Raw genomic sequence first — 288,358 nt, 5'->3', positions numbered from 1 at the left:
TCACAGCAGTAAATAGCTCATAGGAACCATATTCTATTGTGAAAGGAGAGAAATTTGATTATACTGGCAAAGGCACTTCCTTTGGATTAGCATTTTCTTCCCCTGTTATGTTTTTGCCTTTGTTGTGAATTTTCATTGTGGAAGCTTATTCATTCTAACATTAGCATTTGACTGAGGTCAATATTGTAGGTTTTGCTTTTTAGTTCTCTGGGGTACTTTTCTTCTTGTCTTTTTCAAAGTGGGTTGTAGTGACTTGCAATTCTAGGAAGTTAGAAAAGGCATAATTTCCAATCCCTCCTATTAAGTACAGTTTAAAAACCCTTGACATGAAATGTAAAAAAACATAAAAATGCCATGGAAGGTGGGGTTAAGAAAGTCGACCACATATGGACCTTAGCATCTGAGTAATAACAGGCTGATGTCTTCACTGGATTTCCATTTTGCCCTGTATGTCCTTGATTGGGTATTGAAAAAAATGAGAACTCAGAAATGTCCGTGGGTATAAACACAAGAGTCATAACAAAAGCCTGTTATCTCTACCGAAAGGATCAAGAAAGAAGCAGCCTGTAAGAAAAAAAAAATCTTTTAGAAATAATCCTTTGTATGGCAGCCAAACACCATACAAAAAAAGCCTGTTGACCTAACCCTCTGCTCATCAGCAAAGGACAGGAGGGCAACCTATGCTGTAATGAGGCATCTTAATCCCCAGGTATGTTGTCCGGAAAAACAGACAAACAAAAAAGGTCAAGACCAGGACAATTATCACCGCTGGGCAGTAATGAATCTCTCCATCCAACTTGATGATCAGAGACCATATGAGAGTCTGGATTTTGACAAGCCAAGTGCCACTTATCTTTATGTATCAGTGGTGTTAGAGGGGACCCAATTAGAAAATCACCACCCAATAGTGATGAGAACCTCCTCAACATGATCCCTGTGAGGAGCAGTAGGAAGGCCAATACCTCCTCCTCACCCAGCTAGTGTCATCAGAGGTCTAAGTACTGATACCGAATGACCATCTGGAAATACTAAGCCATGCCCCTTCAACCTGAGTATCAATGGAGACCCAGTAGGGAATGTGAATTTCTACCCCCAGCTGGCAGTAAGAAAAAGATATTGCTTTTCTGATGAAATAATGTCAAAGGAGACCTGCCACACTAGAAATTTTAAATAAAATCCAGAGCTGTTGGTTGATAAAATACCCAAGACACCCAAGCTTCCATCATGAGTTACTTGTCATACGAGGACTAGTAACACCTCAACTTGAATAAAGGCAATTAAAAGACACCAACAAGGAAATGACCAATATATTAGAATTATCTGACAAAGTCTTCCAAACAGTCATCACATGAAGAATGCTTCAATAGCAATTAAAAACATACTTAAGACAAATGGCAGATACAAATTGTCAGTAAAGAAACAGAAGAGAAACAACACCCTGAAATGTTTAGAACTTAAAAATAGTTCTGAACATAGGCTCATTGGCAGACTAGAGAGGAAAGAGAAAAAAAACCTAAGTGAAATTGAAGATAAAATAATAGAAATTAGTTATCTAAAAGTAAATAACACAAAAATAGATTAAAAATAAACAAAGAGGTTTAGGCATAATAAAAAATAAAACAAAACTTATTGTGTATACCATTAGAAAGGGGAGAGAAGGGAGAGAGGAAATAATGGTTAAAAACCCTCCACATCTGTCAAAAATATAAAACTATGGAGTCAAGAACCTGAACCAATCCCAACCAGGTTATAAAGGTCTATACCAAGATGCATTATAATCAATCTTTTAAGGATTAAAGGCAGTAAGAAGTGACACTTTCCTTCTGTTAAAAAAAAAGTAGAAAAAAAATGGATTTATCATGAGAAACCAAGGAAACTAGGAAGAAGCAGAGTACGTTTGTTCAAGTGCTGAATAAAAGGAAATGATACATATTCTTCAGGAATAAAATGGAAATCAGGACATTATAAAATGAAAGGAAACTAACAGAATTTATCAGCAGCCTACCTACACCAAAACTTTAAACCAAAGAGAAAGGATAAAAGAAAAGGTCCTGGAAAATCAGGAAGGAAGATGGAGCAATGAAAGTTTAACTTGGGATATGTCACCAAAGAACAGGCAAATACCATAGACTTTCCATCTACTCTTGAGTTTTTCAAATAAGGTTTGAATTTACAACAAAAGTTTTAACACTTTCTTATATGATCCTCAAAATATGTAAAAGATGTATGTAAAACAGATATAAATGGGGCAAGATTAAACTATGTGAAATCAGGTAAGAAGATTTCTACACTTCATTTGAACTTAGCCATTAAAAATACTCTACAGAGAGATATGCTCAAAAACACTACATAAAATTTTTTTAAAAAAAGTTAAAGGTCTTCATAATCTACAGAAAGACAGGAAAACAAAGAAAGAAATAAGGCACAGATTGAGAGAAAGAAAATAATAAATATCAGACATAAGCCCTAATGTCAATAATTACATTAAATGGAAGTGTTGTAAATAAACTAATTTAAAAAGAAAAATTAAATAAATTGATTTTTTAAAATGCACACCCTAACTATATTCTCTATATAATAAACTTACTCCAAATATAACCATAGAGGCTCACATAAAAAGTAATGGGGAAAATACCATGAACAAAATTAATAAAATTAGAAGCAGCTATATAAAATCACATAGCAAGATAATGATCAAGGATAGAGGGACATTACATGATAAAAAGGTCAATCCATCAAGAAATGACTAATGCTAAATATGTATACCCTAAAGGCTTGTAAACTTTGTGAAGAAAAAACTAACAGATTTGAAATGAGAAATATATAAAAATATACCAACTCACAATTATAGGTGTAAACTTCAATATACTTTTCACAGTAATGCATAAAACAACTGGACAAACAATCAGCAAGTATGTAGAAGCACTCAACAACATCTGACATGATCTAATTGACACTGAACTCCACAGCATAGACTGACAGGATCTAATTTAAACTTCATCTAACAACACTAGAAAACATATGCTTTCGAGCACTCAAAGAATATTTCCTAGAGAGATTGTATCTTGGGCCATAAACAAACCTCAAGAAATTTAAAATAGCTGAAATCATACCTATTATGTTCCATGAACACAATAAATCAAACTAGAAGTCAGTAACTAAAAGAATAAAGGAAAAATTCCAAACACTTGGGAATAAAAAAAAAATACGTTTTAAAGAATTTATGAGTCAAGGAAGAATTCTCTAGAACTTAAAAATATACATTGATTTATTTAAAGTGAAAATACAACATATCAATGTGTGTAATCCGTTAAAACAATGTGTGTAATCCGTTAAAACAATTAGTGGGCAATTTATAGCACTAAACTCATATATTAGAAAAAAAGGAAAAGTCTTGACTCAGCTATCAAAACTTCTACCTGTATGAACTAAAAATAATGACCATATTTACCTACAACACACAGAAGGAAGGAAATAATAAAGAGCAGAAATCAAAGAAGTTGAAAGTAGAAAACAATAGACAAAGCAAATAGAATAAAAAGCTGATTCTATTTTTTAAAAAAATCAAGAAAATTAAAAACAATATCTAGCTAACTAAAGGGGAAAAAGGAAACATATATTTCTAATCATTGGGATAAAACAGGCTACCACTATAGGCCTCCAGATATTAAGAGGATAATATAAGAATACTACAAAAAGTCCACACACACACATTCATTTTACAACAACTTCTATGAAATTCATTAATTTTTGGAAAAGCATAACTACCATAACTCATCCAATATGAAAAAGAAAGCCGGGCACAATGGAGCACAACTCTAATCCCAGCAACAGGGGTGGCTGAGGCAGAAGGATCCTTAAGTTCAAGGCCAGCCTCAGAAACTTAGTGAGGCCCTAAACAACTTATAAGACCTGGTGTCAAAAGAAAAAAAATAAAAGGGTCAAGGGATGTGGCTCCGTGGTTAAGCACCTCTGAGTTCAATTCCTAGTACCAAAAAGAGAACAAAACAAAAACAAAAAACAATATTGATAAACATCATTGAACAGTGAAACTATTAAGGAAATCAAATTGCCAGCTCAATCAAACCAAAACCAAATTTCTCAAACAGAAATCTCCAGACACAGATGGTTTTACCAGAATATTCTACCAAATATTTAAAGAAATAACCCAAACTCTATGTAGTCTGTCTTTGAAAATAGAAAAAAAAGGACAATAGCCAGTTATTTATATTATAAGGTCAGCATTGACACCCAAACCATAGACAGTTTCAAAATTCAAAAACAAACCGGGCTGGGGATGTGGCTCAAGCGGTAGCGCGCTCGCCTGGCATGCGTGCGGCCCGGGCTCGATCCTCAGCACCACATACCAACAAAGATGTTGTGTCGCCGAGAACTAAAAAATAAATATTAAAAATTCTCTCTCTCTCTCTCTCCCTCCCTCCTCTCTCACTCTCTCTTTAAAAAAAAAAAAAATTCAAAAACAAACCTCCCAAATTATAGACCAATATCTTTTATGAGTATAGATGCAAAAATCCTTAACAAAATATTAGCAAAGGGAATTTAGTGATATACAGAAGAAAAATTATATGCTTTGGTCAAGCAGAGATATAAGGCTTGTTCAGTTTTTGAAAATCAATCAATATAATTCACTCTCTTATGGGCTGGGGATGTGGCTCAAGCGGTAGGGCGCTCGCCTGGCGTGCGTGCGGCCAGGGTTCGATCCTCAGCACCACATACCAACAAAGATGTTGTGTCCGCCGAGAACTAAAAAATAAATATTAAAAATTCTCTCTCTCTCTCTCTCTCTCTCTCTCTCTCTCTCTCTCTCTCTCTGTCTCCTCTCTCACTCTCTCTTTAAAAAAAAATAATTCAGTCTCTTAATGCGTGAAAAAAAAGAAAAATTACATGATTATATAAATTCCTACGCAGATTTGAGAAAATTCACTTACTCATGATTAAAACTCTCTGGAAATTAGGACTAGTGGAGGTCTTGATGAAGAATATCTACAAAACCTTATCACAAACATTATAATTAATGATGAAAGGTCATAATGACTAATTGTATGTTAACTTGAATGGCCACAGGGTGCCCAGCTTTAACATAGTTTCTGGGTGTGTCTGTGAGGGCATTTCTGGGTGAGATTAGTGTTTGAATTGGTGGACTCTGTAAATTAGATTGCTATGCCCAGTGTGGGTGGGCATCATCCAATCCACTGAGGTCTTGAATAGAATAAAAGTTGAGAAAAGGGTAAATTTGCACCCTTTACTCCCTATTTTCCTTCTTGAGCTGGGACATCTCATCTCATCTTCTCTGGGCCTCAGGAGATTTAGTCTCAGACCTTCATATTCTGATTGAATTAAACCATTCAGGTCTCCAGCTTGCAGATGGCAGATCATGAAACTTCTCAGCCTCCATAATTACATAAATCCATTCTTCATAATAAATCTGTTTATGAATTCTGTTCCTAGGAAAAACCCAGCCCAATACAGAGACTGATTGCTTTCCCTCTAACAAGAACAAAACAAGTATGTCCACTACTATTCAACACCTACTTAAGTTCTACCCAGAATAATGAAGCACAAAAAGAAAATAAAAGGTGTTTCTCATTCTTTCTTGTCAAGTTATATGCCTTTTATTTCCTGAGAACAATCCCAATTCCTAGACGTCATTGTCTGCATAGAAACACCAAGTAATCTACAAAAAACTGCTAGAACCAATAAAAGATTTCAGCATGTTCAAGATATAGGATCAACTTACAAAGATCAATTCCTTTTAACATACTGGCAATGAACTCATAGAAGTAAGTTAAAAATAAAATATCACTTGTAATTCTTCAATAGTATTAAATACTTAGATGTGCATCTAACAATGTATACATAAGGTTGTACACTAAAAACTTCAAGACAGTAATGAAAGAAATCAAACAAAATATACCTAAATAGAAAGAGATAAAGACCTAACTTGGTAAAGATGTCATTTCTCCCCAAACTGATACATAGGTTTATCACAATTCCTACCAAACTCTCAGCAAGATATTTTTTGTATACACAAAGTTATTCTAAAATTTTATAGAGAGCAAATGGAACTACTACAGCTTATTGTTTTTATTATTGTTGATGCTGTTATTATTGTTATTATTTTTAGGAAAAGGAGTATGAAGTGGGAGGATTCACTCTGCCTCATTTTCAGAGTTATTCCCTAGCTGAGACATTTGAGATTGTGTGGTATTTGAGGAGAGAGAGGCACATAGATGAATGGAACAGAATAGAGAAACTAGGAGCAACTCCACCTCAGTATGACTAACTGTTTTTTGCCAAATATATAAAAATAATTCAATGAAGGAGAGATGGTTTTTTGATAAATGGCATTACAATCCTTACTTATTGTTTAAAAAGGAGAAAAGAAAGAAGGAGGGAGGGAGGAAGGGAGGGAGAGATCAGAAAAATAATAATTGAGTAGTTTCTTAAAGAAAAAGAAAGAGAGCTTTGACCTAAACTGTCTCTTGTAAAAAAAAAAAAAAACTAACTCAAAATAGATCATAAATTTAAATGTAAAATGCAGAAATTGTAATCGATTTGAGGAAAACATAAAAGAAAAAAATTGAAACTAGAGCTTGGTATAGAGTTCTTATACAAGACACCAAAACATAGTTCACAAAAGGAAATTATTCAATAAATTGAACTTTATCAAAATTTAAAAATTTTGCACTATGAAAGATCATGGGGATGTTTTGAAGGGAGAAGTGACAAAAGGGAAGAAAATATTTTCGAATCACATATTGACAAAGTACTCATATGTAAATTATTTAAAGAACCCTCAGCTGTTTCTCACTCTCCCTTCAGCACTTATTCTCCCTTAAATGAGTATCAACCTTCTTAAATAAACCTCTATCTTGCCTTAAAAAAGAAAAAGAACTCTTAAGACACAGCCATAAAAAAATTTAACAAATCAGAAAATGGAAAAGACGTAAAGAGACATTTTATCCAAGAGTATTATGGATAGCAAATAAGCGCATGAAAAGATGTTCAGCATCACTAGCCACTAGGGAAATTAAGCCACAGTGTGATATCAGTGCACACCTGTCAGGATAGCTAAAATGAAAAATGGTTGCAATATTAAATGCAAAGATGCAAAGAAACCTTCTGTCTCATACATTGACCATGGGTATATAACATGCTATAGTCAGGAAAATAGTTGGACAGCTTCTTATAAAACTACTCACACATTTGCCTTACAGAACAATCGCATCCCTGGGCATTTATCTCAGAGAATTTAAAATGATCCATACAAAAATCTACTACAAATTTTCCTAGAAGTTCTACTTGTAATAGCCCCAAACTGGGAACAATTAACAAGCCTCACAATAGGTGGATGATTAAACAGACTGTGCTACATGAATACCATGAAATACTACCTAGCAATCAAAAGGAATGAACCTCTTATAAGTCAACAGCATTGATAGATCTTAAGGGCAACAGGCTGAGTGAAAAAGACCAATCTCAAAAGGTCACACTCTACGATTTAATTTGGTTGGTTGCCAGGGACATGGAACCACTTGACTAAGTCATACACCAGGAGCAGAGCTTTACTCTTTAATGTTAGAGTGCTTAAAAAAAAAAAAAAAAGGTTTCCATGGATATTCAAAAGTCAGGGTCTTCAAACTGTTCTTTTAATCAAAAGGTGGTTATTCATAGACTTTCTTAGTAGTCCTATAGTGTTCCTCTTTCAGTATGAAGCAAATATTTAAAATGCAGGTGCTTTAGTGTGTATGTATATACATATTTTTCCTACTTTTACCTACTTGACCTTGTATCCCAAGAGGACTGGGTTATGCAGTACAAGGTATGGCCCATTGGGTAGCCAGGACAATAGATAGGGCAAATTTCCTTAGAAAAGAATTTGAGCACAACAGAAAATGATCAATACCATAACCATGGCATTGCTTTAAGAGTACTAGGGAGATTTCAAATCCCCCTAATCTGTCACACTGCATGAAATTTCATCTGCATTCTTTTTGAGTTAACACATCTTCAGTTTCAAAGTGCAGAGGCAGAATTGCAGTACTAATAAAGGTACACTCCGTCAGGGAAAGTGTGCTCTTTTCATGAGCAACCTGATACGCTGCATGGATATTTAATCTCCCTCCGTGTATCTAGGTACAGTTGCCAGGAGCTTTCAGGCCAAGTGGAAATAGCACAGAAAAACATCAATGGGCTGGGATAGAATGGAGATGGGGGTGGGGGTGGGGTGGGGTGGGGACTTGAAGAGAATGGAATAGCTGGAGGATCAGGAGAGAGACTCCTGAAATTATTTATCAAGCAAAAAGAGTCAGGGGTGTGATTAGCATGACAACCTATTTTGCCTCAGGGGGATTATAAAATCCAGGAAACTATAAGCATGAAAGACTTAATAGCTTTGAGGTCACATCTGACAGAGTAAAACAAGGAAGAATATAATTTATTGGCTTAAATAACTAGTAAATCCAAGGGCAGAGCAGGCTTAAATCAGCAATTTGAAAAACATCATCTAAGCTCCCTTCTCTCTACCCCACCTCTCCCCGCTTGCCCTCAGTCATCCTCTTGACTCAGCTTCTCCGTTTCTCAGCTCTGTTCTCAGACACATACTTTCTACAATCAACTTCAAACCCCCATTTGCTATTCAGATGTGCAAAATCAGAGAAGTATATGAATGACCCTGTGTGGGTCCCCTGCCTGCTCCTGTAATGCTCATGGTGGCTCCAGCATGACCAAGTCACGTGCTCATGTTCATTGGCAGAAGTAGATTGGCCCCACTGGTAATACATACAATGGGAAAAAAAAATAAGTTTCCCATTGATCCTGAAGGATGAGGGTACCCTTGCAACTAAGACCCAACCAGGCATGTGGAGAACTAGGAGTTGGGTATAAAAGCATTAGAATGTTCAAGAAGGGGCTGCATATATAGAAACATGGAAGGAGGGGTCACTATGGGAAAAGTCGCTATTTCAGCCTCTTGTCAGAATAGGTGTGTGGGAGGAGACCACACAAGGAACCACTTTGACATACAGATACCAAATTAAGATAGTTACACAGAAGGTCAAATGAGGGAAAAACAGGAGGTCTGAATTGCGGTGTGACCACACTGGGATGTCTCTGGGCTTAACAGCTTCCCTTAGGGTTTACTTACATGGAGTAAGAAGTCCCATTTCTCAGGAACAGAAGAGAAACAGATTGGGAGAGGCCCACCTTCCCTTCTGCTCAAGATTAAGAAACTGAAGAACTTGGACCCTGGAATAACTTGTAGCTCTTCTTAAAACCACGAGTAGAATAGCAAATGAATAAATCATAAAAGTAGCTCATATAACAATACTTTATGCTTGTGGAGTGAATGATGTTTTGAGGTGGGTTTGTTTTGTTTTTACTTGATGGGGGAAAAAAAGTGTTAATGTCATTATCATTTTATGCCTGAGGCTTGTGGTCTACTATAGACAGCAGATAAGGCATAGCATAGCTCTTGTGTTTGGAAAAGTGTCCTCTCACAGTTAAGGCATCAGTCTTACTGTTTATCTGATTTCATGGATGGATGACATGTCTTGAGACCATGTGTTATATAGGAACAAAATACCTATATATGTAAATACAGATGTGTGTTATTTATCTGGTGCCTGGAATATTGAGAGCACTTCAAAAATTATCATTTAATGCTCTAGAGATGAATGCTGTTGTATCAGGCATTTGTAGTCAGTATGGAAATCATAAAATCTAGCCTTGATTGTTTTGAAAGCTACCACAATATCTCACTGCAGTAGCTCTAAAGGCTTGTATGTGCTGGCATGGCCTCAGCCACACAGGTGTAAGCAGCACCCACACCAGGCATCTCTTTCAGTGCTGCTGAGAATTTCAGACTAGGATCTATTCCTCTATGCCTTGAACATTAACTTGAACCCTCTCTTCCTCTTAGTACAGAAGCACAATTCAGGTATGGAGCCAGTGATATCATTAGGGTCTCTGAAATGGGCCCAGAAGAAGCAACAGACCAAATCTCATCCTGCTTTCTCCACCTAGGGAAGTCCTATGAAGAGCTAGAAAGGATCATTCGCTTTCCACACCTGTGGAGTTGCTCTATCTTTGTTCCATAAAGGTTTAGGGTAATCCCTATTTTTGGATTAATAGAACAGAGAAGAGGATCCATTGCAAATGCCCTTTGTGAAATTCCCTCTCTGGGAAGTGTCAGTGGGGGTGACAGGGAGAGTGGGATGGAAAAGATGATGTGACATTAATAGGGATTTTTACTGAGAACGAAAAAGGACATCTGCTTTCATTTTGCACTCTTCTTTCTCTTCTGTGGGGAAACTTCTTACAATTGCTATTACCATGGCCTCTGGCTTTCAAATTAAAGACTTCTGAAGCAAATGGAACTGTTTATGAAATATGAATTAAAGAGTAGAGCTAAATGGCGTGACTCACTGGTCCTTGGAGGGTGATTCACTATAGGGGAAATCTCTGTCCTAAGTCATTAGTGCGGATTTACCAATTAGAACTGTCATTTTGGTTTCCTGTGTCTCTAGGTTTCTGCTCCCAGAGTGGCACAGAAGCTAAGATGAAACACAGGGACAGGAGTAGAAGCTCCCACAAGTTGGGGGTGCAGACTGAGACACCCATGAAACCACTTTGGAGGAATCCCAACAGACTGGCCTGCAATATACTTCCTCTCTCTCCCCACCAGACAAAAACATCCAGTGTTCAAAATTCCTTCTCCTATGACAATTGTGTCCAGAACAACAGAGAGACCACTGCATGTGAGGCCAAGCAATCTGTCCTGGTTTCTGGTCCTGTCACATCCTGTGCTCTTAGAGGTTAGGCAGACCATCTACCTCCTCTGGGCTGCATTTCTTCACCAGCTAAACTGAAATAAGAATAGTACTTGTCTTACCAGGTTTGGGTAAAAAAATCAGGTGAAATAACCTGTATGAAAGTATTTCCTCAATCACATGCATCTGCTTTGATCATGATAGATCCTGAACTCTTTTATCTCAGCCATTCCTGATGCTTGTGTTTCAAGTCTCCATGTTCAAAGTTTTGCTTGCTGTGAATTTAAATATGATGTTATTGGTATAAAACTGTGTTGAGGGAAAGAATCACAAAGTCATTTGCCCCCAGCTGGAGATTCTCTAGAGATTCTTTTTCCCCTAAGAGAAGTTTGAACAGTGTTTACACTGCAGACAGGACCTCAGACGAGCTCTCTCCACCCTCTGAGCTTACTCATGCTTTCCTTCGTTCTCCAAATATTAAGTACTACTCATGCAAAGCATCAGAAATCCTGAGGTGACTTGGTGGAATTTATCACTAAGTGGAGGAAGTAGCTATATAAACAGGTAGTTTTGAGATAAATGCAGCAATAGGGGCAAACACAAGGTGCTAGGCAACAATAGGTGGGGGCAGTGGAGTTAGTGGTGGGAGGAAGAATTTCCCAGAGCTGGTGCCTCAGTTGAATCTCCAGGGATTTGTATAAGCTCATCAGGGAAAGACAGAGGGGCAAGTCCTGAGGGCATTCCAGGGGGTCTCTACATGGACTAGAATGACTTAGTCAATTTTCTTAAGTTAGGAGGAATTATTAGAACCCACCTGCACATGGCGAGAGCCCCTTCAAGGGTTCAGTGATATTGCTTGGCAAGGGCAGGAAACCATGTTTGAGTGAGGGTTTGTTCAGGGGAGCTGGTGGTCAGAGGCTGGGGATTCCATTTAAGGGGATGTGATTCTTGGGTGAATTTCTTTGTTGGTCATGATGAATTTTTTCTATGCTTTGTCATTCTGTTTGTCATAAACACTGCCTGTGTTTAATGCAAACAGGCAGGGCCCAGCCTCAATGGCAAACTGACAAAGCGCTCAGATAGCTAGCTGATATTACAAATGGAACCCAACTCTTGCGGACTCTACCCATGACTACCCTTGGTGCACTCATTAGTGAACCAGAGAACATTAGGAAATGAGAGAGAGATTGCCCAGTGCAGTATGATCATTTTACAGATGAAGGGACGGGGGCTTACTGAGATGAGGCAGAGAGAGAGATGGGGAAGAGGAAAGCAGTAATAAAAAACCTAGTCAGACAACTGATATCTTTTTTGCAGAAGATCCCCATTTGTACTAACATTTTCTGCTCAGCCTCTTCTCACTAACTTTTGAAGGAATATTTTATCCATTAATTTTGGCATCGCTTAATAAACACACCAATGTAGCTTTAATATAAGTCCCAATACCTGTCTTCCTTCAATAAAATCACAGTTAGCAGTTGATTGGGGATGTTTCCATTTTAAGAGAAACCATCTATTTCCTGAGTCTTTGGGCCCAAGATGTCTTGAATTTTTACTATGCCCTTCATTTAACAATAATATTGCTTTTTTTTTCCCTTAAATGTACATTTGTTCTGTATGTTTGAGTCCTAGTGTTGAAACTTAGTGCAAGAGAAACTACTGCAAGAGAATGATCAAAATAAAGTGTTTCTCTTTATAATATATGCAAACATTATTCTGGATGTTTTGGTGTAGAGAGAAATGTGGGGGTCATCAAGACACACAGAACCTAAGCTTTCTCCCTTCAGAAAGCAGAACACTTTCATGAAGTGTGAGATGGATTGTAGGTAAGGGCTCATAGTGCTCTTGCTAACAAGGAAGAGAGAGAAACACCATAAACCAGTGGTTCTCAAACTTTAGCTTGTAATGACATCACCTGGGAACTTGTTAGAAAAGTCAGTCTTCCCACAACATCATAATGCTGGGTAACTGTAACATGTCTCTGTCACCACAAGATAGATCCTCCAAACAAAAACTAAATAAAGAAGCTATAGAAGTAAAAAACACAATTGATAATTTACACTTAACAGACATATATGGAATATGTTATGCATCAGTGACAGAATACACTTTCTTTTCAGCAGCATACAGATCCTTCTGTAACATAGACCATGTTATGTAAGCTATCACAATCGTGGGCATGCATGTAATAGTACCTTAATATATTTTTAGCATCTCTAGGGTTATTTTGATAGCTCCCTTTCCATTAATATTAATTTTTGTGCTCTTGTTTTTTTCTTGATTAGACTGTTTTAGCTGTATTATTTCTTCTCTATTTCATATATTTCTGTTCCTACTCTTTTTTTTTCCTTCTTACACATAATTTGGAAATAATTTGTTATTCTAACTTCTTTCTGATACAAGTACTCTAAGTTATAAATGAATACTGTTTCATTCCAGAGGTCCTGATACTTTTAGCTTTTACTATGGTTTAGTTCAAAGCACTTTTATTTACATTTCTTCCGCTTTCTTCCTTGACCTCTGAAGTATTTGTAAGTGTGCCACTGAATTCTGAAATAGTTGACACATGTGGGTGGGGTTCTATATATCTCAAGGTGAGTGATTTATGATATAATAAATCATGCGGGAAACGGTATTTGTGATTTCAAATTTAAAATAATGGAAATGCTTTTTAAATTGATTGTATCGGATACATACATGTCAAAACTGATCAAGTTGCATACTTCAAATATGTGCACTTAGTTTTACCTCAATAAAGCTATGGGGGAAAAGAAAAAGAAAAGCCAGTCTTCAGGTTGAACTCAAAACCCACTGAATCAGAACCTCTATGAGTGGTCACAGCAATCTCAGCTCTACCAAGCTTCCCACAAAGTTCTGACACAGTTTGAAACTGAGAAACACTACTGGAAACTGGGGACAGGGATCCTCCAAAGAATTTACTCCTGACTCTGTGAGAGGAGGCAGAATCTCCTCCATGCTAAGAGCAGTAATTTTACACAGGATGATGTGTTCCACATCAGTGCGTCTGAAAGTTGGAGATAATATTACAACTTTTAGTGCAAACTGACTGGCTGAAGGGAAAGGTGTCTATTGTACATGGGCTATGATTGCAGCTCTCACCCTATTCAAACTGCCACCCCGCTTCTTTCCTTTTCCTTTCTCTTGAAACTTTAATGGTGAAGTTTTAAAAAAAACAATACTAGTTTTTAGTCCTCTTAAAATGCAAACCCACAACTTAGGGAGACCCTGTCTCAAAATAAAAAACAAATAAGGCTGGGAATGTGGTTCAATGGTTAAGTGCCCCTGGGTTCAATCACCTGTTCAAAAAAAAAAAAGTGCAAATCAATTAGGTAGTGTTAATATTTTTATCCATTATCAATCTATTATACAGTGGGGTGAGTTTTTAGATTCTTTTCTGAAACAAAACAAAGTGTTGAGAAACATGAGGAACACTGAAAAAATCAGAGTATATGAGAAAGATGTAATATAAATAGGTTTTGTTGCCTACCTCAATATCTGTTCACACCCTCCCCCTTTTTGCTTGAAGTCTCTTCAAAATAGACAACATTGGTTTTTTCCTGTTTTTCTCCTGACCTGGAAAGCAGATGTAAATGCTGTAGCTTCAGTAGCCTTCCTAAACCATGAGGTAGAAGAAACATCCCGAAGATACCAGGAAAGGCAGAGAGTAACCTGAATCATTAATGTCAGTATGGAGGCATCATTCTATCCCTGGATGTTTTAAAACATGAAAAAGAAACAGACATCTATCCTTGAAATATTTTTTGATAATGTCAAATGTTGGGAGAAGGGGTACAGAAAGAGGAGGATGGAAGTTAGAGGGTTATATTTCCCCTTGAACCTCTCCCTCCTGACTTCCTTTCCCCCCCCCCTTCTTTTTTTCTCCTTCTTTATTTATGATGCTGGAGATGATGCCGGGGTCTCACGCATGCTAGGCAAGCCCTCCACCACAGAGCTACATCCTCAAACCTCGAAGCTCAGTTAATTCAGTGAACATTACAATGTCCCACAACAAAACTGACATCATTTCATTTTGACTTTAAACACAGAGGAGAAGTCTTCTGCAGTGAACATTACAATCATCAAATAGTGTTAGAAAAAGATTTTTTTTTCTAAAAAAATCAGACTGCAATACTGTAGACATCTTCTAATTTTCCCAAGGCCTTCCTCTGAAGTTCTTAGATTATAACTTTTCTTCAAGGGGAACCGGAGAGGCCAGAAGTTCATAGAACTCTTCGATGACTTTATGTCTTGGATTCAGGTAAATTAGCTTCCCTTCCCTACTGTTCAACAGTGTATCTAACAGCCCCTCACCATTCATAATAACAATGACAGCCGCTGCAACCAGTCACACCAAGTTTGTTCTGCATAGACACTGATCTAAATGGTTGACACGTATTAACCCACATGATCATCGTGCCCTATAAAGGTCAGTATTTTTGCCACCCTACAATTAGCACTCAGATGTTGAAAATATGTCATAAGGAGCAACTGGGTTTCATACATACCCAGGCAGGTCACACAGAATGGAAGGTCTCTGTGAGGAGAAGACTTCTGTGGGCTTCATACTCTGGATTGCAATCCTTAATCTCAAATTTATTTTATGGGTATAGAGGATTGAGCAGTGTGTAGATTTGTTGTTTTTCATTCATTTCATATGAGAATTTTTAAATATATGGTCAACATCCTACTTAATCATTGAATATGAATGGAAAAATGGTAAAGAACTAGGCTTGTTTTGTATTTTAAATGAAGGTAGGACTTGGCAACAATGAGCCAATAAGAAAATTGTCACCTTGCTTCTGTCTGCACAAGATCTCTGTCCCATCCGGCACTTGAATATGACAGGGATTGCCATAATAGGACTTTTCCAAATGGACAGTCTATTTGCATGTGCTGACCCCATCAATGACCTCTGAGGATAGTCCGTGTTCCATGGAATCACACGTGGCCAAGGACAGCACAGTTGGGGTGTGGCGGGGGCAAGCAGGAGAAAGAGATTTCATTTCAAAGATAATATTTGTCTTTTCTTGTAGACAAAAATCCAACTAATCTCCTTCAAAGTCCAAGACAGTGATTTGGCTCTTCCTGTTTGACTATTTACTGATCTTCCTCTTCAGTGCTTAGTCCTGTTACTAATCTTTTTGCACTTAAGCTTCTCTGACAGTAAAGATCTCGAGATAACACTGGCCCAGGGAGGTAGGATAAAGAAATTCTCTCCGATTTTAAAACAAAACAATATATTGACTACTAATTTTACTTTTTAATGAAGAAAAACATAAAAGAAGAATACAAATTACCTGTGGTTCTATTAACTTCACAAATAAAATATCACTTTTGAACCCAGAGAGACCCATTGGGGTTGATTTAAGTGGTTCTGTCTAGAGGAAGCATCCTGAGTGTAATAACTTCTCCAGGCCTTCCCAGTCCTTCTATGGAGAAAAAGATATTTCAGAAAAATAAGAAAAATCCTTGGCCTGTGAGTTAAGTCCACAATCTCTTAACTTTCTTGGAACGCAATGCCATGCTGAGTATTGCAGGTTGCTATCTCCCTCTGGTGGTCACCCTTCAGAACTACAAGCAAAGACAATGCAATGAAAAGAACCAGCTGCCACTCCCTTAAGATCTGCTGGGCAAATGGACACCAAGATGCCATTCGTATGTATATTTAAAGGCTATAAATAAATCTAACAGATACTCTATTACCTTAATTTCATCTTTACCTGGAAATCTATATCAAATTAAAATTCTCAGGCGGGGCTGTTGCTCAGTGGTCGAGTGCCTGCTTAGCATGCTCAAGTTCACATTTCATCCCAAGCATCACCAAAGGAACACACAAGTGGGAACCAAAAAGTTCCACGCTGGCTAAGCTTCATCGGCTCTCTAGAAAATTTTTAGGTTTAAATAAAAACATCTATGTGACAGAGAAGCACTACCAATCATGTACTGAAGAAGCAATCAATAACAGTGAAGAACGGACCCCAGAGAGAGGACTGTGTGAATTCTAAAATTATTCTTTAGGCCAATTTTGGTAAGAATTCTGATTCCCATGTCTCCAGAGCATAATCCAGAAGGCAGTGGAGGAGACACGGATTCTTCCAAGGCAACTAGGGCATCCAAACCTGTGTGGATAGATCCGTCCTGTTTTAGTACTGCAAGTCCCATGCCCTGGGAAGTCCATCAGCATGCTACAGCCAAGTTCTCAGTCTATGTTTTTCTATTTTTTACTTGTTCTTTTCAGATGTACATGACAGTAGTGTGTATTTTGACATAAAGAATGGGAGTATGACTTCCCATTCTTGTGGTTACACGTGATGTGGAGTTAGACTGGTTATGTATTCATATATAAATATAGGAAAGTCCATTCATTCTACTGTCTTTCCTATTCCATACCCCTCACTTTACTCATTTCCCTTTGTCTAATCCAATGAACTTCTATTCTTCCCTTCTTTGGCTTGTTATGTGTTAGCATCTGAATATCAGAGAGAACAATCAGCCTTTGGTTTGGGGGCTTATGGGGATTAGTTTATTTCACTTACCATCATAGTCTCCAGTTCTGTCCATTTACTGGCAAGAGTCATAAGGGTCATTCTTCTTTATGACTAAGTAATATTCTATTTTTTATGTATACCACATTTTCTTTATCCATTCATCTGTTGCAGGTTGATTCCATAGCTTAGCTATTGTGAATTGAGCTAGTATAAACATTGATGTAATGATGTTACTGTAGTGTGATGATTTTAAGTCCTTTGGGTATATGCCAAGGAGCAGGATAACTGGATCAAATAGTAGTTCCAGTCCAAGTTTTCTGAGGAACCTCCATACTGCTTTCCAGAGTGATTGCACCAATTCATTGTCCAGCCAGCGATGTACAAGTAGCAATAAATGTTGGTGAGGATGTGGGGGAAAAGGAGCTTTTCCCCCACATCCTCAACTTGTATTCTTGATAATTGTCATTCTGAGTGAGATGAAATCTCAGTGCAGTTTTAATTCACGTTTCTCTAATTGCTAGAGAACTTGAACATTTTTTTTTCATATATCCATTGACTATTGTAATTGTATTTCTTATTCCGTGAAGTGTCTGTTCAGTTCCGTAGCCCATTTGTTAATTGGGTTATTTGTGGGGTTTTTTTGGTGCTCAGTTTTTGGAGTTCTTTCTATATCCTGGAAATTAATGCTCTATTTGAGGTGCACGTGGCTAAAGTTTTCTCCCCTTCTGTAAGCTCTCTCTTCACATTCTTGAATGTTTCCTTTGATGTGAAAAAAGCTTTTTGTTCGATACCACCCCATTTATTGATTCTTGATTTTCAAGTTCTCAGTATTGCATCAAAAGTTAAAAGAAGTACATAACCCATAAAGCAGCCCACAATAAAGGACTAAAGTGAAACAGTTTTTACTGTCAAATGGACACAGCATAGACCGTCCATCATCCATAGCCATTGCCACTGTTTTGTTTTGGTTTTTTTTTCTCCTCTGATTGCTGATGTTAACAGCTGTGATTTGTGATTGCCAGTAAAGGACCATCCATTGATTACTGTGAGTGAGGTGACTAAAGCATGCTATTTTCCTACCTTGTAATCATGAGCATGGCCAGTCTGACTGTGGATTAACTGGGGTGCTGTATTGGATTTAATTTTCTGCCTTCTCAATATCATGATTAGGTTTTTGAGCTCTTTCTATAAGTTTCGGTAACTGAAAATGAGAACAATTACCTGTTATTTGCTTAATTAGTCCCACTATTAATTGCTGCTAATTGTCACTGTTAACTGGAAAATTTTTAGGTTTAAATAAAAACACTTATGTGACAGAAAAGTACTACCAATTACAATATGATTTCAAATGGATGCTTATCTTGCCTGTCTTAGTGATAAAATGGTAGTATGTGCATAATTATTATTTTTTAAAGATTGCATGCTAGTATAGTCATGTCTCCAGTTTGTTCTATAAAATGTTTTTATCCTAGGAGTGATTCTCTTAGGCCCCAGGTCTCCTTGCCTGGTGCCCTTGCCTGAAAGGAACAGTGTGGAGTCTCTGGCCCTACAGAAATGGATTCCAACAGAGTGCAGGTGAAATATCTGAAGGGTACCTCTGAAAAGTGACAAAACTGTTTATGGACAATTAACAGGTAAATCCACAATAGAGTTTCATTTGACATCTCTGCAGCTGCCACAGAAGCATGTGGCCAATAGATTTTTGAGTTTACAAAGGAACTGACTTTGCAAAAATACTCATTTATGTTTTGATGGTGCTTACGCTCAGGAATTCAGTTTTTTAATGTTACTGGGAAGCAGATGCTAAACTGCAAAAATTAACGATTGCATTTCAGAAAGCAATAATATCCGACTTCTTTACTAAGTTTACTGTTAAGTGAGCAAAGAAGAAGAAGAGTGTTCCTTCCATTAGCAAAGCAAATAGAACATCTGTGCCCAAGAAAACGCAAGACAAAATGGGGTGGGTGAAATTCGTGTTCTGGAAGGAATAATTGGCTTGTAGGTACAGACAGTTTTCTAGTACCGATCTTAAATTGAACAGGAGCCCATAGGGTGTTTTTGTTGTTGTTTGTTTTTGTTTTTTCTTTTTTTCAGTACTGAGGATTGAACCTAGGGGCAGTCTACCCAAGGCAGCTCACAGTTTTTAAGGAATTCTTTCCTTCCTTCCTTTTCTACCTCTTTCTCTCTGTGTCTCTTTTTCCTTTTACTCTTTTTTTCTGTGGAAGAAGAGGTCAGTTTTCGTTAGACTTTTTAACCTTGGTTTGGAGACATCAAACCATGAATTTCAAACTAACCTTGAAGGAACTGGAACTCATCCCATGAGCCTCCCAGTCTTACCCTCACACTCTTCAGGTGGAGAGACCTCTGTGTCTCAGTTTGAGGGACCCATCCACCCACAGTTAACCCAAGAACCAGCAGCACAAGTCCATGTTATATAGCTATTATTCCTTTAGTGGTTTTTGCTTTCATGGCTTTTAAAATCATCCCAAGACAGCCTCTTTAAATGACCAAACTAGTCCTTGTTGAACTTGTCACAACCTTGAGAGGAACCAGTTTCTTCTTGTCACCGGCACTGTTAAGTGGTAGGGGCAGCCCAGGTAAAAGGGAATCTGTGTGCATGGTTTGGGTCTCCACGTCCTTGTCATCCCCTCCCAGGTGAAGGCTCTTCTGTGTTGCCAACCTCAGGTCATTGAGTTTGTATTTTTAATAAGGAAATATTTTCAGGGGCTGGGTGCAGCTCAGTGGTACAGTGTTTGCCTAGCAGGCTTGAGGCCCTGGGCTCCAGCCCCAGCACTGCAAAAAAAAAAATAATAAATAATAAAGAAATAACCATAAGGGAAGAGGGGATAGGGAGGACAGCAGAATACAACAGACACTAGTATTGCTGTATGTATAAATGTGGCTGTAAAACCAATGTGATCCTGCAATCTGTACACGTGGAAAAATGAGAATTCATACCCCATTTGAATCAAATGTATGATATGTCAAGATCATTGTATAGTCTCGAGCAACTAATAAAAATAAAATTAAAAAAAGAAAGAACCATAGATAGATGATTGATTGATTGATTGATAGATAGATAGATAGAATTTTCATTCCTCATGGGTCACTCAGCATGGAGTCTTTAATAATCTAAATCAGTTATTTTGTGTTCCCCACTTTTCTATCACAATGTTCTATCCAATTCACTGCCACTTCCCTTCCAGGTATCTCTTAAGGGCCAGCTACACTGTTCACTGCTTGTGACCTTCTTGCCACTATATATAAGGAGAACTGTTTTTCTCTAATGGAAAATTATGCAACTTATCCTAATTCAGGTACTTCTTAAGGAGATTTGTGATGGTTAATTTAATGTCAACTTGGCTGATCCATGGCACCTAGGTATTTGGTCAAATATTATTCTGAAGTGTCTGTGCTTGTGATTGTTGTTGTTGTTGTTGTGTGAAATCAATGTTTAAATTGATGGACTTAAGTAAAGCAGATTTCCCTCCAAAATATGGGAGAGTCTCTTCAAAGTTCTATTCAAGCCTTAATAGAACTAAGACTGACCCCTCTGAGCAAAAAAAAAAAAAAAAAAAAAAAAAAAAAAAAAAAAAAAAAAAGATTAAGAATTCTGCCAGCAGATGTCCTGTGGACTCCAACTGCAGTTCTGGCTCTTCCCTGGTCTCCAGCTTGCCAGCCTACCCTGCAAGATTTGGACTTCCAGCCTCCGCTATCTTCTCTCTCTCTCTCTCTCTCTCTCTCTCTCTCTCTCCCTCTCTCTCTCTATCTATCTATCTATCTATATATATATACACATACACACACATGTACACACACATATATATGTATATATATATAGACAACTATATTCATAGACACACCTGAACATAATCTCTCTTCTCTTTTCCATATTTTATTGATGCATCGTAATTATTCATAAATTGGGGATTTATTGTCACATATTTGTACATGATGTGACAATATAATTTAACAATTACATAGAGAGAAAGAGACAGATGTGTGTACATATATAGTTAGATCTAAATATACATTTTTATACATATGATACAATGGTATAGATACATATATAATGGATCTATCTATCTCTATATAGTGTTGTTTCCAATTTCTGGAACACCCTAATTCAAAGCTCTAATTAAGGAATATCACAAATTCATAAGATCATCAAAGGAGGTATCTACATTCGAGCATAATCTGGTGAATATTGCTCACATCAAAAACATGAAGGATAGTGTTTGATCCTGTTGTTGACTAACCTTTTATTGTAATCATAGATGCAAACTCCCTGTGATACAAAGAAAACACATATTTTGTTCACCTCCGTTGAGGTCCTGGCAAAAAGATTTAGTATCTTGGATAAAACCATTTTCTGAAAGAAACAACTTATACTCTACCCCTCTATTTCTTTCAATCTGGGTGTTGATTGATTCTACACTTATTGAGAAGCCATGACACTACAATTAGACACTACAATTGGTGGTTTTGATTACACCTGGATGACTTCATAAGATAAGCCTATGACAGCATCCTTCTTGTTTATCACAGAGATAAAACTTTCTAATCCTAGATCAGAGTGTATCTGTCTAGAATTTGACCATGGACTAGTCCAGCAGTCTGTTAGTTCTCAGTTACAATTCCACTTCTTGACAACTATATGCACAGACACACATGAATTACACATGTGAACCCCAGAGTTTTTTTCCAAATTTTTATTGGTGCATTATAATCATGCATATTTGTGGAATTAATTGTTACATATTTTTACATGCACATGATGTAACAATATAATTTGACCAATGTTCCCCAGTATTTCCCCTTGTTTCCCTTCCTCTTTCCCCCAGTCCCTTTCCTATATTGTACTGATACTCCTCTAATTTTCATGACATCCTCCACCACACACACACACACACACACACACACACACCATTTCTTTCCTTTTTCCTCTTTAACTTCCACATATGAAAGAAAATATATGACCCTTGACTTTGTATTGACTTACTTCATTTACCCTAATATTCTCAAGATCCACCCATTTTCCTACAAATTACATAATTTTTTTATGGCTGAATAAAACTCCATTGTGTATATATACTGCATTTACTTTATTCACTCATCCATTGATGGACACCTAGCCAGGTTCCATAGTTTTTATATTGTGAATTGTGCTGCTATAAACATAAGTATGCGCCTACCACTATAACATGATGACTTTGATTCTTTAGGATAAATATCAAGAAGTATGGTTTAGCTGAGCCATTTGGTGGTTCCATTCCTAGTCTTTTGAGGAATCATAATTTACAATCCCAACCAACAGTGTAAAAATGTTCATTTATCTCCACCTCCTCTCCAGCATTATTGTATTCTTGATGGCTGCTATTCTGACTGAAGTGAGATAAAATATCAATGTAGTTTTGATTGGCATTTCCCTAATTGCTAACAATGGTGAACATTATTTCATATATTTGTTGATATTTGTCATTTTGTCTTTTGAGAAGTGCTTGTTAATTTGCCCATTTGTTAATTGGGTTTTTTTGGTGCTAAGTTTTTTTTTTTTTTAATTCTTTGTATATTCTGGATATTAATTCTCTGGCAAAAGACTAAGTACAAATTTTTTCTCCCATTCTGTGGGTTTTCTCTTCACATTCTTAGTTGTTTCCTTTGCTTTGAAGAAGTTTTTTAATTTGATGCTGTTCCACTTATTAATTCTTGATATTTCCTGAGCTTTAGGGGTTCTACTGAAACAGTCATTGCCTAAGCCTATATATTGGAGAGCTGACCCTATATTTTCTTTAAGGAGTTTTATAATTTCTGGTCCAATTTCTTGGTCTTTGATCAATTTTGAATCGACTATTTTGCAGAATAAGAGATAACAATCTAGTCTTATTTTACTGCATATGAATAACAAGTTTTTTTCCAGCAAGATTTGTTTAAAAGGCTGTCTTTTCTCCAGTGTATGCTTCTAACACCTTTGCCAAATATCAGATGACTGTATCTGTGTGGATTTGTTTCTGTGTCTTCTCTTCCGTTCCATTGGTTTATGTGTCTCATTTTATGCCAGTACCATGCAGTTTTTGTTACCATAGCTCTTCAGTGTAATTTGTACTCTGATATTGTGATGCCTTCAGGATTGATTTTTTTGGCTTAGAATTGCTTTAGCTATTTTGGGTCCTTTATACTTCCAGAAGAACTTTAGGACCATTTGGGTTTTTTTTCCCCTAATTCTCTGTAGAATGTCATTGATATTTTAATGGAATTTGCATTGAATTGTATATTGCTTTTGATGATATAGTCATTTTGGCAATATTAATTCTATCTGTCTATGAATATGAGAGTTGTTTCCATTTTTGTGTCTTCTTCAATTTCTTCTTTCAGTATTCTATGGTTTTCATTGTATATATTTTTACCTCCTTAATTAGATTTATTCCTAGGTATTTTACTTTCTTTAAGGCTAGTGTGAATAAGACTGTTTTCCTAATTTCCATCTCAGCATATTCATTACTTGTGTTTGTTCTGGTTCTTCAAGAGCCTTGAGTTACATCAGTAAGTTGTTTACTTAGTATATTTCTGATTTTATCATGTAAATACTTGTAGCTATAAACTATCTTTTTACAACTAGCTTCACAGTGTCCCAGGGGTTCTGGAATGTTATATCACTATTTGCATTTGGTTCCAAGAATTTTTAAATTTCTCCCCTGATTTCTTCTATAATCCATTCATCATTCAACAGCATAAGTTTTCGGCCTCCAAGTGTTTATGTATTATAGTTTCTTGTGGTGTTGATTTCTAATTTCATTTCATTATGATCACTAAAATGCAAGAAATTATATCAATGTTTTTGTCTTTACTAAGAGTTGCTTTGTGGCCTAAAATATGATCTACTTTGGAGAAGGTTGCATGAGCCCAAGAAGAAAGTAAATTTGGTTGTTGTTAGATGAAATATTCTACATATTTCTGTTAGAGCTATTTCATTTATAACATTTTTAGATCTGGAAAGTCTTTATTGAATTTAAAGTCTTTATCTGAATCACTGATCTATTGGTAGAAGAGTTGAGTTAAATTGCTCAGTATTATTATACTGGAATCTATCTGAGTTTTAAGTATTTTCTGTTTTTTGGAGTTAGGTGCAACAATATTTGGGACATAAACATTTCTTATCATGGTATGTTCTTGTTGGACTGTTCCTTTACCAATATGAAGTAATCTTTGTCTCTTCTGATTAATTTTTACTCAAAGTCTTCCTTTTGGAAATTGAACATTTTATTTCATTTATTGTATCTTTCACTTCCAAGATTTCCATTTGGTTATTTTTCAATTCCTCTATCTCTTTATGAATTTCTAATTATGTTCTCTCCTGACTTCCTTAATTCATCCAGTTGTTTTTCTATGTCTCTTGAAATTCATTGATCATTTTTATAACTTTGCTTCTGAATGCTTTATCTGGTATTTCATGCATTTTAGTGTCTTTGGAGCCAGGTGTTGATGAATCATGAACTTAAGGAAGTATCATGTCACCTTACTTTTTTTCCTATTTCTTATATCCCTGTACTGTGTTTCATGCATCTGTTGTGGTAATAGTTCTCTTCCACTCTTACAGGTGGGCCTTTTTAGGGAACAGACTTCTCTTGCCAGAAAATTCTGACATATCAAGTTGTAAATGTTTTAATACATTTCTAAATTGGTTTTCTAGTATTTTCCCTGCCCTTTATTTGGTGGTGATTAGCATATTTTGAATCAGTGTATACTGTGTCAGAGTTTCAGGATTCCACTTTCTCTGTAGGTTTCAAAAGATCTGGAAATTATGCTGTGTATAGCAAGGCATGTGAGATAATATCTGGGATGTTCTTCTTAACAACTCTGTGTATTTTAAAGGGATATGAGAGTGGTCTAGACTGAGACACTTCATGGGTGTGATATCCATTGACTTTATGTTAATTGGGATTTTTTTTTTATGGGAGTGAATGTCCATGAGTTGGACCTGACTCCCCTCCTCTGCCCCAGCCATTCCTATTTAGGGCCTCCTATTATTTTGTCTCTCCTATTATTTGCATTTAAGTATCACTGATATTTGAACATAGCTAAATTATGTGTAAAGCAGGGTGCTCACTACACTGTCCCTTGGTTGGGTTTAGCTCAGCAGCAGTATATCTACCCTATGAACTTGTAGTTTACCAGCAGATTCCCAGTGCCTCACAAAGGCAGAAATAAATAATAGCAACCACAAAAGCAAACAATATATAATATTAAAGTACATATCGAGTGTGCACTATAACATCTGTAATATTCACTACTACAAAAACAAGAATGTTGGGGTCAGAAACTGACAATAGCAAAAATAACTGGTAGCCATGAATGAGGTCTGGCATTAAATTTAGTATTAAGTGTCAACTATGCCATCTGTAGTACTTACATAAGGAACAACCTAAATGGTGGGGTAAGGAGACATATAAGCCAAATAGTTCTGAAAGATGGTAAAAATCAATTCATCTAAGAGAAAACAAAATTGATAGGGAGGAAAATAAAATTTTAGAATATTCAAACTATAAATAGAGAAAAAGCAAAAGAGATGTAGCAAGGGATGGCTATATAGAAGGAGGAGAAAAAAATAAACAAAGTAGGTAAAGAAAAAGAGAAAGAGAACAAGAGAATTTGACTATAAAGGCAGAATATAGGAGAGAAAAGGAAATAAACGAAAACAAAACCCCAAATAAACAACTAAAACAACAACAAAAAATTCCTAACCCTCAAAAGGCAAGACAAAGAAAAATAACAATAGTAAAAAATGTTAAAAATGAAAAAAAGAAAGAAAAGTGTATATGTGTACATCCATGAATCAATAAGCACAGCAAGAACACCAAATAAAAGAGGAAAAAAAATATTTTTAATGAATTCTTAATGAAAAATGAAATAATTTCCTCCACTGCGGGTGAAAACCATTAACGAAGATGGATGTTTGCACTCTAAGCTCGACTGTCCTTCTCTCTTTCTTCTTGGGCTATGTACCTCTTAGAGAAAGCAAGAGTTAGGATTTTTAAAAAAATTTTCCTGCTTTTTGAGTTCCTCACCAAGCTGTAAGCCAATTTGTGTGTAAAGCAGGGATTTAGGCCAGCTGGAATGGCCTAAAACTGAAACTGGATGAAGTAGCTTTCAGCTTCCCTTCTCACCAGTTTAAGGTCGAACAGGATGGGAAGGAAGGACTGACCATTGGAAGTTTGGTCTGCACAGACCATATCCATGTGCTCCCAGCGTGGGGCTGCTGCAGAGTTCTGGGAGAGGGGGTGGGCTGTGGCTGGGGTTTCACTTTAATCAGATCTCAAGAATGTTGTTGGGTGGTATCTGCTCTGGAGAGATATCAACACACCCCTACAGCTGGGTAGATGCCAACCTGCTGTGATTCTGGATCTCAGGAGTGCCCTGAGAATTCTACTCAGGTAGACCCTCCACAGGTGTCTCACACTCCACCACCCACAAATATTCCAAGGCTTAGACCCCCCGAGTATAATTATGCCTATTTGGTTTCTCCACCCTCTTCAGATGGTCCTATAAACTGCCAGACTCCAAAGGAAGCTAGCTGGACTCCTCTTCATTTTTCAGATTTGAAACTCCCTGGGTACAATCTTCTCTGTGCCTATTTCACTGGCATTTTGCTTGGTACACCCTAGGCTACAGGATAGGGACTTACCAGAACACTGTGACAATATTTGCTATGTGCTCCTGGACTCACTCTGGGGCAGCGTGGCCTTCTCAAGATGGCTGCTGTCTAAGCTCTCCAGTCACCAGTTGGGAAACACAGAACATTTTTTTAAACACCAGTTTGCTGTATACTTCCAGATCCCCTAAGTTCAGACTGCTTTTCTGTTCTATAGGGTTTCCACACCAAATGTGTCTGTTGTGTTTCTTTCTTCATCCTATACCTCTCTTCTGATAAGCTAGAGCTTCTGCTGCTGCTGCAATTGGCTGCATTCCATTACACAGCTTCTTATTCTTTGTTCAATGAACCTGGATTTCTGAGTGTCTAAGAGACTCTGATTGTCCAATATTAAATTTCATTGAATTCCATCTTTCACCCGTCCCACTGAAAAGCAGTGTTCCTGCTGCTTGAATCCTGAGCCACAGAGCAACTGGAAAGCAACCTACTTTTATCTGAGAAAATGGTTTCTGCAGCACTTCTTGATTGCTCTGCATTCTCCTTGGAACTGGCAGGGAGGAGAGCATGGGCCTCCTACCCCATTCACTGTTTATTTCCTAGACTTGTTTTTCTGTTGTTGTTGTTTGGATCAACAAGGGAGTCAGGGAGCATACACCATCATCACAGCACTACCATTTACTCAGGGTGCTACCTTACAAATGCGTATTAGCTTTACTTTTCACAAAAACAGTGCAAGGTAGCTATTACACTAATTTACATATTTGATTGCTCTGATTTAGAAATGCTAAGCAAGGTAAACAGATTTTATGGTACATAAAAATCTACACTAGACATACTGGAGCTTGACTCTCCAGACTACCATTTCCTCATGCCTGCATCCCTCTCCCTCCTCCTTCCCCTCTCCTCCTCCTCCTCCTCCTCCTCCTCCTCCTCCTCCTCCTCCTCCTCCTCCTCCTCCTCCTCCTCTTCTTCTTCTTCTTCTTCTTCTTCTTCTTCTTCTTCTTCTTCTTCTCCATCATCATCATATTAATAATAATGATAAAAATAAATTATTTCTACTCTTAGTTCATGTTTTTTGTTGTTGTTGTTGTTGTTGTTGTTCTCTAATGGTCACATATTTTGTTCCTGGAAATCTTGAGAAAAGTGTGATCACTTCTGTGCTGGAAGTTTTATGCCCTTCATTGTACCATAAAATTGAAAATTGAGTTCTGCCTCAAAAAATCATCTCTTGAAACATGAACAAAGTTTTTGGATTCATTATTGTTCATCAGCAAATAAAATAAAGACTTGTTTACATTTGTTGCATCCTTCTTCATAAGGCTTAATCCCAAACAAATAAAACCTATTCTGAAGAGTTTGAAAGACAAAGCTTTGAATATTCCTTTTCCCTCCCCATTCAATTTATCCACTTTTCCACATATTTAACATTATTGAAAATTATTTGTCAAGCTTTGGGGTCTCTTTGAGTGAACTTGGATGCATTTAAAGTGAACCAGTTAAGATCATTCTTTTCACGAAGTGGCTCATGCCTGTAATTCCAGCAGCTCAGGAGGCTGACGTAGGAGGATCACAAGTTCAAAGCCAGTCTCAGCAAAAAAGCACTAAGCAACTCATTAAGACCCTGTCTCTAAATAAAATACAAAATAGGGCTGGGGATGTGACTCAGTGCTTGAGTGCCCCTGAGTTCAATCCCTGGTACCCAAAAGGAAAAAAGATCATTTTTTGTTAATCCTGTCACTCTGAAGGACGAGATGGAGCCCTGTTTAGAAAAGACCTATATAAAAAACCTGAAGAGGCTGTGGCATTGCTTCTTAAGTTCTCAGTCAGAGATCTGTGTACTCACCAAATGTAACTGAGTGAGACCAAGGAAAGTCCTGGATCTGTTTCACCCTGTTGCTTGTTTTAGGGGTCATATTATCCTTTTCTTCATCACTTACAACCAAGCTCCATGGTGCCCTGGTGGAAGACATGGTTCATGTCTACTTATCAAAGGCCCACAAGAGTCCCTAACTTGTTATCCTCTAAGGCACTGGAGAGTGGAGAACTTTGCTGTGAGTGCTGGGCAGCAATCCTGAGCAGTTATAGTCTCTAAATATTTCTAGGAAATGTGGGAAGGACACAAATGCTTTCCTAGTGCCATGATAGGACTTTGAGGGCTAATCCCCAAGGCCTTTTAGAGGAGATGAGATATGCTGCTAGTTACACTTGGCGTGTGTCCACATGGGGAGAGGACTTCTTGCCAGGCACTAACTCAGACAGAGGATACTCAATGATCAGGAGCTACTCCCTGACTCCAGAACAGCAGAGACCCCCCTGAGTATTTAGATAACATCCCAGGTGTGTTTGTGAGTACAAATTGGGGGCAGGAACAAAGTTAATGGAATTTACTTTCAATTGGCAAGATTAAAATTTTCTGACTACCTTCTGTCAGGCAGAAAGGGATTTTGAGATAGAAACTAATATAGAAAAAAGTTACACTTATTTGCACACTGAATATGTTGTTTTACTATTTATTTCTATTTGCCTCATTTGCTTTCCAAAGGTCAATTATTTCATTTTATAAGTACAGATTTTTAGTCTAAGGAGAAAAAAAAAAAGAAACATTCTTCTAAAAACAGAGGAGAAAACTAAAATAGAATTTGCAAGTCTATGTACCATGCATCAGGGAATCTCATATCATTAGCTGCTGTTTTTCACATGCATGACAACCACGTCTTTATTATCAACATCCTCTTCCTATACATCTCCACTTGAGCATTCCTAAACTCCTGCTACCAAATTCAATCCATGCAGGGAGACCCCAAGTTCAATACATGCAAGGAGATTTCCCTGAGGTCACAGAAATCCCTGTTCTAATCCCTGAATCAGAGCTTGGTAGTAACTTAATAAATTAGGTGAATTTTCTTCTTTAAAGAAATCAACAAGGAGATGTATCCATGAGCAATTTCATTTAGTTTTTAAATTTTATATTATTTTTCTATTACTTGGCAAACAGAATAGGGCATATCTTCTTCTCTATGGAGTTCTGAGGGAAAGCATCCACAGCTGTTTGCTATTAGGCAGTGATCAGGTAGGGCAGGAATATTTCTGGCTGATAGATAAACTCTCCTCTGTGAGGACAACAGCTCTCAGCACAGGAGAATATGGCATACTGTAGAGGAGGGATATAAATGGCACTGTATGATTCCAGGCAGAACCCTGACCTTCATTGTCCACTTACCCTCCAATGGGGTCTCCCCAATGAGGAGAAGGTGGTCTCTTAACCACTTGGGTGGAGGGTTGCCTCTAAGGTCTTATCCCTGACATTCTTCAGGAAGCTCAGAACTGCAGTTCCTCCAGTGCCCCTGTCTTCTAAAGCCTGAGGTGGCCCTGGGAGATGGTCTAGCCTCCTGCTCCTTGCTCTGGCTGCAGCTGTGACGAGATATCTGGTCACCACAGTGATATGATAACTGCGCAGTTCTGCCAGGGCCTCCAGACACTGGTTATAGGCTGTCAGACAGTGTCCGTGGCCAGAGGATAGGATGAAGTCCCTCAGTGAAGGAGCTGAGTGGATTTCTTCTATGAAGGCCTTATGGGAAGGAGGCATGTAGTCCCTCATTCTGTACAGAAAGTCAGCTGAAAGAAACAACCCAGATGATCTTAGCACCATGTGGAATTTTAGGAAAGCTTGGCTGCTTTTCCAGATAAGAAGGCACCAAAGACTGTGGATGGTGTCCTAACACAATCTACTTGCTGGCTTTTTTTGCTTGTAGATGTCATATATTCAAATGTGAATTTCTGACTGTTGACAGGAGATAGAGGAAAGGAAGCAAGTGCATTGCAGATAGCTGAATTGGAACTAGATCTGTCAACGAACATATAAATATTTATCATATACCAAATAGAAACCAAGTGTGTAGTTGCCAGTTTCTATGAGGGATATCCATAAATGTAGGATACAAACCTTAAACTAACTTGCTAAATACTCTCATAAATTTTGTTTCCTAAGTGCTTTTTTTTTTTGGAAGGAGTCCTAAGAACGATAAAAGTTAGAATGTTTATAAGGGCCCAAACTCAAAGAATGAGCAACTGTGTTACTAATAGACTCTTGAAGCCAAGTTGGTTAAAAATCAACAGATTAGTATGGCAAGTTCATTATGTGCTTAATATTATGTGTAGTATAGCAGGTATTAATATCATCGATGAAAAAATTCATGAAAATTTTTCATGGTTCCACAGAATTGACTTTTGTCATAGAGATGATTCTATGACACTGAATTTTGCTCATTTTTTTCTAATCCAACTTGAAAACTTTATAGTACGAAGTGCCTTTTTGCAGCTGCTAAGCACATAGCTCGGTGCTGGCAAGAAAGGAAATGAGCAATTTCAAGCTTCCAAAATGACAGACCCCCCTCTTCTGGGCTAAATGGATTTGGCTGGAACTTGTACCATTTCATGGGGAAGGACTGCAGTGGAGAACTTCAGACCCATTTCCATCTGGCTCCAGACTCAGCCACATGTCGTACCTTCAAACTCCAGATTTCCCCATTTTAGAAAAAGGAAGATACATGCCTAAGGATCCAAATAAAAATTACAGGGAACAGCTGGAATTATGGCAATGTTTTAAGATTTGCAAAAGGAAAGCCAAGATCCTGCTAAGATCTGGAGTCAATTGACTTGACACCATAACATGTGGCAGGCACACAGTGTCCTAACTGATTTAGGGCAGTACAGTCTGCCTGACATTCTCACTTAGATTTGGTTTTATCAGTTGGTAAAAACACCTCTTTGTTCACCCTCCCCTTGGAAAAAGAAAAGAAAATGCCTGACTTACCACTTTCCTCGCTGTGATGAATGCCCAGGAACTCATCAAAGGCATGAAGTACTGAGCTCTGAGCTGCACTCCCTCCAGAGTATTTCAAGGGTTCTTTGGAGATTCCTTCATATATTAGCCCCATGGGCATTGCTGGGTTATCTTTCCATCTAAGCAGAAGTAAAAATCAGGGAGAAGTGGGTAATAGGAGTGAGGAATATATTTTTCCATATGGAGAGTGAGTGAGAAAGTGAATATAGAAGTGGTGGTTTGGGGACAAGGGATAGGGAGTCTTTGCAGGATATGTTCTGATGCATCATCAACCTCAGCTTCATAACTCGCCAAGGAATTGCAGCCCTTCTCTTCACTATTTAAAGGATTCTTTCCAAAAAGCAAAGGCTTCTTAGGAATCTTTGGCATTGGTTGAATGACACTGATTCAAAAAGTTCAGTCGTCATGATGGCTTCCATACTAATCAACAGAAAAATCTGGGAGCTCTGGAGAACACTTCCTCTCCTAATCTGAACCTTGATGACCTGATGCTTGTAATTATAAAAGTTCAACTTCACAAATGCACGCAAATACACACACATATGCATACAACACACACACACACACACACATACATACACACTCACACATCAACATTATTGATTTCTCTCCCTGGAAACAATAACTGTAACAGTTGTCTCATTAAACTATCAGTCCTAAATATGACCTGCTTTTATGAGAATTGCGTTTACCAAATGCTCTGTTGACAGCAGGCTCTGGGAATATGGGCAGCCACAAAGAGAACATTACACAACCCTGGGGCTTACCAGAGGGCCAATGGCACAGCATGGAGAAGGACTGGTGCTTGGGCTCATAGTCTCACTCAGATCAAGTGGGCTCTCCTCCCCACCCCTCCAGACCTCCCCTCTCCTGCTTCTTTGGTTGCCGTCTTTGTTGTCTTCCCTGAGCCTCCTCTTTCTGCTGCCACCTCCTTTACTCACTTTTCTGTGTCTGACTGTTTACAGTTTTGACCAGTGACCAGTACCCCTGCTCACTCCACAGTGAGACAGGACAGTAGCCACGGGAGCTCACTACATGCGCACCTATGGTGCTCTATGATTTACAAAGCACCTTCATATCCATGTTCTCACTTTGCCTCTTGCCAGTAGATCAGGGCAGATTTTTTTTAACCTCCATTTAGAGATAAAGAAACAAAGACTCATGGAAGTTAAGTCCCCAGGGTCATATTGTTAAAAACAATGAAACCAGATCTTGAGCTCCAAACTTGTAATTACCTATTTTATTATTCCCTCAGAACACCATTTTTTAGATTCTACTTCTATTCAGGAAAAGAATCTTTATCTCTTTTGGCTGGGATCAAGCTACCTTCCCTGTTACGACAGATTCCGTAACAGATACACATGGATGTTCCCTGTTCTTCCTGTACTTATAAGTCAACAGAGAAGGGATGCAAAACATATACAAAAGCCACAGACTCTTCTGCTAGCTGTGTGTGAACTTCCTCAAATACTGCCCTGAGGTTACAAAGGCTAGAAGGGGCAGGGTTGTTTTCTTTGGGCCTGGCTGTCCTGTGGTATTCACTGGGTGAACAGCACAGTAGCCCTTGCAGTTTAGGATGCTATCTATCACTCTGGAAAGAGATCAAGTACAGAAAGCAGAGCAGGACACATGGGAAGAGGGTAGGAAAGATTCCCACTGTGGGATGATGACAAGCTGTAGCTGTTAGGAGCAAGGCCTCTGATCTAGGCAGATAGAGATTTTAATTTCAACTTTTCTACTTATTAACTGTGAGTTTGGACTCAGTTAAACTTTCTTAGATGCTGTTTCCTCATGAGAGTAATATCAGTTATTTACCTCATTGGATCATTGTGAAAACTAATCAAAATAACATTTGCCCAGTCCTGGAATACATTGAAGCATTAGATAAACATTAGTATTTTTATCATATTATTCAGAAAGAGGTGGAATTCCTAATTCCCTTTTACTTTTTATTTTTTTTAAAGATGGACACAATAACTTTATTTATTTTATTTATTTTTATGTGGTGCTGAGGACCAAACCCAGTGCCTCACGTGTCTGAGGCAAGCAAGCACTCTACTGCTGAGCTATAACCCCCTAATTCCCTTTTCATTATTTGGTAACTGTACAAATATTTCTTAAGCTCAGGTACCCCAATTTGTATCTACTTCCTATAACAGAAGAATTTAATGAGATCCAGAGAGGTTTTGTGACTTGTCCAATGTCAGGACCCTGATCTATTAAAATTGCTGAATGATAGGTATTCTGTGGTGAAGAAATGTAGAACACATGACTACCTCTGGGTGATAATCAGAACCATTACACACCTGCAGACTTGATCAGATTTTTCTGTAATTTGGATGATGACCTATGATCATCTCAATCTCTTTTATTATTTCCTCCCTATCTTGGAACACTTCTAAATGTTGGAGAGGTCATTCCTTGGACTTCTCAGTACTCTTTATTTTACGAGTGATCTTAACTAGTCTCTTAACAAAACCAACTTTAACTATTTAAAAATTTAAACTTATACCTGGACGCCACCCCAGACTTCAGAATCCTATGTCTCCCCACTTGAGATCTCCACAGGATGAACATGCCCTTGAAGTAATCTCCCAGGACCCCTCCCTGTTTCCCAAGCCTGTTTCTCCTACAGTCTTCCCAGCAGAAGAGATAGCAGAATGAATTTTTTTCAGTGGGTTAGGCCAAGAAACCTTACCATCACTGTACCCTGGTGTACTTCTCTTCAATTCCTTGTGTAATCCAAACAGCAAAATCTGTTAACCTTAGCATCAATATACACACAGATTCTGGCCATTTCTCAACACCTTCACTATTGCCACCCTAGTCTAGGCTCCTAGTAATGGTTTCTCAAACACTTTCCTTGTTTTCAAATAGTCTATTTTTCACTCAGCAGCTAGAATGATGATCCGAAACCAAAGACAGGTCATGCCATGACTCTCAAAACCGCTCACCTCACTGAGAGAGGAAGAGCCAACATGCCCTCACATCGCATCTGAATCTTTCTCATTCTCCCTGTGCGGTCCAGCCCTGCAGTTCTCCCATCATGACAAAAAAGGCAATGATAATGACCCTACATCCGGATCATTGCAATTGTTTTTCCTTTTACTTAGAACAGGAATCTGGATGGATCACTCTCTTACTTCCTTCAAGTGTTTGCTCAAATGCTCAAATGCCACTTGTGATGTGGTATTCCTGGATGACAATTAGCAAATAAGACATTTCAGCCACCACACCTAACACTCTTTCCTGAATACCTTATATTCTGGTTATCATTTCCCTACATTGCCTATTATTGCAACACACATTGTAGGATCCTTGCCTTTACAAGGCCCACTTGTTTTCCATGTTCATTTATTTATTATCTGTTCTCCCTCCTTCAAACAAGAATCAAGATGTTGTTTTGCTTCACTGCTCTCTTCTCAGCATATACAACTGTACCTGGTATGTGGTAAGCACTCATCATTAAATATCCGGTGAATGAATGAATGAAAAAATAGCATTATATATATATCTGTATCTAATATCCAGAATATGCTAACCCAAATGCGTTTCTTGAAAGGATCCAGCCAGCTTAAAAGAATTACCAGATATTTCAAATTATCAAGACACATTAGCCACTTCAGGGATCAGCAGGCCCTAGAAACGGAGAGAAACTCCTGCCCAGCTGTCTGCAGGGAAACAGTTCTCAGTTCTAGGACTCCTTTTAGTGTCCCAAGGTGGAGACAATATATTGAAGCCATATTGAAGAACTAAAGAAACCCCAGTATGGAGGATCAAAAAAAGAAAAGATAAAATTGATATTCTCTAGCTAGAGTAAGTTCAGTTCGAGGAAGAGAAATTGGATTTCTCTGAGCAGCCTGAGTATCAATCCCATGTACTCTTGGGCCCAAGAGTATTGTAGCGTATTTCTAACAACACCAAGAAAATGGGAAGTTTAAACAACAGATTTGATATGACATCTTTTCCATACAGGCATCTAACTTCCCTGAGAAATTTAATGCGAGTGGGAACTGAAGGGAATATGCTCATTTACAGATGAAATCCCTCAACTTTCCTAAATAAAATTTTTTAAAGGAATAAACAAAAAATAATAAACCAAACATAGGACAAATCAAGTACAAAAGAATAAATTTGCATTTTACAAAACAACCCTCTTGGGAATTCTCAACAGTTCAGATGTTTTGGCCATCTATACATACTATACCTTTACAATTTAGTACTGGCCACATAGTTACATGGGAAATATTTTGAGGATTAGAAATTGATGGGGAGGCATTTATGTAGATTAGAGTTAAAATGTGCCGCTGACCCAGAACTTATTTTAATGAAAACATAGTCACTCTCTGGTGCTCATCTAATCATGAAGATTTCAGAGGATGTGGTTCATTTTTATCTGATGTCTCTGACATAAAGATGTAGAACTTATTTATTCACTTGAAAGATGCTGTGGTGCATGGAATTCTAAAAAGAGTTCTTCAAAATTTCCACTCTCATTTCTAGAACTGTTAATATTAAGAGATATCTTGTCATTGTGGTGTATTATATGTCAAGGCAGAAGAGACTTTGCAGATGTAATTAAGGTTACTGATTAATCAGCTTCAATACAGCGAGTTATCCTGCATTATCTGGGTGAACTGAATCTAATCACATACCTTTAAGTGCACAGTTTCCTCTGTGTACTGGCAGGGGGAAAAAGGAGTCAGGGAAACTTGCAAAAGAGAAGGATTAGAGGTGGTGTTCCTGAGGTGGAAGGAGCCACTTCAGGGATCAGCAGGCCCTAGAAACGGAGAGAAACTCCTGCCCAGCTGTCTGCAGGGAAACAGTTCTCAGTTCTAGGACTCCAAAAATACTGCATTCTTGCAGCAACCTCTGAGTTTGGAAGCCAATCTTCACTCAGAACCTCAGCTAAAGGGCAGCCCAGCAGATACTCTGACTTCAGTCTCTTGAGATTCTAGACAGAAAACCCAACTGAGCTTGTCTGGACTTCAGATCTACAGAACTGTAAAATGATAAAAGCACATTGTTTAAAGCTGCTAAATCTGTGGTAATTTGTTATGTGACAAATGAAAAATGAATACAGATTTAGAAAGCAAAGTGAAGCACTAAGAGATTTTCCTGGAATAAATGTTTCCTAAATCCCGGTCTATTTCTGTATGTAGTGTAAGCTTTCTCTAGGGTTCCATAAAGTTTTGTTAAAAAATAAATGGATCTTTTTTTTCATGTCTAATCCTACCAAAGGTATACAAAGAAAGCCTAATTTCTCAGCTATGCGCTCAACTCTTTTTGCATACACTTCCCTCCTGTGTTAGTTCCTTTTCTATGAGAGAAAAAAAATACCAGAGATGATCATTATACAAGAAAGAAAATTTTATTTTAGCTCAGAGTTTCAGAAGTTTCAATCCATGGTCACATGATCCTATCACTTAAGGACTATAGAGAGACAGGGACAGTGTGGTGGAGCAAGGCTGCTCACCTCATGGTCCCAATATCTCTTCCAAAGGCATGCGCACACTGACCTACTTCCTTCCTCTAAGCCCCACCTGGAAGAGATTCCACTGACTCCCAATAGCGTACACAGCCTCTAGGCAGCATTTAATATCCAAACCATAATAATCTACCTATTTGTTTCATTTCCTCCCTTAAGTCACATACTCATTACTCTAAAGTTACTCTAGAAACCTTGCTTTTCACCATTTAAACATTAAACACACACACACACACACACACACACACGTCAATGTGAATAGGAAGGCAATCTGATTAAAACAAGCAATGTCTTAGTCTATACCTGCTGCTATAACAAAATATTTTTCACTGGATAACTTGTAAATAATAGAAATTTATTTATTTCTTATAGTTGTAGAGCCTGTGAAGTCATAGATCAAGGCACTCACAGGATCAGGCTGCTGAAGACCTAGTCTCTTGCTTCCAGATGACTCCTTGAATGTTGTGTTCTCACGGAGTGGAAAAGGTGGAAGGGTAAAAAGGGCCTAGTGGGGTTTTTTTGTTTGTTTGTTTGTTGTTTTTATTTTATCAGTGCCAAGGAATAAACCCAGGGCCTCATGGGTACTAAGTAAGTTCTCTACCAACAGGCTACATCCCTAGCCCTCCCCAAACCTTTTCAAAGTGCTTTAGTGCCTTTCACAAGAGCATAGCTCTGATGTCCTACTCTCCTTCCAGAGACTCTACCTTCTAATACCCTCATCTTGTTGGTTAGGTTGCAATATAAAGAAATTTCAAAGGGATACAAAGTATCTCTTCTAGAGACTTTGGAAGAACATTTCTATATTGTTATCTATTTCCACTTGCTTCAATAACAAGGGAAGAGAATGGGTATAAGTGATAGAGTTATGTGGGTGAAATATTGAACCCTGTCATCAAAGTGGGAGTCTAGGAAAAGCGAATATAAAGGGATATAATATGAAGACCTAAAGACTCTAACTTAGTCAGCCTTTTATATCATTTGCAGATGGTGCCCCACTTCCTTGATCCAAGAGTGGATCCAGATGATTACTTTGCTAGCAAGGGTCACTTGGTATGTTTCTTACTTTAGGGAGGTTCTGTTTGTTTCTCTTCTCATAAGTTTGGAAAATGCTACAGAGGCCTCATGCAGAGAAACAATTGAACTATGCTTACCCAGAGAGAAAGATCCGGATGACTGCATAAAATATGTCTGGATCTACATAATCTGGAAAAGCAATCAGAATATGAACTTTACTACAGGCAAAAGAAAACAATTGGTTACATGTGCATGGGCCCTGCTGCTCTCCTGGGGCTGCATCCTCTATCTGATCTGCACTGAGACCAGAATGGAAGTAGCAACAAGAGGCAGATGGAATGTTCTCTTCTGTGGTCCCCCTCATTGGCCCTTACAGAACTTTTAAATGATTCCATATGCTGGCCTTTTCTATTTATGGAACTTCCTTTTCTTACTTAATCACAACAAGGCCACCTTCAAAATTAATATTTTAAAGAGACATGATATGTGAGAGACTGTGGGAAGGGGAGGGAAGAAAAGCAGAGAGTCACCCCACTCAAGATTTCCACAAGAGAGGGAAGCCAAATCCATCCCTGCTCAGGTGAGGATCTGCGTACCCAACAAAGGACACAAGCAGGGAGTACCCATTGTCCAGGATTGTCACAACAAGTCAGATACAAATTCATTTAGATCTAAACTGCATTTGTTAATGTGTTCATTCATTGCTGAATCTACATCGAAGCTTGAGGATAACTGATCCTACTAGTTTGTTAATTTGTATGTAAAGAAGTATGTTCTCTTCTTTTTACTAAATTTCTTTCATCAGCTTTGGAGAGCCATTCTGTCCCCTTTTCACAATATGTCAGGTCACACGATATATATGGGGCCCCTCTGAATTCTGTGACCTCCTACATGTTCATCTTATCCAAATTCCTATCTAGTTTTTTTTTGTTTCTTAAGAGAAAAAGAAAAATCTATTAAATGAGGCCAAATAACATTTCCCAACCATGGGTTTCCCTTTTCTGCCATCATGCATAGTCTGTGATCCTCCATCTCTTTCCTGTCTCTATTTTCTATGAACCATCATGGACTCAGGTAGCTCGTACTTTTAGTCTCTTACTTTAGTCTCAGAGTGTTCAAATGTTCCTGGACAATGTCACATTCTCACCTCTCATGTCTGACAATGACCAATTGTTGGGTTTTTTTCCTTAGTAATACTTCTTGGTTTTACCCCCTTCGGCACTCTGTCCCCACCCACATGACTAAGTACTTTGTGCTGAAGCAGAAATGATTGGAAGTAATTTAATATTTTACCTAAATTAACATATGAAAGCAGTCAAATGATTATTTCAATGTATGTAAAATATTTTTAAAGTAAAGTAATGGTAATAGATTTTTTAAAAAATTCATTCATGATTAAAGCAACCAAATAATTCAGCTAATTTGGAATTTCTATGTCTCTTATTTACATTCTTAAACTGATAAAAAGACATCTACAAAAAGTGCTATGCTTAATAGCAAAATATTAAAAATAACTCTCTTAAAGAGTAGAACTAAAAAAGGTCAGTATTTCCATTCAGGACTGTCCCTTACTTTGAAAGAAATTAAAGAAAAACTAGGACATGAAAGGATAATCTTTATATACTGGACCCATGGACAAGAAAATTCAATATCTAAGACAAGAAATGCATTAAAGAGAATACAGTTCTTTGTGGAATATGTCAGGTCACACGATATATAACTTTGTAAGACATTCTGCTTATAACATCACAACATCTGTAGCACATGTAACTAAAAAAATCAGCAGAGTGTACAAAAAAAGAAAAAACAATAAGTAAAAGGTGAAGTTCAATATGAAAGTGAGGAAAGACACACATCTTACAGAAAATGGATATGAATGGTGAGCCTATGCCTGTATGAATGTGTATGTACACACACACACACAGATATAAGACAGAAACAGAAACAGAGTTATGAACTTACCAGATATGAGAGAAATTGCAAATACAAACATGAAGAAACACCATTTCATATCTATCTAATTGGCAATAACCAAATAGATAACTGAATAAATGAGTGAAATGAATTAGTAAATGAATAGAACAACAATATGTCAGTGAGGTAGGATTTCAATTATTACATAAGCAGTGACATCCTTAGATTGCTCCATCCTTTACTAACTTTCAGTTTTACTAGCTAGCACCGAACTGCTTTGAGGGCAATTCGGTGCTAGTTAGTAAAACTGAAGATGTACATACCTTCTTATTGTGCAATTCAACTCCTTGGCATCTACCTTAGAGATGGTAGTCTCTTAAGTACAGACACCAGGAGTCATGGACATGAATACTTGTAGTGGCATTGCTTTTAACAGCAAAACAAACACAGCGGCTAGGGTTGTGGCTCAGAGGTAGAACCCTTGCCTAGCATGTGTGAGGCACTGGGTTCCATTCTCAGCACCACATAAAAATAAATGAATAAAATAAAGGTCCATCAAAGTCTAAAAAAATTATAAAAAACACAAAATAAACAAACAAAAAAGAAATAACCCATAAAAATAAGTAAATTATAGTCTAGTTGTACAAAAACCTGCTATGTAACAGTGACAAGGCACTAAATTTATATGCCCTACAAAGTCGGCGCTTGGTGAAATAGGCAGGATTCAGGAAGAAAACATACATCTTGATTCTTCTTCTTCTTTTTTAAGGTTCAAAAGCATGTAAAATAATGTACTGTTATGAAATACTTTCATAACGAAAATTTACAGAAGTGAAAGAGAACGAGTAATATAGTAATCCACATGTTGACAACAGGAAAAATGTTTTGGGGAAATGAAGTTGAAAGGAAGCATTTAGAAGGTTTCAAAGTTTTAGGTAACAGTCCACTTTTTAAGTTGAAAGCTGGGCATGAGGGTTTTATTTTAATATTTTTCTATATATTCAATTTTATGTTGTTTCATCCTTGAAAAAAGGCGGCCAGCAAAACACCATGTCCCCAAAATGCCACTTTCCATTCCCAAGAACCTGGCCAAGTCAAGGGAAAATGAATGCAGGCCCACACTGGAATGTCCAGATAAGCACTATCTTGAAGAACACTGACTCATTCTCTCATGCACTGGGAACTGGGGCAAACTAGCATTATCTGCAGGAACCACTTTCTTGCACGTACGCTAAGCTCCTTGGGATGCTGGTCATACAAATGCGATGGAGCAATCTAAGGATGTCACTGCTTATGTAACCTAACCCCTGTCCCTGTAAGAACTGGTGCAGAACAGACCACTGTGGAAAGATGTACGCTAGTCCAGCCAGCTACCCTTAGAAAAGTGCCTTGATAGAGACACTACTTTCTGGCAAAGCCTCATGAGGGACAGAGGTGGTATCTATCCAGTCTGAGGCCACTGTAAGCAGTTTTTAGTAAACCTTATGTATCACGTGCCATTTCTGGGTATCTTGTTTTGTTCCATCCATTTGCTTTACCACAACTGGGTTATGGACAATACATATATTCTATATTGTTTATACATTAAATATTTTGTTCTTTTTTTCCCCAGAAAACAACTTAGTGTTTATAGTATATAAGGCTATTAGTAGTTTCAGAGTTGATTCAAAATCTGGTATTTGTTGTTGTTACCACCCAGTTGGTTTTCTGGGATAAATTTTAAGCAATTTTTTTTGGGGGGGACTATTACAAATACTGTCTAAGGGATCCCAAGTAGATAATTTCTTCCTCTTCCAACATAGTGCCTTGGGTCAGTATGTATCTTTTGGCTGAGAAGGATGTTTCCTAAAACCCCTTCCAAATGACTTCCTAGCAGAGTGGGAAAATGGCATCGTGGTCTAAGGCTTCTGCCCAGATGGCACTCCCAGGTGCATTCAGTGCCTGGATAAATATCTTCCCATGTTTCTCTTGTTGTTCAGCAATGCGCAAAATAGGAGGCTGAGGATGTAGCTCAGTAGTAGAGTGCCTGCCTCACACCCACTAAGCTATTGGTCTCCAGGTTATGTCCCCAGCATTGAAAATAAATAAACAAATAAATAAAATATTGGTTAAATATCTCCTTTGAAACTCATGTGAATCTCAAGGAAACCTATGTGGTTGTGATCAATTTGCATGAAGCTCATCAAAATTTTTACGTTATAAACATTATGATGATATTGGTGATGGTGACAATGATGATGAAACCAAAGAAACCTGCTTTTGAAGCTATTTAGGAGTAGAGATAATGGGTTTTATGCTGGGAAGAAGCTTTTAAACAAAGAGAACTCAAAAAGATCAAGGTCACAAAAATCACAGACCCAGAATGACTGCAGTATTGTCATGTTGTATGCATGTTCACCACAATCCCACTGAGAGACGTGATGTGGCCAGTGCTCTATTGGCCAACTCAGAAGGCAAGGCTTGGAGGGTGGCCACTCTAGGAGATTGAACTCCACTTTCCAGGGTCTTGACCACTAAGCTGCATATTGGAAAGCGATATATCTCCACTGAATGTCCCACCATCACCTTAAGTTTAATGAGTATTTTTTAAATTCTCCCCTTTTTAATTTTTAAGAAAGTAATTTATTGAGACTAGGTCATACATGCATTTGGTACACAATTTAAGAAGTACAACAAGGTTGAGAAGAAACAGTATGCTTTTCTGACACTCAGGTTCCCGATGCCACTTTCCCTGGTCAAATTTATTGGCTTCTATAGAACATTTTATGTAGAATATTCTCTTTAATTATTGAGCAAACGTTTCAGACCTTACTGCTATTCTCAATCTCTTGAAGATATATATATATATATATATATATATATATGTGTGTATATTTTTTTATTTTTAAGCTATCAATATATTTTGAGTCATAATCTTCTCACAAATTAACTCTAATATCTAGCAGCATTTTGGTTTAATTTTTCCTTTTGCTTCACTGTTTCACCAAATCCCAACCACTTGAATCGCTAATAACCATTATCCATTGCCCAAATCTGAGAAAATTATTGCAAAATGTAAGAAATCACCAATTAAACTTAGCATCCTTCCCGTGAATCCCCATCTACTCTGAAAAACAAGCAACCAAGCAGAACTTGATTCCATCCACCAAATGATAGATCTTTACCAAAGGCATCATGATTTTTGTTTTAGTATCCAGATTTGAAATTATACATACATATTTGATACCTACTTCTGCTACTAAATGTACCTAAACTTTCCCCTTCCTCAATCGTTTTTTGTTTAATGTTTCATTCATTTCTCCTGTTTCCATCATTGTTTCAGCCTCTTCTTCTCTTCCCAGGTTTGATAGCAAAGTTGTCAGGGTTTAAGCAGCTCTCAGGCCCTGGATGAGACCAGGATTCTTCCAGAGAAAGTAACTTTGGGATTGATATATAAGCAGAAGGGTGAGTAGGAAAAAGTGTTTGGCCAGAGGCAAAAGCAAGAACACAGATCTTGAAATAGAAGAAATAAGGTTATTTTCAGTAACTAAAAGCTAGTATCAGAAAAAGGTACTGAAGAGAAACTTGATAGCAAACAAAGTTAGATTAAAATTGAAACAGCATGGAGTCATATCAGAAAAGGGTCTTAGAGAAAAGGTTAAGGATTTGGGCTTTATCCCTAGGGTAAACTAGTGCTATTTAATAGAAATGTGGTACGATCCACATGTAGAATTTTAAATTTTAGTGTAACATTTCAAAAAATTAAGCAAGATTAAAATAAATAGTGTATTTTACTTAACCCCAAATATCCATAATATTATCATTTCAATATTTACTCAGTATAAAAATTACTCATGAGTTTTTTTTTATAATAATTCTATGCATGCACTCACACTTCTATCTTACAGCAAATTTAGTTTGGATGCTAAATTTTATTTTATTTTATTTTTTAGTAACTAGTTGATTTTTGATTAACATGAATTAATTGTACATATTAATGGGGTCTGATATGGTATTTTTATACGAATACCCAGCATGCACCAATCAATTTAAGTCTCCCTTCTTCAATTCTCACCACCCACAGCATTTCCTACTTCTAGTAATCACTCTTCTATATTGAAGTCAACTTGGTTTTGGATGCCACATTTTCAATAATTAGGTGAAATATAGTCTTTGTCATAATAAAAGGGCTTTTAACTGAAAATTATTTTATTCTGATTCAATTTTTAAATTTTATTGAATTCAAATTAAAACCCAAAATTTAGTTTCCCAATCATACTGACCACATTCAAGTGTTCAAATGCCACATGTGGCTAGAGGCCACTGTATGGGACAGGGCCCACATGGACACTCAGAATCTTAAGATCAAAAGTGATGCAGCCTGATTTACACTTTAAAAGTTCACTCAAGGTGTTGTGTAGACAATGAATTAGACCAGGTAAAAATAGATGATGGAAAGGATTTGGAAAGGTACTGCAGAAGTCCATGCAAGAGTTGGTGATAAAAACAAATGAAGAAAGAGATATGAATGAAATTTAAGAAAGAGATTTCCAGTTGTATAGTGGAGTGCTATTATGAATTGGACCTATTTTTTTTTTACTGTAAACAACCAAAAACTCTGAATAAAACATAAAAACATCTAAAAGACATCTAAGATCTGTGATAACAGCAAGGAACTACCAGACAGAACTACCAGACAGAAACAGACTCAGTGAACAACCACTTTGTCCAATCCTGACACAATGTGGCTTGGTTTTAGTGGCTTCTCTGTATAATGGGGCCAGAAACAAGGACTTGGGCCCAGCCATGGTGACAAATTTCACATGAGAGACTTTTCATACTAAGCTGAGAGCTCCAGATGCCAGGATCCTCAAGTTCAGTAAGAAACACAACCTCCTACCTCACTCCTGCTTGCCCCAGGAGACAAAATGAGAATTACCTTGGTACCGAGTCAAACAAGATTAAAAAAAAAAAAAAAAAAAAAAAAAAGTCCCTGCAAAGTTGTAACCACAGTTTACTTGGTTTAGCCCCAATGCAACTTCCTGATTGGTATATGGGCCCTTGTTTGCCAGATTTGAATCAAGGTGGTTCAGGATTTTAGTGTTCCCAAGAATCAGGAAGAACTAAATGCAAATTCTTCCTTATTCCAGTCTCAAAACACTGCTTGCAAATATTGTTTCATGGATAATCAGCATTGCATAGTGAAAAAGAAAAAAATCAACACGCAAGAAAAGATGACGACCAACTGACAGAACCCACTGGGGGAAAAAAAAAAGAAAAGAAAAGAAACAAGACGCAAACAGCAACCACCAAAGAAGTTAGATGCACACAGAGAAGCTCTGAGAAGCAATCATGGGGAAAGATGGAATGAAAGCTATGTCTCAACAGTGACGAAGGAAACCTGAAGATGCTGTAATGATATATTTCACATCTGAAAGAATATAACTGCTAACAAAACTATTTTTCAGATAAAAAAAATCAGGTGAATTTTAGATGGAAGAATTTACCTAGCTAGGCGCAGGGGTGCACACCTGTAATCTCAGCAGCTGAGGCAGGATTATCACAAGTTCAAAGCCAACCTCAGCAATTTAGTGAGGCCTTAAGCACTTAGTGAGACCCTGTGTCTAAATAAAAATGTAAAAAAGGGTTGGGGATGTGGCTCAGTGGTTGAATGCCCTTGGGTTCAATCCCCAGGAACAAACAAATAATAAATACATAAGAGTTTAGCCATAGCAGCTGCTCACTAGAGGAAATCCTAAGAGATGTGCTTCAGATGAAATAAATATGTGTAAAGAGTGACAAGCAAGCTGGGGAGGTGACACATACCCCTGTGCCCAGCTACTTAGGAGACTGAGTCCCAGCCTGGGCAATTTAGCAACACCTGATCTCAAAATAAAATTAAAAAGGTCTGGAGATGTAGGTTAGTGGTTGAGCGCTTGCCCCTGGACTCAATCCCCAGCAACAAAACGAGTGAAGATTTTAAAAGTTTGTAAATAAATAAGCAAATCAAAGTAAATTATAACCATATAAAATCATAATAATCATTGTAGATTTTTATGTAGTTTTGATGTATGATATGTAATTTAAGTTTTCATGTCTCTAAGAAGTCTTCTCTAAAGATTGATAAAAATCTTCAATATTTTGTGAGCTCTTTGTGTATACAGATGTCTATTTTCAGACTTAACCCATAAACATGATAAAATTGGACTTAAGGTAAATAAAAATTGAAATTAAGTTGGGGTTCAATGGCTTTGATATATTCTAATTACTGTGCGTAACTGACTCATGAGTGAAGACAAACATTAGAAATGTTAATATGATTTTATCATTATATAGAATTTAACATAGAAGAATTCCAGTGTTAATTATTTTCCAATTAGATTCAGACAAAATGAGTTCACAAATTAAATCAGAAAATTCCTTTGAAAAAACTAAATGAACATTCAGAAGACAATGAATAGAAGTTCACACTACAGTTTAGCTCCAATTTACTTAGAAAATATAATTTGATAGCACATACTAAGTTGTTAGAAGGAAACATCCTGCCTCCACATCAGTGTTTAGAGAAAATTTCTTAAAGCTGCCAATGGATTAAGGAGGAGTCCGAAATTTGGTTGACTCAGAAGAAAATAAAGGCAATTTTTTTCATGGCTCTTTGGAGAGATATTTATCATTTAGCTTTTCCAAGAAAAAAATTAATTCTTAGAGAATGAGACCTATCAGTAAACATGGTAAATATTATGTCTGTAAACAATTCAAGTGCTTGAAAATCTGAAGATATTTTATCTTTCTGATGGATTGCAGAGCTCACACCTGGTTGAACACTGTGTAATCCACCAATTCAAATGAAGAGCTAGACATAGACCCTGCAAGAGTCACAATATTGACATGAGTAAGTGAAGGCAAGTTAAGATGAATATGATAATTTTAGCACTATGATGGCCTCTTATGGGGAGGCAGAGAATGAAAACAGAGAAGTCTCGTTTTATAGTCAGTAGTAAGCACTGTGTCAATCTCTGTAAAGATGGACAGAGACCCAGTGAACTGGGATGCACAGCATGGTAGTTCTCTGAAGTACCAACTGCAGTCTAGAAAGAGCATTTTCTACTCTGCCTTAAGTATGAACAGGACTGCATGCCTGGAAAGGGTGTATTTATGAAGGAAAGAAGAAGCATATCTGACACTTCCTACATTTGGGCTCTGAAAGAAGTAGTTGTTTAGGTAAGTTCCACTTTGGGGATTGAAAGCCAGGAGATGTTCAGCCCAGCTCTATTATGCAGATTGCAATTCTGATTTCAGAATAACAAGCTGCTACTCTCTACCTACTGGCATTATATTCTGTTGGTCTGGTTTCTGCCCAGGACAAGGTGGAGATGGCTTGTCTCTGCTTCACAGTGTCTGGGAACTCTGTTGGGAAGACCTGAGGACTGAGGATAACTTGATATTGGAGCCTAGAATTGTTAAAAGGATCATTCACTCCTGTGCCGGGTGCCTTCTGAAACACCTCTCTGTGTGGTTTTTCTCCTCACGCAGCATGGTGCCCTCAAGGGCACTGGACTTTTTACATGGTGTCTCCATATACAAGACAGAAGATGCCTCACCTTCTCTAGCCTGGCCTCAGAAGTCATCAGGAGCTGTTCCCTCAACTGCATTCTATTGGTCAAGACCAGGCACACACACTCCTCTCTGGAGGAGAGGAGTTTCAGGTCACGTTGATGAGGAGCTCATGGAAGGACATGGGAGAATGTTGTGGCCATCTTTGGAAAATACAGATGTGTTCACTATTTCTCCATAGAGGTAAACATGAGTGGTAGTAAAATCTTTAAAACAAACATGACTGCGTGGGAAAATTTGTCTTTGGGGAACACAAGAAGGTTATCCCTGGTACCATCCCAGACCATCAGACCTACTGCAGAAGATAATTATGACAGCAAAAGAGGTTGCTCTAGACTTAGGAAGTGACTAGAAAACCTCCACCAGACATTAGGTGAGTCCACTTACTGCTCCATTCACTGTGACCTGTGCAGAGACTCTCATAGCCCCTCAAAACTACTCATGGTACTCATCGATAAGATCCAAAGTCACCTGCACTGTGTCTGGTTATAGTCCCATCCTGAATAACGATCTCAAGTTGTCTTGGTGACACAAAACTCTATCTCACTACCTAGGGGAACTTGTCTGGCAATATACCTACTGACCATGAGGATGTTAAGGGTAAGACAAGGAAATGGGAAAAAAATGAAAATAGAAAGTGTGTAACAGAGAAGTTGATTGGAAATAATACATAATCCGGTGATTTGGGGTAGACTTCTACTAGTGCAGAGCATCCAGATGATTAACAAATTTATTTAACTAATGTAAGGTGCAAATCTCAGCACCACCTTCTCCCTTCTCCTATCAGGTTTCCTCTGAACACTCTTTTTTCCAGAATCTCTCAGGGAAACAGGATCCAGGGAAGTAGATACTTAGCCTCTACTTTTCTCGTGCTAATGGATCACACCCTTCTCCCAAACCTTCCTTAAACACTCACCAGTTATGATTTTTAGATTTCTCTGTTAGAGGAAGTTAAAGAGCCTGCCAGACATTGGACATTGAATGTAGTAAACAGAATAAGATGTAACTCAGGAGGGACAGGCCACTTAACTGGCCACAATTCATTACAATTCATGCTTGTACTAGACACAGAGGCCTTAAGCCAGAGTCAGTCATCTCAGATACCAACAGAGAGAAAAGAATCCAAAGAAAGAATATAAAGAAAAACTCCATCATCACAATCCTGCCTTGCAGCCGCCAAACATGGCTGGAGGCAGCACACAAGACCAATATTACAGGGTTGGCCCATTCCCTCTTCCCAAGCTTCCTACAAGACCAAAAATATATCTGGCCTCTGAAGAGAGGAAATTATGCTAATCCCAGGAAAATATAAAGAAGGGCAAAACTGTGAAAATGTCTCTACAGACTCATTCTCTGTTAGAACAGCAAAATTAGGTCTACTTTAAAAGAAAGATAGTGCACCAGCGCCATCTTGTGGAAAGATCAGTCCCCACCTATTTTGGATGTGCCCAAACTCTAGGCCCTCTTTCCCACCTGCAGAGCCCTCAACCTCTTGGATCCTTCAGAAGCAAGGGGGCATTATACCATGCATTCGTCCTAAGGTTCTGGTCATGTCCTGGATGCAGAGCTTCAGTTGCTGCAGGGCCTCGAGCAGGGCATCCTGGCTGGGCTGCAGGACAGCATGCATTGCTTGAGCAAGTGCCTGGGGATGAGATTGCTTTGTTTGCCAGCATTCTCTTAAAGCCCACTGAGGTTCCATGGCTGGGGAACCCAGCGGCAGGCACCCCACAAACTGCTAGACTGTCACATCTTCCTGGGAGTATTCTTAAAATGAGATTTGCCATGAAGTCTATTGAAAGCCAGAATCTTTCCGGCACCTTCCAGACAGAACCCTGGTTAGGTTTTTCTGATTCTTTCTAGTGGCTGCTACTCCTTATACATCTTGAAGAGACTAAGCTCTATCATTTTCATCCCTTTTTCTTTTGGATTTATTACACATTATGTCCATTTCTACTATATTGTCAACTAGGGCATCCTAACTCCAAAGCTCTGTCTTTGATAAAAATCGGACAGATTCTAAAGCTCCCCCAGCCTTTTCTGATACATGTGGGATACCTGAAAAAAAATTCAAACCTGAAATCCCCAGGGCAAGGTCATCTTAATGCTGCCTTCTGGCACTAAATACCTAAAATAAATTTCATTTCATTGTTCTCTGAGGCTATATAGCAATGTTTTCTGCCAGGAATATATTTGTGTGGCTCTTGATTTCTCTCTCTCTCTCTCTCTCTCTCTCTCTCTCTCTCTCTCTCTTTCGCCATTCAGGTGTTAACTTAGCTGTCATTTCTCTGGGGAGGCTTTGCCTGATCCTTTAACTCTAGCCTTGTCTTTTCATGAAACATGACATTTTTTCTCCTTCTCACTCTATATTAATCCATCTCCCTCCACTAGATCCTGTGCTTCCATCAAGGCTGGAACAATTTCCATCTTGTTTGCCTTGATTTCCCATTCCTAGAGTGATGCATACAGAAATCATCTACTCCAAGTTTTACAGCAGTTAAGCAAATGAAGCTAACTAGAGTTGAGGCCTTTTCTCTCAGATTTGAACTAAGTAGGACAAGGTTAATATTCATCTACATTGAGAAATCTACTTCAGGGAAAGGAACTGGGGTTGGAGAGAGTCATCTTGGACTAATTTCTCAAATTTAAAAGAAAAAAAGGTTATAAAGTGAGAAGATACCTTAATTCCAGGCACAGCTGCTTTCTCCACTAAAACAGTCACCAGTATGAAGCCACGCAGACTCTCTCCCCCAGGAAATAGGATGATGGTGTCCAGGTTACTTGGGAAGGAGATTGTCACATGGTTAAAAGGGTGGACACTTTGCTACAAATACTCAGTGCCATAGGTCTCCACCAAGTAGCCTACTACAGATAAGTCAGGAAAACATGCTTTCCACTCCTTAAGACAAACCTGAGGATGAGTATCTGTCTTCAGCAGCATCATGGAGGAATGAGAATAATACGTTCAAATCCAAATTCACCTTACCTGAGGACTCTCACTCAAAGTTTAGCATGGCCCTGATGGTCCTGGACTATCAGTTCAGTGGGATGGCCAGGTGAAATATGGATAGGCAGTTCTTAGCTAAAGGTATAGCTGTTTCTTGAGGATCACATCATTGTTGTCCAAAGATGAGGAGTCTTCGAGCTGGGGTAACCATGCTCCTTTCTTACATATATAAAATTATGGCCCAGAGACACAAAATGGCTTGTTCAGGGTCAACATATAACTCCTATAGCACATAACCAGACCAGTGTTCTTTTTAATCTGGAACTAAATGCCATCCAATATACCAGGAGCTGTAAGACCATTACAGAGGAATACACCTTTTTTAAAATGACCAGTTGTCCTTTAGATTGATTCAAATATCTCAGATGTCAATCCAGTCTAAAAAACCTACGAAGTTAACTCCAAAGATTACTGTAACATAGATGTCTCTCACACCTTAAGTATAAGAACAGAGCAAAACAAACCAAATGAGAACAAAATAAAACTTAAGACAGGAATTGCATTATTCAACAGAGTTACATTAGCTTGGGGAGTGATATTTTCGCCTTTCACCTCCCCCCCACCTCCTGAACTACAGCTTTTATTCTTTTATTCTTTAGTAGAGGCTGAGGTCCGAGGATGGGAGAAACAACAGTGGCTTCAGGGGTAGCTTTGCTTTTTAGGGAAAGAGGGGCCTAAGAATGTCTTGGCCATACCTGCCTCATGAGCTCTAGTCAATATAATAATGAGATGTTTCAAAGAGATTCTTCTATAGGTGTAATCTGCCTACAATTTGATTTTCATAGAAGTTATTGTAAGACAGAAATATTTTTCAAAGCATTAGATTTCAAAGAGTCAAATACTTGGCGAGGTTATTTTTTAAATCTGTTTCCTTCTATTGTACTTGCTTTATTGTGCATAAATTGGAAAATCAAGAAATAAAGAAAAGTAAGTTCCTCATTCTTACAAGGCAAAATCAACCATCTCCAACTTTTGGACTGTTAATTTTTGGCATTTTCCTTTTTATCTTTTTTATGCATACAAATAAATTAGTGCAATACAAATAAATTAGGATGTTCATGTTCTATTATAAGCTTTAAAATTTAGCTTAGATTCTAGAGTAAAAGATTTCTGACAACTTACCTAATTTCCAGGGGTCTAGCCAAAGTTCAGTTATTGGAAACCACCAAGAGAAAGAAAAGAAGAAGAAATAATTGAGTTTGCAAACCAGATATAGCTTCCAGGGTCACATGTACCCAGGCACACACACTTGTGAGTGATACACATGACTAATGCATATATTGACATACATCTTGCACATCATCGGCTATGCCTGGACTAGGAACCACTGTGTGGTTCCAGTGAACATATTGTTTGTGTCACCCTTTGACATTTGTCATGCTCTGCTTTGTCTCATTATTTAGCCACTTTGGAAGTCCTTCACTACTCTGCTTTTATTTATTATTCAAAGAACTTAGCTCTGTGCTAGGCATATTAAAAGACTTCAAGATGTACCAACAAGCATTTGTGAGGAAGCCCAGGACTGTGTCTGCTTATCTGGGATTAAATAAGCCCAACACTCTCACTTTGTAGGACGCCAGCCTTCTCTTTTGTGTTTTGACTTTCCCAATCCAGTACTGCCATTTTTCCCTTTAATCTTCCTGTCTCCGCACTTTTTTTCTGAATTGTAAATCCAGCTTATTCAATATCCAATGCATTGACAAGAATAATTAATGTGTGTTCATTCATTATTTCTTCCCACCCAAATTCTAAGCTAGATTTTGCTATTTTCAATGATCACCACTTCTGTTATTAAAGCATAATTGGTCAAAATTAAAATGTAATTATTCAACAAAACAAATTTCCAGGTCTTAGAGGTCCTTAGAGACCTGAGATGACCCATTGATTCTTCTTCCAATGGGGATATAAATTAACCCTAAAAGCTAAGTTGCATATTAAGTGTTTACTCCTTTACAGTTGAGTCCCATCATCTCCTTTAGGAATCCTTGGCTACCTACAACCATTGTGTGCTGAAGAAGTTCTTCCTCACATCCAACCTGAATGTTTCTTCAGGTATTTTAATCTGTCACAAAAGTAAGTGCTATATCTTGCATCTATAGCCAGAAATAAATTTGTCTGTGAAAATAAAAGTTCAATGGGAAATTTAATACTTCTCTCCCACTCATTTCTGACTACTGGATTTCTTACTTGTTACAAAATCATGCTATTTGTTCCACAGACAAAAGCTTTTATTCCCAGCAGAATTATCAAAAAAAAGTGATATGTTAGGTAGAATTGATGGCATTATTAATCAAATTATCAGTCTAACATACCTAGATCACCAACTCTCGAATCATATACAATCATCATTTTATGATCACTGTATAATGATCATTTATTGAAGGTTCTGACTTGACTTCAATGGAGGGCATATCAGGGAAGAAACAATGTGATCAGAAGGAATAAATGAAGTAGGATTAGGGGAAAAAAGAGTGAAGTAGGATTATACTGGACCTCGAAGGTTGGGTTAAAAATTTTAGATATGATGTGACAACAGGAAGAAAAAGTGGGCCATGTATTCAGAGTGGATTTGGGGGACACTTATGATCAAGTTTAATCTTTCTTTGGAACCACAAAAACAGACAATCAATGTGAACATCCCTAATGATAAAGGAACTAAAAAGTCTGGACTTTCCTTGTGGAGAGAGGTGAAGTTTTAAGACCACCTTTTACTGAGTTTCAAAATCCGAAATGTTCTCTCCCTTTCTTACCCTTCTGGGTTCCTTTTAGTCCAGTTTGCCAGCACCAAGTCCGAGTGTACCAGGATAGGAGGGAGCCCCAAGTTCCTGGAGACTTCCACAAAGGGAATGGCAAGATTTCTTGGCAGCACCTTTCAAATATAAATCCAGACAAATATCATATTCTAGGAAGAATGTGGCAGAGGAAATACCTACCTACAGTTGTCTTTTATTCCAGCAATCTTCTGGTCAAGAAATGATTTGAGGATCACATTTGAATTAGCAGAGTGATCCTTATTCACATGCTTCATGCAGATATCCGTGAACAGTAACTTAGTGGCAGCACTGTTTATGAGTACACACTGCAACATGTATGAAAATTACTAACCTCAGAAACTGGCTATGCAAAAAAACAGTACTAAAGCAGGAGCTAAAGAAATTAGGAGTGGGAAAAACTCTTTCTCTAGACAGATAGTTAGACCTCTAGATACAGGGATACACATAGATGGAAATACATGTGTGTGCTTGTGTGTTTGTGTGTCAATCAGAGAGATCAGAGCACACTGGAGAAGAGTGAGAAAGAAAGACATTTCAGTCTGTGTGGAAACCAAGTCTGTTGGTCACTTCCTAAGTCAAACCCGATAATGACTTTCAAATAAACCATTTCTGGACAGACACTATTTACCTTCTTCTATCTCCTCTGACTCTTTGCATAATTTTTTGTAGTTTCAACCTACACTTTGAGATATGAAGTCCCTGGTTCCATTACTCATGGTATGACATCTTTAAAATACACCTAATCTCCTTACACCCAATGGATCCTTCAAGTCACAGAACCCCTAACCCCTTCTCTACCTTTTCAGCTGTTAATCTTTGGAGTTCTCTTGAACAGATGCCACAGAGCCTTATCTCCTTACATCCCAGAAAAGCTACTCAGATCCATGGGATTCTCTATTTAAATTAAAGTTAGATTAGTCCAAATTAAAAAAAAACATATGTATGCTCCTCATCTCTTCACCTCATATTCTTTTAAGATAGAAATATCTTTAAAGAAGCTCTACTTCACTTTGTTGTTGTTGTTTTTTTTTAACTTGGAATTTTAGGTAGATTTGGGAAAGCATTTTTAGATAAAAAAATTATAAAGACTTTTGAATTTTGAAACTCTAAGGAACACTTTCTTTAGAAGGCAAGGGCAGGAGTGACAACAGGAGTCAGATACATGGTCAACACAAGTATGAAAAATGCTCAATGTCATTAGCCATGAGGGAAAAGCAGTCAAAACCACAATGAGATGCCATCTCAACTCAACCAGAATGGTGATTATCAAAATAGATAGATAAACAAATAAAACTAATAACAAATTATGGTAAGTATGTGGAGAAAATAGAATCTTAGTACACTCTTGTTGGAAATGCAAATTGGCACAGCCACTTTGGAAACCAGTATGGAGATTCCTCAAAAAACTAAAAGTACTCCTAGCTATATATATTCCAAGGTGATGAAACCAGCATACAAAAAAGAGTCATCTGCACAAGAGTCATCTGCACATGGCAGCTGTACTCACAACAGCTAAGATATGGAATCAGCCTAGGTGCCTCTGAAATGGATAAAGAAAATGTGGTATGTATACAAAATAGTGGATTAGCCATAAAAAAGAATGAAGTCGCTGAGTGTGGTGGTGCACACCTGTAATCTCAGCAACTGGGGAGGCTGAGACAGGAGGATCATGAGTTCAAAGCCAGCCTCAGCAAAACTGAGGCGCTAAGCAACTCAGTGAGACCCTGTCTCTAAATAAAATACAAAATAGGACTGGGGCTCAGTAGTTGAGTGCCCCTGAGTTCAATTCCTAGTACCACACCCCCTCCCAAAAAAATAATGAAGTCCTCTAATAAGAGCAAACTATATGTAATCAGAGGACATTATATTAAGTGAAATTAGCCAGAAAAGCAAGTGCCACATATTCTTATATGTGGAAACTTTACCAAAAACAAAACAAAACAAAACAAAACAAAACTGGAACTCAAAACAGAATAGTGATTAATATGGATTGAAAGGGGTATTTTGAAGAGGGTGGGAAAAAGGGAGGTTGAATTTGACAATGCACAGAAATATAAATGAACCCCAATAATTCATGCAATCAATACGTATTAATAAGAACATTTTAAAACAGTAAGAGATGACCGAAGGCCAGGTCTGGGGTCTGGAAATGAGGAGCCCTGTGGGGTGGCTTGAAACCACATGGATACAGCAGTAGGCTGGAGACTGCCTCCCCCTGCCCTTGGACTACTTCTCCCCATACTTTAAGACAGTGATTTAGGGAGAAAATAGCATAGGGAGGCTCATTGGCATGTCCATGTGCCTAGATTTCAAATTTTTCAGACATACAACTTTTTCAAAATGAGATGTACACCATAAAAGCCCCGAAGCAGCTCTACACTTTGTCCCTAGGGCTCCTTCCTATGCTTTGGGGAGGAATAAGAGGTAGAATCAATCAGGCAGACAAATTGGGCACAGGCTGTTCACTTAACTGTGTTTTCTAGAACACGGAACACTTTTTGATTTCTGGAATAAGGATCTTTACAAGAAATGAAAAGTAATATTAGTTTAGAGGATGGATAGTAGGGCCAAGAAATTTATGTCCCAAAGTACATGTTGTAATTATAAAAGTTTATGCAAAATGTCAGAAAAGAACAGATAAATTATCAAGAGATAGGCTTATAATTAGCCTAAAGAGCAGTACTACATAAAGATCAGTGTTATAAATGTCAACGTGCCCCTCTGGGAAAAGAAGTCTCCATGAGGGAAATCAGAAGTGCCAGGTTCTGGCCCTGGCTTTTCTACTAATTTGCTCTCTGACTTTGGACAAGGGACTTAACTTCTGTGCTCCTCAGTTTGTAAAATTGACATAGTATAACCCTATTTATTTATGAGATTGTAAAAAAGCATCCAAAACAACAGATACATTTAGGAGTATAAGACAGCTGTAAGTCTTCAATGCGTTTTCAGGATGTCTTCAAATGTAGCTCTTTACACATTCATGGAGGAAAGTGCCAGAAAAATAGTCTCAAAGGCTAATTAATAAAAGGGAATATGACTATCAGTCTAAAAGAATATTAGCTTCCTACCAGGAAAAAAAGAATTCTTTATTTAAATTGTCTCTTTTCCTCTCCTTCAACGGATATCCCACAAAATAAATAAGAAAGTACACTTTAAAAAGTATTGTACCAAGCAGAGAGCTTATCCCAGGTGCAGAAGAACAGGCAGATGATAGGACAGGCATCTCTCTGCCTCTTACCTCTTTAGGCTGTGCCTCTCCTTCCTGCCAGACATATCCCATGGTAATAGAGCTCAGGACTAAGTGGGCCAAGCGTTGTTCCCGGTAACCCTTTAGGAACTGGCAGCTCAGGAGGGGCATCTGTTCAAGAGACATTCCAAAGATTAACAGCTGTGAGGGTGGGAGATAGGTACAGGGTCCTGTGATTTGAAAGGTGTAAGGAAGCCTGTTAGATTTCAATAAGAAGCTGATAGCCTTCATGCCCATTTATTTATCCCCAGATCCTAGGACACTCAGTATGGGAGGTAACCCACATGGTATTGTTAAGGAAGTACCCAATTACCCTACCTGAATCCCTAAATTATCCTCTCAATCGTGCCAAAGACTCTGGTCTCCATTGCTGAAGCTACTGCTTGGTTCGAGTATTGTAGAATAAATTTCTCCTAGGATTGAGGTGTCACTTTTGACAACTTTTACAGTCTTGTTTTATCAAAGCCGTCTGTTTACTTGACATCATTTAACCCTGTAATAGTCCCACATGGTGGTCACCATACAGGGCACTCTCCATTGACTCCTGGAGTAAAAGGAGGTCCAATGGGGTTAGGAATTTGACTATATCCCCATAGAAAGGTAAATGAGCTGGGGAAAATGGAGGTTCAGCTTTTGTTTGAAAACCACAAGCAATAAAGGTGGCAAGGTCTTTTCATACCTGCTCCCTTCCCATGCCCATTTCTTCCTTCTCAAAATGGGGATAACAATGGCCTCAATGAGACATTTAAAGATAGTGTCATTATTAAAAGCATTATCCCTGGGCTGGGGACATAGTTCAGTTGGCAGAGTGCCTGTCTCTCTTGCATAATGATCCCTGGGTTCAAGCCAGAAATTAGGTATCTGTGACAGCCCTGCACCTAACAAACATTACCGATTTCTCAATTTTGCCTGGGGCTCCCCTGGCTATCGTGGCTGATCTCAGCAATCTCTGAGCACTGTCTTTCTGAGCACATCCCCCCTGCTCTCCTCCCCACTTTGTGCACCCCCTACTCTAGACACAGCCCAAGCTAGATCTTGCTGGTGACTCTCTTCCGGCGGGAAGGTCAAGAATGGGATGGCGGGGAAAGTTTCCAGCATCTTTCAGCTCTCCAGGCACTGCCAGGCGAGCAGAGCATAGAGGTTGGTACCCGCGGCTCTGGAGCATAGGCTTCCTCCTCTGCATCCCTACTCAGTCCACCAGGGGGCAGTCTCTCATCGCCGGATTAGAATTCTCCAACGCCTCCTCTGCATCCCTACTCAGTCCACCAGGGGGCAGTCTCTCATCGCCGGATTAGAATTCTCCAACGCTATCGCAAACACCAAGTGCTCTGGGCTGTGTCTGGGGAGCTGATCCTGCAGGCCCTGCTGAGATGCTGCATTTTAGCCGGCACCAGCTAAAAATTGTAACAGTCCTTAGGCTACTTTTAAGGTATTTCTTATAATACGCATACTAAAGTGTCCAAACTGCCCATGCAGGATGGTATGCTGTCTCCCCCCAAATCCAGAGGATAAAACTGAGATTCAAAGACGTTAAAATATTTGCCCAAAGTCACAAGGCCAGGAAAGACCGGGTCAGGTCTGCTGACCACTACAGTCCTACTGTCCATGTCAGCACTGTCTAATGGAAATATGTGAGTCATACGTTTCGTTTGAAAAATGTCAAAACACATTAAAAAAAAAAAAGTAAAAAAGAGACAAGTAAAATGAGTTTTCAATTTTATCAAGTGGTTATATTAAAGATTTATCAACATGTAATCAATATGAAAATAACAAGATATTTTACAGTTTCTCTTTCAAAGCCTTCAAAATCCATTAGTAGCTCCTTAATTTTTACTAGCCACATTTTAGCTGTGGAAATAGTCACAGCTAACCTACGGGACAGCCTTTAGGTAAAGGAATAAGGTCCAGATGAGAAATACTCATCATGATTGGAGACACTTTTTAGGAAACTTCATGTACATACATTCCAGAGTCCCTGGCCTTACCCTCCAAGTAAGTATTCAGTTATAAACCAACTAAAAGCCAGACATGGTGGTGCAAGTCTGTAGTCTCCACTTCTGGGGAGACTGAGGCAGGAAGATTGCAAGTTTGAGGCCTACATGGACGACTTAATAAAACCCTGTCTCAAAAACAACAACAACAAAAATGCTGGGGGCTTTAGCTCAGTGATAAATCACTTGCCTAAAAACAACTAAAGGGATTAAAACAGAAAAAAAAAGAAAGAAGAAAAACTTATAGGAGAATATTTTATATATTTGTGTATGGAAGTGTGTGTATATGTGATACACAAAGATGAATTAGAGAAACAGTGACTCATACACCTGTTTCCCTCAATTTAAGGCAATCAGCTTGATTTCCTACTTTTGGTTCATTGTAAGATAGAAAGTATATACTTGGATGAAATAGTTTAGCTTAATTTAATATTAAAACATTTCCCCCTTTGTACCTCACCACAGTGAACTGGCTTATTTCCTGATTTTCTTAGTATTTGTTGTAATCTCCTTTGATAGGAAGGAGGTGGGATTGAAGCCACTTTAAGTACAACATAAGAATCAGCATTTCCATTAGTTGGTTTCAATATCTTTTATTTCACCAGAATTTTGCTCAGCTCAATGACTGCTTCTTTAGTCACATGTTGTTTTGCTGGTGACATTGTAGTATTAAAAGAGCTAGCATTAATCTTTTTTCTTGGCAGGTCTCACTCATCAGCTTGACTAAGCTTCTGGAGAAAAACATTGTCTTTTAAAAATAGTATTCATATTTTTAAGTTACAAAAGTAATAAAACATTGCTGTAAATAGTATCAAATACTATTTACAGGTCAATATATCTCAAAAACATACATAATTTATAAGCAGAAATTTCTGCTAGTATCTATATTACTTCTTGGATGTAATCATTAAAAGTTTAATATGTTTTATATATATGCATCTATCTTTTCAATAATAATTCAATCTTCTTTAATGTATACATCATATAGTCCACATTATATGCTGTTATACACTTTTGTTTTCAGTGACCTATATGGCAAAAAATATGTATATATAGGCATATACATGTATACATATACACGTTGTATACACACATACATTGAAATTTAATAGCTGCAGTTTTCCTCTGTTTAACAGATCCATTTATTAATAGAACTTTAGCATATTTTATCTTTTTATTTTGCTACTACAATTGTTGCAATAAACAGATTTGTGCACTCATCTTTGCCCTTTTGAGTATATATCTTTGCAAGATGAATTCATAAAAAGAGTTTCTGGATTGAAGCAATTTAAGATTTTAATGGGTACTTTAAAATTGTTTGCCAGAAAGAGTGGTCTTGAACATGTGTTTGTTCCTCTAGATCATGACTAATACTATGCTAATGTGTTTGCTTGTTTATTTTAATTCATTGCAACCTGCTAGATAAAGACACTTAATTCATTGTTTTCACTTGCATATTTGGTTTGTTGATGAGGTCATTTTTCATATTTATTATCAACTTGAATATTTCTTTCTATCTCCTTTGCCCATATTTTCCAGTGATTATTCATCTTATTGATGTGGTGGAACACATTTTCCATATGGATCTTAATATTTGATATAAATGCTATAAATTCCTCCAAGTTTATTGTTTTCTTTTAATAGTACTTTGAATATTACCTTAACATTATTTATATTATAGTTGGGCACATTGAAAAGATATTATGAGAGGGTCATTATTAATACCTCTTTCACAGATGAATGAAATATATTGATTGCATTTTATTCCTCAGCCAATTTGTTCTGAATTTTTAATGACTTTGGAAATATGAACACATAATTATTTTTCCCTTATAAGAAGATATTAAAAGTTCATTAATTAGTATAAATTATGGTTTCCATCACAATAGAAAAAAAAGGTGCTCTACCAATTGAACCTTTATCTTCCTTGATGAAATTCAAATAACATTTTGACAGTTTCTGGACTCAGGTTGGCAGAGAGAAGTATGAGTTTTTCCCTTTGGTTTTGTCCTGGTTTTGCCATTCAGGGGCTCAAAGTCGGGGCATCCTGTGGCTCTACCACCTAGCTATATCCCCAGGCCTCAAATTATATGTTATGCTCTACAACCTGGGCTGATAGTGTAACTCAGTGGCAAAGTGCTAACCTAGAATGCATGAGGCCCTGGGTTGGATTCCCAACATCACAGAAAACAAACAAAAACAGTTGAGGAGCTTCTCAGAAATAATGAACATTCCTTCAGAATCTACAACTTGACTCAGGCCAATTTGTTTGAACAGTGTCTCTCCACTGAACATTCTGAAGTTCATCTCATAGCTGTTTACTTATTAGAAGTATTTTGTGAATTCATATGAATTGAATGCATGTGATATCTGTTTACAGCTTAATGAATACATATAGGCACTTACTTACCTTTCACTCAACTTAAGAAACAGAGCTTGATCAAACCTTCAGAGCCCTAATTGTATTACCTAATACCCTGCCTGTCCCTCAAAAGCATCTATTTGGTGAATTTTTTATTCCCTTGCTATTTATAGGTCATGTAAAAATGCATTTGACCACTCTACCTTGTGTTGTTTAGTTGGAATGATTATGAACTTAACAGAATAGCATCATACTTAATGTATGCTGTGATTTACTTTTCTTATTCAACACTGTGATTTTGATATTCATCAGCCTTTACAGCCTGCAGCTGCACCTCATTCACTTTCAGAACTATTGCATATATTTTGCTATGATTAATTATACTTTTTCACCTCTCAGGGCACACTCCTGCCTAAGCACTAAGAAATGATTGTTTATGGTTTGTTTGGTTTTTTTTTCATTTTCTTTTAGCCTTGTTTAATGATAATGGGTTTATAAAAAAAATCCCAATTATACATCTTGCTAGGGAATTCTTTAAAAAAAATCCCCTATATTTACTTCTTAAAATTTGACTACCTTTGTGTTTTACATTTAAGTTCTTCAAAAATCTTGAAAGAATTTTATTTTTATTTGTGGTGAAAGTTTGCTCTATGCATGCAGCGTGTATGGACTATAGGCCATGCTGCTATAAGAAATTACCCTATTCTATATTGCTCTATAATTTCACCTCTGCCACATATCATGTTTCAATATATACATGGATCTATATGTAAGTTTTCTATTAAATTTTTAGTTCTTTCTGTTTACTGCTGCCCCATACCGTCTGATGTCAATTTCTTGAGTAGTAAAGTATGTCATAACAACTGGCAAGGCAAATTGTTTTATTTTCCTGTTAAATATACATTATTTATGGTTGATTTGCTTCATAATACAGAATAGCAAATGGACATAAATGTAGTATAAACTTACACAACTCTCACATGACTATGTCTTGAATTTTGTTAAAAAGAATTTTGAAATTTTAGCTTTTTCATATTAACATAGCCTGGTTACAAGGATGCATATATACACACACATGCCTGCACACATTGTTACAGAAATTCCTTTATAGTTATGTTATCAATGATTGTTTAGAATCAGTCATAAAATTTTAAGATATATCAGTATATATATATGTGTGTGTGTGTATATATACATATATATACATATATGTGTGTATATACACTAATTTTGAGTTACAATGAAAGTGAATACTAGTTTATTTACATGCTCAAATTGTTCCAGCCTGGCCATTGGCAGCTCTTTCAGTTTGGCTCCTGAGTTTCACTTGATTTTTCCATAACAATTATTTTTGAGCAGTGCCTTACTCTCTGGAAAGATGTTCTAGGGTGCTCTTGTATTTTCTCTGACCCAGGTGCATAATCAGGGAGCCCTGGTTCTTGTTGTCAAAAAGAGTAAAAGAGTATTTCTCTGAGTAATGGGTTTGTTCATTGCTCCTGGTACCATGTAGAACAAAGAATTTCGTCATCCCTACTTTCACATCCTCTCAGTGGACAGAGCTAGGAAAAGTGTGTGTGTGTGTGTGTGTGTGTGTGTGTGTGTGTGTGTGTACATACTTATAATATTATATACTTATTATCTATTTACTGATTTATTTTGGGGGTACTGAAGATTGAATTCAGGGGCACCCGACCACTGCCCACATCCCCAGCCCTATTTTGCATTTTATTTAGAGATAGGGTCTCAGTGAGTTGATTAATACTTGGCTTTTGCCAAGGCTGGCTTTGTACTCACCTCCTGCCTCAGCCTCCTGAGCCACTAGCATTACAGGCATGAGCCAATACACCCGGCTTAGTATCAATTTATTGATGTATATGTATCCACCTACCCATATATGTTCATAAAGATACACACACACGTCTGTACATATATATTAAGCTGAACATAACTTTATACTGATGTCTCCAACTCTATTCCAGTACCACAAATTATTTCTAGCTTCCCTCTCTTCTTGTTAATCTGTAACTTTCCTCTCTCACAGGGAAATATCATCCACAATCCAAATACTTATTTGCTCAACCCAAGTACAAGTAAAGCAAGTTTAGACTGTATCTAATGAAAAACAGATTATCCCCTAGAGTATGGATTGTGTATAGTTCATTTTTTCTTTAGCCTTGCTAATAATATTAGTCGAATATTATTTTCCAAGGTAATTTAGGACAGTTCCCATTTCTCCCTCCCTCTTTATTGAGATTCTGCCATAAATCTGTATTCCAGTTAGATTCATTCATCATTTCATTTAGCAATGTTTCTGAAATACTCATATTTTCCTCTCTAATTCCTTTATATTGTTTTGTAATATTTTTGATTGGAACAAATGCTTGAATGGCTGGTACACTTTCTTACTTCTTGATTTGAGTGATTACTTGTTATCTTTTGTCCTCACAGATGATCAATACACTAAAGACACTTTTTTCTTCAAACTTTATAAATATTCCTAAATTATATTTTGTAAAATTGTAGTCGTCATCATTGTTGTTGTTGTAGAAGGACACAATACCTTTGTTTTATTTAGTTATTTTTATGCGGTGCTGAGGATGGAACCCAGTGCCTCATGCGTGCCAGATAAGTGCTCCACCACTGAGTATGGATTGTGTATAGTTCATTTTTTCTTTAGCTTTGCTAATAATATTAGTCGAATATTATTTTCCAAGGTAATTTAGGACAGCTCCCATTTCTCCCTCCCTCTTTATTGAGATTCTGCCCTAAATCTGTAGTCCAGTTAGATTCGTTCATCACAGTGTGCATTGCATCCTGGGACCTCCCAATATTCTGGTTTACTTTTTAAAATTTTACACATGTGAATGTCCATTCTTTATGTTGTACAATTCCATGAGTTGCTCACTGTGGAGTGTCATGTGCCCACTACTGGGTACCATGAAGAACAAAGAATTTCATCATCCTAAAAGTCCCTGTGTGCATCCCTGTTGGAGTCAAGTACTCTGTCCTCACCAAACCCTAGTAACCCTTGATTTTGTGCGTATAGTTTTGGCTTTTCTAGAATGTAAAGAAGGGAATCATACAATATGTACTTTCAGGGTCTGAAAACTTTCATTTAGTTGAGTATATTTAATGTTCATTCATGCTGCTGCACAAATCAATAGTTCATTTATTTTTATCACTAAATAGTATTTGGCCATATATTTCACTACATAGAAAGGCTTTAACTCAGTTTATCCACTCTTCTGTTAGGGATATGTTGGTTGCTTCAAAGTCTTTTTAGGTAATTATGAATGAAGTTTCACATAGAGCTTTCCTGTGAATATAAAATTTCAATTTCAAGGGATACATACTTAGGAATACTATTGCTGATTTGTATGCTAAGTCTATTGAACTTTACAAGAATTTGTGAAGCTATCTTTCAAAGTGGCTTTGAAATTTGCATTCTCATTGACAATGAATGAAAGTTCATATTGTTACATACGGACATTTAAAAAATTATTTTTATGTACAGAAAACTCAACAGTATATAGTTAGTCCAGTTTAGTGATGAGTTCTTTAGACTTTGCCTTTTCCAGCTTGGAATACAAGACACACAGTTTTGACCCAATGTGTTGCCTCCCCAGTAACCATGAAGGTCATCATGTGTCATTGTAATTGGTCCTGATAGCTTCCACTAGTTTAGGCAGAGCACCCTTATGGTGACAGTGTTGTACATATTCCTGATCTTCTGTGGGCTAGATGCCCCAGTCTGCCTCTCCCATTGGTTGATTCAGTAGGGAACTCCCATTTTATAATATCAGGCAGAAAAGAAGAAAACCATTCTGACAGGACCTACTTCATGTGCAATCACCAGAAGCTGAGACTTCTTAATCTCCACAAGGTGATGACATCATATATAAAGGACAGGTGGTCTCTTAGTAGAGATAACTTCTTTGCCAACAGTTTTCTTTATAGCTAGGGTCCACAGTTCTGGCTTCTTTTCTTGCCTTGTCTCTTACCTGGTCTATACTTAAAAGTCCAGTTTGATAGTGGGTAGCTTTTGGCAATTCAAACCTGGGTAGATAAAGTGTGTAATTGCAGAAGGCACTATTAACCTGCAGGCAAGGTCCCTTTGGGGCTGAGTGTATCATTCCATGCCCCAAATCTGAAGACTTTTCTCAAAGAGGATTTACCACCTTCTTGGTCTCTTGCTCCTTCACAATGTTAGGGCCCTGGACCACTTTCTTCCCTGGATCTTCTTTCCTTTGGCATACCGAGTCACTGTAGCCCTCTCCAGCATTTGGTATGGCTGAATATGTGTGTGTGTGTGTGTGTGTGTGTGTGTGTGTATACATATATATATATATATATATATATATATATATATATATATATATATTTAAATTTTAGCAAAATAAGTATTCAATTACATTTTAATATGTGATGTTATAGATAAATATTTCTATATGGTTGCTCTAAAACTAAATTACTTTCATTTTTATTTTTCCTTAAGAAGTTGAAGAATTTTCTTATTAGGCAAGAAAATTTGAAAGTTCACCAGGGTATTTATAAGTATCTCTCACTCAACTGCTCATATTTTTTTCTTATATAAAAACTCAAATATTTCATAAGATCTGAAATGTTGGAAGTTGTGCTTTTCCCATACCCATAATAATCTGTAATGTAATCCCATGTAATATTCTATTACATAACAGTTTAGATCATTTACATTTTTTTTGTCCACATATGTATATATGCTCATGTTTCTGATAGTTTCTGTTTCTTTGATTCTTGCTATATGCTTTATGAAAAATTTCAGGGGAATTCCTAAACCTCATTTTTTAAAGTCAATATTTCACTGAATTTATTGGATTTGAGCATTTTGTATATTTGTTTCTTTGCTTTCTGATAGTTCCTTTTACATATCAACCTTCAATTAATAGTGAAGACAATATACTACACACTAATTAGAATTTTTAAAATATCAATCTCATCTTTGGTTATTTTTTGGAAGCCATTGGCTCTGCATGTCCTATAGACCACTGTCACTTTCTATTACTCATGATTTCTACATTGTTTGATAACTTTTGGTTTATCTATTTATGTTCACAAGACAAGGTCAGTTTTATCAAGATTAAAAACTAACAAAGCTTCCCTTATTGTATTTGCAGAATACTACTGAGTTTCTTGTATAACTCCATGTGAACATATCGTCTTAGGAAATGTGGGAGGATGAGACTCAGTCAATAAACAAGCTTTGTTTTAGAATACAAGTAAGTCTATTGGGCCTTTCTAAGCTGAGTTGGTGTACTGTAAGATCAGAATCTTATACTCACTTATTTTTTTTGCCCCTTATGAAAACTTCTTTATTCATCATGTTTTTTTTTCTATTATTGGGATATAACTTTATTACAGAAAAGGTATAGTTTGGCTAGACATGGAATTCTTGATTCTTCTATTTTGTCTTAACATTTAGAGAAGTATTGCTTCTCACATCAAGATGATCTGATGAAGGCTCATCTCAATTTGACTTTCTTCCCTATGTAGGCAATCTGTTTTCTTCTCCAAAAAAGGGTATAGGATCTGCTCTTCGGTATCTAGAATTTTGCTATCATATGTCTAGACAGAGACGGGCTGCAAGAGGGAGGGCAATTAGGTGGGGGGTGGAGGGGGTTCAAGTCCTCAGCTGCTCTCACCGTCCACCTCCTCTTGGTACCACCTCTTCTTTTGAGAACAGTGACCTTTATAATCCTGTATTCTTTCTGCCTTTCAAGAACCTCACACTTATACTCACTTATTATATCGTAATCTGTACCAAGTAAGAGATTTCAGAGGACAGGTATTTTCATCCACATCTCCATATGAGGTTTTAGAAATGATCATATTATCTCCTTGGAAATGATTTCCAACTGATTAAGTCTCAGCCTTCAGCCTTTGGTAGTGAAGTCTTTTCTGAGTGGTTTTGTGTTGTTGGACGTTTTATAAGTAAAAAGAAGTAGAGAGAGAAGTTAAGAAGGTTGTCTTAGTTTCCTACAGCTACCCTGACAAATTATAGCAAAATGAGTGGCTTAAAACAATAGTTACTCTCTCACAGTTAAGGAAGATAAAAGTTTAAAATTAAGATATCAACAGGGTTGATTTGTTCTGGAGTCTTAGAAGGAGACTTCCCGTGTGTTTCTCCTAACTTCTCGTGGCTGCCCATAATCCTCAGTATATTTTAGATTGCTGCATCTCTCCCGTATCTGTGTTAATCTTCTCTCTCTCTCTCTCTCTCTCTCTCTCTCTCTCTCTCTCTCTCTCTTAATTTATCTCTGTCTCTGTCTCTTTCTGAGACAGGGTCTTGCTATGTTGCTTAGAGACTCGCTAAATTACTGAGGTTGGCTTAGAACTTTTGATCCTCCTGTCCCAGCCTCCCAAACTGCTGGGATGACAGGCATGCAGCACTGCACCGTCTTCTCTTGATGGATTCCCCTGCATCCTTTTGTCTCTGGGTCCAATTTTTCCTCTTCTTATATGGACACCAATAATATCAGGTATAGAGAGTATGGAATTCCAGTATAAACTCTTAAATTCATTCCATCTGCAAAGATGCTCTTTCTACAAGACCATTTACAAAGTTTTACGGGAACATTTCGGTGGGCACAACATCTTTATTTTATTTTTATGTGATGCCGAGGATCAAACTCGCGCCCCGCGCATGCCGGGCAAGCGCACTACCGCTTGAGCCACATCCCCAGCCCCTTTCCCTTTATTAATGTTGGGTTAATCAAATAAAACTTTAGGGAAGTCTGGTACAAAAGACTACATACTTCACAAAATGAATTCCATTCTTCCCTCCTTCCAACTGTCCAGGGTTACCCCATGCTTGTTTCTCTACTTTTCTGACCCATGATTTACTTAATGTGATTTAAAACTCCTTAAAGTTTTTGTTCCATCACCTATAATCTCCTCTCTTTTCCTGCCCTTAGAGATATTTTTTTCTTCTTTCTTCTTTCTGTATTTCTTTGGTCATGCCCATGAAACTTTTTACACAAATGGCAAAGAATTTTCAAGGTTAACTTTTAATATCTTCACAGACATTGAAGACAATCTCTTATTATATGTTTCTAATCTTGTGCTTTTCACAGAACAGACATTTAAGGAATATTTTTATTTCTTTATTTTTCTACATTTTATTGGTGCATTACAGTTGAACTTCAAGGAGTATTTTTAAATGAGTGTGTAATTACAGATACTAAATATGATTCCATCAGGAAATAGAGTTCTGAAGAGTAGAAAAATCTTTCTTGTGCCTCTGAAATCATGTAGCATGATTATGATGGATGGAGAAGAAGAGAAGGAAATATCAAAGATATAACAAGCCCTGGAAGTCCCCTTCAAAACCATTTAGTTATCACAGCAATACTATGAGACTAAAATTTCTCCCATTTTCTTTAAGAAGGAAGTACATTTTGGAAGTCAATAAATTTTCACCAGGTCCATGTGCTACCTGAGTGATAGAACCAAGATTAAATCCAGGTATTTCTGGAAGTCTATGGCTTTCCTATTATACCGTCTTATTATTCTTTGTGAGGTCATTTTGGTTTTCCTTGGAATTTTCTTGGTTCCTTACATACTCTTGAGAAAAAAAAAATGTTCATTTTGTCACATATTACTCATCATATACATAACTCTATGTAAATACTTATGTGATATTTGCAGATAATTATTTCTGCATCATCCAAGGCTAATCCTGATTTTAGAATTCAGAAATTTTTGTATTCAAGTATTCTGTGAGACCCAAGATAAAATCAGCACAGATTCACTCAGAGGCAGCAGAGCACTTATCGTGTGACTTGGAATGAGGCCTCTGAGGATGTCCACACCTATCCTCTCTGAGTCACACATTTTTCATTAACTTGCATTCAACTCCCAGCCAGATTCTTCTTTAACAAACATTTGGCTGGTGTTTACTACATTCCAGGTATTGTCTGTATGGGTTCTGGAAGCTTTAGGGAAAGTCATGATCAGGAAGGAGTCACCCTATTTTTTAGGAAGGATGAGGTATTTATATTGTCATGGTAATATACCATGACAATGGCAATGGCCATTCTCTGGGTCAGCTGCCTCACTTCAACTGTCTCACTTCCACGAGACTGAAATCTAAAAGTGGTATGAAGATGGAAGCAAGATGGTAAGAAGGGGATAAAGAGACGAAAAAGAAAAGTAAATACCTTGTTGACATGAGCTCGAAGCTGGTGACTTTCAATCAAGTGAGGAAGCTTTCTGGCAATTTCCATCCAAGGCCTGTAATGATCTGGAAGTTCTCTCTGCATTTAAAATAAAAAACATCTCAATATTTTAGAGCTCCCTGGAGTAATTACTTTCATATTTCAATCTTTAGGAGAATTCAAGTCAATTCAGTTCAACAAAGTGAGAATTTTCTTTTAAGCCTTGTGCTAGACACTGAAGAAACCTAGATGACTAAACTATAATTCTTGTCCTTATATAGTCTAGTAATGGAGAAAAAAATGTAATCAGATGGATCCAATGAAGTATAATATGTTTAATTACTAATGTGTGTGTAAGCTTACAGATTTGCAAAGAAGTGGAACTGGTTAATTTTGTCAGCTGTTGTGGAGAATTAAAAGAAAATGTTCATAGAAATGTGAAAGTTGAACCCAGTGTTGGAGTCTGAAGGTGGGTTTTCCAGGTGGAAATTTGTAGGAAGTAAAGTAGTAAAGGTAGACGGAATAGCAGATAAACAAACATAAGCTTCTTGGGACTCCAAATTAATCAATGTTGCTAGATTGCAAAGCTCAAGAGAAAAGATTACTAGAAGATGAGTCTAGAAATTTAGATAAAATGTGCTTTACACAGATTGAGAGTTTTCCCTTTATTTAAGAGTTGGATACGGTCTTGTCATGAGAGATGAGATGTCTCCAGAGAAAGGTCCAAGGAGTTCCTAGAGAGAAGGGGCAACTCAACCTTGGCTTATGTGATGGAAAATAATTTCAGCATGTGGAAGTCAGAGGTACAGGCAAAGGTTTATTTAGGAAATTAGGTACACATTCAAGGGAGAATGGGGACAATCTTCAGAGAGAGACATCTTTTGGGGTAAAGCAAGGAATACAGACTCAAGGGAGAATTCTGGTAATCTCAAGAGTGAAAGGTGCATTTTTGAGGTCCCCAGCTTTTCTTTTAAAGTAAACTTGATGCAGGGTGGGTATGGAAATGTATGTGGAAATGATCTGATGAGTTTCAGGATCCTGAGGATAATGTTCTTCATTATCTGACAAAACAATAGTGCTACAAAGTCCCTGAATTACAGAACAGCCAAGATAATCCTTGGTGAGAAAAGTAAAGCAGAAGGCATCACAATCCCAAACCTTAAATTACACTACAGAACTATAGTAACAAAAACAGAATGGCATTGGCACCAAAACAGACATGAAGATCAATGGAACTGAAAAGAAATACAAAGACAAACCCATATAAATACTATTATCTAATACTAGACAAAGGTGCTATAAACATGCATTGTAGAAAACATAGCCTGTTCAATAAATGGTGTTGAGAAAATGAGAAATCTATATGTAGCAAAATTAATTTAAACACCTGTCTCTCACCCTGTGCAAAATTCAAAGTGGACCAAAGGCCTGGGAATTAGACCAGAGACAGGACACCAACTAGAAGAATACATAGGCCCAATTCTCCATCACGTGTGCTCAGAAACCATATTCTTCAACAAGACTCCTAAAGCTCAAGAAGTAAAATCAAAGATCAATAAATGGAATGATATCAAAGTAAAAACATTCCTCACAGCAAAGAAAACAATTAAGAGAAAATATGCGAGAAATATGGGAGAAAATCTTTGCCATCCACACCTCAGATAGAGCATTAATCTCCAGAATTATGCAAAGAACTTAAAACACACACACACACACACACACACACACACACACACACACACACACACAAATAACCTAATCAAGAAATGGACAATAGAAATGGACAGACACTTCACAGAAGAAGAAATACGAATGGTAAACAAATAGACAAAAAAAATGTTCACCATCTCTAGCAATTAGAAAAATGCAATGTAAAAAGTACCCTGAGATTCCATCAGAATGGCAATCATCAAGAATACAAGTAACAATAAATGTTGGTGAGAATGTGGGAGGAAAAGTTTCACTTATACATTGCTGGTGGGACTATAAATTGGTGCAACCATTCTTGAAAGCTGTATGGAAATTCCTTAGAAAATTTGGAATGGAACCACTATTTGACCCAGTTTTCCCACTCCTTAGAATATACGCAAAGAACATACAATTAGCATACTACAGTGACATAGTCACATCGATATTTATAGAAGCTCAATTCTAATAGCCTCATCAATATTTATAGCAGCTCAATTCTAATATTCTAATAATAGCTAAGCTAATGGATAAAGAAAATATGAGAGATGTATACACAGTGCAATATTACTAAGCCATAGAAAAGAATGACTTTATGACTTTTGCTGGTAAATGGATGGACCTGGAGACTATCATAGTAAGTGAAATAAGCCAATCCCCCCAGATTAAAAGTCAAATGTTCTCTCTAATATGCAGATGCTAGCACACAACCAGAGGTAGAGAGGGGAAGAATAGAAGTTCAGTGGATTACACAAAGAGGAATGATGGGGTGAGAGAGGGATAAGACTAGGAAAGACAGTAGAATGAATTGGACATAACTTTCCTATGTTCATATATGAATATACCATCAGTGAAACTCCACATTATGTACAACCAAAAGAATGGGATCTTGATTAGAATAAGTTATACTCCATGTATGTATAGTATGTCAAAATATATTCTACTGTCATGTGTATCTAAAAAGAAAAAAAAGTCCTCTAAACTATGAGTTTCTCAAAATATCATCTCTCTCTGCTTTATCTCTTGGGTGGTTAATGAACAGTGCACAGGCTGCAGATTTCCCAGGAATTCGGAAGTCACAGCTTGCCAGAGAGACTGGTTTAGGGAGTGACAGGCCTAAAACAGTATGTAAAACTTATGAATTACAATTTTCTTTTTTTTTTCTTTATATATCCTTTCCATTAATTTTTCTATTTCTTCTATCCTACCTCAGTGTGATTTGAATTTTAGAAAGGTGATTTTATTTGTAGGATTTTACCATAAGAGGTCAGATTAGGAAGACCTTGAAATATTCTTCCATGATTACACTTAGATAAGGGCAGCGAATTTGAAAAGGAAAGAGCATGTATCCAAGATATATTTGGAAAATAATATTAAAATGATGTCATGAATACATTTTGGGGTAGAGACTTCAGTCAAGAAGATCCCTAGTCCAAATAGTACCATTCCCATTGTCCTTGGTTTACCTAGTGGCCTCATGTAGAATTTACTGTACCCAACTCTAATCCAAAGGGATGACAAACTCATCTCTTTTTATGAATCGATTTTTATGGGAGGTTCTACTTTCAGACACATTTTCTTGTGTACATTTCATCTCTGTCTGCTTTTGCATTACAGCAGCAGAGTAGGATAACTGCATATGGTATTCACAGCTTCAAGATTAGTTGGATCTTCGAAAAAAGCTTGCCAATCTGTGATCCAGCCAAATTATCTGGCATCCTTTTTCAGCATATAGCCTGTACAAATGAGTGTAGTTATCTGTGGGTTCAAACAACAACAAAAATAAAAATGACTTCCATTTTTATGAATTTGGAGGTTACATGAATGGGTGGAAACACAAATTGAAATAGAAATGCAAGTGGAAATAAAAGAGTGGGCATAATAATAGTGAATTTACTTAGCTTAAAATATCTGTGGAACCTAAAAGTATAACTGTACCGAGAAGTTCAGAGTTCTGTAGAAAGGTCATAGCAGAATATAACTGCAGGAAAACCCCCATGTTGTGGTTAAAAACCACAAAAGTGTAAAGTCTTCCTGAAGATTTTGCAAATTAAAAGGAGAAGTAAGCCTAGATTACCACACTAGGTAATATTCACATGGCAGGTAGAGAAGTTGAATCCATTGATTCATATTTAAAAAAAAAAGTTCTAGAGATTCAGTGAGCCAGAAGAGAATGACCATACAGAGGTCAAGACATTAGAGGATTTCACACAAGTGGACAATCAGCAGAAGGTCAAAAGCATTGATGGAAAATTAAAGTAAGATTAGACTCTTTAGAGAACAAAACAAGGAAGTCACTAAAATATACTAGTTTCTGTATATATGTGGTGTAGAAATAAAGGTGAGGGTCTTGGAAGCAGGATTCAAATGCTGATACATTAAGGAAGTAAGAAAATAGAGAAAAAGTAAATGACCTTTTTCAGGGGAGATGGTAGCAAAGACGGGATTTGTGCTTGAGAGTGCTATTCCTCTAAAAATAACAGAACTGGTTCAGATTCTACTACTGACAAGAGAGGGGAGTAATTAAAGACAGAAGGTCAAGGAGGAAGGGAAGGAGAGAAGAGCCAGGAACATCCAGCCTTGAGGTGGTAAGAGGAGAAGATCTGGAGCCTGAAGGAGCCCACTTTTTATGCATTTAATTTCTTAGCACATTGGAGTGAAAACCAGGGTGCGTAACTGGTTCATATTACATATTAACTTTGTAAATAAGACTGAACTTACTCTGAGAATCCAGAGCACTTTAAAAAACTATAGACTTGAAGAGGCAGAGATCTACAAGTTACCCATTTATCTCTTGTTAGAAATCCACTGTCCCTCAGAACCTATAATAATCCTAGGTCAAGCTTCTAGTCAATTTGTAGCCTGGACATGTCTAATATCTTATACTTACTACTCTGAAAATTATGGATTTTATTTAATCTTTTCCTTTCGATCTTTATTCCTGAATTGATTCAGGACAAGCTGGGTACATTTCATTTTCACAACAAATCTAATTCCACTACAGACAATTGTTGAATTTTTCACTATAAATGTGCCTGTGCCCACTGAGGAGATTATATCATGTTCTTAATTTCTCACAGCATCTCAGCTTCTGGAAGATAGAGGCACTTATGTTCCCTCTGCTCTTACCATAGGGAGAAAAAAGTGGATGGTGTCATTTTCTCCAGCAAAATTCAACTGTAGGTTCAGAATTGAAGGAAGCTAATTATTAAACTGACAAAAGTTCGGGGTTTACAGACTAGTGGCAGAGTAACAATGCTGCAAGAATAAAGGCAGAGATTGGGGATGCAGCTCAGTTGCAGAGTACTTACCTAGCATGTGTGAGGCCCTGAGTGTGATTCCCAGGACTTCAGACTGAAGGTAGAGAAATTAATGGTAAACCAAATGTGAACTGGCAACCTATTTTTCATCCCATTAATGTCTATCCGATGCCCATGTTGTATGAATAAAAGTTGAATACAGTGACAGAAATGATGGAATTGCAGAGCTGACATAAACTCTGTGACAGAAAATCAAGAATGCATAGTTATGGTATTCAGAATGCCCCTTTAAAGTGAGTCTTAGAGAAGAAGCTGTAGTTGGGTGAAATGGTGCACACCTGTAGTCCCAGCCAAATTAAAATAAATAAATAAATAAATACATGAAAGGCTAAGAATGTAGCCCAGTGGTAAAACACCCCAGGGTTCAAGTGCCAGTACCATACATACACATCCATAGAGAAGTTGTAACTAGGCCTGGGGTTGTGGCTCAGTGGTAGAGCACTCACCTAGCGTGTGTGAGGCCCTGGGTTCAATCCTTAGCACCACATAAAGATAAATAAATAAACGCATTGTGTCCATCTACAACTGAAAAATATTTTTAAAGTAAGCTTTTAAAAAAGAAGCTGTAATTAAATCATCATCTTTGTCTTTCCTTCTTTGATATACAGGTAATAAGTCACATTCTGTTTTAATTGGTTGTTTTTCATTATAGATGACAATAGAATGTATTTTGACATATCATACACACATGGAGTATAACTTCCCATTTTGGGGGCTGTACATGATGTGGGGTAACATTGGTCATGTATTCATTTATGAACACAGGAAAGTTATGTCCAATTCATTCTACTGGATAATGAGTTACATTCTAAAAGTTAAATCCTCCTGGATTTTTGGCTTCCTGACTTGCAAAGATATTTTTAAATGCTTCATTTGGTAGACTGAGAATCTTGGCTATATTTTAACTCTCTAATATCTAGTTTTTCTCTTCCATTAGATTCCTAGAGGAAGGTTCCCTTCTTCCTTTATTTCATTCTCTCTCTTTCCAAAGTCTGGTGTTTGGACTTCTATATGGAACAATAAAGACTCTCCAAGTGTGGTCCCCAGTCTAGCAGTATCAGCATCATTTGGGAACTCTTTAGACATACAAATACTTGGTCCCTGACCTGGACCTTCTGAATCAAACATTCTGGGATAGAACCCAGTAGCACATGTTTAAAAATCTTTCCAGTAGTTTCCAACACACCTTAAAGTGGAAAATCAGTGAGCTGGAGAACAAACCTTGCACATAATCCAAAAGTGAGAAAGTATTTGAAGGCTATTTGACAATTCATTTAAAATGTATTTTGCCTTTTAGTTTTTTATCAAGAAACTGAAGAGTATTAAATTGTGTTAATTTCTGTTGCCAGGCTATTTTTTAAAGTTAAGTTTGACATTTTCATTTGCTCCCACAGGATACGAAACAGGACCAGCAGATGGATTTTTCACTAAACAATATCCCTTTTGGAGTTAGTTCATACATCTCTATGACATGTTTCAAAAGCATAGCAGGGCTCTGGATGTGACTCAGGGGTACAATACTTGACTAGTGTGTGAAGGATGCTAGTACTGCAAAAAGCTAAACTTGCGTAGTATTCCAATAATCTACTGATACATACTACTAATTTTTTATAATTTTTCACTGTAATTAATATATCTGGAATAGTCCTCCTTCTACATGTATTTCAGATTTTTAAAATTATTTCTAAAAGCAGATTTTCTGGGTTAAAAGTTTTAAAGGTTGAAAACCATTCCTTGAGTTTCTTAGAGAAAAATTATATCAATTGATAATTGCATTCATGGTGTGTGATATATAAGGGGAGTGACAATTCATCTAAGCTTTGGGCAACACTAAAGACATTACTAGACTTTTTGTTTTGTTATGTTTTGGAATTCTTTTATACTTGCTTTCTGCATTACTGTAGAGGGAACCCAGTGCTACTATACCACTGAGCTATATCCCCTGCCTTTTTTATTTACTATTTTGAGAAAGGGTTTCAGTAAATTGCCGAAACTTACCATCCTGAGTAGCTGGGTGTTTTGTTTTGTTTTTATTTTTTGTTTTGTTTTGTTTTTGTTTTTGTTGTTGTTGTTGTTGTTGTTGTTGTTTGGTTGTTTGGTTGGGTTTTGTTTTTGTTTTTTTTGGTACCAAGGATTGAGCCCAGGGGCACTTAACCACTGAGCTACATCCCCAGCCTTTTTTAAACATTTTTATTTAGAGACAGGGTCTTACTAAGTTGCTTAGTGCCTCAAAGTTGCTGACTAAATAGCTGAGGTTGGCTTTGAACACATGATCTTCCCATCTCTGCTCCAGAGCAACTGGGTTTACAGGCATGCACCACTGCCCCCAGCTTTTATGTTTTGCCTGGGATTATTTGCATTAAATTTCTATATTTATTTTAATATTTACTAAACTAGTTAAAGTAATCATTCAAGAAATACACTTCTCTTAGGCAAGATGATTAAAAAATGTAAATCAATACCTATGACAGGACATTCAAAAAGCATGAAGCCTATGAAGTAAAACATAAAAGTTTCCTAATTCCCATTTTTCCATCTAGCAGTGATGACTTGAAAGTTTCTCCCGTGATTTTCCAGACATGACATGTTGTGAATATCACATGGACCATTGTCAATTTGCTAACATTCTATTTTAAGTTCAGCTATAAGTTTTCAGTTGCTCCTACAGCTTAAGACACAAGACCAACAGATGAATGTTTCACTAAGCAACATCCCTTTTGGTGTCAGTTCATGCATCTTTGTCAGTTCATGTCAGTAAACCATCTTTTGTGGTTTACAAATTTCACAGCAGGGCTGGGGATATAGCTCAGTGGTAGAATGCTTTGGTCATTGTACTTTTATGATTTTATGTGTGTGCTTGAAATAATTATGCCTATCAGACTAGTCAAATAAACCAATATTTTATTCATCCTTGAAAATTTTAAATCATATTTAGAAAGTCTATCTCATCCCAACCTCATTTCTTTAAAAAATATTTCTAGTTTTATTGTTGATAGTTAAGTCTTTAATCCATATACATTCATGTTGTATATCTTTATCACATAGTTTTTCATTATTTCATTTTGAAATCGAGGGGGTTAAAACCCAGAGAGATTAGATGACTGTCTCCAGGTTTCACATCTGGTTAGTGGCCAGACCAAACCTCTTTCGACTCAAAATTCAGTGTCCTCTCCAATACCTCTTCAGAGCAAACAGGGAGAAGGGCATAGTGGGGGGATGGAGTACTAGTGCAAGAGGAAAGAAAATTTGAAAAAGGTGGACTGGGGTTGTGGCTCAGCAATAAAGCGCTCACCTAGCACATGCAAGGCCCTGGGTTCGATCCTCAGCACCAAGTATAAATAAATAAAATAAAGGTATTGTGTCCAACTACAACTAAAAAAAATGTTAAAAAAAGATAAAAGAAACCGATTTGACTTAAAATTTTTTTTGAAAAAGGTTTAAAGGCTTTTCTTCCCTCATTCCCCAAGTCACAAACCCCAGAAATGGGATGAGCAGGAATAATAAAATCTTCAACTTTTCTTTCTTTATAAAAAATTTCCTGCTTTATATTTGTTTGTCTAGGGTTTTTCCAAAGTGTACTTTTAAAAAAGTTTAAAAAGTGACTCACACAAATACAGAACATGTTTCAAAAATATAGTTAGCTCATTAGTGCTAATATCTGCAGGATGATAAAGTGGATTCAAGCAGTACTTGAAAAACTGAGGTTAATGGAGTTGTGAGAAAATAGTGTTGAAATAAATTTGCGGATTAAACACATAATCTGTTAATAACCTACAGGGTATTGTGATCATAATTATCAGAGTTGTAATTTCTACTCAACAGAAATTGCAACTCAGAAATATACAATTAGCAGATAACTTCAGATATTGGGCCCTGGTCAGTGGGACAACCCACAGATGATTAGTAATCCTAGAGTGATCTGTTAGATCATGCTTCAGGATGAGAGTGAAAGAATGTTCAACAATCCTTTTGCTTTATTTTGGAAAATTTTTCTTAACACATTTATATTCAAAAGGAGAACAATTTGTTTTCCTCCCAGGCTTAAACTCAGGGGCACTTAACCACTGAGCCACATCTCCAGCCCTATTTTGTATTTTATTTAGAGACAGGGTCTTGCTGAGTTGCTTAAAGCCTCACTTTTGCTGAGGCTGGCCTTGAACTCAAGATCCTCCTGCATCATCCTCCCAAGCCACTGGGATTACAGCTGTGCATCACTGCGCCCACAAGGAAAACAGATTTTTAAGAATGTGTTTTACATAAGCAATACACTGTTAGATTATCACTTGGTTGGGTTAACTAAAACTTTTGTTAAGAAAATAGCATGAGGAGGATTAAAAATAAAATAAAAACTTGATTAAAAATAAACCAGGCATATCTCAACAGGAATGTTTGGTAATGAAAAGAGGCTGATATGGCATTGTAGTAAAGTGGAGGGAAAGAAGGTAAGATATCCTCAGGAAGAAATAGGCAAGCAACATGGGGGGGGGGGGGTCCTTGTAGGATTCTGTTTTAAAAACAATTGGAGACTTTCAAATAGCAAAGTGCCATGGTTCATCTTCATTTTCAAAACTCACTTTGATTGTTATACACAGAATACTGGGCAAGAGTAGAAATAAACAAGATGGGAGGAGATTGTTTAGGGGACTTGTGGATGGCAGATTGGACTCGGGTGGAAATGGGAAAAGTTGGTCAGCTACGAGACACATCTCAGAGGTAGAGTTGAATCCATTACCAAATGGAATATTTCTAAATGGTGAAGATTACTGTGAAGAATAGATGAAAGCAAGAGGTAGGCAAAGTTTACTTCCCTACACAGAGCCAAGTACAAAGTAAGAACTTTCTTCAATTTTTTTTATCTATTACAAAAAGTATATGGCAGCAAATAAGAAAAAGAATAGCATGAATAAGTTTTGCAATACCTTCAAAAATTTCAGTTGGGTTCCCCATTTTGGAAATTATGAAAGTTGAAAATTTTGTCTAGAAGTAGGAATCCTCAATGAACAATAAGCATGGAGGAAATTAAAAAAATGTAATTTAAAATGGCTCACCAAGATGGTCTGTAGTCCAGAGATCTTGGAATCTGTACTGATATATAAAAATATATCAGAGTACAGATAAAGATATGAAGGTATTTGATGTATTTTATGAAGAAAGTATGAACTCAAACTTATTCCTTGAATTAACAACACTAACCAAGTCACCTATACACTGTTTATCCCTGTGTTTCCTCACAATTTTATTTATTTTTCTTTAATTTATTATTATTATTATTATTATTATTATTATTATTATTCTAAGGATCAAGGCCTCATGGGTGCTAGAAAACATTCTAATACTCAGAGATACACCCTCAGCCTTTCATAGACCATTTTATATTTTTCTTTCTCAATTTTCATTCTCTTTCCCCTTTTAATACCTATAAATTCAGGTTTGGAAATCTATGAACAAGATAATATTTAAATTCATTAAATATTATAATATTTAAATTAATTGCTCAGGTTGCTCTATCCCTCTCACCTTTCATCTTTTCTTCCCACTTCCTGTAGTGGGTTGAATGGTACCTGTCTCTACACCTCACTTAAAAAAATACAGGTTCATTGGAAATGAGTTATAGAATAATTTGGAAAAGAGTATTTGGAGATGAGATCGTCCTGGATTAGGATGGGTTTTAAATCCAGAGACTAAGTGTCTTTATAAGAGAAGACACCAGAGAGGAAAGATTCAGACACAGAGAAGGACCTATAAGATGGGGGCAAAGATTGGGAGTTCTGAAACCTGAAGCCAGGAAATATCTGAAGCCCTCAGAACCTGAAAGAGGCAAGGAAAATTAAGAATTGTGATGCAAAAAAAAATCAATAAGGGAGCTCATGCATAGTGGAATAATTTGCCATGAACATACTTTATATACAGTTATGAAAATTGTGCTGTGAATGGATAATTATGAATGCAATGCATTCCACTATTGTCATGTATGAAAGAATTAAATTAAAAAAAAATTAAAAAAGGAAATATTCTCCCCTGGAGTCTCTGGAGGAAGTATGTGCCTATCTACACCTTCACTTCAGACTTCTGTTCTCCAGCATTCTGAGAGAAGAAATTTCTGCTGCTTTAGGTCACCAGGCTGTGGTCATTTGTTTGGGTTGACCTAGGAACCCAAAACACTCCCTGAGCCTCATGTTGGCTGAAAGTTCTGGGCACATATTTTCCCATCCTTAGGCTCCATCAGCCTATCCACCCTTCCTCATGTGGTCTCAGGTTTCTTTATCCACCTAGGTGAAAACATTTTAAGTTGCTTCAGTATTTAACATTTCAGTTTGTAGAGGATTGTCTGTCCCTGCTCCCACTTCCTCATGCCTATCTGTTTCCCTTTGTCTCTATCCACTTTCCTCTTGATATTGGCACAAAATCTATATTTCATCCATTACTTTCTCTCCCAGCCCCAAACATAGTTTTAAACTTGCATATTATCTATTGCATATTAAATATGATCTTCTTGTCTCTGTGTCTACTATGGTACCATTATTGTCTCCAATCCCCATTCAGCCTAATCAGAGATGCCCCAGAAACTACCAATGGTGCTATCATTTTTTTAGGGAAATGTCTGAGCTCTTGCCAGGTATTCCTTATCTGGAAGCTAGAGCATATTGAGGCAAATAATTTTCTACATTTTGTTCTAACTAGCTGGAGTCCACAGTTTCTATCATGCGTTTTGTGTTTCTACAAGAGAACATGCATGTATTCATTTTTCCTGAAAGATTGATCAATCATAATTAAAAACAAAGTACCCAGCATCCTTATGGCTACTTATACCAGTCCTTTTCTTCTGCCCAACTTGTTCATGTAAAATGTCCCTTTTCCCTGATTTTTAAACTGCTTTCAAGCTCTTTGCAGTGTTTCTCGTAGCCAAGACACTTTTATTTCCAAGTTGACCTCATATCTTTCACCTGGACCACTGTGGTGGTCTCCCATTGTCCTCCACTTAAGCTGGTATTTGAGTATTAAGGTCAAATAGGTGATAGATTCTTAATTATATCAATCTCTGGCACTGAGATTTTTTTAAACACCCTAAGTAATTTTGCAGTACAGCCCTGGAACCATTGTTTTTTAACTACCCCACCCTTAACATTGCTTGAGGAAACTGTTGAAATGCCATCTGTACATGTTATTCACCAGATATATTAAATACAAATTCCAGAACGCAGTATTCAAGTTCTGCTCCAATCTATTCTCCAATCATCTTTCTTGATCCCTCCATTCCTGGGAAGCTAAATTTCCAATGTTCTTTGTCTAAAGGAAATAGTCCCCCCCCAACACACACACACACACACACACACACACACACACACACACACAGGAAACATGATCTGGCAAAGGATTTCTGTGGTTGATTTATATCTATCAGTTGTCCAACCTGAAATTTTGGAACTTGGAAATGTTTGAGAATTTATAGAAAATAGCAGGTTAGAATATTTAAAACCAAGTCAGCCTTCTCCCCCAAAGCCAAATATTTTCCTATACATTAAGTTCTTTAGAGAGACTTTCAAATAAGCATCTAGAGTACCAAACCCAAAGTCCACCTGGAAAAGATGCCAGATGAACCCCTTTGAGGCCAGCTGACATGGAGAAACACCCCTCCTAACACTTGCTCTTAAGTGGAAGGAAAGCAAGGCACCATTGTGCTCTTGACTGGAGGTGTTGACTGCTGATTCCTGGTTTGTGATTGGTTGCAACACTGCTGCCCCTGGTGATGCTGGGGACTGAGTCTCCTGATCGGTGGGGCAACTTGGGGTAGATTCTCAAGAAAATTTCCTTCCTCTATCTCTTCCCAGAAAAGGAGATGCTTGAAATCTCAGCACAAATGAAAGAAAATTAAAAGTGAAACAAAGAATTACACTTTAAGAGATCTGGGAAGTATGACTCTGACAGTTAAGACCAGGGAATTTTTTACGTGAGCTCAGGAATGGAAATTTCTAAGGGTTATCCATCAACCAAACCACACAACAATTCTATCTGACTCAGAATTTCATGAGAACTTGATGTTGTTATTGTTTCTCATCTGGCTCCAATATTTATTTTATTTTTTTTAAAAAAAGGAAACAACAAAGAGAGGAACTCTACAATTGTGGCCGCACCCAGTGTTTACCAACTTCGTAATATTTTTCCTGAGCTCATTTTTTTATATTTAACCTCAACAAGATCATGTTGGCTAATTATCTTTCCTTCCTTTTAGTCTAGGTAGGATGGGAGCATCCTTGACTATAGTTATTCACACGGAATGGAGTTGTTACAAGATCTAAGAATCAGGAGAACTGGCTTCTAGTCCTTACACTAAATCTTCACAGTGTATTTATATCCATGCAGCAGATCTCCATTCATGTGAAAATTGAGGGTCAGGTGATATTTGTAAGTCACCCAAGTCATAAGAATTAGTAAGAACAAGATATAATGACTGACTCCTTCAGATTTTTCCAGGACTTTCGTAGCTTACGACAGAGTCCTGCATCACAGGAATTCATTTAGCACAAAGAAAGTTGGTAATCCTAGTGGAAGCATCAGAGAACACAATCCAGTAATCCAGACTGCAAACCTATCCATCTAAAACACCCTGTACTGCCAGTGCCAAGTACTTGTAGGTCTGTGACTTGATGCTGTACAGAGCATTTAATTCTTATCTTCATTTAAATGCTTCCAGTAACACTCAGAAGCAAACAAACATCAGCAAACATCAGAATAGGTATTTGATAAAAGCTCTTTGAATTCCAGACAATTCCTTAATCTTAAAAAGTGGCAAATTAGGCTGGGGCAAGTTGTTTGTTCAATAAATTGTTTCAGTGATTACAACATATCATCCCTGTATTTTTTAACTGAGTGACCCTACCCTTTTTCTATAGTGTAATAGAACAAAGATATCAAGTGCCCTGAGTATCAGTTTTGCTTTTTCCAGAAATGTGACTTTGGCTATGTCACCCCCTCTGGACTTCAACTAGCCAGAGGGGTAAAAAGAGGGGTTTTGTACCAGATAGTTTCCTGGGACCAATACTGTTTTAGTAGTCTATGTCTCTGGTCATATATAAGGAGAAAACCAGTATTGATAAGCTGGTTGATAAGACAGAATTACACTATGGTTTGGATTGCTAAGCACACTGAAAGAAAAAATACTGTTTGTTTTCAAATTTCCTTCTCAGAAATCCCTGATACCATCTAATCGCTTTAATCAGCTCTGAAAGCACCTAATGTTCCTCTTGATCTCTTTTCCTTCCACTAGCAAGTAAGATAAACTAATTCACATAATAGGCTATCAGTGGTGTCCCAGAGCTGCTTAGGAATGGATGCACCTCAGAAGCACCATGATACTCTTCCCAGGGCTCTATATTTGTCCATGTAATTCATCCTCTACCAATATTCAGAGTTCTTCTTGCTAACTACAGATTTTCTTAAGATTTTCCTGGCATCGATGACAATCTATTAAGAGAAACCAGCACCAAAGCATTTGATTTAAACTATCCTCAGCTATAGCTGTCACTTCTCTAGTCAGTAAATACACTCTATGATATTTGTAGTATCTTTCTCAGGTTTAGTGACTTAGAAATTATATTGTTTCTCTCTTAATGATGACATAAATTTAAAACACAAATAAGCCAGAATCTCAGGACACCTCCTCTAACCTCATCCAAGACTCCATGCTTACCAGAGGATTTGGAAGTAGAAAGCCATACTCCTCAGAAATGTAATAGCTTCCCAAAGACAACTGCCATGCTGTCTTCAAATTTTCTGTTTGGGGCTTCATATTTTTACTAAGTATCTTCAGTGAAGCTGCCAATTGGTGAAGAAACAATTGGTCCATATATAGCACAGACTGAGGTTAAGGGAGCTTCAAAACTATATTTGGTTGTGTGATGTCTCAGCAACAGAAGAGAACCTTGCCCTCAGGTTGAATTCCAGAGTGCCCTGAACTTGCTTTCAGACAAGGATAAGTAAACAATTAAAAACTGCTGATTAAAACCAACAGGCAAACAACCCACTGCAAGAAGAAAATCCCTTCTTCCCATTCTCACACACGCAATATGAGAAGATTGGTTTAAAACAGAACCATATATGTTCATCCTTGGAAAAGGGGAAATAAAATAGACTTTTGGTTACACCTGATGAAACATGTACACAGACGGGAATCTGGTTTGTGGTGATGACTGGGTCATAATTATTCTCCAAAAGCAGTAACTATTAAAAGTAGAAGTTAGATTCAGTGTTATTTCGATGGTCAGCAGTGGATGGTGAGCAGAATGGGGAGGATTCCAACAGCAGAGTAGAAGCTCAGATGAGTTTTAAAACAGCGAATTCTAATATCATGCTTGTTTCAACTTATTTTAAGAAATTATACTTGGATAACGAATGAGTATAACAAATAAAGCAATGGATACCAATGAACTTGAATTTAACCTGAACAGATCTATTGATTCAACCACCTAATATTTTAAAAAATATTTTCATTTTTAATTGACATGTAGTGATTGTACTCAATCCTCTCCTTTTGTCAAATAACTTTTGAGAACCTATCATTAAGATAAGTGGGTTTTTTAATAGCATTATTTTGTTTATTTATATGTGGTGCTGAGGATTGAACCCAGGCCCTTGCACGTGTGAGGTGAGTGCTCTACCACTGAGCCATAACCCCAGCCTCAAGATAAGTGGTTTTAATGTAAAAATAGGTACTGAGTTTTATTTTATAGATTCGTAAGCTGAAGCATGCACATGTGAATTGCGCTGTCCAGTATTGCGCTGGTAATTATTATCAGGATGAGGTAATACCAGAACATTGCTCCTTTCACTAATCAGACTGCCAGGCTAACTGTCATCTGTGCCATCACAGTGACAATTGTCTTTAATGTGGAACCCACCATAATGACTATCAGTACCTAAACCTGCACTGGGGAGATTCTGAAGTCTTGCCTTTCACTCATGGATCCTGAATTTTATTAAATGTAATTTATTTGAAAGTTAATTCATCTATACATATCTCTCCTTCATTCCTTTCCCTAAAATAAATATAGGGATATATAAAGAATTGTTGTGATAGCTTGTCTAACAGATCCAAGGCAGGTTTAAATTCTGAAGTTTGTGTACCAAAAGCAGCCTAACATATTAATGATTCATTAGGAGACAACTAAGATCCATTTTCAATTATTCACTAGCCTTTAGTTCAATATCCAACCAAACTTATTGATTTCTTATGGTTCCTAAATAAAAATTTTCCATCTTTGTATGTCATCCTCATGATCTTCCCTTCAATCTCAGATGAAAAGATGACTCAATTCTATTTTTATACCAGTCATGTTATTTTCTATCCATTTCCTCTACACCCTCCCATGAATTTATTGCATAATTATAAAATCATAAAATATTAGAATTCAAAGAGCCATTGCAGAATAAATGATATGGTACAACAACCTCATTCATTATATGAACAACTCAAGATTTAAGGGAATGAAAAGACTTATCAAATGTCATCCTGGGAGTTGGCAACATTCCTGAGTTACTGTCTCTCAGTATAGGATCTTCCCACTGTTAACTACTACCTACTTCATCTCTTCATTTATACTATCTCTGGTTTCCATTATAGTTTGTGTCCATAGCTGAACTAATCTTTTAAGACATATCTCAAATGCTAATACTTCCAAGAACTCTTTTCTAGAATTATTCTCACACTGCAAAATTCTATAATCAGCTAATTTCCCATTTCAAATTCTATCTAGTTTGATTATTACAAATGTATTCACCTCATCTTTCCTATTCAATTGTAAAAAACAGAACCCATATCTAACCCAATGTTGTGTTTTCCTGTAGCAGCAAGCCTAGTGTCTGCCACTCAATAAACATTTGTAGAAGGAATGCTTTCCAAGATTATGGACTTTATATTTTAGAATTAGGGTCTTGATGTTAGATAGAGCTTTACTCTGGTCCAAGTTGTACCATTTTAGACCCAGCCCCGGAAATTTACTCTTCAGTAAAGAACACAAAGACACATCCTACTTAAAGCATGGTGTCTTTCTTATTTACCAAGAGGAAATGTGGCTGTGCCCAGAAACTTCCCCTCTTATCAGTAGGGCCAGGAGTTTCAGAGTCCTGGATTCCATAACCAGCTTTCCCATAAAAGTAAAGTAAAAGTCTCTTTGAGACTAGGTATTTGAGACTTTTGGAAATTGACCAAGGAATATTTAGAAAATGAAAGAAACATGTTCCCAATTAAAAATTTTTAGTTCACTTGTTTACTGATAACACCATCAGATATACTTAGTTTTGGTTTCTAAATTGATAAGTAAAGTCCCAAATAGTACTGGTACACTGAGTATTCTTCTCCAGCTCATTAATTATTTCTTTGTTCCTAAATTCAATTGGGGACTTCCTAGTCCTTTCCTTAATGAACTGTTCAGGTATCTGACATTGCTGCCTACTTTTTTTTTAACTCTCTTCTCTCCTTGACATTTTTCACTACATGTATTCCTCCTCATTTTATTGGCTGTAAAATAATAATAGTGGTAAATAGCAGCCAATGATCCTTGATTTTTCTCTTGGCTGAGTTCTAAGGTACGTGTTTTCCATAGTGCATTTCATTTTATTCTCACAACAGACTGTGAGTTAGATACTATCATCATTTCTATTATTTAGTCGAGGACACTGCAGCTAAGAAAAGTTATGATAAAGCTGAGTGTCATGGTTCTATGAGTGGTAAACCAGGACTGAAACGCTGATGATCTGATTTAAAGTCATGATCCCATCCACCATGGCTTGCCTTCTTTGGGTCTTTTCTCCTTTTTTCCTGGTTATACTTGATTATTGGTCACCTTTATAGTGAAGATTTGAATTGCCCCTCTGCTTATTCTGTGCCCTCTCCGTGGGTGTGCTTATTCATTCATTCAATGACTTGGACCATTTTCTCTAGCCTGGTCACTACAGTGTGGTTCTTCCAGCTGGATTTTTTTCAGATTTCTAAACTCACGTGTCTTTCTGTCCTTTGGACATATGGACTTGGATGCTCTATAGAGGTTTCTTGTGCAATATCTCAACTCCTTCAACTTTTACTAGATGTCTTCCATTAAGATAGGGGCAAAGCCAAAATCTGCAGCTACTGGCTAAAGGCCTTCAGCAGACATCCCACTGTCTAGTGTCAGTTCTAACCTAAAGTTGTCACTTATGCTCTTGTAACAAGAATAAAACTTAGCTTATTCTTATATTCCATATTCAGTTAATGGTATCTCTAAGAACCAGTAATATAATTTGAGATGCTTAATAATGGATAAAAATGTAAGTTCTCTTGTTCAAAAATATTGAGAATTGTAAGACCCTGATAGAAGAGAATGAAGTGTAAGACCCTGTGTGACTGCCCAAAGTTGACCAGATAGAGACCTGAGTCATCTCTCCAGCAGTCCCACATCCAATAGAACACTGGTCTTTCCAAAATAGCTGTCCTAATGCTTCTAATATTTCTCTCTTTTTCCAATCCAAGGTCATGCTTTGAGTCTTTTGCCATTTACTATTGAGATATTATAATAACCACCTAGCAACCACATAACTGTTCTCACTGCTTCAAATCTATTCTGATATTTTCTCATCACTTCATACTTACTTGATACCCTCTCAGCTCATGAACGTGCCTCTAGTATTATTCATCATGGGATTTACATATCTTTTTTTAGTGCTTATGTTTAATAACCAATGTTTTAAATATGTTGCTAAATTCTACAATATAAAATGAAAATTCTGTCAATCTGCCCATAGACCAATTAGCAAGTGGAATTCCATGCACATATGTACACACATATAGCAATAATCACTCTGTGAAGGCAAAGGTAACATGTATTGAAAGAGATTCAAAAATCCATAGCAATAGAAGTGAGAGAGAATCCCCTAAATGTTTTCCAGGTGAGACTGAATAATGGCCAAAGCAGTGGTACCCGAATGGGAATGGATAGATAAAAGTGGGTTGTATCAGAGTAATCAAGCTCCTCACACCCTTGGAGAATTAAAAGTTCTAAGACAGATACTCTTCCAAAGCTGCTTTCACCAGAAGACAGGTGATTCTGCTCTTTACCTTTCCTCATTTTCCCTGCTTACAACACTTTTGAAAGTCAAGACAAAATAAAAACAGTTTCCCTTCTGACTTAACTGACAGTGTGGTTACTGGGTGGCACAGCAAGACACTGCTAACCTGTCTTCCCAGGTGACAGTCCCATGTTGTATTCCCTACCAGACATCAACTGTGTTCCGGTTGCTCCACATTCTCACCAGCATCTGGTGCTGTCAGTATTGTGGATTTTCAAGGCTGCTCTAGAAATGTAGAAATCTAGAAAAGTAATTTGAGATTTCAAAAGACATAGGATGTTAATCATCTTTGCATTTGCCTATTTACCATCTGTATGTCTTTTCTCAGTGAAGTGTCTTGCACAAACCTTTTGTCCATTTTTTAAATTAAGTTGCTCATTTTCTTAGTTTTGAATTTTGAGAGTTCCTTTTGTGTTTTTTATAGTAGTCATTTACCAGAGATATTTTTATGCATACTTTCTCCCAGTATGTGGTTTGTCTTTTCATTCCATTAACAATAATATCATTTGCTGAGAAGAACTTTTGTATTGTAATAAAATCCAACATTGATTTTGTGTTTAAAAGTTGTTGCCAAACCCAAAATCACCTAGATTTTTCCCTAAATTATCTCCAGTAGTTTTATGTTCACAGCAGTATTTAAAAAGATGACTTTGTTAGAATTTTTTAAAAATAATTATTTAATAAAGAAATCAAGGATAAAGTGCTTCATTAATAAATTTTTATAAAAAATTTGCAGAAATATTCTCTCAGAAACTTCTGCTGAAGCAAAATTATATAACAAATACACATTTTATATGTAACTTGTAGTAATTAAAATTATTTATGTGTTCACAAACTCTAATAACTTTTGTTTATAATGTTATGTCTGCAAAGTAGGAAAAACAATAAAAACCCAATCATAACTAACATTTTGTATTTTGGCTTTTATAAAACTGTTCATTACAAACATATGAATACAATAATTTTGTAGGCATGTTTCAAAAGCAAAATTATATTGCTTACTTATTTTACTTTTCAACCATTACATTGTAAGGATTGAAGATTTCTTTGCATTTTTGCCCTCATTTAAAATACAGATATTTGGAAATGGATTAAAATTCCCTTTTAGAAATGCTTCCTAAAACAGAAAGTTATATTAAATGAAGTAATAATTTCCCTTTAAGGGAATGATAAATTATTTATTTAACACACATACCTAAATGAAGTTATAACCAATGAAAACTAGGATCTGTATTAGAAAACATGAAAGAGGTAGAAGAAAGTCACTGTAATTTCTCTTCTATATAAATTGCAATTGTTTTAATTATTGGTATCTAGTTGTTTTGGTATATTTCATAATTAATAGAAAATAATCCCACCTCCAGGATAAACTGTAAGCCATCATGAAACTATATCCACATGGATCCACTAGTTTACTGTGTATTTCCACCAACACTTTTCATAAAAATAGAAGTCAAAGTTATATTGATTTTTTTTATTGGTTGTTCAAAACATTACATAGTTCTTGATATATCATATTTCACACTTTGATTCAAGTGGGTTATGAACTCCCATTTTTACCCCGTATACAGATTGCAGAGTCATATCAGTTACACTTACATTGATTTACATATTGACATACTCATGTCTGTTGTATTCTGCTGCCTTTCCTATCCTCTACTATCCCCCCTCCCCTCCCCTCCCCTCCCCTCTTCTCTCGCTACCCCCTCTACTGTAATTCATTTCTCCCCCTTGTATTATTTTTCCCTTTCCCCTCACTTCCTCTTGTATGTAATTTTGTATAACCCTAAGGGTCTCCTTCCATTTCCAAGCAATTTCCCTTCTCTCTCCCTGTCCCTCCCACCTCTCATCCCTGTTTAATGTTATTCATCTTCTCATGCTCTTCTTCCCTCCTCTGTTCTTAGTTACTCTCCTTATATCAAAGAAGACATTTGGCATTTGTTTTTCAGGGATTGGCTAGCTTCACTTAGCATAATCTGCTCTAATGCCATCCATTTCCCTCCAAATTCTATAATTTTGTCATTTCTTAATGCAGAGTAATACTCCATTGTGTATAAATGCCACATTTTTTTTATCCATTCGTCTATTGAAGGGCATCTAGGTTGCTTCCACAGTCTTGCTATTGTGAATTGTACTGCTATGAACATCGATGTAGCAGTGTCCCTGTAGCATGCTGTTTTTAGGTCTTTAGGGAATAGACCCAGAAGGGGAATAGCTGGATCAAATGGTGGTTCCATTCCCAGCTTTCCAAGAAATCTCCATACTGCTTTCCAAATTGGTTGCACCAATTTACAGTCCCACCAACAATGTACAAGTGTACCCTTTTCCCCACATCCTCGCCAGCACTTGTTGTTGTTTGACTTCATAATGGCTGCCAATCTTACTGGAGTGAGATGATATCTTAGGGTGGTTTTGATTTGCATTTCTCTGACTGCTAGCGATGGTGAGCATTTTTTCATGTACTTGTTGATTGATTGTATGTCCTCCTCTGAGAAGTATCTGTTTAGGTCCTTGGCCCATTTGTTGATTGGGTTATTTGTTATCTTATTGTCTAATTTTTTGAGTTCTTTATATACTCTGGATATTAGGGCTCTATCTAAAGTGTGAGGAGTAAAGATTTGTTCCCATGATGTAGGCTCCCTATTTACCTCTCTGATTGTTTCTTTTGCTGAGAAAAAACTTTTTAGTTTGAGCAAGTCCCATTTGTTGATTCTAGATATTAATTCTTGTGCTATGGGTGTCCTATTGAGGAATTTGGAGCCCGACCCCACAGTGTGTAGGTCGTAGCCAACTTTTTCTTCTATCAGATGCCTTGTCTCTGGTTTGATATCAAGCTCCTTGATCCATTTTGAGTTAACTTTTGTGCATGGTGAGAGAAAGGGATTCAGTTTCATTTTGTTGCATATGGATTTCCAGCTTTCCCAGCACCATTTGTTGAAGATGCTATCCTTCCTCCATTGCATGCTTTTAGCCCCTTTATCAAATATAAGAAAGTTGTAGTTTTGTGGGTTGGTTTCTGTGTCCTCTATTCTGTACCATTGGTCCACCCGCCTGTTTTGGTACCAATACCATGCTGTTTTTGTTACTATTGCTCTGTAGTATAGTTTGAAGTCTGGTATCGCTATACCACCTGATTCACACTTCCTGCTTAGCATTGTTTTTTGCTATTCTGGGTCTTTTATTTTTCCATATGAATTTCATGATTGCTTTCTTTATTTCTACAAGAAATGCCATTGGGATTTTGATTGGCATTGCATTAAACCTATAGAGAACTTTTGGTAATATCGCCATTTTGATGATGTTAGTTCTGCCTATCCATGAACAGGGTATATTTTTCCATCTTCTAAGATCTTCTTCAATTTCTCTCTTTAGGGTTCTGTAATTTTCATTGTATAAGTCTTTTACCTCTTTTGTTAGGTTGAATCCCAAGTATTTTATTGTTTTTGAGGATATTGTGAATGGAGTGGTTGTCCTCATTTCCATTTCAGAGGGTTTGTCGCTGATATACAGGAATGCCTTTGATTTATGCGTGTTGATTTTATATCCTGCCACTTTGCTGAATTCATTTATTAGCTCTAATAGTTTCTTTGTAGACCCTTTTGGGTCTGCTAGGTATAGAATCATGTCATCTGCAAATAGTGATAATTTAAGTTCTTTTCCTATTTTTATGCCTTTAATTTCTTTTGTCTGTCTAATTGCTCTGGCCAGTGTTTCGAGAACTATGTTGAACAGAAGTGGTGAGAGAGGGCATCCCTGTCTTGTTCCAGATTTTAGAGGGAATGCCTTCAACTTTTCTCCATTCAGAATGATGCTAGCCTGGGGCTTAGCGTAGATTGCTTTTACAATGTTGAGGTATGTTCCTGTTATCCCTATTTTTTCGAGAGTTTTGAACAAAAAGGGATGCTGTACTTTGTCGAATGCTTTTTCTGCATCTATCGAGATGATCATATGGTTCTTATTTTTAAGTCTATAGATGTGGTGGATAACATTTATTGATTTCCGTATATTGAACCAGCCTTGCATCCCAGGGATGAATTCTACTTGATCATGGTGTACAATTTTTTTGATATGATTTTGTATCCGATTCGCCAGAATTTTATTGAGGATTTTTGCATCTAGGTTCATTAGAGATATAGGTCTGTAGTTTTCTTTCTTTGAAGTATCTTTGTCTGGTTTAGGAATCAGTGTGATGTTGGCCTCGTAGAATGAATTTGGAAGTTCTCCCTCTTTTTCTATTTCCTGAAATAGCTTGAAAAGTATTGGTATTAGTTCCTCTTTAAAGGTTTTGTAAAACTCTGCTGTATACCCATCTGGTCCTGGGCTTTTCTTAGTTGGTAGTCTTTTGATGGTTTCTTCTATTTCCTCAATTGATATTGGTCTGTTTAGGTTGTCTATATCCTCCTGTCTCAATCTGGGCAGATCATATGACTTAAGAAATTTATCGATGCCTTCACTATCTTCTATTTTATTGGAGTATAAGGATTCAAAATAATTTCTGATTATCTTCTGTATTTCTGAAGTGTCTGTTGTGATATTGCCTTTTTCATCCTGTATGCTAGTAATTTGAGTTCTCTCTCTTCTTCTCTTTGTTAGCATGGCTAAAGGTCTGTCGATCTTATTTATTTTTTCAAAGAACCAACTTTTAGTTTTATCAATTTTTTCAATTGTTTCTTTTGTTTCGATTTCATTAATTTCAGCTCTGATTTTAATTATTTCTTGCCTTCTACTTCTTTTGCTGTTATTTTGCTCTTCTTTTTCTAGGATTTTGAGATGAAGTATGAGATCATTTATTTGTTGGTTTTTTCTTTTTTTAAGGAATGAACTCCATGCAATGAATTTTCCTCTTAGAACTGCTTTCAATGTGTCCCATAGATTCTGATATGTTGTGTCTGTGTTTTCATTTAATTCTAAGAATTTTTTAATTTCCTCCTTGATGTCGTCTGTAACCCATTGATCATTCAGTAACCTGTTGTTCTTTCTCCAAGTGATGCATGATTTTTCCTTCCTTCTTTTATCGTTGATTTTCAGTTTCATTCCATTATGGTCAGATAAGATGCATGGTATTATCTCTACTCCTTTATATTGTCTAAGAGTTGCCCTGTGACATAATATATGATCTATTTTTGAGAAGGATCCATGTGCTGCTGAGAAAAAAGTGTAACTGCTTGATGTTGGGTGGTATATTCTATATATGTCAATTAAGTCTAGGTTGTTAATTGTGTTATTGAGTTCTATAGTTTCCTTATTCAACTTTTGTTTGGAAGATCTGTCCAGTGGTGAGAGAGGTGTGTTGAAGTCTCCCATGATTATTGTATGGTGGTCTATTAGACTCTTGAACTTGAGAAGAGTTTGTTTGATGAACATAGCTGCACCATTGTTTGGGGCATATATATTTATGATTGTTATGTCTTGTTGGTGTATGGTTCCCTTGAGCAGTATGTAGTGTCCCTCTTTATCCCTTTTGATTAACTTTGGCTTGAAATCTATTTTATTTGATATGAGTATGGACACTCCTGCTTGTTTCCGAAGTCCATATGAGTGATATGATTTTTCCCAACCTTTCACCTTCAGTCTATGTATGTCTTTTCCTATCAAATGTGTCTCCTGTAGGCAGCATATTGTTGGGTCATGTTTTGTGATCCATTCTACTAGCCTGTGTCTCTTAATTGGTGAGTTTAAGCCATTAAGATTTAAGGTTATTATTGAGATATGGGTTATCCTTCCAGCCATATTTGTTTATTTATGTTACTGAATATGGTTTGTTTTCCTCTTTGATTATTTTCCCCCCTTTACTGTCATACCTACCACTGTTGGTTTTCATTGTTATTTTTCCATTTCCTTTTCCTGTAATGTTTTGCTGAGGATTTTTTGGAGAGATGGTTTTCTAGCTGCAAATTCTTTTAACTTTTGTTTATCGTGGAAGGTTTTAATTTCATCTTCCATCTTGAAGCTCAATTTTGCTGGATACACAATTCTTGGTTGGAACCCATTTTCTTTCAGTGTTTGAAATATGTTATTCCAGGATCTTCTAGCTTTCAAAGTCTGTGTTGAGAGATCAGCTGTTATCCTGATTGGTTTACCCCTAAATGTAATCTGTTTCCTTTCTCTTGTAGCTTTTAAAATTCTCTCCTTATTCTGTATGTTGGGCATCTTCATTATAATGTGTCTAGGTGTGGATCTCTTATGATTATGCACATTTGGCATCCTGTAGGCTTCTAGGATTTGGGATTCTGTCTCATTCTTCAAGTCTGGGAAGTTTTCTCGTATTATTTCATTGAATAGATTGTTTATTCCTTTGGTATGGACCTCCATGCCTTCCTGTATCCCAATGACTCTTAAGTTTGGTCTCTTTATGTTATCCCATATCTCTTGGATGTTCTGCTCATGGTTTCTTAACTGTCTTGCTGAGCTGTCTATGTTCTTTTCAAGTTGAAATACTTTGTCTTCATTGTCTGACGTTCTATCTTCTAAGTGTTCTACTCTGCTGGTAGTATTCTCAATTGAGTTTTTAAGTTGGTTTATTGCTTCCTGCCTTTCTAGGATTTCTGTTTGTTTGTTTTTTATAGCTTCTATCTCCCTGTATAGTTGATCTTTTGCTTCCTGGATTTGTTTATGTATTTCATTGTTGAAGAGATCTTTCATTGTCTGATTTTGCTGTCTAATGTCTTCCTTGAGACTCCAGATCATCTGAAGCATGTATCTCCTGAATTCTTTATCTGACATTCCATCTGCTGCAGATATTACCTCTTCTAACGTTGAGTTGACCTGCGTAGCTTGTGGTCCTTTCTTTCCTTGTCTCTTCATAGTGTTCGCGTTTCTTTCTGCTTACTGAGACTGTTGTGTTGTTGAATTTTCCCCCTATATATTTGTATTACTCTTGTATAGTTGCAAAGTCTCCTGCGCAGGCGCAGGCAAGGGCTCTGCTCCTCCTCCAATTGGGGCACTGTGTCTACCACATCGGCAGGCCGCTGGGCCTGTTCTGCTGGTTGGTAGCAGGTGCGCCTACGTTGCAGGCGCGTGGTGGCGGCTCTGCCACTCCCAGGTTGCTGGGCCTGACCTGCAGGTGGGTTGCAGGCCTGGCTACCTTGCAAGCGCGGGGGGAGGGCGCACACCTATTTGTATTTAGACAGTTATGCGAAATGGAGGACGTAATGCTTGGGGATGAAAGTTGGGGGGGAAGGGGAAGGTAGGTTCTCTTGAAAAGAAAGAAGGAGAGGGAGATAGATAGCATAGAGGAGAATGGAAAGAGCAGTAAAACAATTCCCGGCAGGTCCCCTCTTCACGGAATTTTGCTAGAAGTTCCTCAGTAGGTAGACTGCCGCTGTTCCAATGGGTCTTTCTGATCCCGTTAATGTGGAGACATTGGAATCGCTGCTTCCTCGCCGGCGGCCATGTTGGAAGAGTTATATTGATTTTTAAAGATAATATATTGTGCACTGGAACAAAAGTTTGTACCCAAATTGCTGCTGTTCGGCCAGATCCTACATAATATAACAATAGCTAGATTAGGAATGCAGAAGTAAAATTACTCATGGCAGTCTATTACAAGATCCAATATTTCTCACTGGGAACTTTGATCCACAGGAGGAGGTGGTAAGGTCATAGGTATACTAGTACTGCCAGACTGTTTTTCTAGAATAACCAGATAGAAGGAAGTAATCCCAGAATTATTTCCCTCTTCTGAAATCTTGGTTTCCAGTGCTCAACAAATACAATGAGCCTCATTAGTGAAAACCATATATATTTTCATTTCCTCTTTCAAGCTATCAACTTCAGTTTCTCCTTTCTAAGTTTTTTCCACCACTGACATTAAATGTACTCTTTTGACTTCATCATAATACCCAACCTCAAAATCAACTCCAGGATTGCATTTATAGTACTAGTTTTAGGAAACACATCTTACAAGTTGTACAAAGTAATAGTATTCATATTTACTCCAGGATTCTGTTTTAGTAAATTATCAACCCTGTAACCACTAACACTATCAGTAGGTGGGTGCATCATAATCAAAAACAGAAAACTTCTTCCATCATTTGGTTCGTACATAGTAATTATATGTTCATCACTGGAAATCTTTCATGTACACATTCTGTGAAAGACATAAGTCTTCTTCTGCCACTTCAGTTTTCAGTGTAATTGATTTTAATTTCTGAAGCCTTAAAGTATGTACAGCATTTCATAATGTACATTTCCATCTTGAGGTAAAGAGAGGATGGAAACAATCTGACTCTGGTAGGTAGTTTTGAGGCTTTGGGAGGGGGTTAGGATTAGTTATGATGAACTTATGTTTATCAGGGTGGAATCTCCATGGTTGAACCCTGGTAACCTTATGAAAAGAGATTGAGACCAGAACTTGCACATTCCTTCTGCTCTCTCAAGATTCAGCCAGCCAGAGGGCCATCACTGGATGCTGGTTCTCAATCTTGGACCAGTACTGTGATCCAAAATGACCTTATTTTCTTTATAACTTTCCCAGTGTTATTTTACATTTCCATCAACATTTTTTAAATGCTCATGGACTAAAGTCTTGGTTGCCAGCCAGTTGGTGCTATTGAAAGGTGGTGGAAACACCTTTAGGCAATGGGGTCTGATGGAAAGAAATGGGGTTACTGGAGATGTGCACTTGAAGGGCATATTGGGTCCCTGGTTCTTCTGTCTCTTTTTGCTTCCTGGCTGCTATGAGCTGGGTAGTTTTCTTCTACCATGTGCTCCTTTCTATGATGTTCTGCCTCACCACAAGCCCCAAAGCAATGGAGCCCGCTCATCACAGCTCATCTGAAACTTTAGCTAAAGTAAACATTTTCTTCTTGAAGTTGAATTTTATCAGGTAATTTTTCATAGGAACAGAAAGTCGACTAACATACTCAGTCTGTGGTATTGTGTTATTAGCAAGAGAAAATGGACTAAGAAAAATAGGAACCATGTTACTAAGAATTTATGACATCTAGCTAAAACCTTTTCCTGTAATAAGATATTGCTTTTGCCCTCCATCGACACATCCTCTACAGTGCCCAAAAGAACACTCACTGTGATGATCAGAGACTATGGGCAGTGGATGTGAAGTAGCCACATCTTTAGAAGTATATCAAGTATTTCATTATGCCTCTCTCAGTGAAGATATAAATTCATTAGAGGAAAATTCAAAATCTGGTTTTGTGTTATTTGGACCTATAGACTATCATATATATAGACATATACTTTGTCCACTATAAAATTATGTGTAGTCAATTGCAGAAACATTTACAGGGGAAAAAGGGGAAAAATGTATCTTACCAAATAAGTATGATTACCATTGAAATTTAGCTTATTTTGTAGGCAATCAAGTAAAATTTTGCTATAAGCTACAAGATTTCACTGGGATGGGTGTATTTGAGCAATGATGTTAAAATGGTATTTAGACATTTTGATTTTAGAAGTATGTGACTGCATTTCCTTCTTCAAACATAGTTGTGCATACTCGTTGAAATTTCTGAATTATATTCCTTATCCTTAGAGCTGAACTTTTCATGAATTCAAGGTGCTTGCTAATCCCACACTCTGGGCATTGAATAGTTTTTCCTTCTATCTTTCATTATGCAACCAATTTCTGGCTGACCATTTGCTTCCTGATAAGATCCTGCTATGTCATCTCATTTCCTATCCTCACTCATACTTCCTTTCCCTCTAACCTCATCTATTCCAAATAGAAAGAAAAAAAAGATAAGACTTATCAAAAACTCAAAATTTCTTCCTATTTATATCAACTATTACCCTAAGCAAGTTACTTCACTTTTCTGAGCCTCAATTTTGTCATCTTTAAAATGCAGAGATTGGCTTAGATGATTTTTAAGTTCCTTTCCATCTCTATCTTTCCAGAATTCCATTATTAAACAAATTCATGCTAGAGTGTTAGTGCTCAATAACCTAGGAAGAAACTGCATTTCAAAGGTGACCTCTTCTTGTATGTCCTGATAGATGTGTTCATACATTCATTCATTCAGTAGTTATTTGCTAAGTATCTACTAAGAGCTGAGGGAACACAGGTCCAATAAATAGTACAGAATGTTTCTGGCACCCTGAAGCTTATTGTGCAAAGAGAATACAAATAAATGAGTAATTATGAACAAGCACTAGCATTTTGAAAGTACCAGAATCCACTGGCCTGCTGAAGGGATAATAGTGTGGAGTATACCTCATCTGGAGCAATATTTAATGGTAGACAAAAATGAAGCAAGATTTGTTAGATCTTACATGATTCTTTATTGAATTTAATCATTATATTCCACTGATAAACGTTACAATATTTCTAATGTTATTTGTAGCATCCTTATACTATCATTTTTTGTTATTTTCCTACATAGATCCATAGATAAAAGAAAAAAAAATATTTAGAAATCTTTTTATGGTGTATCATTAGTAAATTACTACCTATCATTAATTCATGGGTCTGATTCAATGAACAGTGACAGGAAAATATGTCAATTTCTGTGCTTCAATGAAATGTACCCTTGCTGGGGTTACATTAACGATCCTTCAAAAAGGACTTCTTGGTTGTGTTTCTTACAGTCTTTAGGAAATTCATGATATCAGTGCCTCCAGTTCCTCTGTTTTCTTGTCCGGTTGGCTCTTCTGCCATTTCATTTTCCCTGGGTTTCTGGCTTGCAGGAATCACAATGTATTTTGTTACTATTTGCAAATGGTAGCTCCTCAGGGAGACCAGAGCTTCCACACACTGATCAAAAGTTTCCTGCAAGCCAGCATCATCTTTTGAAACAACAAATTCACGGACTGATGGACCTGTCTCTAAGAAGCAAAGAAAGTCCTGATGTGCTGGTGGCATGTATGTTCTCATGTCCTGGAGGAACTCAGCAGCAGGTCCTAAAGGAACAAGATAAAGACAAGGTAACAGGGAGGCCAAAGTCTTCACCAGTCAGGGGAGAAGGCTGAGGGAGGTCAGAGCAAATGGGAGATCACTGCTGGGAACTATAACAAAAAGTTCTGAGGTTAAGATCACCCTGTTTGGAGGATAAACAGTTATTGGGCTGCTACCAGCCAGCCATGGTAACTACACAAAACTACAGTTAATCCTGAAAATAAAATGAGCAAAAATTATTTTTCATACTAAGAATGTTCATATGTGTTTTCTTTATCATTTTTCTACTATATTTGGTTCTTCCAAGAGGCTGATGTTATAGGCAGGGTATAAATAATCTACACTTGTTAGGTCATGACATTGAGTTTAAAAGAGTTTAAAGGATCATTTTAAATTAAGAAAAAAAAAAACACTTTCACCTAGCCCAGTGCTTTCCTCTTAGTATATAAAATAGAAGCTTAAGTGGGAAGAAGTTTTTCTAAGAAGAAATACATATAAAATACATATAAAAGTGGCTCATCTTTTTTTCTTTCTTTTTTTTTTCTGTGTGTGGTGCCTCATACATGCCAGAAAAATGCTCTACCATTGAACCATGTTTTCATTTTATTTTATTATATTTTGATGGAGGGTCTTGCTAAAGTGCTAAAGATTTGAACTTGCAATCCTCCTGCCTCAGCCTTCCCAGCAGCTGGGATGACAGGTGTGTGGTAATGCTCCTGAAGAATGTAGCTCCTCATTAAACTCCTGTGCAAGCCTGTTTGGGCTGCTGGGTCCATAGGATGGCTGCACACAAGATATGCCAGGCCTCTCCTGTCACTGCGGCCTTCATCTCCCCAAATTCTGCTCACAATTGGGTTTCATTTGCAGGTGACTTTCTTTCTGAATCTCATCCTACATTTTCAGAACATGTGATCCTGGCTCCCCAGAGTCTATCAGCCTGTAATTACATATTCAAATCCAGATTGAGAGAAGGATGAATTGGATCTGGGTTTTGGCTCTGCCACTTTCTATCTGTTTAACAAGAAGCCTGTCACATTATCCTCTTAAGTTTTTGCTTCTTCGTCTGTGAAATGGGATGATGGCCATGTAATCCTTACTTTTCTGATTCTCCTGAAAGCATCCAATAAGCTCAGATGAGATGCCAAAAGGAAGAAGCTTTATAAATATTAAGACACAAGTTGTATTATTGCAAGCGATGATTACTATTTGCCATTTTCCACTTACCTCCACCAGCAATCTGCTCTATGCCCAGAAGGATATCAAGACTCTGAAATATGCTGCTTTGGGCAGCACTTCCCCCTGCATATTTTCTCGGGGCGTCCCAGACCCCCTCATACAGCAAACCCTCTGACAGCTGGGGGTTTCCTTTCCAGCTAGACCAGGAAGGAAAGAAAAAAATCATTCTTTATATTAATTGTCAATTTTCTGATTTAAAATCTTGCTCTAGAGGTATTAGAAGGTGACAAGACAGATTTTGTGATTCTTTATCCAAATCTCTCCCTAATTTTCATGTATGCGAATAATAATGCTATTCTGAGAAAATTTGGTATAAATACTCCCAGAAAAGACACTTACCTTTGCACTAGCCAGATCATTCACTCTATTTAAAGTGACAAGTTTCCCTATTCCCCTTCTAGGGCAATCCTGGACCAGTAATAACAGAGAATACTATCTATTCTTTTTCTACAAAATACATTTTTAGCATAATTGTTATCCAAACCTCATGAATGGTGAGGCACCATCAATAAGTATTTGGTGTGTTTTTATATTAGTTGAAATAAACCAAATTCAAGCATAAGACTACATACCCAGACAAATATATGCGAAGAACATTGAAAAATAGTTTGGGGTCCACATACTCTGTAAAAAGATGGAATATGTTTAATTAAAACTCATTAGAGGTATATGGGGAGTTCAAGGTGTTGTAAATAACTCACAGGATTTTATCACAGGTTTCAGGAAAGGGATCAGGTCAGTCTATGCAGAACAAAGCCCATGTGGACAAGCCCTTCTCACTTTTCTACCAATTGTGGAGATGCCAGGCTCATCACCCATGTCCATGGATTGGGGTCCACTGTCAGACTGCTACATTGCTTGTTTAAGAAGCCACCCACCTCCTTACTCTACATCCTCAGGCCAGTTAAACTGTCAACATTTCTTTAGTACTGCTTTATATTCTTACTGACACATAGATAAACTGCTTGCAAGAAATAAACCCGGGCTGGAGATATGACTTAGTGGTACAGCACTTGCTTAACATGTACTAGGCCCCCAGAAGAGTGAGGGGAATAAAAATTTAAAAACAAACAAAACAAACAAACACAGCAGCCCCATGGACTATATATATCCCTAGGTCTCCCTCCCCAAAACTTACTAACATTTGATCTGAAAATGTGTCTCCTTTGCCAAGGAGCAATCAGCAGTAGCTCCAAGCCCAGTGATAAATACTCACATATTTGTTAAATCTGTTACCTGGTAGGGCATATGCCCTTTTGCAAACCTTTTTGTTGTCGTTGTTGTTGTTTTGTTGTTGTTGTTGTTTGTTTGGTTTTTGTAGCTTTCTAGCTGTTAATTTTGCAACAACTTTTGAGCTCAATGGCTTTTCTCTGTTGCTTCTCAGTGAACTTGTGAAGAAGCAGAATTAGCAAAGAGCTCTTATCAAGCAGAAGCTAAGATTTTTTTTTCAGAATTTAAAATTTCCTTCCCATTTAGCAAATGTCTTCATAATTACTAGAAGCAAGCAAAAATCTCTTCAGAATTAAAGAGATCTGGCATGAAATTCTGGCTTTATAGTTACTACCTGTGTATCCGTAAGTGTTTTATGTCTTTGAATTTATATTTCCTTATCTGTAAAATGGAGATAATAAAACCTACCATATGGAAAGTGGAATTATTTAATGAGATAAATATAACAAGTGAAACCACGCTCACTGACGGCTTTTTTTTACTTTCATTTCCTAACCGATTGTACCCTTCCGACAATCAGAAACATCTGACTGTTCTTAGAATGTTGTAATGTGTACAATACTTGCCATGAATTTCCTGAAACACTCTTAGGGCTTCTTTCAGAGAAAAAACCACATCAAGAAGTGCCTTTTGCAAAGTATCCTGGTCCTGCTGTTTCACAGCACTGAGTATAATGGGAATTGCCTTAAAAAATAAAAATAAAAGACAAACATGTAAGATCTCCTACCACTAAACATTGATATAAAATTCCCCCAGCTTAACCCACAAATTAAATTTATTTCTTCATTTATATTTTTAAAAGTCAAAAATTGGATTATGTCATTATGTATTATTAATGACAAATTGCATTGAAAATTTTTATTGCTTACAGGATTTTCAAATTTGATTCTAAATATATGACCCCTAGTTTTATGTTTTAGATGATACACAAAAGCAAATAAAATATTTTATAAGATAATCTATTACCCCCAATTAAGTGATCTTATGTTGTATTTAACCAACACAAAGTCAATTCATGCTACTATAATTCAGTTACTAAGGAATTACTCTGTTATGAATTGACATAAAAATTTCAAAAGTAAGTGGACATACTTTGATTGCAGGAGAAGCTGCTATTTCCACCAACAGAGAAACCAGGAAGAATCCTTTACTGCAGTCCTCACCAGGAAACGAGAACAAAATATCCATGTTGCTAAGAAAATCAGGTAAAATCGGCAAGAATTTAGCAAAATCACAGCATATTTTAGTATAACTTATAGTTTGCAAACATGTTAAATCAACAACTACACACACAACACACACATACATACACACACAGCTATATTAGGCACACTATCTAAGATCATACAATTAGTAATAAATAATATGTAAAATTACACTGGGACTTGGAATTTTGTTCTAGAATTAGAACTAGAAAGTCCACAAATATTACTGTTTCTACTATTCCATTAAATAGATATAGATATTCAAGGTTTTAAGAGAAATCTGAGGTAGAGTTTGAAGGAGTAATTTTTTGTTTAAATAAATATATTAATTTTTTTTCTGTGAACCTCACTCAATTTATCAGTGGCTTATTTGATATAAAGGAATTGACCAAGAAATTCAAATAACTTGGTTAGACCCTATTTTTCTTTTCTGTTGAAGTCTTGGCATTGGTACAAAAATGGTTTCAATGTCTGTGTATCTGTGAGTTTTGTGGTAGTTAGAATTCTGGTTTCTGAGGTCAGACCACCCCTGTAGCTTATTTGCTTGCTGTATGTCCCTGGGCAAGATAAGTGATAATCTTTTTATAAATTTATTTCTTCATCCTTTTCTCCTACTGTTATCTTCATCACGCTCTACAGTGACACCAGCTAGCCTTCAGCATTGATAATGCACCAAGACTTCTGTCAGTTCCAAGTCTTCACACTTGCTATGTCCTCTGCTATATAGACTGCCATCCTTCCTGTCTTCTGGACTCACTTCAAATAAATTGCCTCATGGATTCTTCCCTTTAAATATGTTATATGATTAGATAATTGATTAGACTTCCTAGCAGTTTATCTTCTTGTCCCTTCTATTAATCATGCAACATTATACAATTTTCATAAGTTGTCTTTCCTTTCCATTAGTCTAGCTTCACTAGGAAAAGCTTACACCTTAGTTTCTCCAGCCCTTGGCTATGTCGAGTACATAGGTCAAAAGTAATAAGGACTGGTAAAAAGCAAAATCAAGCAAACAAAAACAGGTTTCTTTATGACTACTTATTGACATTGTTAACTAGTTCTGCCCAGAGAGCTTATTGGATCACAGATACATAGATGTATGTTCATCTTGTATTTAGGCATATAAATTCCATAATTCATATCAAGTTGTATTTTTGTAAGTGTCTCTACCTATAATATTAGATAGACATGGTCATATTAAAATCATAGATATAGTTTAAGGAATGGGATTATTTGCTCTTTTAATAATAACCTAAATTATTTTTGCCTGAATTCAATCAACTATTTAAAAAAAGTATTTGTAATACTTTGATAATCGACATTCACTTTGAATAAAAAATAGTTCTTCGAATACTTACTCATAGGTCATAGGCCTGGTAGAATCAATCCGGAAGCCATGAGCCAATTGGAATAGAGAAAGAAAGGTAATTGAAATCAAATGGTTTTGAGTTACTATTATCAGATTAAATACTATTGATCAAACTGAGGTAAGACATAGGTTAAAAAAGAAAAACTGGTGTTTTCTTTTGTATCTTTAAAGATTGCATTGGAAATATTTAATTTATAAAACAAATTTAAAAATTAAATATGCAAGGAACACATAGTAAAAACTCATTATTACTGTTAAGATAATTTCTAGATCAAATCTTTTCATTTTGTGGTAAAGCCACCTGTAGAACACTCCTTCCTGTATACACCCATGGCCACAGGTCTTTGTTGGAACAAATCCCAACACTGAGGGATAGGAGTGGCCTCAATTCTGTGCAGTCTTTTCTGAGAAGCAGACACTGCTGCTTTCCTGCTGAAAACTCTTACATGCAACTTGTTACTTAAAAATTAATTCAAATTATGATGATAATAATAAAAATATCAATTAATAATAGAAGGGAGATTATCAGAGTAGAGCAAAGGAATCAAGGGGAGGGAAGAATGGAGGAAAAGGGATGTTCTGTGGAAGGAGATTGATCAAAGTGTGGTATGTGCATGTAGAATATGGTATAATGAGTTTCAGTGTTTTGTATTAATCATAATATATTAACAAAAAAGGTAAGTAAATTAATTAATTAAAAATAGATTGGTAAAATCTCAAAAATGTGTTAATCCAAGGAACTAAGGCACCAAAGCATATATACTCTAGGGTTTCATTGATACAAAATGCAATAAAAAACAAACTAATTTCTGATAAGACAAATTAGAACGTATTTGCCTGGAAAAGAGAAGGGAATTGAATAAAAAGAGACACAAAGAACTTTTCAGAGGTCACAGAAGTACTCTGTGGCTTGTAAGCTTGTTTGGGGACATGGTTACATGCATACCTATATACAAAAGACAAATTCAAATTGAACATTTAGAATCTCTATGTATTTTACTATATGTTAAATACACAGCACTCTCTCACTTTTGTACATTTGTAGTTTCAGACACAATAGTCCAAGAAACAATAGACAATACCAGAGAAACTATACTGTCAAAAATTAAACCAATAAATAACTACATCTTGATTTAAATAACATACATTCCAATTCATCTGGTATAATCACAGTTTACATACCCACTGGGATCCTTTTTCTTCCAATTTGCCAAGACACAATCTGCATAACACAGAATAGGAGGCAGTCCCAGCTTCTCAGAGAGTTTGCAGTAAGGAATAGCAATGTTGCTTGGCAAGACCTAATTAAAACACAATACTTAGTTTGAATAATTGAAGTGTGTTACTTTTTTTGCTGCTTTCTGGGTACCAAAACCTTGACTGCTTTTGTATAATGGCATTTGAAACCAAATAAGTGGATTTTTTTTCTTTTCCACATTTCATTACTTAACTCTGGTAATTGTTAAACATTCATGTTTTGAATTTGGGTGGGCATAATTTGGTTCTAAGGAAGACAAAGAACAGAGTACAAAGCCTGTGTCTTTTACTTCCCAATAGCCTTGGGAGCTATTTTCCCTCCTTCACTCATCCATTTATCCCACGAATAATTATTAAGTAATTTTTCTATGCAAGACACCACATTATTCACCAGCAATAAAAATATAAAATTGATTATGTCAAAGATACTCAAAGTCTTTGTAATTAAGACTTTTGGATATGAGACAGTAGAAGTGCAGTTTGCTACTCTTGAAGCTCAATGCAGAAGGAAATTCTCCTGGACACTTTTTTTTTTCCCCGTGAAAGATTCACCATAGGACCTTGGTGCTTAGTAAGTCTTTCAGATTTAATTGTCGTGGAAGAAGGGAGCTCCTTTACCCTGGCTTTGTATTTCACTGTAGAAATAACTACATCAACTGAGACAGCACTTTTGGCTAAACTCTTTCATTCTCTCTTCTTCAGAGGAGGTATAGAGGCTCATGGAATTGCCGAGTTTGGAAGTGAAAACACAGCTCAGCCCCTTTTTCCTCCTCAACTCTTCATTTTCTGAACCTGCTACTTGTACAATCTGCTCTGCAATCAGCCACAGAATAAAAGGCTTCTGCCCACACAGGGTGATTCTGCAGTTGTCTAATGCTGCCTAACTAGATGGCTAAGTAGGCAAGCTGATTCTGAGAGCTCTTACAGCCATTCACTGCTTCCTCCTTTCCAGGCCAAGTTCTCCAATAACTCCCTTAGCCATGAAACTAACATTTTATCCTTTATCTGCCTGACTTCATCATCTACTATCACCTAGCTTATAATTGTACCTTCCCATGTAGTAATTGGGATAATCATTGTCATCAGCAGCCTGTGGCTGATATATGTGTGTATCTAAGGAGGGGAAGAACAGGGATTATGGCCTGCCTGGGGTAGTGGATAGAGATGGTATGATGATAAGTCATAGGCCACAGTTTTGTGAAAACCACAGGAGTTATAACCCAAGTCACTCTCCATTAGCTTAATGACTTTTGAGGGCTTTAACCAGGAGAACAGAATGTTAGGACAAAATCACTGGTCATCAAATCACACTGGGATGTATACTTTATGTTGCAGAGCTTGTGCTTCTAAAGACTGAAACATTGTAGCTGGCAAAATAGTTACATTTTTCAAAAGGAAATTTTCGTCCCTCTCTGATTTAGATAATGATCACAGGGGTAAAAGGGGTGACATTTGGTTGAATAATTAACTCAAACTGATCTGGAAAAGGAAATAAAGTGCTCAAACATGTCTTTATTACAGATACAGCTGCTATGAAACTCAGATGATAACTTCTTGCCAATTCTCAAGCAAAATGTGATTTATATTGATTTACATTTTGTTCATTAACTTTTTCTTTCTTAATAACTGCCCCACTGAAATGTGTTTTTACTGGTTTTACAGAACTACTATCTCCTGAGATCATTTTCAGAATGATAAGACTATGAAATCAGGATAAATTAAAAATACACTTTCATCTTTTCTTTCTTAATTCTGACCTAAAGTCTGATACATTTATTATTTTTCAATTACACTATATGCCTTCTGGTCTTCACGTTCTTGGTCAGTGTTTTTCCTCTTTCCTTGTTTTTCTGTCTTCTAAGCATTAGTGGTGACACCAACTACTATTTAAGTCCTCTGGATTTCTGCTCAGGGCAACTAGCATAGACTGATTTTCAGTACAGACACACATATTTCTAGCAAATCTAATGAGATCATTCACTTAAAGAATTTTTAAGTTAGATTATAAGACTAGAATCAGTTTTAGACTGTTTGGCATCATCCCAATCTGGATGTAGTAGTTTAATGATTAGCATGAGTTGTTCCCAGGATCATGCAGAACAACAACTTCTATCCCTATGTGTCAGAAATGACTCATCACATAGGTGGACCATATGTGGTCACCTGCCTTTAAGTACAGTGTGATAAGAAAAATAACTAAATAAAACACTAATTAGCTTTGCTAAAAAAGGAAAGTGTTCACTAAGTGGTAGAAGACGCCCTTTGAATCTTGTTTATTCTTAAATTCAGAGCCAGGTGGGGTTGGGCACACCTGTAATCCCAACGGCTCCAGAGGCTAAGGCAGGAGGATATAGAGTTCAAAACAAGCTTCAGCAATGGCCAAGGTGCTAAGCAACTCAGTAAGACCTTGTCTCTAAATAAAGTACAAAAAATAGGGCTGGGGATGTGGATCAGTGGTTGAGTGCTTCTGGGCTCAATACTGGGTAACCTCTCCCCAAATAAATAAATAAAGTTCAAGTATTGGTTTGATAAGATTGTGGCTGCCAAATAAAATACAGGATGTCCAACAAATTTGCATTTTTCAGGACACACACGCACACTAAACAATTGCATATCTGAAATTCAAATTTAACTGGAACCCCTGTGTTTGCACTGGCTCAATCTGGGACCACTACAAGAGATGGGAAGGCAAGGATTTTAGCAGCATTACAGGACAGATACCGAATATGAGCCTAATTTACAATGTGATCATCACTGCTATTTTTATTTTAATAGTAAGACTATGACTGACACATGAATACATACCTATAAATATATATACAAGATGATTTAAAATTAAGGTTGTTTTATGTTGATAAGAGTTGAAGGAAACCAAGATACTCTTCTATGTTGATAGATGGAAGCACTTACACATTAACCATGAAGAGCCATTCAAAGATATTTATTGTAGTGTCATATATAATACTGATTTTTTTTCTATTTTGGTACCAGAAATTAAACTTAGGGGCACTTAACTGCTGAGCTACATCCCCAGCCCTTTTTTTGTATTTTATTAGAGACAGGGTCTCACTGAGTTGCAGAGGGCCTCTCAAAGTTGCTGAGGCTGACTTTGAACACTGCATCCTCCTGCCTCAACTTCCAGAACTGCTGGGATTACAGGCACGTGTGACCATGCCCGGTTTACAATGGAATGTTTTTGAAAAGTTAAATATTTATCAATAGAAGATTTAGTAGGTAAGCAAAAGTTCAGTAACTCAATGAACAGTTGTACAATTATTGCAAACAATTAGGATGATTGTGTAGTAACTAAAAAGTGTTCACAATATAATTAAAGAAGTCAAATGCATATGTGTATGGATAGGATGGAGCAACTGTGTTATACAAGAAAAAGGCAAGTATAATCATAACAGTTGATATGCTAAATCAGTAAACTGTTCTTTTCTTTTTGTTCTCTCATCTTAACTTTAAAAGTACAGTTATAGTACTTTTTGAAATTTTTTTCTTATTTTTTTCTTTTTCTTTTTCTTTTTCTTTTCTTTCTTTTTTTTTTTTTTTTTTTTTTTTTTGGTGGTACAGGTGATCAAACTCAGGATCTCACCCATGATAGGCAAATGCTCTGGAACCTATAACCAGACACTGGGATTGTTTACATTAAATATCAATTGGATTTCATTTTCACTCATGTTGCATAAGAAATATCAGAAAATCTCCATACCTTTCGGACATCTCCATCACCTCGATCCCACACGTATGCCATGGTAATGTATCCCAGAACCAAATGTGCGAGTCGCTGTGACTTATGTCCTTGGAGCTCATCAAGGCTGAGCAGTGGTATCTGAGAACAAATGGAGAGACTTGACCCAATTCACTCTTGACCCAATTTCTAATTTAGGCTTAGAAATCAACTTAAAAATGTTAAACAACCATACAAGAAGACAAATGTAATATATATTTCAAACCTTCTCAACTTCTGCTCGAAGTTGGCCATTCTCAATCAGTTCAGGAAGATTTTTAGCAATGAAACTCCAGGCATCATAATCATGAGGTAGTTCCTCCTTGAAAGAAAAAAAATAGGACTTTGATTTGCTAGTGGAAGTTACTGTAAAATAGTGTTGGTTTCCTGAGGATGACTCCCCTTGCTTCTAAGTACATTTTGTGCATCATTGCCCCAACAAACCCGTACTTGTCTGAAAACACCAGCCTGTGCTTTCCACCTGACAAACAGGGCTCAAGATCTTCTCTGTTTTCCACCTCTTCTCTCTTTAAGCACTTTCATTTTGCATCCTTTTCAAAATTCAACCCAACAGATGCTCTAAAACCTTCCTTATATACCATTCAACATCAATCTTCTCCATTATAAATCCTATGGAGTATACCTTACATGTTATTATTAAGTAATTTTGTGTTTTATATTTTTTCCATTTCAACTAGATTTTAAGTTCTTTGAACAGAAGAAAATCTCATTAGTGGATTGGGCTTTCTGCTCACTAATTTCATATGCATTTCTCATTTAATTCTTTTTTTTATCTTTTTTTATTGGTTGTTCAAAACATTACATAGTTCTTGATATATCATATTTCACACTTTGATTCAAGTGGGTTATGAACTCCCATTTTTACCCCGTATACAGATTGCAGAGTCACATCAGTTACACTTCCACTGATTTACATATTGACATACTCATGTCTGTTGTATTCTGCTGCCTTTCCTTCATTTAATTCTTGTAATTGCCCCAAAAGTTGTCTCTATGTCATAAATAAAAAGAACCTGGCCTCAGTTTACATAACTTGTGACCACACACACACACACACACACACACACACACACACAATTGTAATTCAGACATATATATTTCCAATTTCAGAATCCATAGTCTTTTTATGTCTTAATATTTGTTGACAAGGATTATAATGTGCAAGTTATTTTAAATTTATATCTTTTTCAAGAACTGGAATACACCTGGAAATATAGAAGAAACTGTATAGGATAAAGTATCTTATGCTTCTAGCAAATGTTTCAAGACTCCCAGTTGATGCCTAAAACTGCAAATAGCACTTAACCACTATGTGTTTTCCCTATATCTACATCCTATGATAAACTTAATATCTTTTTCATTTGAAGTAAGCACTTAATATGCTCTTTGGTCATAACTTTTGCAGTTTTAGGTGTGACAGAAAAAACAACTTGAATAGTTTCTTCACAATTTCACTGATACATTTGTTCTTACCATAGAGCTTAACAACACAGCAATTTTTTTTATTTATTAAATCAAGAACTTTCACCTTTTCACTTTATGGAAGCACATTAAACTCCTCTTTGGAATATCTAAATGGTCAAGAGACGTCACTACTCTTGTGCTATGGGGTTATTAGTAAGAAAAATAAGGGTTGCTTGAATACAAGCACTGCAAAACTTTGACAGTCCATCTGATAACCTGGGCACTACTGAGTTACTAACAGGTAGGTGAGTTTATAGCATGAATACACTGGAAAAAGAGATGACTCATGTCCTGGGAGGGATAGAATGGAGTGGTGTGAAGTTTCATTATAAGACTCAAAACAGTGAGCAATTTAATGCTCATAAATTGTTTACTTATGGCGTTTTCCATTTTACTTTGAGACTATTGTTGACTGCAGGTCACTGAAGCAAACGAAAGCAAAAACATAGAGGGCGGACTACTGTATGCATGTAAATTGCCTACTTTGGTTCCACTATAGGTTTGATTTTTGCCCAACAAATACAAATGAAAAAAAAGTGTCTTCTTGATCTGATCATATTTTTTTATCACATATCAAAGGAAAATATACAGCCAGGTGCGGAACGGCATCTAGAGATGTGGCTCAGTGGCTAAGCACCTCTGAGTTCAATTCCTAATACTCCCCTAAACAGCAAACAAAACCCAAAGGGAAACACACAAACACAAGACCTAGGCAAAATCCTGAAGTGAGGCACAGGCAGAAGTCTGAACAACTCCCTGTATACCCTGCCCTAATGCCTCATTCAGGTTGCTTCAAAGTGTGCCTTTTGGGTCATCAGTAATGGACTGTGGTGACTGAAGACAAATGGCTTAACTTTATTCCACACGGGTAAGGCTTCGAACTTTAAAACCAAGTTAAGACTGTAAGTGAACTGTAAAGCAAAATAACCGATATAAATAAATTCACAGAGATTCTTCAGCTACATCCATGTGTTTGGGCGCAGCGTGTGTGAAAGCCCTGAGGTCTCCAGGAGCCACGGGGGGGACGGGGGGGGGGAGGTGTCAGGGTTCATAAGTTGCACACAATTGTAGATGTGATCACTCTGGCAGTGAAAGTGGTGGCGCTGGAAACGGAGCACAATGGAGTTTCCACAGTAGCAGCGGCGCACCCTGGGACCCAACAGCGGCTTGGGCGACTGGGAGAGTCCACCGCCGCCGGGGCATGAAGCCTGGACCCAGGCCAGATCAAGGAGGCGAAACTGCAGCTGATTCCAATGCCCGACCTGCGGAGCGATGCAGCTGCTTCCCCGCCTGGCTCCTCAGCCGGAGGGACCGCTCTGTGGCTCCGCCCCCAACACGCCCACTTCTAGCGGTGGCTCAGCTGCTGCGCTCCTGGGTGGGGTAGGGCGGCTGCTTGGGCGGGTTATTCTAGAAACTTGCGGCTGTATCTGCCGCAGAGCGTGATTGTGGGCAACTGGAGTGACGGTGAAACTTGGGAGGATTAGGTGGAGGTTGAAACCTTTAGGGAAGCTGTTTGGGCGTATTACACTGCTTAGCTAATTAACCTGATCCCGTAAGCAGCAGAAAAGGCAGCATAGCTCCACCCTCAATGTGGGACCCGCCTGCAGCATCCTGGGATCTGGGGTTTGTGCGGGGAGACAGTGCACACTCCTTCTCTGGAGCCAAGCTATCATGCACGCTCCAGAAAGTCCCTCTAACTGGGCTCCAAGCTTATCCCCCGTGTCGCTAAGGTTGCCAATGTCGATGGCAAGGTTGCCTTTGCTGATGGCCACAGAGGTCTGCTGGGACTTTACCCCTTTCCTTGACCTGGGTCGCACTTTTCGGTGAGCTTTATACCATACTCTCCACTCTCCCAAGACTGTATCTTACAGGGTTCTTGTCTCTACCTTGCTGGGTTCCAAAATCACTCACCTCAAAATTCAGCTTTTATTTGTTATGCTGGTGCTTCTTTGTGAAAGAGGTGAGTGCTGGGCACCTCTGTATGACTATCTTGCCCTCTGACTCTAAATGTGTGATAATTAAAATATTAATGATAAATTGATATACGTGGCATTCTTTAGAATACAACTTAGGGACATGTAATTTTGAAGCAAGCATTTTTCTCCATATGCATTGTGCTTTATAGCTAAAACTTGCAAAATATAATTGTTTAGGTATTTCATACTCATTTGCATCTTACTCTTAGTAAACAGTAACCATTATTCATATAAGACGAAAGTTACTTGATGTATCATTTCATAAATCAAATCAAATCAAGAGCACAAACTTTGACCAGTTTGACAGATATCACTAGATAAAGGGGCTTCTGCATGACTCATGGACATTTATAACTTTGGCCTTTTCAGAATACCCTCAGAAAAAAACGATTGTAATCAGTCAACTTTTGGTATCTATAGTATAGTCCTTTTGTAAAGGTAAAATACCTTCCATGGTTTCTTTATTTAATCATTCTTAATTTCTATTAGGTAAATAAGAACTACATATATTACTAAGTTTCTAGGAGGAAAATTTGAAGAACAGAGAGACACAGTTATTCAAACTCTGCCTCCAATTGTGATATTTCCCCTTATTTCACCACCCTCTCTTACCAGTGGATTTGGCAGAGCGAAGCCCAGATCTTCATCTATATGGTACTCTTCAAGGATTTTCCAAGAATCTTCCATAAGTGATATGTTATCATGTGCCATTCTTGAGGTCTACTCCACTGATCCTCCTCAGCCTCTAAGAAGTTTCAGAACATCTATTTTTTATAGTCATTGTTAGAGCCAGTGACTACAGCTTATCACGTAAGCAGAAAGAAATGACTTCCACTTTTGGGTTAGTTTCATTTTCTACTTTCTTTATTTGTAATTTGATAAACAATAAAACCACAAAGCATCTTTGTTCATCATATGAAGAAACTGAAAGTTTGCATTCATTATCAGGGATTTTTCAAAAAGAACATCATTTGCTTATTGCTATATGGTAAACCATAAAAATTTTGATTGAAATAACAAGAACAATGGGAACAGGTGACAAGGAAAAAATTTTCTTTATGGAAAAATTCAAATCTTCAATTCAAACAATTTTTACCATGGCTATATCTCTAAGTTATCATTTAGTCAATCCAGCCATTGGCTTTCATTTATACTTACAGGGGTCTTTGAAAACTATCCATGTCTTATTTTAGAAGCCCTGGAATACAATGCATGAGACACTGAAGTGCTTATTGCCAGTGGCTTTGAAGTAGAAAAAGTAGAAGAACATGACAGATTTGAAAGATATTACCTCTCCACCTTCCTATTTTTCTTATAAACATTTGCTTATGTTCTCTCTTCTTTACATTCATAATAACTCACTTATAGGGAAGTTTTCTTGCATATGTGCTATATTTGATTGCCAGGGAATAATTAAACAATATGCTTGCACATTTGTAGACTTTTTAATATGTCAAAGCAAAGGATAAAATATATTGAAACTGTTTTCTTTTTCAAAATACAAAATTTATGATACATTTGGTAAAGGTTTTCAGGATGCATGAAAGTCTCTCTTCACTGTGAGATTTTGAAAAGAGAAGAAGTCATATCTCCTTTTGATTATCAAAAGGAGAAAATAGGGAAAGTTATTATGCAGTACATTAATAGAGAATATAGGCTTATGATCCAGGTTATCAGGACTTGAAGTAAATTTTACTAGCACATAGTTTTGGTTACATTCTAAATAGCTCTCACACTATTCTTTATTACATTATGGCTTTTCTGTAAGCATTGGGCTTTACAAGAATATGTCCACTTTATAAAAAAAAGGTAAGGGAAATTGAAACCAAAATTACAAAGCAAAGAGAATACAATGACTAAGCTTCTATAAAATAAATTATTCAGTAGACTCAAATTTAGAACCTGGTCCAAGTTGGGGGTGGGGTGGAGGAAGCACAGGGAAGGACAAATCACTAAGACCTGTCACATCCACATGGAAGACAATAATGCTAAAAAATTCTTGAGAATTAGAAAATGTGTGAGTATTCATATGATTTTTTTCCTTCTTGAATATGTCTATGAGTGAGTCTGAACATGGAATGAAGTTTTGGATTGTTTTGACTTGGAACTATGTCTCAGAATTGATTTTTAAAGAAGCTTGTCTTGGTAAAATGATTTTTTGACTTGGCTTATCCAGTTACCTCACTGAATCTATCCTGTCTTTGCAGGAACAATAAGGTTTTACTGCTCCAATTTTACCCCTACCTTTTTAAAATACCCCATAGTCTACTTCTTTCATATTTCTGAAACGCTATTCTCAGTTGGTATTATCTTCATTTATTTCAATTTTTGTCCACTCTAACCATATCATTATACTATTGTTGAATAACTCCTTTCACATGGCTTCTGAATAGCATATTAATTTTATGGTCACATTTGGATTCTTTATCTTCCTCTTTAGCATTTTACTTGTGCCCAGGTCACTATGTTAGAGAACACTTTACCCAGAACTCAGCATTTTGCTTCATGACTTCTTAAGTCTGAGCCTTTTCTTGGATCTGTTTACCTTGTTATATTGCATGATTTGATTATTTGGTTACTCTTTTCTCTATAATGAGTATATTTCCTGACTTATCCCTTTTGCTATAGACACATTTCTAATGCCTGGTGCACATCTCTACCTGAAAACCCTGTTATTCTATTTCATTGTGGACTTCTTTGACATCATCAGTATTATAAGTAGATCTACAGAGGAACTTTATTCAGAGCTGTGCCAAACACACATTGATTCCCTCTTAATATGGCATTCTCTATAATGCATCCAACTTTCTCCTTATGTTATGTTATGGTAATTTGTAAAATATAGTTTTATTTTCAAATGAAGAGAATTCTCAGGTCTAAAAAACTCAAGTGATCTGGAGCATGCAAGAGTAATAAAATAACTCATTGAAATACCAACATCTACTGACATTCACCATTAGTATTTCTATGGTTATGTTTTACACCATTTTGGTGCAAATTAATAATAGCCAAAGTTTCCAGAGCACTTACTAGTAACAAGAATTTTCTAAAAAATTTGTACATAGTGACAAATTTGACTTTTATAATTATATTCTTAGGAGAATTTTATGATGTTACTGAAGGGGAATCACAGTGATTCAGTATTTTCTGTTAATTCAGTGGCCTGACCAAAACATCATCTTAGACATGAAAGTATTGGTGCTATTATAATAGAAACCTAATAGTCCCTGAAAAAATGAACACACAGATTATACAATACTTTGGACAAGAATATACTCTAAGAAGACCTACAGAGGATTTTTAAATTCACTTACTTAATATAATATTCAAAAAGTAAAAAATAAAAAATAAAAAATTGGGAACTGCAGAAACTATAGCAAATGCAAAATAATAATCAGATTGAACAAAATAAATAACCAAAAAAATTAATATTCTGGAATTAGCATAATTTAAAAAATAATCCATGGAATTACAGATATGACAGAAGAAGGTACAGATTACAGATGGGAGAAAAATATGATGGAAAATACACTTACAAATAGAGACAAGGAAATAGGAGGAAATGTAATCTTAGTGGAAGGGGAAGGGGAGAATAGGGTAAGCAGTAGTTACAGCAATAGGGGTTGACAGTTTTTAAACAGAAGACACAAAGTCCCAAACAGACAATATACTATGTTTCTCAAACGGACTTAAATGTGATACTGCAATCTGTATACGGGGTAAAAATGGCAGTTCATAACTCACTTGAATCAAATGTATGAAATATGATATGTTAAGAGCTTTGTAATGTTTTGAACAACCAATAATAAAAAAATGAAATGAAAATCACAGCTTTTCATTAATTAATTTTTCATTAATCACATCAGAGTAACATGACTCAAAACCAAAGAAAAAAGCACTAAAATGTTAAAATTTCTAGTAAATATAAAGCAAAGGCCTTTAAAAGAGCAACAATAAGACTGACAGCTAAATTCTCAAAACAACTATTTAATCCTGCAGACACTGTGATGAGACGTTAAAAATGCTGAGGAGGAAAAACAAGGTCATCAAGAAATATGTATTCATGGAAATATTATTTGAGTGTAAATAAAATAAAACTCTTTTAAGATAAGTAAAAATTTTAAATGTATCATCAGCAAGTTCACAATCAAGAAAATGCTAAAATTCTTTTGTTTGTTTTTGCACAGGGAAAATGATCTCATAGAATAGCAATAAATGAAGAACAAAGAAAAAGGCAACCATCTTGCTGAATCTAAATGAATGATGATAAAATATTAACAATTATTCCAACAAAGAAAGTAGTGTGGTGTTTGTGATAGATTAATGATAGATAGATAGATAGATAGATAGATAGATAGATAGATAGATAGATAGATAAATAAAATACATCATGCAACTCATGAATGTGAGGAGGGGTGCAAATGATATTAAAATTCTTCTATGTTCTGGAAAGAGGAATGAGAACAAATGTATAAGAATTTTGGAAATTTCTGCTTTAATCTCCTGGATTACCAAATTATAAAATGATAATCAACAAGCCAATAGTTGGGAAAAGCTTGTTAGTAAATAAATCTTAATTAGTACATGAGAGGACATTAAAAAAGAAAAAAATGATACTAAACAATTAGATATAAAAGAAAGCCCATGGTACATAAATTGTGTGAAAATATACAAAATATTTCAATTAAAAATTCAAAGATTATCAGATTGAACTCTCAAAAATACCCATATGCACTATTTAAAATATGAAGATCTAAAATATAATAAAGCTTAAAAATAAGAGAATAAAAATATACACCATACAAACACTAGCAGTAACAACTGGTATAATTATGTAAGTTAAACTTTGAAGCAATTAGTATCATTAGAAATTCTATCACTCAGGATTCTACTGAGAAGCAGAACTCAATTTTTGATTGATAGACAGACAGACTGACACACAGACTTCAAGGAATCAGTTTACATGAGTGTGGGGGCTAGAAAGTCCAAAACCTGGAAGACAACTCAAAAACTAGGGATCTCTGGTAGGCACTTATGTTGCATTTCACAGGCAGAATTTCTTTAGGAAATCTAAATTTTTGTTTGTAAGGCCTTTTAACTGCTTTAATATGTCAAACCCAAATTATTGAACTTAATCTTTACTTAAAGCCTGCTAGTTGCAGATGTTAACCACATCTACAAAATACCTTCACAGAAATTTAGATTAGTGTTTAATTTAATATCTGAGTATTACAGTCTAACCAGGGTGGCCTAAAACTAATCATCACAGAGATAAACGGGGATATTTTATAACATAAAAATTTTGATTCGCCAGGAAGATACGGTTCTAAATTTCTGTACATTTGAGCCACGTCTGGTGGCATGTACCTAAAGTCCTTAATGCTCAGGAAGTTAAGGTAAGAAGATCCCTTAAGCTCAGAGCTCAAAGTCAACCTGGGAAATATAGCAAGAATGCGTCTTAAAAAAATGTGTTTTTGTTTTGTTTTGTTTTGCTTTGTTTTGTTTTGTTTTTATTATGTTTAGATAGTACGTTTCCCCGGAAAGCTCCTGTGTGAGACAATGCAACAAATTTAGAGGTGAAATGGGGTTATGCCTTTGGGGTTCACATTTTGTTCTTGTTGAGCAGAGCACTCTGTTGGCTTCTTATCACATCCTGAGCTAAACTGTTTTCCTCTACCATACCCTTCCTCTGTGATATCCTACCTCAAGTAGATATCTCTAACTACTTGGGAGACTGAGGCAAGAGGATTCCCTAAATTCAACAGAGTTCAGCCTGAGCAATATAGCAGGAGTTGGTCTCAAGGAAAGAAGAAGAAGAAGAAAAAGAAGAAAAAACTACTTGGAAAATTCTTGTATGTTTAAAAAAGAATAAAAATTTAAATGTGATTCACTGGTTTAAGAAGACCTCAAAACATAAATTAGAGGGCTAGGGATATAGACTGGTCGTAGAGTGCTTGTCTAATCCTAGCAGGTATGATAACCTGAGTTCAATTCATAATATTCTGTGCTTTGCTTTCTTTCCTGTCTATAAATGCTCATTCCATGTTACAGAACAACACTCTTCTGAACTTCTTCTAGTTCTGAGTATTTTCTGAACCATGAATCAGTTTTTGCTTAAATAAACTGTTAAATTTGTTAATTTTTTTTCTTTAAACAATATTATACTAATTAATATGGAGCTTGAAACATTTCATTGCCTGATTCAAGTCAACTGAATAAATCTTAAAAGGTCAAGTGCCAGCATCTAAAAATAAATTGCACTTATATACTACCAAATAAGTAGAAATGAATTTTAGAGAAATTATCTTTTACAAAAACATCAGATAAATTTAATGAGCTATTTTAGTGAGCTTTTTTTTTAAGACTTTAATAGTAGATACTAACAAAAATTTTAGGGAGTGGGATTCAGTTAATGACACATTTAATGGGAAGTATATTGCTGACATTATATATTTTTTTGGAAAAATAACCAAAGTAATCTCAAAAAATGTAAAAGAAAGAAAATGAATAAAGACATTAATAAATGTAAACCCTGAAAAAACAAAAAATTACACAAATACCAAATATCAATAATGAACATCACTATAATACCATAACCATTACAAATATAATATTCAAGTAAGAATCAGCCACTTAACTAACGTCACATTTTTAAAAATTTTGTTATATATGACAGTAGAATGCATTACAATTCATATTACACATATAGAGCACAATTTTTCATATCTTTGTACACAAAGTAGAGTCACACCATTCGTGTCTTCATCCATGTACTTCATCTCCTTCCACCATCTTTCCTACCCCCATGTTCTGATGTCACAAACTTTAACTAAAAAGAACTGAAAGGGGATATGGAGTATATAGATTTTCCTTAAGAACTGTATAAATATAAATCTATGATTCACCTTGAATTGATTTTAGTTTGTGTAGCTGAAGTCAAATTTGAAGGTTTTTTTTGACTTTTTGCTTTATTGCTATATGAATATTCAGTTGTTCCAGCACCACTATTTGTAAAGGCTTTTTTTATGTAGATACTTTAGCTAGTCTAAGTCCTCTTCTGGAAACTTCAAGAACCTAAAATCAAACACCTATTTTTTGGGGGGAATTAATTGACATTACATTAAATCTATGAATCAATTTGAAGATAATTCATATCTTTCCAGTATTGAATCATATAATCTATGAATATAATAATACTCCATTAATTCAATTATTAAAGTTCTAAAATTTTTGTATTTACTATTGAAGTCTTAAAAATAGTTCACTAAAATTGTTCACTAAATTTATTTGATGCTATCGTAAATGGTAATTTCTTTAAAATTCATTTCTATTTATTTGGGAGTATATAAGTGCAATTTATTTTTAGATGCTGGCCCTTGACCTTTTAAGATTTATTCAGTTGTCCTGGTAAGCTTGCACATGCTAAGTAAGGATTTTGCTTCTAAGCTATATCCCTAGCCATGGTTTGCATATTCTTTAGGATTTTTTGCATATAGAATGATTCCACATATTAAAAGTACAGTTTTACTTCTTTCTTTTATCTATATATCTATCACTTACCTATTATCCATTCATCTAGTATCCTCCAGTTACAGTGGTGTTTAGAAGTAATAAGAGTACACATTCTTGACTTATTTTTAACCTTAGGGCCAAAGTGTTCAATAATTTATGACTGGTCCCCAATGCAACAACGTTCTGAGGTGGAGCTTTTAGGTAGTGATTGGATCGTGAGGGCTCTGACTCATCAGTGGATTATCAAACTAATGGTGTTATTGAGAGGTGGTGGAAAATGGATGAGGTAGGGATTCATTGGAGGAAGTAGGTCATATGTCATGCCCTCAAAGTACTATTATATCTTGTCTATGACCTCTTTCTCTCTTCCTCTCTGTTCTACCTACCATGAGGAAATCATATCTGTTCCACTTCATCCTCTCTGCCATGGTGTCTGGTCTTACCACAGGCCCACAGCAATGGAGCCAGTTGAGCATGGACTAAACTCATTGAAACTGTGAGTCAAGAATAAATCATTCCTCCTTTTCTGTTGTTTATACAAGGTATTTTGGTTATAGAGACAACATAACCAAAATACCATTTTGGTTATGTTGTCTCTATAACCAAAATACCTGATATAAACAACAACATAGGAAATTGGCACCAAGAGGTATATACCTATCCATGAGGTTTGTTTCAGAAACTGTTTTGTGGGAAGAGTTTGAAAAGGTTTAGAAACACAGGTTATAGAGGCCATAGAATGTTGTAAAGAGGAGCTTAATGGAACATTCTGATATGAACTTAGAAGACCAGAATTATGATAGAGCTATGGTAAATAAAGACTGTGATCATGAGGTTTCAGATGGGAGTGAGGATCTATTAAGAATTTAATCATACATGTTATATTCTGGCATACAATTGGTCTATATTTTTTTTCATGTGTTGAGACATTGTGTAAGACTGAATTTAAAGTTGTTATCTGGCAGAGGAAATTTCAGGCATTTAGGCTTTTTAAAAATATATTTTTAGTTGTAGATGGACACAATATCTTTATTTTATTTATTTATTTTTATGTGGTGCTGAGGATCAAACCCAGCGCCTCATACTTGCAAGGCAAGTGCTTTGCCACTGAGCACAGTCCCAGCTCAAGCATGGAGGCTTTTATCCGGGTTTATTGTGATAATCAGAAACAACAATCAGGGCAAAAAGATGTTAAAAATTTGAATTTTGGCCAGAAAAGTGCATGTAAAATTGGTGCCAAGGAAGATGCAGTTGCTGAAGAGATTAGTGCCACTGAAGAAAAGCTAAATATTTTTCACAGGGACAGTAGGAAAGATTACTAAAGGGCATCTCAAGAATTGACCAGACCCTACCCATCACACGCTCAATAGTGTAAAAGTGTAAATTCATTTCAAAGATTTTGCTTTGAGAAGAGAGTGCTAGGGATTCCTTCTTGCACAGGGCCATGGAGGAAGTTGTTGCCCCAAGATTTGTTTAATGGTACGCAGCCATCCAGGTACTTCAAGGCCACTACAACCATGGTCCAAGTGGGCTCCACTACTGTTCCAACTGGTGGAAGACCTTGACCTCATCCATGTGGTGCAGGTTTTGCAGACTTGAAGAAGGTAAGCATTTCAGGGTCATGAAGGGTTCCACTGGAAGTTTAAAAGTAACTGTGGAAGTTCAGGCAGTATGTGACAGCATTGGAATCCCTGTGGGAAACCCCTGAGAGGATGGCACATGAAGTTGTGAGAATAAAGCCAAAGCTGCAATGGAGACACCAGGAAGATGCCAGTGGCATGGAATATCTGTCAAGGAAACCTTTAGGCAGCAAGTACAACCAGCTCAAGAAAGAGGCCAGGTGGATTATAACTAGTAAAAAATGGAGCAGCTTCCCACTCTCTTGAATCTAGGTTTTTCTCAATACTTTTTGCTCAATGGAGTATGGCAGAAATAATAGTTTGTACTTGCAAAGATAGACTGTAAGAAGTTTCACAGCTCACATTTTAGATTTTCAAACCTGTTCTTAGATTCTCACTGTGATAAATTCTCACTGAGTGAAAAGATTGAGAGAGAAATAAATTCTGGATCCTAGTTCTCTGAGAACCCAAAGCCATGTGTAGAATCTCAAGAGGATGAGACTCCATGAAAATTGCTTTGATTAATGAAATGTTAACAGTTGTTGTCTTATTTTGTTTGTTCTTAAATTTATTTTATTTATTGAGATAAAATTCACATGGCCTCAAATTCACCATTTTAGCCATCTAACTCAATTGCATTTAGTCCATTGTTACGCAATCAACACCATCTAATTTCAGAACATTTTCATTACACCAAGAAAACAAACAAGATGTACCCTATTCAATAAAGCAGTCATTACTCATTTCCTTCTTCTCCCACCCCTGAAAATACTTTCAGTATCTATTTGTTTCATGGACATTTCATATAAACGGGGTTATACCACATGCAACCTTTTGCGTCTGGTTTCTTTCATTTAGTATGTGTTATGGTTTGGAGGTGAGATGTCCCCCAAAAGTTCACATGTGAAATGATGCAAGAAAGTTCCAGGGAGAAATGATTGGGTCCTAAGAATCTTAACCCTGATAGGGAGTGGCTGGAGGAAGTGGGAATTGGGGTGTGGCTTTGGGTTTATATTTGTATCCATCTCTCTGCTTCTTGATCACCATGATGTCAGCTGCTTCCCTCTACCACACACTCTGCCATGACACTCAGCCTCAGCTCAAGCCCCAAGAAATGGAGCCAGCCTTCTATGGACTAAGACCTCTGAAACTCTGAGCCCTCAAATAAACCTTCACTCTTCTACAATTGTGCTGGTTGAATCTTTAAGTCACAACAGTGAAAAAAGCTGACTAAAACAGCATGTTTCTGAAAATCATCCATGTTTTAACATGCATCAGCACTTTCTCTCATTGTAGATGAAAAACATTCTATTGTATGGATATACCGAATTTGCTCTTTTATCAGCTCATGGGCATTTGGATTGTTTCTACTTGGCTACTGTGAACAGTACAGCTATGAACATTCAAATACACTTTTGTTTGTTTGTTTGTTTTTAACTGAGCATTTTCTACAATTTCTTTGGTATAAAGTTAGAGGTATAATTTCTGGGTCACGGGGCAATTCAGTGTTTCCCTTTTAGAATAATTGCCAGACACTTTCCATGGCATCCACGCCATTTTACATTCCCACCAACAATGATTACTTCACATACATGGAACACTTTGTTAGTTTCTGGTTTTGTATTTTCTTTAAAATGCTGTTATAAGCATTGTACCGATATTTCATTGTGTTTTTAAAATTAAATTTACTGTAGCTGTTACATGAAATGTAACTACATAAAACTTACATATTAATGGGATACCATTGTAGTATATTTGAGTGAGGTGAAAAATATCTAGATTTTCAAACACTCAAAATTCCTTCATGGTGAAAACATTCAAAAATTTTCTAGCTTTTTGACAGTAAATAACTGTTTTTACAGACAACCTACTGTTCAGAAATTCATACCCCTATCTAACTATACTTTGTACCCATTAATCATTTCCGGAGGAAGAGATGGGGAAAGGTTGATAGGAAAAGATTATCAGAATTTATTTTATTTAGTTGTACTGTCTTTTTCTTTCAGTTGACACATGAATGTACATATTTGGGGTGGAGGCACAATGATATTTCTGTATATGTATAAATTGTATAATGATAAAATCAGGTGATTACCTTAAGCATCTATCTTTTCTTTGACATGAGAACATTCAAATTCTATCTTGTATCTTCTCTGAAATACACATTACATTATTGTTAGCTGTAATTATCCTACTGTGCAACTAGAACATGGAAACTTAATTCTACCATCTGCTACTTTGCACCCATTGACCATCCTCTCCCTATCTCTCTTCCCCGATGCTCTCCTAGTCTACACTAACCTCTGTTTTCAAATATGCTTTTGCAATTGAGTGTGCCCTCCTGTATTTTTATCATTATCTAAGGTGAGCAGCTGCCATATCTCTAACCCTGAACTCTTCCTGACATAAGACCTTAGGCAGAAGCTGCTCTGACTGACTCAGGTCTAAAGTTGGCATTAGAGTCACCCCACCCAACCACTGTCAACCTCTAGAAATAAATCATTGTTGAATGGTTTGAGTTGTATAGTTTTGTTCTGTAGCATTATCTTTTAGCAATTGCCCCAATAATTTCATGGCTTTCTGTATTTTCAATAAAAATACATGGAATTGTTTATTAATATGTATTAATTAGAATACTTATGGTATCAGTATCTCTGTAAGCTCTGCACTGGAAGCTATGCAAATTTCCATGATAGGTAATTGGTTAAATAAATCCATGAGAAAAAGGTGCTGAATAGAGCTGGGCATGGTAACACAGCCCTTTAATCCCAGCTACTTAGGAGGCTGAGCTAGGAAGATGACAAGTTTAAGGTCTGACTGGACAACTTGGTGAGACCTGGTCTCAAAATAAAATGTTATATTAAGTAAGTAAGTAAACAAATAAATAAATGTGGCTAAGTGTATAGCTCAGCGGCAGAGCATTTGTCTAACATGTACAAGGCGCGCGCACACACACACACACACACACACACACACAGCCAAATAAAAAGGGCTAGGCACCATTTGTAAAAGTCCAAACAAGTGAGCCTACAGTGGAACCATGGTGGGTGATAATGTTCTATTTCTATTCCTAGGTTATATTTTCACAGATAAATTTATAAAAACTGACATGCACTATGATAGGTATACCTAGGATAGGGGTGCTTTTCTGTATGTATTTTATATTCTAAGAAAAATATTTTGAAATATTTGAAAATGACCAAATGGTAATGTGCAGATGCAGGAATGTTAAAAGATGCTTACTGGAGAATGATTATACAATCATTATGCAAATAATCTTGGAAGTGATTTATAAATGTCTGAAAAAAACTGAAGATATTCCTGTTCAAAAACCTGAGTGTCCCTTTAATGGTAACAAACTATAGGTATTTCTTTTCATACATTTTGACCACAGTGATAAGTGGATACATTTTACAATGGGCACACATCCTAACATCAATAAAAAAAATCATTACCAAAATTATATTCACTTTTGAATGCATGGTGCACCTTGGAATTTCCTGTTCTATTCTTCTATCCTATTGTATCCTTTCTATGCTATTCTATTCCATCCCATTCTTTCTATTCATTTATAGTCTAAAAATGTGTGTCCCAATGAACTCTATCAATTACAATTTATTAATGTGTTTCAAGCTTAGAATTGATCATAATTCTTATATTGGGCAATATTGCCAAAGAGGACTTCTCACAGATGTGTATAATAAACACACACACACACACATGTGCACACACACATATACCTACATGTACATACACTGGAGCATTATTATTCACAAGAACAAAAATTAGAAACTACATAAATGTTCATCTATTATATACACTAAATATTTTCATATAATGAAATATTTTTAAATAATAAAAAAACACTTTAGAGTTTTATCTATTAACCCATATTATTCTTTCAAACTTATATGGCTGACATAAAGAAGGAAATCCTGGCATTTTCTGATAAATGGATGGAACTGGACAAGACCATACTAAGTGAAATAAGACAGATTCATAAAATCAAGGGTCACATATTCTCTCTCAGATGTAGAAGGAAGAGCATAGTAATGGATAAAAAGGGGGTTCAGATATTGTAAAGACAGAGGAAAGATCAGCAGAGCAGAAGGAGATTGAGGGGGAGGAAGGAGGGAGGGGAAAGAGGAGAAAATGCAGAATGAATTTGGCAAGATTACTCTATGTGCATGAGTAAAGTAGTGAATTCCAACTTTGTATGTATCTGTGAAGCACCAGTTAAAAAATGTATGAATTAGTGGAAGGTAGACCAATAGAGTAGAAAGGGATTAGGAGGAGGGAAGAAGGGGAGGAAAGAAGGAGGAGCAATGAGGACTGAAATGGAGTAAATTAAATTCTATGCATGTATGTCAAAATGAACCTAAGCACTATGCATATATATTACATATTATTATATTATAAATATGTTATATTTTATATATACTCTATGTAGTAAATAAAATATATTATATATTTATAAATATATGAAATATATATTTCATTATATTTAAAATATTATATATATTTACAAATATAAATATATAAAATATATATTATTCACTATATATAAAATAATATCTATATTCACAATATATGTATATATGCATATATATGCATATATATGCATATGCATATATATATGTGTGTGTGTGTGTGTGTGTGTGTGTGTGTGTATCTGAACAAGCCAGGCACACTGGTGCATACCTGTAATCTCAGCTATTTAGAAAGCTAAGGAAAGGGCATTATGAGTTCAAGGCCAATATCAGCAACTAATGAGACCCTGTTTCAAAATTTAAATTAAAAGTAAAGGGCTAGGGATGTAGCTAAGTGGTAGAGTGCTCCCGTGTTTGTTCTCCAGTGCTACAAAATGGACAAAGAAAAATATGTTAAATAAAAAATTCACCCAGAGAAAAATGTGATATTTAAAATAATACTAGTTTTTTAAAATCCATATCTACAGTGGCAGAAATATAAGCTCATACAATGGGAATGGAACATCAAAATCACAGTAGTGCTTTTTTTCTATTTAAGTGAGAAGGAAAGGGTCAGAAAGTAGCTATATGAGTGCTTTAATTACAACTGTAATGATTTATTTTGGATAGGTTCAAAATTTTCTGCAAAGCTGTAACATTTCTTTATTTTTAAAAACATTTTTATTTTAGAAATTTTATTTCAATTATTTTGGGGGAATGGGGATTTAACCCAGCTGTGTTTTACTACTGAGTCTTATACCCAGCCCTTTTTATTATTTTTTTAAGGCAGGGTCCCACTAAGTTGCTTAGAGCCTTGCTAAATTGCTGAGGCTGGTCTTACTTCTGATCCTCCTGCTCAGCCTCCTGAGTTTCTCTGATTACAGGTGTGCAATATCATGTCAGTTCATTTCTTTAAAATGTATTTGAAACAATATGACATTCTATTTATGTTCTTCTATGTCCTTGTTATTGCTAACTTGAAATAATTCATAATTTAGAAAAGAATACAAGAACATCTTAATTGAATGTTCCCATGGACTATTTTTCAAGAATTCATTTAATTTTACAAGATTATCTGAATTTCTAAAGAAACAAATCAAGAATTTGCAAGGATAATTTCATTATGACATTAAAAAAATTAAAATTAATTTAAAATCACTCAATAATTGTCACACGTGTACAAGATTGGTGGCATGATTCAGGAGATCCAGTGCAAAATGCAAATACAAGCTCTTCGAGGCAACAAATCCATGTAATTGTGGAGCCTTCTCCTACACATATATTCAACTAAAAGATAGAAAAGTATTTAACTACTTTATCCTCATTGCAATTGTATAAATTTTAGAATAGATTTTTAAGGGGCCTCTTTTTCCCTGTGCCCCACTCACCTGCTCCATTACAATTTTGTATTGTTATAGTGATAATTCAGTAAACACAAGTGAAGATTATCATCACATTCCAAAAGTTAAACTCATGCAATATTCATTTTATTAATAATACTTTTCTTTTTAACTTTAAATAGCTGCATAAGAGATAAATACAGTTGGGCATCATGGTACATGCTTATAATCCCAGTGTCTCTGGAGGCTAAGGCAGGATGATCACAAATTCAAGGCCATCCTCAGCAATTTAAAACAAGAAACAAAAAGGACTGTGGATGCAGCTCAGTGGTAAAGTGCCCTTGGATCAATCCTCAGTATAATAATAATAATAATAACACAAATCCAAACCATTAGAAATAATTCCATGTTTTGATATTAATCATGTTACATTTTAATTTAAATTATAAATAGTTACCATGAAATCCCCAAATTTACAGTTAAATATATAGAAATTCATATTTAGAAACTGAGTAAACCTATTCCCTGCAAAGGAATAGATCAAGAGTAGTCAACACACCAAGACAGAATTTTTGAAGTAGTTCATCATTATTTCTTCTCCTCTTCTAGAAAGCGTTTTTCTCCTCCTAGTTCTCTTTTTTTCCCTCTCTCATTCCCTTTCTCTAGACACATAAAATGTGGAGACTATGTTATTTAACTTTACCCTACTTTATATTTCATTACTGTTTCCTTCAGCATAAGAGAACATAACTTTTCTGGGAAAAATTATCCCTAATGTTAAAAGCACAAATTTTAAACCACATTGTAATTTTTATTGTGCATAGGTTAATATTTTGGAGGTAATTTTTACTTCAAAAATCTCGATGATCCAAATGCTGAGGAAATATAATCTACCTCTTTTTTTTTGAAAGAGAGAATTTTTAAATATTTATTCTTTAGTTTGTGGCGGAGACAAGATCTTTGTTTGTATGTGGTGCTGAGGATCTAACCCGGGCCGCACGCATGCCAGGTGAGAGCGCTACCGCTTGAGCCACATCCCCAGCCCTATAATCTACCTTTTGAGGGGAAAAACTACAGTTAATTCAAAACAGATGTGGACACGAGGAAGGCAATAATTGTGGCCATTTTGCAAATTGGATTTCTGAGTGGCTTATTTCACTTAACATGATGTTCTTGTCCAGCCATTTTTCTGCAAGTGACATAATTTTATTCTTCTTCGTGGTTGGATAAAACTCCATTGTGTGGGCACATATATATATATATATATATATATATACACACACACACACACACACACACACACACACATACATGCATATATATATATATATATATATGTATATGTATCTCACATTTTCATCATCTAGTCATCTGTTGACAGACATTTAGACTGGTTCCTTGATTTTGCTACTGTGACCCTTGCTGCTATATACATAGATAGGCATGTATCTCTTTGGCATGCTAACCTTATTTATTTTGGATAAATACAAAAGGAATGGTATAACTGGATCACATGGTCATTCCATTCCTACTCTTTTAAGGAACCTCCATATTGATTTTCATAGTAACTGCTCTAATTTATATTCTCATCAACCAGGTATAAGAGTTGCTTTTTCCCATATTCTTGTCAACATGTCCTGGTTTTTGTTGTTGTTGTTTGTTTTTGATGACTGCCATTCTAACTGGAGTGAGATGAAATCTCAGTGTAGTTTTGAATTGCACTTCCCCAATGGCTGGAGATGTTGAAAATATTTTTAATAAAGTTGTTGGTGTTTTGTAAAAAAAAAAAAATCTTGATGACAAAATCTTTCTGAAGTAAAGAGATTTTGATGTTTTAACTTTACAGAGATCCTTCACACATTTTGCGTGTCCAGGAAAGTTTCTTATACTTGCTGGAAATTTTTATATCTTTGATTAGTATTTTAATCATGTTATTGCTGGGTATCAACTCCTGATGCTTATAAGAGTGTGATAAATTCATAGTACATTAAATCCCTTAGCTTCCTAAATCTTGTGCATTCTGAAATTAGGTTGGACCAAACAGATTTTTTTAAAAAAATTTTTCTTCTTTCTTTTTTTTTAAGGCTAGTAAGGAATCCTTTATTTAATTTTTTTCTGTATAAAGAATACTTCCTGAAGAGGAGCCTTAGGCTGTTCTGACTTTTTTTTCCCACTCTGTTAAAGGCAGTTTAGAGCATTTGGGAAAGTTCATGTTTTTGTTCAGCTTTCCTGTCTGTGATCAACCTCTCTTTATTCTAAACTATTTGAGACTCAGTTTGATGGACTTAAAGTTATTATAAACCTTATTTAAAGTTAAAATAAACATCATTTAAACAAACTGTTGAAAAATAAGTACAAAATAAGTAATTTCCTATAGTGTAGATTAAAATACACTATTGCCTCCTCTAAATAAAATAGCAAAAATTGTATGTTTATTATCTATTTCAGAGTTCTGAAAATTAAAATATCAAATGATCCTTAAGTCACTGTTTTTTTTAATTAATATTCTTTTTTGGGTTTTTTTTGTGATTAAACTTGGGGCACTTTACTACTGATCTATATGACAAATTCTGTCTGATTTTTCTTTTTTAATTTATTTTTATTTTTTAATTTATTTAATTGTTCTAATTAGTTATATATGACAGCGGGATACTTTTTGATTCATTGTAAACAAATGGAGCACAATTTTTGACTTCTCAAAGAGATTTTCTTGAAAAATCACCGTGAGGGAAATTGTGAATTGAGTTCGACAAAAGGATTTACTCTTTTTTTATTTTCTAATAAATGCAGTACCAGGTACCATGTACCAGGTACAGTACCATGTACCAGGTACAAGTTACACTTTCCTTCTTTATTTCTTTTTCTTTTTTTTTTTTTGCTTTTTATACCACTTTATTCCAACCTGAGCACCTCAATATAAAACTAAACACTGGTGAACTGTTTTCCTTACTAATTCTTAATTACTACAAAATGTACAAGTTCGGCTAGCAGTTCAACACTTAAATAGATTAAATCATCTCTGACACATGGTAGATTTCATATAATGAAAAGACTTAAAATAATTAGTGCAGTATATTGAACTGATCAAAATAAAATGGACTTTGGAAAACAAGGATGCAAGATTGTTATTAACATTGCGATATTTATGTTCCATATTACAGGTACATTGTTTATTATGGTTCTAGTCATGAGGAACAACTGAAGCCCCTTCCTTTCAAAGGAGGATTCCTTCTCTATTTCTAATGGCAGGATTCTGTTGGTGTTTGTATGAAGAATCATACATTCAGGCATTAGTTCTTGTTTTGGGGCACTGGATGATGCAACTCCACACATTTTCTTCAAGTATTTATGAGTATTGTTCTATCATACTACTGGGGTATAGCTCAGTGGTATAGTGCTTGCCCAGCATGTGCAAGACCTCAGGCTCAATCTGCAGCACTACAAAAAATAAAATAAAATATATTTCAAGTCATTTCCATAGTATGTTGAAGATATGATATACTCATCTTTGAAGCTGTCAAGAAAGAGGGCTTTTACCTTGTTAAAGGACAATTAATGATAGCACAATCTGTTGCACGCTATGTATTTCCAAGTGAGGCAATAGATCGTTACTGGTACTCACTGATGCATTTGTCCTGTTAGTTATCATGTCTATTAATAAAATATTTTGTATCTATTAATAACAGAAAAATATAAGTATGACGTGTGTTGGCAAGTAGGGCATAATCATCTTTAGTTTTTACCAGGAGTCACCCAATATAGTCTCTGAACCACCAGAAAGTAAGAAAGCACAAAATAATGTCCCAATTTTATTATTCCTATTAATTTGGGGGAGTGAGTTTTAAAACAAATCCCTACTTATTTTTGACAGGATTTGCTTCAGTGACCTTTAACACCAAGGGTTGGAACACTCAGTAATTTCACCAGCATTTCATAATCTTTTACTAGTCATCAGTTCAGAATGGAGTAAAATTATTTTATCCAGAACTTGTTAGGAAATTAGTTCAGTCCTCAGTCTATTGCATTTCAACACCCCAAAAGATTTTGTATAAACTTGAACTATCTGTGTCCTGGTAGAAACCACAGACAAAATAAAATGGGACCCTCCAATCTTTCCTCTCCAGAAAATGAATTAATTAAAATCAGAGAGCCCAATAATCCTCTCAAATATTCTGCCTGGATTTGAGAGATCGCATTACTTGCAGTGGTTTACGTACACAAACCCTGACCTGATCAAATGGGTCATGGGAACACTGCTGCTGACTGCAAAGTCTTGTTCAGGAAAGAAATTGCATGACTTCAATTTGAGGTGTATTGTGTGATCATTTAATTGATTTATTTTTTAATGAAGAAAGGGTAAGGTGACAATTCCTGAGGGAGAATGGCTTTGCCTTGCATTCATTGACATTTCATTTTGTTTTCTTGCTGTGCTAAAAGAAAAGACCAGCAGGATCAAGCTAAGGTAAATCAACTTCACTAGAAAACCAGCATGGCAAAATTGAAGTCAGGGTCATAAGCATATGGATGGACTCTTCAGGAGATTGTTCACTAGGGGTGGAAGCAGTGATGATTGTTGGTAGGCTTTAGTTTGCTATGTGAGAATGAGGTTCTAGTTCCTCCTCCTAATATATGTCATTTAGTACATTCTATTATCCCAGAATCAGACTGGGAATAATCTCTAAAAAAATTAGAATCTGCTAAATATTTTAATGAATTTCTTTATGTCGCTGTGTAAATATAATTATGGGGTATATGTTTAGTTTGTAGAGACACTGAAAAGTTTTTAAACTATATTCATGCCCTTGAGAAGGAGCTATTTCCAAATTTTCCTTAGAAATATGATAAAGAAAAGTTTGTTATTTGACAAACCACACCCTTGGTGCACAGGAGTAAAAGAAAGATGGTATCCAACAGAAGAAAGAGGTCTTTGAGAATTTCTAAGATGGAACTGAAGTCCTGGGAAAACAACTGTCTAATAATCCAGACTAGAATGAGAAGATAGATACACCAAGAGGCATGTCTCCAGGAAGAAAAAAAAATGGAAATGGTAGAAATTACCAGTCAGATTTAATCATATTGAGGGCATTTTAAAATGGCAAACTTTTCTGTACACAAGAAAGGTACAGAAAAGGTCTGGTTCTTTGAGAAACCCCAAATGCCAATTATCTTTAGGTCTTAGCTCTTGAGCTGTCCTAGTCAGAATCAGTTTTCTGATGATAGAGGTGTGTATATCAATCCAGCATTTAGAGTTTCAGCTGCCATGTCTAGGTCATGAAAAGGCTTTGGAGAAAGGATCAGGTTTACTCTTCAGTATGCATGAATTTATTTAATCATTCTATTTTCAATAAGGAGACTTATTTTCATCTTCAAATGTCTGGGGTCTTAAAAAGTAACCCTCTTCAGTCTCCACGGATGAAGATTGAAAGCAATTTTATCAGATCATAAAGTTATCAATATGGTGAAAAGAGTAAGTCAATTAAATTGTATAATCAACAAATATTTATTGATTTCCTAATTCAAACAAAGCATTGAGTTGGAAACTGAGCAAATGGATGGTAACAGTTCTTTCTGTGTTCTGGATTCAAGTTCTCTGTCAGATAAATCATTTTTAAATATTTTTTTTCCAGTTTGTGTTTGCATTTTGAAGCACAAAAGTAGTTAGTTTTGATGAGGTCCAGACAATTTTGTAACTTACCAAATCCCTTTGGTATCAAAAAATAAGAAAACCCCCACCATTTGTGTCCTGGAAAATGGCTTCATGCAAAGACACAACTTCACTTATATTGCCTTGAAAAGGCTCACAGATACCAATCCCCAGTCCCATTTGCCTCATAAATGATAAATTGAACTGTGGGTCTCCACTGGTCAACACTTATAACAACATTCTTGTTAACCAAGCTTTAATTAAGCTTCTTTCCTTCTGCTAGATCCTTGATCTTTGGCCCATCTTCTAAGACAATATACAACTCTTCCCTAATAGTCCCTCCTGTGAAAACTCTGGTTCCAGGGTTAAACAGTATCTGATACATGTCTCATCTCTGATGATACCTGATCATGACATTTCTTACTCCCCATAAAAGAAAAAAAAAGCATTTTTTCCCTAAGGCTTCTGATACTTGCAAATCTTATATCAGAGAATTGACTCTATTAGTTCTCCACCCCCTCTTGTTATAATCCTCTCAGATACAATCTCTCTTTACTGAATTGCTGTTTATTTGACAAGTCCAATTTATGAACGTCACCTATATGAATTTTGCTTTTGGTGTCATATTTAGGATCTCTTTGTCTAAAATAAAGACATCAAGTTTTTCTCTGAAGTGGCCTTTTAAATATTCTGTAGTTTTATTCTAGAAATTTAGATCTCTGGCCCACTTTGAGTTATTTTTGATGTAAGATAAAGGTAACAATTCATCCTTTGCTATGTAGAGACATTGTTTCAGCATACTTCTTTGAATATGCTTTCTTCTCTGTAATGACTTTACTTGACACCATTATAGAAAGTCAATTTATCACAAATGCAAGGGTTCACTTCTATACTCTCAATTCTGTTTTATTGGTATGTAGGTCCATCTTTTCATCAGTACCACACTCTATTACTTTAGCCTTATGTTTACATTCTGAAAATTGAAAGTGAATTGAAAGTGATTCTGATTTTTTCAAATTGTTTCCCATGTCCTAATTCATTTGAATTTCCATAGTAATCTTTTCATTTCAATTTCTGCTAAAACCCTTCAAGAACCCTGATAAGAATTGTGTTAGAATTATAGGTCATTTTGAGAATTGCCATCTTAACAATATTTACTCTTCAAACCTCTGAACATGGATTGTCTCTTTATTTAGATTTTCTTTAATTTCTCTCAGAAATCCTTTGTATTTTTAAATCTTGTACTTCGTTTGTTAAATTTATTCTTAAGTATTTTATTATTTTTGATGCTACCATTTCCTACTTTAATTTTCCTATTATTTATACTATGATATGGAAATACGTTTGATTTTTTATCTAGATCTTTTTCCTGTGACATATCTGAACTCATATATTTATTCTAATGTTTGGTATGTGTGTTCCTTAAATTTTCCATATATAAGCTCATGATTGGATATATAGAATATTTTAATTCATCCTTTGCTATCTGGATATCTTTTATTTCTTCTTTCCTAATTTAGTTTGAGGATATTTCCCTCTATTTCTGTCCGTTCTGATTTTATTTATTTATTTGTCTTTAATTGACATTTTTATTGGGTACAAATATTTTTATAGTAGAAAGATTCAATCAATCTAATTAACATACACATCAACTTATTTTCATTGTAAGAATGTTAAAAATGTATTCTTTTAGCAATTTTGAAGTACACAATACACTGCCAGGCATCTGTAATCCCAGTGATTTGGGAGGTTGAGGAAGGATTGCAAGTTCGAGGCCAGCCTCAGCAATTTAGGCCCTAAGGAATTTATAGAGACTCCAAAATAATAAAAAACATATTTTAAAAAATGGGATTGGGGATGTAGCTTAGTGGTAAGCATACCTGGGTTCAATCTCCATATAATGTGTGTATACACACACACACACACACACACACACACACACACACACACTACCTGGATGTCTTTTATTTATATATAGTGTGTGTATATATATATATATATATATATATATATATATATATATATATACACTATATTATATATATATAGTATTATTAACATTGTCCCCCATGCAGTGCAAAAGATCACCAAAACTTAATCATTCCAATGGGAAAAGAGGAGATGTTGTGAACTTTATTATGAATAGATTTGGATTTTTTTCTTGCATTCTTGGAATAAATCATAACAGATTTAATGTCTAATGATTTTTTTATAAATTTCTAAAATAGTTTCTAATATTCTGTTGAAAATCATTATACTCAGGGGAGATATTGGTATATGGTTTATTTTTCCTGTGATAACTTATCTAGCTTTGATGTTTAGAAGAAGTTTTCACATGTAAAAGTATACTTGCTCCAATTTTGTAAAACTTCATTAATATTCTAATTTTAGCATATGTGCTGCCAAAATGAGCACAACGTTCCTTTGAGCGTATTTAATTCACTGAATATTTGTCAGTTTCCTAAAATAATCTGCTTGGATTTTGGCCAGAACCTATTGAGAATACAGATTTAATTGAGAAATATTGATTGTTGCTCACAAATACAAGGTGGCTTCTTCAACACACAAACAAGCTAGATCCTTCTAGTTTTTAAGTCTTCTTTAATATTTCTTGGATATTGCAGTTTTCTATGAAGAGGTTCTAACATAACTCTTGTTAAAATATAATCCTAGGTATTTTTGATGTTGTTGTATATAGTCTAGCCTTTTGCATTTCACTTTATCTCTTTGATGGTGAATAGGAATGCAATTGGCATTTGCATATAAGGTGAATATTAATATCTCTAATCTAATTCTAATAATTTGGAGATTATTTTGGATTTTCTATAAACACAATTATTTTGTGTAAAAATAAATTTTTTCCACTTGTCAACATTTTTATCATTTTACTTGGCTAATTACATTATTTCCTGTAGTGTAATTATAAGGAATGAGAACAGGTATTCTTGTCTTGTTCTCATTATTAGAGGCAACATTACAATATTAATAACTAAATGTGAAATTTTTCTAGGTTTTTAGTGGATACCCTTTATTAGATTAAAAGCTTTTACTTCTGGCGAGGCACCGTGGTGCATGCCTATAATCCCAGTGGCTCAGTAGGCTGAGATAGGAGGAGGTTCATGAGTTCAAAGCCAGCCTCAGCAAAGGAGAGATACTAAGCAACTCAGTGAGACCCTGTCTCTAAATAAAAATAAAAATAGAGCTGGGGATGTGGCATGAGTGCCCCTGATGCCCCTGAGTTCCATCTCCAGTACCCACTCCCCTGCCAAAAAAGATCCTTTACTTGTATTCCAAGTTTGCTAATATTTATATCATGAATAGATGTTACATTTTATCAAAAGATTTTGTGATTCTATTCAGATAATTATATTCTACTCATTTAATAAATTATATTAATTGCTTTTTAAAATTGAAATTTTTGAATAAATACTGATCACAATATAGTGTGATTTATATATTGCAATACTTAATATTTTGTTTTCAAACCACTAGGAGTGAGATGTTTGGGTTATGTGTTAAATATGTGTGTAACTTTCTAAGATATTGTTGGCACATGGCTTTTCAAAGTGGTGGTGATCTTATCACACCAGCAATGAATGAGAACACTTGTTGCAATTCATTCTTACCAGAGTTTTGCATTGTCAGGTGTTTCAAAATTTAACTATTCTAATAGATGCATGACCAACTGTGTCTTGCTAAGGTTTTAATTTGCATTTCCCTAACAATCTTTCCTTTATATTTGCCTCTAGAATTTTTACCCTTGTGTACTTTACACTGAGATTTCCTTCCCATTCTCAATTTTTGTGAATGTATGAGGTGTGTGTTGAGGTGCATATTTATTGACATGTGGATGTCCAATTCTTTCAGCACCATTTGTTAAGAGACTATCTTTTCTCCATTCGTTTCTCACTATCATCACATGCAAGCTTAGTATGTATGTGAGAGCCTGTACTGCCTTTGTTTTCCTTTCTACAAATCTGTGTGTCTGTTCTTGACTAATATGGTGTTTACAGTATATCTTGTCGTTGTATGAATCTTCCAATTTTGTTCTGCAGTTTTAGGGTATTTGATGTTTTTTAAATTTTTATTTTTTTCTAGTAAATCATTAGATTGAACTGAGAAATGGACATATTTATTATGTTGATTCTTCTTATTCATGTGCGTCTGTTTAGATATTCTTAGCTGTCTTTCATAGAGTTTTAAAATTTTTAGTATGAAGATAACTGCAAATGTTATAAAGTATACCTAATAACACTATTTTTGTACAGTTATTATATGTAGCCTCTCTGTCTCTAGTTGGAAAATGGCCCCTGCCTTCATGCTGTGTCCCCATATCTTTGCTCTATTCTTATACCTGTAGGTTGATTCTCAGTCTATTCTATGTTCTTCACCTTGACTCTGCTTTAATTTAATTACATTTCTAATGGTCTCACCTCAAAATATAATCACATTCTGAGTCACTGGGTCACTGGGCTTCAACATATAAATGTTGCAGGTTGCAATCCAGCCCTTAACATTGTCTGAGAATTTTAAAGTTAAAAAAAAATGAAGGCAGAGCCTTAAAATTCTGCTGGACTTTATTATGCCTTTACATATAATAGGGGAAATCTCTGAATGATAAAAGAGAAAAGGGGCATAAAGAATGTTTGAAGAAATAATGGCTATAACTTCCCATATATGATAAAAATGTATAAATCTACACATCTAAGAAGTGGAATGAACTCCAAATAAAGCCTATTATACACATATAATCAAACAACTGAAAGAAAGACAAATTGTGAAAGTAATATAAGAAAATGACTTGTGACACCAGGTAAGAACAGCTGATTTGCCATCAGGAACCATGGAGGCCAGAAGGTGGTGGCATGAAATAGAGTGCTAAAAGAAATAATTAACCAAGAAATTCATAAGCAGCAAAATTATATTTCGAAACATGAAGATGAAATTAAGATATTCCCAGATAGAGGAAAAACAGATTTTATCACTAACACATAGATCTGTCCTATAAGAAATACTAAAGGGAAGTTCCTCAGGATTGCCTTAACAGTCATTAGACAGTAACTTGAATGCATATGAAGAACTGTTGAGCCAGTAAAGAAACTATGAAGTAAAGGTAAATATAAAAGATAGTACAAGCACATTTTTTGTTGTAACTTTTTCTCCTGTATTATTTAAAAGATAATCACATAAAGCAATAATTATAAATCTGTGTTGCTGTGCATATACTAGTGTTTGTGAAAATAAGGCCAAACATAATGAAGAGAACAAAGGTACACAGAACTAACTCTGCATACTACTGAAATTAAGTTGGTATTAATCCATTGTAAGTTATATTAATTATAATCCATAGGCCAATCACTAAGGAGATTATATATATATATATATATATATAATTATTATTGAGAATAATGGTGCTTGGAATGTGGGTCTACAAATATCTCCTGAAACCTTTTCAATTCTTTTAGTATGTACTCAGAAAAGGAAGAGCTCTCCTCTTTGGTAATTATACTTTTTACTTTGGGAGGACTCATCATACTGCCTCTTATGGTGGCTGTACCATTTTACACTGCCATCAACAGGGTGCAAGGGTTTTGATTTATCCACATTGTGTTTTGAAAAAAAATATATGTATGTATGTGTGTGTGTGTGTATGTGTATATAAACATGTATATAACTGTGTATATAAATATGTGTATATAAATACACATACACACACACAAACTTGGCTATCTGTATTGAAACATCTCCTTCATTGTTGTTTTCCCCTATCTTTTATGGCACTGTAATTTGCAGTCCTGGTGTTCTGGAATCTTTGGGGAGCAAAGTTTACATGGGCATTTCTCAGTGTAGAGCTGCATCCTCATACTTCATTTAATTATTTTTTTAATCTCTCATTGTTCTTTATAATTCCAAACCCAAACACCCACATATACACCATAAGCACCATAAAAATATACTTTGTTTTCTGGAATAGGTTCCTGTAGGAGATAGAGAATTGCCCTACTATAGTCTAGGGACACTTTGTGGCCGACTAACCTCAGCCCTGAGTGGAAGAAGTGTAGGCTGTAGGTCTCAGACTCCATCAAGCTTTCTTCCTCGCTCCCCAGGAGAAATGCACCTTCTTCTGCAGGTCAGGTAAGTGAGGGACAAGTGTCTCTGTTATGCACTGAACCCTTCAACCACTAGGTCTAGCAGGGCCCCCACAGTTCTTGGGCACTGAAACTGGGCAGTGTTGGACCCTTCAGCCTGGTCTGAAATTCTAAACCAAGAGAAAATCTTTCCTTACCATGTGGCACTATGTTAGGAAGCCCTAGTCCAGCAAGACTCTACTGGGGAATGCCAGTTTGCCCAGGCTTGAAAAAACCGGAAGGAGGACACCTTGGTGGACTTGCAGAGCTGAATTGTGGCAGGCTGACACCTGTTGTTTCCTAGGCTCTTGCTGGGGCAGTAGAAGTGGAGCTGAGTCAAAGGGCAGTGGGTGTATGAAGGACTCAGCCGCCCAGGCCCCAGCTTTGTGAACACAGAGGCCAGTGTCACTTGCAGCCTCAGGAGCACCCACCCCCAGCAAGCTGCCTTTGACTCATAGGAGCCTGCTGTCTATGTATGTGGGCTTTATTTTCCAAAAGTCTGACATTTACAATGCATTTGGGCATAACATAGGGTTATAAAGCACATTTTCTCTGTTAGGCCATTTGGTGGTGAACTTCTTGGCAATATTAATACTTCACATCATAGCTTTCTGGTACAATAGCTGAATTACTGGAATAAAGGAAAAGAAAGAAATTCTCAGTATGATCATTTGTAGTTGCCTATTTGTAACCATATCTACTGCTGGAGTTCTACTTTATGCTTTAATTCAAAACACAGAAAACATCAACAAATAAAAAATAAATTTTATTATAGTCAAATTTGAGTCTAAGAATACTGTCTGAGTAGTCCAAGCAAGAAGCTAACTACAAAGTGTATGGTTTTGTGACTTTAGTTTTGATTTATAATTTAAGTGTCAGACAAAAAATACAACTATGAAATAACCATAATACAAAAATACCACTTATTTATTCAGTTTTGAACAACTTTGTTTCTTGGAAAGCCCCATGGCTTTAGCATTTGAAAGATCGGTCATACCTTCCCCCCACCAATATGGTCACACATGGAAGTTCACACATGGAAAGACAATGGAATTAACATGGAAAAGTTTTCATTTTATGGCTAATGAGTTTGTAACATGCTAATTTCATTTTTTTTCACAATTTACTTATTTTTAAATAATACATTTTATTGTGGTAAATACACATAGCATAAATTTGCCATCTTAACCAATTTTAAATTACACGGTATTAAGCATATTCATATTGATGTGCAGCCACCATGACAGTACCATTCTTTTCATCTTGCAAAAATGAAATTTCATACACATTAAACAATAGCTTCCTATCCCCTGTGGCCCAGATGTACAAGGAAATATGCTCAGTATCACCAATCATCAGGGAAATGAAAATTCAAACCATTGAGATACCACCTCACATTTATTAGGATAACTATTGTTTAAAAAATAAAAACAAAAACAAAACAGCAGGAAAGAACATTGTTACCTAGGAGTATATTACCTAACTGTAATTTTGCAATGACTCTTTCTTTCTCCCTCCCTCCCTTTCTTTATTTCTTTCTCTTTCTTTTCTTTTTCTTTACATTCTTGTTTCCATAAACTATCTGGGTTTCTATACCTTACATATAATGATGCATAGAGACAACAATCAAATATTGGTTGTATTTCTAAGTTTGTAAAAGGAAACAAAAAATGTGTAAAGGGATCTTCAACAAATGTCTCTGTATAGTATTCGGCAAAATTTTTAATATGGATCTGTCACAGAAGCTGCTCCAAGATGGGGTGCACTCCTGCTTGGCTCTGCTTGTTACATTGAGTTCACAGTGACATCTTTAGGTCATTTCCAAAATTGCAATTGGAAAATTGAAGTTGCTTAACTTGGTCAACAAAAGATATTTGAGGTGAGGGTATTTTCACCTCAAAGAGAAGAGGGCATCTACTCCTCCCTGCCCCTTCGGTGTATTTCTAGGTGACTAGGAACTTCATGGAGGTTTCAGGACTCCAAGATGTGGTGCTTTTTCATACAATTCCCCTAATAGATAGATCCCATTGCTGGTCAGAAGGAAAAATCCTGTCTCACCCATGAGGTGGATCCCATAAAGGACATTCATCCCAGCACCTCAAATACCCTGACAATTATTAGGGCTCGAGTCTCGTTAAGATTTCTAAAAGAGTGTAATGATTTTTGGATTCATGTTTCTCATTTTAAAGGAATGTCAAAATCCTCCTGGGAAGTTACTCCTATTGATGATTTAACACTCAAAATCAAGAAGTTGTAGATATCTACCATGGTCAGCTTACAAACCCAAGGTTCTGGACCAGGCCAGGATATTTTGACTGATTTAGAGACTAATCTAATCCCTAGTAACACTACAAGTTACTTGATGACTTTTTCTGATAATCCTTGTTTCAGATTCTCTGTAAGCATAATCAATCATATATGCTCAACGGCTGTAACTTCTTCAGTTAATATCCTTATTTTATGTGTCCTTATGCTAATTTTTAGCTACCAAAAGTAATTTTTGTTCTTATGAATATTAATAATTTTGAACTTATTGCACCCAGAAGGCTACTTTCCCTATGTTTTAGATTGCTTACTCAACATCATTATTATCCTAACTGCTAGAACCCACAAAAGCCCATATACAACTGGAAAGATCATGCTTTAATTAAGTTGTCCCAAAGTGTCATAATATTAGCAATGGTTTTAACCAACTGTTGGATATATCACCTGATTTCACAATAGATCCATGACCAACGCATGCCCTTAATTATTCCTATAACCAATTTCAGTGCCATCCCTACTGTCATGATCCATGAAGATCTTCCCCTTTCAGATCTTACCTTCTAAGTAAAAGTCATTCACCAGATAAATGTTGCTATTCTAATTTAAAACTATGCACCAGGACCTCCATGATCTATTCCCAACTTTATAGATAGGTGTCTCACCCAGATTAACAAAATGAGACTATGACAGACACTCCTTCAAATTAAATATCATTCAGTTGACTTCTGTGGCCACACCCATCCTTGCCTTGATACAGTTTTCATCCTCCCGGTCAATAAAGAAATAAATGAAAGTACTTTTGGTGGCATTATCTGCAATCCAAAATCTACATTTTTGTCTGTGATATAAGTATTTATCCACCAACTCAAGGATGGGACCAATCCCTTGTTTAGAGAGCTGATGGAAGGAAAACTTCCCTTTCAGGGCATTCCATTACTCCCCTCTTGCTACACAAAACATGATTTCAAGTGGGAAAATCCCCATAACTCTATTTCCAGAAGAAAAAGAAGCATGTTTATATGTTATGATGATAAGGTAGGGTCAACACATACCTGCTATTCTTATTTGCAGTGCTGGGGAATACATAAGCCAAGACATGGTGAGAATTTTTTCTACCACCACAGGTCAAATAGCACAAGGTATTACAAGAATATTGCTGCTAAACAAAAATAATTGTAGTTTTTCCTGGTAATCCTACATAACAGAATTGCTCCTGAAAATTTACTAGAACCACATGGAGGAGTATGTATGATAGCAAACACAACATGTTGCACTGTGTCAACACTTCTGGGGAAACAGGGACTGGGGGAGAAAGAATCAGCCTGAAGCCCACTGGTTGCAACATGTAATAAAGGAAGGCAAGTCTATATGATTTGTTCAGCTGGTTACCTATGGGGATGGGTTTCTTCACTTTGAGGAATAATACAAGGATGCCTGATAATGTTACTACATATCTTTCTAACATTTTGTCTTCTAGTGTTCTGCTTTCTATCTTTCTAACTTCTGTAAATCCATGAACAAAACCTTTGCCAATGCTATCTTTGCCCAGCTATTTGCATTAACTACCTATGCTTTTGCAGAATAAGAAAAACTTAAACCAAATAGCAACAATATATGTTGGCATAAATGTGGGGGAAAAGATACACTCAGAATGAACTCATGATGGGACCATTATTGATACATTTATATGGCACCGAATTGGTCTAGTTTGTCAGAAGTTTCAGGTACATTTAAATGTGATTCCCGATGGATGTATCTCAGAGTGTTCTGAAGGTTCCTGCTGCTGGTTACTGTTTTACAAATTTTTAGGTCCTTATTATATCTTCAGCTTACTAATTCTATCAATTGTTGGGAGAAGATTGTTGCCACTTCAAATATTTGTAGCTCATTCTTTCATGCACCAAATAACAGAGGTTCAAGTACACAAAGCCAAGGTAAAAATAAAGAAATTAATAAAAAATAATTTTTTATTAGAACAAAACAATTATGTGTCTCCATAATGACTTGATTTTTATATTATTCTAATTGGCATACTGAATTATCCTCTTCATGTAAAATAATTATTCAGAAAGCCTTTGGTCTGATATTAACATAGCTCTCCATGTCAAGTATAACTAGTTTCCTTATGGTTGGTGTTAGCATGGTGTGTATATACACACACACGTACATAACTATAAATATTTTTAGTTATAAATGTATAAAGTTAAAATATGTATTTTTAACTTTAGACATTTTGTTAAATTTAATTTGGTTTTTAACTGACATATAAATATAAACGTTGCACATATTAATGGAGTACCATGTGATGTTTATGTGCAGATACATACTGTACACCAATTTAATTGGGGTTAAATATGTTTCATTTCTTCATGATGAAAATATTCTACATCCTTCCACTTTTTTTGAAGTATATAGCATATTATTATTATATATAGTCACAATAGCACACCAGAACTTAAAAGTTTAAAGTGAGTTTCTAGTCACCTTATAGTTCTCTTTATTTTTATCCAATCTGGTATTATCTGCTTTGTAAATAAGGGATTTAGACTGCTTAACTTTATTATGACTCTTGAAATAATTAGGCTTCAATTTAACATCTTGATATGTCCTATTATTATTTTGCCTTGATCTTTCATAGATTTTATATTTCACAGGAGGTTTTGAAGAAAGAATCTTGATGATTTCTAATGTTTTGATGGTTATAGATTTGTAGAACAGTACAATATTTTTTTTTACTGGGAGTTTCAATCTACTTTGTTTTTCCTGATGGTGAAATCATTGAATAAATAAGAGCTCAAATGGGAGGAAAAATAGTTGAAATGATAAGGAACAGGTAGACATGAGCACTGAAAATACAGAGATTAAGGCATTAATTGCAAAGACCCTGCTTATGTGCTAGCCCTCAACATGTTTTTAAGGAAACCACTTACACAAAGTCACACTGACTGCTCTGACTTAATTATGAAAATAATCTGCAACATTATCCCTAGGGCTAAAAGGTGTCTATTCAAAATGACTCCTTTGATAAGAGGAAGACAGAGTGCCCTGGCTTAAGACTACTATAAAATATATATTTTTAAAAAATTCCAATTGTCTTTAGGTCTGTGGCACGTGATATGATCTTAGTGTAATTATAAATTTTCACCCACATGGATTTCATTAGACACTCATTTATGCAACAGGGATTTAGAAATTTGATATAAGCCAGCTGTCAATCAAAAGCTAGGAGATGATTCTCATGTGGGACCCTTTAGAACTTCCCCCCGAAATCCCCATAAAAGTTGGGACACAAGAAGTAGGTTCTTTATCTCCTCTAAAATATGACCTCTCTCTCCCTTGAGAGTGTCTTTTCCCCCTTCCTTCTCTTCTAACACACTTTGCTATACTTTTACAATGCCTTATGTCTTACTTGACATCTTTTACAAAGACACAAGGTTCAAGAAATCTGCATAACTTTTCAGTCAATAAGAACTATATGTGAAGAGAGGAAAGTATAATTTACAAAAGTTAGATACAATTACCACCTCCTCTCCTCACACACACCCTAATGCACAATAAAATCATACCCCTAACTTATTGGGAAGACTTATTCTTTTCTCTCGGGTTTGAACTTACCTCCCTCCAAATTTTAAATGGCCATGTTTTTTTTTTTCCTGGGAGTGCATGAAGCCAAAAAGATCACAAATTTTGCCAACATCCTTGCTTAATTTTACCAGCCTAGCTAGAGCTCTCCTCATTTTTATTTTTCCTACTCTACCTGGGAATGTGCCTAGGATTTCACATAATTAAAGAAATTCTCAATACAGTATTTTCTTTGTTAATTTCAGTGATTAGTTCTATGAAGATCTGAATGAAAATGATCATTACCATATTTTATACGAAAGTCCAATATTTTGTCTACTGACTTTACATGAGTTTACTTAAGTGAAAGATCGAGTATGTCAAGGATAAGAATAACTAAAAGCATGCTTGCAGAAGCCATCCTTACCCCTAAATATCAGAAATAAATAAAAAGTTACTCTGGAAAACTCATTTATAAATGAACAAAGAAAAAAGAAACCAAAAGAAATCCAACTCTATCTTACATTAAACATTCACTCAAGGTATGGATGAAAAAATATTCCATAGTCAATTGTTTTTTTACTTATAACCTAAGACATCAAAAAATTGAACTAACTCAAGGGTAGGAACAAGACTTTCTAGGACTAAGCCTTAGGTTGTTACTCTCAAGGGAACTCTAGAGAAGCTGGGCAGCAAGACAGATGGTTCTATACCAAGTACATCCAAAGATTACTGAGACTCAAAGCCCTTTATAGAGCCCTTTATAAAATTCAATAAAGAGGTAATGCATGGTGGAAATGAGTATATTCCTATATTTCCACAACTGGTTAAAATAACTTTTCAATCTATCCAAGTAAATATTACTTGTAGAAATACAAAAAATAAAAAATATTGGGTTATGGAGATGTATTGAGCACATACATCACCCAGATCCCCTCCATTGTATCACATGCAAGACCACAAGGCCTTTTTTTTTCTTCAGAAAAATGCTGGTAGCCTAATTAAGTTACTTATTCTTTCACTGGAACAACATGCATTGTGTGGATAAAACTGAAAGTATCTTCCTGAAACAGATCGATAACAACAGCTTTAAAAGAAAACAACACTTTGAAGATGAAACAATTTGTGAATGTTATGGTTTGAAGGTCCTCATCAAAACTCATGTTGACATTAACCCTCATTGTGAGGTGTAAAGACGTGAAATCAGGTGGGACTTTCAAGAGGTTATTAGGTCATGAGAACTCTGACCTCGAGAACTGAATAATCCACTCATAGATTCATGAATTAATGGGTTCCCTTGAGAGTGGTTGTGTCATAAAAAATCCACTCTGTCTCTGTCTCTTGGATCCCCTTTCTACCATTTGATGCCCTGTGCCATCTCAGGACTGTCCCCCTCACTAGCAAGAAGAACCTCAGCATAGAAGCAATCTCTCAATCTTGGACCTTCCAACCTTCAGAACAGTGAGCTGAATAATATTTACTCTTTATAGATGTGAGGGAAGGGGAGGGGGGATAGTAGGGATAGGAAAGGTAGCAGAATACAACAATTTCTAATAGGGCATTATGTAAAATTGTGGATGTGTAACCGACGTGATTCTGCAATCTGCATTTGGGGTAAAATTGGGGGTTCATAACCCACTTCAATCTAATGTATGAAATATGATATGTCAAGAGCTTTGTAATGTTGTGAACAACCAATAAAAATAAATAAATAAATAAATTATACAGTCTGAGATATTCAATTGTAATAACAGAAAACAGACTGAGACAACCAGGGTGCAATTAGAGTCTTCATATGAGTTTCTTGCCTTCAGTTAATTGAATGTTTTGTCATCAGAAGAAAAAAATCACAAATCTAAGAATAGCATATACAAACCTACAGAAAACAGTATATAATTTCAGAGGAAATCTTAAGTGAGATTTTTTATGGTATTTGAGACAGAAAGATTATGAAATTAAAATAATTTGCTAATAAAAGTTTTAATGCAACTCCTAAATTTTAAAAAAAGGCTTTCCTTGAAGAAAGCCAAATCTAATACATAAGTTAGATTCAAATAGAAGGAGGCTTAGAATAATGCACCAAATATATTCTTCTCTGATTTATAAACTCCCCAGTACAGTGTGGAACACTCACCAGGAAATGTTTTAGGACAGTCCAATTTTTTACTTGGCTCAATAAACTAACAAACTATTGGAAAGCAAAATTGTAAAAATGGCATTTATATTATATTAAAATAGCACATCTTTAGGAGTGAAAATAACAGATGCTATATAACATTATTATGATTTTATGACAATGGTCAATATTAAGTACAATTTAACCTAATAAATTAACTACAAGAGTCATACTTACCCCTCACATTCTGTGTTCTCTCTGTTGTCTGATTTTCTCCTTTCATTTCTCTTAATGATAACAAGGATGAAAGAAATTAAAAATGGCAGAATAATGTAGAAACTCAGAATAAGCCAGTTGTACTGATGTGCATTATAGCCTTTTTTAAGAAAAAATAAATCTAGAAATGAAACATCAGAAAGTACAGATTTGTTGGACACTTTAATAAACTTATAGTTTTCTTATTTTAATCATATAAATGTACACACACACACACACGAAATTTTAACACATTGCAATTATTAAGGGGAAAAAACATTTAAGCTCATAATCCCCAAATCATAATGGTATCCTTTCATACATTTCTAATTTGTCTTTTATACATGTCTGTTTAAATACTATGGTGCTGTATACATTTTGAGTGCTATTTACTGCATTGGATTAATTTGTAACACCAATAATTTAAAAGGACTCACCTTTCCCTTTCTCAGGTAGGTAGGAGTGTGAAATTTCACTGTGCTGTTGCACAATAGAGTGACCATGGATGATGATAGTGTATTTCTAAGAGTCAGAAGAAAGTTTTGAATGTTTTCATAATAGTTATAAATTTTGAGGAGGTATGTTTCACTTGATTTAAGTATTGCACAATGTATATATGTATTGAAGCATTACATGTTACCCCACTAGTATGTATAACTTTTATGTTTTATGTAAAAGTTAAAAATAATATTAATTTAAATAAAAATAATTTATTATTTTAAAAACACTTAAGCTAAACTTTAAAAAAAATTGTAAAAAACTTTACCCACTCCCTGCTTGTTGTAGGGCAGGTTGCTCAGAAAACACACCAAGTCCTAGTTTTGTCCAAACTGAAGAGTCTTTATTTAGCCAGCCAGCTGGCTCGATCCCTACAGAATCCATAACTGTCTCTGGAAGAACAGCCCTGAGCCTGAGCATTTTTGGATATTTAAAGGCAAAAGCTGAAAAAAACCACATCCAGGTTGATGTAGCTGCAAGCAAACAGGTACAGAAGCTGAATTGGGCAGTTAGGGGCAATGGGTATATTGGTACTTCCCATGGGACTTTCCAGGTTGTCATAGCAGCAAGGAAGCAGAAGGAAAGCGGTCAAAATGACTTAAGTTTAGTTCAAGTTAGAGAATGGTTACTAACGTCTAGACAATCAATCTCTGACAAGGTACATTGCCCAAGAAAAAAGGAAACCAAAGAGAACAATTTTATTTGTATAAGAATTGTTATTTTGTGTTGCCAAGTATCTTATGCTTGGTCACTATTAATGGGTAGAGAGGTGGAGCTTTCCAATGGGAGAAGCATTTCTTACATGATATGGAGTCTTAGGGTAAAATGGAGTCTGTTTGGTCATTGCCCATACAGCCTGGTCCATAACACTGCTAAATTAATTCCTCTCCTTGCAAAAAGCAATTTCCATGTCTTTGCATCTGGTGTCAATATCTATATCCGTGTATCTAGATATAATATGTGTATATACTTCCCCTTTCATTTATACTCTACAAGGTTTTGCCCTTTGGTTATTTTTTACACTTCTGAAAAGCTAAAGCATTACACAATTTAGAAAAATATACAATATATCAATATACTTATAGAATTAATAATGCATTAATAAAATTAATATGCATATGCCTACTGTCCTGTATATATTATATGTGGGTTCTGTCAACAGAATTATATATTATATTATATTCCCATCAATAGCCAAGAAAAGTCTTGGCTACCACATAGCTTTGGTATTTTCCTTTTTTATATTTTTTATATACAATGAAATGCAAATATTCAATTACATGAGATTTGACAAATATATACACCATGAGACAAACTGTCACAAGACACAAAGGAAAGAATGTGTAAAATGATAAAAGGGTCTATTTATCAGGAAGTTACAATGACTACAAATATACAGTAATATGCACTTAGAGTGGGATATGTTTTTAGAAATGCATCAACTGGTGATTTTGTCATTGTTCAATCATCACAAATGTACCTGAACAAACCTATATGATATATCCTACTACATATCTAGGCTATGTATTATATCCTTTTTCTTCTCACCTACAAATGTGTACTAAATATTAGTGCACTGAATATTGGAGAAAAATAACACAATAAGCATTTGGTTATCTAAACATATCTACATATAGAAAAGGTTCAGTAAATACAGTATTAAAAGATGAAAATTAAAAAAAAAAGATACAACTGGGCTAGGGATACAACTCAGTTGTTAGAGTGCTTGCCTTGCATACACAAGGCCCTGGGTTCAATCCTCAGCACCACGAAAAAAAAATAAGGAAAAAAAAAAGATACAACTGAATAGGGCACTTACCATGAACGAAACTGCATGCAGGACAGATAGTTGCTCTGGGTGAGTCAGTGAGTAAATGTGAAGGATTGGACTACAGAAGAATTAATACACACTGGACAGTAGGGCCTCAGTAAATTTTGTTTTTAAGTTCTATAATAAATTAACCTTAGCTTACTGTAATATTTTATTCTATAAAATTTCTAATTTTTTAATCTTTTGATTCTTTTGTCATAACATTTGTTTAAAACACAAATACTTTGCATAGCTGTGTAAAATATTTTTTCTTTGTACCCTTATTGTATGTTTTTACATACTTTTTTTAAAAAAATAAACTTTTTACTGTTTTCTGTTATTAAAAACACATAAATACAAACATTACTGTAGGTTTAGCCCAAGACAGATAATAAATATCACTGTTCCACTTGCACATCTTGTCCCACTAGAAGATCTTCAGGGGCAAAAACATACAGGAGCTGTCATCTCCTGTGACAATAATGTCTTCTTCCAAATGCTTCCTGAAGGACTTGTCTGAGCTCTTCTGGAGAAGGTTGTGTTATTCTCTTTGGAAATATGTGCACAGTGGAATGCACCATGAACGTTCTTCTCTATTAATAAAAAGCTTTTAATGTTTGAGTCTATATTTTCAAATTTTTGAGAAGTATACTGAGGTCTACTACAAAAGCATCTACTAAACCTTTCACTGTAAACTGCCATGGGGGTGATTATTATTTTTTTCTTTTAAGTATGTCCTCCTTTTCCAATTTCAATAAATCCACTTTGGTGCATTTCTCAGGAACCACCTCTAGGTGTCATCCTTATCCACACCTAGATTAATGTGGTTTGCCATACCAACCCCAGCCTGTTGAAATATGTAATTCCTCATCCTTGACAAATCTTTTAAAGTCATGGATAAACCTCTTTAGTGTTTCCTTCTAGATGCCATTTCATAAATTACTTGGTGATATCATCTCAAGTCCCAATAAAGTTCTTGTTTCTGTCATAGATGTTCTAATTCTTCCAGAATTGGAAAATCTCCTGAATAACCTGCTTGGTGGTCTTCTTGAGGAGGTCTTGCTCTTTCTCAAAATGTGTTTATGCTGGTTTGATTGATGTCTTCTTTTTTTCTTTCCATCATGGTAGATAATGAACCATGACATCATAGAAGAGGGTTTTGATTATCCTTTACTTTCTCTTGCTCCTGCAGCACACTCGCAGTGTGTGTGCTTGAAACTTGGCCTCCTCATGATGATGCCTTTGAGGTATCCATTTCCAGAACACAAGCTTCACCCATTTTGGATATTTGCTCTCACAAGTAATTTTCCTCGGTAATCAGTTTATCTAGAGTTTGCAAAGGTCCTTCAGTTTCCTTCACATTAGTACCTACAGACTTACCACTAACATTCATGTAACAACCAACAATCCTTAAATCATTCAAACCAGCTAGAACTACCAGTAAATTTGCTGTTGCTTTCCCTATATGTTCAAATATGCTTTATAATTTTTCATTTTAGTTGGTGTACTTTTTTAATTCCAAAATTTGTTTGGTTCTAGCTCTAATGATATTCTCATTTTGTTCACACACGTTTCTGTGATTAGCTTTAGTTCTTTGTCCATGTTTCTCTGTAGGTGTTGAGCAGGTTTAATAAGAGAGTATTTAAAGTTTAAAGCCTTTGTCTAACACATCATATTTGGGGATTCCTGGAGGATGGCTTTTGTTAATTTTGTTCCTGTGAACTGTGAATGGGTAAAGTCCTGTGAAACTTTTCTTAAAAAAAAAAAAAAAAAAGAAAACTAGAGATCTCATTCTGCCTTCTTTACTTGGGGTTTACCATTTTGTTTTGGTTTGGTTATTGTTTCTCTTTTGGTTGTTGAAGAAAACAAAGCTAATGCTTTTTTACAGTAGTTTCTTCCTGGTTGAACTACTACATTGAGAGAATTGAGTCAGAAGCAGCCTATGGAAGTAAGTCACAGACCTCACACTCTGTTATCAGAAATAGTCTTCATGAATAAAAACCTAAAAGGACTTTCATTGGTAAGGAGGCCAAGTCAATACCAGGTTTCAGTGTGCTGCAGGAGAAAGTTGTGGATGACCCAAACAACCTTCTGTTATGTTAAGATTCATTATAATCAGCTGTTGGTTGATGTCTAGAAAAGAATAATGGTTGGGGGAAGTTTGGGGCCATTACTTAAAAAAAAAATATATCTGTTCTGTACATTCACTTTCTTCTCTTCATCTGAATCTTCCAAAACACACAAGAATGGTTGACAATGTCTCACCATTGTGCTGCTCATTCCATGTTTCCCTTTTCTGAATGATCATACTCCATGTTGTCACTTGTTGACAAACATTCGGGTAACTTTCTGTTATTACTTTGCCATGGCCAGAAGTACATATCTGTTTTGCTACTCCTTTTCATTCTGTTTCCAGGATTATTAATCATCTCAGAGATTTTGTTTCTAAACTCTTGTTGCTTCCTGAAGTTATATCTCATCTCATTGTGCATACTTTTATCATTCCATCAATTACTTTGATTACTTAACCATAAACTATGGGTTACTAATCTCTGAGAAAATTGGATTATATTTATGCTCTGTCCATCCTCTGATTTATTTTATTTTTATTTGTTATTATTACTATTTTTACTTTGGGGTGCTGGGGATTGAACCCAGGGATATTTTGCCACTGAGTTCCATCCCCAGGCCTTTAAAAAAATTTTTTTGAGATAGGGTCTCAAAAACTTGCTTAGAGCCTTGTTAAATTGCTATGGCTAGCCTGGAACTTGTGATCCCCCTGCCTCAGAGTGGCTGAGATTACAGGTATATACCACTGCACCCAGCTTTCTTCTGATTTCTAAGGAAAATTTGGTTTTAATTCTCAAACACCTTTTCTTCATGTATCAATTTTAACTGATAATTTTTCTTTACTCATTGTTACTTACATATACCTGATATTATATAGCAATTTACCTGTCTTCTCTTCTTTCATTGTTTGCTTCAGGCCCTTATAATTAAAGTCATTGCTTTTCAAGTAATATATTTTCATTCAGTCTGACGTTACCAAACGCCTTGTTTTAGTCAGCTCTTGTCACTGCTGTGACTTCAAGACCCAACCAGCACAGTTATAAAGGAGGAAAAGTTTATGTGGAGGCTTACAGTTTCAGAGGCCTTAATCCAGAGACACAAGACTCCATTCCTCAGGGCTCAAGGTCAGGCAGAACATCATGGCAGAATAGTGTGGCAAAGGGAAACAGCTCACATGGTGATCAGGAAGCAGAGAAAGAGACTCCATGTTCCAGATACAAAATATATACCCCATAGCCAGGCTCCCAGTGAACTACTCTCTCTGGCCACACCCCACCTATCTCCAGTTTACTCTCAGTTAATCACACCAGGGATTAATTCACTGATTAGGTTAAGGCTATAACCCAATCATTTCTCTTCTAAACCTTCTTGGTTGTCTTACATGTGAACTTTGGGGGACACCTCACATCCAAACACCTAGATAACTAGTTTATGAAATATGAATCTTAATTTGCCTCTCCAAATATCCAACAACACGTCTGTAGAGGGAAAGTATGAATGAATGGTTGAATCAATGTACCTTAGGATATTGTATTCATACATAGGAACAGGGGAAAATATAAATATGCGCTCCCACTCCAAATGTAATTGATTTAGTATTATTCCATATAAAATATACTTTTATATTTTGCCATATGTTTTTCCAAATTTCATTCAAATTGCACACTGTATCCTACAGTTGCTTTTAAATGATTTACAAAGTTTTAATAATATGAAATGCAAATCACATGTGTATTCTTCGTTAATCTATATGATTTTTAAAATATTAACTGAAATTTAGGAGTACTATTTTATGTTATCTCATTTAACTAACTAAATAAATCTTGGATGTCTCAGAAAATCTGATTAAAAATTTGTATAACATTAATTTAAATAGAAACACCATACATGTAACTCTTTGAATTTCTCAGGAGAGCATGAAAGACTTGATGCAGAAGTAGATTTCTTTAATTAGTACCCTGTAAAACAAATAAAATTCTGTTTTGCTTTATAAATTGAACTTTTGCTCACCAGATTTTAGAATATTTCCATCATCAATACTGCCCCCTGGTGAACCAATCTGAAATGTACAATCTGGAGGCCTATGGCCAGGAAAGCACTGACAATTGCCAAAATTGTTACATATCTGAAACAGAAAAATGTGTAATTACTTTGGATTATCTTGGTCTTTATATCTGGTATAAGTGTTTGAATTACAAAGGATAATGAATTTTCATAAGATTTTTATGACTACATAAGAAATAATTAGAATAAGTAGTGAAATCTTGACGACATTAATTATTCAAATGGCAAAAATCATGACTTACATAAAAGTTTATTTTGTATTCCTCCATCATCTCTTAAAAAAATGAAACTCAATAAACTTATGACCTTCAGGTGAATTTACTTTTTCATAAGTATTATTTTATTTGATTTGGAAATATTTGCTTTCACCATTTGGACAATTTCTATTTATGTATTTATAATTGTTATATACATTTTGATAAAATAACTATCAATTGACATGGATACTATAATGTCTTATTCTAAACCCTTCAACATTTTATACTACTGATCAAAAATTTCCATTTTATTTTACATGAATATCTTTTCTTAAATAAAACATCTGAAAATAAAATATAAAAATTAACAATAAATATAAATTTCTGATAAATTTGCATTTCTAGAAGCTTATATTTGGCAGTTTTCCATATTACCGGTGCTTTAATATTTTATTAGTGTTAATTTTTTTTTTAAAATTAAGCACATATTTTGTAGCTTAAAGTATGAGATTTTGTAACTAAAAGTGAGATTACAGGTATACAGTGGTATATACCTGTAATCTCACTAAGTCCCACTTCCCACTAAAAGAAGTTTACATTTCATTCATACACATATGTATTATATGCATTTATAAACACACATATTTACAGCCACAAACACACATTCGTGTATTTTTGCCAAAATAATACCATAAATATATTTCCATCCCTGTGTAAATGCACAGAATTTGCCCATTTAAAATTTAGATTAAAAATATTCAGTAGTTTAGATATTTCTACAGAATTACATTGTGCATTTACCATTATTCTGTTAAACTGTTTAAAGTTCATTAAAATTTTAATCTCCCTTTCCTATACACCAAAAGAAATTTCAATTAAAAAAAAATTGAATCAGAGTCTTACATTTCCACAAAGTCATCTCCTATTTTATATAGCCACACCAGAGCATTTGCCTAGCTTGTGAGAAGCACTAGGTTTGATCCTCCACATTGCATAAAAATAAATAAAATAAAGGTTTTGCATCCATCTATAACTTTAAAAAAATACTTATTGCCAGTGCACAGGCTAGGCAAATGCTCTACCAACTGAGCTACCACCTGAGCCTGGCAATCAGCATTTTAATATACAGTTTTGAAATTAGGATTAGAATATCACTTATGCATTATTTTAAATTTATTCCACAAAATCCCTTTGTAAATTAATTTATATTTATTTAAACAACATAAAACAACAAAGGATATCATCATCTTATTTTTACTGGTATGAAAAGATGATCAGCCAGAACAACAACAACAAAAAAAGGTAAATGGTATTGGACACCTTTTCTGCAGTGAAGAAAATTTGACATAGACCATGTGAGCAGACTGATTTTCCAATAGGAAAAATGAACAAACCCATCAAATCTCAAACATTTGTTGGCTATATTTCTAATCTCAAAAAATATTCATAACAACAAAAAGAAAGAAAGAAAAAGGAGGAAGAAAGAAAAGAAAGAAAAACGATAGAAAGAAAAGAAATCACATTCTGTACAGTGTAAAGAGAATAAAACTAGCATTCAGTTCCTTCCTAACAGGACTAAAAGCATCAAGACAATATAATAGGGGCTCTGAGTTTGGGAATAAAACTGAAATTTTAAAACTTTAGTCAAAAAAAGGGACCAATTATTTGGAAGGGCACATTTTTTTTTGTAATTTTAATATATAAGAACTCTAAAATGTGTATCTCCTATGTATATTTTCCCTCTACACTATAATTAAAAAGGTACTCCCAAGCCACACTAACATAAGTGAAAGAACACCTGACATAAAGTAGCAAACTTAAATATAGATTTAAATGTTAACAATTTTTAAGAGACAAAATTAATATAATGCATAGAATCCCTTATAATGTCAGAGACTTTGACTTTCAAAATTGCCAAACAAAAACAAAATTTAGAGGTAAAAGGTGGAGGGCTTTCTAAAGTATAAAAAAAATGGTTGCTTTAATTGTGCATACAGGGAGAAATAGTTTTATTTTATTAGCTGGGTGTGGTGGCAGATGCCTGTAATCCCGGTGGCTCAGGAGGCTGAGGCAGGAGGATCTTGAGTTCAAAGCCAGCCTCAGCAAAACCGAGGCTTTAAGCAACTCATTGAGACCCTGTCTCTAAAAAAAATACAAAATAGGGCTGGGGATGTAGCTCAGTGGTTGAGTGCCCCTGAGTTCAGTCCTCAGTACCTAAAAAAAGAAAAAAAAAAAGAAAGGAAAAAAGGGGAAATTTAAGGAATAAATATTCTGTGATGTATGAAACTATAAGCATATTAATTAATAAAGACTGAGATGTTAAAAATGGATTAAAAAGTAAAACTTAGGAAATAGACCAATACATATATTGACAAATTCAAAAGAAGTATCAAGAATGGACCAATTCAAAAAGCAAAATAATAAAAATAAGATATAAAGATATATCTGGCACATATTAGGTTTTGGAACATTTTAAAATATACACAAAATACACTAGTTTTTAATTAAAATGCAAATAAGCAACTCATGTTAGAAGAATTTTAATCTAAATAGATCAACAACTAGTAGAAAAAAAATGAAAACTATAGTTAATTATCTAAGTCCTATAGAAATAGAGGTCATAATTCACTAATTTTGACCAATAGTTTTAGAATGAAATGTCTATATCCTTTAAGCCTGACAAGATTTGAGAAAGGTATGAGAAAAAATGTTTCTCAAGTCACTTTATAGTAGTAACTCCAAATTTTTCACATCATGTTATAACTTGATGTTTGTTAATACCCAATTAGTTAAATGGAAAAGGATTAGGAAACGTTATTTTTATTAAATTTTCTCTAAATAATTATATTTAAAAAGATAAATTATAAAATATTTGGGAATATATTAAATATTGCTTTTATATGTGCATTTTTTAAATTTAATAAGTCTAATCTTAGATTTATAATAAAACACATAAACCAAAACTATGAGCTTACGTTGATAAAACTAAATCCACACTGGATTTTAGTAATCAGGCCCACAATATTTCTGCAAAAGGAAACTATGAAGCTTCTGTTGTGAAAAATACCATCACCATCATTTAACCAAAAATTCAAAGTTTTAATTAAAAATTACTAACCATGTAAAGAGACAGAATTTTTTTTTAAATAAAAAGGCAATTTAAGATGATCTAAAGAGGAAACAGCAAAAAATAACTTTCCAGTCACTGTGTTAATATGCTCAAGAAAATGATGAAAAATCTACAAAATAAACAAAACCTTGGAGAAATTCAAAAGAAATCCAAATCCACCTGGAGCAATCAAATGGACGTTCCTGGGTATCTATGTTCAAGAACTATGAAAAGTGTGCAAATAATTATTTATCAAAGAAGTGAAAATGCAACCTCAAATTTGTAATACCATTCTACAACCACCAGGATAGCCAAAATGAGCAAGATAGATATTTAAAGGAGTATAAATATGTCAAACCACTTTTAAAATGTTTTGATATCATTTATTAAACCTATAGATAGCCTCTGAAAATATAGGGAAAGACAAATTTGGTTTTACCTGCTGAACTCTCATAATACAGTCAACACAGAAAGCCTCCATGACTACTGGTGTGTGGGTGTATTTCCCCCTCACACCAAGAAAATTCTCCAGGGGACAACACTGCAAGTCTTCTAATTCATTTTAATTCTTACACTATATCTCATACTATTGGAGACAGTGTCACATTCCACAGGTTGAGGACTCATTCCCAAAAGACAGTTCCCTCATTTCAGATGCCAGGTACAAAACTAGCTTCTAGAACTTCTGGCCAACTGGTTATAAATTAAGATTTGCCACAGTCACTTCCTAGGATCAATTAATTTACTAGAATGGCTCACAGAACTCATGGAAGCATTTCACTTATAGTTGCCCATTTACTACAAAGGGCATTTTAAAGGATATAAATGAACAGCCACATGAGCAAGATGTATAGGACAATCTCTGGATTCATCCTGAACACAGGAGCTTCTGCCCACATGGAGTTGATATATGCCATTCTCCCTGCAGATGCATGATCTAAGTCCAATGCTTTGGGATTTTTGGTTTTCTCAGACAGGCATGATTGATTACATCCCTGGCCTTTGGGTTCCAACCTCTCCCCTTTCCAGAAGTTGAGAAGTGGCTTGAAAGTTCCAATCCTCTAATCATGTCTTCATCTTTCCATTGAGTGGTCTCTATCCTGAAGCTAGATCCCTGAGCTACCAGTTTTCTCATTAGACCCATCACTCCAGAGATGACAAGAATTTTAGGAGCCATAAGCAAGGAAACAGGGAAATTTAAATCCACATGTTAGGAATCAGAGAAAAAGACCAAATATATATTTCAGAGCAGCACATGTGTCTGTGCTATGACAATGATTTGATTCTTAGTTCTGTTATGGACAAGATTGTGTTCAACCCATCAAATTTGTACCCTGAAATCCTAAACTTCACTACCTCATAATGTGAATACCTCTGGAGATAAAAATGGTGGTTAAGTTAACTTGGGTCTTTCAGAGTGAGCCTTAAGGTAGCCTTTCATGCATCTTTATAAAAGGGAGACATCTGCACATACAAAGAGCCACTGAGAGGTGTGCATACAGAAGAAAGATCACGTGAAGGCATCAAAGAAGCAGCCATCTTCAAGCCAAGGACAGAGAAAACAGAATTAAACCAACTTTGTTGACACCTTGATCTTGGACTTCTAGACCCCAAAATGATGACAAAAAACGTATACCTAGTTTTTAATCTAGTTAGATATGGTATCTTGTTATGACAGCCTGAGCAAACTAACATTTATGCCAAATAGAAATAGTATATGTTCACTGAAAGATGTGAATAACAATCTTATTGCATCGTGTCTGGTAATAATAACAAAGCATAGCATAATGTAAAACTGGTAACTGCCAAAATGCCCACCAATAGTAGTGCAGTGGATGGTGATATACTTGCACAATACAAATATACTAAGAAATAAGATTGAGCCAAAAATTTACATGCAATAATATGGATAAAATTTAAAATAAGACAAATTTTTTCATGCCAGAAGGCAACAATTTTATAAATTAAATTTACACAAAATTCAAAATCAAGATAGTAGCTACGTTTCCAGGAAAGTCTTGACTAGAAGAAAGATAAAGAGTACTTGACAGATGCTAATAATATGAGACAATTATGTGCTCCAAAAAATAATTTATATATACTTAATATTTTTGAAAAGATTTAAATGAAGTTGCTATGTTCTAAGAAACTTGCATTATCAATGGAGAATGGAAAAAACACAATACAATGAAACATTTTTATGAGAAAATACAAAAACCCATGGTAATCAATGAGAGTAAAGAATTTTCTTACCTTTAAACAGAGGAAAAAGTATGACTTAATTGGAAATCTCACCACACAAGAAAGAAGGCAACAATACATAAAAAAAATTAAAGATCTGAGTACAAAATAAGTGATGTAACAGACATTTTAATTAGTTTGATTCAATTATTCCACATTATGTACATATATTGAACATAACATTATACCCAGTGAATATATAATTAAGATTTGACACTTTAAAATAATATTAATAATAAAAGGGAAGCACATACATATGAGATTTCAATATATGTTAATAATTACAGTACATATATGTTTAAATACAAAGCCTGACAGTTAAGTTAGAAAATCTATGATTCTTAACAAATCTCAAACATGAGGTAGGGAAAAAGGACTGAAAACCTATATTATGCAGATACTTGTTAAAAGAAAGCTAATATATGTAAATGGACAATGCGAAGTAAAGCAAAATAATTGAGGAAATATTTTTAAAAATTAAGAGGATTATTTGTAAAATGTAAAATTTGTAAATTGATTTGACTATGTCACCTCAAAACAAGGAAAAACGGATAGATTTATGGAGAAAAATAGTCACCTCCAAAATAGTAATGGGAACTTTCAATTCTGATAGGGAACTTACCCTATCAGAAACAAGAAAAAATAAATCATAAGAGACAATATAGAATAATCTTGAATTATACACATGTATATATGTCTGTTTTAGTGCTGGGGATCATACATATTAAGTAAGCATTCTTTCACCAAGCTGCATCTCCAACATCCCCAACCCAGCTCTTTCTCCCTTAATGCACATTGAATTAATGATCTCACAATATATACCAATGTTAATCATACACTCATGTCAGGAGCTGCCACACAGGAGTGAGCACGGACCCTTAGCCTTGAACAACGGAGGTGTGTGGGACTGGCTTCCCATCCATACAGCAGGTGGACCCCACCTCTGCTCCAGGGGAATGATGCTCTTGGACTGGGTATCACCCAATGAGACTGGGCTACACACACCCCCCCCCAAACCCCATCCCTTGCCTCATTTGGGTGGAACTTCCTCAAGTGTCTTTCTCTCAATAAACAGGGCTTAAGATGTGCGCGCGCTCGCGCTCTCTCTCTCTCTCTCTCTCTCTCTCTCTCTCTGTCTCTCTCTCTCTCTTTTTGCCAGCCTCCCTTGTAGGAGCTGGGACAGAGGCACCATCTCTGAACCCCAAGAAAAAGGTATTTTCTCTGACTCTGTGTGATTATTTTGTGCCAGCCCAATTCACCTGGAGTGACCCTGACTGAGTTAGTCGAGTGTCGTGGCACTCATACACTGGGACATAAATTAAGTCACAACAAATTTTAAAACACTGAAATAATTTAGTTATGAACTAAAGGTAGGTCAATAAGAAATAAGTAACAAAAGATAAATGGTTTTACTTCTCATATGGAAGAGTGCATTTCTCTTTTTTATAATTATAAAGTGTAAATTTTGTACAAAATAACAATAACAATAAAACAGTGGTGCCTATAAAAGGCACAAACACTTGCAAAGTGGTGGAATGTTGGAGGTGGAAATTATCCATATGGGAAGGGCTTTACACTGCCCAGTTTTTCTCTTTTCTTTTTTTCTGACTGAATCAATCTATATTACTTAGGCTGACCTCAAACACCTGGGGTCATACAATCCTTCTTGGTACAACACTGCCCCTGGCCTGGCAACCACTTTAATCTGAGGACAGCAACACTCACAGAAGCAGTGGGACAGCTAAAATCTGATAAAAATCATAATAATTGAGGACAGAGGAATCCAAACTCTCTCTATAAATCCAGCCCAAGTTTCTAGATAATCCCTGAATAATTATTATGAAAACTGCATGTGGGATAGAAGAGAAATATTCAATTCCAAATCATGGAAGATTCTGAAACCTCTCTCTCAATTATTGACAACTAGACAATTTTTAAGACAGTAGAGACACAGAGAATCTCAAAATAATTACCAGTTATGTAGACATAGTTGTTATTTATAGATCTTTAATCTTATGACTAATGGGTACAACCTGTTTTCACAGGTACATGGTATAATCATCTTTTCAAATGTACACAATATATTCATAGGACATACGGTATGCCATAAAGAAAGTGATAAAAGATTTAATAAACATTTTGGCAATAAATGCATTTCTAAATAATCCACTGTTCAAAGAAACAAATCAAAAGGAAATAAAAATTGATAGGTGATGACAATAAAACAGTAACAATTTAGAAATACAACTAAAGAAAGGAAAATTTATAGTTTTAAATGCTTATTTTATAAACGAAAATCTAAAAGTCAATGACCTAAGTTTAATCCTAATGTCATAAAACAAAGATCATAATAAACCATCAGCTTAGTTTTTATCAGAGCTCTCAGCTTCTTGCTAACCTACATTCCTCAGCCTCCTTTGGGAATTTCTTCAAATAAAGAAAACTAACAAATTTCAAGGTTATAACCTTTTCAGGAAAGTTTACAATTGATGGATGACTGATGTGGGATTTTAAAACCTTGAATCTCTCACTCCAACTTGGGTCATTTTTAACAGGTCATTTCATCTTTAGGACTTCCTAAACAGCTGAATGAAGCTTTTATTGGAAACTACTTTGCAGCTCAAATTCTCTCTCACCATGCCCAAATCTATTTTGCCTTTCTTTTCATAGATATTTATCTTTAAGAGCACTCTCTTTATTCTGCAGAATTATCTCCATCTCTTCAATTGCTGTCCAGTAAACACAACTTATAATAGTTGTGAGCATTAGTAATCTGAGAAAATGATATCTAGTTGGTCTTTTGGGGCTGAGTCACTTACTGTTCAGGTTTCATTGAAGACATTGAGAGAGCATAGACAGCTTTTGGGATGCAGTGACATTTCTATTGCTAAAATATTTATAGTTGTTAAACTGAAATGGTATACCAATGGAAGAAAATGAATTAACCCAGATGCCATGTTATGCATTTGAGATATGTGAAGGAAATAATGTCTAAAGAAAAAATAATTTGATAGCTGTTCCCAAGCTTGGTAGCAATTTGGAAAGTGTGATTTTAAAGCTGAGCAAAAATAATAGTGACAACAGTATGCCAAATAGGGATAACAATTTGCCTCTAACTTTGAATAATCAACTGCACATGGAATACCATGTTTCCTCTTCTGGTTAAAGAATACCTCTGTACTCCAAATTTGTGGAGTTGTTTCACCTCAACCCCTTAGCAGAAATCAATGGGATGACCAAAAAGTTCAATTCAATTCTGCTACTAATAAGAGATAACAGACTAAGTGTAAAATAGTGACATCCTGAAATATGTGACATCCTTACATGCCAGACTGAGTAAGAAGATCCATCCTCACCATTGTAGGTCTGCATTATCTAATGGGTTAAGTATATAAACAGAGCAAAAGATGGGGAAAATGTGAAATTTCTTTCTGAAACCCATTTGCTTAGATATTATAGAATCAAAACTCCTTGTTTGAGGGCTTTTGAACTAAGGTTGCTTTACACTACCTGTGGGTTTTTCTTGTTCCCTAGTTGGAAAATGACAGACTGTGAACTTATAGTCAGATAGCTAATTCCAACTTGTTCTGATTTTAAATTATGTTTTTGTTTTATTTGGGTTTTGGGGAGAAAGGGGGGAAGCCTGATATATCCATTATATGTGTGCTATACTTTCATATCTGTTTTGATCAGCTTTTTTTTGCTGCTATGACCAAAAGACCTGACATAAACAATTTTAGAGGAGGAAATGTTCATTTGGGGGCTCATAGTTTCAGAGGTCTCAGTTCAGAGATGGCCAACTCCATTGCTCTGGGCTAGAGGTGAGGCAGAACATTATGGCAGAAGAGTGTGGAGGAGGAAAGCAGCTGAGGACCTCACATCAGAGAGAGACAGAGAGGGGGGGAGGGAGGGAGGGAAGGGGAGGGGGGGAGAGAGAGAGAGAGAGAGAGAGAGAGGAAGGAAGGAAGGAAGGAAGGAAGGAAGGAAGGAAGGAAGGAAGGAAGGAAGGAAGGAAGGAAGGAAGGAAGGAAGGGCTCTGAAGACCAGGAACAAAATATGCCCCAAGGGCATGCCCCAATTGACCTATCTCCTCCAACTACACCCTATTTGCCTACAGTTACCATCCAGTTAATCCCCATCAAAGGATTATGCACTGATTAGGTCAATATTATCATAACCCAATCATTTCACCTCTAAACTTTCTTGTACTGTGTCTCACATGAAGTTGTGAGGGACACATCATATGTAAACCATAACATCACCCTGGCCCCCAAATGTTCATGCGAATTTCACTATGCAAAATACATTTAGTCCATTTCTAAGAGACCACATAGCCCATAACTGCCAAAAGTCCAACTCCAAAGTGCCCTCTGAGACTCAGAACAAACACTCAGTGTGAGCCCTTGTAAAAATCAAAAGCAAGTTACATATATCCAATATATAAAGGCAAAGAGTAAACATTTACATTCTTCAAGGGAGAAATAGGAGCACAGAAAGAAGGGATGGGACCAAAGCAAGACAGAAATCCAGCTAGGCAAACAAGTCCTGTAACTGCAAATCCAGCATCTGGGGCACATGACATCATGATGTTCTCACCAAAGGACTTGTGTCGCTTTCTCTTTATGGCTTTGCTAATTGTAGCCCAAATGGCTTCTCTCTTGTCTTATTTCTGCTTGATTCCTTCCTGAAGCTGACCTCAGCAGACTTTCCACTAGCTCTCTTAAGCTTGGAATCTCCACTGTAGCTGAAGCTTCAGCTTCCTTTTCATTTCTTCATGCATTGCCTTCTCAAGGGCTGCCCAAACTTGCTGCACTTTGCCTAAGTCCTGGGCCTTCCTTTGAAATCTGTGTAAGCCTCCATGACCTCTAAATTCAGCATCTTGTAATTCTGAAGAACCAGCACCACATGGTTGATGGTCTGCCACCATCTTGAACAGTAAGCAAGTCTCTAGGGAATGCTGCAGTAGGCTCTGAGTGCCTAGGTGACTAAACATAGTGAAATAACTTCCTAGGACCCCTGTGCAAGCAGGGTGTACCATTGTCTTCTTTCTCTTTCTCTCTCTCTCAGGAGGAGGAGGAGGAAGAAGAAAAGTTGATTTGGAGGCTCATGGTTTAAGAAGTCTCAGTTTCCATTGATCACTTCTCAAAAAGAATTTTTACATTTATACCTTTGAGCTTAAGATAGGTGTGGTCTGTCAATTCCTGAGTTTCCCTCAAGACATCTTTCTTATTGTTCTTAAGTAAAGTATCCAGTGTTTCTTTAGTGACTATAATCCATTTAACAACCACAACTTCCTTAACCCCAGTTTTACTTGCAATTTTCTGGGAAAACTCCAAGTTTTTCAAATCTCCCTGCTCTACTTTCTGCTCCTGATTGTCATAGTATACTTGACTAAAAGCCACCAGTAATATCCATGCCATTGCCTAAATGCTATGCTGTCTAGAAATTTCTTCTGCTAAATTAAGAAGTTCATCACCTTTAATTCAGCCTCAGGAAAAGTCTCAGGATATGGGAAAAGTGCAGACAACTTCTTAGCCGGAACCCTATATGAATGGTCTCTAGTCCAATTTTCAGTGGAGTCTTTTTTCCCCTCAACACTCTTGAACCCAGTCTTTACTGTTCATAGTCCTATCAGCATTCTGGTCTTTTTAGCTCCCACCATAATTGCTCATTAAGCTCTGTTTATGCAATCTGAAGCTTTTCCAGTTTTTACCTCTCAAAATTCCTTCCTTCACAAACCAGATCCAAAGGCTTTTAAACCACATGGTCAGGTTAGTCATAGCAATGGCCCCATTTCTCAGTACTTCTCACTGCTGTGACGAGAAACTGCGTCAATAACATTTTAGAGGAGGAAAAGTTCATTTGGGGACTTACAGTTTCAGAACTCTTAGTTCTATTGCTCTGGGCTAGAGGTAAGGCAGAACATCATGATGAAAGAGTGTGGAAGAGGAAAGCAGCTTAGGATGTGGGAATCAAGAAGCAGAGAGAGAGTCTTCTCTTACCATGGACAAAATATATATCCCAAAGGCATGCCCCTAATGACCCACTCACTCCTCTTCCAGTCACATACCTGCCTACAGCTTCTATCCAGTTAATCCCTGTCAGGGGATCAATGCACTGATTAGGTTAAGACTTTCATAACCCGATAATTTCATCACTAAACTTTCTTTCATTGTCTTACACATGAAGTTTTTGGGAACACAATCATGTCTAAATCATAAAAACATGTTTTAAATTGTCCCACAATCCTTAGAATTTTTTTCCTGACTTTTTAGTTTTTTTTTCCTTTTTACATTTTAGTTTTTGAAATTTCTATGGACATTTCCTCAAGCTCACCAATCACTTCTTCAACCACGTTCAATCTATTGATGAACCCACCCAGGGCATTCTTCATTTAAGTTAGATTTTTTTTTCTTTTTTCTAGTATTTGATTTTAATTATTTCTTAGATTTCAATCTCTTTGCTTACATTATCCATCTGTTTTTGCATGCTTTCTCCACTTTCCCCCAACATATTGAGACATATTTGTTTTAAAAACCCAGTCTGATAATTCTGATCTTTCATCCAGTTGAGTTCTGGCCCTTGTTATTCCTTGTTATTTCTCTTAAAGTTGTGTTTTTCATCTTTTAACATTCCTTGTAATTTATTATTGAAAGTTGGATATATATATTATAAGTAAAACAACAAACTGGATCAAATATTTTTTTGTGTTAGAATTTAAGAATTGTTTACTGTCTTGTATTGACATAGGTGTCAGTAGCTATAATTTCCTCTCTTGTTCTTCTTTTTTGTTTCCTCTATTATCTTTGAGTTACCTTAGAAATTTTTCAAACAAGGTCTAAGGCATGCAGTTTTATTTTTTAGTTGTATTCTACTTTACAGAGTTCTTTGTTGTGGTTAAAAAAAATATGGAGAAACAAGCATTCTGTAGTTTAACCTTAGGTGTCTGGTTGTTAATGAGCTTATGACCCTATGATCTGACATGTGGACATATTTTGCAGCCAAACTGCAATTCATGCCACAGGAAATCTAGTGGGATCAGGAATTAGAAATTCCTCTTACCCTATGCAGGAGTTTTAAAAAAGTTCTTTTTTAAAAAAAAAATATTTTTGTTGTTCTTGGTAGACCTTTATTTTATTTATTTATATGTTGTGCTGAGAATCAAATCCAGTGCCTCATACATGCCAGGCAAGTGCACTGCCACTGAGCCACAACCCTAGTCCTTAAAAACGTTCAATGTGAGCATTTCTGTTACCCCAGGTACAATGTTTGAGTGTATTTTAGTTGAGTGAATATTTCCTTTCTGTTTTAAGTTGGAGAATTCTGAAATTAGGTATTTCCTTTCATTCAAGTTAGGATCTGTTAAACTCAAGTCATTTAGGTGCTGATGAAATATTTTACTTTCAGTGTCAGTTCATTCATAAAACACAATTCTTGGAGTATATTTCACCATAACTACTTTTTCCTCCCCATGCTGGAATCATGGTGGGGGAAGACAGGTCATGCTTTCTAATCTTCACTATCAGAATCTGATTGGTCCCCAGGTGGTAAAACTCATGAAAGTGTAGGAATCCCTCCTAAGACTGGGTCCCTGTGTGATTTTTCACTCTTAAACTTGTCTACACTAGTCCCAAGCAATCCATTAACTATATTTTAGATTTTGCTACTCCAGCATGGATTCTTGTGGAGTTTTCTGTCTGTGGATTTGTTCTAAACTTCTGTATCCATATTTATGAATTTACAATTTTGAGGGCAGTGTTGGCATTGTGACCATTCTCTGATGGATCTAAAAAGTGTTGCTGGTTGTTAGTTTATTTGGCTTTTTTTCTTATTATGAGGATGGCAGTGTTTGACTTCCAAGTTGCTCACATGCCAGACTAGAAACTGGAAATCTATAATAGAAAATTTTCATAAGTTGGCATCATTTCTTCTCATATGTTTGGCATAATTTGTTGTGGGAGCCACTTGGATCTACTTTATTATAATAAGGCAAATGATTACAGTTTTTTTCAATAATCACAAATTATTTGTGATTATTTTCTTAAGTTAGTTTTCTCTCTTAAGATTATTTTCTTAAGTTTTCCAACAATTCTGCCATTTCATATACATTTTCAATATTTTAAATTATTTGTTTTATAGTTTTTTTCTAGTGTCAGATGCAATAATAATCTACTCCTCTTGTTTTTCTGATATTATAAATGAAAACTTTTATGAAAATATGCTATTAAATAATAAGACCATAATTTGAACATATAATAAGTATGCAGTTCAGCTAATTTTCAAACAGAAAAGCATAACTAACTGAGATATACTGAAGTAATATTATGCCACCAACATCCTAGAAGCCCATGTATGCCCCATTCAATGAATTAGAAATTTCTGAAGGGGAATTAATTGCTATTCTAATTTCAAACACTTTAGATGGGGGTTTTGTTTCCAAAACTTGATTTTTTCATATATGGCATGATTAAATATACTTTCTGCCTTCTCTCAACAAATAAATGAGGAATAGAGAGAAAGTTCCTCAAACTGAGAAAGAACATCTACAAAAAATTCCTCCACTTAACATCACAATGGTAAAAAAAAAAAATCAGAGGCTTTCTTGGTAATATTGGAAGCCATGCAAACATATCTCTCTTTACTGCTCCTTTACAGCACTGCACTATAAGTTCTACAAAATGCAATAAGAAAGGGAAATGAAATATTTAAAAATTGGGAAGAAATAAATAAAATGTATTTGTTCTTAAATATCATGATTATCTGTGTGAACAACCTAAAAAAGTCAGTGAAAGTATACCAGTACTATCAAGTGATTATGACAAGTTTACATAATGTGATATTAATGTACAAAAGTCAAATGCTTATCTATATAGAGCAAAAAGCAATTGACATTTAAAATTAAAAATATAATACAATTTGTCCTGGAACAAAATGGCATTCTTATTTATAAATTGGGTAACTTATCTTCATGATCTATGTTAGAAAGCCATAAAATTCTAATTAAATAATCTGAAAGATCTACATAAATGTAGGGATGTTCCAAAGGAAAAAAGACTCTATATTACGAAGATATCAATTCTTTCTTATTTGATCTCTACATTAAACAAAATCCCAGTTGATTTAATTTGGATATTGACAAACTGATTTTTCAAACTAAAGTTTTCATGTAAAGACAAAAGACAGATTAGCCAACACAATGTTGAAGAACAAAGATGGACCACTTTGCTGACCCAACAACAAGATTTACTATAAAGCTACATTAATCACAAAAAGTGTAGCATTAGCAGTAGAATAAAAATAAATAAATACATATAACAGGAGAGAATCTAATATTAGATCCAAATAAATATGTTCAAATAGAAATCAAATATATTCTTTGATAAAGAAGTAAATGTAATTTTCTTTTCCATGATTTTCTGACAAATAGTGCTAGATATCCTCAGCACGATATAAATCATTATGTTTTTCATAATACAACTTTAAAATGGATCATAGACTTAAAAGTAAAATGAAATGTCATTAAATTCCTAGAAGACAATGTAGAAGAAAATCACTCTAAAATGGATCATAGACTTAAAAGTAAAATTAAAAGTCATTAAACTCCTAGAAGACAATGTAGAAGAAAATCTAGTGACATTGACTTTGATGATGGGGGCTTTCAGACATAATGCCAAACTTATTATTCTATAAAATACAAATAGATGGGCTTCATTAAAACTGACTCTCTGTTCTGTGAATGGTATTCAAGGAAACAAAAGTCACAGACTGAAAGAAAATATGTATAAGATGACATATCTAATAAAGGACTGAGCCAAAATATACAAAGAACTAATACTCAACAATGTCAAAATTCCTTTTTTTAAAGAGGCAAAGAATATAACAGATACTTCATCAAGAAGATAGGTAGATGGTGAAAATGCTTATGAAATAATGATCAAAATTATATCATTAAGGAATGATAAATTAAAATGAAAACCAGTTAGTCCTACGCAGCAATTAGAACAGTTAAAATCCAACACATCAATTGTTGGTGAAGATATCTATCAATGGGAACTCCCATTCATATTTTATAGAAATGAGGTAGAGCCACTTTAAAAGATAGTTTGGCAATTCTTTACAAAACCAAACAAGTTGCCATACAAACAAGTAATTGTGCTTCTTTTTGTTTACCAAACAGATTTGAAAATTTACATCCACACAAAAACCTGCACCTAAGTAATTATAGTAGCTTTATTAATAGTTATCTAAAATTAGAAGAAACAAATTAGTCTTTTCATGGAGAAATGAACAAACTGTGCTACCTTTGTATAATGGAATACTATTCAGTGACAAAAGGAAATCCACTATAAAGCCACTAAAAAAATATGGAGAATCTTAGATTAAATATTGCTAAGTGATAGTAAAAAGATCATTGGAGTTTGAAAGGCTATAGGAAATGTGTAGTATGTCATATAGTATATATTTAGGACAGGGAACCTATTCTGTATGACATCATCATGATGAATACATGTCATATATATTTGAATACCCATAATATGTACTAAAAAGCATTGATCTTAATACAAACTATGGGGAACCTAGATAATAATCCCGTATAAAGATGACATATGAGTTATATCAACTATACCATACTAAGGCAAGACACAAAGATATAAATAATAGCAAAAATGGGGTCAGGGAGAGAAAAGGGGACATATAGCAACTGTCCTTACATGGCACTTTTTCTCCGAACTATAAACTGTCCTGAAAATGTCTACAAGTTTTGAAAGGTACTATAGAAAATATATAAGAAGCACCAGCAACATAGCATAACCTTGATATTGGTATTAAGTAAAACATGTTAAACAAAGACATTAAGTACAACATATTAAACTTATGATAAATAGCATTCATAGAATTTTAACAGTTGTACCAAACAAAATATTCAAAAATTGAAAAGATCATGAATGGTTTAATTCTGGGAATTGAAAGATGATATCTAACTAAAAACTCAGTTAATTTATCCATGCATTGTTATGGTTTGGATGGGAGATGTCACCCCAAAACTCATGTGTGAGACAATTCAAGAAAGTTTAGAGAACAAATGATTGGATTATGAGATCCTTAACCCATTCAATTAATTAATCCCCTGAGGTGATTAACTGAGTGATAACCAAAGGCAGGTGATTCAGCTGTTTATGGACTGAAACTTCTGAAACTCTGAGGCCCAAGCTTTTTCTCCTTTAAAATTGTTCTTGGCAGGTTCTTTTGTAACAGCAATGAAAAAGCTGATTAAAACAGAAATTGGTACTGAGAGTGGGATCCTTGCTGTGACTAACCTGACCATGTGGTTTACAAGCTTTTGGAATTCTTTGGAATTTGTTGGAGGAATTTTGGCAAGTTTATTGATGCAAGCTGGAAAAGTCTTAGATTGTTGTAAGTGGCGCTTAATGAGCAATTTTGGTGGAAGCTCAGAAGACCAGAATGCCAATCAGACTATGGACAATAAAGACAGGGCTTAAGAAGTTTCAGAGAAGGAGGAGTCTATTGGAAATTGGGTTAGAGCCCATTTGTGTTATGCTCTGGCTGATGCATTTTGCCTGTGTCCTGAGATTTTCTGTGAAGCTAATTTTAAAAGTGATGGACTTCTTAATCTGGCAGAAGAAATTTCTAGGCAACTTAGTATTCAGGCAGTGGAATGATTATTGCTGGCAGCTTTTAGCCAAATTTATTGTAATAATCAGGAACAGAAAGCACAGCAGAAAGATTTTTAAAAATTAGACTTGAAAAGTGGGAGCAAAACTGAGGCCAAGGAAGTTGCAGTTGTTAAAGACATTACTGCCACTAAAGAAATGCTAAATATTTTGCTGAAGATATGAAAGATAGCTTAAGGGCATCTCAGGAATTGGCAAGACCACACTCATCTCAGGTTCAAGGGAATAAAAGTAAAAATTCCTTTGAGAAGAGACCAATGGGGAGACTTGCTTGCACTGGGTAGCCTAGGATTTTTTTTTTTTGTACTCATGCTCAGCTGCCCAGGATGCAGCAGCTGTGATCCCTAGAGGCTTGCCTACTGCTCAAAATGATGGCAGACCTCAGCAACAATCCTGGTTCTGCAGGATTACAGGATGCTGGAGTTAGCGGGACTTAGAGGCTTCCACTAAGATTTCAAAGGAAGGCCTTGGAGGCCAGACAATGTGCACGAAGTTTGGAGTCCTTGTGTGTAGCCCCAGAGAGGGCAATGCATGGAGAAATGAGGAGGAAACCAAAGCGGGAGTGGGGAGCCCCAAGATTAAGAAACTCTAGTACAGTGAAACAATCTGTTGGGAATTGAGCATAGACAAGCCAAAAGAGAAGCCATGTGGGCTGCAATCAACAAAAACAGAGGGTCAGAGCTACAAAAGCCTTTGATGAAAATATCATGATACCACGTACTCCAGATGCTGGACACAGATCTGAAGAACTTCTTTGCCCAGTTGAATTTCTGTCTCGCTTTGGTCCCCTCCCTTTTTCCTATCTCCCTATTTCTCTGAATGACAATATTTACTCTGTACTTTTATATACTGGATACTTGTAAATTGCTTTTGATTTTTACAGGAGATCACAATGTGAGCTTTGAGTCTCACAGGTGTCTTTTGGGGAATTTTGGAACTATTTAGTCTATGGGGACTCTTGAAAATGGACTAAATATATTTTACATTGTGAGATAATCAGCTGTGGGGGGCCAGGAGATATGGTCATGTCTGAGGCAATGCAAGAAAGTTTGGAAGAGAAATGATTGGGTTATGAAAGCTTAACCCAATAAGTGAAATAATCCCCTCATGGGATTAACTGAATGTAGGTAGGGTGTGACTGGAAGAGGTGCATCCTAGGGTCCATGCCTTTAGGGTATATATTTTGTATCTGGTAAGTGGAGTCTCTCTCTCTGCTTTCTGATCATCATTGTGAGCTGCTTCCCTCTGCTATGTCTTTCCACCATACTGTTCTGCCTCACCTTAAGCCCCCAGGGATGGAGCTAGCTGTCTATGGACTGAGACCTCTGAAACTGAGAGCCTCCAAATAAACTTTTCCTACTCTAAAATTGTTATTGTCAGGTCTTTCAGTTACATCAGCTAAAAGCTGACTAAAACATGCTTTGATAGATTAAAAAAGAGAATTTATATGTTAAGAGCAACAGATATTTTAAAAACTCAGACAAAATTTAGCATTGATTTATATAAAAATAGTGAATTGAAATATAAGGATTATTTTCTTTAATATGAAAAGCATTTAACCAATCTTCTGTAAACATTAAAGTAAAATGTGAAGTTGTAAAATCATTTCTTTCACTATGAGGACAATATAAGTATATTCACCACTTATATTCATTTGCATAATAAAACTTTGAATTTAGTACTCTGTTCTTTTCCTTTCTAATATTGATGCCTGAATTACTAATTTTCAGAGTAATGAAATGATAAATTTCTAGGGAATTTAGTCAAGAAAAAAGTATACCATTAATGAAACAAGAATAAGACTATAATTGTCAATATTTTATAATTGAAATATAAAATATATTCAGCAATAAAGAAAGTCAGCTACAAAGTCATGGAAAGATATGAAAGAATTTTAGATAAATGTTGCTAAGAGATAGTAAAAATATAATTGAAGTTTGGAGGGATAGTGGAAAAACATAAGCTGTGGCACAGGACATTTGTAGGGCAGTGAAACTGTGCTGTATGATATTCCATCATGGATACAAGTCATTATACACACTTGAAGACCAATAATGTGCACTATTTCTGAGTACTTATGTACTAATAAAACTGATCTGAAAATGAAAACAATAGAGCAGTCCATTGAAATCTGGCATTGGGGTATAAACATAGCTTTTCCTAAATTCAGTAACTTTTTAGTTAATTAATTATTTTTGAAGAGTTTTATTTTTAAATATTTCTACTGTGGAATATAGCATTCACAAAAAAGTATAAACAAAAATTAATAGAAAAGTTTTAACTTACAGACTTTCTTAATGAATGTCCTTTTCATATTACATATTTCATCAAAATGAAAACATCTAGAATGCCTAAGTAAAATAACAGTTGTAGTACTCTTTTAAGAAAACATTTTATATCTGATTAAAGCAAAGTATCAAACTTCACAATGATAACATTGATTTGAGATTTTATAAAAATATTAAGATTGAATGATTAAAACAGAAAATTGGACAAAATGATGCAACCAATCATGGAAAACATTGTTACTGAAAGTGAAAACCAGAACATGGTTATTTCCTTGTTAACAGTTCATAACAGATTAATAACAATGTGGCAGCATTTTATTTCTTCAGCATCAAAACAATTTAAAAATTACAAAGTTGAATGCTAATATATTTTATTAATTTTAGTCCATCCATATATAATTGACTGGATCATATACTCATCTTCTTTTAGAAAATTAACAAAAATCCCAAAATTATAAATTGTAAAATATATGTGATGTAAAAGTACAACAAATTTATCTTAATAGATTAAAATAGGTGAACAATTGATAAAAAACATTTATTTTTTTCAAATGAGGCTAAGTTTTTTTATTGGAAACCTCTTCATAGGTATAATATAAAAAATACTTAGCATGTTAATGTTTTTATTATTTTTGTAAAATATTTTAGAGCCATACATTTTCATTATTAAGCATGTGAGGGAGAAAAATGTTCATAACATAAGTTAAATATTAATTTATTGTGTATACAAAAGAATAAATGTTTTTCACAAGTTGTGAATGCTTATAACAAATTAAATAAACATCAAGTACAATCCAATTAAAAATGTTAAATTAGCTCAATTTTTTTCATAATAATCTTGGTCAGTTTTAAAGGCAAAGTTAGTTTTAAAGTAACATAGACCCTCAATCTCCTCAAACAGGATAATTATTTACTTTGAATTACTCATGATAATAAATGAAATTTAGAATTACTGAAGAAAAAGTTACTTACCCCATTCCCTTTGCATTTTTTAGTGGCATTACAGTTATATCTCATTAAATGGGTTTCTCTGCAGGTTTTATTTATACAATACTAAAATAAAACATAAAATAATCATTCTCAGTTTCATGTAAAATAAAAAAAAATAGTTTGTCACATGCTTAAGATTCTGGTACAAAAATTCTCATATTGCAATATAATAATCTCAGCAGTCATAATTTCAAGAAAAAAAATCTGAGCGGCTTGCCTTCACATGGTTTCTGTAAATATTATATATAGTCATTGATTTTGATATCTATAGCTAGGATTATTCTGAATTTTATATCAGTGGTATTTTTATTGTTAACATTTTAAAAAAAAATTTATTTGTTCTTTTTAGTTATACATGACAGTAGAATGTATTTTGATATTTCACACCTGCATGGAGTATAACTTCCTATTTTTGTGGTTGTACATGATATGGATTTATACTTGCATATTCATATATGATATGTTAACATTACATTATGCATAATTAGTTAGATAATGATTTGTCATGTCATTTGAGTAAGCCATTAATAATTAGTCATCTGGGTATGTGATTATTTTTGCCTCACTTACCTTTTTCTAATTTAACTAGCTTTGTAGGGATATTTTTGGAAAATATCAGCATAAAGTGTGATTGAGTAATTCACAATATGAGGTTAGCAAACAAGAGTAAAAATTAGCTTTTTTCCCCTCAAAATTAATGAATGAATTACAAGATGTATATGCTACCCCAGTTTTGCTCCCATACCCAACATGTTATTGGCTTTTTGAGCTATAGCAATTAGGTAAGAACAAGAAAGAAAAGACATCCATATTTTAAAGGAAGAAGTAAAATAATTTCTGTTCATAGATAACATGATTTTATGTGCAGAATATCTAAAAAATAGAAAAACTTAACTATTATACATAAACAGAAGCACATGGAAACACACACACACAGACACACACACACACACACACACACACACACACACACACACACACCCCTGATACAACTATCAATGAATTAGCAAAGTTTTAGGATAAAATATTAGCATACAAAAGTCAATTGCATTTCTATACACTAGCAAGAGCCAAACCAAGGAGGAAAATTTAAAATCCATTTATAATCATGTAAAACCAAGAAGAGAGTCGTGTATAATAAAAACTCTAAAACACCATTGATAAAAAATAAAGAAGACATATGTAAGTAGATGTCATGTGTTGAAAGCATTGTTAAGATGAAAATGCCACCCACAGAAATTTAGAGATTGAATGCAAATCTTATAAAATCCTAATAACATTTTTTAAATAGAAAAACCCATCCTAAATTTCAAATGAATGTTCAAGAGATGCCAAATAACCAAAATGGTCTTGAAATAAAAGAAAAAAGTTAAGGGACTCACACTTTCTGATTAAAAACAAAACTCCAACTTACAGCAAAGTCACAATAGTAACATAAATAAACTCAATGAGATAAATTAGCCCAGAAATAACTGATATTATACCTGATCAAATGATTTTCAATGAGGCTACTAAAGTTATTCAATGGGGAAAATCAATGCCTTTTTCATAATGTTGTGAAAACTGGATATTAATATAAAAACAAAGGAGACTGAATTTGTATATTTATGTGATATGCAAAATTAACATGAAATGAATAAAAAATATAAACATAGAAGCTGAGACTACAAAGATCTTAGAAGAAAATATGAGAAAAACTTTCCAAGACTTGGATCTGGCAATGACTTATTAGATATACTTCCTAAATCACAAGCAACTGAAAGCAAAAATAGATAAATTGATTTTTTTTTTTTGGTACTGGGGATTAAACTCAGGGGCACTCAACCACTGAGCCACATCCCCAGCCCTATTTTGTATTTTATTTAGAGACAGGGTCTCACTGAGTTGTGTAGGGCCTTGTTTTTGCTGTGGCTGGCTTTGAACTGGCGATCTTCCTGCCTTAGCCTTTTAAGCCACTAGGATGACAGGCAGACACCACTGCACCCAGCAATAAATTGAATTTAATGAAAAATTAAACATAAAAAAATTGTGAATCTATAAACATTACCAAAAGACTGAAAAGACAACTTATAGAATGCTAAAAAATTGTTAGCAAATTATATGTCTGATAAAGTATTAATATTTAGTGTATAGAGGGAACTTCTAAAACTAAAAATCAAGTCAATTAGAAATAGTCCAAGGTCTTGAATATACATATCTTCAGAGAAGATAAATGAGAGAAAATATGCAAATGAAAAGCACCATTATTAATCATTCATGAAATGCAGGTTAACATATAAGTAGTATATTAGTTAGCTTTCTGTTGCTGGGAACCAATACCTGAGAAACACACTTGAAGGAGTAAGTATTTATCTTGGCTCACAATTTCTAATGTTTTCAAACAAGGTCAAGCCCATTCCATTTATTCTGGGCCTGTGGTGAGACAGAATATCAAGGCAAGGGCAGGGCAGGGAAAAGATGCTCACCTCATGGCAGCCAGGATGGCAGTGGAGGAAGAGAGTACAGAAGCAAAAGAAGTAGGAAGGGTCAGGAGACAAGACATACCCTTCCAGATCATACCTGTAGTGATCTACTTCTTCAAACCAGGCCCAATGCCTAGTTTCTACCACCACCCAATACTGCCATTAAATTAGTAATCCATCAACGGATTAATTCACTGAGGTCTTATTCCAATTATTTCCCAAGAGCCCCACTTTTGAACACCACCACATCAAGGAAAAAAAATGTCAACACACAAGGCTTTGGAGAAAATTCTGGATAAAACCCATAACAATTTTGTTAGATTTTTAGTAGCACAAAAATATGAAATATATGGGCATGAAAGACCACATAGGCACATGAAAGTTAAATTAACTTTATCTTAAAATGTGTGTACATATTGCAATAGAACATATTTGGTTAATATCAATTAATCCATTAATATCCTAGATTCCTACAATCCACTCAGAAATTCTGATTAGTTAGATAACACATGAAAAATGGAAATCCAAAATTTTAAAAACTATCAACATTTTCTGAGTCCTATGATGTCAGAATTTTTTTCCTGTCCTTTAATACTATCCTTCTATCTGTGTGCTCAATATGCTGTGTGCTAAGAAAAGTCATGGTGCAATATTTTTAATCTTGTAATATATGAAAAGTATTGGGTAATAGTTTTAAAAAGAATCCCCTAATTGCATTAAGTTCTGTATCCTATGCATTTAATAGGAACAAAGAATATATTTTAAAAATCTCAGGGTCTAAAAACATTTTTTATAAATAATCAGTGTTTGCTTCACAACAAAGGAGAAAATAACCTACAGATATTTTAGAAATATAAATAGGTTAAACAAGATAGCAATGTGCTGTGGTTTGAGTGTTTGCAGACCCTCAAATTTCCATGTTGAAAACTAATCCCCAATGAGATCGTGTTGAAAGGTGGCCTTTACAAGCTGATTAGGTCATGAGAGCAGAATGAGTGCCTTTTGAATGGAATGAGTGCCCTCATAAGAGGCTAGAGGGAGCTTGTTCACTATATCCAACATGTGAGGATACAGGAAGGTGCCATCACTAAGGCAGAGAGCAAGTCCTCACCCAACACTGAATCTGCTCCTGCCTTGATCTTGAACTTCTCAGTCTCTAGATCATGAGCAATGTGTGTCTGTTGTTTAAAAATAACAGTTTAAGATGATTTTTATATCATTCCTAATGAACTAAGACAAAATTTGATATTGCTCAATGAGATGTTACTATGTCAAATACCTAAAGAAGTAGAATTAATTTGAAACTGAGTAATGGGAGAAGGATAGAAGGGTTTGGAAGTTCATGCCTGAAAAAAGCGTATACTCCTATCAATTCATTAAGTGTAATTCAGGCGAAGGTTCAAAAGAAGAAGAAAACCCTAAAGAATGGTTTCAATTTTCTCAGATTATCTAAATGGTTATGATCAGAATATTGGTGGAGATATGATAATAATATTCATCCTGATAACGTGTCAAATGGAAGAAGGTATTGTGAACTAAGAGAAAGATGATCCTTATAAAGTGTCAAACTACATTACTAAATTGTATTTGTGCCCCAATGCTCTGCAGATGGTGAAATTTCTGTGTAAGGAAATGGGATACTTGGCAAAAGAAATATCTAAGCAGAGTTGAGAGTATAACGTAGCTCTCCTGACTTCGTAAGTATGTACATTCTATGCCTGTCTCACCAATATATATTGAGAAGCACATAAATGGTTGGATTTTTTAGGTTCACAGCTGGAGAGAAATAGGCCTCGGGATAAACTGGTCCTTGAGTTTCATCCATATCTGAATTAGATAATATTTAGATAAGATGAAACTTTTTGGACTTTAGGCTTTTGAGTTAATATTGAAACAAGTCAAGGTTTTGGGGAATATTTGGATGCAATAAATGTATTTAGCATGTGAGAAGAACATAAATATATGATCAAGAGATATAAAGTTATTGTCTGAGTGTTTGCATCCTCACAAAATTTATATTTGGGGACTTAATCCTCAATAGAGTAGTATCAAGAGGTGGGGGCCTATTAACACTGATTTGTCTGCATCACTGTAGTATATATGGGGTATATACCAAGGAATGAAATAACTGGGTCAAATGGTGATTGCAATCCAAGTTGGAATGGAACTCTCCAAACTCTACAAACTCCTTTCCAGAGGGGTTGCCCCAATTTTCAGTCCCACCAGCAATGTACTAGTGAACCTTTATCCCTACAACCTTGCCAACATTTATTGTTACTTGTATTCTTGAAAATTACCATTCTGACTGGAGTGAGATGGAATGTCAGTGTAGTTTTAATCTTCATTTCTCTAATTGCTAGAGATGTTGAACATTTTTTCATATATTTTTTGACTATTCATATTTCTTCTTCTGTGAAATGCCTGTTCAGTCTCTTTGCCCATTTATTGATTAGGTTATTTGTACTTTTGGTATTTTTTGAGTTCTTTATATATCCTGGAGATTTATGCTCTATCTGAGGTGCATGTGGTAAAGATTTTGGTAAAGGTTTTCTCCCATTATGTAGGCTCTCTCTTCACATTCTTGATTGTTTCCTTCACTATGGAAGAAGCTTTTTAGTTTGATACTATCCCATGTATTGACTCTTGATTTTACTTCTTGAGCTTTAGGAGTATTGTTGAAAAAGTCAGTTCCTAAACCAACATGATGGAAAGTTGGGCCTAGATTTTATTCTAGTAGGTGCAGGGTCTTTGGTTCAATGCATATGTTCTTGATCTACTTGGAGTTGAGTTTTGTGCAGGATGAAAGGGGTTAAATTTCATTATATTATATATGGATTTCTAGTTTTCCCAGCATCATTAGTTATGGAGGACACTTTTCTCCAATGTGTGTTTATAGTGTCTTTGTCTCATATGAGATAACTTTATATATGTGGGTTTGTCTTTGTGTCTTCTATTCTGTCCCATTGGTCTTCATGTCTCAGCCATAAAGAATAAAATTATGGCATTTGCTGGTAAATAGATGGAACTGGAGACTAACATGCTAAATTAAATAAGCCAGTTTCCCAAAACCGAAGGCCAAATGTTCTCTCTGATATGTGGATGTTAACACATAATAAGAGGGAGAGGAAAGGAAGAATAAAAGTTCATTGGATTAAACAAAGGGGAATGAAGAGAAGTGAGGTGGGATGGGAATAAGAAAGACAATAAGAATAATTGGAAATAACTTTCCTATGTTCTTATGTGAATATACTACCAGTGAAACTCTACATCATGTATTATAACCACAAGACTGGGATCCTAATTAGAATAAGTTATATTCCATGTCTGTATGTATGATGTATCAAAATACACTCTATTGGCATGTATATCTAAAAATAACAAATTAAAAAATAAATTATTCCATTTAAGTATTTCCACAGAAACCTAAATGAACTAAGAAAAATATATTATATACATACCAAATATCATACCCCTATAATAATGTATTCATACTTTGACAAATGTAATACTTTTCATTCTGCTAAGAATGAAACCCAATCATTAAGGAATCTTGAAATAACCAGGGTGCTGAGCAATCTTATATACATATCCCAGGTAGTTATCATCAAAATCATTGTTTAAAACAGTTTTCCTAATTTCTGCATGTATATTTTATCACTTGTGCATCCTAATATCTACCAACATAAGTTATTTGTAGAATGAGGGGACAATTTACTATCTCCATAAACTATTGTTTTCCTTGTGGTCTAGTACATCAAAGTCCCAAGCAGCATCAAAAACCTTCCATACTTTTTTTTTTAATTTGGCAACTTGGATTAAACAGAATTGTAGTTCAAAACAAGGATAATTACATGATCATATCAATTGATAAGAAAGAAATCCCCAGTGGCACAGCCACTGCAGCTGAAACACTAGCCAGAGTGGTCTCTTCATGAGCATAGTGGAGGGATAAGGGAATTAAAGGAATCCACTTTTGGGGGGAGGCCAGAGGCCTGTCTGGGTATGGAGCATCCCAGCAAACCTGAAATACACACTGCACAATAAATGATGTGGAGCGCCATGGGTCCTGGTGGTGTGTGGAGGGCAAAGGAAGGAACCATTCTGCAGGCACTGTGCAGGGTCAGCAATTGATGAAGTCAATTCCTGGCAAACCTGAGTTTGACACCCAAAACCAGGAAACATGGGGTCCACAGGTAATGTAGGGAACTCAGAATCGCTCCACCACAGGAATGGAACCCCGGGGAGATCCCTGGAGTACAATCTTCCAGTGTGGAGTGGCAAGTACTGAGCCCTGGAGGTGTGCTGATTTAAAATCTCTAGACCAACTGGCCTCCAGGGAAAAGCCTGGAGGCCACCTAAGCCTAAACTCTACCTCCAGGAATTCTGCTTAGTGGATTACCTCTCTCACCACAACAATCCAGAGTGTGGAGCATCATGCTCCAGATGACCCCCCTTAAACCTTCTGAGAAGAGAAGCTGTGAATCTTTTGAATTTCAATGGAAATAGTTTTTTAACTTTTCATTGAGATTTTTTTTCTCCTCTTCTTTTCTTTACTCTGACCTTAATGGTACTTGGGCATTTATACATATTCATATTTGTTTTTTTCTCATTTCTAATATTTTTGAACCCAGTTATTTTTCATGGGTTAGTTTTTTGTGAACTAGGATGTTCCATTGGTATATTTTAGTTTTGTTTTATATTCTTTTATTTTTAATTTTTTGAAAAAAATTAATTTTTATATTTTTTCTCTGACTTGTTTTCCTTGATTCTCTTTTCATTTTTTACTTCTTTCTCTCCCCATTTGAAATTATAAATGCCTTTGCAAAATTGCTATTTTTATTGGAGGCAATAATTGATCATGCCATTTACATTCATTGTGATAATTAACACTGTAGATGTCATAGTAGAAACTATTTTAATTTTGTAATGTTGTTTACATTGGTTGTTATTACTTGTCTCCCCTGAACAGTGAGGTATTGGAAAACTTCAGACACTATAGGTCCACATGGTAGAAACTGTACTGCCTCAGATCCATACTGTAAGATGGGTGGACACACAAACAACATCAAAAAGCAAGGAAACAAAGTAACCAAAACAAATGAAGATACTCCAATAACAGAATCCATCAACACCACAGTGGAAAAATGACAGAGAAGGAGTTTAGGATGTACATGTTAAACTGATCAGCCAAGGATAGCACAAAGAGTGAAATCAGAGAAAAATAGAGAAAGTGAAAGATCACTTCAATAAAGAGGTAGAGATTCAGAAAAAGAAAACCAAGCAGAAATCCTCACAATGAAGGAAACAATAAATCAAATTAAAAATTCGATAGAAAGCACCACCAACAGACTAGGTATCTTGGCAGACAAAACCTCAGGCAATGAAGACAAAATACATAATCTTGAAGATAAAGTTGATAATGGAGAGAAGATGGATGTTAAGAAACCATGAGCAGAGCTTCCAGGAACTACAGGATTGCATGAAAAGCCCCAATTTAGGATTTACTGGGAAAAATGAAGGCTTGGAGATACAAGTCAAAGGAATGCACAATCTTGTCAATGAAATAATATCAGATAATTTCCCAAACCTAAAGATTGAAATTGAATATATATTACAAGAGGTTTACAGGACCCCGAAGGTACACAATTACAACAGACACACACCAAAGATCATTGTAATGAAAATGCCTAACATACAGAATAATGATAGAATTTTAAAGGCTAGAAATAAACCCAATGACTGGGAATATAAATTATATCTCAGTAATAACCTTGAACATTATTCACCTAAACTCATCAATCAAAAGACAGACTGGCAAATTGGATTAAAAAACAAGATCCAACAATATGCTATCTCCTAAAGACTATCTCATAGCAAAGACATCCACAGACTAAAGGTGGAAGGATGTGAAAAAAACATATCACTTACATGGATCACATAAACAAGCAGGGGTTTTTATCCTCATTATCAGATAAAGTGGACTTTAATCCAAAGTTAATCAGAAGGACAAAAAAGGCAATTTCATACTTCTTAAGGGAATTGTAAATATTTATGCCCCAAATAATGGAGCATCTATGTGTATCAAACAAACCCTTCTCAATTTCAAGAATCAGATATATCATAACACAATAATACTGGGCAAATTTAACATTCCTCTGTCATTACTGGGTAGATCCTCCAAACAAAATCTAAATAAAGAAGATATAGAAGTAAAAAATACAATTGCTAATTTAGACTTAACAGACATATATAGACTATTTCATCAATCAATACTCTTTATTCTCAGCAACACGCAAATCCTTCTCTAATATAGACCATGTTATGAAAGCTATCATGTATGTTGGCATACAATTGTAATATTGCCTTAATATATTAGTTATGGTTTGGATGTGAGGTATCTCCTGAAGGCTCACATGTGAGACAATGCAAGATGGTTCAGAGGAAAAATGATTGGGTTGCAAGAGTCTTAACTTAATCAGTGAATTAATCCTCTGATAGGGATTAACTGGGTGGTAACTGAGGTGGTAGGGTGTGGCTGGAAGAGTGGGAATTTGGGCATGGCTTTGGTGTATATATTTGTATCTGGAGAGTGGAGTCTTTCTCTCTGCTTCTTGATCACTATGATGCGAATTGCTTCCTTCTGCCATGCACTCCACCATTGATGTTCAGCCTCACCTCCAGCCCCAAGAAATGGAACCAGCCTTCTGTGGACTTAGACCTCTTAAACTGTGAGCTCTCCAATAAACATTTCCTCCTTACAATTGTTCTGGTTAGATCCTTTAGTCACAGCAGCAAAAACGCTGCTCGATGATAAGCATCCCCTAGCAGTGTGGGTATTCATTCTGCTCTGATCTTGCAGGGTTGTGGTAGCCTCAATGTATGGCACAGCTTGGTGAAGATGGTGGTCTCATATATGGGTGTCCTATGATAGTTGTGAATTGTTCATTCACAGTATTCTGTCCAAAGCCAAGAGGAATTCTGTAGTGCCTGACCACAGGTTGGTACTACCTTTTCTAGGTACTCCCCTGGTTTATTCTGAGCAACACACCAAATACAGATTGGGGTCAAAGCTGCCCTCTAATGCTGAAATAGTGACAATATAACAGCAGACTTGTGGTAAGCTTGGAATGGGCACCATACAGTGGTAAAATATTGGAAATGACCATACGTTCAGAAAAATTAAGCAGGCTGCTTATTTTTTGTTTTGTTTTGTTTTTGTTGTTGTGGTGGTGGTGATGGTGGCAGTTTTTAGACATAAATGAACATGGAGTATAACTTCCCATTCTTGAGGTTGTGTATGATGTGGAGTTGCACTAGTTGTGTCTTCATATATAAATATAGGAAGGTTACATCTGATTCATCCTACTGTCTTTCCTATTCCTATCCCCCCTCCCTTCACTTCATCCCCCAGTGAACTTCTATTCTTCCCTCCTCCCACTCCTTATTGTGTGTTAGCATCAGCATGTCAGAGACAACATTTGGCCTTTGGTTTTAGGGGATTGGCTTATTTCACTTAGCATAATAGTCTCCAGTTCCATCCATTTACCAGCAAATCCATAATTTCATTCTTCTTTAAGACTGATTAATATTATATATATATATATATATATATATATATATATATATATATATATATATCTCCTACATTTTCTTTATCCATCTGCTGAAGCACACAAAAGTTGGTTCTAAAGCTTTGTTATTGTGAATTGAGCTGCTATAAACATTGATGTGGCTGTATCACTGTAGTATGCTGATTTTAAGTCCTTTGGGTATATAACAAGGAGTGGGATAATTAACTGGGTCAAATGATAGTTCCATTGCAAGTTTTCTGAGGAATTTCCATACTGCTTTCCAGAGTAGTTGCACCAATTTGAGCCCCACTAGCACTACATGAGTGAACCTTTTCGCTTACATTCTCCCCAACATTTATTGCTACTTGTATTCTTGAGAATTGCCATTCTGACTGGAGTAAGATGGAATCTCAGTGTAGTTTTACTTTGCATTTTTCTCATTGCTAGAGATGTTGAAAACTTTTTCATATTTTTGTTAGCCAGTCATATTTTTTCTTCTGTGAAGAGCCAGTTCAGTTCCTTTGCCCATTTACTAATTAGTTTGCTTCCCTTTTTTTTTGGTGCTATGATTTTTTAGTTCTTTATATATCCTGGAGATTAATGGTCTGTCTGAGGTTGAGGTGAGAAAGATTATCTCCCATTCTGTAGGCTGTCTCTTTGCATTCTTGATTGTTTCTTTTGCTGTAAAGCAGCTTTTTAGTTTGACACCACCCCTCTAAGCAGCCTGCTTAGAATTTCTGAAAAGACAGGCCCAAAGTCAGATTAGAATGACTGGAATACCTAATCTTCTAATGTCTGATGAAGTCCAACATGTAAAAGGAGAAAGAGGAACAGGAGGGGGAGAGGGAAGAGAAAATAAGGAAAAAGAATGAGAAGGAAGAGATGGAGAAGGAGATGGAGAAGGTGAAATTTTTGAATTTTTATGGAACCCAAAAGGATTCCAATTAATCAAAGTGATCTTTAAGCAAAATGTACCAAACTGGACTATTTGACTTCAAAATATATTACAAAAATTAGTGTTCAGACATATGGAATAATGGAAGAGAATAGGGAGCCCAGAAATAAATTCACACATTTATGGTAAATTGATTTTTGGCAAAGTTTCCAAGAACACAATGAGAAAAGGGCAGTTGCTTCAATTAATAATTATGAAAATGAGATATTCATATGTAGATAAATAAAAGTAGACAATTGTCTCACAATCCTGATTTTTGTTTATAAAAATTCAACTCTAAATGAATCAAACACTTAAGTGTAAGACCAAATATTATAAACTAATGAAAGAAAATATGGGAAAAGACTCCAAAACATTGGCTTGGCAATTATTTTTTTGCTGTAAATTCAAAAGCAGAGGCCAAAAAGCAAAAAAAAAAAAATTATGAAATTATATGAAACTATAAAGCATTTGCAAAATCAAGATATAATCAAGAGTGAACAAACATTCTATCATTCTATGAAATGTGGGAAAGTTTTTACAAATGATACATCTCATAAAGGGTTAATATTTAAAATACATAAGCAATCCAAATACTAGTAAGAAAACAAATAGTCCAATTAAAAATAGGCAAGGTATCTGAATAGGCATTTCTCAAAAGAAGACATCCTAATGACCAACAGATAAATAAAAGAATCTTCAAAATCATTAATTATCAGAAAAATACAAATTAAAACCATAATGACATATCACCTGGCACCTGTTAAAATAGTTATAAAGAAGGAAGTAAAAATAACATGCATTTGATAAGATGTGGATAAAAGGGAACCTTCATGTCTTGTTGGTAGGAATGTAAATTCATACAGCCACTATGGAACACTGTATGGAGGTTCTTCAAACACTAAAAACAGATCTACCATATAATTCCAGCTAGCCCAGTACTAGGTTTATATGCAAAAGAATATAAATTGGGTTTCCAAAGATATATTTGCACACTCCCATGTTCACTGTTGATATTTTTTCTCAATACTCTACTGATTTCTACTGATGGATGAATAGATGAAGAAAATGTGATACATACATACAGTGGCATATTTTTCAGCCTTAAAAAAAGGGATTCTTGCTACTTACTACAACACAAATGAATTTGGAGGACATATGTTAAATGAGAAGCCAGAAAAAAATTGGCAATTACTACATGATATCACTTACATAATAAATATTAAATAGTCAAACACAGAAGCACAGAGGTAGTTGCCAGACATTTGAGGGATGGGTAAAATAAGGAGACATTAGTCAAATGGTACATTGTTTTGGTTATAAAAGTTAAATAATTCCTAGAGATCTCCTGTACATCAATAGTTCAGTATAATTGTTATGGAATGTATGTTTAAATAATATATAAGAGGGAAAATAACATTTTAAATGCTTCAATGAGATAAATAATTAAGTAACATATATTGGAAGTTATAAACTTTTAGAAGTTATAGGAAGATTTATAGCACAAATTGTGGTGATAGTTTCATTGATGCATAGTTATCTCTAAACTCATCAAGTTAGATATATAATTATGTATAAATTTTTATATGTGAAAGTGATTCAAGAAAAAACATTCTACCAAAACAAATAAAAAATATAAACAACTGGAGAATAAGAGAAAATATTTGCAATCTTGCATGTGGAATAATTAAAAAACAAACATACTGAACATTAGAAAAAAAAGGGATCCTATCAGAAAATTGGCAAAGGACATGAGTGGACATTTCTCTGAGCATGCTTTGATGGTAAATAATTACATAATCAAATGTTGAATACAATTAACCATTAGATTATGCAAATTTTTTGGAGTGGGGCACTGGGGATCGAACCCAAGGGTGCTTAACCACTAAGCCACATCCTCAGCCCTATTTTGTATTTTATTTAGAAGCAGGGTCTCACTGTGTTGCTTAGCACTTCGCTTTTACTGAGACTCACTTTGAACTTGCGATCCACCTGTCTCAGCCTGCTAAACTGCTAGGATTACAGGTAATTAAAACCACAAATATCAATCAATATACTCACATCAGGATGGTTACAATAAAATTAGTGGTAACACCAAATGCTGGTGAGGATGTGTGAAACCTCATCACTCACCCATCATGGAGAAAAATGAGAAAGTGTACAGTTTCTGGGTCAAAGTTTATAGCTATTTCTGATACAATCAAACATGTACATACCATGTGAGCCAGAGATGGCACTTCTGGATATTTAAGAAATTGAATAATATAAATTTATTATCTTGGTTTCTGTGAGACAGAGTTCCTGTGCATGGCATAACTTCAGGATATTTGCTCCAGGATTTCATTTGAGACTGCAATTAAAGTGCCAGCCAGTTTCATCAGAAGGTTTTACTCAGATGAATCAACTTACAAACCTTCCATGTGATGTTGGCAGGCTTTTGGATTAACATCCTAAATTTCTCAAGGGTTGTTAGGTTGAAGACATACTCAGTTCCTTCCCATGAATTCTTTTCTAATGAGGCAATCAAAGAAGGAGAGAGAATGGTGGTAGCGGGGGAGCAAAAAGGAAGATACTGTCTTTTATAATCTATATTGAAGTGACATTCTGTTATTTTGCAATGATCTTCTTAGAAGCAAGTCTCTAGGTCCATCCTGCCATATGATATAACAGGGATGTGCATTATTCAAAGAAATGGATAAGAGAAGGTAAGATCTTTGAGGGGCATTTTAAAAACAGAGGACCACCATCCATCCTCTAATGTAACATGTCCTTTACAAATGCATGCCACATTCATTCCCAAGGTCTCCATTATAGTATGAGTTCAGTTCAAAGTATTTTTAACTAAATTAACTCCAGCTGTGAGACACTGTGGTATAACTCTTTTGAGTATGCCTTTTCCATCTGTGGCTATGTAAAATTAAATAATTAAATCTGTCCCTAATATACAAATGTAACACAAGAACAGAATAACTTCTATTGACATTTCTACTCAAAAATGGCAGGGGACAGAATATAAAAAGGAAAAACTGATACATAGCAGTTCTGAAATCACATGTCCCATGTTGGGAGTTCCTTGATTAGGATTCAGGGTCTGTGAATAATAATCTTTCTTGATTTTGAATATGCCCTAAGAAGGGCAGGCTGAGATTTTTATTAAAGTCATAAACCCCTTGATTCAGTGTATGTACTCAGGGTCATAAACATTTGCTTGTCAGCATGTACTCACTTATGTAACCTGTTGGCAATATGCCTTCTTTGTCTGGTCTGCATATAAAAAAGACTTATGGAAATGACTAGGACTGGCTGGCTAGAGGCTGAGCCTAGGGCCTGGGGGTGGGGTTCTGCTGCCTTGGAATAAAGATATATACTATCCCAACTGAAATTTACATCTTTCTCCACCTGTCAGAGTTCTGAATCTGTTTCCTAGGGTCCAAGTCCCATCTGAACACTTTCTAAATTCTTCCCTGACATTCACACTATTTCATTATTTTTCATAAAAGATTGCATGTTTGTAGCTGCACATTTTCTACCTACTTCTTTTTTATTCACATTTTTTATTTATATATGACAGAAGAATGCATTAAAATTCTTATACATATAGAGCACAATTGGTCATATCTCTGGTTTTATACAAAGTTTATTCACACCAATTCATGTCTTCATACATGTACTTAGGGTAATGATGTCCATCACATTCCACCATCATTTCTAACCCCATATCACTCCTTTCCTTTACCACCCCTCTGCCATATCTAGAGTTCATCTATTCCTCCCATGCTCCCCCTCCCTACCCCACAACAAATCAGCCTCCTTATATCAGAGAAAACATTTGGCATTTTTTGGGGGGGGGGATTGGCTAACTTCACTTAGCATTATCTTCTCTAATTCCACTTATTTACCTGCAAATGCCATGATTTTATTCTCTTTTATTGCTGGGTAATATTCCATTGTCTATATATGCTACATTGTTTATATCCATTCATGTATTGAAGGGCATCTATGTTGGTTCCACAGTTTAGCTATTATGAATTGTGATGCTATAAACATTGATGTGGCCGTGTCCCTGTATTATGCTGTTTTTGATTCCTTTGGGTATAGACAGGGGAGAGGGATAGCTGGGTCAAATGGTGGTTCCATTCCCAATATTCCAAGAAATCTCTATACTGCTTTCCATATGGGCTGCATCAATTTGCAGTCCCATGAGCACTGTGTGAGTGTATCTTTTTCCCCACATCCCTTGCCAACACTTATTGTTGTTTGTATTCATAATAGTTGCCATTCTGACTGAAGTGAGATGAAATTTTAGTGTAGTTTTGATTTTCATTTCTCTAATTGCTAGCAATGATGAATATTTTTTCATATATTTGTTGAATGATTGTATATCATCTTCTGAGAAGTGTCTGTTCAGGTCCTTTGCCCATTTATTGATTGAGTTTTTTTTTTTTTTTTTGTGTGTGTGTGTGTGTGAGTGTGCTCAGCATTTTGAGTTCTTTATATACCCTAGAGATTAGTGCTCTATCTTATGTGTGAGGGGTAAAAATTAGATCTCAAGAAGTAGGGTATCTATTCACCTCACAGATTGTTTCTTTTGCTGAGAAGAAACTTTTTAGTTTGAGTCCATGCCATTTATTGATTCTTTATTTTAATTCTTGTGCCAAAGGAGTCTTATTAAGGAAGTTGGGGCCTAATCCCACATGATGGAGATTAGAGCCTACTTTTTCTTCTATTAGATGCAAAGTCTCTGGTTTTATTCCTAGGTCCTCGATCCATTTTGACTTGAGTTTTGTGCATAGTGAGAGATAGGAGTTTAATGTCATTTTGTTGCATATGGATTTCCAGTTTTCCCAGGACGATTTGTTGAAGAGGCTATCTTTTCTCCAATGCATGTTTTTGGCGCTTTTGTCTAATATAAGAAAATTGTAATTTTGTGGGTTATTCTCTGTGTCTTAAGTCCCAGGCAAACATCATTCTAAACGGAGAAAAATTGAAGGCATTCCCTCTAAAAACTGGAACAAGACAAAGATGCCTTCTTTCACCACTTCTATTTAACATAGTTCTTGAAACACTGGCCAGAGAAATTAAACAGACAAAAGAAAGAGATACACATAGGAAAAGAAGAACTCAAATTCGTACTATTGGCTGATGATATGATTCTATATCTAGAAGACCCTAAAAGTTCCACCAGAAAACTTCTAAAACTAGTAAATGAATTCAGCAAAGTAGCAGGAGATAAAAATCAACACCCATAAATCAATTGCATTTCTGTATATCAGTGACAAGTCCTCAGAAAATAAAATGAGGAAAAATACCCCATTTACAATAGCCTCAAAAAAAACCCCCTTGGGAATCAACTTAATGAAAAAAAGTGAAAGAGCTATATAATGAAAATTACAGAACCCTAAAGAAAGTAATCAAAGAAGACCTTAGAAGATGGGAAGATCTACCTTGCTCTTGGATAGGCAGAATTAATATTATCAAAATGACTATACTTCCAAAAGCACTATGTAGATTTAATGCAATTCCAATCAAAATTCCAATGACATTCCTCATAGATATAGAAAAAGCAATCATGAAATTTATCTGGAAAAATAAGAGACCCAGAACAGCTAAAGCAATCCTTAGCAAGAAGAGTGAAGCAGGAGGCATCACTATACCAGAACTTAAACTATACTACAGAGCAATAGTAACAAAACTAGCATGGTATTGTCACCATAGCAGACTGATAGACCAATGGTACAGAATAGATGACACAGAGACTAATCCACCTACTTCTTACTAATTGATGAGAAGTGGGGGGTCCAATAGCCACTTTTCATTTTTATTCTGTTTGTGATGTTCATCATTGCTGGCAATGTGCCTACTAATATTTTTCTAAAATAGTGGACTTCCTATGAAGATTACTGTGGTTAATTACATTTGACAATACCCACATTCACAAATATCTTGAAAATAAGCCCCTTGCTACCTTGAGCTTTTGCTTAGATGGCTGCAGATCAAAGCCCTGATGATTTTACAGAACATATCTTTTTTATATGTTTTTCTTAAAGTGGATCTGTGAGGCATGTGCTTGCTTTAAATGGAATTTTAAATTAATTGAATGTGCCCTGATTCTTTGCTCTATTTGAACTCATGACTAACGTTTGCAAAATTCTTTTTCTCTTTGCTTTGTCTCTGGGCCACATTTTCCTAATAGTCTTTGGAATAATTTCTTAATTAAGCAGTTTTATGTCTGGAGAGGTTGATTATTTTCAAAATCATAAAGTCATAATACTTTTTATTTAATAATTATTCTCTCAATTTCTTTCCTCCCATTAGGTACAAAGTGCTTAGCTCTTAACCATTAAATCAAAGAACTATTCTTCCTTCAGTTTTCAATGACATATATCTCACTATTTCTTGACCTCTCACTAATACATGGCTCTCAAAGGCAAGAGGGATACTCATGATTTGTTGCAGGCAGCTTCCTTCATTAACGTTTTCCAAATGCCTCCAGACCCTCCCCACTTCCTGGTTCTATGTTCACATCCCCATTTTTAGGTATTTGTTATAGCAGCACCATACTTCAGGTACCAAAATCTACATTATCTATTGCTACATAACAAATTTTCCCTATAATTAATGACACTAAACAACACATGTTTGTCATATCATAGTTTCTGTAGGGAAAAAATCTGAGAACATCTTATTGTTCTCAGAGACTGGTTTCCCAGTCTCACAGTCCCCCATAAAGCTATGCTCAAGGTAGCATCTGGGGTTGCTGTCTCCTATGAAGTCTTGATCTGAAAGAGCTTCTATACAGCTCGTGTATGTGGTTATTGGCAGAATTAAGCTCCCCATGGATTGCTCGACTGAGGCCCTCAGATTCTCTCTGGACTCCAGTTGCTTTCCTTGTGGGCTTTTCCCTGAGGACACCATGCTGCACAAGGTGAGAAGGCGGGAGTGAGCATCCATGCATAACAGAAACCACTGTCTTTTCTGACCTAACCCAATGACATCCCATAACTTTTGCCTTATTTATTCTGGTTGTTAGAAGCAAGGCTTTAGATGTAACCCACACACAAAGGGAGTGGATTACACAAAGCAGTGGATACCAGGAAGTAGGATCATTGGGAGCCATTTTACAGGACACCAGGACAAGCAAACTTCTTAATGGACCAGGATTGCTGATATTACATTTAAGAGTTGGTTTCTGTTTGATCCACCATTTGCAGGTTTTGCTTTATTTTTATTCAGCAAGTAAGTGCTAAATGCCTTTTACATGTAACATGCTGATTTATAATTGCTGCTTTATATCTCAAATGTCATATTATTTTTCCAGGAATATGTCCTTCATATCTTCAGACTGACTAAGTCTTTGTACAACTTCTGTCCTTTATGGTATGACTACAAGCATATAATTCTCACATAAATATACACTCACATGCATATGTACATGAGCATATATATGTACTATTACTATTATTCCTGCTACAGAAACAGAGAAACGGTTTTCTTGTTTGGTTCTTCCAGACTTCTGACATTTTTTTTAACTATCATTGCATTTATCATTGTTATTGTTCTACAAATACTAGCTAACACGGTAGGACAAGAAAAATGGTGAGGTTGAAATACTGACACTTAGTGCTTTGATCAGATACATAAGTAGATGACCTAAGAAATATGAAAGATTGATTATGGTTCTGTATAAAGCAAAAATTCAGAACTAGAATTTTAAAGCTAGTATTTGAAGGCTCAAAAAACATCATTCGGCAGTTACTATAATCTTGTGTTTAAAACACATATGTTCTTTTTTTCACTGATAACAGGTTCATACAAAGAGCAACATTATTAGATAACTGAGACTTTGTCCTTCTTTATATTATATGGGAAATTAATGTAAGCACCAGGTTGAAATCCATTCGGTATAATTATGCTAGCATCATGAAATGTGATAGGTGATAATTAAGAAGATTTCATAAAACTGTGTATAAATTATCACATTTTGTTACCATTTGTGGTCCACACACAGTGCCATCAGCCACATAAGCATTATCTCTTCCATCTGAACTCAAAGACGACCCAGGAATTATGGATAGACATACATGATCATGAATATATGAATAAACTGTATATTGAGCAGCAGTTTTATAAGTATTTTTATGTGGCCAAACACAAGTTAATTTTCCACAGAGAATATCCCTGGAAATGGAAAGCAGAATTTCCTTATTATTTTAGTTTTTAATGATACCAACTTCCAATTGAATATTGCATGAATAAAAACATAAATATTGTTTAGTCAATGGCACAAAACCATAAATAAAATGGAAACATGTTTTATATTTTTATAAAGGTAAAACACATTTTAGAAACAAGTAAATGCAACCAGATAAATCAGCATTGTAGCAGAATTGAAATGTACATACTGAAATTAGATATGAATACATGATTTTCTTTTTTGATTATATAGCTCCAAAAGTATTATTATTCTCTATTTTCCAGTTATCTTAAGAGCATTCATCATAATTTACCACATTCTTTAGGAGAATTCACCACTTGTATCCCTTTTGATATAGGCTGGCCAATCTGGTGACTTTTTACTTAAAATTGCTGAGAGTAGCTAATTGTATTTACTCTTTCTGCATCTTCTGATATGCCTATGGTCCCTGTCATGATCTCTAGAAAATATGTTTCAGTACATCCTGAGCCCCCTGATACATATGTGCAGGGATATACAGATGTTAAAAAGATTAGATTATGAGAGCTATAACCTCATCTGTGAATTAATCCATTTGGTGGATTAACAATCTGAAAGAACTATGGAGTAGTACTGCAGGCAGCTGGGGCATAGCTGGAGGAAGTAGGTTGGGGGTGGGGCATAATGTTGGGCTATATCTTATCCCTGGCTCCTCTCTCACTCTCTTTATGCCTCTGACTGCCATGAGTTGAGCAGATTTCCTCTGTCACACCCTTCTGCCATGATATTCTGTCTCATCTGTGACCCAGAGCAATGGAGTTGGCTAACCATGGACTGAACCACTTAAACAGTGAGCCCAGATAAACCTTTCCTCTTCTCAGTTGTTCTTGTTGGGTATTTTGGTCATGATGATGAAAAGCTAACTAACAGTACTGTTATACCAAAGGCAACAATTTCTGGCCATCTTGGAGAGAGATTAAGTGCACTACTATATCACACCTTCTCTTTTTATTGGGATCCACTGTGGTATATCTTACTGTGTTTAGTCACTGGAGCTCAATATCAGTATCCAACAAGGTGTAGCTGATTATACCTTGTCTTTTAGTTATTATACAGGGTTTACTCATGTTGTTCCCACTAATCTTTATGATTCCACATCCCTTTTCCATCCACTAGTCCTCCTGTGTTGGGTAGTGGGGGAAATTCTGTATCTTCTTTGTGCCATACATGATGTATAGATGATTAATGGATGGAAGAGCCTCGAGGAGAATATCGTCTTAGCCTCACTCAAATAGACACCTTCATAAGAAGCCAAGGTTGTTTGAACTGAACTGTGATGATTACCTAGGAATTTTACAGTTGTTTTTTTCCCCCAGGCAATTCATTGAAAAATAAAAGAAAGCTCTGCTTTTCCTGAATTACTTGATCTATCTGAGGGGTTTTCTATAATCTTCCTTATTCTTTATTTTTTTGACTCTGGTTTGGTTATTATTGTTTGTGTGTGTGTGTGTGTGTGTGTGTGTGTGTGTGTGTGTGTTTTAGTATCAATACCCAATGAAATTAAGGAAGCATTTGTTTGTTGCAGGGTAAGAACTTTCTTTATTGGATTTCATTAATCACTTTCTCATGTGGCTTTTAGCAGCTCCAGTTGCCATGTTGACATATTAAAAAGTAATTCTATGCTTTTTTTTTGGGAAATAACAAAAAGAAAATTAAAAATGTTTTCTTCCTTTCAACAATCCTGTCTTTAAAAAATTGCTTTAGGATTATTGTCATTGATAGACCTAATCTAAACTCAATTTCAATTACAGAGCAGGAGACCTGAATTTTGAAAATTTGTGCTTCTTTCTTTCCTCTGGTAATAAGCATAAGCCTTCTTTTCATTCAGTCTCATTCTTAGGATGGTGTCAACAAAAAAAAGTAAGGAAAAGGAAAACTCTTAAGGCATAGAAGGAATATATATATATATGTATATATATACACACACACACACACACACACATACACACACACACACACACACACACACACACACACTGCAATTTGAAAACATTGGCCTGTTATTCATTTATTGTTTGTTTTATTATTTGGTGTCTCTTGACAAGAACTATGTAATTTTTATGACTTAAATAAATAATCCCCCTTCTATATACGTACTTCTGTTCACAAGGTAATGGTTGAGAATTTTTAAAACCACAGTTTCCAAATCTCTCATTAGGAGAATTAACTTCTTTAAAGCAGGTGTAGGGACCTCCTTGAGCACCTATAGCAAACATGTCAACTGCATTATCATCCTTAATCCAGTTAAATATTTGCCAGTAATGAACTAATGAAACTCTTATTTCAAAATAATCATGTATTTGATCAATTTTGGTTTTCATATGCACCTTGTCAATACAAGTTGAAAGAAATAATACTCATATCTAACAAAACAGAAAAGGATTATGTCTACTGAGGCAAGTTGAATCATTTTAAAAGACAACTACTGTTTCTCCCTATGGGAGCAACGACATCCTAGTCCAAAAGTTATTAGCTGTAACCTTGTAACTTGCTCTTTTTAATCTGTTGAGAATTTTAAAGCATGTCATTTGGGGACAGAAATCTTTGGAATTGGCATATACTTTGTCATATTATGGGGTTTTTTTCCCTCTCTTATGAGGGGATCAGTGGTATTTTAAAACTCATCTTTCAAGTTGGGTATCATAGTGAAAATAACATGGAATATTAAATCTTGGAGATTTGAGAGTTATTCCATTTTGTTAAACACAGGAACAGAAACCTAGAAGTGGTTTACCTAATTAATTCAAACCGCTATCAAATATGGCTAACAAATGTGGCCCTGGCAGTGAAGCCTAGTGATGGGTGATTAGAAAACTACTATAAGAAGCTCAGAAGTGAGTAGCTCATGCTCTGTGCTGTTACCACATTTGGAGAAACTCTTCTTAATCATTTAAAGACAGTGGCACTGATAGATGAGTTGCCTTAGGCACAGAGGCAAGAAAACAGAGCGTGTGTCTTGGTTACTCTTGGCTGCCTTTGACCAGGTGAGGCAAGTACTCAAGAAAGAGACAAGCCTCCTGCAGAAAAATATCAGCCCTTTCAAAACCAAAAAGGAAAAGTAATAGAGAAAAATCCAGGAATGTATCTGTGCTGCATGCCACGATGTGGCTCATCTTTTGTTGATATTCTGTCTCATCTGTGGTTGAGTCATTACATCTGTATGTGCTTTGTGTCTTTCCATGATAGATTTTCTCCAATGAGTGTTCACCTAATGAATTCAAATGCTGATCTTCACATTGCATCCCCACTTTAAGTTGTCTACCCATGTATTTCTACCCTAGAACTTTTATTTCTAATCTTCCAATCTTTTCACATTCAGTTTCCCCACCAAGAAACTGAGCCCTTTGTCACTACCTATAAAAAACATCTGTAGTCCAATGACCAGCCATACCTCTTTCTATAGAAGGAGGATGACCAGGTGGTCAGAATATTTCAAGACCACTCCCAAGTGAGGTTGCAGTGCAATTACTGTTTTTTTTTCCTTGCCTTACAACCAGTTATCTAGACAACCCACCTAAGAAACAAGTCTGGGCTTGTTCTTCCTGTGTCAGCTGGTCATGATGACACCCCAGGTATTCATAGTTGTGAGATGAGAGAAAAGAAAAGCTTTAGGAGGGGAGAAAGGCACACCGCTCTAAATTTCCTGATCTTGGATGTTTCCTGATCATGGATGTTTCTTCTGTGATTTTCTTTTTTTTTTTTTTAAGCAGACTGGAACCCAGAGGAATGACTCCTCTATCTAACCACATAACTTGGTGTTTCTGACATAATTGAGCTTATGATGCATATGGTCATTCAGTTGGTGTCCTCAAGTCAGATTTTCTATCATTGTAAGAACTAGCATCACACACAGAAATGTTTTGTTAAAGTGATATACTTCTGTTCAGATAGCAGCCTTGCTCTAAGAACACTAGAACATGAACTGCCATATTTCTAAAGAGGCTTGTTACAGGTTATATGTGATTTTTTTTCCTTATAACCTAACACTTCTAATATTATTGGGTCTGCTGTGATTTATCTCCAAAAGTCAGGTCTGCTTGCAGCACAGCCTGGACATGCTTCTGTCCAGGACCAGCCTGTTGATTTTACTCAAAATTAGCAAATTTTATGCCATCCAATGAGTGGAGCTGAGCAGTTGGTTACTTATGTGAATGATACTGCTTCCAGAGAAGTTACCATGGATTGCAGTTTTTTCCTTATAATATGAGGTACAAGATATGGTAGTTTGTCTTTTACTTTGTGGGAATAACGGATCATGTCTAACCACAGGGTTCCTAAAAAGTTTCCTGTTGTTGACAAACCCTGAAAAGTTTTGGTATCTACCTCCTGTTCACTGTAGCACATGTATTTAACACAGACCTTCTAGCATGCTTGCTATACTTTGCTGAGCCTTATTATATAAAATCATTAATCAATGAAACGGTTTTGGGGATGTCCAAATCTGCCTTATGGGTATCCATGACAATTCAGACTGTTTACGTCAGTTTTAAAAATGCTTGGGCATTTTCTTTTCCCCAGTGTATAGATACCTAGTTAAATAGTTGTGGGAACATGGTAGGAGAACTGTGAATGCATGTTTGCCAAGGTACGGTGGGGATTTTCTTCTGGGGTCTTAGCTTCTGCTTAAGTCAGTATGTTTTGGTTCTAAAAACTGGTTTAGATTCAGAATTTGGACATGGCATTATGACATTTATTGAAGTTACAAAGTTCATCAAACTTTGTTTGATGGTACAAATTTAGTTATATTCTTTTGGTCTGCTGACAGAACAAGAAAAGTCATATTCTATCACTTCCCTTACTCTCAGTAGTTACTCATGTCTGTTACTCCAACCCTATCACTAATTATATTGACTTCATCCTTTTAGTTCCTGAAAGTTAAGCACTGCTGAGTTTGGTATCCCTCTCATAGCACTTTCTATGGCTTTGGGGTTTCCTGTTGGACCAAATATTTGGCCTTATACACCCAGTATAGACAATACACTTTACTGAGAATTTTCTTTTTTTCTCCATAATCTGTTATGGAAATTCTGGAACTTAAATTTCACTTTAGAATAAGGATTCATGGTCTGGAAGCCATACTATTAAAAAGTTTTTACTATTGTCTAGCATCTTATCCAGGATGGTAAATCCTAGATTTTGCAAGAGTGCTTCCTAAACAATAAATGTTTCTTTATCCAAGGGGATCATACTTATGCCATGCTAAATTGAGAGACAGAGAAGGATGGAACAGAGATGGACCATTCCATAGGGTCAGATGTTTCAGAGAAGCCTAGAAACTCAGGATTTGGGGAGCCATGTTTTCAACCATCCCCATCCCAAATACAAGTCCAACTTTTTCTTCAGACAGAACTTTAACACTGAGAAAACAGACCTAACAAAAACTTTAACACTAACAAAGAGAAAACAGACCTAACAAAGAATTTAACCTTTTTTAGAGTTGTTTAAAATTGATAATCAACTCTTTAGTTCATTAGAACCTCATTTTTAAGTGATGAAAGAGTCATTATATCTTTGCAGGTAGACCTTCTGAAATCACACTTTGCTTTGAAATACACATTTTTCTTATCTTTTCCTAGACCTAATAGTGCTTACTTACTAATTACTATCAAATTCCACTGTCCTTGCAGATATTTTTTCAGTCATGCATTTCCATTGGGCCAGTTAGCATATTCTCTTTCACTAAGCAATTTAAGTTAATGCTAACTATTTGCTAGTCTGCACATCTCACTTAAGCAATCTCAGAACACTCTTTGGCTCTATGGTTTTTGCATTAGATAAGAGCCCAAGTGAATGAATGAATAAATGATTGAACAAATTATATCAAAAAGTGAGATTTTTTTTGAACCTTGTATGTCCATTTTGTGAATATACTAGAGCTTGTATTATTAGAGGAAGAAACACATGATTTGTAAACTCTCCTAAATGTTTCAATTAGAACTCAAACAGACATAAAATGTCAGGTTAGCCAATGAGTACAAGGTTTTAATTTTTAGTTTTAACAAAAGAGAGTATATCCTAGATTTTCCTTACAAGAAATAGTATCTGATTTTATTTTTAAGAGCTGTGTTATATCATGATGTAAACTTATTCTGATAATAAAAAATAATATTAAAAAATAAACAAAAATGAAAAAAAACATATGCAAACCCATACAAAAATGTAGCATTAAAAAACAGCATAGAAAAAACAGCATGCACATGTGATTTAAAAATTAAAACTCAGATCTGGTTGAATTTGGTTAAGTCACCTAACCTGAGTTATTTAAGACAATTTCAAATAATTAGCCAACATGGACCACACACATACCATTTAGTACAAACTATACTCCTTGTCTTGACAAATAATTAAAACTAGGTGTTATGTAACCTCTAGTCAACTAGCAAATAATTATATTTGAATATATTTCATTGGGTAATTTTGATGTATTCAAATCATCGTAATCCCTCTAAAAACACAAAATCATACTGAGTACTTTGAATATTTACTCACCAAAAAGTAAGCATATATGCATGCATCTTTTTTGAACTACACTTAAAAGATATCTGAAAAGCAAACTATGAACATGGAGTTTTGATCAAGTGGCCTGTGACTACTATTATCCTAGCAGTTGCTCTTCAGTGAGGAATGGAACTCACTATGATCTTTGTAAGTTTCGTGCCATTAAAATTAGATCATGAATGTGGGGAATAAAAGTAAAGTAAATAAAATTTCAGAATCTACTGATTTGCCATTCAAATCTTTATATAAATTATGAGATAAATATAATAAGAGTTTTCACCAGGTAGCCAACTATCAAAACCAAAACATCAAGCTGTGATAAAAGGAAGACACAACACTATCTTGGGAAAATCTCAAGAAGTACTATACAACTTTACTTTCTTAGTTTGAATTCCATCCTCACTGAGTTAGTTATCCACTTCTAGAATTGTGTGGTACATTTTGAAACCTACAGAAGGATCCAAATTTAAGGTAAAAAAAAATATGAAACAACAGTACCTTTTCCAAATATCTTGGCACACTGGTTATCAGTAGTTCGGCATTGCCCATTATAACAATATGCAGTTCCAAACCTGCACAAGTATCCATTCAGTGCATAAGTGTCAGGAACACAATGGCTGGAAGTTCCATTGCAGTATTCTGTAAAATCACACTCCTGGTCAGTACTCTTTCTACACGGAGTTCCTGCTACTGAAAACTTGAGGAAAATGAAAAAGAAAATTATGATCTGTGAATTCCTTAATTAATTACTGAAGAGATTTATCAAAGAAAACATGCCTGGTCAGGGCTGGGGTTGTGGCTCAGTGCTAGAGTGCTTGCCTAGCACGTTCAAGGACCTGGGTCTTCAGCACCATATAAAACCCATACAAAAATGTTCAAGGTCCCCAGCACCACATAAAAATAAATAAAATAAAGGTATCATGTCCAACTGCAACTAAAACTAAATTTAAAAAAAAAAAAACATGGCTGGTTATCGATAATTGAGGGAATGACAGAATTCCTGAGGCTAAGAGTTCTCCCAAGGAAAAATAAGGTACAACATGCATGGAGAAGTCCAGGAAAGAGTAACTATCTCAAAGGTCCCTCTGACATCAGGCTTACAACTTCCCACCTGTGTGGTTTCCTTCAGTGTAAGGCAGTTTGATGCAACCAGCATTTAAAGGGAAACTAAACAGACTGGTCAAACTGGTCAAATGTTTCTTAAAATTGAAGGAACATTACCACTACTTTTTTGTTCTTAGAGAGATCAAGAAGCCAGTCAATCTAACTTTAGTCCCTGTCTTTGACTCGTATTAGCTTGTTTGTGTGAATGCAAAATATGGTATCTCATTTTACAATTGTAAATTTAGAGTAATAATCATAATTTCATAGAGCTCTTATTGGTATTAAATTGACTTAATGGAAAAATGCTTAGAATGCTTATAATACTTGATAACAGTGTATATAATACTTATCAAACCAACATCATTATATTTATCATTACCAGAGAGCATAAAGGTCTCCCTGCAGAGTGTGTTTAGTACTAAATGTTTGTGACTTGCTGAAAAAACAATTGGTTATCCTTTGCATTTCATAGCAAAGTCCACCACATCCAAATGCTGTTTCCCTTCTTTCTTTTTCTTCTCTCTCTGCTCGCCACACATACCCAGACAGTAAAATCCATGTTGATACAATTGCTTATTTAATAAAGCAAAGATGAGAAATAAATGAAGTGGCATCTTAAAAGTCATGGAAAGTAAAAATGAATCAGAAATAAGAATCTTCTATACAAACAAATTAGATTAGATAATTTGTTTTCAGCAGACCCACATTACAAAAAAAAAAAATATTAAGGAAAGGTTTTTAGGACAAGAAATATAAATCTAAACAGACAAAGGAAATAAGAGCTGGAAATTGAATAAATTGTATGAATTATAAATTTTTATTTTTCTTCTTTCACTTGGTCTAAAAGATAAAAGGCTAACTAAAGCAAAAATAGAAACGACATATTTTGTGTTTGGAGTAAACATGAATGTTCTTTTATAAGATCAATTTATTACACAGGAAGTGGTAGGTTATATGAAATTAGCCTCTGATTAATCAAATACTTGTAAATTTTGGAGCAACCAGTGAAATTATTTTTAAGATGTATAAACAGCAAACCAATAGAGAAGATAAAATAAAACTAGTAGTTTATATTTAATTTGCAAAGCAACTGTAAATTTTTAAAAGTTACTGGTTGGAATTCAAAGTAGCACAGTTTCATATGTATTTACTATATGGTTCAGCAATCCTACTTCAAAGTATCCAGTTAAAAGAAATGGCACACTATGCTCATATACAGTCTACTATTTGTAGTAGGTACATTTTTTATTTCCCTAAACTGAAAATGACCCAAATATTCCTCAACTGGGGAATGAATAATAAACTGTGGTATGTCATTCTACTCCTTTCAATACTATTCAGCAACAAAATGAATGAACCGATAAAACCTGCATAAGAATGAATCTCAAAATCATTGTGCTAAAATGCCTAATTCATATGTTTACACATATTGTATAATTTAATTTATGTGACATTTGTATCAAAGCAAAATTATAAAGGCAGAAAACAGACTGGTGGGTACTAGGAGCTGTGGGTGAAATATGGATTGATAGCAAAGAAGTAAGGGAGGTGGACTTGTGAGGGCATGACAGAATAACCTAGCCTTGGCTGTGATGTTATCACTTATAACACTCAGAAATCCTCACAAACAGAACTTTGCAGCACTAAGTTAGATCTTAATAGAAAAATATGGGAAGAAAGAATATACATAATATTTAAGTCTAAGTGATTGACCAGAACTGAAATCATAAAATATTTTGTATTGGGGAACTTGATTTCCTATCCAAACTCATTGTATTGAGATAACTTAAATTAATAACCCACATTTACTAACTTTTTTACATTAAGGAATAATTTACATAATTATTCCAATATAATAACCATTGTTCCTATATGTGAGTTTTTGCATATTTTGCATATTAGTCATTGCGCCTATTTTTAATGTTATAATTTCTTCATAATTAGTCACTTATTCATTTCACTTTATGATTTATTTAAGCACCAATATTTTTGATATAGTAATATATATATATTTCCTTGTCCTCTTTATTTGATAATTTAGAAGATGGTAAGCTTTGTGGTTTCAACACTACAGAATAATCAGTACCAGTCGGAGATGTCTTTTTTATTTCATACCAATTTTCCTTATATACTTATTTGTTTATGCAATTTATATTTTATTTCACTCAATTAATTCTATATGCTTTTTATAAATTTCATATTGATTCAGTTAACACAGCCTTCTGTTATTGAAAATCAACTTCCTCTTCAGGAATGTCAGCAACTTACCTCACATTTGGATGTACAACATGGTCCAGAGCCACATTTTACTGAGCCTTTCAGTTTACAAGTTTTAAAATCACAACACTTTTTAAATTGACATTCCTAAAATTCCAAAAGAAGAGCTATTATTCCAGTTGAACAACTCAAAAACTTGTTTCTTAATCTTAACTTCAATTCAAAACTCCATGTTCAATTTACTAATTATATGCAATGAAGCTTTACTTTCTTTTACTATTTCTAGGCTACCCATTAAGAACTAAGAAAACAGCATCTAAATTAGCAGTTGATCAGTAACATTTACTGGCTAAAATATTTAGAAACTTACTCATAAATCACTAGCATGAAAATATATTTTCAGGGGATGTTTTTTAAAAAGGGAATTTCTAGGAAAAATATAAATTTTCCTTAATTGTGTTGTTAGTGAACCATTTATCAAAGATTTCTATTATAAGTATAACAAGCATAATCAAATACATTTAATGTGTATTAGTGTATCTATTTTTCTTTTAGTAGTGTTAGTGGTGGCTTCTTCCTTTATTCTACAAAGCACCTACATTGATAAGACCATGGATACAGAATCAGTGCCAACCATGATGATGTCATCATTGTTAGTATAGATTCTTCATACAATATATTCCTAATGTCTTGGTTATCATTTCATTTAACTTTCACATAGTTGAAATTGCTTTCTAATTTCTTCATCAACTACATATTAGTCCTTAATTTCTATTCTGGTGATTTCTGGTGTTTCTATTTGTCCTTTCCTGTCTTTATAGCTCTTACTGCACAAGTTAGAGAACCAACGTGAGCACCTGTCAACTTCCAAATAGATCCACCCTAGTGTGTCACTAAAGGACTCCTGGAATGATAATGAGTTAAGATGATAGATCCACTTGACCCCTGTCAGATGGATTTTTTGCAGGAATTCCAGGAATTGCCTAGATTCCTTGCACTGCTATTGTAAATACAATGGTATTCTGGGCCTTCTGATGTATATACTGTGATTTTGTATCCTGAAATGACCTGGGTATTCACTGTTGTTCCACGGTGTAAAGTTACTTTAGTAAATAGCTGTGGGCCACTTTGGGACAAATGACTGAATAAAAAGCTAGTTATCCTTGCTGGAGCATTATAGGATCTCATGCTCTATTCAGACAAATAGCTATAGCTCTGAGATTGGCTTAGATCTGGAAATTGGCAATGAATTGTAAGTTTTCCACTTAGAGTAACTGGCACCAATCCTGTGCTCTTAATTTTTGGTTATATACATTAAACAATATCATTGAGCGGCCAGATCTATCTGAGCCACAAGTATAAATCCGTGCAGGTCAAGACCCTTAGCTGTCATCTATACCTCACTTCCCATTATGCTAATTGCATCTGTGCTAATTACATTACATGGTAAAATGCTACCATTTAGCCTTTGTTATTATGCAATCTAATAATCCCATGACATAAAGGAAACCAGCTCCATAATAAAGCCTCCAATGACCAACACCAGTCTATAGAACAAATATATTGTTAAGGTTTTCAACAATGTTTTGAACTTTTCAAGTGGCTGTTTTGAAATTTTGACCCCTAACTCTGCCAAGGTAGTTCTGGCATCTCAACTTCATTTATTGTAGGACAGGTTGTTTCCAATCTACAGGGATCAATTAAGCAGCATGTTAAGATTGGCCTTCGGTTTTCTTTCCAAGGATTGAGGTCATTCATCAGAGAGCCTTCCCTCTCAATAAAGAATACTCTATTCAGGTGCATATTTTAACAACTTGGGGTAGCATACTTAACATCTGACCATGGCATATTCTTATCTATGCATATCAGCAAAATCCTGAAAATTAAAAAGCATAATAATTCTTTATTCCATAATCAGAGAGTGCCTTCTCACTTGAACTGTCCTTACACTTGACACAAATTGTGGTCTAGAACCAAGAGAGGAAGCTGGGTGCAGAGCTTCGGAAGAGCAAGCATTGTCTTGTGAGGCAATTGATCTCAGGTGAAGTTTCATTTGTGGTTAGATGGAGTTTATCCAGATAATCCACAATAATCTCTACCAATTAAAGTTCATAATCTTATTTACTGTTGAAAGGCACTTTGCTATGTACTGTAACATATCCACAAATGTCAGGTTTTACAGGGAGGCTACCTTTGAAGGTCCATTATGCCTACCACCAAGCCACTAGGTATGGGAGTATGGAGGTTGTGGAAGGGAAGCAACTACTACATGTGGGTTACTGCACTCTTTACTGCTCCAGCAAACTAACTAAACTAAATCCCACAAGAAACTCTGACAGAGGATATAGACAGAGATCAGCAACATTTACTGTAAAGGACCAAAGAGTGCTTATTTCCAAGTTGTTCACAATATGATCTGCACCACAACTTTTCCACACTTATGTAGTAGCACAAAAGCAGCCATAGATAATATGCAAACAAATGGGCATGTTTGTATTCTAGTAAAACCTCACTACCAAACAACAATAACAACAAAAAAGTGGCAGCTGGATTTAGCCAACTGACTACAGTGTGAAAAAAGCTGATATAGATCATTCTTCAGAGAATTTCCTCACAAGACACAGTAATTTGGAACATTTATCTACCAACTGAACATAATGGTTGTCTGAGGGCCAATCATTGGTTCTTAAGTGCATCGAGCCTCCTCTGATAATGGCTATACACACTGTTAAGGCCACAAGAAGCAGTACTGGACCAAGTCTCTGGTACAGGTAACAAAACACTCTGCAGCAACAGTACATGCTGGTAGGGCACTGATAGTATCTGTTATAAATGTCAATCTACCCACAGTTTGTATTTGTAGAAAAACCACAGTATGCATATCTAGCCATGTATTGGGTTGTGTCATTTCATCCCTCTTTAATAGTATTTATTGGCAGGGAGATGGGTACCATATTTAGGTGTAGGAAATGCAAGAGGAATGTGGTACTGCTTCTCAGAAGAATAAGAGTTGGGGAATGCATAATAATTGCAAACCTTTGACACACACTCAAAAATGCACACACAGATAAGCAGACTCATACATAGAAGTTTCATTTTGTGGAGAAGATGATTAAGAGAACTGATAGGGATTTAATAGTATATAAACATGGTAGTCAGCTTTTTTTGTAAGGGGAAGTAACTCATGAGACTGGTGGGGGGTAGAATCATAAAGATACTTTATTTTTGATAAATGAGGAGAATTGATAAATATTTGGAACATGATATTTATAATAGACTAAATATTCGGTCCCACCTGTTGAGAGTAATGTACACTAAAAATCTGACAGATGAAGTATAATCAAATGATGAAAAAAATAGAAAAAAATTGACCATTCAAAAACTCATAATCACAGGAATGTTTGAGAGTGATTAAATACAACTCATTATAATGCTTAGGAAATGGAAATGGAGGGAGACCCTCATTGTTATACAAAATTACATTTAAGAGTTTACGAGGGGAATGGGATAACAAACATGGAGGGAAATGAATTACAGTAGATGGGGTAGAGAGAGAAGATGGGAGGGGAGGGGAGGGGGGATAGTAGAGGATAGGAAAAGTAGCAGAATACAACAGTCACTATTATGGCAGTATGTAAAAATGTGATGTGTAACCGATGTGATTCTGCAATCTGTATTTGGGAAAAAATGGGAGTTCATAACCCAACTGATTCTAATTTATGAAATATGATTTGTCATGAGCTTTGTAAAGTTGTGAACATCCAATAAAAAAAAATAAAAAAATAAAAAAAAAAGAAAAAAAAAAGAAATTCATGCAGCCACAGAAGATAGGGAAGAAATGTACAATAAAATTTCACAGATGTTTGTATAGAAACAAAGAATAAAGCCACATGAGTTAGGAATTGAATAGAAACTAACAAGGACTTAATTTATCCTATATATTCAAACCTACCTAAAGGCATAATTTACAACAGTTTTGATAAACCAAGCCTTCACCATACACATCTTCTCATTTCAAGTGGTGTTGGAAAGTGATTCATTTACATTTATATTCATTTTTATATCTGTTATTAACTAAAGACATAGTTGCATGTATCATTCTATGTATACCATTACTAACATGTTTTATATTTCATCAGAAATGTAAAAATTATTCTCAAACTTCAAATTTATTGCTTACCTCTTCATTACCACAGTCACATTCTTCATTAGATTCCAAAATTCCATTACCACAAACTGGTTTATTTTTATATAATGGTTGCAAATATGAAAGGTCTTGAAGACATGGAGCCTCAAAATTTGAAATAAAATTCCTATATTCATATATGCTACAATTGCTAAATATCTTCATGCCACTGGCTCTCCTAAAATGAAATAATATTCCTCAGGTAAAAAAAAAGCCTTGCTAATAAAATATTACATCCATACACAAATCATATAACTCATATAATGATGCATATAAAAATTTATATATTATAAGGGATTAAATCATCATAATTAAATTTCCATTTCAATATTGCTTAACTTCAGTATTTTCCCCAAAAGCATTTCTTATAAACTACTTTGGTTTGAATATATTTTGTACCTTACAAAATCATCTTGCCTTTTAATATCCATTGTAAGTTATTAAGCAGGTGTAATCATAATCAGACTATGGTATTTAGAAATGAGAGCCTTTGAAAGGGAATTAAAATCAGATAGTCAGCAGAGTGCAGCCACCACAATTGAACACTGGTGGCTTTCTGAGAAAAGCAAGAGACTAAAAAAAAGGAGACAGTCTCTCTCTCTCTCTCTCTCTCTCTCTCTCTCTCTCTCTCTCTCTCTCTCTCTCTCTCTCTCCCCCCCCCCCACTCTCTCTCTTCCAGTTTCTTGCCATGTGGTGACCTGCATGGCCTCCGGACTTTGCCTTCAAGAGAGCCATCCATGGATGTTTCCCCTCAACCTTGGCCACTGTCAGCTAAAATAAACTTCTTTTCTGTAAAACTTACTATCTGTGTTATTCACAACAGAAAATGGACTAAGACACCAATTTAAAGATGGAAAAAAATTATTACATTCATATGTCAAATTCTGAGAAATGCATCGATTAGGTGATTTTGGTCATTGTTCAAGCACAAAATGTACTTATCCAAACTATGATGGCTGCAACATCACCAGGTGATACAGTCTTATGGGACTACTATGGTACATGTAATTTATTGTTGATGGACAGTCATTATGTGGGGCATGAGTATATGTCTATATTTGATCCCTAGGTATACATAATTTTGATAGACAATAGAAAGGAAATGTAAAACAATTCATCTCCTGCAGATTAGATTAACATTCTGGTCTAAAAGATAATTTGAATAAGGTAAGGTAGGGCACTTGTCTCAAAATACGTTGATTTCTCAAGCAAAGTTCTATGATGGGGGGAATAATTTTTGAAATACAATTATTTTGGGAGAAAGCAGCTTATACTACAGATCTCTTTCTGAATCCCATGGACTTAATATGGAAAAAAACCTAACTCCATTTTTACTGAATATACCAATCAAAAACTGATATTAAATCAACCAAAGCAACCAACCAGGCTGCTTGAATTCACATTGTTTATCATCACAAATTTGAATGTTTCAAAATGGTCAACAATCCTAGCATGTTTCCTAAAGCATTTCAATTTCCAGTCTCCAAAACAACTGTTTCACACTGTCCATCAGAGATGTTACATACTCAGCTCTTAGTTTTCTCTCAGAGGAAACTGCCATCATCTTTACACCTGCAATTAATTAAACTATATACCTCTCTACATATTTATTCTTCTAACCCCCATCACAAGTATTAAATGTACCCAGTCCTAATAAGAAGTAGCCCCTATATTATGCACTACAGCTTCCATCCTCTCTGATTTTACTCTTAATTATTGCATCTGACATTACTGCACTTCTGTCTTTCTCTTTATTTTTCCCTGTCTAGAGATGGTATATAGTGTCCTCCATATATAAAATCCTTCCTTTAATCACAAATTCCATTTCATACTCTGCAAAATATTGCTCTATTTACTGACTTTATCACCTCTCAAGAATTTATCAAGTGCCTTTAAATATAATATAAATTATTCATGAAAACTATACTGAATTTATAAAACTTTACTGCAAAGAATACCAATTGTATAGTAATTCATTTAATTTGTTTAGTGCTGATATAAACAGTATTTTCTAAATCCATTTACCTAATGAATTTTTATTTTGATATTGTCTTAATTGTAAGTTGATTCTATTGATATTTCAAGGTGGCAAGATAACATCACAAATTAAGGACAGTTTGTTCTTCATCAGATATTTCGTTCTTTCTTTTTCTTTCCCTCAGTATAATAGCCAAAGTTGCCAGTACTGTTTTATTATTAAGGGTGATGTTAGATATCTTTGTCTTGGGTAACAAAGACTACAACAAAAAAATAGCATCATGTATTTACACAATATTCCATAGTTTTCATCAACTTCAAGTTTATCCCTCTAATTCCCTTAAGTGAAAATATCTTAATAATAGTACATATCACTTTCCACACTCTCAGGACACATAGAAAAAATATTACACATGATATTCTCTTCAAGTATAACATACCTTTCCAACTTGTGATAGATATGAAAGATTTAAAAATTCATCAGATCTTAGAAACAACCTCATGAATGTGTATGTGAAATTAAGTAAGAAATAAAAGACTTACACTGCTTCTTGATTCATTACGCATGCAGCTCTTGGGCAAGAACAATTATTGGTGTCATCATATGTTAATCCTATATTAAATCCAAGCAGCTGAGCTATAATAACTGAAAATCCCTCCAAACTTATAGCATCTGGATACTAAAATAAAGACAATTGAAGAAAAGATTATTTTAGTAGAAGAACACAGAAACAACAAATAACTTGAAACATTTTTGTTTCTGTAAAACTTTACAATTAAATACTTTTTATGTTAAGTATAATTTATAATCATTCATTTTGATTTTCATTGATGTGTATATTGGTGCTAATTTAATTATTAAGTAAAATGAACTAGTATAAAACATTAACTATGTCACTAATTTAAAATATAGTATGCACAAATTTTGCAATTTTGAACACATTATTTTTGATGCAATGCAAAATATTTCCTTTTAATTAATTCATGCAATTAAAACATTTCAGTGTATTTATGTTTCAGGCACTGTATAGATGATGGACTTCATCCATACCTAGAGTTTATAGAAAGGGAGAAAAACAAAAGCAGAAATCCACAATAAACTTCTTAAAGGCAAATACATCATTAAAAGTTTCTTGAAGAAAACAAAATACTTCAAAAGAGAATTTTATGAAGGAGTATAAGGTAAAATATTAATATAAGGTAGTTACAAAAACCTCTTTGGTATGTAGGCTGATATGTTAAGGTTGGGAGATGACCCAACAATATAAATATGGGTAGGGTTCTTGAATGGCTACCAGTTAATAAATTATGGTCTGAGTGAAGGGAAGAAATGACAGGACAGAAGCTAGGGATATAAATACAACCATGGTAAAGAAATTTGAGGTGGAAAATGATTTAAAATGGTGGCAAAGCAGAGTGTCAATATATTTCATAATATTTAAATACATTGTTCCATATTATTTAACTCTAATGATATTTTACATATTCTTTAATCACTACAAATAAAATTCTTACAGCATTTCTAATTTTGCTATGTGAATTGGCAAACTGTACACTCAATCTGATTCAAATGTATGATATGTCAAGATCATTATACTGTCATGTGTAACTAATTAAAACCAAAAAAAGAAATTTATAGTAGAAAATTTTAATTTATACATAGAAAAAAAGAAAAATATATTGTTTGTATGTATATGCATGTGTATGACTGAAAAAGAATACATCTAGCAGTATAGAAAAATTCATATCTATCCCAGTGTTAGAATTTGAAAGAAAGTTAAAGCAGAACAGGACATGAGTGATGATCTCATTTGGGGGCATAAGGTTTACATTTGGAGGCATTAGTTTACATCTTGGGGCAAAGTGTAAAAACCAGAAGCTGGACTTTCAATACTGGGTAAGAGAGGGGGACGGTCTTCTACTTCTCTAGTTATCCAACTGAAAGTAAGCCTCTAGGATAAAGTCATGTAGACAAGAGATCCCCTCAAGATAAAATAATCCTAATTAAACTGTTCAAGAAAATGAGATGATAAAAATAATTAGTATGAGTAATAAAAAAGAAAACATCTATAGATTTTAAAGAGAGGGCTGGAGCTATGGCTCAGTTGTAGAGTGCTTGTCTCACATGTGTGAGGCCCTGGGTTCAATCTTCAATATCATTAAAAAAAAAAAAAAAAAATATATATATATATATATATATATATATATATACATATATTCTATCTATATATATATATATTCTATCTACAACTAAAACATGTTTTAAAAAGAGATATGATGTATGTGTGAAGACAGAAAAAATGAACAAAATAAGGGAATATACAAATAATTTGTAGAGATTGCAATCTTAACATTAACTTGGATATTTGCTTCAAATAATAAAGAAATTTGACATATAAATTCTGCTCCTTTGCACATGATACAAAAAGCAGCTACTCAATAATGTTGTAGAATTAAACAAAGCTGGAAAATTTATTTAGATGGGAATCAGGCTCAAAAAAAATAATTGTAGAGAGTATGATTTTTGTGACATTTACCATGGAGACATTTGGAATTGGCATAGCATATGTATTCATAAAAAAAATTTTCCCACCTTTGACCTGGGAAGAGTCAAATATGAGTATGAGAAAATGATAGCTCTGGGTATGTAGAAATGTAAAAAGGGAAAGATCCAGAGTGAGGATCTTCTAAATTCTGTCTCCAAGTTTCTGATGGCATCTGAACACATTCATTCATGGAACAGCCTCAACACAACTTAAAGTCTACAGATATAAACTGAGGGGAGAGCTATTATCCAAAATACAAAATTGCTGTTCTGAACATAAAAAAGAAATTTTCTGATACAACAGATTTTTTAAAAAATCAAAGAACTGATGTTAGCAAGATGACAAGTGGATCTAACTTTCACTCTCCCAGAGAAATACCAATTAAACAACTATCCATAGGAAGTCATTTTAATAGCTTATTAATAGGGTTCAGTTTGAAAGCCCTTATAACCTGTTGGGGAAAAGTTCCCAGAATTGCCACATTGAAAAGGGTAAGAAAAAGAGTTTAACATCACCTGAACAACCCTCCTCCAAGTTGACACAGTTTAAGCCTAGGAGACATCCTCTCAGGCTGTGTTCTACTCCAAGAGAAAGAGAACAAAACAAGCATTTTACTTCAACAGGATTTTCTATCTAGCCTCACCCATAATGTACCCATAATGTACAGGAAGAACTAGATCACCTGGGGATTACTAAGAGCAAACAAAATGGTCAGGTACCCACACGACCACCCTGCATATCTCAATAACTGACACATGGACCTAGTCAGCCAACCTTTCCAAAGATCCTATCAGTTAGCTGAGAGCTATAGCCAGTCTGTCCCAGTGGTCCCATTTCCATCATGTGTCCTTAAAACATACTTGATAGGTAGTATGTATATCTCAGTAGATCTCGGCTATTGGTTTGAGACTGCTCCTTCAGGAGAGATTGCATCCATCATGTTGGCACCTCAGTGCACTGTTCTAAGGAATAGTAGTGGGTGATCATCACACATTGTATGGCTCTATAGAATGGCAAAGCATAAGAAGAGAGAAGTGGGTGCATTCATGAACTAGAATTATTAGTTTATTAGTGAGATTAGTGAGATCTCTCAAAATTTTATACACGCTATTTAGAAAAAGTTCTTCTCTGCTGAAGCCAGTCCATAAACCATGAATAAAGTGACTAATCCTCCAAATATATAGGAATCAATGTGAGGCTACACAAGTCAAGAAGAATCAGAGAAATATAACTCCTTCAAAGAAATTAATAGAGATGCAGCAATAATGTCAAAGGGATATAAGTTTATAAAGTCCTTGGCAAAGAATTAATAAAGCTCTTAAGAAAACTTCATGAGCTATGAAAGTAGAAAAAGAAAACTAAACTAAGGAAAACAATATATAAGCAAAATTAAACAATTATAAAGAAGTAGAAATTTAGAAGAATCAGAAATCCTGGAGCCAAACAATACAATGACTGAACTGGAAAATTTAGTAGAGTTTTAATAGCATATTCAATGAAATGGTAGAAAGAACCTAAAGACAGACCATTTAAAATTATCCAGTTAGGAGAGCCAAAAATTAAAAATAAAGAGTGAGAAAAGGTGTATAGGACTTATTGGACACCACCAAGTATATATGTATATATTTCACAGAGTAACAGGCAAGAGAGAGGAAAACAGAGAGGATAGCATATTTAAATAAATAATGACAGACATTTTCTCAAATTTTGTAAAATCAATGAATAGTTTGATTCACGAAGCCCCTAATCTTCAAATGTAATGAAACAAAATAACCCTACACCAGGATATATAATAAATTTCCAAAAGTCAAAGAGAAGGAGAATTTTGAAAGCAGCCCAGAGAAGAGTGACTTGTCACACGCAGGAAGGCTTCTGTAATACTTTCAGTGAATTTCACAGTTGAAATCTTGCAGGTGAGAAGAGAGGAAGATGATATATTCAAAGTGTTAGAAGAAAAAAAAGATAGCAAAGAACACTTTACCTGTAAAAGCTGTCTTTTAAGAATGAGGGAGTGATAAAGACTTCCCCAGACAAACATAAAGTTAAGAAGTTCATCACCACTAGACCCGCCTTTCAAGAAGTACTAAAAGGAATTTTTTATGCTTAAATAAAGACCATAAACAGGAACATGAAAGCATACATAAGTGTAAATAACTCTCTGTGTATACTTAACGACAAATTATCAGCTTAAAACAACTGATATAAATAGAAAAGATTCAGTGTAAACCCCACGGGAACCATAAAAATTTTACAATAGTTATAGAAAAGGCAAAGAGAAAAGAATCAAAACACACCTGTACAACAATAACCAAAATCATCAGGAGAGGGTGGGGGAGAGAAAGAAAGAAAGAAAGAAGAACAAATAAACGAAGAAAGGCAATACTTCTCAAAATATGCTGTCTAAAAAAGACATATCAGATTTCAGGACATACACAGCCTAAAAGTGAAGGGAAAGATACAGACATTCCAAATAAATGTTAACCAAAAGTATGCAGAAGTGACTACACTCATGTCAGATAAAGTAAAGTTTAAGTTCAAAAAACTTCACAAGACATAATTAAAGTCTTTATCTAATGATAAAACAGTCAATTAAATAGAAAAATAAAACAATTATGAATACATATTCACCCAGTATCAGAGTATTGGAATACACAAAGCAATGATAGAACTGAGGGAACAAAGAGAAATATAATAGTAGTAGGAAACTTGAATATTACATTTCTAAAAACCAGTAAGGAAAGAATACAATTGAACAATACTATTCCAAATGAGGTGTGTGTGTGTGTGTGTGTGTGTGTGTGTGTGTGTGAAATTTTCTACCCAATAGCACATTTCTCTCAAATGCACATAAAACACTGTCTAAGGTAAATCACATTGGTCACAAAAAAGGTACAAACAATCCCCAACTTATGCCTCCCAAGTTTAAACTATGATTTTTTACTTCATGATGGTGAAAAAATGTTATGTCTTCAGTAGAAACTTTACTTCAAAGTTTGAATTTTAGTTCTTCCCAGGCTAGTGATATGCAGTACCAGACTCTCTCCTTAATAGGATTCACTGTGATATTTCCATACATGTAATCATTGTGCATTGATCATGTCCATCCATTTTACTTCTACCCTCAGCTTCCCTTTTCCTCTCCTCCACAGCACACTTCTCAGTCCTTAAAAGTCACTCTCAATTTCTTTCTGTCCCCTTCCTCCTAACCTTCTTTGTCTCTAGTGACCACAAACCTGTTCCATACTTCTACAGGTTGACCTACTAGTTTCCGTAAATGAGTGAAAACATGTGATGCTTGTCTTTCTCTGTCTGGCTTATTTCACTCAATGTAAGATTCTCCAGTTAGATGCACATTGCTACACAAGACAAGATTTCATCCTTTTTATGGCTAAGTAGTATCCATGTGTGCTAATATGCACATTTTTTTATCCACTCATCCAATGAAGGACATCTGGGTTGATTCCTTATTTTGGCTATTGTGAATACTGCTGAAAAAATTGGAGGTGCAAGTGTTTTGTTTTGTTTTTCCATAAAGATTTAATTGTATTGGGGTCTATACTTAGTAGAATTGATAGATTATAAAATAGTTCTATTTTTAGTCTTTTGAGTAATTTCCATATTATGTTTAATAAAGTCTTTACAAATTTATATTTCTACCAACAGAGTATGAGAGTTCTTTTTACACATTCTCATCAGCATTTGTTATTTCTTGTCTCTTTGATAATAGCCACTTTCACTGTGGTAAGATGATATATAATTTGATTTTGATTTGCATTTCTCTGATTAATGAAACTGTGCATTTTTTCAAGTGCTTGTTCACCATTTCTATGGCTTATTTTGAGAAGTGTCTGTTTACTTCTATGAAGAAAGTTATAAAATTTTGAAGGGAATTACATTGAATCTATGGATTACTTTGGATACTATGATCATTTAAATAATATGATTCTTTTCATGAACACAAGATTTCTTTCCAATGTTGTGTCCTTTATAAGTTTATTAGTGGTATATTGTTATTCAGAAATCTTTTACTTTCTTGGTTAAGCTTTTTTCCTAAACATCTTATTTTTTGTAGCCATTGTGAACTGGATTGATTTCTTAATTTTTCAGCAAGTTCATTATTTCTATATAGAAATACTACCATTTTTTTGTATGTTGAGTTTCTATCCTGACACTTAACTCAATTCTTTTCTAAGTTAATTTCTAGTAACTTTATGAGTATTTATAAGTATTTAGGTTTTCCTATGTATGGAAGCATGTCATCCACAAATATGAATAACTGAATTTTATCCTGTCCAATCTAGATGACTTTTCTTTCTTTGTCTTCATAAGTGCTCTGGCTAAGACTTTCAGTACTATATTAAATAGGAGTGGTGAAAGTGGATTTCCTCATTATTACTTTCTTCTGAGTAGAAGCAGTGAGTTACATATCCCAGTGAGCCATGTGACCACAAGGGTAAAATACTAATATTCTAGAATGTACTGTGCACCCCAAGGCCCTAGAGAGAGAACAAACCAACAGCAAATTCAGTAGAAGACAAGAAATAATTAAAATCAGAGCCAAATCAGTAAAATTGAGATTTAAAAAGCAAGACAAAGGATCAACAAAACAAAAAGTTGGTTTTTTTGAAAGGATAAACAAAATTCATAAACCCTTAGCCAAACTAACCAAAAGAAAGAGGGAAAATTCTCAAATCATTGAAATACGAGATAAAAAAGTAAATACCACCATAGACACTATTGAAATCCAGAGGATCATTAGAAACGATTTTAAAAATGTATACTCAATAAGCTAGAAAATCTGAAGATATGGACAAATTTCTAGAGACACATGGCTAACTCAAACTGAACCAGGGGATATAGAAAACTTAACCAGATCAATTTCATGTAATACAATTGAAGCAATAATCAAAATACTTCCATCAAAGAAAAACCCAGGACCAGAAAGAATCTCAGCCAAGTTCTACCACACCTCTACAGAAGAACTAATATCAATCTGCAAATTATTCCATGAAATAGAAAAAGTGGAATTCTTCCAAACTGATTCTATAAAGTTAGTATCATCATGATACCAGAACCAGGCAAAGATATCAAAGAAAGAAAACTTTAAACCAATATCCTTGATGAACACAGATACAAATATTCATAACAAAATACTGGCAAATTGCATACAAAAACAGATTAAAAAGATAGGATACCATGATCAAGTGAGTTTCATCCTATCTTTTTAATCTGTTTTTGCATGCAAGTTTCCTTCAATATACATATCAATAAATGTAATTCATCACATTAATAGACTTAAAGAGAAAAAAATCATATAACTAGCTCATCAATAAAGAAAATGCTTTTGACAAAGTACAGAATCCATTCATATTTAAAACACTAGAAAAACTAGGGATGAAAGGAACTTACCTCAACATTGTAAGGGCTATATTTGACAACCCCAAAGCCAATATTATTCAGAAGAAAGGCAGATTGAAAGCATTTCCTCCAAAAACAGGAACAAGAGAAGGATGCCCATTTTCACTACTTCTTTTTTTAAAAAATACATGACAATAGTGGAATGCATTACACTCATTATTACCCATATACAGCAGAATTTTTCATAACATTTTCACTACTTCTATTCATCATAGTCCTTGAAATTCTAGCCAGAACAATTAGGCAAGAAAAAGGAAATAAATGGATATAAATAGGAAAAGAAGAGCTCAAACTATCTCTGTTTTCCAATGACATGATCCTATATTTAGAAACCCCAAATCCCCCAGTAGAATTCCCCCTAATAAATAAATTCAATAAAGTAGCAGGATAAAAAATCCAGAGCCATAAATCAATTGCATCCTATGGTCCAATGTTGAATTTGCTGAAAAATAAATTAGAAAAACTATCCTATTCACAATAGCATCAAAAAAGTTAAATATTTAGGAACCAATCAAACAAATGAGGACAAGGACCTCTATAATGAAAACTATAGAACGCTAAAGAAAGAAACTGAAGAAGATCTTAGATGATGGAAATATCTCCCATGTTCTTGGATAGACAATTAATATTGTCAAAATGGTCCTACTATCAAATGCACTATGCAGATTCAATGTAATTCTCGTCAAAATTCCAATGACATTCTTCATAGAAATAGAAAGGGCAGTTGTAAAATTCACTTGAATAAACAAGAGACACAGAAAAGTCAAAGCAATCCTTTATCAAGGAAAGCAAAGCAGAAGGCTTCAAAATAACAGAACCTCAAATTATACTAGAGCTATAAAAACAAAAATGGCATAGTACTGGCACCAAAACAGACATGATGATTCATGGTAGAATAGAAGACATAGAGACAAATACACATGAATACAGTTATCTCCTTCTAAACAAAGGTGCCACAAACATACATTGGAGAAAAGATAGCCTTTTAATACATGGTGCTTGAAAACTGGAAATCCATCTGTTGTTGAATGAAATTAAACCCCTATCTCTCACCCTGCACAAAAATAAACTCAAAGGGTTTCAAAAACCTGGAAGTTACTCCAGAAACCTTGCACATACTAGAAGAAAATGTAGGTCCCACAATACAACATATCAACTCAGGCACTGACTTCCTTAACAAGACTCCTAAAGTACAAGAAGTAAAATCAAAAATCAATAAATGGGATGGCATCAAATTAAAATGCTTCTTCACATCAACATGAAGAGCATGAAGAAAGCTAACAGAATGGGAAAAAAACTTTGCCACCTGCTCCTCAGAGAGGGCATTAATGTCCAGAATATACAAAGGTGTTGAGAAAACTCAACACCAAAATAAATAATCCAATCAATAAATGGACAAAGGAACTAAACAGACACTTATCAAAAGAAGAAATACAAAAGGTCAACAAGTATATGGAAAAGTGTTCAACATCTATAGCAATCAGGAAAATGCAAATCAGAACTACATTGAGATTCCATGTCACTCCAGTCAAAATGGCAATAATTAAGAATACAAGTAACTGTAAATGTTGGTGAGGATGTGGTGAAAAGGGTATTCTCATATATTTGTTTGTGGAACTGCAAATTGGTACAACCAGCCTAGCAAGTAGTATGGAGATTCCTCAAAAACTAGGAATGGAACCACCATATGACCTAGTTATCCTCAGCTTGAATCCATAGAATTTATAATCAGCATACTATAGAGACACAGTCGCATTGATGTTTATAGAAGTAAAAATCGCAATAGTGAATCTGCAGAGCCTGCCTAGGTGCCGTTCAACAGATGAGTACATAAAGAAAATGTGATATATGTACATGATGGAGTATTACTCAGCCATAAAGAAAAATGATTTTATGGCATTTCCCTGCAAATGAATGGATCTGGAGACTATCATGCTAAGTGAAATAAGCAGTCCCCCAAATCCAAAGGTAAAATATTTTCTCAGATATGTGGAAGCTAGTCCAAAACATGGGGATGGGGGAAGTGTAATTTAAAAAAAATAGAAGAAATATCAGTGGAGTAGACAAAGGGGAATGGAGGGAAGGGAGGAGGAGGAATGGGATCGGGAAGGACAGTGGAATGAATTTGACCAAACATTTCTATGTACATTTATGAATATACCAAGGTGAATCTCACCATCATGTCCATCCACAAGACACTAATGAATAAATAAATGAATCAATGAACTATAAGTAAATAGCAGAAAAGATCAGTAGAGTTCAAAGAAGGGAACATGAAGAAGGAGAAAGGGATGGGAAGAGAAAATATTAGGAACTAACCTATTAGTTTATTATTTATAATTAAGTCCTAATGCATCCTATTGTCAACTATAATTAAAAAGTACCAATAAAAAAATCTCAACACAAATGAAAATGAAAATGAAAACCAAACATGACCACACCATGGGATGCAGCATAAGTAGTACTAAGAGGGGAATTTATAACAATAAAAATCTATATTTAAAAAAAAATGATCTCAACTAAGTGACCTAACTTTACAACTCAAGTAACTAGAAAAAAGAGGAACAAGATAAATCTAACACTAGCGGAAGGCAATAACAACAATCAGAACAGAAAGAAATAAATTATAGAACAGAAAAATAATAGAAAAAAGCAACCTAGGTGTTGGCTCTTTTTTAAAAAAATAAAATTTACAAAACCTTAGCTACATTAACAAAGAAAGAAAGAGTAACGAAAGGGAGACTTTTTAAAGGAGATATCACATAAACAAAAAAGATCATAATGAACTATTACATACAGTTATGTGCCAACACATTAGATGATCTAAAGGAAATGGTCAAGATTCAAGAAACATAAAACCTACAAAAACTGAATCATGAAGAAATAGAAAATCCAAATCAATCTATTACACATAAAGTGATTTCATCTTATTTGAACAAACTTGCAACAAAGAGCAGCCCAGGACTGGAAGATTTCACAATTGAATTCTACAAAATACTCAAAGAATTAATATCATTCTTTTTTAAAATTTTCGAAAAGATGGATACAGAGGGATCTATGATGAGTACAGATGGAAAAGTCCTCAATGAAGTTCTAGTAAACTATATTAATTTAGTATGAACTAACAATTATTTTGTTCTTTTTGTTCTAGAAATATTAGTATCCTTCTCTCCACATTTTCCCTGGTACATACATACCAATATGAATTAGCACATGAAAACTATATGAAATTCAAGTTTCAAGATTCATAAAGTTTTGTTGCAACATAGTTGGCTTGCATTACAATGGCAAAATATAGTAGTCACTCACCAACCCAGGACCTGCCAGAAGCCCCAGGCCCAGGCAGGTCCAGGTAGGCCCAGCACCGGCCCCATATAAACAAGCAGGGGCTTCCATCCTCATATCAGATAAAGTGGACTTCAAATAAAAGTCAGTCAGAAGGGATAAAGAAATACATTTCATACTGCTTAAAGGAATCATACATCAATAAGACATAACAATCATAAATATTTATACCCCAAACAATGAAACATCTATGTATATCAAACAAAAACCTTCTAAATTTCAAGAATTAAATAGACCTCAACACAATACTGAATGACACCTCTCTTAACACTAGATTCATCTTCCAAACAAAAACTAAAAAAAACTATAGACCTCAATAGTACATCAATAATTTAGACTTAACCAACATATATAAAGTATTCCATTAATCAACAAGTGAATACACTTTTTTCTCAGCAGCACATGAATCCTTCTCTAAAATAGACCTTATGTTATGCCATAAAGCAAGTCTAAGAAAATACAAAAAATAGAGATAGTACTCTGAATTGTATCTGACCATAATGGAATGAAATTAAAAATCAATAAGATAAAAAAGTAGAAGCAAGTCCAACACTAAATAACTCCAAGACTAAATAACACATTACTGAATGATACATGGATAACAGAAGACATCAAGGAGGACATAAGAAAAATTCTTATAGGTAAATAAGGACTCAGATACAACATATCAAAATCTCTGGGACACTATGAAGGCAGTGCTAAGAGGAAAGTTCATAGCATTAAGCGCTTTCATTAAAAGAAAAAAAAATCAAAAAATAAATGACATGACATTGCATCTCAAAGCCCTAGGAAAAGAAGAACAAATCAACACCAAAAGCAGTAGAAGACAGGAAATAATTGAAATCAGAGCTGAAATCAATGAAATTGAAACAAAAGAAACAATTTAAAAAGAATGGCAAAACAAAAAGCTGATTCTTTGAAAAAATAGAATTGAAAAACCCATTGACCATTCTAATGAAAAGAAGGAGACAGAAAACACAAATTACTAAAATTCGTGATGAAAAAGGAAAGATCAGGACAGACACTACAGAAATACAAAAGGTAATTAGAAACTATTTTGAAAATTTATACTCCAGTAAAATAGAAAATCCCAAAGACGCCAACAAATTTCTAGAGGCATATGATCTGCCCAAACTGAATCAGGAGGACATACATAATTTAAACAGATCAATTCAAGAAAGGAAATAAAGACGTCATCAAAAGCCTACCAACCAAGAAAGGCCTGGGGCCAGATGGTTTCTCAGCTAAGTTCTATAAGACCATCAGAGAAAAATTATTAACAATACTCCTCGAATTATTTCATGAAATAGAAAAGGAGAGAACTCTTACAAATCCATTCTAGGAAGCTAGTATCACCCTAATACCAACACCAGACAAAGACTCATCAAGGAAAGAAAACTTCAGACCAATATCTCTGATACACGTAAATGCAAAAATTGTCAATATAATTCTGGAAAATCACATACAAAAACATATTAAAAAGTTAGGACACCACGATCAAGTGGGATTCATGCCAGGGATGCAAGGTTGGTTCAACATATGGAAATCAATAAACATAATTCACCACACCCATAGACTCAAAAATAAGAATCATATGATTATATCAGTAGATGCAGAGAAAGCATTTGACAAAATACAGCATCCATTCATGTTCAAAACACAAGAAAAACTAGGAATAGTAGGAACATACCTCAACATAGTAAATGCTATATATACTAAACCCAAGGCCAATCTGATTCTAAATGGAAAAAAAATTGGAAGCATTTCCTCTAAACACTGGAACAAGAAAGGAATGCCCTCTTTCACACTTCTATTTAACACAGTCCTTAAAACTCTAGCCAGAGCAATTAGACAAAAGAAATTAAAGGGATATGAATAGGAAAAGAAAAACTCAAACTATCACTGTATGCTTATGACATGATTCTACATTTAGAGGATCCAAAACCTAAGAGTCATTGGGATACAGGAAGGTACAGAGGTCCAAACCAAAGGAATGAGCAATCTATTCAATGAAATAATACGAGAAAACTTCCCAGACTTGAAGAATGAGACAGAATCCCAAATCCTAGAAGCCTACAGGACGCCGAATGTGCACAATCATAAGAGATCCACACCTAGACACATTATAATGAAGATGCCAAACATACAGAATAAGGAGAGAATTTTAAAAGCTACAAGAGAAAGGAAGCAGATTACATTTATGGGTAAACCAATCAGGATAACAGCTGATCTTTCAACACAGACTCTGAAAGCTAGAAGATCCTGGAATAACATATTTCAAACACTGAAAGAAAATGGGTTCCAACCAATAATTGTGTATCCAGCGAAATTAAGCTTCAGGATGGAAGATGAAATTAAAACCTTCCATGATAAACAAAAGTTAAAAGAATTTGCAACTAGAAAACCATCTCTTCAAAACATCCTTGGCAAAACATTAAAGGAAGAGGAAAAGGAAAATAACAATGAAAACCAACAGTGGGAGGTAGTACAGTAAAGGGGGAAAAAATAATCAAAGACGAAAAACAAACCATGTTAAGTAACATAAATAAACAAATATGGCTGGAAGAACAACCCATATCTCAATAATAACCCTAAATGTTAATGGCTTAAACTCACCAATTAAGAGACATAGGCTAGTAGAATGGATCACAAAATAAGGCCCAACAATATGCTGCCTACAGGAGACGCATTTGATAGGAAAAGACATACATAGACTGAAGGTGAAAGGCTGGGAAAAATCATATCACTCATATGGACTTCGGAAACAAGCAGGAGTATCCATACTCATATCAAATAAAATAGATTTCAAGCCAAAGTTAATCAAAAGGGATAAAGAGGGACACTACATACTGCTCAAGGGAACCATACACCAACAAGACATAACAATCATAAATATATATGCCCCAAACAATGATGCAGCTATGTTCATCAAACAAACTCTTCTCAAGTTCAAGAGTCTAATAGATCACCATACAATAATCATGGGAGACTTCAACATACCTCTCTCATCACTGGACAGATCTTCCAAACAAAAGTTGAATAAGGAAACTATAGAACTCAATAACACAATTAATAACCTAGACTTAATTGACATATATAGAATATACCACCCAACATCAAGCAGTTACACTTTTTTCTCAGCAGCACATGGATCCTTCTCAAAAATAGATCATATATTATGTCACAGGGCAACTCTTAGCCAGTATAAAGGAGTAGAGATAATACCATGCATCTTATCTGATCATAATGGAATGAAACTGAATATCAATGATAAAAGAAGGAAGGAAAAATCATGCATCACTTGGAGAATGAACAATAGGTTACTGAACGATCAATGGGTTATAGAAGACATCAAGGAGGAAATTAAAAAATTCTTAGAGATAAATGAAAACACAGACACAACATATCGGAATCTATGGGACACACTGAAAGCAGTTCTAAGAGGAAAATTCATTGCTTGGAGGTCATTCCTTAAAAAAAGAAAAAAACCAACAAATAAATGATCTCATACTTCATCTCAAAATCCTAGAAAAAGAAGAGCAAAACAACAGCAAAAGAAGTAGAAAGCAAGAAATAATTAAAATCAGAGCTGAAATTAATGAAATTGAAACAAAAGAAACAATTGAAAAAAATGACAAAACTAAAAGTTGGTTCTTTGAAAAAATAAATAAAATCGACAGACCCTTAGCCACGCTAACGAAGAGAAGAAGAGAGAGAACTCAAATTACTAGCATACGGGATGAAAAAGGCAATATCACAAAAGACACTTCAGAAATACAGAAGATAATCAGAAAGTATTTTGAATCCTTATACTCCAATAAAATAGAAGATAGTGAAGGCATCGATAAATTTCTTAAGTCATATGATCTGCCCAGATTGAGTCAGAAGGATATAGACAACCTAAACAGACCAATATCAATTGAGGAAATAGAAGAAACCATCAAAAGACTACCAACTAAGAAAAGCCCAGGACCGGATGGGTATACAGCAGAGTTTTACAAAACCTTTAAAGAGGAAATAATACCAATACTTTTCAAGCTATTTCAGGAAATAGAAAAAGAGGGATAAATTCCAAATTCATTCTACGAGGCCAACATCACCCTGATTCCTAAACCAGACAAAGACACTTCAAAGAAAGAAAACTACAGACCAATATCTCTAATGAACCTAGATGCAAAAATCCTCAATAAAATTCTGGCGAATCAGATTCAAAAACATATCAAAAAAATCGTGCACCATGATCAAGTAGGATTCATCCCTGGGATGCAAGGCTAGTTCAATATACGGAAATCAATAAATGTTATTCACCACATCAATAGACGTAAAGATAAGAACCATATGATCATCTCGATAGATGCAGAAAAAGCATTCGACAAAGTACAGCATCCCTTTATGTTCAAAACTCTAGAAAAACTAGGGATAACAGGAACATATCTCAATATTGTAAAAGCAATCTATGCTAAGCCTCAGGCTAGCATCATTCTGAATGGAGAAAAATTGAAGGCATTCCCTCTAAAATCTGGAACAAGAGAGGGATGCCCTCTCTCACCACTTCTGTTCAACATAGTTCTTGAAACACTGGCTAGAGCAATTAGACAGACGAAAGAAATTAAAGGTATAAAAATAGGAAAAGAAGAACTTAAATTGTCACTATTTGCAGATGACATGATTCTATACCTAGCAGACCCAAAAGGGTCTATAAAGAAACTATTAGAGCTAATAAATGAATTCAGCAAAGGGGCAGGATATAAAATCAACACGCATAAATCAAAGGCATTCCTGTATATCAGCAACAAATCCTCTGAAATGGAAATGAGGACAACCACTCCATTCACAATATCCTCAAAAAAAATAAAATACTTGGGAATCAACCTAACAAAAGAGGTTTCATTTTATACAATGAAAACTACAGAACCCTAAAGAGAGAAATTGAAGAAGATCTTAGAAGATGGAAAAATATACCCTGTTCATGGATAGGCAGAACTAACATCATCAAAATGGCGATATTACCAAAAGTTCTCTATAGGTTTAATGCAATGCCAATCAAAATCCCAATGGCATTTCTTGTAGAAAGAGATAAAGCAATCATGAAATTCATATGGAAAAATAAAAGACCCAGAATAGCAAAAACAACTCTAAGCAGGAAGTGTGAATCAGGCAGTATAGCTATACCAGATCTCAAACTATACTACAGAGCAATAGTAACAAAAACAGCATGGTACTGGTATCAAAACAGGCGGGTGGACCAATGGTACAGAATAGAGGACACAGAAACCAATCCACAAAACTACAACTATCTTATATTTGATAAAGGGGCTAAAAACATGAAATGCAGAAAGGATAGCATCTTCAACAAATGGTGCTGGGAAAACTGGAAATCCATATGCAAAAAAAATGAAACTGAATCCCTTTCTCTCCCATTCACAATAGTTAACTCAAAATGGATCAAAGAGCTTGATATCAAATCAGAGACATGGTGTCTGATAGAAGAAAAAGTTGGCTATGATCTACATACTGTGGGGTCGGGCTCCAAATTCCTCAATAGGACACCCATAGCACAAGAGTTAATAACTTGAATCAACAAATGGGACTTACTCAAACTAAAAAGTTTTTTCTCAACAAAAGAAACAATAAGAGAGGTAAATAGGGAGCCTACATCATGGGAACAAATCTTTACTCCTCACACTTCAGATAGAGCCCTAATATCCAGAGTATACAAAGAACTCAAAAAGTTAAACAATAAGAAAACGAATAACCCAATCAACAAATGGGCCAAGGACCTGAACAGACACTTCACAGAGGAGGGCATACAATCAATCAACAAGTACATGAAAAAATGCTCACCATCTCTAGCAGTCAGAGAAATGCAAATCAAAACCACCCTAAGATACCATCTCACTCCAGTAAGATTGGCAGCCATTCTGAAGTCAAACAACAAGTGCTGGCGAGGATGTGGGGAAAAGGGTACACTTGTACATTGCTGGTGGGACTGCAAATTGGTGCAGCCAATTTGGAAAGCAGTATGGAGATTTCTTGGAAAGCTGGGAATGGAACCACCATTTGACCCAGCTATTCCCCTTCTTGGTCTATTCCCTAAAGACCTAAAAAGAGCATGCTATAGGGACACTGCTACATCGATGTTCATAGCAGCACAATTCACAATAGCAAGACTGTGGAACCAACCTAGATGCCCTTCAATAGACGAATGGATAAAAAAAATGTGGCATTTATACACAATGGAGTATTACTCTGCATTAAAAAATGACAAATCATACAATTTGCAGGGAAATGGATGGCATTAGAGCAGATTATGCTAAGTGAAGCTAGCCAATCCCTAAAAAACAAATGCCAAATGTCTTCTTTGATATAAGGAGAGTAATTAAGAACAGAGTTGGGAGGAAGAGCATGAGAAGAAGATTAACATTAAACAGGGGTGAGAGGTGGGAGGGAAAAGGAAAGAGAAGGGAAATTGCATGGAAATGGAAGGAGACCCTCATGGTTATACAAAATTACATACAAGAGGAAGTGAGGGGAAAGGGGGAAAAAACAAGGGGGAGAAATGAATTACAGTAGATAGGGTAGAGAGAGAAGATGGGAGGGGAGGGGATGGGGGATAGCAGAGGATAGGAAAGGCAGCAGAATACAACAGACACTAGTATGGCAATATGTAAAACAGTGGATGTGTAACAGATGTGAAGCTGCAATCTGTATATGGGGTGAAAATGAGAGTTCATAACCCACTTGAATAAAAGTGTGAAATATGATATGTCAAAAACTATGTAATGTTTTGAACAACCAACAATAAAAATTTAAAAAAAAATTATGTAAGCTAATGGAAAAAAAATGTCCACCAGAAAACTTCTAGAACTAGTAAATGAATTCAGCAAAGTAGCAGGAGATATATATATATATATATATATATATATATATATATATATATATATTCCATTTATATATATATTCCATTTATATATATATATTCCATTTATATATATAATCCATATATATATATATATATATATATATATTCCATTTCTATACATCACTGATGAATCCTCTGAATGAGAAATTAGGAAAACTACCCCATTCACAATCTCCTAAAAAATAAAATAAAATAAAATACTTGGGAATCAATTTAACAAAGAGGTATAAGACCTTGACAAGGAAAGTACACTATGATCAAGTGGGATTCATGAACACTAAAGAAAGAAATTGAAAAAGACCTTAGAAGATGTAAAGATCTCCCATGCTCTTGGATAGGCAGAATTAATGTTGTCAAACTGGCCATACTCCCAAAAAGCACTATACACATTAAATGTGATACCAATCAAAATCCCAACATTATACAGCATAGAAATATAAAAAGCAATCGTGAAATTCATTTGGAAAGATAAGAGACCCAGAATGAGCAATGCAATCCTTAGCAAGAAGAGTGAAATAGATGGCATCACTCTACCAGTTGTTAAACTATACTACAGAGCAATAGTAACAAAAGTGGCATAGTATTGGCACCAAAACAGACATGTAGACCAATGCTACAGAATAGAAGACACAAAAACAAACCCACATAAATACAGTTATCTCATACTAGATAAAGGCATATATATATATATGCCTTTAAAAACTTGGAATGGAACCATCATTTGACACAGCTATCCTATCCCTTGTTCTGTATCCAAAGGACTTAAAATAGCATACCACAGTGACACAGCCATGTTTATAGCAGCATAGTTCACAATAGCCAAACTGGGGAACCAATCTAGATGCCCTTAAATAGATGAATAGATAAGTAACTTGGAATATTACTCATCAATCAAAGAGAATAAATTATGGCATTTTCAGGTAAATGGATGGAGTTGGAGAATATCATACTAAGCAAATTAAGCGAATCTCAAAAATACTAAAGGCCAAATGTTTTCTCTGATAAGTAGATGCTAATCTATAATGGGAGGGAGGGCATGGGATGAGTGGAAGAACTTTTGAGTTGGGTAAAGGGGAGGGAGGAAAGGGGAGGAAGCATGGGGATAGGAAAGACAGTGGAAAGAAATGGACACCATTGCCCTAGGTACATGTATGTTTGCACAAATGGTGTGACCCTACTTCGTGTGCAATCAGAGAAGTGAAAAATCATGCCCTATTGGTGTACAATGAATTGAATAGCATTATGTTGTCATGTATAACTGATTAGAATAAATAAATAATTTTTTAAAATATGGTAGACATGAAAGAGATCATATGGCCCAACCATAGAACCTAAAATATTTGCTCTCTGGCCCTTTACAAAAGGAATTTGCTAATCCTTAGGACAGAGCATGAAGAGAACACACATCAGAGGATGAGGTATTAAATACAAATGTGATTATCACAGGATATTTATGCAAGAGAAATGAGAAAGCTCATCTTACCAGACATATAAGGATAATTTATTTCAAATGTTTAAAAAACTGTAGAGAAATTTTAGGTTTCTGAATGAGCACATTTATCTTTGTTCATGCAATGTTACATCTCAAATTTTAGGATTCAGTCCTTCCCAATTAATCTCCTACCAAAAAATGACAGATTTAGTGCATCTGTACACCACCTTCCATTTATAATTTTGCAATAATTAATTAACAGAATAGATGGTGGAATGAGATGGACATCATTACCCTACGTACGTGTGTGACTGTACATATGGTGCAATGCTACATCATGTACAACCAGAAAAATGGTTGTGCTGCAACTGTGTACAATGAATCAAAATGCATTCTGTTGTCATATTTACTTAATCAAAATAAATAAATTAGTAAAAAATATTTAATAAACAACACATTTGGGGCATGATTCTTAGTTATATGTGTCTAGTGGTTACAAAACAAAAGCAATTATTTTAAGGACACATAGGATCCAAAGAGAAAGAATTAAATAAAAGTAACTGGTTAACAGTTAACAGATCATTGACAAAGCAAGACAGGTTGAGGAGGCAACTCTGAGATCAGAAAAGCAGAATGTTGCTTCTAACACAAGAAGAGAGATTAAAGTATGAGTGAGGAATTATGATTAGAAACACAAACAAGTGCTGGTCAGGAGGACCTAAACCCACAGATGAAGGAGCTGCTTCAAAGGGCATGGGGCAATAGTTCTGAAACATTACTCCAAACAGGGACAGGATAAAATGATACCACAAGTTTTCCCCTCTACTCTCCAATTACCCATACTTGATAAACATACACAAAAGCCAGAAGGCAAAGAAGCATAGGAAATCCAGTTCCCTGTGAAACAAGCCAGAACAGGGACTCCTAAGAACACTTAGGTGAGTGATTGACTCAAAATATAAATACTAAGGAACACAAAATAAAACAATCAAAAATAGGGTAAATGATGTCCATCTCATTTCACCAAAAATAAATATGAGAAAAGAAAGTAGATGATGGATCAAAATGATCTAATATATAAGCAAAAATTATAAAGAGAAAATAGAAACAAAAAATTAACAAAAATCATTTCTTGTATTATTTTTCTCTTACCCCTCCTTTCCTCTTATATGTGATTTTGTATAACCCTGAGGATCACCTTCCAATTCCATGCGATTTCCCTTCTCTCTCCCTTTCCCTCCCACCTATCATCCCTGTTTAATGTTAATCTTCTTCTCAAGCTCTTCGTCCCTACCCTGTCCTTGGTTACTCCCCTTATATCAAAGCAGTCATTTGGCATTTGTTTTTTAAGGATTGGCTAGGTATACGGGGTAAAAATGGGAGTTCATAACCCACTTGAATCAAATTGTGAAATATGATATATTAAGAACTTTGTAATGTTTTGAACGACCAACAATAAATTAAAAAAAAATTAACAAAAAATAATATAGCATAATTTCTCAGGTTAGAAGTTAATTAATTTCGACATAGAAAGGGCTTCAATATAACCAGAACACTGGATGACAAAAGATACCATGTAAGGATAAAAATCTCTTGGATATCTCTACAAAGAAAACAAGTAAGCCACACAATAGTGAATGAGAATAATAAAAATGCCCTTTAATTTCTGAAGAGAGGTAAAAGACAACAGAGAGGACTTCAAAAGTTCAAGCCATATGTTTTAAAAAATTGAAATTCACCAAGCTTTTAAAAATATTTATTGCAGCCAGGCATGGTGGCAAATGCCTGTAATCCCAACGACTTGGGAAGCTGAGGCAGGAGTATCATGAGTTCAAACTCAGCCTCAGCAACTTAGCAAGGCCCTAAGCAACTCAGAAAGACCCTGTCTCTAATAAAATATAAAAAAGGGCTGGGGATGTGGCTCCATGGTTAAGCACCCCCGAAGTTCAATCCCTGGTACCTATTTATACTTTACATTTTCTCTCATGCAGTTCTTATACAGTTTGCATCCCATAACTGTTTCTCAGTAAATATATGTTGATTATATACAAATATATTCTATCAGGATGAGTGAGCAAAACCACAAAAGAGGAAGACACATATTCTGAAGGAGACAAGACTAAATATTCTCAAAACACAGGGGTGTAGACTGTCTAATAGAAACTGGTAAAAAAGGAAAGTTCTCCAGAATGTCCCCGGAGTAGAAAAGAGGAACTGAAAAAGCTGAACTTCCTTACACTGAAAATAAAAAACTGCTTATGCTGAGGACAGACACCACGGAAATTCAGACAGACAAGTTCTCTGGCTAACTAAATTATATATAGTTTATATATATATATATATCTTGACTTTTGCCCTATTTTGCCTCCTGTCTTTTATAAAAACTTTCCCACTCTCCTGAGCTGGCCTTTCCTGCCCCCAAAGGAGATCTGAGACAGAAATTTCTCCTCTATCTTCCTCAAAGCAGGCTGTGAATAGACTTATTTTTCTGCCACCTGCCTCAGAAATTTTCATGAGGTGATGAGCAGTAAAGCCATTTCCTGAAGGAACAGAAATTCTGAAACGTGGAAAAGTAGAGACAATTTGTAATTTTATTACAGAATTTTAACAAAATCAATATCATGTAATTATTTAAATTCTGCAAAAACCAAACATTACAGGTAATTTGATCTTAGTTCATTATTTGGCTCAGGAGTGAACAGAATAATTCCAATACATTATGAAGTTACAGAGGAAGAATGAAAGAGGCAGAATGCAGATGTGATTAGCTATTAGCGTGAACTTCAATGAGAGGAAGATGACAAGATAATCCTACATTTGAATACTCAAGAAACTTTATGGGCATAGTCTTTAAAAATATAGTATAACAAACTATTCCTACAGATGTAAATAAAGGGGATCTTTATAGACACAAAATACACACTGTGGCATTAATATAAAAGTTTTTAAAACTGTGAAACTAATCAAGAGCTATGGGTGTTAGAATTGGATTTCCATTTTTATGCATAGTAAGTGGGAGGAGGCATGATCAGAGGGGTCTTTTCCAGTATTATTAATGTCTTATTTTGTGATCTTTGTGATGCATATACGTATGTATTGATTATAAAAATTAATTATGACTTGTATAATTTTCTTTATATATATGTACTTTATGATGAAAGTTTTAAGCTGGGTGCAGGGGCTCACACATGCAATCCCAGGGGTTCAGGAGGCTGAGGCAGGAGGATCAAAAATTCAAAGCCAGCCTCAGCAACTTAGTGAGATCTTAAGTAACTTAGTGAGATCCTGTGTCTAAATAAAAATATTTAAATAGGGCTGGGGATGTGGCTCAGTGGTTAAGTGCCCCTGGGTTCAGTCCCTTAAAACAAAATGAACAAAGAGTTATACAACAGCAAGAAACTTTTTAAGAATTGAAGAAGAGGATTTGAGGGATGTAGATTATTCATGTGTCTGATCTATCAAGTTTTTTCAGTATTAATCTTGTAATAACAGTTTGTATTAGTAATTTGTGTAAATATTGCATTTATAAGAATATATGCATTACTTGATAATTATAAAAAGTTCAAGAGATAACGTTTTACCCTGGAGTTGCATGCTTCAACATGCATATATAGTTTAAGAAATTATTGCAAATAGTGCTAAGATGACATATAAAAGAAGTAAAAATAAAAAAATATATCTATATTCGTAAAAATAGCATAAAGTATACACAAAACGGTAATCACCAAGTCATGATTTTTTCAAGTTCTTGAACTTGAAGGAATTATATAGGAATCTTTACATTTGCTCTAAGTATTTACTTAAAAATCTGAAGCAGTTTTCATGACTATTATGACCAGCTGGTGAATGGGTATACTATTTGTCTTATACTACTTCTGCTTGAAACTTATAAACATTTTTTAACATTCTAATATTTTGTTCTGACAAAACAACAACAAATATACAAAAACTGAAAAAGGAAGTTGTTGTAAACCAAATACTTTCATTAATATTCATAAAATGTAGTATAAGTCTTAAAAGTAGTAATGTATAAAGAAGGATAAAACTTACATACCATAGCAACACCTGCATCATAGTTTTTATTGCATATTGTTCCAGGAAATGTTGCTCCCATATATTTAGGATGTTTCCTGTAACTACATCATTATAGTATTGCTTTTTTATTAAGTTTGCTATTCGGAACATTATAATCTTATATATTAAGTTAAATATATCATAAAATTTGGAAAATGACTTTGTAAACATACTAAGTTCCAATCTGGATAATACCCAATACATTATACAAAATGCTCAAATTATTGAAAACTGTCTCATTTAAATACCAACTTTCCTCACCTAAATCCTAGATTTGATGTATTTTATTATCTCAAATTCAACTTACTTACATTTATTATACATTCACTGTTTTGATCTCTAAATGTTAAAAAGAAGATAATTTTTAACTTGAGGAAGAAGCAAACTTACCTGTCCTAAAGAGAAGCTTTTATTTAAAATTAAATTATTACACATTTCACACACACACACACACACACACACACACACACACCAAATCCATTTGTTTGTTTTGATTTGGGGGATTTTTGATACTGAGGGTTGAACACAGGGGTACTTGACCACTGAGATAAATCCCTAGTCCTTTATTTATTTATGTATTTTTAAATGTTAAGACAGGGTCTCTCTAAATTGTCCAAGCTGCCCATGAACTTGTGATCCTCCCGCATCTGCATCAGCCTCTTGAGTCTCTGGGATTATGCATATACCCCACATACCAGGTCCCACAAATCCTTTTTAGTTGAAAACTAGACATGAAATACATTAACATAAATGAAGTCACCAAGATGGGAAATTTAACTGAACAGTGTCCTTTTTACATCCTTAATAAATTACAAATAATGGTGATATTATAAAAGTTAATGAAATGCAGATTATTTTCATATTAATTGTACTTTAAAATACACTGATAGAAAATTAACTGCTATTACTTTTATTTTAATGATATTTCTAACTACATCATCACCTCCCTGGCAAAAGGTATACACATATACATATGTGTATATATATGTGTTTATACACATATATATATGCACAAACACACATATATATGGGCTTATATATAACACACATATATAAACATTTTTAAAAGCTCCTATAGAAAATTGAGGAACACAATATATTTACCAATTTATTAACTTAATGAAATTATTATGCATTTGTCTTTAATAATGTAGAACATTGTGCTTACATAAGTAAATGAGCTATGTCATGGGGCCGTAGGATAAGATAGTTCCGTTTCCATGCTAAAAATCTTTGTAATACGTCATCAGCATCCCCACTGGTAGAAATTTGGTTTTTATGTGACCATAATTCCAAGGAAGACAGCATAACAGTCAATTTGAACTGGGTAAACATCTAAAAATAAGATTCAGGATATATTTTTCAAGCACATAATCATTATATTAAAAGGGTACATAGAATATAAAAAGTTCATTTGAGTATTTTGAGTATTAAGTTAATAATAGGTATTCAAGTCATTAATTGGCCAGAATAAAATGAAAAGTATTTTCAATTATTTTTTCATAAAATTGGAAATATGAAAAGTTTAAAACTTACAGTGTTGACAAGCCCAATAATCTGGACAACTTTCTGTGTTACAGCCATTATTTCAGATCCCATATAATCATACTGAAAAACAAGTTTCAGTTTTTAGGATTTTTTAAAAATACAAAGATAGCAATTTTTTAGATGGTGAACCTATCTTGATGATACCAGGCAGGAAAACAATTGTTTGTGTCACACATTTTAAAACATGCTACCAGAAAGATAATAAATTTATAATTATATAAAACAACAAAAATAAAGCATACATGGGCATTTAAAATGGATTCCTGTTTTATATGGTAGTGACACTTCATGACCAATGTAAATCCATATCAAGTATAACCACAAAAATGGGATCCTAATTGGAATAAGGTATACTTATTCTACATATGTATTTTCTGCTAACATGGAAAAATAATTTTAAAAGATACTCTCAAGTGGTTAACGAATACTAAAACAATTCTGCAGACTTCTCCCTATCATAGAGGAACTTCTTGAGTCAGGCATTTTCTATGAAACAGAGGGAATCAAAGTATGTCTCACTACATGCTTGGGAAATTAAGAAGAGTAAATAAACAAAGAAACAGAAATATTAATTGAAATTCAAAAACCTATCAATAGCAAGAAAGGCAGAAGTCACCAAGGTGTGTCACAAAGGAGTCGATAAGGTTTACAGAGAACAAAGAGAAGAAAATACAAAAGGACACAAGAAACATAATGCCCTTTATTTTTCGCAAATTCTGGAGAAGATATAGTTTCATATCTGGGGCTTAATGAATATCCTTCATCATTTCATTTTTTTCATTATGGAAAATGTTTAATACCTCTGTCAAAATCACCAATCTTACAAGTTGAAAATAAGGATTTCTACCAAGTATAGCTGTATATATATTCCTGGATGTTGATTCACCATTGGAATAGTTAATAAATTAGGTCCACTTCTTACAGAGGTTGAAAAAACAGCAATGTCAAAATAACCATGTATTTCTATTGCTTGAATTTAAAATTAAATATACTCTAGGTACAATATTTTCTCTGTTATACAAAAGATATTGCATCTGGTAGATGGTAGATAGATGAAAAACACACAAATAAGAAAAATACTAATTTGTAATAATCTGTAAATACTTAACCTTATCAAATAATAGATAAATAGTTTTCTACATTAGATGTCATAACAACTCAAGTGGTATTGTGAGGTCCAAAAGTTCGTAAGCTGTTTGTCAATATGTAAGAGAAACACAACAGTGCTCAATCAGTAGAAAATGTTACCTATCATCAAAATATGTTGAACAAAATTGAGATAATTAAAAGAAGAAATTCAGTGAGATCAAACTCTCATCATTTTGTAATGACAGCAGTTGTCCTTCAGACTTCTAGGCCTGAATAACACAACTTTAACAAGCTGATAAAACCTAGCTATTTCTCTAAATATCTATTCCATGAATTTTTTTCTCAACAAGTACTACATCTCTCCCTATTCTATAGTTTTATTTGATATACATTTCCATGGATGTACATAATGTATCATAGTGTAATTCTCTTGTTCCATATCTGTACCTTCCATTAACAGGTGCCCTCTTCATCTGTGGATGTAGTTTAGTGGTAGAGCATTTGCATGGTGTGCACAACAATCTGGGTTCATCCCCAGGATCTCTCACACACACACACACACACACACACACACACACAAATAAAAGAAGGAAGCCAGGTGCAAGCTAGTAATTCCAAACTACTTGGGAGGCTGAGGAAAGAGGACTACAAGTTCAAGGCCAGCCTAGGCAATTCAGTGAAACCCTGTCCCAAAGTAAAAAGGGCGCTGCGGGGTGCAGCTCAGGGTAGTTTTCCCCTTGGGTTCAATCCCTAGTACCATGTCTGGGCTGCACACACATACACAAAAAGAAAGAAAAAAAGTGAGTTCTTTAAGGCAGAATTTCTAATGACTGTGTGCTTACCAAATAGTTGACAAAAACCATGTGTGCTCAAAGAAAACAATATGGCCAGAGTAGGTGAAGAGAAGGGAAAGATTGTCACAGGTGAGGTCAAAAAGATACAGGCTGAGCTGGGGTTAGGAGAGGCAGGTGTGTAGGACACTCTAGGATAGTTTGGGCTTTTACTCATAATGGGAGGTAAAGACCACACGTTGTTTATCTAACACTCATAATGTAAAGTGACTTTATTTGGAAATACTGAAAAAATCCATGATGTCTTTAAAATTACCATCAAATTTTAATTCAGAGGAAGGAAGGAAGAAAGGAAGGGTAAGAAAAAGAAAGCAAAAGAAAAGAAGGAAAACATTACTTACCAAAGCTTTTTCCACTACAATGTGCATTTCTAAATATTGGGGTAATAGTTTTGAAATAAATTTTTCCTGAAAAAACAACAAAAACAAATGCATTATCAAATATCATATGTATCAAATTTGTTAACAGCAAAAGGTGGGATACAAAGAGGACAAAAATTTTAGACATAAAAATTAATAGTGAAGTATAAAATTTCACTTCAAAATATTTTAGGCATAAAAGATTTAAGTAATCCTGCTGGAGTAATGTATTCTCTTAGGACTACATGAAAAAAAGAGTTTGTTAAAAGACATCAGTTCTTTGTCTTCATCTTAAGACCTGTCTACACTGCCAGGTCACACTTGAGAATTCTTCACTGATTATCCTCCTAAAGACTATGGTAACATCAACTATGGCTCACTGAGAATCTTTCATTTATTCAGTAGGAAAGTATAGGAAATTATTTCTTCTACAATCTTCCAACACTTGAGAATGTATGGTCTACACAGAAATTCAGGTGAATAATTTTGTTTGCCTATTAACCATGTGGGTACACAGGAAAAAACACAGTGCAAAATGTCAGAAATTATTCAATCATTGCAGAACACAGGTCATGTGTGGCTCACTTGATAGGATGTGTCCTCCCCACCCACCCCCTTTCTCCCACCATATCTCTCTCTCTCTCTCTCTCTCTCTCTCTCTCTCTCTCTATATATATATATATATATATATATATATATATATATATATATATATATATATATATATATATATATATATTCCCCCTCCCCCAATACTTGGGATTGTACCCAGGGCACTCTAGCACTAAGTCACATCCCCCAAGTCCTTTTTGTTGTTTTTATTTTGATACCGTGTCTTGCTAAATTGCTGAGGCTGGCCTCAAAATTGTGAACCTCCTGCCTCAGCCTCCCAGGTCAGAGGCATTGCGGGTGTACCCCACTGTGCTTGACCATGATGCAATATTCTTGATCGTCTCAAGATGGTCATCTCTATATCATCCATTTATTATACCACATGTTAGCACTTCACATTTTTCTCCTTTTCTAATGTAATCATTATAAAATTTCTTCTTACTACTGTTTTGTGCCACACAATTTTTGAGCTCTTTCATTTTTTGCTTATTTCAGTACATATTTTTACTTTCTTTCAAAACTTCCTTTTTGACCAACCTTTTACTTATAAGGGTTTTGTTTTGCATGAAATATCTTTCATGTCCTTTTCTCTTTAACCTGCCTCTTTTTACATTTAAGAAAATTTGTCATTACTTTTATATTATATTGTAAATACCTTTATATTATATTATAAATAGTCATTACTTTTACATAAACTTTGCCAATCTTAGCTTTTACATTGGTGTATTTAGACCATTCATACTTAAAGTTATTTTTGATGTTGGGGCTTAATTAGCTTACCATGTTACTATTTGTTTGTTCTCTCTTTTTTTCACTGTTTTAATATTCTTTTCATTTTTTTTCCTACTGTGGGTTACTTTAAAATGTCGATAACTTATTTTTATTTATCTATTTTTAAGAATATGTTTGTGTATGGACTTTTCTCAGGGAGATGCTCTAGTGATTGGGTCATGTAACATGATATTTCTACTGGAATTGACAGTTTATTAGTTTGAGTAAGATACAGAAAACTTACTCCTCTTCTTTGAGATATTTTATCTTCTCTTTATAATGTAGTTGTCTTAAATATATCTGCTAGGTACTCTGAAAAAACATCAGACAATGCTATCATTTTTACTTCAAGCATCTTTATAACTTCTAATTATTTTCTATTTTCTGTTTCTCTGCCAAGACTTTGTGTGTGTGTGTGTGTGTGTGTGTGTGTGTGTGTGTGTTGTGTTGCTGAGGATGGAATCCAGGGACCAGTGCATGTTAGGCAAATACTCTACCACTGAGGTACACTCCCAGCCCCATATTTTTAACCATTTCAAAGTATGTTCATAATTTCTTGTTTGAACTTTCTGTCAACACCTGTCAGATATTCCAAATTTTACATCATTCCATTCTTGACATTTGCTGATTATCTTCTCTCATTCAAGTAAAAATTTTCTCAATTTATGGTGTAAAAAATATTTTTCTATTGTTTTCTGGGTGCAGTTAGTATATAATGAGTCTCTGGATCTTATTTAAATGGTTTGGCATAACTTCTCTGATGCTGCATGGGTGAAAACAGCATTTGCTGCCTCATTACTGCTGCTAACTCAGCGTCCATGGGTGCCCTAAGCCTCCATTGATACCACCTAGCTAGAAGGGGGCTTATGACTGTTTCTACTACACATGTGGCCTTCAATAATACTTCTTGGAAGTTAGGCTTATTACCAACTGAGGTACACTCCCAGCCTTTTTCCAATGTAAGCATTTAACGCTATAAGAGATGGCAAAAACCAGTGGTTCCTACTCAGCTTTCTGACATACCTCAGAGTAGGGAATGGAAGTCTATGTTCCCTATACAGTTTCCAGTGACACCACAGAGAAAGGGGCACTACTACCATCAAGCAGAATCAAAGTACAGCACTGTACCTAACCTGCCGTGATACTATTTGTGCATATACAAGTAGACATCTTTGCCTGAAGGTGAGAATGCAAGTTTCCCCACTTGGCCATACTGAAAGAAATGAAGCGGAGAGAGGCACAATTTTTTTTTCAGCATTCTATGGAGTAGGATGGTTTTTCTTTGGAAGCTTTTGTTTTGCCATGTTGAAATTTTTCTGATACTTTTAACAAAGAGCAAATTTTTCTTTGTAATTTTTGTTTGCTTTTACCTACATTTGCAAGCTGTGGGCTTCTCCTGCATTCAAGGTTAAGAGCTTTGTAATGTTTTGAACAACCAATTAAAAAAAATAAAATAAATTAAAAAAAAAGGTTAAGAGAGGGAAAAAAAGTGAAAACAAAGGCAAAGAGCTCACCACTGTCATACTGTTTCTTGTGTATAGAGGTGCCCAGCTTGTCTGCTTCCTACTATTTGGCTTTAGAGTTCTTAGGTTTGTCTGGCATAATAATGTCTAGGATTTTTAAGGTATAGAGAAAATTAGTGATAGTGTATCTATCTTGTCTATATCCATAGTCCTTAAAAATTTTAGATTATTTAATAACAAGTCTTAATGATTATTGAAATTAATTTTGAATTTTAAGTATCTGATAATACTGACATAAAACTGATATTCATTAACTGTCAGTTTCTTTTTCAGCTAACAGTCATAATGCATTTGGAATTGTACCTTCAGTTGTTTTCCACTCAAGACTGAATTTGAACAATGAGCAAAGTGTTTGAAATATAATTGATATACATAAGAAGACTTGACTAAATTAGTGATATGGAAAAGAATATTCTAGTATTCTATAAATTCTAGAATCATTTTTAGGCAAAGTATTCAAAAAATTCTAACATTAAGTATATGCATATGCTACTTTAGCATAGTTTTGCTTTGTTATCTTCACATTGTCAAGTAGAATATTCTGGCTTCCATGATGGAGAGTTAAGTGCTGACAAATACATACAAATAGCACAGCTATCATCAAATTTCTTGAGAAACAGAATTATACTAGGCATTTTGCTTTCATTTTGATTTTTAGCTCACTGCTGCAAAAAAATCCTTTTAGATTTTTAATTTCAGATCAGGGATATAAAAAAAACTGAAGAAAAAGCATTGCTTTCACATATACAATAGAGCAAAACCTGGAGAAACTACATTTTAGAGATTTTTTTCAATACTTGGAATTTAACCCGGGTTCTCTACTACTAAGCTGTAACCCTAGTCCTCTTATTTTGGTTTTTGTTTGTTTGTTTTAATGTTGGTGAGGCTGGCCTTGAACTTGTGATCTTCCTGCCTCAGGCTCTCTAGTAGCTGTAATTACAGGGCCAGCCATATTAGTGATTTTTATTCAATCTTTTAAGAGCTGAAATTGCAGTTTAAGATATTAACCTAATGTGAAGACAGAAATTCCCCTGCAGAGTGTAACAGGAATCAGACATTTACATACCTGCTGCCGAGGACACCAAGTGCCATGTAAGTTGATAAATATATCAGGTAGAATTTGGGATTGAATTTCTAAAGCTCAAGCTTCTACAAACCTAAAGGTCTATGAACTATAAAGATAATTGATTTCTGAGTTACTTACAGATTTTTTTTCCTCTAGGAATTCTATAAGCTACTAACAATAAAGAATGGAAAAAATGAGGGCTGGGGTTGTGGCTCAATGGTAGAGCACAAGACTTGTGCTGTGAGGCACTGGGTATTGTGTCCATCTAGAACTAAAAAAAATATTTTAAAAAAAGAAAGGAAAAAAATGAAAAAGAGGTTGTTTTACTCAGTTTTTTCGCTGCTACGACTAAAGGACCCAATCAGAACAACTGTACAAGAGGAAAAGTTTATTTGAGGGCTCAAGGTCTCAGAGGTTCTAGTCCATAGAAGGCTGGATCCATTTCTTGGGGCTCAAGACGTGGCCGAACATCATGGTGGAAGGTAGAGTAGAGGGAAGCAGCTCACATCATGGTCATCTAGAAGTAGAGAGAGGCCTCTCCTTGCCAGATACCAATATATGTATCCCAAAGCCACACCCTAATTCCCACCTCCTCCAGCCACACCTTACCACTTCAGTTACCACTCAGTTAATCCCTGTCAGGTACAGTGCTGTACTTTGATTCTGCTTGATGGTAGTAGTGCCCCTTTCTCTGTGGTGTCACTGGAAACCATATAGGGAACATAGACTTCCATTCCCTACTCTGAGGTATGTCAGAAAGCTGAGTAGGAACACTGATTTGAGGCACCTCTTAGTTGGTAACAAGCCTCACTCCCAAGAAGTATTATTGAAGGCCACATGTGTAGTAGACACAGTCATAAGCCCCCTTATAGCTTGGTGGTATCAATGGAGGCTTAGGGCATTAATCCTGATAGGGATTAATTCATTGATATGGTTAAGACTCTCACAACCCAATCATTTCTCCTACGAACCTTCTTTCATTGTCTCAGATGTGAGCTTTAAGGGGACACCACATCTCAATCATAACAGATGTCATCTGGTGCTGGCTGGAAAGGGAGAACATCAAAATCTATTTCCAATATCTATTTCCTCCATATATAATTCCCTATAATAGAAAAGGATTGATCACCAGGGGAAAGGGCTAAGATGTTTGTAATCTGAAGATACTGGTGAAACCCATTACTGGGGGGTGGAAAAATGTTATACCTTGGCTGGGAGGGAAAGGAATACTTTCTAGGTCCAGCATTATAGCCAAGAAGAAGAAGGGTAGGGATATTTGTGGATTATATCCCCAAAATCAAAATTCACAGTGCCTGCTAACACTGAATCTCAATCATAACACAAAACACTGCCCGTGTTCTCTGCCTCATTTCAAACCTGTGTTCTATGCTCAAATATATAAAGAAAAAAAAAACAGTAAAGATAGCTGAAATCTCTAGAAGACTCAGATTTTGTCTGCAATAGAACAAAACAAAGCCAAGTAGAGACACCCAAAGATAAGCAAGAAACAGGCATCTCTATAGCAAATTGTTGTTCAATGTAAGCAAGATATCCCTAGGGAAATGTGAAGAAGCCTGTGGAACAATGGAGAAGCTACAACAACAACAAAGATCAAATATACCCAATCGTCTTACTAGATAACAATACTTTCAAACTAAAGACCTAGGCGAGAAAGAAAGTATACTCATCTCCGGTCCAAAAATTATTACTTCCTTATGCAATATGTCTAGTTTTTAAAAGAAAAAAATAAGGATGATTACAGATAAGCAAGAAAAAGCACAATCTGAAAGATTCAGTAATCATAAAAACCAAACTGATAATGATACAGATGTTGAACCTATCAGAAACGGGATTTAAAACAATTTAAATTAATATTTTAAATGGTCTAGTAGAAAAGACTGTACAACATGCAAGATCAGATACTCAAATTCAATACCAAATACTGTTAGGTAGCAGTGTTTCATGAGTAGTGGGGTCAGGGGTTTAAGAAAATACTTAATACTGAGCCAATTAGTTAATTAACGGCCCTGTCTCAGTGGCACCACAAGGTATGATAAGATAACTATTTAAATACCCTTTCCTGATCTCATTTTTCTTACAACAGGAGGAAGATTGATAAATGCATGAGGTAAGAACCAAAGGGGATGGGTATACTCACTCAAAAGGACCTAATTGCTTAAACATCTAAATGAGACCTGCTCAAACATCATAGACCAGAGATTCCTGACTTGGGAAAGGAGAATGATTCTGACCAGAGCTCACTAAGCATAAATTCTATAAAACAAATTCTAGTTAGAACCTGTCATCTGGATCAGGATGACCAAGAGTTGCCCTTAGATTATTCACACATGATATTAGTTTTATGATATCACAGTAAGTTATAGCTTTTCTCTCCCTCCTTATGGGTTTCTCTTAAATACCTATGAGATACAGAACATGTAGTAAAGATTTGGAAATCTAACGCAGTCAGTCAATCCAGAACTGAGAGGTAATACTCACGGCACCCTCTGAAAACTTCCCCTAAAAATCCCAATAAAACTAAAGAACAAAGGAGAAAATCATTGTTCTCCTCTTCAAGATGATCTACCCTGTCCCTTGGGGGTGACTTGTGTGCCTTTTTTCTTAATAAATTTTGCTACACTTTTACTATGTGGCATGTCTTACTTGAAATCATCTCCTGCAAGAACACAAAAGCCAAGAAAATGATGCAAATCTCTGTTAATAATACTTCCAGCATAACCACCCAATACAGAAAGAGGTTGTCGGTGTCTATCCTCATGTGTCTACAAATGGTACTTTCTCAATAAGAACTTTACATTTTGTTTTTATAAAGAGGTGTTGTTTACCTTACAATTAGAAAGGAACTAGAAAATAAAAAGGGGTTCTCTGTGCTTGCTTCTTAATCTTAAATGTTATTTAAAATTTTCTCAGAAACTTCTAGACAAAATTCCTGAGAATCTGAAAGCAAACAGTAGAAATTTACCAACAATTACAACTAATATATAACTTACAACAAAACTTAAAAATGACTCACAAGGAAAATAGAATGGTGTGTTAATGGATATAAACTATAAATCCATGTCAGGACAAAAGATGTAGAATACAAGTTTTGGAGAAAACAAACATATAGATAGAACTCCTAAACATCTGTGGAACCCTACACTATACAACTGTATAATACAGAGAAACACACCCACTAAAATCACTGTCAGACATGATGAAATTCAATTGAAAATCAAAATCAAAAGTCTATCTAGAAAAATTCCAAAATACGTATACTTCTAAATGTTCTATGGGTTAATGCAGGAATTATAAAACACCTTATAATAAAACATTATAATTACATGCCACATAGAATTCATGAAATGGTGAAATCAGTTAAAAATGTGTAAGGAACTATAAATTCTAATATAAAATCAAGAGAACCCACAATAATTGTTAAACTCAAAATTTTCAGAACTTTATAAATTAACCACTGCTTATAGAATTCTAGAAAGTGGGCTTTCTTTCTTTCTGTTTTTTTCCTTCAAGAAATGGATTGATCTGGATAAAAGCAGTAAATTTGTGGGATTTAAGACCCATTACTGAGATAACAGAATAGGAAACTGCACACAATAGAGAACAAAGACAGAGAACAAGTTCAAAAATTTCCAAGGCAAATAATTACTCCACATAGCCAAAAAAAAGTGGGATAGGAGGGAGAACTGTATTTCCAGAACTACTATTATTTGGACCATCCAGTTTCTGATTTTGGGTGGGGTGGATGCAAAGAATCAAACCACTGTGGCCTAGACACAAGAAAAAAATAATCAATGCATCTGTCTGTCTATGTGGATGGCTAAATGTTGATCTTGAACATACTAGAAAAATTTGTTAGCTATTTTAATTAATTTCAAACAGCAAAAGGAAATCATGTATAAATAACTAATGGAAAGTATTGTAATGATATCTCCTGAGTGAAAATATATCAATTAAAGTATAGAAATGACAAAAAATACATAAATTATGGATTTGAAAATATGCTAACTGAAATTAAATATTCATTGGAGAGGCACAAGAAAGGATTTGAGCAGACAGAAAAAAAGATCAGTGGACTTGGAAACATGTCAGTTGATATGATATACTATGAGGAAGAGAAAGAAAAAAAAGAATGAAGAAAAATGAACAGAGCTTCAGAAACCTGGGAGACACTATCAATGTGTATTACACATATACATAATGAGAATACCAGAAGGAATCAAAGGAGTTAAAGTGGCAGGAAAATATTTGAAGAATTAATAACTCTAAACTTTCCAAATTTGATAAACAAACCAACAAATATGAATTCACACATTCAGGAAGCTCTATGAACTCCAAGTAGTATAAACATAAAGAAATACACTCAGACACATGATAAGCAAACAGTCATAAAAAAAATCTTGGAAAAAAAAACAGGAAGAGGTATCATCCTATACAAGGAAGCCTCAATAAGATTAATAACTCATTTTTCATCAGAGATCATTAAGGTCAAAAGGTGATGGGCCAAATGCATTGTGTTGAAAGAGACTGTCAACCAAAAAATCTATAAAAATATTAAGAGAGTTGAATAATGATTGCCTATTTTAGAAATATTTGATTAGGTAGCATGTACAGCTATGTGTCAGAATTCTAAAGGTAATTTTACCAGGCTTTTGGTAGTGATAGCGATTCTGTTCTTCCTGTAATGCTAAATTTATTTCAATAATAAATATTTTCTTTGAAAAAAAATAGAAAATAAAGAAACCTTGCATAATATATCAAGAAATGATACAATATAATTTTTCCAAATATTCTATATGAAATCTGTATATTTTATTTCAAGGTATAGAAAGCATAAATAAAATGTAATATTTCTATTCAGCAGCTAAGTAGTTTCTTTTCAGTATTGAAAATATTCTATAGAAGTAATTTCCTAGTATTTTATAACATCAGAATCACCACAGTTACCTGTGAGCTTAAATGAAATTTGTAGAGCTGGTCTTTCTGCCTAATATGGCTGTAATTATCTGCTAAGGTCAGTACATCTGGATTGCCATTTTTCACTTGGTAAATTATATGCTCAAATCTTGCTGAAGATTCCAGTGGTTCAATTCCATAGCTGATATTTTCAAACTGCAGAAATCCTCTGAATAAAAGCAATAATTATAAAATTTTAAAAAATGATCCCATCAAAGCTATATCTGAGATGTTGTGAGAAATTTTTTTAAAAAATCATAGTAAAGCACATGTTTTTAACAGACTTTCTTTTCCTCTTTGGCTTTTGAAATCTACCACTAGTTAACAGATACCAAATCTGCTTTGATTTTTCTCAGAGTTTAAAGAAGTAAATGAGTGAACAATATTTTATAATTTCTGAATAACAACTACATTCATTCAAGATATATTAACTAGGGTCAAATCCTGCCAGGAATCAAGATACTCACTGAGAATTTCAAGAAAAAAAAATTCTTGTTCTTACAGAGGTGAAAGTAATTGATATCAGATACACAGAATGGATATCTAAAGAGATGCTTTTCTATGAAAATCATGTTCAGGCAATGCCAGTTTTTTGCACTGACATGAGTAAATACTGGAAATTAGGTGGCTATCATGAAAAATAAGTTTTTTCTCTACTCTAGACCTTTCTTCCTCTGATAAATCTATAAGTAAGTTTTCCAGCATCAGTGATGAAAATAACCTATTTGTACATTTTGTCTATTAAGAATCTTATTAACTTATGTGTTAATAAACTGAGGTCATATTGTATGTTTGTATTATATTTAAATAACTAAGGATATTTTCAATAGTTGATATAATAATAGAGATCGCAACAACAATATTTAGAGGGATATTGTAAAGTTTTCTTTTTTGAAAAGTATACATTTCTGCCCAGTGTTCTGGAAATGTCTCCGTTCAGGGTTCCCTGGACTGATGGCATTTGATTGGAACACTTAGATATTAACATTAAGACAAATCAAAGAAAGAGCATGTTAAAAGAAAGTTTCAGATTCTTCCTGATTTATGTCCACTAGCCACTGAGTTTCATTTTAAAGTGAATCCTACTTCCTTGCTATACAAATATTCTCTAAGATGTTCTGACCTGAGGCCAGAGCAGACATTGAGTGTCACAACAGAATGTGGAGATTCTGCAACATATCCTTGGTAATGGCAATGCATCTGAAAAACAGGATAAACAGTTAAATACATGAATTCTTTCTGAATAAAATAAGGTACTATCAAACATTTCAGAAGACTAAAGATATTAAAATATTTTTAATAATTAGAGCATAAATTATACAGAATTATACCAAATGCTTAGGTAAAAACACATTTGACAACTATCTTCATAACATATGCATGTCCATGAGTATTCCTTTGTACCTGGGTTTCATCTTTTTCACATGACATTTCCATGTACAACTGTAAACCCTGTAACAGGTCAGAGTTATACAGAATAAAACATTTGAGGGCTGGGGTTGTGGCTCAGTGGTAGAGCGCTTGCCTAGCACATGTGAGGCACTGGGTTCAATCCTCAGCACCACATAAAGATAAACAAATAAAGATATTGTGTCTATCTACAACTAAAAAAAATTAAAAAACATTTGTATCAAACTGTCAATATGGGGCTGGGTATCTGGCTCAGTGGTAGAGTGGCTTTCTAGCAGGTACATGGATGGTCCTGGGTTCAGTTCTAGCACCAGGGGGGGGGGAAAAACCTGTCAGCACAGAACAGAATATCCTAAAGGTAATGATATGTTCATTTCAACAGAAACATATGATAATAAAAGTCTAAGACATCTGACTCTTACCATAACATATGAAGACTCAGATTGCAAAGATCCCGTTTTACTATGTGTATAAACCAAAAAATTCTGGGACAGGAATGAGCTAAAAGCAAATCAACAAATAAAGTTTAAGTCATGAATTCAATACAAATATACACATTAGAAAACACAAATATTGAGTGTACACTTTTCATACAATAACAAAATTTGATTAGAGTAATTTTAGTGTAGCCATTCACCATTCAGAGAACTGGTGAATCAGAGAAGTCAGGCTTTCTGAACAGTGATTAGACTGTGACATCTCTATTTAAGACATTTTCATTTGTGTCAGAATATATTTTAATTCAACAGATATTTATTACTGTACCTGCTGTATGACAGGCCCTCTTGTACAACCAAGTCTCTGGTCTTTATGACGGTCAGAGACACATACTTCTAGCATGTTATATGACAATAAATACGGCCTGGGTGTTGTGTAGGGGTTAAAAGATCGGCATGGAAAGGCCTGCTGAAAAGATGATTATCTATGTGAAGAACAAGCTTTGTGGATTTTCATAAAAATGTTATTCCAGACAGAGTTAAGATAAAATGCAAGGCACAGATATGCTTATGTAAACAAAGAACAAATATGGGCAATGCATCTGGAATAGATTGTGGAAAGAAAAGAGATACTAGGATGATGTAGTATCACAGAGATGAGAAAGCTTTGGAGGATTTGGGCAGAGGAAGATAATAGCAGAGCAACATTGTAATGGAATCAGTGCTGTGTTGGGAATAATCTACATGGCACATACACCGGAGCAGAGAGACCAGCTTCAAGGCAACTACTGCTATCTAGGCCAGACATGATGGTGGCCTGAACAAGGACAGTAGTAGTGGTGGAGGTTCGATGCTGGATATATTTTGAGATCACATGTGGTTAAATAGTCCACTGAACCCAAGGGAAAATAAAAGAAAAAAGATATCCATGGTTGACTCCAATGTGGTGGTTTTTTTTCTTTTAATTCTTCCTTCATATTTCTTTCTTTATTTCTGAGAAAATGAAAGAGATGAGTTGCCATTCACTGAGATGATTATGAGAAATATAAATTTGGGAAGAGGAAAATAAATTCATTTTCAACATATTACTGATGTGAATCCTAATAAACATTCATTATCAAATAGTCAAATAAATGAATATGGTGTTCACAGGAGAAGAATAAGTTAAGAATATAAATTTGGGAGTATCTAACACTGGTGGCATTTAAAGTCACAAGACTGAACTAAATAATTAGATGGTTAAATATAGATTTTTTTAAAAAGAATACTTCACCTTGAAGTATTCTAAGATTAAACAGATGAGGAGGAATCTACAAAGGAGAGAGATAGATAGAGACAAATAGAAGGAATAATAATCATAGTAGGAGCCAAACAAGCACAAAAAGTTTGTGGTTATTTGGAAGATGAGTGAGGAAAATATTTTATGAAGGAAACACTAACCAGCTATTCCAAAAGCTGTCAACTGGTTGAGAAAAATGAAGACTAACAACTATCAAAACTCATCAACAACACTGATAATCTTTTTTTTATTGATTGTTCAAAACATTACAGAGCTCATGATATATCATCTTTCATACATTAGACTCAATTGGGTTTTGAACTCCCATTTTTACCCCACATACAGATTGCAGAATCACAACTGTTACATACTCACATTATTACATAATGGCATATTAGTGACTAATACAACACTGATAATCTTATCAAGTATTTATATACAACAATAATAAATAATTATAACAAAATATAAATATTTAAAAAGTACAAACAGAGTAGTGGCTGTCTGACTCTATTTATGTGAGCTATTGAGAAAATATAAATAATGATACAGAAAGTAGATAATTTCATGGAGTTATCAGTGGGACTGGAGATTAACTGAATTGACATGAGGGGTTTTACAAGGGGAAAGAAATATCTTTAAACTTCTATAGAACTTATGACTGCAACATTGCATAACAATTTTAAAAGTATTGAATTACTGTATTGTTTGGAGAATTTTATAAAAATATATTCAATAAGATTGATAAAAAAGAAATATAGGGGCTGGGGTTATGGCTCAGCGGTAGAGCACTCGCCTCACATGTGCAAGGCCTGGGTTGGATCCTCAGCACCACATAAAAATAAATAAATAAAATAAAGTTATATATATATATAAACATATATCTGATTAACACATCATAAAAAGGATGTTACTACTTGAATTTCCAACAACCAATGGACACGTTAACAATGTCTGTTTTCATTTCTAATATACTTAATATACTTTACTTAACATTCTTGGATTCAATGGCTTATACTTAAATTAAAAATTTATAGGTATGTAATTTATTTCTTAATTTGAACATACAAAACTGGAAAAATAAAATAAATGGCCCTCATAGAGCTAATATCCAAAAGCTAATAATGAATCCTAATTTTAAGAGTAGTTCAACAAATAAGTTTATGTTATATTGTATTTCTGAATTTAAATAATGTGCAAAAAAGTTTAGGAAAGTAAAATCTAAGTACAAAATTCTCTTTCCTTTAAAGGGAAAACTGGATCTTACTGTTTTCTAAGGTGCAGAGTGTAAGGTTTTCCATCAATTGAAAGGATATAAGTCACCTAAAATAAATCAAATCAATAAAGATAATTTAGTAAATCAGAAGTACATAAAGTAAAAAAGTATTTTTTATCAGTCAATCAAAATGACTGATTCAACAGATTTAAAATTAACATATTTCTTAGAATTTATTATATTAACCAGTCAGAATTTAGTAGCAATAAATTAAGGACATTGTGATTAAAGTGTAGAAATGACTTTTGGAAAACAAAATGGAATAAATTTCAGAAAAATATAAAATTTTAGCATGATTGATATTATAGTAACTGCTTATATCTAGAAATATATGCATTTTAAGTTAAGATAAATGAAACAGGACTGCAGGCTCACATTACACATCAAATATGGTGAACCAATAAAACATGTATACTCAGAAACATTTAGCAATTCTTAAAACAAAAATCTATGAGGAAAGAAGACCTGAGAGACTGTGCGAACAAGAAGCCAGTGAAGAATGGCACAGCTCCAGGGATAAGAGTCCTAAACTACTAGAAATTGAGTAATAGCAATCTTCATCATCCTAAAGCGATGCATTAGTATTCAGGAACAGAAGTAACGATGGAATTTGACTAACTGGACCATTTCCAAAAATGCAGACAGACATCTTTCCTAGAAATGCTGCAATTTTCAAAAGAAATCTTCAATGTGAAGCTGGAACAGAGTCTGTAAACTTGGTAAAAAAAAAAAAAAAAAAAAAGCTGGACAATGCGGCTTATAACAGGAAACACCTTGGAAATAGGAGCACTTGAACTAAGCTATAAATAAGCCATACCTGAGGCAAATCTTATCCCATCACTTCCCTAAAAGTAATATAAGTGTCTTTTGTCAGGTTTTCATTACTGCAACAAACACCTGAGATGATCAGTTTAAGAAAAGGAAAGGTTTATTTTGACTCACAGTTTTAGAGATCTCAGTTTATGGTAGGTTGGCTCATTGCTTTTAGGGTTGTGTCAAGGAAGAACATCATGCGTGAGGTAAAGGATGTTGCCCACCCATGTCAGCCAGGAAGTAAATTGAAAAACAGGAAATACCCCTTTCCAATATCCCCTCCAAGGACACATACCTAATGACCTAACTTAGGCCCCACCTAGTTAAAGGTTTAAAGGTTCCAACACTTCCTAATAGAGTCAAAGGCTGGGAACCAACAGTCTAACACATGGGAGTTTAGGGGGTATTACAAATCTAACCATTGCAGTAAGCTATCATTGCAGATCTAATGCATAATTCCAAACTGAATGCAAAACACAGAATGTGATGCTGTATTGAGTACAATGGCAAGTATACACACACACACACACACACACACACACTCTTAAAAAAAGAAAGAAAGAAAGAAAGAAAGAAGGGCTGGGGATGTGGCTCAAGCAGTGGCGCGCTCGCCTGGCATGCGTGCGGCCCGGGTTCGATCCTCAGCACCACATACCAACAAAGATGTTGTGTCCGCCGAGAACTAAAAAAATAAATATTAAAAAAAAAGAAAGAAAGAAAAACACACAACTGTTTAAACTCTGAAGAATGTATACACCAAGAAAAAAAAAAGCAAATCTAACAAATTGAAGAAATAACTCCTGAAAAAACAGCAAAATATGATCTTGGTGTAAGTGTAGCTAATGCTATCTAATATTCTCTAAAAAGTAATATTGATTATTACATTCAAAGAATAGTTAAAAAGTAAGAGTGAGTATTACATTCAAAGAATAGGAGTGATAAGATGTAATACAATTTTATTTCTATACCTTTCTAACATTTAATGAGTGCTTGTCATATTTATAGTATCATCCCAAGCACTATAGATATTTTTAAAACGTTTTATCCTCAAAACCCCCATAATTTTCACCCTCAGAGATATAGATAAGTAACTCTCGTAAGATGACACATCTGATTAGGACTTGATAGACCATGTGCTTGACCACTGTATTTCACTGCTAGCTTATGAAGAATACCAGACAGTCTTACTGAGTGAAGAACAGACAATTATGGAAATGAACCAACTACAGATCAAAAGAACAAAAACAGTGTTTTTAATTTTTAAGTAAGATATTATCCTAAATAATAGACTGGATATATTTTAGGAATAAATTAATAATACTGACTATCAAAGCTAAGAAAGTTTCTGGAAATTAAATACAAAGTTATGTAAATTATAAATGAATTACTCCCAATTAAAAGACATTGGTGGACTAGATAAATTTTTTAAAAAAACCTATATACTATCTACATTAGATTCATTTTAGATCTAGTGACATTCATAGGCTAAAAATGAAAGTCTGAAAAAAGATATCCCATAAATATGGGAACTTAAAGATAACAGGAGTTCTTAAAGACTTCTAAAGATACAGGAGTGTTCACACTTTGACTTTAGGTCAAAAACTGTCACAAGAGACAAAGAAGGATATTATATAAACAAAAAGAACAATTTACCAGGAAGACATAATAATTATAAGTTTGACAAACAGTACAGCTTCCTAATATCTGAAGAAAACTGACAACTAAGAGATTAATAACAACACTACCGTAGGTAAAGATATTCTTAACTTTCAGGTATGGATAAACACCCAGAAAGATTAATAAGGGAACAGAGATATTGAAGAGCAATATAAACCAATTTAACTTACAGATACATTCAGAGTTCTCCACCCTATAAAAATAGAATACTATCTTTTCAAGAACACATGGAGCCAGGTTTGGTGGAGCACTCTTGTAATCCCAGAGTCTGAGAAGGTTGAGGCAGGAGGAGGAGGAGGGAAAGTTCAAAGCCAGCCTCAGCAACTTAGCAAGGCCCTAAGCAACTTACCAAGACCCTGTCTCAAAATAAAAATAAATAAATAAATAAATAAATAAATAAATAGGGCTGGAGATGTGGCTCAGTGGGTAAATTCAATCCCTGAGTTCAATCCCTGCGCGCGCGCGCGCACACACACACACACACACACACTCACACAAAGAACACATGGAACATCCAAGACAGAGTAAAAACAAATAGACCAGAAAACTATCTTTAAAAAATTACAAGAATATTGAAATCATATAACGCAGTTTTTCCCTTCCTTATGGATTGAAATTAATATCAATCCAGCAGAAAGTAAGAAAATCTGTAACTATGAAAATTCAACAAATTATTTTTAATTTTATTTTTAATAGAGTATCGTAATTATACAAAGTAATTGGATTCCTTTTAACAAAATCATATATACAAGGATTTTGATTTCAAGCTCTTTCTTCTTCTCTTCCCTCCCTCATTTTCCTTCTTCAACTCTATTAAACTTCCTATCTTCTATACATAAAAGTGACATTCTCTTAAACAATTTATTTTTTAAACAACTAATGGATCAGATAAAACAAGCAAGAATTTAGAAAATATCTGCAAATAAATGAAAAGAAAAATACAACATACCAACATGTACAAGACGGAATGAAAGCAGTAATAAAAGGGAAGTTTATAGCAGGGAATGTTTACATTAAAAAACCCAACTTTACAACTCAAGAAAATCCAAAAGAAAATCAAAACAAAAAATTTTAAAAATCAAGAGATATTTTCTAAATATCAATAAAATTGATAAATTCTTTGCTTGAAAGAAAACTACAAAAAACACCAACTATTAAAATGAAAACAGGAATAAGAAAGGGAACACTACAACCGATACCACAGAAATCAAAAGGATTATAAAAAATATTATGAATAATCATATTTTCAAAAATAGAATAACAAAGGACAAATGGAAAATTGGATAGAAACATTGAAACTATCATGAGTACTTCATAAAAGTTTTTAAAAATGTGAACAGCCCCAAATTTAATAAGAGAATTGAAGACATAAGTTTTTTAAAAAAAAAATCTCTCCCCCAAAATAAAAAATTCCCAAGACTAGGTGGCTAAATTATAAATTTCCACCAAAAATGTAAAAAGAATTAAACCAAACATCTTCAAATTCTTCCAAACAACAAAAGAAAACACTCCCAACTGAATCTAGGAGGCAGTGACACCAAAACCAAAGAGAGATTCAATGCAAAAAGAAATTGACAGACTATTATTTCTAATGAAAATTGACATAAAAATCCTCAACAAAATACTAGCAAATCAAATTCAAGAGCACTTTAAAAATATTATAGAATGAATAAGATGAATTTATTCCTGGAAAGTAAGAATAGTTCAACATATACATACATCACACTAACAGAATGAAGGATAAAAACTACAGGATCATCTATCACCATTCACTCCTGCTGCCATAACAAGACATCTCTGCTTCCAGGATGACACCTTGTTGCTACATTCTCTGGGGATCCCTGCTGTATCCCCATATGGAGGAAGGGATGAAAAGGAATAGAAGGGCTGACTCTCTCAGTCAAGCCCTTTTATAAGAGTACTTAAACCCATTCATGAGGGCAGAATCTAAATAAATCAGTCACAATTACATATCAGGGTTCATATAACACAATATAATACTGTTGCTTTGGGAATTCATTTTTAACATGAATTTCAGAAGGAAAAAAAAAAAGTAGTATTCTACCCCGATGCCTCAGAATTCATGTTCTCCTCATACACAAAAACACATTGTTTCCATCCCAATAGCTCCAGTGACTTGTTCTAGAAATAACTCCATGTCTAAAATTCAGAGAATCATGTATCATTTAAGTAAGCTGTGGGTAAGATTCAAAGGTGTGTTTCATTCTGAGACAAACTGCCCTCTAATCATGAACTCGTGAAATCAGACAAGTGACATGCTTCCAAAATAAAATGGCAGGCCAGCTATAAGATAGACAATCAATTCCAAGACAGAGAAAGAGTCAAGGAAAAGGAGTAACATGTCTCAAGGGCAAACATGAAGTCTTAAGGCTTGAAAATAACCTCCGACTCCATGTGCAGCCTTCTGCACATGCTAAGGTAGAGACTGGACACCCAACGCCCTAAATAGTTTGCCCTGGTGGTTTTGCTGGACACAGCTCACCTAGCAGCTTTAGATGGAGAGAATCAGATGCCAGTGGCTCTTCCAAGATGGAATTTCACACTGATGGCTTTGTAGTTCTGAAATCTCAGACGAGGCACTACCATCAGGACTCCACCTGCATTACCCTAATGGGGATCCTGAAGAGATACCATTCCTAAAAGTCAAATCTTTGGGCCCTGGGGCTTTCTGAAGCATTGTTTGTAATCTAGGTGGAAAATGCCATGCTTCCACAACTGTATACTCTACATACCTACAGAGTTAACCCTATATGAATGTCATCAATACTTAGCATTTGTGCCTTCCAGAGAGCAGCTTGATCCACAAGTCTCCCAGTCAAAGAGTGTTGCACCAGAATGTGAGGAAAAAAGACATGAGACATTTCTAACCAGTGAACTCCAGAGTCCCATTGAGTGCCCTGGGCCCCTTCGTCTTTTTGATAAAAGCCAGTCTTACTAGGATGAAGTAATATCTCAGTACGACTTCAATTTGAGTTTCCCTAATCAATGATTTTGAACATTTTTTCATATACCTGTGGGCAATTAGTATGCTTTGTTTTGAGAAAGTCAATTTAGACTGCCCATTTTAAAAGCAAGATATTTGTGTTTTTTTTTCTTCTAGCAATAATGTGCTATGCATTTCAAATAAGATATAAGAAAGGACTTTGAAGTCAACATTTTTTAAAGAAATAAAAAAATGTGGAGCTAGAAGCATCTAGCTTAAATATTACACAACGCATATAGGTGTTAAAACCTAATATGGTATCCTATTAATATTTAAAATTCTTATGTCTTTATTAGTTAAAAATAACAGAAGAAAAAGAACTGTACAAAACAACCAGAAAACAATTGACGAAATGGCAAAATTAAGTCCCTATCAATAATAACCTTAATTATAAATGAATTAAACTCTGTAACCCAAAGAGAGAGTAGCTGAGTAGGTGAAAAAAAAAGAAACAATTATGTCCTGCCTACACTACATGCACAGCATATCCATATGAGAGGATGGAAAAAGATATTCCACACAGAGAATAACCAAAAAGAGGAAAGGTGGATGTAATTAGAATTTATATCAAAATTTATATCAAAATAATTAGAATTTATGTCAAAATATAAATAGAATTTATATCAAAACTGCCATAACAAGAGGCAAAACCACAGAACAAATCAATAAAACCAAAAATTGATCCTTTCAAAAAATAAATGAGATCTACAAACCACTAGGTAGAATAAGAAAAAAGGAGAAGACTCTAATATAAAATAAAAGAATGAAAGTGGAGACATTGCAAAGATACCTTACAAATAAATGACCATAAAAGATTATTATGAACAACATTAGGCCAACATATAGCATAACCTAGAGGAAACAGATGAATTCCTAGAAAAAATAACCTTCTCAAGATTAAATCAAAAGAAAGAAAAAGCTTGAAGAGAAAAGGAAATCAGGAGAGAAAGAGAAGGAGACAGGATGAAGCACAAGTCAATTACCTTCCAGAAAAGAAAGATCCTGAATTCTCCCATACATTCAAAGAATAATTATTACCAATTCTTCATAAATTCTTCAAAATAACTGAGCAAGAGGTAATACAAGGCCAAAATTATCTTGATAACTAGGCCAAACAAAAATGCCTCAAGGGGAAAATACAAAATAAGAATAAAAACAAGACAACAAAAACCTACAGGCCAATATCTCTCATGAACATTGATGTCAAAGTCTTCAATTAAATCTTAGCAAGCCAAATTCAATAATACACTAAAATACTATACATCATGATCAAGTGGGATATATTCTTGGCAGAGATGGCTAGTTTAACATACATGAATCTGCCCACGTGACACATTACATTAAAGAGAGAAAGATAAAAACCATATGATTAATCTCAAATGATGCAGAAAATGCAGCTGACCAATTTCAACTTTCTCTTATTTCTCTTTCTCTCCTTTTTGGGGGGTCAGGGGGTGGGTAATAGAGGCACTTTACCTCTGAATTATATCCTCTAACCCTGTTTTTTTTTTTTTAACTTTGAGACAGGGTCTCAAAAAGCTGCTGAGATTGGCCTCAAACTTGTAATCAATCCTCCTGCTTCAAACTGCCAAGTAGCTGTGATCACAGGCAAGTGTCACCAAGCTCAGCTCAATATTTTTCTTGACTTAAAAAAAAAAATCTTAACAATTTGGTACAGAAGCTTTCCAGAATTTCTTCATCTTGAAAACAAACTTTTTCCATTAAGCAAGAACTCTCCTTTACCATGTCTCCCAATCCCTGAAAGCCATCATTCTGCTTTCTGTTTCCATGAATTATACTACTTTAGATACATCATAAAAGTGGATTATGTATACCTCCTGACCACATCTAAATTACAACAAAGGTCTGCTTCTTAAATGTTCCCCCAAATTCCCTAACACAAGGCAGAATTTTATTAGTCCCATCTAACATCTTTTTACTGAAATGAACCATGGTTTACTGTAGTAAATATTGTCTCTTGGTGCAATGACTAATGCACCATCTGTTCAACAACAAATGTGTTCACGATGGTCCTTGGCAAGAAAGATCTGGAAGAAGGAAATAAATTTATCCTGAAACCATCTATTCACTGGTAGGGAGTTGCTTCTTAGAATTATAAATAATGGAATATAGTTTCCACATATATACTTTAGAAAAGCATTAGAAGCCTTTAAAGCATTTATATGATTCCTATAATATACTAAAATTCAAGGTAATGCTTTGTGGAATAGTTTATACTTGCAAATCACATGTATGTTAAAGAGTTAATATCCAAAATGTATGATAATTGGAGGATACTCAAGATACCAGAATAGAGGAGGCTAATTCTGTAGTGTGGAACCAAGAAAGCAGGTAAGCAGTTTCTCAGTAAGGTGGTGGGGGAGAAAAGAGGGGGGAAACTTCACTGAGAACCAATACTGGAAATTCAAAGCAGATTGAGGACTCAGGAGATTGGATATAAATAGATAAGGAAGAAATCTCCCACTCTGCTGCCAGCATTATCAATGCTTGCCAGAGCAGTGCCTTCAGGGCAAAGTGAAGGAATAGTGGTCTAAAGGGAACTGGTATTTTTAGGAGGCCTTTGGTGGGTCTTGGTATGGAAAAATCAGACAGTCACCCATTGTGGGGCTGCAGGTGCTGGGCCCTGACAGTTTCCTGATTTTAAAATCTCAGACCAATCACCATTCCAGGAAGTACCAGGAAACCTACATAGACCTAAATCCCCCCTTCAGGAGCTCTGTCTATGAGAACTCCTCTTAAAGAACACGACAGTGACTCCACCCTCAGGGAGAGCAGACATCACACTCCAGTTCACTCCACCTAGCACAGTGGAAAAGGTAAACTGAGGATTTTTGAACTCCAAACTGGCAATCTGACAAGCAACTCAAAAAGAGGAAGGATTTGACAGCCTGTAGCCAATTCTCTCATATAGACTACATTCCTCAGGAAGAAATAAAAAGAAAGACATTTGAGAAGAGACAACAAACACATATTCCTATCAAGAAATTTTGGTCACTGAAGGAAAAAATTTCTTAACTTTTCATAAAGAATTTCTTTTTAGGAGGAACCAAGATGGTGGACTAGAGGAGGTACTGTTTCTGACTGCTGTGTGGAATTAAACCAAGAAAGCAGTCAGGCAGCGTCTCCACAAGGTCTCATCTTGATGGAATACAACATCTCAGAGCATGCAACAGGACCCCTATACAGTGGATTTTCACAGAAACGATCAGAGCTGCAACCACCTGTGTAGAAATCAGAGCCTCTGGGTCCCAGTAAGACTCCAGACTCTGGACCCAAAGCCCGCAGTTCTAGCGCACAGGGCTCTCAAGCATTGGAGCAGAATGACCTAATCAGATGTGCTCCACTCGGCTGCAAGCTAGCCACAGCACAAGGCCATCCCAGCTCCCCCACCTTACCGGACACCCTGGCGCTGGGAGCAGACCCACTTCGTCTTGGAAAACCTCTCTCAACATTTTTGGTGGACACAGCTATCAGTGCAGACCAGCACCTCTGTTGAGGTACCTGGTTTCCAATTTCCTCCCCTCCCCCCTTCCCAGCTGAGATTACTCAGCACAGTTACAACCCAGCTCAAAAACTGCTCTCAGCTGAAGGAGAGCGCAGTGGGAGGAGAGCACAGCACGACCAGGGCACCACCCATCTGCAGGAGCCTGAGGGCAAGAGGTCCAGCAGTTGGGAGCTGAAAAGCAAGAGAGGGGAGGGGTCTAAAACCTGGAGCAAATCAGAGAGACCAGGATTGGGAAGCCTTGGGGGTCTCAAGTCTTCTCACCTGGTTACCTACACCACCCTGAGGACAGAGACTCCAGCTTAAAATAGGCTACTCCACCAACTGGAAGACAAGAGAGGCAGGAAGGAAATGGAATTCTAAGAGTATCTTTTTTTCCTTCTTCTTCTTTCTCCTCTACCCTTCTATCCTCTGGCCCTCACAGCCCCAACATATGTGAAACCAATAACTTTACATGAAACAGAACTTTGAGAACTGAGTCACCTGAATAATATAGAACAATTTCATAAGGCCCCCTCTTTTTTCTTCTTTCTTCTCTTTTTCTTTCCCTTTTTTTCTGATTCTTTTTCTTTCACCATCCAAATTTTACTATTTTAACATCTTGTAATTTTCTAAATAAATATGTGTGTTTGTCTTTATGTACTCTATTGTCCTCCCACATACTTGTCTACCCTAAATTACCACCTGTCTATTCTCCTGCTACTAACCCTCTTCTTTTTTTTTTTTTTTTTTTTGTCTTTATAACTTTTATTTATTTATTTTGTGCCAGGGATTAAATACAGGGGCACTTAACCACTGAGCCATATCTCTAGCCTGTTTTTTTATTTAATTTTTTTTTCCTTTTTTTATTGGTTGTTCAAAACATTACAAAGCTCTTGACATATCATATTTCATACATTAGATTCAAGTGGATTATGAACTCCCATTTTTACCCCAAATACAGATTGCAGAATCACATTGGTTACACATCCACATTTTTACATAATGCCCTATTAGTAATTGTTGTATTCTGCTACCTTTCCTATCCTCTCCTATCCCCCCTCCCCTCCCATCTTCTCTCTCTATCCCATCTACTGTAATTCATTTCTCTCCTTGTTTATTTTCCCATTCCCCTCACAACCTCGTATATGTAATTTTGTATAACAATGAGGGTCTCCCTTCATTTCCATGCAATTTCCCTTTTCTCTCCCTTTCCCTCCCATCTCATGTCTCTGTTTAATGTTAATCTTTTCCTCTTGCTCTTCCTCCCTGCTCTGTTCTTAGTTGCTCTCATTATATCAAAGAAGACATAACCCTCTTCATTAGAGTTCTCCTTCAAGTTTCCTAAGCTATATTTTACCCTCACATATTTCCCCCTTAGCATTTCATCGTATGCCTGACCCTAAGTTCACTGTCCACCACCAGAAACTGTACACCTTTTAGGAAACTACTGATTATATTTTAAATAACCAATGAATCCAACTTTTCTGGACATTGAGACTAACTATAAATGACTTAATAACAATAGTTTTCATAGGTGATATACTGTTAATATTAGGACCTGTTAATATTGCCCTTCCCCACAAAGGAGGGATCGTGGAACCATACAAGAGCACTAGAAATCTATAGAGTAAAAACAATAACACACCAGTCCCACAGAGCTGAAAAGAAAGAAACATGAGCAACATGAATAGACAAGGGAAGAAAATACCACAAACAATTCAAGACAACACATCATTAGAAGAATTGACAGCTACAGCAGAAAAAAGGACAAAGAAAGATTTCAGGATATACTTGGTTAAAATGTTTGGGGATATCAAAGAAGACATTAGATAACAAAAACAGGCAGTGAAACATCACTTTGACAATGAGCTATATAAACAAATCCAAGAAGCAAAAGATCACATCAACAGGGAGACAGAGGTTATACCAAAAAAAAAAAAAAAAACCAGAAATCCTTGAAATAAAAGAAATAATAAACCAAATTAAAAACTCAAACAAGAGCATCACCAACAGAGTAGACCACTTAGAAGATAGGAAATTAGAAAATGAAGATAAAGTATATCATTTTGAAAAGAACGTAGACAGTGGAGTGAAAATGATAAGAAACCACAAGCAAAACATGCAAGAAATATGGGATAACATAAAAAGACCAAATTTAAGAGTTATTGTGATAGAGGAAGACATAAAGGTCCAAACCAAAGGAATGAGCAATCTGTTCAAAGAAATAATATCAGAAAATTTTTCAGACATGAAGAATAAAACAGAAATCCAAATCCAAGAAGCCTACAGGATGCCAAATATGCAAAATCATAACAGATACACACCAAGACACATTATAATCAAAATATCCAACATACAGAATTAGAAGAGAATTTTAAAATCCACAAGAGAAAGGAATCAGATTACATATAGGGGTAAACAAATTAGGATAATGGCAGATTTTTCAACACAAACCCTGAAAGCTAGAAGATCCTGGAACAACATATTGTTCTATCACTCTTCCTTTAGCCTTTTTTGTAACTTCTATTTGTCTCCTCTTCTCCCATAATTATCACACCCTACAGCTCTTCTGATCTCTCTCTGTTAACCTTTAGAAATTGCAAATGCTTTTTGCAAACTTACTGTTTTTATCATGGACAATAGCTGATTACATTGTTTGCTTATTGTAACAATTAACGTTGAAAATATCATAGCAAGAATATTTGGTTTAATGCTATATATCATTATATTGGTTATTGTTATTTATCTCTCTCTAAACTACGATGTACTGGAAACCTTCAGGGACACTGAAGTTCACAGAGTAGAAAATCTACTGCCTCAGATCCATACTGTTAGATGGATAGACAAACAAGAAGAAGAAGCAAGAGGAAAAACCATCTCAAACAAACCAAAATACCTCAATAACAATACAGAGACACCATAATAGAAGAAATGGGAGAGAAGGAATTTGTACAGTTAATAGTTAAACTGATCTATAAGGTAAAAGACAATGTAAAGAGTAAAATCAGAGATAAAACATAGGAAGTAATACAGTGAAAGATTATTTAAATAAAGAGATAGAGATACTGAAAAAATCAAACAGAAATATTTGAAATGAAGAAATCAATAAACCAAATTAAAAATTCAATGAAAAGCATCACCAAATACTATACCATTTGGCAGACAGAGTTTCAGGCAACAAAGAAAAAATATATAATCTTAAAAATTAAGGTAAGCATGGAGAAAATATGTTGAGGGACCATGAATAGAACTTCCAAGAAATATGGGATAAGGTGAAAAGAACAAGTTTAAGATGGATTGGGATAGATAAAGGCTCAGAAATACAAACCAAAGGAATGCATGAACTTTTCAAAGAAATAATATAGAAAAACTTCCCATACCTTAAAAATAAAATGGAAAATCAAATACAAGAAGCTTATAGGATTCCAAATATATAAAACTACAACAGACCAACACCAATTCACATTATTATGAAAATGCCTAACATAGTGAAAAAGGGTAGAATTTTAAATGCTGCTAGTGAAAAATGCCTGGTCACATTTAGAGGTAGACCAATCTGTATTTCAGCTGATTTCTCAACTCAGATCCTAAAAGCTAGGAGGTCCTGAAACAATATATACCAAGTTCTGATAGAAAATGGATGTCAACCAAGAATACTATGATCAGCAAAACTAATCTTCAGATTTTATGATAAAATAAAAACTTTCCATGTTAAACAAAAGTTAAAAGAATTCACAATTATAAAGCCTGCACTACAAAATATACTCAATATGATATTTCATAAAGAAGAAATAAAATTTAAAATCATCAAAGAGAGGAACTATACTAGAATAGTCAATCAAAAATAATCTAATACAAATTAAAAACCAGAAACAAATCAAAATGCCAGGAAATAAAAATCATACTCAAAAATAACATTGAGAGGGGCTGGGGATGTGGCTCAAGCGGTAGCGCGCTCGCTTCGCATGCGTGCGGCCCAGGTTCGATCCTCAGCACCACATACCAACAAAGATGTTGTGTCCGCCGAGAACTAAAAAATAAATATTAAAAAAATAAATATTAAAAAAATTCTCTCTCTCTCTCTCTCTCCCCCCCTCACTCTCTCTTTAAAAAAAAATTAAAAAAAATAACATTGAGTATAAATAGCCTAAACTCATCAACCCAAAGATATAGACAAGTAGATTGGATTAAAAGTCAAGACCCCAAAAAATGCTATCTCCAAGAGAGTCACCTCAAAGGTAAAGATATCCACAGACTGGAGATAAAAGAATGGGGAAAAACATATCATTCACATGGATCTCATAAACAAGGAAGAGTTTTTATCCTCATATCTATCCTGATATCAAATAAAGTGGACTTCAAGCCAAAGATAATCAGAAGGGACAAACAAGGGCTTTTTTTATTTCTTAAGGAAATTATACAACAACAATAAATAATAGTCATAAATATTTATACCCCAAACAATGCAGCATCTACATACATCAGACAAATTCTCAATTTCAAGAATCAAATAGACCACAACACAATAATACTGGGTGATTTTAACATGCCTCTCTCATTTCTGGATAGATCTTCCTAACAAAAACTAACTAAAGAAGCTACAGAACTAAAAAATACAATTAGTACTTTAAACTTAACAGACATGTGTAGACTATTTTATCCATCAATTACTGAATACACTTTCTTTTCAGCAGCACACTGAACATTTTCTAAAATAGACCATATCTTAGGCCACAAAGCAACTCTTAGCAAATACAAAAAAATAAGAGATAAAACCTTGCATTCTATCAGATCATAATGGAATGAAAAAACACTAGAGACTAAATAATATGCTATTGAATAATCAATGAATAGAAGAAGAAATACAGACTAAACTAAAAAAAAAAATTCTTAGAGATAAATGAGAATAACAACACAACATACCAACATCCCTGAAATACTATTAAAGCAGTTCTTACACAGTAGGCCCAGGTCCATCCTGCCACCAGCAGTACTGCCTCTTCATACCAGCAGACTACCTTGGGAACTCAGGCTGGCCCAGATCTGCCCACACCAACATACATGGGACCCAGGCCCAGGGTAGGTCTGAGTTTTCCCACCCCCACCTGGGATCCCAAGCCTGACCCACTTCTATCTTGGGACAATGCAGAAACTGTCATAGCCTTCCCCACGCAGTATTCCCTACCTTTTTGACAACAGACAGGGACTAGAAGTAGCTGCTTCTCAGAGTAGGAATCCCCAAAAGAGTATAAGGCCCATCCTTTTAGCCCCATCTCTCTAAAACATGGCATCCATCTTGGGGCACCTCCACTATTATCTTGAGTTACTCCGCTATTGCCACCACCACTTTTAGTTGCAGTAGCATACATTGAGGGACACCAGAAGGGTCTGGAAGCCCAACATCACGGTGAGGGACAGAAAATATGCACAGGTACTACAAGAATATAGGGCAGAAACTGTAATATCTCAGATCCACACTGCAAGAAAGTAAGACACACAGACAACATGAAAAAACAAAGGAGGAAAGTGCCCCAAACAAACCAGGATACTATAATAAGAGAACCTATGGACAGTGCAGTTGATGAAATATCAGAGAAGGAGTTCAGAAGGTTAATAATTAAAATGATCTGTGAATTAAAGGATGACCTTAATGAGCAAATACAGGCAAAAATTGATCACTCTAACAAAGAGATAAGAGAGCAAACAGATATCAAAAGATTACTTCAAGAAAGAGATAGACTCTGAAAAAAAAATAGAAATCTTTTACATGAAGAAAACAGTAACCCCTCCCCCCCCCAAAAAAGAAAAAAACAACTGAATAGAATCATTACCAACAGACAAGATCACTTAGAAGACACAACATTAACATCAGATAATGAAGACACAGTTTCAAACCAAAGAAATGCACAATCTTGTCAAAGAAATAATATTAGAAAACTTCCCAAATATAAAGAATGATTTGGAAAACCAAATAAAAGAGGCTAACAGGACACCAAGTATACAAAATTACAACAGATTTACACCAAGGCACATTATAATGAAAAAGGAAAAGGTAATTAGAGGAGAAACCAAGTCACATTAACTACCAAAAATAAACAAAACTACCTGGGAATACAAATCATATCTAAATAATAAACCTGAATGTTAATGGCCTAAACTTACCAATCAAAAGACATAGGCTAGCAGATTGGATAAAAATAAAAAAAGATCCAACAATATGCTGCCTTCCAGAGATTCATCTCATAGGAAAAGACATCCACAGACTGCAGGTGAAAAGTTAAGAAAAACCATACCATTCACATGGGCTGTGGAAGCAAGCAGGGGTTTCCATCCTCATATCAAATAAAGTAGACTTCAAGCTAAAGTTAATCAAAGTGATAATGAAAGACACTACATACTGCTGAAGAGAACTATACACCAAATAATTCAGTATCTACATTCATCAAACAAATGATTGTCAAATTCAAGAGTCAAAAACACCACAGCACAATAATTTTGGGTGACTTTAACACACCTATTTCACCACTGGATAGATCTTCCAAACAAAAGCTGAACAAAGAAACTACAGAATTCAAGAATACAATCAATAACTTAGACTTAACTGACATATGTAAAAATATTTCATCCTTAAACAAGTGAATACACTTTCTTCTCAGGAGCATATGGATTCTTCTCTAAAATAGACCATATATTATGTCCCAAAGCAACTCTTAGCAAATATAAAAAAGTAGAGATACTACCCTGAAGTCTGTCAGATAAAAATGGAATGAAATTAGAAATAATTGATAAAATAAGAAATAAAAGATACTCCAACACTTGGAGACTAAATAATATGCTACTGAATGAACAATGGATTGCAGAATACATCAAGGAGTAGATTTAAAAAATTTTAGAGGTGAATTAGAACAAAGATACAATGTATAAAAATCTCTGAGACACTATAAAGACAGTTCTAAGAGGAAAGTTCATTGCTTGGAGTTCATTCTTTAAAATAAGAAAAAGTCAACAAATAAATGACTTAACATTACTTCACAAAGCCCTAGAAAAAGAAGAGCAAAAACATCTACATCAAAAGCAATAGAAGACAGGAACTAATTAAAATCAGAACTGAAATCAATGAAATTGAACAAAAGAAACAATTGAAAAATTGAGAAAACAAAAAGTTGGTTCTTTGAAAAAATAAATAAAATTGACAGACCCTTAGCCATGCTAACCAAGAGTAGAGAGAAAACTCAAATTTCTTACATATGTGATGAAAAAGTCAATATCACAACAGACACTACAGAAATACAGAAGATAATTAGAAATTATTTTGAAAACTTATACTCCAATAAAATAGAAAATATAAAAGGCATCAACAAATTTCTAGAGTCATATGATTTGCCCAAATTGAATCAGGATGATATACACAATTTAAACAGATCAAGTTCAAATGATGATATAGAAGACACCATCAGAAGCCTACCAACCAAGAAAAGCCCACGACTGGATGGATACACAGCTGAGTTCTACAAGGTCTTTGAATAAGAAGCAATACCAATACTCTTCAATTTATTTCAGAAAATAGAAAAGAGGGAGCAGTTCCAAACTCATATTATGAGGCCAATATCACTCTGATTCCAAAACCAGGCAAAGACACATCAAAAAAAGAAAACTGCAGACCAATATCTCTAATGAATATAGATGCAAAAATTCTCAATAAAATTCTGGCCAAACCAATGGAAAAATAGATCAAAAAAGATCGTGCACCACGATCAAGTGGGATTCTCCCAAGGATGCAATGTTGTTTTAACATATGGAAATCAATAAATGTAATTCATCACATCAATAGCCTTTAAAGATAAGAACCATATAATCATTTCAGAAGATGCAGAAAAAAACTTTCGACAAAATACAGCACCCCTTTATATTAAAAACACTAGAAAAACTAGAGATAACAGGAGCATATCTCAATATTGTAAAAGCTATCTAAGCTAAGCCCCAGGCCAACATCATCCTAAATGGAGAAAAATTGAAAGCATTCCCTCTAAAAGCTGGAACAAGACAGGGATGCCCTCTTTCACCACTTCTATTTAACATAGTTCTTTAAATACTGGTGAGAGCAATTAGACAGATGAAAGAAATACAGATAGGTAAAGAAGAACTAAAATTAGCACTATTTGTCAACAATATGGTTATATACCTAGAAGACACAAAAAAAATTCCACAAGAAAACTTCTGGAACTAGTAGATGAATTCAGCAAAGTAGCAGAATATAAAATCAACACCCATAAATGAAAGGCATTTCTGTATACCAGTGAAAAATCCTCTGAGAGGGAAATGAGGAAAACTATCCCATTCTCAATAACCTCAAAAAATAAAATAAAATAAAATATTTGGGAATTAACTTAACAAAAGAGGTGAAAGATCTATGTAATAAAAATTATAGAACCCTAAAGAAAGAAATCAAAGAAGACCTTAGAAGATGAAAGGATCTACCTTGCTTTTGGATAGGCATAATTAATTTTGTCAAAATGACCATACTACCAAAAGCACTATACATATTTAATATGATTCCTCATAGAAATAGAAAGAGCAGTCATGAAATTCATCTGGAAAAATAAGAGACCCAGCATAGCTAAAGAAATCCTTAGCAAGAAGAGTTAAGCAGGTGGCATCACTATCCCAGATCTTAAACTATACTCAGAGCAATAGTAACAAAAACAGCATGGTATTTGCACCAAAATAGACTGGTAGACCAATGGTACAGAATAGACATCACAGAGACTAATCCACATAATTACAGTTATCTTATATTTGACAAAGGCATCAAAAATGTACATTGGAGAAAAGATGGCCTCTTCAACAAATGGTGCTGGGAAAATTGGAAACCATATGCAACAAAATGAAATTAAACCCCTATCTCTCACCATGCACAAAAATCAACTCAAAGTGGATCAAGGGCCTAGGAATTAAACCAGAGACCCTGCATCTATTAGAATAAAAAGTAGGCCAAAATCTCCTTCATGTCAAATTAGGCCTCAACTTCTTTAACTTATTAACTCCTATAGCACAAGAATTAATATCAATAATCAATAAATGGGTGGATTCAAACTATAAAGCTTCTTCTCAGCAAAAAAAAAAAAATCAGTGAGGTGAATAGAGGGCCTACTAATTGGGAACAAATTCTTACCACACACACGTCTAATAGAGCACTAATCTCTAGAATATATAAAGGAGTCAAAAATCTTAACACCAAAAACACAAATAACCCAATCAATAAATGGGCCAAGGAACTGAACAGATACTTCTCAGAAGAAGATATACAATCAATCAACAAATACATGAAACAATGTTCAAATCTCTAGCAATTAGAGAAATGCAACTCAAAAATACTCTAAGATTTCATCTTACTCCAGTCAGATTGGAAGCTATTATGCGTACAAACAACAATAAGTGTTGGCGAGGATATGGAGAAAAAGGCACATTCATACATTGCTGATAAGACTCCCAATTGGTGCAGTTAATATATAAAGAAATATGGAGAATCCTTGGAAAATTGTAAATGGACCCACCATTTGACCCAGCTATCTCAGTGCTCAGTCTATACCCAAAAGACTTAAAGGGATACTACAGGGATACTGCCACATCAATGTTTATTGAAGCACAGTTCACAATAGCTAAACTATGGAACAAACTAGATGCCCTTTAGTAGATGAATGGATAGAGAAAATGTGGTCTATATACACAATAGAATATTATTCAGCATTAAAAGAGAATAAGTCATGGCATTTGCAGGTAAAAGGATGGAGCTGGAGAATATAATGCTTGTGAAATTAGCAAATCCCCCCAAACCAAATGCCAAATGATTTCTCTAAGGATGCTGATCCATAATACACTGCTGGGGTGGTGGGATGGGAGTATTAAATGAACTATAGATAGGGCAAAGAAGCAAAGGGACAGAGGGGAAGGAAGGACGCCTAGGGGTAGGAAAGTTGGTGGAATGTGATGTCATCATTACCCTAAGTATACGTATGACGACACAAAGGATGTGACTCTACTTTGTGTATAACCATAGATATGAAAAATTGTGTTCTATTTGTGTAATACAAATTGTAATGGATCCTGTTGTCATATATAACAAACTAAAATTAAAAATTTTCAAAAAGCAGTTTTTTTGGGGGGGATCGAGGGGGACTTGTGATGGAATTCAGGAGCACTCAACCACTGAACCGCATCCCCAGGCCTTTTTTGTATTTTATTTAGAGACAGGGCCTCACTGAGTTGCTTAGTGCCTCACCATTGCTGAGGCTGGCTTTGAACTTGTGATCCTCCTATCTTAACCTCCTGAGCCACAGGGACTATAGGTGTGTGCCACAAGAAAATTCACAGAATTGTACTCATTCATTTAAAAAAAAACAAAGTCACCAAATAATCTAACTTTGCATCTTGAGGCCCTAGATAAAGAACAAATCAACACCAAAAGCAGCATAAAACAGAAAACAATTAAATTTAGAGCCAAAGTCAATGAAATTGAAACACACACACACACACACACACACACACACACACACACACAAAAGACCGCACTCAAAAAACAACAAATCAAAAATTTGGTTCTTTGAAAAAATAAAATTGATGAACTCCTAGCCAAGCTAACCAAATTAAAGAGGAAAAAAACTTTAAAGTACTAAAATTTGTGATGAAAAAGGAATATAACCATGAACACTACTGAAATACAGAGGAAACTCAGAAACTATTTTGAAAATTTGTACTCCAATAAAATAGAAGATCTTGAAGACATAGACAAATTTATAAAGAAATATGTCCTACCCAAATTGAACAAGGAGGAAATATAAAATTTAAACAGATCAATTTCAAGCAATAAAATGAAAGACACCATAGAAAGCATACCAACAAAGAAAAACACAGGACCCAATGGATTTTCAGCCAAGTTCTTCCTGTTTCTCAAAGAAGAAATAACCCCAATCCTACTCAAACTATTCCATGAAATAGAAAAGAAGGGAACCCTTCCAAATTTATTCTATGAAGCTAGTATCAACCTGATACCAAAATCAGACAAAGACACATCAAGGAAAGAAAACTTCAGACTAATATCCCTGATGAACATAGATGCAAAAATTATTAATACTCATAAATCACATACAGAAACATATTGAAATGATAGTGCAACATGATCAAGTAGGATTCATCCCAGGAATGCAAGTTTGGTTCAATATATGGAAATCAATAAATGTAATTCATCAAACCAATAGTCTTAAAAACTATTGAACCAAATGATTATCTTAATGGATGCAGAGAATGCATTTGATAAAATACAGCATTCATTCATTTTCAAAACAGTAGAAAAACTGGGGTAGTGGGAACATGACTCAACATTTTAAAAGCTATATATGCTAAACCCAAGGTCTACAACATTTTAAATGGAGAAAACCTGAAAGCATTTCCTCTAAAAACTGGAACAAGACAGGGATTCCCTCCTTCACCACTTCTATTTAACATAGTCCTTAAAACTCCATCCAGAGCAATCACACCAAAGAAAGAAATTAAAGGATTCAAATGTGAAAAGAATAGCTCAAACTACCTTTGTTCACTCACAACATGATTCTACATACAGAAGACCCATGGTCTACCAGAAACCTCCTTGAACTCAAATTAATTCATCAAAGTAGCAGGATATAAAATTAACACCCATAAATTAATTATGTTTCTATATACCATTGATGAATCAACTGAAAGAGCAATTAAGAAAACGATCCCATTCACAATAGCCTCAAAAAAAAAAAAACTTGGGAGTTAATCTAACAAAAGTGGGGAAAGACCTCTACAATGAAAACTACAGTGTGCTAAAGAAAGAAACTGAAGAAGATCAAAGAGGATGGAAAGAACTCCCATGTTCTTGGATAGGCAGAATTAGTATTGTCTAAATGACCATACTACCAAAAGTACTATACAGATTTAAGGTAAATGCCATCAAAATTCCAATGACATTCTTCATAGAAATAGAAGAAGCAGTCATGGAATTCATTTGGAAAAATAAGAGGCCAGAATAGCTAATACAATCCTTAGCAAGAAAAGTGAATCAGGAGGCATCTCCATTCCAGACCTTAAATTATATTATAGAGGTATTAAAAAAAGGCATGGTATTGGCACCAAAACAGATATGAAGACCAATGGAACAGAATAGAAGGTACAGAGACAAACCCACATATATATATACAGTTATCTCATACTAGATGAGGACACTATAAACATACATTGGAGAAAAAATAGCCCCTTTAACAAATTGTGCTGAGAAAACTGAAAACCCATATGTAGCAGAATAAAACTGAACCCCTATCTGCACAAAACTCAACTCAACATGGATCATGAATCAAGACCATTTCTTCTAGCACCTACTAGAAGAAAATGTATCTTAGAAAATGTTATCTTAGGAACTGACTTCCTCAACAAGACTCCTAAAGTTCATGAAGTAAAAGCAGGACAGGATCAAACTAAAAAGCTTCTTTATAGCAAAAGAAACAATCAAGAACATGAAGACAGAGCCTCTAGAATGGGAGAAAATCTTTGCCACCTGTGCCTCAGATAGAGGGTTAATCTCCAGTACCTATAAAGAACACAAAAACTTTATAGTGGTATCCCCTTTCTCCAAAGAAAATCTTAACTGGGCTTCTCCGAAATCTTCACCATGGCTGATTTTAGGACTGTCAGCAAAAGAGTCTCTACAAAAGAGTTCAATGTAGATAAACTTCCTATTTTCATGTTGCCCTATTTTACTTGGCCACTAGCCTGGCAGAAATCAGCACTCCAGGTGCTAGACACCCCCTTACTAGTTTTTCACAAACATTTGTCCAGTATGGTAGTTTCTAGAAATATGTAAACAAGGCCTCTGGCCTTGAGCTGGGCTTCACAGAGATGTCTACATTCCTAGCAGAAGTTACCAACTGGGGCTCCATGGTAACAGCTGGTAGGGAGGAGGAAAGAAAGGGGAGAAGCTGCTCTCCCCTTCTCAGGTGTTGTCCTTGAAGGGTTAAATTTCCCAGAACAATGACAGAAAAAACTGCTTTTATGTGAACTTCTGAAGTCTGTGAACTTTTGAGTCCCTCCCCTTACATGCTGGGTAAAAAAATTCTGAAACTACCTGAACTTGGGGATCAGGGCATTGATTGATTAGAGCGAAAGCTGTTCCCTCTGAACCTGGCTGCAGCCAAATAAAACTGTTTCCTGCTATCTTTGGTGCCTTGCCTCAACTGTCCCTACAACAACGTAACATCAAAAAAACAAACAACCCTATCAATTAATGGGCAAAGGAACTGAACAGGCACTTCACAGAAGAAGAAATATTAATGGTCAAGAAATATATTTAAAAATGTTCAACATCTCTACCAATTAGATAAACGCAAATTAAAACCACACTGTGATCCCATCTCACCCCAGTCAGAATGACAAGTGTAAAGAATAAAGGAACAATAAATGTTGTTAAAGATGTGGGGAAAAGGTACATATTATACATTGCTGGTGGGATTACAAATTGGTTCAAACACTCTGGAAAGCAATATGAAGATTCTGCAAAACACTGGAATGGAACCACCATTTGATCCACTCATCCCACTCTTTGTTATATATCTGAAGGATTTAAAATCAGCCTAGCACCATGATGCAGCAACATCAATGTTTACAGCAGCTCAATTCACAGTATCTAAGCTATGTAACCAGCCTATATGCCCTTCAACAGAGGCATGGGTAAAGAAAATGTGGTATATATACACAGGTACACAGTGGAATATTGCTCAGTCTTAAAAAGAATGACTTTATGACATTTACTGGTAAATGGATGGATCTGGAAACTATAATACTAACTGAAGTAAGACAATATAAAAAAAAAGCCAAATGTTCTCTCTGATATGTGCATGCTAACCCACAACAAGTCAGGGTAGGGAGGAGAAGAATATAAGTTCATTAGATTAGACAATGGGTAATGAAGGGAAGGTAGAGTTCTGTGTAAAAAAAAATACAAATGATCATCAATATAAGAAAGTTTATATTGTCATAGAAATGTAGGATCAAAGGTACAGTGAAACATAACTCAAACCAGTTAGAATGGCTACTATCAAAAATTTAAAAATAAAAAAGTAACAAATTTTGTGAGGGTGTAAAGAAACTGGAATCCTCATAATAAAGAATAAAGAATGGGGCAATCACTATGAAAAACAATATTGAGGTACCTCAAAATATTAAAAATAGAACTACTGTGTTAATTTTCTGTTGCTGTGACCAAAATATCTGTCAAGGATAACTTAGAGGAAGAAAAAGTTTATTTGGGGGTCATGGTTTCAGATGTGTCAGTCCATCCTAGGCCAACTCCATCACTGTGGGCTTGAGTGAGGCAAAACATCATAGCAGAAGAAAGTGGTGGAGAAAACTGCTCATACCATGGTAGCCAGGAAAGGGGAATGGGAGGAGGCCATGGACAGGCCATGTTCCCATGGACCTACTTTTTCCAGCCACACCCTACCTGCCATCAAATTATTAGTCCATCAGATTAATTAATTTATTAATGAAGTCATAGAACTCATAATCTAATCATTTCAGCTCTGAACATTCCTTAACTCATTTCCTTTCACAAAAGGTTTTCAGGGGACACCTCATATCTGAACCATAACAACTACTATACAATCCATCAATGCAATTTATGGCTATATATGTGGAATAACTGAAAAAGGACCTTGAAGAACTTATCTGCCATCCCTTGGACATTTCAACATTATTCACAACAGTCAAGATATGAAATCAAACCCAATATTTATTGACAGATAAATAGACAAAAAATAGTATCTTTATATAATAAAATATTATTTGTCCTTAATGAAGAAGGAAATCCTAATATTTATACAACATAGATGAACCTGGATGACACTATGTCAAGTGAAATAAGCAGACACAGAATTATAAAGACTCCCCAAGATTCCACTTATATGAGTTATCTAAGATTGTCAAACAAATGGGGAGCCGAATGGATGACAGGGTGTACTTTGAGAGGGAAATAGAGAATTCTTGCTCAATGATTATAAAGTTAGAGTTATGCAAAATGAAATGGTTCTAGAGAAATGCTGTACAACATAAGATTTGTCTATAGTAAACTATACTGCACATAAACACTTTTTAATAGGGTATAGCTCATATTCTTACCACACATAAAGAAGTACACAAGGAAAGATTGGGAGGTGATAAATGCTAACAATTAAACATTAAATAACATTTAAATAACAATTAATTAATTGTTATAATTGTATCACAGATGTATGTTCAAACTCATTGAAAAACTCATTGAAATGTATACATTTGACATATGTATTTTTATATCAATTATACTTCAATTAAGCTTAAAAACATAAAATGTGCCCTATCACAGTAAAAATGGCTTCAATAGTTCTGAATAAAATACACCAAAAATATGGACAAGTATTGAAACCTTCAGGTCTTGTACTAGTAAAATCATTCCATGTCCTGCATAGCTGTTATATACTTCTTGATAGGAAGAAATTAGAAGTTTAAAGTGGTAATGCAGTGACTCTGTACAAGAATAATAAGAAAAAAAATGGAGACAATAACATGTAATATATTTTTCAGCAGAAATTAAAGATTAGACTGTACGTCTTGATACTTGTAGCTTTGATATCTTCAACTTTTTCTAGTTTTCTTTTTAAAAAACAACTATATATATATCACACATATATATCATAAATATACCTCCACATATGTATTTTTACATCACCTACTTTGGAAGCAATTATGAGCATTAATGAAATTAATATATGAAAGTATTTTATAACTTCTCTAAAGGAGAAGTGATTCTATTGTGATTCTCAAATGTAACTTCTTATATATTTTACTTATTTTTATTATAATTATTTATTAGTAGGTGATAATCATAATAAGTTCCAATACTGATTGCCCAAATAATTAATGGAATTTTAATTGTTTTTCTTACTCTTATTTTGGATTATACTTTTTTACTTTGAAAACATTTTCGGAGGGTTAATGTATATTGGCCCCACAATTCTAACCACATAGAAATCTAAACTCCTATAGTGTTTGTAGTGACTTCCAGTTTGTAATATAAAACATTTTAACTATTTTGATGTAATTGTTTGTTGTTGTTGTTGTTCTGATTCTTGTTGTTTGCTTGTTTTTATAGAAGGAAACCTTTTTATTTTTCCAATTTCTTTTACCAGAGAGTACTTAACTTTAAAATGATAAACATAAAACAAATATTTTTGATCACTTACCTTCCTCTCTGAAACTTCACTCTCATTTGAACTTATCTTTTTTGGCACCGTGAGATGCAGGAATATTCCTCCAGAATCTGCAGTAAGAACATGTTTTTGTTGTTGTTGTTGTTGTATTTTGTTTTTTTCCTTTCATCAGAAATGGTCTCAGTCAAGTAAGTGTTCTTAACCAGAGCATACCCTGAGGTCTAAAACCGCTAATTTTATGTGCCCACGCTTTTCGTGCTGAGCTTGCAATGGATTTGCAAGGACACTTTGGAAGTGGCTCAGATACAATTAGATACTGCAGTGCTACAGGATCTTTGTATTCCTTTCCAGAATCACGTTGAAAATTGTTTCCTTCAGGACTCTGAGGATTAAACTGAGGGCAGTGTACATTCAACCTGCATCTTCCATCACAAGGTGAGCTGACCCTGGAAGAGTAGCACGTGTCTGCTGCTGAGTTAGGCTAAGGTGCTGCGTTCACCTGGCCTAGTTGGGGGTGGGGTAGGGGTAATATGGAGAAAAGCACCAGCAGGGAATCTACACAGTGGTGTGGACAGGTATCAGAGCTATGGGAAAATTTTCCCCAGGAGGAGCCAGGCATTTCTCTGAACGAAAGGAGAAGGAACAGGGCAGCTGGCATGGTGTGGCTTACCACGGCTGGCCTGCAGCATTCCAAGCTCAGCCAAGAGTGCAAAGAGAAGGAACATGGCTGGTCAGAGCAGGGAAGCACAGCCGCGGAAGAAGACCGTTGGGCAGACACAAGTCTCGCGGGCAAGCCCTGGGCCCTGGCTCACTGCATCTTGGGAGGACAGTTTGCTGTGAGGGCCTTTGCGGGTGAGGACTGTGGTTCTGGGAGGTTTCCTGGCTTCCATACGGAAGGGAAAGGAAACAAAATGCACATTTGTGAGCAACTCAGTTGTTGTAAACGAATTTAAATTGCTTAAATTCCTCAGTAGGGATAAAGAGGGAAAGAAGCATGATTCTCTTTTTTTTTTTTTTTTTTTTTGGTCATTTCCTTTCACCATACCAGTTTTCTGATAGATTGTATTTACTGTGGAGGAGGAAGAGCAAGCTAGAAATGTCAATTACTATTACTAGCCATTTTCTACATGCTGTTGACTTAATAACTTATTATCTTGACAAATTAGGAATATATATGTATATATTTACATATATCTAGATCACAGTTTACATGGGGCCAAGATAGCATCACCTGTATTTGTGAATGTTTCTATTTAGCCCCAGTGGTAGGACTAACATATTTTTTTTTTCATATATGAATTAGATTCTTGAACAAGACATATAAATATCTATTTCAATCCAACTGTCTTTCTGCATTTTGCCTGACATCTAGTAGAGTTAAATCGAGGCAAACGCCATTCCTCCACACCCAGTAATACATTAGACTACATGACTACATGTACCAGGATTACAGCAGTCTTGAGAGTTTAAATGCATTGAATTAAACTACAACTCCCAAACTGGTTGAAAATCTATACACATAGCCATTACCTAACGTCTTTAGTCTTCTTTCTTCAATTCTAAAATAGGGTTAACAATATTCATGGAATCTAGGAAAAAATATAAATGTGGGGATACAATCTCTTTACAATTAGAGCCTCAAATGAGGGAGAAGGAGGTATTACTGTTGATAAATACTTTAAGAAAATATCTCTTTAAAGTCATCTTATTACAAAAATATTATTTAATGCAAAATTAACATCAAATGATTTATCTTAGTTTTGTTTTACCATATGATATTCACAAACTGCTTTTAGGATGGTGAAATATAAAAAATAATAGCTTTCTCATAGCTAGGCATTATTAAAAATAAACAGCTATATTATGTAAAAAATTTGATTTCTTAGTTGACCTTTAATTCTATGGCTGGTTGCTGTTACTATTGCTCTCTTCTAATATAGATCAATACAAAAAAGATTGCATTACTTTCAGGGGAAGGAAGCACTGTAATCTTAAATTTAACAACAGCAAAATTGAATATATAAAAATTACACAATTTTGTAATTTACTCTGTTAATTTGTAATTTACTCTGTTAATATATAATTTATTCTGTTAATATGTAATTGTGTAATTTACTCTGTTAATATGTAAAAATATCCAGCTTGCTTATCATATCCCATGGACAGAGATTGTATTCTACTTTTTGTGGGTTTTTTTTCCTAGTTGTAGTCTAATTTTCAAAAACAATTAGTTAAGCTTACTTTTTAAATTTAAAACTAATAATTCATCCATTAGTTTTCTCCATATTGTCTACATGAAGATGGGATGAGACATTAGAATAGCTATGATAAACATTCTCCAAAGTTAAAAAAGAAAAAAAAATACATGCACACCCTTAAACTATCAATTTACTATTTCTGTCAAATAAATATATAAATAACTGATTATTTGGAGTATAAATTCACTTTAACAAGACACTTAATTAAGCCTCTGTCTCCCGAGCTACATTTAGAAACATTTTGTCATATTTATAATATTTATACAGCCTCCTTGAACTTTTAATTACTTGATTTATTTATTCTCCTTGATCATGGAACAAGAAGACCTACATATTATCCTGCTGCATTTTCATTTTCCTAATAATTCATTGAGCTAATATCACTTGTAATAGTGTTACAATAAAGTAAAAAGATATGCAAGCGCCTTAATGGTAATTTTAGAAACACAAGACCACTATTAATTATGTGCAAAACACTGTATCCTACATCTGTTTCCTCCCTCATTCTGTGCTGTCACCTATTTTTTTACCTCTACATATTCTGTTCACAAAATTTGCTTCCCTGTCTGTTGATACTATTGGCACAACTTGACTGTCAATGTGAGGAAAATGAAGTTGTTTAGGAAGTTGAACTTCCTAAAACAATTGTAGCCAACATGGCTTTTTTTTTTTTATGAAACACACTGAAGATTTGCTATATAGCTCCAATTGTTTTTAGCCTATATGAACATGAAGGATATCCAACTGTGTGAAATCTGGAAAACATTGGAATATACTGGGACCTGTCACTCAATATTTCTAAACAAACTGAATCTATCCAGGAGCACCTACTTGTAATAGTTTTAAATTACATTGAAATTTTTCCCACCGTATATTTGTAAATACATATGATAATAAATTTAATTACCTTTCACTTAAATTTCCTGTTCTAGGCCAATATTTCTTTCTTTATTTATTTTTTGAGAATAATAATGGCAGTTAAAATGAGAGGTAGAAAAACGTCTAAATTGATTTAAAAAAAGAGGCCATTTTCTTTTTCTTGAATAGTATGTCATTGTTTAATAAGCAGGGCTGCCCTTTCAGCTGAAAAGAAGATACCTTTTAACTCTTTCAAAAACAATAATCAGAGAATACTATTAATTTAGTTTTTTTAATATGGAATTTAAATAATCTAGTTACAAAATAAATAAGTCAATTTAAATGTAAGAATGTTTTCCAATATTCTGTAACTATGCCCCAAAGATCATTATATATTTATGTCAACCAATATACTTCTGTATACATATATAGCAATGACAATAAAAATTTCAACAATATCCAATATTGTTGAAATTTTTATATTAATCTTTTATGTTTATTAAACCTTTGTTTATGTGTTATAATCTATTGTAACTTCGTTGTTTTCTCTATGCACTCTATTCACATGCAAAAAAACAAAATTATGCCTTTATCTTAAAATCATATTTCAAAATCAACTAAAAATACATTAAGACTTAACAAACAAGACCTAAAATTGTAAAAATAGTAGAGGAAGCATAGGAGAATTATAACAGTGGACTGAGCAATGATATCTTGTATTTGTCCATGAAAACTCAAGCAACAAAAGGAAAAATAGACAAAAGGGGTTATATCATACTAAAAGGCTTCTACAACACAGAGGAAACAATTACCAGAATAAAAAAGGTAGTCTATACATTGGGAGAAAGTATCTGAAACTCTTTAACCTGGTAAGGTATTAACATCCAAAATATATAAGAAATTCAATTCAATAGAAAGAAAACAACCAAATTTAAAAATGACCAAAGGATCTTACAGTCAATGGAGTAAAGGGACAACCATAAAATGGGTGAAAATATTTGCAAACTATACATTTGGAAAAGTATTAATATCCAGAATAGGTAAGAAACATGAAAAACTCAACAACAACAACAACAAAGTAAAAATCAAATCAATTTTAAAGTGGGAAACAGACCTATATAAATATTTCACAAAGAAGAAATATAAGTGACCAACGGATACATGAAAACGCTTGATATTACTAATCATCAGAAAAATGAAATTCAGTGAGGACTGGAGGTATAGATCAGTAGTGGAGAATTTGCAAAAACAAGCGCGCGCGCGCACACACACACACACACACACACACACAACATGAGATATCACCTTACTTTAGTGAGAACATCTATTATCAAAATATCTAAAGATAACAAGTGTTTGTAAGGATGTGAAGAAAACAGAACTCTCTACATTTTGGTGGGAATATAAATTAGCACAACCATTTGAAAAACATAAGTAAAACTAAAGATAACTAACATAAAATAAAATAATAATAATAAAATAATGGATAAAGAGAAAGGAGAATTTATTGAAGATATTCAAGATTCATTTAATATTCAGAAGTCCATATAATTCATTGTATCAGCAGGAAAAAAGGCAAAATCATATGATTTTATCAATTGACACTAAAAGTATTTATAATAATATCACTAATAACAAAAAGAAAATATCATTAACTATGTATTGAAGAGAATTTCTTTAAACTCAGAAAAATTATCTACAAATCCCTTGAATTAACTAATGTCGTACTCAATGGTAAAAAAAATTATTTCCCCCTAGGAAATTAGTGATGAAGATATGCTATGCTTTTTATTGTCACAACTCATAGTTAACATATAGTTGTATATTATAAAAAGGACAATAAAAATAAAAGTGGTTTGTTGGAAAGAATAAATGAAACTATCTGAATTTGAAGATGACATGATTTTCTACATGGAAATTTCAAGAAATTTACCAAAAACATCAGTAATAAAAGTAAATTCAATTATGTTACTAAATACAACAAAAAAATCAATTGCATATAGATGTATTAACAATGAACAAATGGAAACCAAAACAGAAAGTACAGCATCATTTACAATTGCTCTAAAGAAAATGAATAGAAAACAAAATCTCAAAATGTGTAGAGTATCTCATAAAAACTACAACATTCTGAAGTAGAAAACCAAAGAAGATCCAAATAAATGGCTAGATATGTTTTCTTCATAAATTGGAAGATTCATTAATAATAGAAATATAAGCTCTTCCAAAATAGATGTACATATTTAATATTGTTATATAAAAATTACAGGAAATATTTTATAAACATAAATAAGCTCATTCTTAAGTATGTATGAAAAGGCAAGAGTCTAAATAGACACAGCAATTTAAAGATATGAATAATGTTCTTTTTCCATTGTTAAAAATTACCATAGAGCTACAATAATCAAATCAGTGGAGTATTGGTCAAGAGAATACTATGTAGATTACTGTAACCAATTCAAGTATATCCAGTTAACTTTTTGACATGCAAAAACAACTGACTGGATGGTTAATAACTTTTTAAAAAATATTTTATTAGAGTAATTAGAAATTCAAAGAGAAAATATGAGATGTTAACTTAAAATTTCCCCACTCTATAAATATTAATTAAAACTTACCAAAATCAAAATGTACACCCTTTTAGAAATACCCTAACAGAAAATTTTCAGGAACTAGAACTAATAGAATCCATATGTTTGACAACAAAAACATGGTCAAAGAAGAAAAACGTACACCTCCTCAAAATTAAAATTGAAAACTCTTGGTCTGAGAAAAACACAAATCACAAAATTTGTAAAAATGTGTGCAAATCATGTATTAAAGGAAATACATGTATCTAGAAAACATAAATTCTCTCAAAATCCAATATTAAAAAATCTAAATGATACAATTAGGAAATGGGCAAAAAATGCGAACAAACTTTTCATTGAAGAAGATATACAGATGACAAACATATATCATTATCTATTGGGGATTTGAACTTAAAACTACAATTATATATATTAATCTATACCTTAAATGATAGTTAAAATTTAAAAAGGTACCATTAAATGTTGATGTGATGCACAAAGCTGTTTTTTAAAAAATATAGATATTATTGGTAGGAACTTTGAATGATGGAATTAAACAGGCACCCTAGGCTTGGCACTTGCTTTTAAAATTCTGTGCAGATTTTTTTTTTGAAATGGCATCATCAAGATGTCTGAGTAAAAAAATCCCAGTCTTCACTCTTCTTCACCAATTGATAAATTAGCAACTACCAACAGAAAATAACATCGTGATGAAAACCCTCAAGCATAGGAATAGGGCTGTGTCTACTGTGTGTTTCACAGAGCTGAATAAAAATCAGCACTGATAGGATAAGAAATAGTTCTGCTTGGATGGTGTTCTCTGCCCCCTCTCCCGAAAGCAGCACATATTCAACCCAGAGAAATACCTAGGTGTCAAGGAAAAAAAAAAGAACAGGGGAGTGTGACACCCAGCCTCTGTAGCCTTTAGGGAAATCCACTTTGGTTCTCAAATCATAGGTAACCTAGGGGAAAACGGAATGGGCTGGACCATGCTGGCCCAGATAGAAACACAGCTTACGTTGCCCGCAGCGGTGTTCAAATAGCTAATAACACAGTCCTCTAATAGAGTTGATCTGGTCACCAAAGGAAGAGTTGGGAAGGGCTACTTGTCTTGAATTACTACGTGTTCAGGCTTCAAGTCTAGCATTACTATATAATCTGAGGCTTCCATGGCATGGAGAAGAGCCCAAACAACAAATTTCAAAAGTTAGTAGGTCACGTGTACCTGGGAGTTTAAACACCCTTTCTCCCTTCGCAGCAAAGACTACCTGCCAGCTCTGTCATGTGTGGGATAAGACCACAACCTGTAAACAACAATAGCAAATATACACCAGGTCTCACATATTTGGAGGTCTAAAAAGAGCTCCTTGTTACCTAATGCACCACCTCCAGCCCTTGGACAGGGAAGAACAAGACCAACGTAGTATCAAGAAATACATCCTGTGAAAAACCAGCTCAGTAGCAATTACAGTGCCACTCCTCAGCACAGGACTCACAAAATGAGATGAGTGCTTCTCAGGGAGGTTGGTGACCAAAGGGAACTCATTAAAACTAAATACTGAGACTGGGGATATAGCTAGGTTGGTAGAATGCTTGCCTTGCATGCACAAGACCCTGGGTTCAATCCCCAGCACCAAGAAAAAAAAAAAGAAAAGGAAAAAGAAAGAACCTAAATACTGAACTGTTAAAGAAAAAATAAAATTATAGAGATAGACAAAATCAGAAACCTGAATGTAAGAATAATATTAGAGAAGTGCCAGCTTCAGCAGCATCCCAGGGACCAGTCAAGGGGAGGGGCAGCAAACAAAGGGAAGAGCATGGCCAGTGGATAAAGACATTTTTAAAAAAATGGATTGAGGCAACCTGTGTATTAAGGAGGAAGGCTGCTTTTAATGGATACAGAGTCCATAGGGTAAGTGGTTTAGGGTAAGCAAAACCCAAAATTAGTTTTCCTGGATCAGCAGATGTTCTGGGCATGGAAAATGCACTTGGACCAGGAAAGAGGACATTTGACTCTGAGCACTCAGTGTGAAAAGCCACCAGGTCTGTAAACAGGCTCTGCCCATGTGCCTGGTGAGGAAAACACCTGCCACAGTAACCACAGTCCACATGGGCCCCCTACAGGAAAAATCACTGTGGTCACCAGGGTGTGTGTGTTTGTGTGTGTGTGTGTGACAGGAAAAGCCCCCACTTCACACATGCACCTGGTGAGAAACTCTGCCTTCTCTATAGTCTGTGGGAACACCAGCCTGGAAGGATCATCCCTGGGTGCTCCACAGCATGTACAACCAGTGTGGGACCACTGCGGTGCATCTGGGACTATTGCTAGCAGTGGCAGGGAATTTGGTAGTCTCCCAACTGACTTAAAAAAAAAAAAAAAAACTTCTGGAAGACACCTAAACCAAAAAGAACAAAATAGGCACAAATAAAATTACACCTGGATCATTCAGACTCTGGATCCCAAGAGAGAAAGGTACCTTTATTGCTGGCACTATGGCAGGCATTCAGGAGTATCTGCACTCCAGGACGGACAACCAGTATTTCATATGCACAGCAGTGAAGCTGAAATCTGTGGAGGTTTGTCTGTAAACACTAAAAGTAGATTTTACTATATTGTATTACATGATTTTATGTAAGTGTATGTGGGCATATGTGTGTATGATATTTGAATATATGTATATATATTTTTCCTTATAATTTTATGATTACATCAATTGCTTTCTTCTGCAGCACTTGTTTATTATTTAGCCTTGATATTTCTTAGGTGAGATTCAAGTATATATGAGTTAGAGTTGATTTGATCTTACAGTTACTTTGGTTCTGACCCTCTATCTTCCCTTCTTCACAGCCAACATCTCGTGTTTCAACTTCATCCCTTTCTTTGTTTTATTACATTCAGTTAATCTTTTGTTCCTTCTTCCTACAGAGGACATCTACTACCATTTCCTGCCCTTTCTCTGAATATTTCAAACTTATTACCACATTTCCATGCTATTTTCTCTTTATTTAAGAAACTACAATCCCACCAAATAATAGAATTATATAGTTTATGCAACTCACACCTCATTCATGTTGAGGTAATTATTAATAGAGCGAATGACATAGTAGGCACTTAATGTCAAATGCTGGATTTAGCTGTTTTGTATTGCTGGTACTGATATTAATTGCTAAACCCACCTCTTCTATATAGGGGGCAATTAGTGTTACAGAAGTCAAAGTAGACACTGAACATTTATCTTAGTTACTTACATCAGTGCTATTCCTAGCTTCCCCCTTCAGGAGGGAATGGAAAGTGATTGGGACAATTCAAGATTATAGATTAGAGACCCTGCTGCTGAGAAATTCTGACAATTTAGCCAATCAACAGTAAATCTTATACCACACCACACCTGAGCCTAAACATGACTTCAACTCATAGACTTGGGGAGACAAAATTGTCAAAATAAAAACCAGGTTCCAAGGAAGAGCAACCAGAAGGGAACTTCAGGTCCCTCCACCTGGATGTATATACATATATCAAAAAAAGAGAGAAATTCTAGAAAAAAGAAAGAAAGGGAGGGAGGGAGGGAGGGAGGATGGATGAAAGAAAGGAAGAAAGAAAACTACACACTTAAGGACATGAGTATAAAAAAGGGGAATACATTTCAATTGATGAGGAAACAGGCAAACAAATCTCTCCCCCAAACTCCCAACACTCCCAAAAGGATCCCACAGATACAGAGTGGATGAAATTCCAGAGAAAGACTTCAAAATGCTGACTATTTAAATGTTCAATTAACTAAAAGAAGATATAAGAGATGAAGTAAAAGAGCAAATTTAGGAAATGAAAGATGATTTCAATAAAGAAATAGGTATATTAAAAAGAATCCAGATATATTAAAAAGAATTCCTGGAAATTAAAGACACAATGAGTCAAAATAAGAATTTATTTGAAAACAACACCAACAGATTAGATTCAATAGAAAATAGAACTTCAACCCTTGAAGACAGAACTTCAGACCTTGAAGACAGAATATATGAACTTGAGAATACAATATAATAGAAAATACAATAGAGAGCAAAATACAGAATACAATAAAGAGCTTTATTTTTTTTTTTAAAAAGGACATGTCAGAATATACAAGAAATCTGGGACAACATCAATACACTAAACCTGAGAATCATTGGGACAAGGGAGAATGTGGAGATACAAGCTAACTGCATTTAAAATATTTTCAAAATAGTGAAGCTAGCCAATCCCTAAAAAACAAATACCAAATGTCTTCTTTGATATAATGAGAGCAACTAAGAGCAGAACAGTGAGGCTGAGCAGGAAGAAAAGACTAGCATTAAACAGAGACATGAGGCGGGAGGGAAAGGGAGAAAAAAAAAAGGGAAATCACATGGAAATGGAGGGAGACCCTCATTGTAATACAAAATTATATATAAGAGTTTACGAGGGGAATGGGATAACAAACATGGAGGGAAATGAATTTCAATAGATGGGGTAGAGAGAGAAGATGGGAGGGAAGGGGAGGGGGGATTTTAGAGGATAGTAAAGGTAGCAGAATACAACAGTCACTAATATGGCAGTATGTAAAAATGTGATGTGTAGCCGATGTGATTCTGCAATCTGTATTTGGGGTAAAAATGGGAGTTCATAACCCAATTGATTCTAATCTATGAAATATGATTTGTCATGAGTTTTGTAATGTTGTGAACATCCAATAAAAAAAAATAGCCACAGAAAACTTTTCTCATATCAAAAAAGAGACATAAATCTATAAACAGGACTCCAAATAGACTTGATCAGAAGGTAAGTTCTCCAATACACATCATAATCAGAATTTCTTAACATAGAAAACAAGGAAAGTATATTAAAAGCTGAAAGAGAGAGAGAAACATCAGGTCACATGTAAAGGCAAATCAACAAGACTCACTTCTTATTTCAAAATGCAAACACTAAACCTAAGGGAGGCCTGGATTTAGATATTTCAAACTTGAAAAGAAAACAATTGCCAACCAAGATTGCTATACCCAGCAACATTCTCTTTCATATTTATTTCATATGGAAATTAAAACTTTCCATGACAAAGATAAACTAAAAAAAAATACAAACAAGCACCTCTACAAAGAATTCTCAAAGATAAATTGCATGCAGATTAATCCCCCCTTCAAAAAATCCAAAATCCCAAATAAATGAAAATCAAAGGAAGACTAATCAGCTAAATGAGAATCAAGACAGAATTAAATATGCCAAAAAAAATCAAAATGGCAGCCTACTACAAATATATATCCAAATGTACTACAAATATATATCCATAATAATAATGATAATATGATATGAATAATAATGATAATATGATATCCATAATAATAATATGAATGGTCTCAGCTCCATTTTTAACTCTTTTAAACTCTTTTCAGTTAAAAGACACAGACTGGATAGTCATACATGCATTCCAACATGGGAAAGGCACTGAATATTGGGGACCCCTGAGCTGCAGGCTGCCTCCAGATCTGTGGGATGTAGGTGGAGGACTGTGGCCTCGAGAAGAGCCTGCCCACCCAGCCTGTTTGCCATCACAAGGAGATCTCTAACCCTGGGGCTGAAAGACCCCAGTCTTTCCCCAAGCTGAAGTTGCAGGGTATTGAGATGCCAGCCAGATATCTTCCCATAAAGGTTCTGTGGTGGCATAAGGCAATGGGGCTCCTGCCAGTAGCAGGGAAACTGACTCAGTGAAACTGGTTGAACTGGAACCCCCTCTAGAAAAGAAGGACAAGCAGGTACTCACCAACCTAAACAAGGCTAAAGAAGAAAAAACATGCCCAGTGCCCCAGGAAGAAGAGGAGGTATGGCACTAAAACTTCCCCTGTGGGCCCATCATAACATGGAAAAGATGGAGGAGCCCGTGTATAAAGTCTGAGAGGGACATTGGAGGATGACCCCATATGATGCAGTCCCTGACTGGCTGAAGAACAATGACTATCTGCTCCATTGCCACAGACCACCCTGACCCTCCTTTGGAGCTTGATTCAAGTGTATCTTCTGCATTCACATAAATTTGCAATATCTGGACCTATCTATGTGGTTTCATGCTGTTTCTCTTTTGGGGAATTTTGACTATACTTAGTCCAACTATGTATTTCATGATCCATCTTTAGGCAAGAGTGGGTTTTAACATTTCTTTTTTTTAATTACAAAGCTCATATTCCTAAATGTAAAGTGACATATTCTATATTTTGCTATGTTGAAAATTAGCCAATAAAATAAATTAACTAGTCAGTAACTAAAATATTGTTTTTTTTCCACACGTACCCGAAACTACATGCTTAAAAGGTGAAAAAGTGGTAGACGATGCCTAATATCTCAAGGAATAAGATGTTCATTCTCCAGGTGAGAAAACTGAAGACCTTGGGAAGATGTTTAAAGAAATTGGGTTGCAAGGTGTTCAAATGCAACAGCATTAAACAGGACAAGCTCTGCTACGGGAGGAGCCACTGAACCGGAGCTGCCCTATATCAGAAGTTGATAACATGATGGAAATACAATTGTATGCTACAGCAGTTTAGGGACTCTGAAGGTCCTACATCAACAAATGTCAACAAAAGAACACTTATGAACTCCATATAGAAACT

The 288,358-nt window shown here is 35.1% G+C and overlaps 3 protein-coding genes across 4 annotated transcripts; all 3 read right to left on the bottom strand.

Annotated features, from left to right (window-relative positions):
* Nucleotides 1-30,207: 30,207 nt before the first annotated feature.
* Nucleotides 30,208-84,163, bottom strand: IDO2 (indoleamine 2,3-dioxygenase 2; the record flags this gene model as incomplete). 2 transcript variants are annotated; one of them, XM_081269294.1, is made up of 10 exons in its annotated part: nt 30,208-30,563; nt 31,762-31,910; nt 38,431-38,482; nt 49,325-49,442; nt 50,478-50,577; nt 51,927-51,941; nt 53,555-53,673; nt 56,817-56,936; nt 69,374-69,469; nt 84,065-84,163. In XM_081269294.1, the coding sequence occupies 10 exons, from the start codon at nt 84,161-84,163 to the stop codon at nt 30,208-30,210; spliced, it is 1,224 nt and encodes a 407-aa protein (XP_081125420.1). The 2 variants fall into 2 exon arrangements, with proteins under 2 accessions (XP_081125420.1, XP_081125421.1); XM_081269295.1 differs by lacking the exon at nt 51,927-51,941.
* A 14,564-nt stretch (nt 84,164-98,727) lies between these two features.
* Nucleotides 98,728-113,585, bottom strand: IDO1 (indoleamine 2,3-dioxygenase 1). Its single transcript, XM_081269869.1, has 10 exons — nt 113,429-113,585; nt 109,582-109,677; nt 109,338-109,457; nt 105,548-105,666; nt 104,355-104,369; nt 102,884-102,983; nt 102,358-102,475; nt 101,134-101,185; nt 100,550-100,698; nt 98,728-99,330 (listed from the first exon to the last, which is right to left on the bottom strand). The coding sequence occupies exons 1-10, from the start codon at nt 113,525-113,527 to the stop codon at nt 98,975-98,977; spliced, it is 1,224 nt and encodes a 407-aa protein (XP_081125995.1). The 5' UTR covers nt 113,528-113,585; the 3' UTR covers nt 98,728-98,974.
* A 26,531-nt stretch (nt 113,586-140,116) lies between these two features.
* Nucleotides 140,117-276,779, bottom strand: ADAM18 (ADAM metallopeptidase domain 18; the record flags this gene model as incomplete). Its single annotated transcript, XM_081269702.1, has 20 exons — nt 140,117-140,159; nt 147,708-147,867; nt 154,114-154,228; nt 174,668-174,748; nt 193,641-193,830; nt 195,983-196,088; nt 200,882-201,080; nt 203,756-203,851; nt 207,885-208,068; nt 210,411-210,547; nt 233,585-233,666; nt 234,773-234,939; nt 235,141-235,212; nt 237,434-237,499; nt 246,389-246,566; nt 247,521-247,597; nt 248,230-248,308; nt 250,791-250,846; nt 276,088-276,164; nt 276,725-276,779. 20 exons carry the CDS (start codon nt 276,777-276,779, stop codon nt 140,117-140,119), a joined length of 2,220 nt encoding a protein of 739 aa, XP_081125828.1.
* Nucleotides 276,780-288,358: the final 11,579 nt, after the last annotated feature.

Source organism: Spermophilus citellus (assembly GCF_964194105.1).
Source record: "Spermophilus citellus genome assembly, chromosome: 16".
NCBI classification, from domain to species: domain Eukaryota; kingdom Metazoa; phylum Chordata; class Mammalia; order Rodentia; family Sciuridae; genus Spermophilus; species Spermophilus citellus.
Note: the sequence above shows the minus strand (reverse complement) of the source record. Positions and strands in the feature narration are given on the sequence as shown.

What these genes read in the sequence shown, in the direction of transcription:
- IDO1 (XM_081269869.1), bottom strand. Translation starts at nt 113,527, where the DNA reads ATGGCACATGATAACATATCACTTATGGAAGATTCTTGGAAAATCCTT. An exon ending in TCGCTCTGCCAAATCCACTG is followed by an intron (nt 109,678 to 113,428) that starts GTAAGAGAGGGT and finishes TTTTCTTTCAAG; the next exon opens with GAGGAACTACCTCATGATTA. An exon ending in GTGATGGAGATGTCCGAAAG is followed by an intron (nt 105,667 to 109,337) that starts GTATGGAGATTT and finishes TGTTTTAATTAG; the next exon opens with GTCTTGCCAAGCAACATTGC.